This window comes from Camelus bactrianus, chromosome 33 (assembly GCF_048773025.1).
Source record: "Camelus bactrianus isolate YW-2024 breed Bactrian camel chromosome 33, ASM4877302v1, whole genome shotgun sequence".
Taxonomy (NCBI): Eukaryota; Metazoa; Chordata; class Mammalia; order Artiodactyla; family Camelidae; genus Camelus; species Camelus bactrianus.
The window spans coordinates 22338715-22589910 of NC_133571.1; the positions used below are offsets into that span (position 1 = coordinate 22338715).

The window sequence follows — 251196 nt, forward strand, 5'->3', positions numbered from 1 at the left end:
AGAAGGGAATCAGTCCCTTTCTTCTTCACTCATTCCTGTCTTCAAGCTCTTCCCCCTCAAAACACTCTGTTGTTTGTTTTACTTACTTACTCTCCTTTGCCTTGGTTTTCTCTCCTTCCTTCCCTCCCTCTACCCATTCTTCCCGTCCCCTCCTCCTGCCTCCCTTACTCCCTCCCTCTCTCTTTCTTGTCTGCTCTCTGTTCTCTTTTCTCTCCCCCCACCCTGTGTATCCCCACTTTTCACACATCCTTCCACAATCTTCCTACTGCTTTAGTGCAATGTAAACGACTTGAAAGGGAACAGAACCCAGCTGTCACAGAACATTCCTTCCCTTCCCCAGCCCTTTCCCCAGGGCTCCAGAATCTTTCCAGCCCACTCAGCTCTCTCTGTAGGCAGTCCGTCTCTGTAGACGTGCCTGGAGCATCCCTAATAGGAGCCTGGGAGCACTTTCCCCTCGGGCTGCTTGGGGAAGTGGGGTGTCACCCACCTGCCCCCCACACTGTGCTGTCAGGCACCTCCTGGCTGGGTGCATCTGAGGCCCAAAGCCACATTCTCTGCCAGGCCCAGGGCAAGTGAAGCATCACCCTCCTCTTCTGCACCCCAGCCTCAGACAGCTGCTCCCCACTGCGAGCACATGACTGATGGAGCCCATCCAGAGAAACCCGCCTCGACGTGTGTTGTAGGCAGAGTCACGAATGATCCCAGTTGAAACAGCTTTGGCAACGACCCAGCACAAAGGTCTTTGAAAGAAAGTCGCCCCTTATCTGTAAGAAGAGCAGAGCCAGTGGTTAACAACTTCATTACACTTTATCTCCAGAGGGGCGTGGAGAAGGGAGGCTTGGGAGTGATTTCCATGTAGATAGACCCCATCCTGAGGTTTGCAGAGTCTCCGTGTCACCCACAGTCAAAGTCCCTTTTTCTTTTTGCTCCAGAGAGGAAAAATAAAAACACAAATCTGCCCACTTACGGATCAGTGCATCTCATGCTGTTCAACAGCAGATGGCACTGGGATGCCTCTGAGCTGTCCTCGTTACTGGGGATCTCAGTGCAATGGGCAGGGCCCTGGCAGCCTTTCTGTCCGCGAGGCCAGACCGATGAACACTTCTTTGGGATCCTTCCCAAGTCAGTCTGGGGGCCAGAGGGTATCAGCTGGTGCTCCCAAAGCAATGCACCATGGGAAGTCTGCCGTTTTTCTTCTTGTTTGGCCCTCTTTGGAATTTTTGTCTGAGAGGAAGGTCCTAGGATGCTTGCAGATGAGGCTTGTGGATTGAGACCTTGGGGAGAGACGTTTTGAGATGCCGTGAAACACTGAGCAACTTTACTTTACAAACTACAACCACGTATTCTTAATTCGGGAAGTCCTTCCTCATACAACTTTCTGTGGAGTGAGGTGAGAAGTTTCCAAGGCCTTGCCCATCTCTGCTGCCCCTGGAGAACCATCAGCGGCACCTTCTCACCTGAGTGTTTCGTGTGGTGACTCTGGGCAAACGGGGCGCAGTGCCTCTCAACACAGGGAGGTGGCACAAGTTCTGTGACCCTGAAAAGCACGTCCGGCCTTGTCCCGGGTTATGGGTCACTTTCGGAAGGCGCCCTGAGGCCTTAATTCATTCTTACCTCCTTTTCTCAGGTTGAAGAGGTAAGAATGAAATGCCGGGGGCGAGACACGCCCCGCACCGTGCCAGGTGCCCTCTGAGGAAGGAGCATTGCCCTGAAGGGGAGCTGACACCCCACGGTAAATTTGGGTCCTTGGGAGTCTCCCAGGGGCGAGGCCGGGCAGTGGGCTGACTCGAGCCCCGACGTCCCTCCTGCTTCTCTGGAAGTCGGCTGAGCCTGTTGGTGGCCACCTGCCATGCCCGGAGGGCATGAGTGCTGTCTCTCGGGGGTTCACCGTGGCCCTCGGTCTGAACTTCAACTCTCCCGGGCGGCCTTTAATGAGTGCTTGTCCCCAGGTCTGGGCGCTGGGTAGGTTCCTACCCACAGCTGGCTGCCACCGCCTGTAAGTGTCCAGAACCGAGCAGCCCCCCAGGCTCTGGGGCCTCTCGTGCAGGGGGCAGGGATCGGGGGACGGAGGGAGCGCATCAGGGCTTGTGACTCTGGGGCCCGAGGCCGAGGCTGTTTCTTCCGGCTCTGGGTATCGGGGGGCTCATGCCAGTGCAGCTTCCGTCCTGGGATAGACCTGAACCCCCTTGGAGGTTTCACCACCAAGCCGGACGCAGGAAAGGAAGGGGCGCCCTTCCTGTCACCTTGACTTATCAGGCCCCGCCTTCTCGTGCACACTATGCCCATGACGCTAAAATCACCGCATGTTCCCCAAGCATCATTGGTGGAGACCTGAGGTGCTGTTCCCAGCTGCTCCTCTGAGCCCCTGTAATTGCCCCATGCCCTGGTATCCCCGTGATGTGCTGCCCCCATGGGGAAGGAGGGACACTGGCCCTTTGGAAAGACTCTCAGTGATGCCGGAGCAGAAGTGAACTGGAAGGCGGACGGAACCTCTGCCTGACCCCGTGGCCAAGCGCAGCTGTGTTTCAGTGGTCCCCCAGGGAGGAGAGCTGGCTTCTGGTGCGGCATCCTCCGTGGGCCTCCTACACCCCACCAGTGGGCGGATTGCTCCAGGAGGATCCTGGGCCTCGTGGGCCCTCATTGTTTGTCTCCACCACCCATCAGGCTCCTTCCAGCCCTGCCTGGCTCACCTTGACTGCAGCCTTCACGCCCAAGCCCTTGATCGGATCTTCTCTTTGACTTGTGCTGACAGCACACCTTCATAGCCCTGGGGTCCCGGCTGCACTGGGCTCTGGACCAAACACCAGGCACCATCCCCCAACCCCGCAGGCGAGTGTAGACAGGAAGTCTCTACAACGCCAAGCGGCCTCTGTGTGAGCGCACGGCCGAGGGTGACCCTGCTGGTGGAGATGGGCCTGGCGGGCCCAGGGCGGTGCAGCGTGTCCCGCTGCTCTGCTGTTTGACCCGGTTCACATTTGGCTGAGGCTGGAGCCCAGGCGGCAGGCCCGACTCAGCTGTGTCCTCTGGCCTCACGCAACATCTCTGTCATGAAACTTGGCAAGGGACTGCTCAACTCCTTCTGTTCCTTCAGAACAGGGGTCAGGGACGGAGGCGCTCTGGGCAGTCTGTCCGGAAGAATAAGGTTGAGGCTGGGAAGGTGGGATTTCAGTAGCTCCGGGGGTTTGATGTGCAGGGAAAGGAGAGGGGGCTCCTGGCGGTCCCACTCTAGCGCTGAAGTGCAGACACCCTGGGGTTGAGCGCTCTGACGCGGGCGGCGGATCTGTCAAGCCAGTCTGGGGAGGCTGCTTAAGTCTTGGCGACGGCCAGCTCCCCGAGGGCAGTGACCACATCGTGTATTTATTTGAATTCCCTCATGTAACTCAGCACAGCACTTTGCCTGTAGCTGACAGACCGGCTTGATGGTCCAGAGGGCGCAGCCTGGAGCCAGGCTGTCTGGGTTCACACATGCATGTAGCCTGGTGACCTGGGCAGGCCAACCACCATCTCTTTGCCTCAGTGTGCTCATCTGCTAAATGGAGACAGTGAGAGGCCCCGCCTGCCTCATCAGGTGGTTGTGGTTGTTCAGAACTGTGCTTGGCACTCCTGCTGCTCCTGTGAGGGCGGGGCAGGAGCTGGCAGAGCGGAGAGCGGGAATTCAGGGGGCATTATGCCGCGGGGTGCCCGAGGGCTTGGCCTTGGGCCCTTGTCTCCAGGGTGTAGTATTTAACCTGGTATTTGCCAATTATTTTACACGTTGGGGAGTTTTGAAATGACTTACATCACGTGACCAGGACAGCTCAGAAGCAGCTAGCCTGAGCACTGAAGCTCTCCACCGCGAGGAGTTGGCAAGGACCAGCCTCGTCCTTCCTGGGTCCGCGCCCGGGCGGGAATGTGTGGCGCTGTGCGCCGAGGGGCTGCAAGCGCCCGGGCGGCTCTGGGTTACACCGCTCGGCTCCGCGTGGGACCCGCGGCCAGCATCCGTCAGGTGGTTTGTCAGGGCTGGAGGAGCCCTGGGGCCACAGCCCAGAATGCAGCTCAGACCAGTCCCCAGGCGTTGCTGGCCCAAGGTTCCAGCCACCTGGGAAAGCTGGCTGGAGGACAGAAAATCACAGCCCCAGTCACAGGCCAGGAGTGCGGGGACGGGCCCGCAAGCAACCATCCTGGGTGTCCTGCGGAGAGGAGGGGGCCCTCGCTCCTCGAAGCCCTGCCCACAGAGAGCATCACCAGGCGTGGGCGGCGGGCCTCCGTCGCGTCCTCCCCTGCGCCGGGCTCCCGTGGTGCAGCCGCCGCCCCCGCCAAGCCCTGCGCTGCCCGAGGAGCGCTGGCAGGACGATCACCAGCTCGGCCGTTAGGAATCATTTTGAGACTGAAGGCAGTTAAGCTGGGCAAGACGCCCGCCCCCAAACTCCGCCCCATCCTTCACCCCCCCAGCCCCTGTTCTCTCCTTCTTGTCACCTTTTCCATCCATCCATGGGCGGCTGAGAACATCGGCCAGCCAAGCCCTAGATCCAAAGGCACCCACTCAGTCCTGTGATCTGGAGACTCCGGGCGCTGCGGAAGGGGAACTGGATTCCGGAAGCCTCTCTGCCCTGGGAGGCGGGGCCGGACACAGCTGAGGCCCCGCCATCTGTGCGAGGAGTGCCGCTGGCCAGCAGCATCCTCCCTGGCGCGGCCCCGCTCTGGGCAGCAGGCTCCTGCACTGCGGGAGCAGGTGTGGAAACTGAGGCACAGCTCAGGGAGGCTGTGGGCAGCCTCGCATCCGCCCCGCAGGCTCTGAGGTCCAGCGAGCTCAGCATTGCATCTGGAGAAACTCCACAGACAGCTCGGGCTCACCCTGCAAAGGCAGGACCGGCTGGAGGAGGGTCTGGAGCCTCAGGGACCCTGGGGGAGCCAGGAAGGGATGCCGGGATGATTCCGGTCCCTCTGGTTCCTGGGCTCCACATCGCCCTCCATCCCTCAGAGCAGCGTCCGTCTCCCCGCAGCCCGTTTTCCCACTGCTGTGCCCCCAGGACTAGGGCTGTGCCTGGCACATGGCGGCCTCTCAGCACACATGCCTTGACCGGGGACTGACAGTGTCCGTCTCTATGGCGTTGTGGGGAGGAGCGGCAGGGGTTCTCAGGGGTCCACAGCCCTGTCTGTTTCAGTTCTAGAACGACCTGGGGGTGGGGGTGGGGGGCCTGGGAAGCGAGTGCTCTGTACCTGTGAGGTTCCCAGCCTCCATCTGCCGTGCCCGCCTGCCTTTACCCTACAGTGCCACCCCCACCCTGCCACCCGGTTACCACGGCTTCCCCCCTCCCTAGCCTTTGATGTTAAGGTGTCCATATTCAATCCCACCTTGCTTATTTGCCTTAAGTATCAAAACCTTAAGCTAAAGAAATTAATCTCTAAGATGACTGTTTCCAGTCATCAACAGCAGAGAGGAAGGCATGTCCTGGGGACGGGGTGGTGATGGAGACTTCCAGGGGCAGAGCAAATGCCCCTGAGACCCAGCTCCCCAGGCCCCTGCCCGCCCCACCCAGAGCTTCCTGTGTTATCTCGACGGGGGTAGGGGGGAGGAAGTGACTCAGAGCCAACGCGGTTTCCCGCGCAGCCCAAGCTGGCGGCAGCCGGGGTGCCCGGCGCTGAGCAGAAGCAGCCCAGGCGTGCCTTTCTTCTCAGAGCAGCCCCCACGCTGCGGCCAGTCCCCCCTGGGCAGCGCTCGGTGAGGGCGGCCGCCCTGCCCACCTTCCCAGCTGCCCGGGTGTGGCCTGGGGAGGGGAGGCTGGGCTGCAAGGACAGAGGATTTCCATTTCAGGCAGCATTTGGGGAGAATACTGTTCCACTTGCTCATTTTTCTTAGTCCTCCCCCTAAAACTTGATTCAATCTGCCGTGGATGGGAAAGGCTGGTTTCCATAGCAACGCCACTGTGAGAGAGAGAAAAATCAGCAACACAGAGCAGGCTGGGTTCTCATCTGGAAGAGCGCGCTGGGGAGGGAAAAGCAGCAGCAGACACGGAGCAAGTGCCGGGCGGCTCTGAGCGCCCCCGCTCCCTGGTGGTGGACCCTTCGCGCTACGTGGGGCCCCAGAAGAGGCACGAGCACGGGGAGCCCCAAAGAGGAGTCTGCCCAGGGACACACACCTGCTCGTTGCCTGCTTCCCATTAACGCAGCCTGATCTCTCTCGGCCCGTGTTTATTTTCATGGCTGATGTAACCCAACCAGACTGATGAGTCTGGATTTTTTTCCCTCGTGTTGTTTCCTGTTTAGCTGAACGTGTTCAATACTTCTGTGCACATTCATTTCTCATCTGACGCTGCCAAGGAGAACCATGGTCCTGTTTCATCTTCCAAGGCCACGGCCTGGACGTGGTTCAGAGTCAGAGGTTTCAGTCCAAAGGGAGAGAATCTTTTGGAAAGACGAAGGGTTTCAGTCCAGCCTCTACACCCTTTTGGACTTGCACAAGTTGAGTTTCTAAAGAGAAATTGTTGGCTGGACTCAGTGTCCCAGCCCTGGGCCAGAATGAGATGTTCAGGAAAGGTGTTTCTAGGAGGCAAGCTGCTTTGAAAAGGTCCAAGTCCGGGCTTGAGGACTGGAGATAAAGTGACCCTCCTGCCCTTCTGAGGTTCCTGCTCTGCCGGTTTCCTTGGAGAGCCGTATACCAGCCTAGCCCTGGGCCTGGCCAGAACTAACGGCCCCGGGTCTGGAAATATCCCCAAACATAATCTCCTCCAAGGGTTCTACCCTCCTCTTGGAACTCCACTGGGCCTTTTAAAGTAGATTGAATCCATATGTTTCTGATTCATTTACACTTAACTCATCAGAATGTTCCCTTTTTTATGAGTGATTTGTTGTCTGAAGATGCCTTTGCAGTCTTGTTTATAAGCATTTCTTTTCCCCTTAGAAACAAGATACCAAGTCTTGCTAAGCATGGGGGTAGAGGCAGTGATGGTAAGAATGCAGCCTCAGGTCTGAGTTTTGTTTTGGTTTGCAAGAGGAAATGCAGTGTTTTAGCAGAGCTGTTTGGTTTATGTGTCAACAGACTTCTCTTTTTGCTCAGAGCGTGGGCTCGGGAGTGGACGTGAATGCTCTCCCTCTGGGTTGGAGAGGCACTGAGTGCCTCTCTGCGCGGCGACGTAACCTTGGGCAAATTACTGAATCTTCTTTCTCCTCAAATCCTTCATCTGTCAAATGGAGATGATAACAGCCCTTGCCTCGCAGGACACTTGTCGTGATAATGTTTGGAAGCTGTTACAAAAACATGTTCCACACAGAGTTAGCTAGAATTCCTTGAAGCGGTGCCAAACGCATGCATTGCTCTATTTTTAACTTCATATGCCACCCCTCTGGTCCCCTTAACTCCAGTTAACCCTCCAGGACTCGGTTCAAACATCACCTGCCCTAAGACCTTCCCTGCCCACCAGCCTTGACCATCCATTTCTCCTCTGTATCCTTGCAACATCTTACACATCTCTGCTGTCAGACCCCTTGGATGTTAGCTTTTAGTTTATATAATGTGATGTCCCCGCTAAGAAACGGACATCTCCTTAAGGGCAGTAAAGTGATGCTCATCTTGGTTTTCCAAAGCCCAAGACAGAGTCTGATCTATAGGAGGTGCTCAACAATAGTTTGCAATTAAGGAGATAAAAGCAGAAAAAGGGACACAATGCTGCCCCTTCTTTTTATATTCAGGATGAATCCCATTAACTCTACCTGGCTTTGTAAGAAAGGAGACAGATGACAGAGATGTGGTGGAGACACTGTCTCCAGCGTGATGTAGGACGGTGGGTGGCGAGGGGGAGAATGGAACCAGAGATGACTTGGGATCTGGACTATGGAGGCAAAGCAAATTTCATGGAGAAGATGGGGAGCTCATTTTTGGATGTGTGGAACATAGCACTTGTGTGAAGATACCTTGCGAAATGTGGAAGTGTGGGCTGGAGAAAGTTTGTAGCTACTAATGTTGAAATACGGAGAAAATGGTTAAAGTCAGGATGGGTCACACCATCCATGGAAGCGTCGTCTCTTTGAGGCCTTGGAACGTAAACTGTCAGCCACTGTCATTTCTCTTTAGCTACCCGGGGGATAAAGTTAGGCTGTTCCCTAGAGATCTCTCTATGGCATTTACAGCTATAAATTTCCCTCTTAGCACTGCTTTCACCGCATCCCGTAGGTTCTGGTATGTTGTGTTTTCATTTTCATTTGTCTCAAGGTACTTTCCAGCTTCCCTTGTGATTTTTTTCTTTGACTCATTGGGTTTTGAAGAGTGTGTTGTTTAATTTCTACATATTTGTGGATTTTCCAGTTTTCCTTCTGCAGTTGAGTTCCAGTTTCATTCCATTGTGGTTGGAAAAGATACTTTGTATGATTTCAATCTTCTAAAATCTCTTAAGACTTGTTTTGTGGCCTAACATATGGTCTATGCTGGACAATGTTCTGTGTGCAGTTGAGAGAAAAGTGCATTGTGCTGTTGCTGGGTGGAGTGTTCTGTGTATGTCTGTTAGGTCCAACTGGTTTCTAGGTTTGTCCAAGTCTTCCATTTCCTTATTGATCTTCCATCTGGTTGTTTTATCAATGACTGGAAGTAGGGTAATGCCGTCTCCTACGGTTATTATAGAGCTGTTCTTTCTCCCTTCAGTTCTATCAGTGTTTGCTTCATATATTTGGAACTCTGATGCCTGGTGCCTCTATGTTTATTCTTATACCTTCTTGGTGAATTGATCCTTTTATCAATATATAATGTCCTTCTTCATCCCTTGTAATAGTTTTTAACTTAAAGTTTATTTTGTCTGGTGTGTGTATAGCCACCTCAGCTCTCTTTTTGTTACTATTTACAGAGAATATCTTTTTCCATCCTTTCATTATCAACCTCTGTGTGTCCTTAGATCTAAAGTAAGTTTCCTGTAGGCAGTATAAAGGCAGATCATGCTTTTTTTATCCATTCTGCCAATTTATGTCTTTTGATTGGTATTTAAGCTATTTACATTCAAAGTAATTATTAACAGAGAAAGACTTATGCCATTTTGTTATTTGTTTTCTGTATGTCTTAGAGCCTTTTTGACCCTCATATCCTCTATTACTGGCTTCCTTTGTGTTCAGTTGATTTTTTCTTTGTAGTAACACATTTTGATTTTCTTCCCATTTTCTTTCGTGTATATTCTATACGTGTTTTCTCTGTGGTTATCATGGGGATTCTATTTAACCATCCTAAAGTTATAACAGTCTGTTTTGAATCAATACCAACTTCAAAATCTATTCCTTTACAACTCCATTCCTCCCAACTTTGTGTTATTCATGCCACAAATTACATCTTTATCTATTGCATACCAATCGACATAGGTTTATAATTGTTTTTAAGCATTTGTCTTTTAAATCCTGTTGAAAATAAAAAAGCAAAATTATAAAACAAAATTAGAATAGTGCTTGCTTTTGTATTTGTCCATGTATTTATCTTTAGCAGAGATCTGTGTCTTCACAGGGTTATGAGTTGCTTTATAGCATCCTTGCATTTCAACCTGAAGGACTCTCTTTAGCACTTCTTGCAGGGCACAACCAGTGGTAATGAATTCCCTGAGTTTTTGCTTAACTGGGAATGTCTTAAGTTCTCCCTCATTTTTGAAGTACAGTGTTGCTGAGTATAGAATTCTCATTTGACAATTTTTTTTCCTTTTAGCACTTTAAATATATCATCCCATTGCCTTCTGGCCTCCAAGATATCTGACAAGAGATTGACCGATAATCTTACTGAGTATCCTTTGTACACGATGAGTAACTGTTCTCTTGATGCTTTCAAGCTTTTCTTTTTGTCTTTGTCTTTTAGCGGGTTAATTATAATGTGTCTCAGCGTGGATCTTTCTGGTTTTATCCTACTTGAAAGTCATTGAGTTTTTTTAACTTGTAGATTCGTGTCTTTGCTTAAATTTGAGACATTTTCAGCCATTATTTCTTCAAATAAGCTCTCTGCCCTTTTCCTCTTCTACTTCTGGGACTTCCCTGGTACATATACTGGTCTGTGATGGTGTTCCACACCTCCCTTAGGCTCTGTTCACTTTTCTTTATTCTTTTTTCTTTCTGCTCCTCAGACTCAATAATCACAAATGTCTTGTCGTTGGGTTCATTGCTTCTTTTTTTCCCTGTTCAAGTCTGTTGTTGAAGCCCTCTTGTTAATTTTCCAGTTTAGTTACAGGTACCCCATGCTTTCCAAAGTTTACTTTATGCCATTTCACTTTTATAAAAGACCTATATTAGTAATTGTTCTTACTAAAGAAATCAGAAGAGGATTTTTGCTTTTACAAAAACAAACAAACAAACAAACAAACAAAAAAACAATGACAAGTGAAAATAACATTCGGCGTTTGTTTCCCGGTGAGCCGTTACAGAGACCGTGCACACTCCCAGCAGCAGGAGCGGCGCCACGAAGCTCCGGCCCCACGACCCTCGCTGAGCATCTCACCATCGAGCCCCCACAGTTTTGAACTATGTCTGTGGAATCTGTGCTTTGTCCTGATTTAGTTTGTGCATCCACTAGCAAGATGCGTCCTAAGGTTATTGTTTCTTTACTTTACGCTGTTTTGGCTCATGAAAAGTTTCACAGAAATGCTCTACTCTCAGGCAGAGGGGGACCTGCATTGTATCTTTCAGGTTCAGAATTTCTGTTTGCTTCCTTTACATAATTTCTCTCTCTATGTTGCTATTCTCATTTTGCTCATACATTGTTTTTCTGATTCCTCTTAGCTCTTTGCCCATGTTTTCCTTTAGCTCTTTGAGAATAAGACAACTGTTTTCTCATAGATGCGAATAACAGATTGATGATTGCTGGGGCAATGGATGGAGGGTGTGAAGTGGATGAAGGTGGTCAAACATGCAAACTTCCCGTTACAAAATAAACGAGGATGTAATGTATAGCATGGCGACTCTAGTTGGTAATACTGTACTGTATATTTGAAAGTTTATATTTAAAAGAGTAGATCTTAAAAGTTTTCATCACAAGAAAAAAATATAACTGTAGTGATGATAGATATTAATTGGAGTTATTGTGGTGATGATTTAGCAATATATGCATATATCAAATCATTATGCTGTACACCTGAAACTAATATACTGTTATATGTCAGCAGTATCTCAATATCAAACCGAATCAAATCAGATCTTTGGTATACACTTTGGATTTCCTTGCTACAATTTGAGAAATTCTGAATTCCAAAACACGACTGGTTCCAAGAATGAGATAAAGGATATGGACCTGTATTGAAAGCCGTTGTCTCTGAGTACTGGGATCCTGTCCTTTGTTCCTTTATTTTTTATTTATTTTTGTATTTTCAGTACTTTCCGTACAGTACATATATTATTTTTTAAATTATAAAAATACCTTAACAGAACACACATTCATTGCAGTTGTCACATCTGCTACCCATATTCTTTTAACAATTAATCTAGTTTCTTTAATCTTGAAAGAAATAAAATACAATTTTCCAAAAGTTACAGTATAGTCAGGTTTTTCACCAACAGAAACTTCCTTCCCCTCTAATTATTCCAAGTAAGGATGGAGTACTGCCCCTGAATTTTTCTCTCCCAGCCGTTTATTTTCTTTAAGGAAAACCTGGAAGCCAGCCAGCTTGGTTTAGAAGGAATTCACCTGTCAGGTGACAGTGCTTCTCAAACTTGTCTGCCAAGGCAGACTAGAAGGGACAGGAGTCCCCAGGGGCCCAAGAACACAAGCCCTGTCTGCTCAGTTCTCCACTGTAACCTCGCTGCCCAACTCAACCAGGAATGAGTAAATGAGTGAAAAAATGAATAAGCGAATAGCTAATTTTCTCCATGGAGCACCGTCCAAAAATAATTCTGCCTGCCATCCTTCAAGGATCAAAGAGATTCCTCGTAGAAACACACACCTTGTTTATATGTCTCTGTAAGAGTTAATCAGCAACTCCTAGAACCAGTCATTTCCTCGGCGGTCAACCTACTTTTTAGAAAAAGGCAGTTGTTTAAAGTCTTTGTCTTGGAGCCAATGCTTGTATTTCTTCAGGGATGGTTTCTGCCATTTTATTTTATTTTTTTCTTTGAATGGGCCATTCGTTACTGTTTCTTTGTGATCTTCTTTTGCTGAAAACCAGGCATTTGAAAAAACAAGCACGTGCCCCAGCCTTTGCAGACCGGCTCTGTGCTGGGGACGTCCTTAAGTAATCAGCCAGGCATGCTCTGAGCCGTTGGATCAGCCTGGGGAGAAAGCTTCGGGTCTTCCCGGGCCTTTTCTGAGCATGTGTCTTGCCTGGGCCTGTGTGTGGCTTTTCACTTACCCCATACACACCGTTGCTTATGAATGTCTTAACTGCGCAGTCTCACCTCGGTTTCTCCTTGGGGCCTTCGGTGGTTTATTGTGTGTCTCCACCTGTAACCCCTCGTCCCAGACACCTGCAGGTCTCTGGTTTCCCTGCCTCTTCCCTGAGCAGTGCCAGCTGCTCCTCTGCCTCAGATCTGAATTAGGCAAATCAGAGACCAGCCCTTCAAGCACGGAGGTTAGAATGCTCAGACAAATCTGCTCTGCTCCCTCCAGTTGAAGGGAGGGGCCTGGGAACGGCTGTGTCCTCCAGACCAGGACCGTGCCACCCCAGGGAGAGGGTGGGGAGAGGGCAGGCAGAAACACCGCCAAATTTCCTGCTGGTTTGAATGTGGCATTTTCTTCATTGGGTGTTTGCTTGGTTGCTGTAGACCTTTGATGGTTTTTCCATAACTCATACAAGGTTTCCTTAATCCAATTTTTGGTTGGTTTTGGGTTTTTCTTTTTTGTTTTCTTTTTTTTTTTTTTTTTGCTGTTCTCCATGAGGAAGCAAGGGGGCGTGGCGCGTCCTGGTCTGCCATTTATTTCGTTGCCGTTTCTCTCCATTACCATTTTTATGACTTCTTTTCAACTCCTGGCTGATGGATATCCTTGATGGACCAAAAGGAAGAGGGTCATCGTACGTGTGATAATGGATGAGTCTCTCCCACGGGCAGCCTCTCTGCTGCTCGGGAGCAACGAGCAGTGGGAATGAGGGTGTGGAAACAGGGGCCGCAGGAAGGCCAGCTCCTCCCTCCCACACACTGCTCCCAAACACCAGCTCGTAACTGGGCCTGGCGGTGGTATTTCCACGGCTGGTCCGATGCCTGTCTCATTTTGGGCAGGCAGCTCTGCAAAGTCTGATTCCTTGAAAGCAAAGCCTGACACAGGGGCCTTTACGTAGGTAGTTTGTTTGGGAGGTGATTCCAAGCTGCAGAAATGACAGTGGGAGAGAGTGATGATTAACAGAAGAAGGAAAGGCAACAGGAGGAAGCTGCATCCGTGCTGCTGCTGCGGCCGTGCGGGCTCCGTTCTGCTGGACGTCCCGAGACGCAGGCAGAATCGCCCACCCCCAGGAATCGCCCACAGGGAGGCTGGGGGCCAGAGCACTTACTCATGGTAAAGAGCTGTCCTGGGGGCATAAATGTTTCCTCCACTCCTCCTTTGAGCTGCGTAGCCTGAATTTCCTGGGCTCCTGTCTATCTCTGAGGCTTACCAGCAGGTAAGATAGCAGGTGGACCCTGCCAGTGGCCAAGGGGGTGTGTGAGCGGGCGAAAGCGGTGCCCTACGCCGACCGGGGATGCTGACGGGGGCAGGCAGGGTCAGGGGTGTTTACAGCGTGTAACTCAGGCTGCAGCCTCCTACGTGTGGATGTGTTGTTCCACCAAACAGAGCTCACAGCAGTGTGAGTGCAGAATCTCACTTCTCCTCTTCTTCTCTCCCTGATCTTTGTCAAATTTCAGCTATTAAAAAAAAACAGTGTCAGCACCATAGTAACAGGGAAGTGAAGCTCACGTTTTTCCAAGCCACTGCTCATCGGCGAGCGGTCCCCTTGCTCCACTAGTTTCCTCGTGGCTGCTCACCAGAGATACGCATCTCAGCCCCAGAGGGAAGCCCTTAGCGTGCGCCTGGGTGTATTCTCAGGGGGGCTTTCTGTGTGTTGAGGGAGCAGGGGGTCAGGAGTTCCCCAACAGCCATGGGTCTGACAGGTGACTGCACTGGTGTGCGCTGGCTTCCACACAGGAACCGCAGCACAGAGGACTTGCCCGCGACCCTGCGTGCCATCTGCAGCGACTCATCCCCTTTCCCTTAGGATTTCTTTTGGCTGAACAGCAAGCTCTCTGGCCTCTGCAACCGGAGAACATCACTAACGTAACATAAACGCCGGGCAGCTGCTGGGAGCTGGAGATGGCTCACGATGAACAGCTGTGTGAGGTTTGACCTTTGGGGAGAAGCAACACCAAGTCCCACCACCACAGGCTGGTTTCCAGTTGGATTTAGTGCAAATGAGGCATAATAACAAGGAGACAGATGTATTTGGAGTGGAAGGAAACTCAAAAGGCATTTCATTTGGAGTGAGGAGAGGGTAGAGAGAGGAGAGGTTTTTGTGGATGAAGCAGAGGGCAGCTTTCCTAGAACCGCGGGAAGTCTAAACAGCCATGAGTCACCTGGCTTTAGGAGACTCTCACTTTTACTTAAGTGACTCTGCACTGCCTAAGGGACCCGCTGCTAGAACACAAACCCCCTGTGGCTGTGTTCTGGAGACAACTGGGGACACTGGGTCAGAGAGTGTGGGATGCTTGCTGGGGCTGGATACTTCGTGGTCAACGTCGAGGCTAAGATGTTCTGGGAAAGGCTGTCAAGACTTGGGGCTTTAAATCTTGGGAGAAGCTTTTTTTTTGGTAAGATCACTTGAAATTCCCTGGACACTGCTTATATCACTATAACGAAAGGAACAAAAATAATCCATGTGAAAACATTAATCATAGGAGGTTGGAAAGGTAAACACATTGTGGCTGTAGACAACTGAAAATAAATTTTGGTTGCCTTCCTTAAGCAATGCCAGCTGTGGGTCTGCTTTCTCAAACCAAGGCGACGGACTGTAACGGAAGAGAGGGAGGAAGGGGCCCCCACCAAAGACTCCACGTGTGTCTGGGGCAAGACAATTACATTCTATTATTTTCCTCCTCAAATCACTATTGTAACTTGAGGCTTACAGTAGTGGCATAATAACTGTTCAACTAAATATCTCAATAGCCCAAAGTCTACTTGGACTAAGCAAATTACAATTCTGTCCAATCTTCCTACTGAAGTTCAATTCTGTGACTTTACTAAGCTTTGCCACCCACTGTGTTCAGAAATCGTTTTTAAGAGAAGTTGACTGAAGAGCTTCAAACGGTGAATGTGTGTGCTTCATGGCACAGCTCAGTGATAGGAAACATGAGCTTTGGTGTCAGATCTGAGTTTCTGGTTCCACCATTTATTAATTGTTTGGGGAAAAACTGGTTAGCCTCTTTAAAGCTTAGTTTCTTCAATTATAAAATGGATACAATAACTGTATGTGCCCCATGGAATTACGGAGATTAAATGAGACAATGCTTGTAGAATACTGAGCACAGTATTTTGCACAGAGAAAGCAATGTTGGTTGTAATCGATCATCAATCTCCTCCTCTTCCTTCTTTCCCTCCCTGTCTAGAACAGGGGTGGGTAAAGTATGGCCCACTGCTAGTCTTTGTCAATAAAGTTTTATTGGAACAGAGCCATGTCCATTTGTCTACGTTTTTCCTGTGACAGCTTTCACCCTACAGGGCAGAGCAGAGTCATTGTGACGGAGACTGCCTGGCCAGCAAAGTCTAAAATACTCACTATGTGGCCCATGGCATAAAAAGGTTGCTGATCCCTGGTTCGGAAGCAAGAAAATCCAAGGAAATGTCCATGCTTCTCTTGATCCTGAATGACCAAGATAGCTCTGATTGGAAGACACTAGATGAATGTGCCCGTAAATCAACAGAATAGTACGTTTTCCTAATGGATTTCCAAAATACCTTAAGGAGCAGAGATGAACAAATGCTAAGAGAGAAAAGTGTAACCTTTTTCCTTGGACGCTTTACCCAAAGCAGGAAAGCAGAGGTAGAGTCTCTCGACTGAAAAGAAAAACCACAGAAGCAAACAAAGAAATCCTACTGAGTTAAAGGATAACCGTTTCCATGGGCACTGAGCAGGGCTGAAGTCATTTTATGAAGCTAGAAATTCCTGTTTCTGAGCCCACAGATGTGAGAGAGAGAAGGTCACAGAGCACGGATAGCGTGGAAGGGTTTGCACATAGTAACAGATATGGCCTTTCTTCCCACTAATCTTATTTTTTCTCTTTAAACCTGAGAGTCAAATGCAGAGCACCGTGGAACTCCTGGTCTTCTAAATTTTTCTTTTTAGACGTGTAGCTGAGAAAATAATCTTAAAACTTGCTTGGAGGAAAGGAGTGACGAAAGTTGGAAACTTAGCAACAGATTGGAAAGAGAATTAAAAAGGACCGAAAACAGTACCTGAACGATTAGATAAAAACTGCTCTAGGAAGACCGGCCGAACGAGGGGGAGACACAGAAGGGACCACCCCAGGGAGAGGGGTCTCTCAAGAGGAGAGAGCAGGCCACGAGGGCCACGAGGCCAGGGCTAGCGGCTAACGTCAAGCGCCTGCCAGCCCCAGCCTGCCCACACCTCCCTCGCTGGCCCCGCGGCCACGCAGGAGTGGAGCCAGGATCCCTCCTGATGGGAGTGCCTGTGTTCTGGCCTGGACACTGTTTGAAATGACCTTGTTTCCCCTTGATCATCCAGTGGGAATGACGGATGACCGCTCGTGCCCTGAAACTCTGCTCTTTTCTCTTCTTAATCCTCACTGTTAAGGGCTAAGGATGTGCACGAGCAGAGTGGGGGCCTGGGCCCCTGCAGGACTGGAAGTGGCGTAGAAGGAGCCGTGCCCAGTGTCTGCGGGGTAGATGCCAGCTCCAGCTCCCCCCAAAACTAAGGCGGCGGTAGGGCACACCCTGTGGCGCGGGGCAGTCGTCGGGCAGTCATTAAGGAACAGGAATCCAGAAGCTCCCTCGTGTCTCTCTCCGTCCCTTCGACGGCTCTCCAGCGTGTCACCGTGAGCGCGTGTGTGCTGACGGCGGTGTCTGCGGGCAGGTGCTTCTCACACGGTGGTTATGGTCACCCTCACTGTCGAAACCCAACTAGAAACTTCGGTTTTTGCTGTTTAACAAAGAAATTCTGTTTGTTTCTTGATGACAAACGAGCAAAAAGCACTTTGTATGAAAAGTCAGTGTGGGTTTCTGATTCTCACCCCCGGGAAGTCCTCATCCTCACCGCCCCCCCATTCCCTCATTCTATGCTCAACTCCTCAGGGGCCAGTTTGCAGAAGGGGCCCTGCCCAGACCATACCTGAGCTGCAGGTATATGACCCCAGTCTGCTCTTCACTCAACTCTCGAGGGAAGGTCCCCAAATCCCCCACAGGATAAATCCTCCACCAGCTCTGTCTTTCCCGGAGACACGACGATGGCTCTTTTGTACATTTGCAGGAGAAAAGAAATTTGAACATTTAAATAATAATGTAATTTTACAGGCATAATGGGGTTAGTTTAGGGCAAACAACCCACCTCACATCATCTGCAGAAGAAATCTAATCTGTTTTGGAGTTCATTGGGGAACCAGAGAATATTTGATTTTATGAGGGTATTAAGTTTTTATTGAATTGCGTCTTTATTCAAAGCAATTCGGTCCATCTACTGAACGGGAAGTTTAACTCAGTGATCTCTGGGCTAGCAAAAATCAAACCATGACGAGACTCTTGATGAATCACTTCTTTTAACAAAGACTCTGTGGGGCCGGATTTTGGACGTTCCCCGGGGCTGAGTTGCTGGTGGCTATTGGTTTCTTCTCCAAGTAGCCAAAGCCAGCGTGCCCAGCGCCCTCGAGCGGCCCACGCACATGGGGGTGACGTGTGGAAGGGGACTCAGGAACACCAGGTTCCACTTACCGTCTTGCCCCTGAGAGTTGAAGCTCCCCAGCTTCTCGGTTTTGCCATCTGCTAAAATAAGGCTATAAAGTTATTGGTGATTCCAAAATGCTGATCTGATGTCAAGCTAGTTACTTCAAACCCTCTGGGGGAGACTGTCAAACATAGACGCTTCTTAGCATAAGTCTGGCAACAACTCCGCTGTGCGCCCGTAGGGGCTGGGTGATGAGCTCTGGTCCATCCGACAGAGGTGCCTGCTTAAGAGCACGAAGTGCGTCTGCACGTCCACGCAGGGGGAGACCCCAAAGTGACGCTACTGAGTGAAGGCCACCAGGCGCAGGGCGGCGTGTGTGGCAGAGCTGCGCTGGCGCGAGGAGGACTGGGCAGCCGGGGTGGGGACCTGCTGTCTGTGTGGGTCTCCCGACGGGCGCGCGAGGAGCCGTGAGCAGCGGCGGCCTGCGGACGCGAACGGCGCGGCGCGCTCCAGGTGTTCTCGCTGATGACGTCAGCGGTCCTGTTACCAGTTAAGGGTCTGTCCTGAGGTCTCATCTCCTTGTGTCCTTCGACACGTGTCCGTTCATGTGCGATCACAGGCAGCGCACCTGGTGCCCTGGGAAGAACCCGTGTGAGCCGTGAGTGCACCTGCGTCTCATCGTCCCCTGGTGAGCGGTCTGTGCGTCCCTGGAGCTCAGGGCTCGTGGCCTGTAAGTGGGGCGGGGGGCCGAGAATAAAATACGGTTCCATCTTAACTCGCACTGAGTGCTTGCTGTCATCTAGGGAGGGAGGCAGACCCCCAGAAACACACTCGCACCGGAAGACGAGTCAAGGCCACGAGGGAACTCCCCGCAGACACCTGAGCACACTGTCCTCGCTGGCACTCTGTCCTGCGGGGACTGGAGACGAGAAACGCCCTGCGGACGTTCTGAGACCTCGTGTGAGAGAGAAAACACACTTGCACGAAACAGCTGGAGAGGGACATGGGCCACGAGTGAGATCTGTTTCTTTCATCGTGTGGAGCTCACTTAAAAATACTACTCACCTGAAACCCAAGAAAACCAGACTCGGCAAAGAAAGTCAGACCCAAGTCCCCGGCCACACCTGCCCTGAGCTGTGACGTAAAAGGTGACACGGTGCCCCCAGTTCCTTGTCAGCGATGGCATCTATAACTCCGTGGCCCCTGAGTCCAAACAAGAATTTTTTTTCCCCCAACACCCGACTCCTGCCTGTTCAGTGGAGTCTCCATTCCAAGTCAGGACTCTGACAATTGCGGGTGACTCCCGTGCACAGAATTCCCCAACGGTAAAGCCAGGGAGGAGGCCTGCCCTGAGTCAGCGCTATTTTTTCCCCTGGGTCCGCCCTGTCTGGGCAGCGCCCCGGAGGGGACTCAGCCGGGGCACCCAGGTGGCTGTCTGGCTGGCCCGTCACAAAAGCCCCAGTGAGTGTGGGGACCGGCACGGGACAGGGGCTTCAGGCAGGTCAGACTTGACGCTCATCTTGACCCCTTGGCAGCCTGAGTCTGATAAAGGCGTGATTGAGCCCAGATTTCTTCCTGACAGCTTAACTGATGGCTCTAATTAGTGGGCTGCGCTGGGGGTGTGGAGATACATAGACGCCATTGTAGGGAGGCTAAACGCCAGAAAGGTCAAGGCCAAAACACGGTATGAAGGGAGCTCAAAGTTTTCCAATACGTAGGAGCAGCGAGTCTGGAGGGAGGCGAATTTACTGAGCGTGACCGAGTCCGCCCGACCCTCTACAAGGACCGTCCTCGGGCGGGTCTTTGCGGCCTAAAGTCCATCTTCACGTTGTGGCTTCAGCACCGTCAAGGTGGAGTCTGAGAGGTCGTCTGTGGAAGATCGCAGAAGCCAATGGACTTTCTTCTCTTCTCCAGGAACCATTTTCCCCCCACAAATAATGGTGATGATGGTGACAATAATCCAAACACAAACATAGATTTTTCATATAAAATTGAGTCAATATTTGTCAGGTCTGCTTATACTTTATTGTCAAAATGATGATTAATGAGAGTGGCTTGAAGCCCAAGACACTTTGTGAGACTTCTTAGGCCTTTTTCTTAGAAGCTGGAAGTCCCAGTGTGCCAGCCAGAATAAGATCCAGCTTATGATGATCAAAAATACTGTGAGTAATGGCAATAATGTTCTCAGAAAGGGAAACAACAGCTCATGGTTTGGACGGAAACCCAAGGAGCTGGTTAGTGAGACTCCCAGCCATGTAGGGGTGATCGGCCGGACTCGGAAGCATTCTTACCTGGTCTCCGCACTGACGAGTTCATTTCCTGGTGAGCTTGGTAAAGCAGACATCTCGAAGGAGATTCGCTAATCAGAGCGTTAGACAGCCCCGGGGTTGGAGGGGATTCAGGGGCCACAGTGTCCAAAGGTTTCGTTGTATGTCTGATATCCCCGCCAAGCCGCTGACCCTCCTCTGCTGGGAGGAGCCTGCTGATCGGAAGTTCTGCCTGTGCACACGGCCTACGCCAGTGTGGACAGCCACGAGATTTAAAACCTTTTCCTAATAATGGAGCTAAAAGCTGTTTCTTACTACCTCCCACTGACTGGCCCTGCCGTACCCCTTGGCATTACACAGAACATGGCTAAGCCCCTGCTCTGTGTGTGTGTGTGTGTGTGTGTGTGTGTGTGTGTGTGTGTGTGTGTGTAACCAAGACTGTCCGCATGAGTTGCAGGGCCCAGTGGAAGATGAAAACTTACTGAAAGTTATTAAGAATTTCGAGGTGATGACAGCAGGGCATCGAGCCACACGTGGGCCTGCATAGCTGTCCAGGTGAGCACACCTGTATGTAACTGTCCTGTTTCGTTTCTGAATGACTTTACGAGGTGGACTGCAGACAGAACGGGACGTGTCTCCTCCACTTTGTGTTAAATTCTTTCTCTGTCTTCCTCCCTGCAGATCCCATAGAATGTTCAGGTCATTTTCAGATATTCAGAAGTTCAGTGCTGTCTTCGGTCAAAGTCCAAGCTCGCATCTGCTCACTGCCAGGCCTGGCGGGGCCGGGAACCCTGCAGAGACCTGCGTCTCTCCTGCGTCTCCCTGGTGGCCTCCGTGTCTTCCTCACTCTACAGGTCGTGTCGGCCCCTTCGGGGAGCGAGGCGGTGGAGGAGAAGGTCTCCCTGCTTGCCGGTACAGATGCGACTGGGCGCAAGCGCCCTCTGTGCTGAGACCCCAGGGCTGCCTCTTCCTCCCAAGGGGCTTCCCTGGGTTCCTTGGAGCCCCTCCCACTGGGGACAGCCACCTGCGGTTTTCTGGTGTGGGTGTCGCCGTCCTCCCAGCACACGGCTGGCGTTCACCTCGGTCCTCTTCAGCTGACGTCGCCCACCATGCACCGCCCCCACTTCAGGGGCCCCCTCAGATAGAGGGGCTTCCAAGCCATGGAAATGAGGCATCAAGCCGGGGATCTCCCTTGGGGTCTGTGTTTGGACCTGGGGAACCCTGTCTTTTTGTCCCACCTTTGGTACGATTCACCCCAACTCAGTTTTCTCTTCCATCTGCCAACACAGCCCTCCCCCACCCCAAGCCAGGACGGCTCCCTTCCTTCAGACTTTCTTCCAGATGTGAGTCAGAAGCCAGTTCCACACTCTTCCCCAACCCGAGGGACATGTGTCCAAGCCGCTGGGAGCGTCTCTCAAGCTCATCTGGGCTGGCCTGAGCAGCGGAGAGCTCGGAGAGCACTCCACCCAGGGCTGTTCCAGAGAAGCCTCCCCTGTGTGGCTCCTTCCTAGGGGAGCCTTCGCCTTCCCTGCCATCTGGAAGGCGGCGAGAGGCCAACGCCGCACAGGGAATTCCCTGAGCCTCTGTCTAGGTCTGGGGTGCTGACGCCTGCTGCACAGGGTGAGGCGCTGGCAGGAGCCGAGGCGGTAAGGGCGTCCCACCTAGAGCCCTGCGGCACACGCGCTGCCCTGTGCAGCCTGGGGCCCCGTGGACTGAGGGCCCCCAGTTCGCATGTTGAAGCCCTGAGCACCCCCCATGTGACTGTATTTGGGGGTGGGCTTATCACAGAAGCAATCAGGGTCAAACGAGGTCATAAGGGTGGGGACATGATCCAGTAGGATTAGTGTCCTTGTAAGAAGAGGCGACAGGGCTCTCTCTGTCTCTGCCGTGGGAGGACACGTTAGAAGGTGGCTGTCTGCAAGCCCAGAAGGGCGCCCTCGCCAGGAGCCAGACCTGGCAGCACCTGGTCCTGGACGTCCAGCCCCTGGGAGTGTGAGGAGTGACTGACACTGCCGAGGTCACCCAGTCTGCGAGGGCTGTCCCCAGCTGACAGGGGCAAGGACTCCGCTCGTTCCCCAGTGCTGCCCTCTTGGATGTGGGCATCTTCCGTCTTTTCACCCTCCCCCAGGAGACCCGAATGTGTTCGCTCGCCTCTCGGAATGGAATCTAGTTTGTTCACAGAGTGGAGTTGCACCTGCCACAGGGACCGAGCTGCAGCACGAGGTGGAAACTGGATGCACCTGTCAGTCTTGGAACGCACTGTGATCTCTCGTGAAGTGGAAGGATGGGGCGCGAGGTAAGGGCGGGTGACAGGCGTGGCTGGGCACACGGACGGGCGGCAGGGCTGCTCTCTTCTCAGCCTCTTTCGGGGGGGGCTTTTCACTTGTTCAGTTACCGTCTGACTTTCCCTGTTTCAGCCTCCACACTGCGTGCCTGGACGGCGGGTGCGGAATTCACACTGACAACTCTTTTCATCGCCTTTTCTTCCGATTCAGCCCTTTGTTCCCACATCCATTGATGTATTCAGAACTACTTACTGATCTTAAAGCCTCTCCTCACACGATCTTGACTAATTAAAAGGGGGAAACAGTACCTGCGTGGTGGAGAAACCTGCAGACACCTCCCCGTCCAGCGACCGCAGGTGGCATCTCAGCGACAAGTCAGTGAGCACCATGCCCCGCCCCGGAGGACGCACTGAGGACACGGCGAGACTGTCGCATTCTCGCTCAAAATGCACAACCTCCATCTGACCTTGAGAAAACACCGGGCAGACCCAGCTGAGGAACAGTCTATAAATACTAACCAGAACTCTTCAAAAGCACCTACGTGGTGAAGGACAAAGACTGAGGAGTTATCTCACAGCTGGGTGGGGACTAACGAGACGTTTCGGCTGAATGCGACGTGGGGTCTTGGATGGGATTCTGGGTCTGATCCTGAGCCAACTCTGCTGTGTGTATGTGTTTCTCGCACCACCCAGTGATTACTTCCATTCTGACACTGCCTGCTTGGGGACAGCGCCAGATCCCACAGTTAAGCCCTACAGGACTGCCCCCCACCCCCTTCAGATGCCACTTGCAAATCCGGGTTGTCCCCTGTGCCTCAGCCCTACAGGCTCTAGACTGAAGGCTGCCAGGACCCCCTCCTCAGGTCCCATTAATTTGCTAGAGCGGCTCTCAGAACTCAGAGAAGCACTGACTTGTGTTTGCTGAGTTAGCATAGAAGGTTGTCACGTAACTCGGGAACAGTCAGGTGGGAGAGACGCATCAGGTAAGATACGGGGAAAGGGCAAGCATCTCTGGTGCGCCCTGAGCCCCCGCCGCCCCTAGGTCTCCACGTGGTCACCAACACAGAGGCCCTCCTAGCCCCGGCCTTCTGGGTTTCTGTGAAGGCTTCGTTACCTGGGCATGGCTGATTAAACCCCTGGCCCAACCCCTCCCCGTCCCGGGAGTTACGGGTGGGGGTGGAATGAAAGTGACCACCCTCGAATCGGATCACAAGTCGGTCCCCTGGCCACCAGTCCCCTTTCTTAGGTGACCTAGGGGCTTTTGAAAAGTCACCTCATTAACCTAACGAAAGATACTTTCTATTGTCGTCATAACAGAAAATCCCAAGGCTTTAGGAGCGCTGAGCTGGGAATGGGGACCAAGACTGAGTATATATTTAGTATCACAAATCACACTCGCACAGTGGGAAGCTGGTGACGTTCAAATAAGGCCTGTAGGTTAGTTAAGAGCCCTGGGTCGATGATCACAGCCTCCTTTCAATAATTTCACTCCGATTTTATAATATTTCAACCCAAGGTGATCTCCGGGCTGGGGGTACAGCGGTGGCCCGGACCTGCGCTCCCTCGGGGGCTCAGCGCTGGGTCTGCAGGAGGGGAGACGCAGGTCTTGCAGACGTACAATCGTGCGTTCCTTGGGGACCAAGCCACTTAAGAAGGTAGGAAGCGGGTGTGGATGCGGTACCAGGTGGGCATACAGGGGGCAGGCAGACCCGGGAGCGACATCTGAGGTGAGCCCAAAGGCGGGCAGGGGCTCTCCTAGCAGAAGGCGGGCGCTGGGGGTGCAGGCCTGGGGGCCGTCTTGGCGGAGGGGACGATCTGTGCTGAGGCATTTGCTTTGGGGGTGGGTCCGCCCTGCGTGTGCTGGGGGCCGGCGGGGTGGCTGCGCGCGGCCCCAGGGGCTGACAGCGGCGTGTTTCCGGAGGAGAACACAGGAGGGGAGCAGGACCAGTTCACGGGAGGCCCTGTAAGGCCCTGCTGAGGATTTGGGTGTGGGGAGGGGTCCCACTGGGGCTCTGAGGTGAGCGCTGAGCCCTCGTGCAAGCGCTCTGGCTGCGAGGGGCGGACGGATGGGGGGCAAGGCCAGGGTCGGAGGGACCGGAGAGGCTGAGAGGTCACGCAGGCGGGAGGGCCGTGGCCTGAGTGGGCCCAGAGGTCAGCGGGTGGTCAGTGCCTCCGTGAGTCCCTCCCGTCCTCAGAGGAGGAAGGGGATGGGCCTGGTGCCCCCTGTGGGTGTGCTCCGTGCTGGACACCTGACCCGCGCCATTGCCCTGTGCCTGTAGGCTGCGTCTGTGAGCTGCAAAGTCACCTCGTTCCACTCGTAGGCTCCGTGGTTGACCCCAGGCCCAGGGGGCTCAACGCCCAAGGTCTGTGTGACCCCAGAGCTCGTCCTGTCTTCACAGTAAAACATCACAGGGAACCCGACACACCACCAGGTCCACCAGGAGGAAACCCGTCTGCCTGGCGCCATCGGGGGCAGCCACTCGCCGCGCGGGTCGGGGGTCCTCCTCACCTGGCTCAGCGCGGGGCGCATGGGCACGAGGTGTGTCCCGCCTTCTCTCACGCGCGCTCCTGCTAAGGGTTTACTGGGTGGTCTCTGTTCCTCACTCCGACTGTGCACAGGTGTCCTTTTCCACACTCAGCTGTGTTTCGTGTTCACCTGAAGTCGAGGTTCAGGGTTTTTCATAAGATGTTCTTGGATGATCAACTGAAGAGACCCCAAAGGCAGAACATTCAAAACAAACTGGGCCTCTGATGATGCAACTTCATGTCAGAGTTAAGTCTGTAAGTACTTCCTGGGGTCGCTCCTCCCGTCTGCACAGGGTCGTCCTAACGTCTTGGTTTTTTAAGTGAGGGTCTCACTGTTTACTCTCTGGACTCTCTGAGCTCTGACCCTTCAGCTCCGTGTAGCCACCAACAAAGCCCTTGTTCCCTCTGGTCTGTGAACCTCCCTCCTGGGCGACATGACGTCATTTCCCAGACGTTTCCATCACTCAGCCTTCTGGAGGCCCTGAGCAGTCTCTCTCTGTGGAGCCCCCACCCCCGCCTTCTGAGTCTCAGAAAGGACCACCTTCACCCAAGCTTAGGGGGTCCCCACATCTCCCCATGACGGACACAGATGCAGGCCACTGGCCTTTGCCCGCCTTGGTAACAGCACTTACTGACTTAGTCTTCATGAGACGATGGGACCCTGGCCTCCCCCAACCCCGGATGCAGACGTACAATCGTGCGTTCCTTGGGGACCAAGCCACTTAAGAAGAGAAGGGCTCAGAGAACATTTTACTCCTTCTAACTGCGATATGTATCACCGGGAAGCACGGCCCTGGCTGTGTCGCCAGGCTTTCTGGGTTGTTTCAGCCAGACCTTAGGGCTGGGATGATCGCTCTGAGTTCTTCAGCCAGTCACGGGGACACATGACAAAACAGGACATCCCACCATGATCTGGGCAGGTCCCAGGAAGGAGGAGAAACCCATATGAACCCAAAGGAATAGTTTTCTTTTTAACTGAATACCATTGATGAATAATATTGTGTTAGTTTCTGGTGTACAGCACAGTGATTCAAGTGTACACATATTTATATTCTTTTTCACATTCTTTTCCATTATAGGTTATTACAAGGTATTGAATATACTTCCCTGTGCTACACAGTAGGACCTTGTTAATCTATTTTGTATATAGTAGTTTGTATCTGCTATTTCCAAACTCCCAAATGATCCCTTCCCTCCTTCTCCTTTGGTAACCGTACATTTGTTTTCTATTGTCTGTGAGTCAGTTTCTGTTTTGTAAATAAGTTCATTTGTATCTTTTTTTTTAGATTCCACATATCAGTGGTATCACGTGATACTTGTCTTTCTCTGTCTGACTTACTTCATTTAATATGATAACCTCTAGGTCCATCTGTGATGCTGCAAATGGCATTATTTCATTCTTTTTATAGCTGAGTAGTAGTCCATGATATAAATATACCACATCTTCATTATCCAGTCATCTGTTACTGGACATTTTGGTTGCTTGCATTCCATTTTGGTTGCTATTGGAAATAATGCTGCTGTGAACACCGGGGTGCGTGCATCTTTTCAAATTAGAGTTTTCTCTGGATATATGCCCAGGAGTAGGATTGCTGGGTCATATGGTAAGTCTGTTTTTAGGTTTCTAAGGAATCTCATTAAAAATCTCATACTGTTCTCCGTAATGGCTGCACCAAACTCCACTCCCACCAGCAGTGTAGGAGGGTCCCCTTTCTCCTCACCCTCTCCCACATCTGTCATTTGTGGGCTTTTTATTGATGGCCATTCTGACCAGTGTGAGGTGACGCTTCGCTGGAGTTTTGATTTGCATCTCTGATAATCAGCGACACTGAGCATCCTTTCCTGTGCCCCGTGGCCGCCCGGCTGTCTTCCAGACTTTTGATGGTGGGAACCATCGGCGCCATGTTTTTAGGGGGTGAAAAGCTGTGCACACGAGGCTCCTGTTCTGTCCTTTTGTGCTGCAGACCCTTCAGAATTTTCTGTCGCCTCCGTGTAGTTTGGTCCAGGTGGGGCTATTTCGAGGAAATTTGCTGTTTAGTGGTGAATAAAATACGGCTTTCTCAAGGCAAACATTCGCTTTCTTGGATACCAGGTGCTCAAACGTGAGTAAAAGGCCTGCCTCGGAGCAGTTTGGACTCTAGCAGAGAGAGACACGGTTTACGGTAAACAGATGATCCCCCTGAAGCTCATTCCTCGAGCGGCTGTGTCGCGGGAAAGCGCTTTGACGACGCAGGGGAACGAGCACCTGCGTTCCAGGCTCAGGGGCCACGTCCTGCAGGCTTGTTAAAAGCAGCCTGACTCCTCTGCCAAAGGTAAGGTGGGCGGTGCAGCGTGGAGGGAGGGCAGGGCTGGTGGGCAACTGTCCCCCCGTGCAGGACCCTCACCGCCGCGGCCGGGACGGCCCAGGCAGGCCCAGCGTCGTCCCTGGGGAGGGGAACAGAGAAGCCAGGTTGGGGATGCCTCGGGCCCTCCCATTTTTATAATAAGCATCTGTTCTAAGCAGTCGGGGTTCTTCGTTTAAAGGCCCCCTTTCTTTTCCTGGGCTACAAGAAGTGTGCTTACTTTAGGCTATTTATAGTGAGAGCTTCGAGGTCTGCTTCAGTAACACATTACACCTCATTTGCTCTTCCAAACAAACGCAACGCTTCAGCGAAGGCCTCGAGCAGAAGAGGGACTTGAAACGCTGTTGCCGCCTGTTCCCTCTCTCCGCTCGCTCTCCTCCTCCTGTGCCAGTACCGTCCCTGCAATGCTTCTGGAGATGCCGCAAGGAGCCCTTCTGATCCGGAGGACTCTGTTCCCGGGTCCAAGCAGCAGCCCCAAGGGCCCCGAGCAAGCCCACTCAGACCCCCCAAGGGGGTCCTCCAACGTGACGACAATAATAGTACAATAATGATGGTGACAACACTTTGCTTCGTTCAGAAGCGTTTCAAGTGCTTCACCCGTATTAGCTAACGTCGTGTGCTGAGAAGGCAGCTACACCCAGCCTGGAGTTGATTTCCAAAAGCCATCAGGCCGCAGGAATTCTGTGTGTCACAGGATTTGTAAAAATGTGTCTCCCTTTCGGGGTCTGTTTCCCCGCTCCTTCCTCTGGTTGAACCTCAGTGTCGGCAGAAACGCATTTATGATCTCTCTCTTTACGGACTGAACAGAAGAGTTGAAACAGAGGCTCTCTTTAGTCCCAATGCACAATGTCACATTTACAGAAACCCATCTCCCTGTTGTACTTTCAGATGCTTTCCCCTTCTCTGCACCAGTCAAACCACAAGAACAAGCAAAGCTTCGGGCAGATGAGGGACCACACGGAAGTTTCAAAAGTTGTGCCAAAGCGTCCGTGGCGGAGCTGAGATGTGACCTTCGAGAACACGCAGAGCAGACAGCTGGCCGATTCTCCTCTGCAGCGGCGACCGCTTCCTTGTGAAGAACAGGAGTGGGATCAGCTGGACAGCCTGTCGGTCCCTGAAAGCAGAGGCCGGAGTGCTGGCCGCTCGGGTGCCTTCAGCACGGAGCCTGGTGGGACCTCGCCGCACATCTGTTCACCTGCGCGTTGACGAGTCTGCAAGGGAAAGAATCAAAGTAAAGACCACGGGTTCTGACCGTCCCACACGCGGAAACATAGCGGGGAGGACGTTGCCAGTAGAGGGTCCCCTTTCTATTGCTGGGACCCTGGGGTCCCAGTGCCCTCCCGACTCCCCAGGGCCAAGGTGCCCTTACAGAGCGTCTGTTTCCCAGGAAGCAGCTGGTACTCCCACCTTCCTATTCCTTATGTATTTTATAGAGGCTTGGAAGGGAGTCGAAGCAGGTGGAAGCTGTGTGTTCCAGCGTCAGACACACCTGAGCCCCGTTCTCGGCTCTCTCACCTGCTGTGTGATCCTGGGCAGCTTGCTCAGTAGCTCGGAGCCTGTTCTGTATCTGCAGCCTCCTCAGAAGAGTCCTGGGCAGAGATGGGGGACACGGGGTCTCTGCTCATCACAGCCACGCAGGACTCAGGCTGAGCCCGAAGGAAATGCGAGCTCCCGAGGGTCTCTCGTTGGCAGTTCAAATGGACAACAGGCTCACTCACATCTGATGGGCTGGGACCAGTCACACGGTGCCTCCCACCCACCGCAAAGCGTCCGGGAGTGCAGTCCCCACAGGCGCCAGGAAGAAGGAGAGCATGGCATGCTTGGCGGTGAGCGCCATGCGGAGACCGGCCGGCGCTCTGGTGGGCGAGCACCCAGGACCGCCTCCGCGCTGCCCGTGTCTTAGTTTGGGTCTGTTGTGTGTGAAATATTGTATATGTATTATTTTAGTATTTTCAGGAGTGTTTGTGGCTGGTAAGTCACTGACATACTACGTTCTCCTTTTCAGAAGTGCCCATAGTTTAAGAAGAGATCCCTGGAGATGAGGTATTAAACCCGGAGGCGCGAATCTCGCCGGTGACGCGGGCGGCGGGGAGGTTCAGGGGGTCCCCAGCGAGGCAGCGTCTGGCTGGTTTGATGTCTGGGGGGCATCTCGGTGGCAGGCAGCCTAGCGCGCCCTCAGCACGTGGCACGGGGCTCCCGACCTCTCCGCTTCGGGCCTGGGGACGTAGCCCCCCTTGCTCAGCTGTTTATTCATCCAGTGTCTGCTGCGCCTCACGGGAGCCGGGCCGGGGCCGTGGCGCTGCTGGCAGGAGACGCGGCCTTTGTGTCTCAGAGAAGACGCAGACGTGGCGGGTAGGTGGCGGCAACCTGTCTGTGAGCGAATCTGCGCAAGGGGCGCTGGACGGGCCGGGGCTGCGCCGGGCGGCAGGCCGGTTGATCTGGGGCGGTCCGAGGAGGCACCGACGGCGCCGGCCCCGGAGGAGCGGGAGCGGCCTCCCCCCCCCGCCCCCGCCCCCGGCAGCGGGCCCGCGGGGCCGGGAGAGCGCGGCGGTGCGCAGAACAGCGGGGCGGGGCGCGGGCCCTGGCTCTGCTGGCTCTGCTGCTGACGCGCGCTGGCTCTCGGACCTGGCGACAAAGCCAGTGACAGTGACGGCCTGGGTTGGAATGCCAGCTCTGCCCCTCACCGCTGGGCGAGCCGGCGGGTTCCTCAGCCCCTCCAGGCCGCGGTTTCACAGGCAGCAGCATCCCCACGCGAGGGGGAACCTGGCCCTCGCGCCCTCTGTGGGAGGATTAAACGAGTCGGTTCACCTGGAGCCGAGACCGGGGCGGACGTTCCGGAGCCCAAGCTGTTGGCTGTTTCTTTTTTAAAAAGCATTTTTATTTATTTATTTTTTGGGGTTGGAGAGATGATTAGGTTTATTTACTTATTATTTTTTTACTGGAGGTACTGGGGACTGAACCCAGGGCCTTGTGCACGCTCAGCGTCCGCTGTACCGCTGAGCTGTACCCTCCCCCCGACGTTAGTTGTTCCTATGAGAGCAAGTCGCTTCCCCTCTCCGGGGTTCCGGACCATCACCCGCAGCGTGCGAGCTTCGCAGAGACGGTCTCTCTAGGTGCTCCACTCAGAGGTCCTTAGAAATCTGGTGCTAATTTCCATGCTGTTTTATGGACTGCTTGCATGTCATTTGCTAACTAGTATTTTTTTAAGGCCTAGCCCCATCACAGTCCTCTTGCTGGGTTTAGCTTACTTCCAGTGATGCTAGGAATTGGGGGGGGGGGGGTCCTTCACTTGTTTTTGCTGGAATTCCATTTCTCTCTGCCTCCCACGTGGGCTTTATTCCTTCTGGGATGTTCACACAGTAGTTCAGTAACTTAACTGATTAAAAAATTCTCCCATAGATTTCAATACACTGGCAAGGGATCTCTGTAGCAGAAACTTAAAAAAATGGAATTGCAGGTTTTCTGTTTGGAGACCAAGTACCTGGGAAAGATACCGTTTAACTAAGGGTCCGCCAATCACAGACACTCACGGGTGGCCCTCCCCGCCTATGGTCCCAGACGCCCACAAGGCTCAGGACGCCCACCTGACTTCTGCCCTGGCCCCGGGGCCCCACACGGCAGTGCGCTCCAGCATCCCTCCGGTCTCCAGAACGCACGGTGCACGGCGACCGTCAGTGCTGGGGGCCAGCTGGTGCTCGTACTGGACAGACAGGGGTTTCAGAATGAAAACTGAAGCCAGGGATCCGGGGTCTCTGGGCACCCAGACTTCGCTTCCCCAGCTGGGTGGTCAGCTCCACTAGGACCCTGGTGAGGAGGGAGCTCAGGAAGCTGGACGGGAGTGCACGTGCCACTGTTCACAGGCCCTGCGACCAGAGCCTCAGGTTTCTTACCTACAAAATGTGGGCTGGTACCTTTGTTTTGATGAATAGATGGCAATATGTGGCTTTACAAATTCTTTACTTATTATCCTGCCAAGTAACGTGCATGCGTATTTATCTGGCTAAATAAATATGGGCCGTTCAGTCTCAGGTCCTGGCAGGTCCAGTCCCAGCGCGTCCACTGCGCTGCTTGGTTAGGGAGGAAGCACCGGGGGGGGGGGGGGTTGTAAGGGTGTTGCATTTGGAATAGAGGAAACCCAAGCAAGCTGTGGGTGTTGTAAGGGTGTCTCCCCACTTCTCCCTCTCCCCGGGGGATCGCTTACTTATCTCCTAATGAGTGCAGCTTTGTGTGCCTGTGAGTGAATCCTGTCTTAGCGAGTCTCCCTTCCCTGTGATCTGTGGACCACGAAGCCTGGGGAAGGACATCGAGACCGGCCGGAGCCCCTGCCTGGTCCCCTTTCTTGCCACCTGACATTCAGCGGAGCCCTCCAGGCTGGTCTTGGCCGCCTCTGCTCCGGCTGCGCCCTGCCTGCATCCCCCCTTCCCTGCAGCCGAGGGTGGCCAGGCTGGCAGGGTCCCCTGTGTCCGCGCGGACGTTGTCCAGCGCGGGCTTGTCCTTTTCACCCCGAATCCTACCCCGCCTGGTCCTCCTGAGCACAGTCTTAATGTCCGTCGCATGGAAGGTCGAGGAAGCTGCGGGGCAGAAAGAACGGACTTCTTTCAAGGCCTCTCGGCAAAGCAGCTGTGCAGCCAGAGCCAGAACCCGAGAACTCCGGTTCCTCGTCCGCAGCGTCCCGTCGAGTCAGGTCAGCTGGGCTTTCTTCGCTCCGGGGGGCGGGGGTGCAGGGAGGCCGTGCCTGGCTTGGCCGGGGCAGCATCTTCTTAGGGACCGCCTTCCGCGCTGCTCCCGGGCGAGGATGCTCACCGCGCGCCCAGCTCATGGTTGAGGCAACAGCGCCGCCTCCTGGCCTCGATGCTCCGGCCCTGGCCCGACTTGGGAGGTCTCGGGCGCCCTCTTGTGGGCATTCGGAAGATGCAGCGAAAAGCGACTTGGTTACCTGCAGGTGGCCGAGAAGCATGCAGTCCTTGGGGACTTTCCACCTTTGAGTCCCTGTGTGCGCCTGCACTGGAACCAGGCCGAGAAAGCAAAGCTTTGTAGTAGCTTTGTAGTAGCTTAGGATGCAGACCATCAGAAGCAAATGATGTAACAAGTTGCCAGCCACAGGGGACATGGCATGATCCCCGGTGACAAAATGTCCTCCAAGTGGCACATACGGCAGTGACAGAGGCGATGGTGGTGAGGAAGGAACTTCGCAGAATGATGGAGAGGCGTTGGGAAGCAAAAAGAGGTGGAGGGAAAGAAGGGGCTGCTGTTCCTGCCTGCACAGCCCTCTTCCAGCACCGACATCACTGGCGGAGCCATTGAAGACCAGCCGGCCGCTGTGTAAACAGCCTCTCCCCAGAGCAGAGCACACCTCCCGTGACCCTCTCGTCTGAGCCGCAGGCACGTGCTCGGCCCCGAGTCTCCCCCCGCCGTGGTCGTGTCGTGTCATTGACAGTCACCAATGTCTCCATCTGGAGCTCAGCCTCCTCCCGTATCGGCCACATGAGAGCCTCGGGTTCTTGGGAATTCGAGTCCAGCTTGAAATACACGTCCCTGAACAGCTTACTTTGTTTGGGGACAAGTCGCATGCCGATTGGTCCTGCCAAGAGCTATCGCTGTTGAACCACTGGTTTTCACTGCTGTCAAACACGATCTTGCACAGAGAGCCGGGGGCAGTCACCCTTGAGGGCCAGCCTGGGGAGAAGGCTTTTGACTGGCTGGGACTTTCTTAGAACCGTCTGGGAAGTGTTTTTAAAAGACACATCCAGAATGGCCGATGGGGTTCATGGTGCAGCTGAACGCCTTGCCTGTCGCCCCGGATGGGCCCTGTCCACCCAGTGGCCTCAGCCAGCCCTGCCGGTGTCCAGGAGAAGGCGGCCAAGGCCCGGAGGCCCAGGCACAGCTTGCTTGGGTTTCCTCTATTCCAAATGCAGGCGGCCTGGCAGGTCCTGCCTCACACGCCAAGGTCGGGAGAATGCAGCTACTCGTGGAGGTCAGGGCTGCTGAAGGGGCTGTGGACAAAGTCAGGACAGAGGATTGCTTTCCAGTCACGCCTCTCAAAACACCTGGATGCATGAAGAGTTGAAATTTAAGCTGCTGGCCTTGTTCTCTTGTTGTTTTGGTTTTTTTAATTCTACTAAAAATTAGTTGAATGCAAAACTGGTAGAAAACTGACAGCTTAGACTCTGTTCAGATGAACTGTCACACCAGACCTGGCTCTCGGAAGAGCTGTCAGAAGGCAAGGATGTTAACTCTGCAAGTGTTTGCTGCAGTCACCCTCCCTCCCTGGGACTCAGTTTCCCATTCTGCACAGGTAGGGGCTGACCACCTCTCAAGCACCTGTATCGTTCTGGGCTCCTTGGTTCTTTAAAAGGAAGTCTTACGTCACGCCGTGGGCGACTGCCTGTCAGCTCACCACCCACAATGGTCCTTACTTTATGGAGAAACGTTCATACATTCCCTGCGGGCACCCAGGGCAAGCGGGGAATACAGCAAGGCCCCCCGCCCCTGGTGTGCTTCTTAGGGTCAGTCACACACAATGAGAACTAAAACTGCGTGGGGAGCTGTGACACACCGCGGTGTGATGCGACGTGGGCAGTCGGCTGGTAGGAAGTGCTGGGAAGAAGAACAAAGCAGGACAGGGATTATGAGATGAGGGAGGCTATTTTTAGACAGGATGGCCAGGAAAGTCCTCTCTGACAAGAGAAGCTGGCATTTGGTGAGACGTCGGATGAGAGAGTGAGCCCGGACCCCCAGGGCAGACCCCCCGGCAGAGGAGCCGCTGTGCACAGGCCGGATGTGCAGGTGACTGCCAGACGGAGGGCGTGGAGGCTGCAGGCAGGAATGAGTCTGTGTCACTGGATTCCAGCTCAGGTGTCCCTGCCCAGGGTGACCTTCTATACGAGTCAACGTCATGAGCCGTGGGCACCAGGGAGGTAGGACACTGTCTCTGTGGGGCAGCACCCTCGAAGGTCACATGGCTAGCAGGAAGGGACGGTGGCAGGAGCTGTGCTGGGACCGGGCGGTGGTGCAGACACAGCTCTGGAGGGGCCCCAGGGCCCAAGGCTGGGTGCGCCCACCCTTGCCCAGCAGGAGGCATGGAGTCTGGACCGGGAAGAAAGGCGGGGGCGACAAAAGATGGCCCTTTGTTCACGGAGGGAGTCAGCACGGGAGAGCAGGGGCAGCGGGACCCGCTGCGAAAGGGCTCGTCTCGCCGCGGAGCCGCGGGAGGTGAGCCGGCCCACAGGCTGGCCGAGGGGAAGGCCCGGCCCCGCCCGGGCTGCGAGAGAAGGCCCTTCAGCTAGAAGACCGGTGCGGCCCGGTGGCCAGCCCCCACCGCCCCGTCAGCAGAGCCATCGCCCCGGGGCCCAGCTAAGGAAGGCGGCAGCTCAGCCCTCCTGGAGCCCGGGCCCTCCGTCACGGGGGACGCCTGCCCTCTGCGTGCTGACCGGGCCCACCAGGCCCCTGGGGCCTCCCCACCAGCCATCGCCTCTCTGCAGACCCACCAGACTGCCCACGAGCGAGCCTGGGCCCACGTCAGCCCGTGTCTTCCCGGGTCTGCCCCCGGGGGGATGGTTTGCGGGACCGATTTACCCGCACAGATGGGAGCCTGGGGCCTCAGGCTGCGTGTCTGCTGACAGCGGGCCGTGGAACACGCCCAGGACCGCCCGCTGCCACCGTCCATGAGATAATGTCTCTCCATTTTGGGACGGTGACATGGTTACATGAGACCTCAATGGCCAGTGTGCACATTCCAGGCCTGAGACCCGGTTGGCGGCAGAGAAACCCGAGCTGTGGGGAGACATTCTCAGGCTCAAAAATCACAAACCCGGGAGGGAAAGGCATTTGATCAGAAAGTGACACCATTCGGGTTATTTTAATGCTGCGGATTTGCGCTGCCCTTTAAGTGGAGCCCCTTTTGTTGCAGGACTTTGGTGCCAAGTGACCTTGGGGCAGATGACTTTCACTTGTTTTTAACCGAAGAACAAGGTCATGTCTGGTTTGGGCACGCTCCCCGAGCCGTGGTTTGCTGTGTCCTCCGTGCACACAATGAGCAGTCAGACCAGCTCTGAGATGACGGCCTGGTGCATGCTCAGGGGGCACGCTGTCCCCTCCCGGCCCCAACCGCTCCCGTGACAGCTCCTGAGCTTCTCCCCTGTTCAGGCACCGTGGTGCTGACCACCACCTGGGCAAGTTCTTCTACCCCACCCTGAACCTGCAACTAAGAGTGGGGAGACTTGTCAACTCTTCGTAGAGTCAGTCCATCATCCATCCATTCTTCCATCCATCATCCATCCATCCATCCATCATCCATCCATCCTTCCATCCATCATCCATCCATCCATCATCCATCCATCTTTCCATCCATCATCCATCCATCCATCATCCATCCATCCTTCCATCCATCATCCATCCATCCTTCCATCCATCATCCAGCCATCCATCATCCATCCATCATCCATCCATCCTTCCATCCATCATCCATCCATCCATCATCCATCCATCCTTCCATCCATCATCCATCCATCTTTCCATCCATCATCCATCCATCCTTCTATCCATCATCCATCCATCCATCATCCATCCATCCTTCCATCCATCATCCATCCATCCTTCCATCCATCATCCAGCCATCCATCATCCATCCATCCTTCCATCCATCACCCATCCATCCATCATCTATCCATCCTTCCATCCATCATCCATCCATTTTTCCATCCATCATCCATCCATCCTTCTATCCATCATCCATCCATCCATCATCCATCCATCATCCATCCATCATCCATCCTTCCATCCATCCTTCCATCCATCATCCATCCATCCATCATCCATCCATCCATCATCCATCCATCCTTCTATCCATCATCCATCCATCCATCATCCATCCATCATCCATCCATCCTTCCATCCATCATCCATCCATCCTTCCATCCATCATCCAGCCATCCATCATCCATCCATCCTTCCATCCATCATCCATCCATCCATCATCCATCCATCCTTCCATCCATCCACGAAGTAAGCACTGTTTATGCACCTGCTGAGTCCGCAGCATTTTGCTACGTGCAGTGGGGAGCACAGACCCACACACGGCAGAGTCTGCACTGGCAAGAAGCATGTAACGAGAGTACAAGGGACAGGACTTGTACCCAGAAAGCCAGAAGCAAGTGGCCCAGTAGCGACCAGTCTGGTACCGATGACAGTGGTAGTAGGAAGGACAGGAGAGAGCCTGTTCCAGTGGACAGCCAGCCTGCGCCAAGGCCTGGGGGCAACAACGGGCGTCACCAGAGGGAAGCAACCAGCCACCCTAAGCCTTCTCATCTCTTAAGGCAGAAGGTAGAAGGCCTTTTCCCAGAAGAGTGGGAGAGTCTGCCTTCAGCTGTCGGAAATACTGAATGGGAGTGCTTGGTTTATAATTTTTTTTTAAGCTTTAGAGGGTTGACATCCTGCCCAGAACAAGGGGTAGCAGCTTGGCTTAATGGTGAAAGGACTCAGTGGAGTTCTGGGAGATGTTAGTTCTGGACCCAATGAGCAGAGACACTGAGACCCAGTGAGAGATGAGCTTTTCACTTGAATGTGGATGGCCTTAGGTTCTGGTCTGCACGTCAAGGCTGAGACTGGTGGAAGGCAGCAGAAACGCCACTGAGCTAGAGGCTGGAAGACCCAGGTTTGGTCTTGGCTTCGCCAGTGACGATGCCAAACATCTGTTACACGTCGTGTGCTGGAGGCTGTTCTAAGGATCCTAAATACATTAACTCGTGTAGCCCTTTCCTCGCCCATTCTCTGTGAGGAGAGGAGCATTACGATTCCCATTTAATGAATGAAAAAATAAGGCACAGAGATTTTAAACCACTTGCCCGAGGACGCAGAGCTGATTGGCGGTGGAGCTGGGACTCACATCGGGGCGCCTCTCGGCCAAACTCTTTCTTGATCCCTGTGCAGCTGCCTCTTGGAAAACGGGGTAAATGGTCTCGGCCAAGAGACACATTCTCTGCATCTCTGCACTTCTTTTTCAGTAAAAGAGGACACTTACAGCTTCCCAGATTACTTTAAAAGTGATGGTCAGGATCTAAGTAAAATGTTGGACATGAAACACTCTGTAACTTAGAAAATCCTCTATCTGTGTGAAGTATTACACTCCTTGGAGGGGTGGTGAAAAGGGTAGGATGGGGCCGCTGATGGAAGACCCTACAGAGTGAAGAACGACGGTGCGGGTTTTGGTTATCAGCCCGAGAGAGGCTGACTGGGGATGAGTAGGTCCGTGGACTCCATGGAAATTTGGGGGTGTGGTTTATTCCCCAAATCCGGGGGGCATCCTTAATCGGTGGGGTTTCGATGGGCTCAAAGAGGGGAAACGGAGGGTGGGAACTTTTTATTCCAGGAGCCAGAGCAAGTCAAGACGTCGCCCTCAGAGAGGGTGTCCCAAAGCTGCTTCCTTTCCTCCCTCACTTTCCTTATGCTTTGTTCCTTCCCCAAATCGAGGCTCAAATGAGGTGGAAGAAAATCTTGGCTGAGATAAAAGTCAAGATGAAATATAGTCATTCATTCGTTTTGATGACAGACATTCAGGGAGCGTCACCACCGTTCCAGGAACTGCCAGGAACTGCCAGGAACTGGGAGACAGTCTTTGCTGATGTGGCAGAGCTGGACAGGGGCTCGCCAGGCACCCAGCCTGTCCTGGGCGGAAAGAAGGAGATCCAAGTCCAGGGACGTGCAGAGGGCGATCCGTCCGAGACGGCTGTGCCCACGGCTGGAAGTCAGCAGGAGAAGGTGTGTTCCTCCCCTTTTCATGACTCCCCTTCTGGGTGGATCTGGGGTGAGTGGGAGTTTGTTCAAGATGCAGTGCCCCTGAGACAGTGATTCCAAAGGATGTCGGGTGGGTTTGTAAGCTCATCTTTGAAATGGTTCTTCCTCTGCCTACATGCACCTGAAGACTTAAACAACCACAATCTACACGGGTCTCGGAAACTGTTTATCACCTACTTCCCTGCAGGACTGAAACCAGCAGCCATTTATGGAGTTGTGTGTCCCTGTGAGTTGCAACAGTCAGTTATAGCCGCTAAAGGCACATGGGTCCCGGCCCCACGGAGCTGACTCTCTGCCCCACTCCCGTCCTGACTGCCTTTCCACGTGCTGGGGGCTGACAGCAGGCAAGATGACTCAAACCGCTCCCACTTAGCTCAGCACCATAAATGACACAAAATGTAATAAGAAGATTAAAAAAAAAAACCCAAAACTAACTTAAAAAAAACCTTTCATGAGGGGCTGGGCTGGGGATTCTGTCTGTTGAGGAAAAAAAAACCCCTTTTTAGCCTTGATTCCTCCCATGGGGTGAAGAGCCCCCGTGGCCCCAGCAACCAGGAGGCGCTCCTGCTGCTTCAGACGTGGGTCCCAGTGAAGCGCAGCTGGTCTGGGCTCTGCCCCGGGGCACCTGCCTCTCAGGTGAGAGAGTCAGCCTCGAGAGGCCGGAGCCAGCGCCGGACAGTCACCATGGCAACAGGCGCCGCACAGCCCCGTGTGCTCCAAGGGAGCCGAAAGCTCAGACACCTGCCGCCCGCGCCAGACTGAGCAGCCGGGATGTTGTTACAGCAGGGGGCTGACCTGGGCTCCACCTGTGCTTAGGGGAACCTGAGGCTCTTGCTGTCAAGTTGTTGCTGGGAAAAGGGAAATAAGAATTACCTCGGTTCTCGGTCACGTGAAAAAGAAAAGAATTTTTGACGAGACAGAAAGCGTGGTATAAGCAAGATTTTTATTAGTGAAGTAAAAGAAGTAGTGAAAGACAGTGCACTCCTGAGAACTGGGGGCGGGCCAGCCCGAGAGAGGAAAAACGGCGCCGTTCCCTCGTTTTTCCTGTTTTCATATCCTTGTTTTGTGACTGATTGATTACTTGATTGACTGATTGACAGAGCAGGTTCCCTGCGCTCTGGCTGATTGACAGCGCAGATTCCTTCTGTTCTGGGTGGTTCCTTCCCCCTCCCCTCCCCTCCCCCTGCCCACTGCTCACTTCTATCTGAACTACCCGACATCCCCCCTCTAGTCACAGGGTCCCAAATCTTTGGGGCGTAGAGGGCGACGACTGCTCTAGCTACTTCCTGCTGACCTGGGGCCACGGTGGAGCTCCCTGGGGCCCCAGACTAGCTGGCTGTCACTGGGCAGGTGGTGAGCGGAGGGTCGGTGTCCCGCGAGGGGCTTGTGTAGAAGCTGTCTTGGCTGAGTGGGGATCACCTTGTTGTAAAGCCATTTGAAGTCTGACTCTAGACAAGAAGACACACATTTTGTAAGAAGGTTGAAAAGACAGAGGTCAAATATGTGGAGCTAATCCAGCCGAGGGATGAAGGGGGCAAACAAGGGTCTTAGAATAACCGACAACCTTCCGTCGGGCTGCCCGGAGTCCTGCCTTAACACAGGTTAAAAATGATCTCTTTCCCACTTTGGGTTAAGGTCATCAGAGTGCCATCCGGGGTCCACTGGGGGAACAGCTGTTCCCCTATGGGGTACTTGTCGCTACACAGATGTAGAGTGTCTGCATATCTTCTGGCTTCTCTGAGAACCTTTCCTTTTCTGTGCCAGCGTTTGGCCAAGGAAAATATTAACATCTTTCCAGGTGAGATCGTTAGCTTACCAAATTAGTCTTAACTTGCCTCAGCTCTAGCAGAGAAAATGGCTTATATATGAGCTGTGGACCAGCTCTTCCACGTGCTTCTACCAGGGGGCAGGTCTTAGCTGTCGGAGGTAATGGAGGAGCTGAAGGCAGAGTCTTTCCTGGGCATTAGGGAAACGAGGGGCATGTGGAAGGGAGAGCAGGGGAGGACGTACGTCTAAGGGACTCCCCCTCTCAAGGAGGTGCTGGGGACAGAAGGTTGCGATAGTACCAGGCCAAGGTGGTTATTTTGCATTTCTTTAGAACACTGCTGTCCCTCAGCTAATAAAACACCTGGATGTACGGTACTTCAGACCACTTGCCTTGTGTGCTGAAGAAGAGGTCACGCTGAGCGAGGCGGCTGAATTATGCTTCTACTTACAGGCCATGCTTTTGGCCAAGATGTTGTCCGGGGGGATCCCAGCAGGGGTCAGCTGGTGGTTTTCCATCTGAAGGGCAGGATACTGGGGGGAGGGGGGTCTTCTGGGCTCAGCGTCCCCAGGTGAAGCCCACAGGCTATGGTCTGACGTCTCAGTCTTCTGCCTGCAGCCAAGAGTACCCTGAAGGCATGGACTGAAGACAGCCTGGCGTCCCAGGGTCATTGGTACGCAGAAGGAGGACCCGGCGTCCCGGCCTCCTCTCTGGATGGGGAAGGCGGCCACAGTCTCACCATGAGCTGGGAGTCCCCGCAGCCCAAGGAAACAGTGAGTTTTAACCCCGCGGGTGGTCGGTGATCCGGTCGGTGATCGGGGGTGGGGGGGGGGGCAAAAACAGAGCGGTTAGGCTCAGAGGGTCCCCAGGGGCACTCCTGACTTGGGGGGGGGGCCGGAGGGAACCTGAGCTAGCACTCCGGCGGCTCCGTTTTCTAAGGCAGAGCGGTTTTCTTGCCTGAGCAAGTGTCCCTGGAGGGACGTGAAGCCAGAAAGGAGACAAGAGACGTCGCAGCCCATGGCTGCTGTCCACGGCGGTGTTTTCTAGAAAAGGCCACCGGGGACAATGTTCCTCAGGCCAAACACTTGCTGGCCAGTGAGTAAGCAGGCAGCGCATGGCTGTGAGTGCTGAGGGCACCACGGGCTGGAACGGCGGCAGCAGGGGCGAGGCCCCGGCCGCACCAGGAGGCTGGGAGGTTCCCTTAGGGCGGAGAGTCAGTCAGTCGGAGCCCAGAGTGGGCGGCCTTGTCGGAGCCACGGGACCCTGCGGTGATCTGTGGGAAAGAGAGACTGAAGGAGGGTGTTTTGTTTTTTAAAGAACTTGACAGCAGAGGTCAGAAAGCAGAAGCGAGGATCCCCAGAAAGGGCACAGGCCAGTATATAAAGGTGTGGGTGGCGAAGTCACTGGGACACAGGCCTTGTTCGGCGTCTTGGCTCAGCGTCTATCTCAAGTGTCATCTTCTCCTCTCCCTGGTTTGGGAGCTTCTCCCGCGTCGGAGCACTGTTTTCAGTGGTCAGTAGTCTTCTCTATGGGCCAGTCCAGTGGAAGGGCCCGAAGTGGTCTGTTACTGTGGCTCTGGGGTAAGCCTGGTTGTCCCCACTTGGAGTTCCCTGGTGGGCAGGGCTGGCAGGGGCCGAGCGCGCCGGGCCGGGCGTGTGTGTGGCCGGGCAGGGGGAGGCGGCCCATGGCCTCGGTGCCCTTGCGCAGCGGCTGGCCGGGTGCGGGGGCCCTGATGGGCCACTCGCTGTCCGACCTGCCCAGCCCCGCTTGGAGCCCCACGCCCTGCACCCTGGCCGCAGCCTCCACAGCCGGCCCCGGAGCCTGTGCCCCTCTGGCCTCGGGCAGGGAGGGGGAGATGAGGGAGGAACGATTAGGCTTCAGCGTGCAATCCGAGTCACGGCAGCAAAATTCATGTCACCAGGGAAAGGGAAATAAGAATTACCTTGGTTCTTAGTCACATGAAAAAGATAGAATTTTTGATGAGAGACAAAAAGCGTGGTATAAGCAAGATTTCTATTAGTGAGGTAAAAAAAGTTGTGAAAGACAGAGCACTCCTGAGAACCGGGGGCGGGCCAGCCCAGGAGGGGAAGAACGGCGCCGTTCCCTCGTTTCTCCCGTTTTTCCATCCTGGTTTTGTGACTGATTGATTAACTGATTGGCTGACTGGCAGCTCAGGTTCCCTGCGCTCTGGCTGATTGACAGCGCAGGTTCCTTGGGCTCTGGATGGTTCCCTTCCCCCTCCTCTCCCCCTGCCCAGTGCTCACTTCTGTCTAAACTACCTAACAAAGTGGCTTAGTAAAGGGGGCTTTGAGGGCTGTGGGCTGTGCCGTGTGTAGGGAGATGGGGAGAGAGCTGCCAGATGGCGGTGAGGAGCCCCAGCCTTCCAGAAAGAAAGACTCACAGACACAAGGCTGCCAACTCTATTTAGGGATCAAGCAACTGTGTGCAGGCAGAGTCTGTCTGGAGCCGATGTGGGGAGGTCGGGGGAACCAGCCTGGGCTCCCGAGAATTTGTGAGACAACAGGGTATTTAGGGGAAGATGGTGAGCTGCTGCAGCGCAGTACTTAATGCCGGGGAACCTTGGCGCACAGGACGGTCTGCGCCCAAGGGCTGCAGCGCGGGTGGCGGGGACAGGCGGGCAGGTCCTCAGGGCGGGCCAGGACAGACGCTTCTCTCCCCGCAGCTCAGTGGGCACAGCTGGCAGGGTTCAAGCCAGTGTGCTAAGTCCGGCCAATCCAAGGCCAACTTCTGCTTTGTTACGTTTTATTTTGGAAAAAGGAACGCCTTCACTGCACACCACTGTCGGGGCAGCAGGTAAAAGGCCTACAGAGCTAGGAACACGTGCAAGCAGCAGCGTCTCCTGCTGTCACACAGCACCCTTCCCGGCTGGGTGTTACTTAGCATTTTTTCACCGCTTTTCAGGAAGTTTCTCTAGGAGGTTGAACTTGGAGAGGTGATTTGAGGAAAGCTTTGGCAGTCTCTCTAGAGGCTGTTTTGCATTTTTAAAAGCCTGAACTGTTTTTACAACAGGTTTTCCAGGGAAAGCTCAACAAGCCCTAAACTCTGAGTCTCAGAACCTGGACCTGAAGTCAGGGGAAGAGATGCATGTGGCTAACCTTTCTAGTCCCGTGTCCTAGTCAGCTTGGGCCGCTGGGGCGAAACCCCACAGACCGGGGGCCACGCCAGAAACTCACTTCTCACCGTCCTGGAGGCTGAGGATTCCAGGACTGAGAGGCCGGCAAGGGCGGTCTCGCTCTGAGGCCCCCTCTCTCGGCTTGTAGGTGGACACTCCTCACCACGCGCCCGTGCGCCCTCTGCGTGTGCGTGAGGAGAGGGAGCGCTGGTGTCTCTGCTTCTTCCCGTAAGGGCACTAATGTCATCATGGGGCTCCACCCTCACGACTTCATGTAAACCTAATCACCTCTCACAGGCTCATCTCCTAATACCACATCGGGGGGCCAGAGCTGCAACATACACATTTCGGGGGGGGGGACACAAAAATTCAGTCCATGACATTGTATGAGCAGTTTGGAACATGTAGAGAATTTATCAAAATATTTAACCTTAGGGTTGGTGGTTATTCTGACCTCATAGATGGGACTGCTAGGGCAGTCTTCCTCATAGAATATCAAATGTGGAGTCAAGTATAAGAAATACGTATTTAAGGTTTACGTGCAACTTTCAGTTGGTGTCCATGTTAATTTATCACAAAGAGAATTAGACTGGGGGGTAGCCACGTCACCCCACGAAGACTGGCAAGCTGAAATGGGAGGAAAAATGAGTGGTGAAGAGAAAGCAGTTTTTGAGTTGCATAAGAAATGAAAAATGACAAGAGATAGGAAGCCTTTTTTTAAGGTTTTTTTTTTTTCTTTTTTGGTTATTTAGTTTGTCTTAAGGAAAGGATTTCAGAAATAAGCAGAGAAAGAAGTGGGTGAGGAAAACCCTTGGTCCCAGGCTGCTGACTAGATGAGCAAACATCCCTGGAAACCCTCATCTTACCAAGAGCTCAGGCCGCTCCCCAAACCTGGGCCTGCGGAGCCTGCTGGAGCACGTGCTTTTGTCACCGTCCTCTCTGGACCGCTGGGAGCGCACGGCCCTGCTCTCCGAGCACGGAGGCCACAGATATCACTGCAATCCCCACCCCTCCATCGCCCCTTTCAGCGGTCCAGACAAACTCTTGCCTGCTAAATAAACACCACCTGCCACTCGCAAGCCCACATCTGTGCAGGGCACACCCCTGTCCACGCGGACAACTTGTTTCAAACACCAGAGTAACAGCTTCGATCTCACCCAAACAGACAGCTGTGAAGGCGGCTTTCCGAGTCCTCGCCCACAGGCAGGACACACAAAGCTGTCTGGAACAGATCTGGTACTAATTACCTGGTGCTCTGCGCTGGAACAAGTGGTTAATCCCCAGGAGGTTTACACTGGCAACTCACCAGCCTGCCCCAGGGTGGATACGGAACCGATCTTGGCTCCAGGGACTGTCCCACATCGTGTGTTGTGCACATGTGCCCAGCCCAGGGACGGACTCCGCCACCCAGCAGATGGGACCCTTCTGACGGGTCCCACCACGAGAACGTGTAACCTGAGCACATCGTCTAGTTCCCGCCTTCTCATGAAGCCCATCGCTGTTCTCATCCTCAGACCGAACTCCTTCCGCCTTTGCTCCTTCACCTGCTCTTGCCCTCTTGCAAGTCACGGTCTGGAGGCCCCTTCTGGGGCCCAGAGCCAGCAGGTGCCTGTATCCCCACAGGCCGCCGTGGGGACCCACAGCGAACCCTGATGTCTGAGAGCCCTCAGTTCACCCTGACGGCAGCTGTCAGGTGCTGGCCTGCTGTGTTTGGGCAAATAGTTGCAGCAGCAAACGTGGTGGGGAAGACAGCACACACCTGGAAGAGCAAGGAGACGCCTGTGCCAGCCTTTTCTTCCAGGTTAGGGCTGCGTCTTTGAAGAGTTCTCCGGGTAGTGTCTTGGAAATGGCTTAAGCTACTAGAGAGAAGGTGTGAAATAAAGACTTTTAAATCTGTGACCAGAGGATTTTCAGAAAGCAAATGGACAAGAATGTTGTCTTTTTCCCATGGTAATTGTATTCCTTACAAATTTGCGTCTGGGGCAGGAAGCAGCTGAGAGTCTTTCCTGCAGGCAGACTTTTTTTTTTCTCTCCCCGATCCCAGTGACAGAACGAGTAGGTGAAGGTGGAGGGCTTCAAGAGCAGACAGGGTGTACTGGGTGCTTTTGTGACTGGATGATTTTAAAAACCACTTTCAAATCAGGGCCAATTTTCTTTATAAAACTTAGCTCTATAGCCTTATGGTCTACATACTTAAGCCTGCAAAGGGTACTATTACAAAACTCTGTGGGTTTCGGCAGAGCAAATATAAAAACAAGTTTCTTTCATTTGATATTTGCTGTAAAATAAAGATAAAAGGTCCTAAAAATGAAAGTCTGCCTCCCCTCTTTCCATCTTTTGTCCCCAGCAAATTCTTCTTCCGTTCAGCTTATTCACATATTTTACCTCATAAAACCAGTAAGCATAGGCTTCTTTAATTAGGTGAGCATCAGCATTTATTCCACACTCTTTGCACCAGGTACACAGGAGGGTTGAGGCAAAGGGGTATAATGAGAGAAGAGCAGACAGAACTCTCCCTGCCCTTCAACAGTTCCCTCTTGCTGAAGGCCCCACGCGGAAGCCCACTGATCTGAGAGGCAGGCAGTAACTCGCAGGAAGGGGAGTCCGGGCTGCACAGACAGACAAAGCTTTGAGGAGAAGGTGGAAATGGAACTGGCTCTGAGAGCAGGTGCCTGCCTGTGTCCAGCTGGAGGGAGGGAGGTGGCCTACCTCCAGGGAAGAGCATGTGCCAAAGGACAGAGGCCGGAAGCAGCAGAACACAAACCCCCGGATTTCTGTAAAAACAGTCTCCTCAATACATTCTGCCGCCAAATGGAAGTCCTACTGCAACCAAGCCCATGTCTCCTGCAGATGCATGAAGCCTCAACGAAAGGTGCCCTCACTATTCTTGAAAGAAGCTGGCTTGCCGTCACTTTGTTGAATTTGGACTCCTTGTATTTGTAAAGGTTATAAACTCTAGGAAAAAAGTCTTTAATAAGGTCTCTCCTCCCTAATGGCGCACTACGAGATGCAGACATGTTGCTAAGTCCTGGCTAACCTTCAGACAGCCACGGGGCAGAGCGGTCCTTCAGCGGAGCCCCGGGCCGAGCCCCGGGCCGCCCAGCAGCGCGGGGAGGGTGCGGCTCCTGTGGCCACGCTGGTGCCTTCACCCCTGCAGCCTCCGACCTCTGCGTTCACCTGTGTCTTCACCCTGGCTGATTAATAATCCAAGTGGCCACCCCTCCACCGCTCATACGAATCGGGTGCAGCGGTCACAGGGAACACGTGGGGAGGGGAAAGAAGTCAAAGTACGGATTATTGACGTTGAAGCCACAGACTTACCTTCCTAACCTTTACGGCACTTAAACGCTAAAATGAGCTTGTGTTTCCTAAGCAAACGCTGACGTGACAAAGAGGTCTGTTTGGGGTTAAAATGAGTAAATAATGTCACTTAAGAAATGCCTTCTAAGTTTGGGTCTTGATTCTATCACTTTTCTGTTTTGACTTTTTTCCTCCCAGCTCTCTACGTCCTGGAAGCAGCGTGCGAGGGACTCACAGACGTGCCCGCGGGTAAGGTCTCAACAGCTGAGGTGTGTGTCCCATCGGTGACATCAAAGCCAGCAGTTCTCACTATTGAGTTACATGCTTGTTTTCGCTTCCGAAAAAGCCAAGTGCAAACGCGTTTCAGACCAGAGACAGGTGAGAAGTGAGAGGAAGGTTCGGCAGGCCCGCGAGCCGCACAGCGCGCCTGCCGGGGGCCGTGGTGCCAGGTCCCCGCCGCGGGCCGCCTCGGCCCCACCGCCACGCTGCCGGCTCGCAGCAAGGGAAGGGCCTGCCCTGGCTTCTTGCCTCACACTCTCTTCTGGGTTCGTTCTTGTGAGTGTGTGTTTAACCAAACACTGCGTCTCTGTCCTCAGAAACATCACACAGGCCTCAGGGTGGGAGTAGCATTCGGGTGGCTCCCCCCCACCCCCAGCTCTCTCCTAAAAGGCATCCTCAGCCTTTATACCACAGAGCAGTGACAGAGGGATGCTGGCCGAGATCCACCCTCCAGTGGTTTTGTTCTCTGGTCCACATGGCAGTGTGAGAAGCACTGCCCTGTGTGTTCTGGCACTCCCAGTGGAAAGGAAACAGAGGTGCCAAGTTAGGGCAGAGTGTGCCCAGCTGGGCTCCAAAGACAACAGCATCACGGTTTCCCTTCCTCCCCAGCTGCTGCCGCCCCCGCCCTGGTTCCCATTCCCACCTGTGTCCCGCAGCCTTGGCTAACCTTCCTCTCCTCATCCTAAGAAAACACGTCTTTGCTCCAGTGCAATAGAGACGAGAAACAGCAGGTTCTGAGGGACCAGACACTGCTGTTGGGTGCCATGAGCACAGCAGGGTGGTGGCTGCAAATGAGTGGGCTGGAGAGGGGGGCAGAAGACTGACGAGTGTTCTGGGTCAGTGCAGGTCCAATCCTTCATTCATCACTCCCTCTCTCAGCTGCGATACCGATGGCTCTCTCCCCAATACTGGCCTCCCTTGTGGTCTGGGTCTGCTACCTCAACCTGGCAGGTCGTTCCAAAGCCAGATGGGTTTTGGTTACTTCCTTGACGATATCCACTATTTCCCTTCTGGGTAGAAGGGGGTCCTGAGGACAGCTTATCTTTCAGGGACAGAGAGCGTAGAGGTGGGGTCTCTCACAACATGAGATACAAGGAAGCTTTCTTTGGGCTGGAAGTGCCAGTATTCTCCTTAGAATTTACAGTCACAGGAGATTTATAGTGTATCAGCTCGTGTACTGGTTTTGTGCCGCATCTGGGTCAGAACAGTCGCAGAGCCGCAGAGCGATACAGGTGGCAAGTGCACAGGACAGCAAAGTTTGGGGAGTCCCGAGGAGCTCAGTGGCCCTGACGGGAGGGGGGAGCGGCTGCAGCGGCGGCTGGACCCCTGCCCCCTGCGGACACTTACCGACCAAAGGCAGAGACGCTAAGCTGCTTCTCCCGGGAGTGTCAGGATGGGAGATGCAGTGAGAACTTCGGAGCCATCAAGTCATTGCAACAACAGTCAGCGTTTAAGGCTAGAAGGGCACGACCTCATTCACCCCCTTGCCTTAGGCAACAGCAGTACCCCGAAGCCTCCCATTTACATCAGAACACACAGGATGCGGGAAAAAAGTAAAGATTTCACACCTTTCTCCCATGAACCGCTTGAACTGTGTGTGTCACCTACTTCGGAGTCTAGGAGAACCCTGACGCTTGCTCCAGGCCCGCCCTGTTCTCACCAGTCTAACCCCAAGACCCTGCTCAGGTCGAGAGGATGCACAGTTCGGGGGAGGCAGGCGGTGCCCGGCAGGTGCGTGCTAACAGAATGGGGTGAGCAGGTCCTCAGGGGTACCACAGACCTCGTCAGCGCACACGTGCGCTTCTCGGGCAGCGCCAGCCTGCCTCCTGGCTCGACGACCCTCCTTTCTCACTGATTTCTCCAAGTGGCCCATCTTTCTAGTGGACGCTGCAACTTTGCTGTCACCACTGGCGTTCTTAAAGACTAATCAGATCCCGAAGGAACAGGAAGTTAAAAGCTTTTTGTGGGTAATCAATTCCCTGCAAGTTTGCTAATATTATCTGTTCAAATGGAAAGGTCCCTGCCAGGCACTTGTGAAGAGAGAACCCCCACTGCTCTGGCCATTCTCAGCCACGGAGCGAGTGCTCCCCATCCCATCGGGGAGCACTGCGCTGGATACGCAACTCGCCATGTTATTTTGCTCAAGAAAGACAAAGGAGTCCACAGAGGCCAAAACTCAACCGCTCTTGGGAAAGGAGTTAGAAAGAAAGCTAATAAAATCTGTGGTGCAGTCTTTCAGGAAGGGGTGTGGAGGGTGGGGTGGGTCTACTGGAGCTTTGACGTCTCTAGACAGGAAAAGGGCAGCCACCCAGGGAAGCAGCCTTCAGTGACATCCTCAACAGAGCTGATGTGCTGGACAACAGCCAGTGAGCAGTAGGAAGCGCCCCCTCCCTGCTGTGGGACTGCTGGGAAACTGCGAGAGTCCAGGCTCTGGCTTTCTAGAGCAGCCCTGCACGACTTTTCAGTTTCCTGGAGGGAACAGAGAACTCAGAAGACTGTCTTCTCCTCCAAGGAAAGCTGGCTGTTGGTTTTCCCCTGGTCTGTCTGGGGCCTGCGCCGATGGATCAGGCACACACGTGCACAGGGCCAGGCTACCGGCAAGCAGTCTTAGAGAGGAGGGCGAAAAGGGCTTGCCCCTCGACTCACGGCTTCCTTTTCCAAAGGGAGCAGGACCGACACCAGCAACTACTCAAACACCATCAAACAGGCATGGGAAAGGATACGTGTGCAGCTGGTACCTATCCCCCCATCGCCTGCTACAAGGAGGGGAGGTGGGGGGAGAACTGTGCCGCTGAGACCCAGGCCCCCTGACTCACAGCCCTGTTCCGGAGGGCACAGGCCCCCTGACCAGTCCCTGGGTAGCAGGCAGCTCTCCTCCCTAACCTTCGAAGAGACGGGTGAATCATCTCTGGCTAAGAGGAGACACCCGTCTTCTTGGGTTTGCCGGGTGGATCTGAGGCAGAGGCGGCTGTGGGAGACCCCTCAGCACAGGCGCTGAGATCCAAGAATTCCAGGATGACGTCCCAAAGGCAGTAAACCAAGTGCCTGAAACAGACGGACAGAACAACTTAGAGGAGGCTCTGGCTCAGTCCAGAGACGCCAGATCCTGTTTACGACATTTATCTCCCCTCCCCTCCCCTTCACTGATGTCCTTGGTGGACTGCAAACGTCAACAGCCTGACGAGGCCTTTGTGTGAAATGAAAGCTTGTTGAACTAATAACACAGGCTCTGACCTCAGCAGAGGTGGGGACAGTACTTGGGACGGGGTTTGGGAAATTCCACGTTTGCTCATCTAGCTACAGCAGCACGTAGGCGCTGCTCCGAATGCAGAACTCTGAGGGAAGGGAGATCCCCGACAACAGCTTACTAGGAATCTGCCAGTCACCTGTGATGAGGCAGAAGCCAGGGCCCGTGGGAGTGGAGGTGACAGACCCAGCGTGCGGTGGGGCAGGGCGTGGGAGGGGGCAAGGGCACTTGACACGCTCAGCTTTCCACCCCACGGGACCGGCCAGGGAGACACCTACCCCGCCGCCCCCCCAGGGGTGCTCAGCACGCCCCGTCCCTTCACTGGAGTCCAGCCCATCCTCCTGTCCTCCTCACACTAAGCAAAGACAACGCTGACCCTAACGCCAGCCACAGCTCTGCGGCGAGGCCAGGAACCCGGGCCGCACGTGCCGCACAGGCCGGGTGCTCCCGCCGGGCTCCCAGGGGCGGGCAGGCGTTAGGCAGAACGAGCCGGGGGCCTGCACTGGGTTCTCTCAAGTGAGCAGTGGCTGCTCCCACACCAGGCTCCCACCCCGGACAACCTGCTCAGAAGCCAGCAGAACGGGCTGTTGGCGGCGCCTATGGACCAGGCGGTCACGCTCTGCTGCCAGGGCCCAGGACGAGGAGGCACGCAGCCCCGCCTCCCCAGCGCGGGCTGTCCACCCGGACACCGGGCGGCCCCGGGCCAGAGACAGTGCAGCCCGGCCCACCTGTCAATGAGCGGCTGCTGCAGCGACTCCAGAACCAGGCTCCAGCCCAGGCGGCACCTGTTCACCCCGAGGATCTCCACTACGACGTCTGGAGAGGAAAACACAGACACGGTTTTGGCGTCACCACCGAGGCCTCAGCGTCTAAGGGGAAGGTCTGCTCAGGGAAGCTGCTGTCTTTAGTCCAACCGGGTCCTTCTGGCACACCTGTACACCACGGAGCCAAACTAAAATCCTCAGACAACAGGGGAAAACTAAGGAAAATGTTTAAGTTAAGTAATAGATAAGAACAGGCCTCAAGAAATCATTGTGTAACCAGTCACTGAAGGGCAGGTGCTTCTGACGGAACAGTTCAGGCTGGAGAGCAGAGGTTCCTAAGAGCAGACACGACTGTCTGGAGCCGCAAGCTCACGACTGCTCCCTGGGCCCCCAGGGCGGCTGCAGCCGACAACTGCCTTCCTCTGCCCTCTGAGAAAACTGTGCAAAGCGAAGGGGAAAACCCTCTTCAGAGTGGGTTTGCTTTTTCTCCTGCTAAAGACCATACAGCCCAATGGCCCCCAGTTACCACACGTAGCTTCTGCAGGACGTACCATTCTCTTCCCTGGTCCAAAATGCCATAAGCTGGCAGAGGCCTGGAAGTCTCCATCCGGTGGGAATGGGCCTGAGACCTGCCCCTGGGACCTTGTCCACCCTCAGCACCACCTGCAGGCCTGGTCCTCCTTCTCAGACTCAGAAATGCTGTGTCCACAAGGTTTTGAGTCTAGCCACATTCAGGGCCCACTTACACATGGGGAAGGGTGTGGGGTAACAACAGCCAAGCAGGATAAGGGAGGAACGCTTATCAGCATGACCAGTCTCGCTGTCCAGTTACCTGGCAGGACTCCCATCAGGCTCTGAAAAGCCTGCTTCTCAGCAGCCACCTTCTGCTCCTGGGTCCTCACAGGCCGAGGACACTTAGGCAAAACCCCACCAGGCCAGACGGACTCCTGAAGAAGCCGGAGGTACTGCACCCAGCGCCGCGGACTCGTCAGGTTAGCGACCTGCACCTCCAGCCACCTGTGGTGGGAGAGAGAGAAGGGGCAGATGGCCCTGAAGGGAAGGGCACAGCAAGGCGTGAGTCGGGCACAAATGGAACAGGGCAACCGGCTCTCGCAGGTGACACCAAGCCAGTTCAACCACCTGGGGGCACAGAATCTGAAGGTGAGGAGTAACAGTAATATTTTTATTCACTGCATGTCTGCTACGAGCTACAGATTGTACCAGGAGTTTTAGAACAGAACACCCCAGGGCCTCAGGCTCTGGGGGAGGCCGCTCCTTTCCAGCTGCCCTCCGGGGCGGAGCACTGTCCCTTCTCAGGAACGCGCACACATGGCCTGCAGAGTGACGAGCCCCTCCGCCGGCCACCCCGTCCACATCAAGTCCCGTGACCCGTCCTTGGGACTCCCTACCCCTGCCCTTGACCCCCAACAGGCCAGGCGGTCTCTGTTCCAGTAGCAGAAGCCTGCTCTTCCGGCAAAACCTGTTTAACCCCACGTCCCCCACGCAGTCCTTCCTGGCCGTTCCAGCCAGAAGGGCGCTCTCTCCTTACCCCGCCTTCGGCACTCAGCTCTACAGCACAGGTGCGGGGTTAGGATCTCTCTTTGGAATAGAAATTATTTTCTCACGTATTCATAGCTTGACTTTCCAACTAACTGTAAGGAAACGAGAGCCCCCACGACCAAAGCTCCCCGGGGGAGGTCTGCGGACCGCCTGGCAGCTGTTCTCACTACAACGAACGTTTCCCTCTTTGTCTTTCTTTCAAAAATGAGCCAATGACCGAGGGGGCAGGTAACGCCAAGCCTGCAGTTCCTGCAGGGCGTATCGACCTTATTCCTTATTTGTCTCTGCATCTTCCAGAGCAGTATGGTCACCACCTGAGGTTCAGGACGGCAGAGGCCTCCTTGGCACGGCCGCGACTGCAACGAGTGGACCATCCACCACTCCACTCAGGCATGGAGGGCTCTGGTCCCCACCGCACGGCAGCTCGTGCCATCGCTTCTACACCCGAGTTACTTGTCACCCATCCAGGAGCAGAGGGGGCTGCCAAGGCAAACTTTATTTAACCTCCACTCTGCCAGACAGTCTGCATTCCACTCAAGCTAGGCATTCCAGCGTTGGGGGCTGCAATCCCCCAAGCCCAGGGCTCACAGATGATTCTAAGAATAGGAAGTCCGAAAGGTAACGGCAGGGCAAGAATGGCAGACATCGATGGAGATCAAGAGCGGCACAAAGCTGCTCCGGCCCCAAATAGCCGCCACGATAGTATTGTTATTATTAGGGCCGCATCTCCTTTTCACAGGGCTTTTCATTCAGCAGGCCTAAGACGCTGACAAAAGGGATCCAGGAGCAAGAATGCCTGCTCCTGTTTATAGAAGGGGGTCACGGAGCGGGTGCACTGACCCGAGCAGGCTCTCGGCAGGGGATCAGGTGGTCCAGCTCCTCTTCCCCTCGAGCCGCACACAGTGTGACTTTGCTAAGGTGAATGACGAAGTGACCTGAGGGGGAGGAGGAAGGACTTGAGAGCCAAAAAACCTAAGTCCTCCAAGGAGCCAGGAGGATCCTCAGCAAGAGGCTTCAGCCAGCATTAGTTTCTTGTGCACAGACGCGTCCAATAAGCCACCTGCCCTTACGTCTGTCCCGAGTCAGTAGCGCCTGCGCCTCCACTCTGCGGAGCGAGCTCAGCCCCCACTCGGGCCTTCCCAACTGAGCACAACGCACAGCAGCGCGTCCGGGCACCTGGTCACCCTGGGCGCGTGCTACACCGTGCGGGCCCCATGGCACTGAAGCAGCGGCCATTCGCGGATGGAGACAGGCCCTCGGGCTGCACTGGGCAAGGATGTCCTCTTTGTTCCCTCCCACGGTGACTGAGCTCCTCATGCACACGTGCTGGATGCCAGACAAATATGAGCCCCTGGCAAAATACACATTTATGCACATCTACATGACTGTAACTTATCAAGCTCTAAACGGGAACGTTGGGAAGAGGAACCCAAGTACGAAAACGTAAGAATAAGTGCCCGAAGAGGACAAGCCGGCAAGTCAAAGCAGGCTACGGGGGCTGAGCAGAGCTGCTGACAAAGAGCCCCGAGATCTCCAGGCACAGCACCAGCTGCGGTGGAACGGGCACCGCTCCGCACCGTAAGCCCTGCAGCGCAGAGCTCGCCGACAGGAGGCCCTGGAAGAGCCAGTCCAGGAATGTAACCACAGGACCTGTGCAAACCGGAGGAATGAACCAAACTTCACATGTGAAAGGGGAGTCTGGCCCCGAGAGCGGGCGCCGCAGTCCCCGCGCCCCTGCTCTGCCTCACAGCCCGCGCGGCCCAGGTCGGTGCACCAGACTCTGACCGTCACTCTCCCGGCTTCTCCCCGCCCCGCCTCCCCTCAGAGCGCACAGGCTTCCTCCCGCCTCCTGGGCACCGGGCTGGGCCCGCTTTCACATCCGAGCCCCAGGCAGCTCGCGGAGGAGACGAGGGGCCGCACTTTTCTGTTCACAGGATTCTGAGGTGTGGGCTTGCCCCACGGACGACGAGCGTCCCAAGCTGGGAGGGGACAGTGGTGAGGCCCACCCCAAGGGACCCACCGCACTGCCGCCACTGCCGCCACTGCCCTGCCCCTCACAGGACACAGCGCAGCCTGTGAGCCACAGGCGGCCCCAACGGTGCCGTCCTGAGCCGCAAACGGCCGGGTCCAGGGGTCTGGACCGTCTGCCTCGCCCCGCGCCTCCCACTTAAACCACTGGTAACAACGTGGAGGGCAGGGGTTGCTTCATTCATGACCTTTCTCTCCTTCACCCCCATTTCCCTTCCTTTTATTCCACAGTGAACCTCCAGACACACCACCACGCTGTACCTAACTGTGTGAACCCCTCAGTCCCGAACCCGGGCTGGAGCAGAGGAAGCAAGGAGCCTGGGCCCTGGGGTGTTAAAGAGAGACTGGCCCCTCCTTGGCTCCCTTTTCTCTCTGCTCCACATGGTGTCTTCCTGCTCTTAACCCAGGAGTGAGAAGGTTAAAAAGAAATCTGTGTCTTGAAGCAAAAAGAATGGGCTTTATGTGTCTGCAGTGCAGTGTCTCACAGCAGCCTGTCCAGCATCAGCTTCTGGAGTCTGTTGCTCCCACGATGACGCTGGCAGAGAGCTGAAGTTTCAAGGTGGACACACACGCATCCCTTGGACTATTTACTATTTACAATTTATTTATAAGAAATCATTTACTAAATACAAATGTTATTGTTTATGCAATACAAGATGCATGAGGTAAATATGCTGAAATAAATACGGCAGAGAATAGCCCCAAATAGCACTGGTTTTATTTTCACTACTGTTCCGGCTCTGCTACCTGACTTAGATCTGTCTTCTTCTGCATTCCTATCTTTTTCCCAAAGAAAAGAAGAAAGCAAGCCAGACCAGGCCTGTTCTGTCAGGCCACCTCGGATGATTCTGAGCATCTAGAAGCCCCAAGTACGGGGGGCCCAGAAGAGGCAATAAAGCGAGAAAAAACCAACAACAGACCAACACTGAGACATGCAAGAGCCTCTCTGATGCCAGACGGGGAGGGGGGAGCATGCAGAGACCAGGGCACCTGCTGCACTGGGGGTGCACGTCCAGTCCACGTCCACAGGGGCTGGTCTGAAACAGCTACAGATCAGGGAATGAAGCAGTGGCTAAAAAGGAGACAGTTTAATACTAGGGCTTAAGATGGCACTTCAAGGTCAGCAGAAGGTCGCTTCCCATCAAAACAGCAGAAGCACATCTCCAGAGTAAGGAGAGAAAGCGTTAGGGACCACGTCTAATCTGACCGGCCAAACTCCCTTCACTTCTTTTCCCAGGTTGCCGCTATGGCTGAGCCAAGGAGGGCCCTGAGCGATTACGGCTTAATGGGGAGGGGAGGGGAGAAGAACTGTGAAACAGCACAGAAGACGTCCATGAGAGTGATGGCAGTATTCTAACAAAAGCACCCGCGCAGCCCAAGTGAGAGACCAGGACACTCGTCCCTGCCCCCCTGCATTCAACACCGAGGCGACTGCCCCACGCACACGGCCGGCCAGATGGGTCAGACATGGCTCAAAGGGAAAGGGAGAGAAAGGGGAGATGTGGTTAAAGCTTCTCTCACCGTCAACACATCTACAGATCAGAAGTGTAGATACATTCTGTCACCCTCAGCGCAGGGTTCACCGTCATTTAAGCCACCGGATCATGGCATAGAGTACTTCTCAAACTGTGGGCTGAACAGCAAGAGGGAACAGGTCATCTGCTCTGTGGTCTGTGACAACATTCAGAAACACGTAAATGGAAGTAGGTAAGAAGAGAAATCACACAAGTGCAGCCTTCTGTTCCACGTCTGCGTGACCATGTGGATACAGAAGCTGGGTCTTTGTGTGTGTGTCCACGGGAGGTCATGATGAAAAAGGTGTTTCTTACTGTGAGCTGAAGTAGGAGTTTGGAAAACACTGACATAGTATAAGGAATTAAGAGTTCCAAGAGAAGGAGGAAAAACTCGAGCCACATTTTTAGCCTCTTGGAAACAGGCCCCCCTCCACCCACCCCCAAGCACCCTGTAAAATGAAGTCTGCCAGTGGCTCACACCCAGGTACGTGTTCCATACCCACAGCCGCAGCGCACTCCTTCCAGCAGCTGCTCGGTAAACCAGCAGCCCCCACCTCCAGGGTGGGGAGAAGGGGAGCTTGCGGGCGATGGTGTGGATCCAGAGCGCTTCCCACTCATCGACAAGTTGTTCTCGCCAACTTCACACCTGACGGAAGCCACAGCTCGCTTCCCTGCGATTCCTTTCCCAGGCCTCTGCTTTCCCACTGCGGCCCCTTCTCATGTTTATACATGGTTCCCCGTCAGCTCTCGGCTCTAGGCTTCCCGGTCCTACAACCAGCCAGACGCAGGCTGCTCGGCCGTGTCTCAGCATCGCTGCCCTCTGCCTGTGTATCTCGGTTCCCATCCTCTCCTGCCCTGCGCCGGGAGGAGAATGAGGAGGGGATGAACTGCAAGGGCGAGAAGCTCCTGTTTCTGTCTCCCACTGACTGCTGTGAAATCTAAAGCGGTTCACAGGGTCGCACACAACTTCTCTGAGTTTTGCTTTCATGTTTTAAATCCTGGATCCACATCTTTAAACCATGTGCTTCAAGGGAAGATGAAATACTGCCCAAACACCACGATTTAAGAATCTGAGCGCCACAGTTTTATATCTAGCCACGAAAAATTTTTATTGCAGATATAAAATTAATATGTTTTAAGAATTGAAGTATTTTTTATCAAGGAAGTTAAAGAAATCCTCTGTTGAGCCTTAGTGGTTATCCATTCCTATCTCACCAACTCTCACCAACTCATGAATGAAAACACTGAGAAAAAAGGGATTATTTGTAGCAAAGGCTTACAGACACATACAGCTTTAGAGCTGGAAGGGAGAGTTCACCCCTGTCCAGCCTCCTCTCCAGGCAGAACTCCCCTGTGTAATATCGTGGCAGAGCCAGGGGCTCTGGCCTGGGAATCCAGAGTTGGGCTTTTATCCTAACTCTGCCACCAACTAGGAATGCGCCTTTGGGGAAGTTACTTGATTCCTGAAAAGGATAATTTCAGTGCGTTAGGGATGCTTCTCAAAGATGGGCCACCAAAGCCTGCCTCTTCGTAACTCCTGGTCATTGCTCCTACTTCTGCCCTCAGAAGTTTAACAGGAGATATTAAAGCTACTAGGTCAAAGTTCTTTCAAAAGACAACACTTTGCACTTTTAAATTCAGCTCTTATTTCTCTGCTAAGTCCCCTCCACAAGCTATACACCCTTGATTCTACCGACCTCAGAGCTGAGTACGCAGAAGACTCTCAATATCAGACGAGTGAAGGAGAGAAAGGAACCATTCCCCACCCTGGTTCCATCCTCGGGCTGTGTGCTGCTTTGTCAGAGTCTCTTAAAATGGAGGACCCAGAACCCAAACGCAACCTCCAGATGTGCCCTGAGCAGCAAAGAATGCAGAGGACCAGTGCCTTCCTTGATCCAGACACCATACTTCTATTAATACAGTCAGAAGGCGGAGTTGGCTTTTTGGGCACACACATCAAAGCACGGACTCACACTGAGTCTGCAGCCAGCTGGAGCCTTAGGCCCACGTATGCACCTTAACAGAAAACCACGTGCCCCTCTGCTAGGCCTCAGCTTGCCCTTTTGTGCTTGTGTAATTTTAAAAATCTGAATTCTGAGTTACAGTATTTACTTCTATTTAATTCCATCTTGTTTGTTTTAGATTATCATTCTAAACTTTCTAAATCTTTCTGAATCTTGACTTGTGTCATCTGAAGTATTAATTATACCGCTAAGATTAGAGTTACTTGCAAATTTACTGATGGTCAGGATAAGTACAATGCAGCGCTCTGTCACTGGAAACCACTCTTCGGGCTCTCAACCTGTTAGACACTTGGACTGAAGACACCCAACTAACAATGGGACATTTAGAAGTGCCACAGTCCAGGCCACGTACCTCCATGTGGACATTATAAAAACGTGGCACAAGCCTGAAGAAATTCACAGACAGCAGACACACCAGCGCACCCCTCTCACTGAATGGCCCGAGCGTCCCGCTGAGGGAAAGAAGCCACGCTCACCAGGCAGGCGGGTGCCCGCGGAACGTTCTCTGGCTTCTAGGGCTCGCTGTTTCCCTTCCCGAGTGTTCACAAAACATATCTGATCACTGGCTTCAGAAATTTCAAAAGATAAATGTCAGGGTCAGGGACCTGTATCCTTTGTTTAAAGGCCAGACATCCGTCCATCTCCACCCCAGCCCGTCTCCAGATGAAAACTTTCTTAATGATCTGGGTCTTCAAAGATGAATACAAATGCTTTCAACTCACCCACGTCAGGAACACGAGTTTTAAAGCAGACTGAATGCTCTCTTATTACTTTCATTCCTATTTCAGTCTTAAATTTTCGTTTACTCATGTTTGCTCAATTCTTCTTGTTAGACCATTTTCCTTTATGGAAAAACCAGAAATTAAATAGCCTAGCAAACAGTAGACCAAGTCATTGTTGAATAAATCAATGAGTTCTCAATATAACTAGTTAACACTACGGCGTCTGTACCAAACAGCTGACCTATATTTTCCTTTGTTCTTGCTTTTAATATGTGTTTTTTTTAAAAAAAAGTCTTTCCGCGAACAACTGTCCACAACATCAGCTCCTTCTGAGCTCAGGCTCACCAGACACCATTCTCGCCCGCCATGAGGCCTGCTCTGTGCACTGCTCACGCGTGCCCCCCTGCTTCTCACGGACGTCCACCTGTAGTCTGATCGCAGGCAAACCACCCTCGTGTCGCTGGATGCTGGTTCTCTTCCTTCCTCACTGGAATCTTGTTTTAACTGGTTTGTTCCACTTACTCCACACATACTGGCTGAGCTCCTTGTAACGGCCAAATGACTAGGAGTGTAAGGGTTTGGGGGCGGGGGTCTCGCTTCGTTTTGACATCTTCCTGGGCGCTTACTGTAACAGTGCCGTTCAGGTAATAAGCTGTCAAATATTTACTGAATGAATTCAACCTTATTTCAGAACTCTCAGGGATAACTTCCAGCGTTAGAACTCTTAGTAAGAAAATGTAAAAACCTTTCCTCTGAACCAGCTTCACAGTTAACTATTCATCCCACGTTTTCCTTTTTCTTCCAGAGACAGAGCTTGCGGACAGAAGAAAAGATGCAAGTACAATCTGCCCCTTCCCCATCAGGTTTTCTTTCAAAAATCTCAAAATTATTAGAAGTACAGTCCACGCTCCCTCCCGTCATCATTTATTTTTGCACAGAAGTAGGCCCTAACCTACCAATTTAATAAGTAACCAGACTCACCACCACAACTCAGATACCCTGCTCAGAAAGACAGCAGCCCTTCTGCCGGCCCACAAGGCAGACAGCCAGTCCCTGGGGTCTCCTTTTCCCTGCCCCAGTCCACCAGCCCCCGCAACCACATCGGTATTCAACACTTACGACTCTGGGTGACCGTGCCCCGACACCCCCTCTGGTAGCACATTGGCCCTTTCTGTCTGCGGCGGTGATCCTGGCTGAGGTCCCCATCATTTCACTGTCAGTATAACCCTTTCCTAACTTGTTTCCTGGCTCTAACGCTGCCTCAGTCAGTCCTCCACGGCACTACTGAAGCGATTTTTCTGAGTTACAAAGCTGATCGTGTCATCGCCCATTTAAATTTTCTAAATGGCTTCCCATTTGAACGTGCTTGTGTGTTTGTGTGTGTCAGAGAAAGACTCCTTTGGGTCCTCTTAAAAAATCCCCCAGACGGGGGCGGAACCCTCTGTTCCCTGAAGGGTGCAAGGGCTCTGTGTGAGTCGCGCCCACCGCGCCTTCGGCGCGCTCTCGGCCGCTCTGGCCACACGGCGCGCTCCCATCACACCGCAAGGTCCCCCCGCTGCCTTCAGTGCTCCGTTCTCCAGTCAGCGCGCGGTGTGCCTTCACCCTTCCCCCCCCCCCCCCCCAGACTCACCTCCTCTATAAACCTTCCCCGGGTCTCTTACAGCTGATTACTCAGTCCCTTCTCCGAATCGTACACAGGTCTTTCTAAAGAACTTCACACGGTAACTCCCTATCTGTGAGGCTGCATCTCCAACTGAGCGGGGAACTTAGGGAAGGAACGTGGGGTCTTTTTTGTATTTTAATCACTTAACATGAGTGCCTGGCACACAGCAGGTGATCAGCGTGTATTAGTCACTAAGTGAGTCAGCGCTGTAAAGAGACGACCCTGCTCGCACGGTGTGGCCCACAGCGCAGACACAGCTGTGCGGAAGGCAAACGTCCCGACCCACGAAGCAGCACGAGGACAGTGAGCTGACTGTGGGCTTTCGGAGGAGGACGGTAACAGGTTAAAACAAAGCAGACGATCTAGAAACCCTTTGTATCTGGCATTTTATACGTATTTATGGAAACGTTTGGCAGATTAATTTTCCTAACAATCTTCTGTTTAGGCTCATATTAAAATTAAACTGTGGCCCAACACACCAGCCGTAGGGTGATGTTACAAGTACACTGGGTAAGGAGTCAGCTGAGCTGGAATTAAGAATTCCTTGTGAATAATCCACGCACTCACACCTGGTCATGCCCTCCCCTGGCAGGGGAGACAGGCGGGAGGCAGGGAGGGCCAGCTGTGCTCTGGACCCTGCACACCCCGCGGGCCCTGGAGAGGGGACCACTGCCACACTGTGTTTTTGTCAGTTTTCCTGGGAGATAGGCCCAGAGGATACAAGAGACTGAAGTCAGACAGAAGCAAAAGGGCTGTGAGGACCGTGAGGCACACTTGTATTCTGGGGGTGCCCCAGTGGACGGAGCAGCAGCGAACTGACTCCAGCCCCTTACTTGAAACTAGTGAGAAGAAAAGAAGGGAGCAGAATGTTCACGCAAGAAGTGGCCCAAAGCAGCGGTCAGACTACCTTTTCAACAAATGCAGAAGAAGAGGGAGACACCTGGCGGTTCTGTGTTCACTGAAAAATGAGACTGACTGCGAGGACCTTTAGAAACCTGTTCTAGATCTGAGCGCTGTGACACTCAGGATTCCAGTTTCAAAGATTATCACACAAATCTAGCACCCACCACGGCCTTCAGAGCAGCCTTTCTCAGCCCCACACCGCGCTGCTACCCGCGCACCACGGTCCAGCTCCGAGAAAGCAGAGCTGCCGGAGCGCAAAGCCGGGCAAAGTCAGGCGCACATTCTGCCTGTCATCTGTTCGGTCCAAGTACAAGCAGCAGCAGGAAGTCTTCTCACAACCTGTGGCTCCCTGTGTCTCTGCAACCGTCGTGTCTCTGCTCCAAGCCTGAGACAGTCCTGTCAGGAAGAGGCCACCACAGCTGCACATCAGAGGGGCCGGCCCCCTTCTGGAGAAGAGAAACTCGGCAGCCAGCGGAGCCACAAGGGTCACAGCGCGTGCTGTGACAGGGAAGCAGCCCCGCAGCCTGGCTGCTCGGAAGTCGAATGGACTCTCTGCAACTGGCCTCCTTCTTAACAAACGGACGACTTCTTGCCTTGACTGCTTCCCAAAGTCACTGAGGTCAAATGAGAGAAAGAGAACATTTTGAATGTGCTTGTGTGTTTGTGTGTGTCAGAGAAAGACTCCTTTGGGCCTCTTAAAAAACCCCACCAGGTCCAGGAACTAAACGATGACAGGTCCCGGAGTGAACCGCGCACTTGGTGCCTCAGTTTCCCCTCAGGCTCAGGGAGGGAGACGTCAGAACAATGAACCATTCTGTGCTGAGCATTTACAGAGACGGGGGAGGGGACCGTGGGGGGAGGGGTAACTGGAAGACAGTATCTCAGAACTCCTCCTAAAGCTAGACCTACCTATTGTAAACGATGATGCCATCCCTGCAGGGGCTCAGGGTTCACGCCGCCACCGTTCTCTTCTTTCCTTGGCTCCCATGGCCAGAACAGCAAGCCTGGCTTGTTCTCAGGCACCAGGTAGCTACCCTGACCCTTTCCTGTCTCAGCACCCAGGGTAGGGAGGCGGTGGGAAAGGGGAGGCTGAGTAAAATGCCCACCCGTCCCGATGAATACTGTGTCTGGTGGCAGGTGAAGGTCAGGGAAGGGGAGGAGAACCCTTAAGGCTGGAGCCCTCGGCAGGGGGGCAGGACCCGACGCAGGGCAGCAGCAGGAGCTGAGCCGCGACTTTACAGCCAGACCCTGCTGTTCCGGTGACTCACCTCACAGGGAGCTGTCCAGGCTCCCTCTGCTCGGGGCAAAAACCATCACTACAGGGGCGGGGGGCAGAGGGGAGCGGAGGAGGGGGAGGTGACACGGGGTATGTGCTCCACTTGACAGGCAGGGCCCCAGCGTCCGCAAATCCTAGCGATCACAGGTTCAGAGGGCGCTCAGCCACGTGAGGAAGAGAGGCTCAGGGATGTATTTAAGTAAGCAGACATGGCAGAGGAAGCCTCGAAGAGAACGAAGCACAGGCCTCAGACAGAGACGTCGAAGCTAAGACAGCAGGACAGACACTGGGAGGAGCAGGGGAAGGAAAGCGAGCATCATGAAGAGAACCACCTCCGGGAGAAGGACCACCCCAGGGCGCGAACTGTCCACAGGCTGGATTTTAAAACCTTTCCTAACAGAAGGCACGGAGCGTGCAGGACGCAGCTGTGACGGCGCCAGAGTCTCCGCAGAGGAGAGGTTTTGGAGGTGCCCCTGTGGCTGGAAATGAGGAGGGCGAGGCAGAGGGACCACCCTGAAGCCGCAGGTACACAGCACACCCACCGCATCTGCACAGCTTCCACGCTTGCTGGGGGTGGCTGAACTGCCCCCGGGAAAGCCTTCTGTGCCATAACCGTGTCAGTGCTGGGTTACAGTGTGCTTCCCCCAGTCCTGCTCCCTCCCTGCCCCAGTACCCGGACACTCGACGAAGTCTCTGTCTCAAGACAGAGGCAAAGAGGCACTGACGTGTGGCTGTGTCTCCAAACCCAAGTTGACAGGAAAAAGCCAAGTGACCCCACCCCTGGCTGAAAGCAGGCTGACAAGACCCCCAGTACCAGCGAAATCCAGCGCTGACAACCTGCCTCGGGGAGGTGTGTGCCTAGGCCTCTGGCCTCCAAAAAGGCCTTGAGTTCAGGGCAGCGAGCTTACAGAGGGTGCTGCCGACAGTTTTCAATTTCAGATGCCCGGCTGATTTTATCAGCCACAGACTCTGTTCACTCTGTGTTCCTGAGTCAAAACTGCTCTCAACAAATCAGCTCCAGCACTGAACCCTCAAGAGGTGGGATGCGCTCCAACGGGCGTCTTCTGGGGACACGCTGCTCAGAGAAGCAAGTGCTCGCTGAAGACTAGTCAGAGCAGAGGGGGAAGGGTGAAGGGGCAGACGCTGGGCTGGTCTCAAAGTCAGTGGCCTGAAGCAGAGGTCAGGTAAGTAGCCCTGAGCCATGGAGCAGGATGGCGAATGGTTTCCATGACTGTCACCACCAGGGCAAGGGCCTATAGCCGCAAAATAAACACGGCTGCCGCAAAAGAGGAGGTGAATGGGTACTGCTTACCCTGCAGCGCCACCTGGTGCCCAGAGGGAGAATCCCTGCCCTGACGCTCCCCCAAGTGGCCGCAGCTGGTGGGCTTTCCACGATGCAGTGAACAAAACAAAAAGACCCCCGCCCCGCCGCCCCACTGTGTGCCTGCGCGCACACACTCAGAAGGGGGCCCCCTGAGAGTATTCAAAACATGCTTAAAGGGCACTTTTATTTACAAGTAGAAGTAATGTCCTTCCCCCTGTTTAAAAACGTTTCAGCGCCTGGAATGCTCTTTGCTCTAAACCAGTCTAAGTGATTCCTATCTCGCAAGGGTCGGCTTTAAACACCGACTTTCCTCTATAAATCCCACCTCACATTTACCCCCAAGAATCCGCATGAGCTCTTCCTGTGTTTGCCGTCTATCCTGCGTCACCTGGCCTCGCGCTGTTCAGCATTTCTAACTGATCCTTAGGGGTTCTCGCTTCCCTCGGGCTGAGAGGACCTGAGAGGAGAAACGGGGCTCACCAGGTCTGAAGGGCTAGCTCCCCACAAGTCCTTAAGTGCACACTGGCATCAAAGCTCACACAGGCTTTACAAAAATTATTTGTAAAGAGGTCACCAAGCAAACTAAATAAAGTTAGCTTCCTAGAAAGAAAGGAAGAAGGTCGGGAGTACCTGGGCGAAGGGGCAGCTCCCTGGTTCTGAAGAAACTGCATTTCTGCTCTCGATGTGACTCGGGAGATTGAAGTGGGTACGTAAGGAAGACAGGATGGCGCGTGGAGGGCTAACGTGAAGGCAGGGACCCTGCCTTGAAGGATGCAGAAAAGACCATCGGTCGGTCCCACAGGGTCTGTGCTGTTACAGATCACAGCGCAAGCTCACTAGAAAGCCCTCTCAAAAACCCACTGAAATGCCCTGTATTATCTACCCTGCATCAGCTGTGTCACTGCCCAGCGAGTAAGTCCTCAAGGGGATGGCCCACGGAACCTGCTGAAGGCCGAGCGCTCACGCTACCGAGCGCTAGCAGGTGGCAGGGACGCATCGAGGGCTCCACCCGCCTTCATGCGCCAGTCCCACCTGGAGACTCACTCAGGTAAAGGGAGGTTAAGTGGCTTGTTCTAAGTCACACAGGAAGCCTCCAAACAGGACTGGGACTTAGACCCGCCTGGCCCAAAGCCCGTATCTTACTCCCCACGTGGCAGGAAAGAGGCTGAGATGCCTGCAGAGGGCGAGCTCAGGTGGGCCTCACAGCGGGAGGCCCCTGGTGGCAGAGGGCACGGTGTTGTCCTGGAAAGGAGAAAGCCCCCGGGGTGGGAGATGGCCCACGGCCTGGGAACAGGAGCTGCCCACGCAGGGCTGGCTGAGGGGTGTGTAAGGGAGATGCTGTGACATTTGGGTTTCCTGCCCCTGGCAGCGCTGAGGAGCCCCTGAGAGTCTCACTAGTGCTGAGGAGAGGGGCTGATTCAGCTGGAAGGGTGTGTGATGCCCATTAATTTGATGAAAATTTGTGAAGTGCCTTTCATGTACACAGGCAAGTGCCTACAACAGGACGGAGTCACAGTCCCTGCCCTCAAGACGCTCACAGTCCGGAACTGTCCTCCGAAACTGGCTTAGGCTCCTGTTTGCAGTCACAGATGGGTAAGAGGTACCAATAACCTGACTCGGAAAAAAAAGATTTTTAAACGTAAATATTCCACGACATTCTGTTTTTTTCTTAACTGCTACCAATTCTGTATCTTTGTTTGAGTGTATGAGAATCCCCCCCCTCCCAGAGCCAGTGAGCTACCACCGACCTGCTACAACCTTGAAGTTGTGTTCAAGTAGAAACTGTCAGTACACGACACGACAGGAGAGGCACGATGTCTTTATCCTAAGATGGGTGCAGAGTGAGAGACACCCGAGAAATACAAGAGGGAGGCCACTCATACAAATGGAGGCTGCTGGGGCCCATCCTGGCCCAGTCCATTAGCCCCCTTTGTCAGGGTCTAATGCAGGAGGCACAGGACACGTAACGTTCCTCTTCCCCAAGGAAGCACAGCGCAGCCTGAGCAAAGCCACTGCTACAAACCACAGATTTCAGCCCCTCTGAAACCAGCCTGGGTCTAGACTTTGAAGACCAGGAGATAATCCATCAGGACAATTTGAAAACTTAGTCTGAGATAACTTTGTATCTTGGGGCTTTTGCAAAAGTATGTATTTTTCTACAGAAGCTACGCATAGGAAGAGATCAGGTATAAGACACCACAAGGCCCTAGAGCTGAACTCAAAGAAAGAGACATTATGGAGCAAAGGAAAAAGCCATAACCTGTGTTTCCTGAGAATCTCTGAATCTTAACCCTGATCATCTTTTCTTGTTTGAGAACAGGATGCAGAACAGACACACCAAAGGCGCACATACCACTTCTGGCCCGAGCATCCCTTAGGAATGAAAGACAGATGAAGATGAATTTATATGCTACCATCACACCCATGTGTCCCTGAGGCCAGTCAGATGGAAAGTAAGAGACACTAGACGGACACAAGGCACAGGGACTCCCAGGGAGGCCGAGTCCAGGGGCGCTGCTCTGCGAGGACGCCTGCACGCTGGGGAGGCAGTCGGGGGACGGACGGTGCACGGCTGAGGCCAGGACCACTTCGGTGGAACCCTGGGTGTGGCGCTTACTAGTGCTAGGATTCTGGGAAGGTTATTTAATCGGTACCTCTTTCCTCACTTACAAAACGTACGTCTCTCTCACAGAACTGCGCTGCACGTTAGCACACAAAGCCCACAGCTGCCCCGGTACAGCTAGTACTTAGTAAGCATCAGTTCCTTTTCTGTTGCAACTGCCTGTGCCCTGTCGGTGGCGGGCCTGGAGCTCCCCACAGCACAGAGCCAGTGTCACAGCGACCCTTTATCCATCTGCTACGTGGACTGTCCACCAAGCAAGAGGCCCCTGGCTGGGCTCCACGCAGGACCCGGGAGCGACCTAAGCGGGTAGGAGACACAGAAGAGCTCAGGCCCGTCCGCCCGTCTCCGCCCCTGAGGGCGAGGAGCGCCTCCCCGGGCAGCGCAGCACCATCCACGGCCCTCCCCTGACCGCTCCTGGGCGATGGTCTGCAGAGCCCCCTGTTCTGAGAAACCGATTCCACGGCCCGGCACCAGGCCCAGAGCTCGGCATTTCATCTCCTCCTGGATGCTCTGCTTGCTGACTTCCCTAACCTGGCACGTTCTTTTCTCCTTCTTCCTCTCTGTCTACTTCCTGACTTCACATACTTTTCCACTTTCTTTTGCCTACAGATCATAGAATTTTCTTTTTTCCCAACTCTCCTGCCTCTCTATTCCATTTCCATGTGCCCTCAACACACACACACACCCCTCCACTCACTCTTTAAGAAACCCTGACGCAGATGCCAGGAATGTGTCTGCTGCCCTTTTGACACAGAGTCTGCTGCCATCTCTGGGGCCACGGCGGGGGCAGAGCCACGGGCCGTGGCATTCGTGTACTCCACTGCTAGCCTGGCTCGTATTTTTGTCATGGCTTTGCTCTGGGCATCCAGGCAAGGAGCTGGGCCAGCTTCTCCTCATTCCTTCACTCTGCATCAGGACCCCATAATAGTCTCAGCCCTCACCTTGGCCGGATCTTCCTGCCCCACACCTCCCGCTACCAGTGGCGCACGGTACATCTGCGCTCCTGCCCTCCAGCCCCGCCTGCGTCTGAGTCCTCGTCCAGCTTCCTAAACCTGCCTCTGATGCATGCGGGCACACGGGCGGTGTCTCCTGTTTTCAGACACGAGCGGTCTGCGTAACTGATCCACTCCTTGGCTTAGACTGCCACCCCCACCCTTCTCCCCTCCCTTTGACTCTAATTCCAATGAGGAATGCTCCTGCTTACATAATCGGACGTTCCCAGCACGGAAGCTGACATACGAGGTCAGGCGCGCATGCGTGCAGGACTTCCCTTTGACTTAACAATGCCTTTTTTGGGCATCTGGCTCCTCTTCAGCGCCCTTCCCCGACTCTCTCCACACTATCAACAGTCAAGGGAGATTTACGTAGCCTGGCTCGGATCAGAGCTCTTCCAACCTTGGCTTAGAAGGAGGGCCATTAGGTTGAATTTACTCTTTTTTTCCCCTTGCAGGCCAGGGACTGGGGGTGGGCTGGGGGGCAGGGAGATCAAGCACAGGCGAGAGAGGGCCGAAGTAAGAGCATCTGCTCCGGGCTGGGGAGTCCCAGGCAGCCCCGGCAGTTGTATACAGGTCTTTTAAGGGCGCAAGGAGAATGCACAAAGCTGAAAGCAGAAGTGATTAACTTATCTCCTTGCAGATGATAATGCTGGAGCTTGGAAAATGATGACATTTTAAAAAGGAGATGCATCTACATCCAGATGGCTGTACCATCCCTGACGGCCAAACTGCAGTGTGGTCAAGATGACCAGCGAGGAGCAGGGACTGCCCGGGGCCCGGTATCCTCTTCTTTGAAGTGCAGATCTTAAAGAGAGCCCAAGTATGCTGCAAAAGGACACAGTTCAGACACTTGTGGTTTCAGAGAGAGAACAAACATGCTGCCTCCTGGGCCGCAGTCACGGGGGACAGCCTCAGGGAGGTCAGCCCTGGGCAGGGCTGGGGCCACACCGGGCCTCCCTGGGGGCAGTGATGAGCGGTGGACGGGGGAGGTGCTGCAGTTTGGCGAGATATCACATTCCAGCTTCTTTGCTTAGCAAAGCACATAAAGCCAAAGAATGTAACACTGCATGAACCTCTTTTTAAAAATAAAAAACGCACGCTGTTTGTTCAGGGAACAAGTAACACGGGCTGACTTCAGGGTGCTGCAGGGTGCTGTGTGACGTGCGGGTGTGCGTGTGTGGAAGTGCAGTTCCCGTCTCACAAACTGACAGACAGTCCCCACCTGGGGAACGTATACGGCTGAGTCAATGATTTCTGGGCTGGCTCTTACGCCTTCAAATTACACGGCAAGAGTCTGATCCTGAGAGACAGTCACTACAGCTGAGCAGCAGACAAATGGGTTCAAGCTGTGCCTGTGGTATACTTACCAAACAGCCACAATCTATGGAGGTCTCAGTTTCCGCATCTTTGAAATGGGGATCATAATACCTCTCACAGGGCTCCGGAGGGGATGAAATGACCCGCTTACAACGTTCAGCACAGTGTATGCACCAGGTAAACTCCCAGCCAGAGCTTGCTGGGTGGTAAATCCTGAAGCTGACAAGACCAGTGTCTACACTCTGGACCCTGAAGTAAGCCCTGTCTGCTCCACGTGTCCCACGCGCGGGCGCTTGCTGCTGCGAGCCCGTGGGCCGCCGGCGCCAGGCCCTCTGAGCCTCTGGGGGGCGCTGGGGTCCTCTCCCAGGACACCCATGGCTTCTTGACCGTTCCCTCACGGAAGCTTCAAAACCAGTGTGAACCCAGCGTAAGACATTTGAGAGGAGGCCCATGAAAACCATTAGAAGGATGGGAACGATGCTTTATAGAGAGAGAGACTGACAGAAAGGCCGTGACAGGGAGGGACAGGACTCCTCACTTAATTCTCGTTTGTCTGCAGCAGCTTGGGGTGAGAAACACAAGCGCTGTGTTTCTATTTCTGTTGCAGCTCATGCAAAACCAAAAGGACTTCATGAAGAAAGTCTGATTAGACATCAGAACTTTCTGACAGGAAGGGGTATGAGACAACTCAGTGAACACCAAGTCTTCACCTGGAAATGTCCATGATGAACACAGGTCACAGACCACAGATGCAAGGAGTTTTCTAAAAGTAACTAGCCACAAAGTTCTGTTCGTGCACAATACTCATACTGGCTTCCCTCAAACTTACTAAAAACAGTAAGAATTTTCCCCCTTTAACAAAAAGATGCCACCCAATTTTTTAAAAAAGTGGAAAGAGAAGAAAGTCGAGGGAAGCTCGGCTGCAAGCCCTCCCCCGGGCTATGTCTGTGACTCAATCTGCACGTGGGTTTTGCGCCTTTCCGCTCCCCAGACAGCCGTCCGCCCGGCTGGCCCAAGGTGTGGCTCCAGCGGCCCTCCCGGGCATGGGGATGGACAGGCGAGGAACGCGGCCCAACCCGAGTCCTCCTCCTCCGAGGGCACCGCAGGGTCCCAGCAGCTCCCTCTGCCCACGGAGCCAGGAGCACAGTGGACCTGGAAAACACTGCTGAACCGTGCACGGGACCTGTGCTTGCTGCGCTGCAGAGACCAGGAGGCCTGCTTCCTGCCGTCGGACACGGGGATGCTCTCTGCCTGTCACGTTAACACGTGAGTCCACTGGCACAAAGTCACCGCGAAAGACCTCACAACGCCATGTGGTTTAGAAGCCCTGCCCTGTGTGACTCGGAGAGATACGCAAAACAGGGGCAGTGGAAGCTCCAGGAGGACACATGGGTGGGGCACCCTGAAGACATGAACAGAGCAGTGAATCGGGGCCACTAACTGGAGAAAGTGGAAACAGAATATACTTTTTATCCTTCCTTCCTTTTCTGAAGCACAAATATGAAGACCTCACGTTGACTGGACGTGCTCTATGCAGATACCTGGGGATAGACATCACTGTTACTCCTACTTTGCAGACGAGGAAACCAAAGCTCAGGGAGCTTGAACACAGCAGAGCAGCAGTCCACTGCAGTGAATAGAAACCTGGGCTTTGGAGCACCTGGGTGTGACATCTGGCTCCATCCACCAGCACTTGCTCTGTGATCACGGACAAGGCCCTCCGCTCTCACCACCACAAAGCCGTAACACACGTGAAAGGAGGGACATCTGTCTGTTTTGTTCACTACTGACCAGCCCTTAGTGTTTTTTCAACGAATAAAGGAATAAGACCAGAACAATCCCCCAACTGGAGAGGAGTATTTTAAGGTACAGGGGGATCAACGCCATGGCCCAGCCTCGCCAGTTCCTACCAGTCAGGCCAGGAAATAGCTTACTCTCCAGAGCATCACCTACTTCCTTCTTCACATCCCAACCCCTGCACTTCCCTGCCTTCTCCCTGTCGCGAGAGAACTTATCATCACTGCTCTGAGGCGACGCAACCTGGCTTGGAATTCTTGCAGCCTACAATCCCCTTGGGTTTAAGCTTCCTGTTTTAAAGCTCCAAGAACCCTAGCTATGGAAAATACCACTTCTTCAGTGATTTTCCATAATTCCCAAAATATACTTCTCTCTCCTTTCTCGCCCAAGTTCTTTAATATTCTGAGTTATTCAAACTTCAGGTAACCTTCCTACCTATTTAATATATGAATTTCAATCTTTTTTTGAATTTCTCCAGACTCATCTATACTTTCGTTACTACTGAGCAACATCTTGTATTCTGAAACCAATCTATGATGTAAATAACTCCGGTGGGGTTGGGGGGGTGTGATGAACTATGATACGTGAGCTCGTTTAGGACTGTCCCATTTTCGGAAAGCACTTGGAAGATTAGCAAAGGGAAGCCCGCTGGAGGGAGCAGCGAAATGAAGGCTCAGTCAGCAACGTTCACAAGGGACTGAGCAAAACATGAAGATTCGACTTGTGAGTGCAGAGGTGCTGAGAAGGGAAATGGTCATTCTTTTATTCAATACTAAATGAGTGTCTTCTTTGTCTCAGGCCGTGTGTACGTTATGGGGACAAAGGCTGGTTCTGGCCCTTAAAGAACCGCTGGTCCAGGCAAGGTTTCTCAACCTTTATGCTGCTGATACTGGGGTAGGGCGGCGGAGGGGGGCGGTGCCGTCCTGTGTCCTGCAGGACTCTCAGTGGCGCCCCTGGCCTCCAACCACCAGATTAAGTAACTCCCTGCCTCCCTTCCCAGACGCAACAACCAAAAATATCTCCAGATAGTGCCAGACACCCTGGGGGAAAACTGCCCCCCAGCTGAGGAGAACTAGGTTTGGGGAAAGTGGGCCATTTCTCTAATACACGGTGATCAGTACTGTTATCAAAATGGGGAGTAGAGAAGAGGGCCTCTTAGTTCTGGGGGAAAATGGGAGGGGATGCCTTAGGAAATTTCACAGAATGGCACTGATTATTCATTTTTTGAAAAATATTTAGCAGTAGGCTAAGTAGACAAAAAGAGGGAAAGTTTGGGGCAGAGGGAGCGAAGAGAAGGATGAGTGGAGAAGACACGGAGGCACAGGCAACAGCATGAACAAGACCTGAAGGAAGAGTCATCAGAGCTCAGGCCCCGGGGGACGGCTTGCATGAGGGAGAACCAGAAATGAGGTTGGGACCAGATCACTCCACGTAAGAAAGGAGCCGGGATTGTAATATAATAAATAAGTATATATTTAAAACACAGTGGAGCCCTTTTCAAACAAAACCTTACCCAGATCCCCAGTCTACTCAGCTGATGAAAATGGAATTGCTTTATGCATCACGGTCCACTCAGGACCCCTGGCCTCCAAGCTGGCTTCTGAAGCCCTCTGTGGAACCTTGAACTCTGGGAAGCATGCTGGAAAAATCTCTTTTGCAGGCAGAAGGCACCCCTGAAGGGTATTAAGTGAAGGATATACGTTCACATTTGCTTTTCAGAAAAAGCGGTCTTGAGACAGGGCTGAGTATGGAGAATGGACGGGGGAACCTAAAGGCAGAGACCAGTCAGCATCTGATATGTGGCATCCGCGGAGACCAGCCTTCAGACTGTGATTACACAGGACGCGCTGGCTTCAGAGTTGTGCACACCCGGCTTCAAACTCCAGCTCTGTCATTAACTATGACCTCGGGCAAGTCAGCTGACCTTGCCAAGCTCTATTTTCTTATTCTGCGCGATGGGGCCACCTACCTCACTTGGTTGCTCTAAAAAAGTATGTCCACGGAGGTCAGCTGCCGGCACAGGATAAGCACTCAGCAAGTGCAAACATGCACCCTCTTCTTCCACTTGGTCCTTAAAGACAACGCCTTAAGTCTCCCTGATCCTGGGTAGCTTCAGGTGTGGGAGGGGAGATTTAATTGCTTGTTAATGGATTTCCTACTCGCTGCAGGATACGCAACTTTTTTTAAAATTAACTTTTATTTTTGGAGTGACCTATTAGCATGAGCCACATGCTAGGAGAAGGGTTCAGGACTTGGCCTCTTCTCAGTGTGAGATCTGCCAGGATGTCTCCTGCGAGGGAGGTCAGAGCAAGAGTGGCCAAAGCTCAAGCACCGTGTGTGTCCGCCTGGTCCGGAGACAGCGCCTCTGGCCCTCTCCAGTCTAGCAAAGCTGCATCAGTTTCAGGGTGAGGAAGTCAGCAGCTAAAAACTCTGTGCGGCTCCTTCAGGAGATTCAAGTGATGCTGGGATTGCAAGGCCTGAATTGTGAGGTCCAAGTTTTAAACCCAGGTACCTTCTACTCCTTGCCATCCGTGCCAGCAGCACCTCCTCCGCTGTGAATACGTACCCCCTTCCTGAGAAAATCATCTTAGTTTTGAGAGTACTCACGCGCCCTGTCCTGGTCTTTCTCACTGTTCACTGTCACAGGGGCTGTGTCCTGTCAGCTAAGAGACACGCCCACTGGAACAGTGTGAACAGTTTAGGGCTTGGGGTAGAGCTGGGTGGAGAACTGAGCCCAGTGTAGGGAGAGTTCAGATGAAGTAGTCTGAGATCACAGGCAGTGCCTGTGACTTAGGGCTTATGCCAGAAGGCCTGCGGAAGCAGGCCCATTCAAACCTTAGACAAGCTGACGGATGAGAGCCTTGTGACACTCTGTGGGCAGCCTTCATGCTCGTGCCCCTGGAACAGAGCCCTGCTCTTCTCTCACGGCCACAGGCTTCCTGCACGCCACACTGTCCCCTTCTAGTGGAGACAAGCACACATCCAACCCTGTCCAAGCTGAGACTCTGATGTGAAGGGGAACTCAGTGGTCTTACCTCTGAATTAGCGTCCCAAAGATGAGATGAAGAACTTTCCGCATGTTTTCCGTACACAGCCATCTCCACTGCTCCATCAGCAGCAAAAGCAGCAGATCCAGGGCTGTGTCAGCCAACTCCGTCTCTGCTCCTGGGGATGAAAAGGCACCAAGAGTAAGTCAGAGACCTGTGATCGAGGAGCGCATTTCGGCGCACTGGGTTGTCGCCGTCTTCACATCGTTCTCACGTGTCTGTAATCCACCTGGAGTCAAGTCAGAGATGTCTGCCTCATTTCTACGAAGTTTAGTGAGAGGCTCCATACTCCTTTACAATTCTTTCATGTTCCACAATCACTTAGCAAAAATTTTTAATCTCTTAAAAAAATTTTGCATCTAATTACTTTGCCTACTTAGCTTCTGTTTCTTTTGTATTTCCCCCAGGAAGCTGAATACATTTTGTTCCAAGTAAGTGCTCACAACTGGTGACTAACTGGAACTGGCAGGGCCTAGTCTCCTCTATCCTTCTGTTCCACTCGCCTCCACAAAGCACCATGGAAATGTTGTGGGCAGCAGACATGGGATTCATTCTGTAAAAAAGTTGCTTTGAAAGCATCTCCATTACATGGAGCTGATGGGGTAAGATCCAGGAGACTTCCGTTTGATTTTGAGATCAGGCGTGGTTCTAGGAAGAACACTGCACCTTTGGTAAGATGCCACAATGATTCCTTTCTTTCCTGTCCCCAGGGCTGGAAGGGCCCCTGATGAGCTCGCAGCCAGGCCAGGCTGACTCCTGGAGCAGGTGGACTTCACGGACGGAAGCACCCCTCCTTCACCCTGTGCCCGGGCCCCACAATGGGGTCCCCTCTGATTTGCTTCCCAGGAGACTGCCCCAGAAATACATAATGTTCCTGAGCGAATTTCCAGTATCTGGTGCTACAGCTGTGACTAATATTATAATTAATCATCGATAGTTCTGTTAGTCTGGGAACAATGGCATTCTCCGGGCCACTTAAGGGTTTGTTAGAAGATGCACGATTTCAAATGTGGGCAAATCAGGTAGAATCGAATCCTACTTTCTTCTTAACCCCATCCAACATAGCTTTCTGCTTTCTGCACTGTGTATCGAGGGTGCTGGCGCCAGTGCTTTCTAGTCATCTGCTCAGAACGGGGGCTCCAGTTCCTCAGGAACAGCACCATCCCGAGCCCGACGCACCCTCCTCAACTCTGTTATCTTCTCAGGTCTGAATTTACCTACAGCTGCCACCATGTGGTGACAACGAGTCACAGCAGGAAAAAATAAGCAAAAGCAAACAAGGCACCAAGTCCTCCTGAAGACAGTGGAAAGTCACTTGTTACGTGAGCATTCTGAGTCTCAGGGCGGGAAGAAGGGCTCGGGCATGAATTACCCCTGTAGAGATACGATGTTCAAAATGTAAAGGCTTGATTTTGGCTAGAAGTACATCGTTTCACCATCTCATTCAGAGTCTCTACAGTCCTCCGGCGCTCCTGCCGTCCTAACACTTCGTTTACTCAACCAGCGAGCTGTGTGTGAAGGGCTGGGGTGGCACACCCCGTTCTCACAGTTAAGCTGAGGTCCACACAGCAGAGGCCAGGTGACTGATGTGGGCACCTGAGGCACAACGGTGAAACCGGCCTTCTTTCGCCTGAACCCAAGATTTTGTGATCCTTTATTTTCGGTGGGAGCCTTTGTCTTGGAGGTTTTAAAAAGCTTTCTTTTTATGAGTTCTAGCCCCGCAAACGTACTAATATCCAGGGCTCCCAGCTTTGCTCTGTAGAAAGCACCTGCACCTCTGGGAAGTGAACGTGCCCTGTGTCACACGCTTATGACTCTTCCCCCTCCCTGCTCTGCCCTGGGTAACTGGTGGTGTCACCCGCCACAGCAGTAATGAAACCGGAGGAACAGGGAAAAAGAAAAATTCCATTTTGTACATGCTGTACTTCAGCTGCCCCGCAGTGTATCTAAGCGGAGATGTCCAGTGGGCAACTGGAAACACACGGCCAACATTCAGGCATCACCCGCACACGTGTAGAGCTGAAGCCAACGGCACAGATGAGGTCGCCCTGGAGGAGTGTGCAGAGTAGGAACAGAGAGCCAAAAATAAAGCTCTAGAAGGAGCAGGAGCCAACAAAGGGGACTGAGGAAGGATCACAAGAGAGGCGAAAAGAAAACCAGGAAAGTGGTACCACAGACACCAAGGGAAGGCAGTTTCTAAGGATAGGGAGTAGACCAAGAAATGCCAGAGCACGAAAGAGGGACGGTACTGTAAGCCCGGATCTTACCTTGCTGGACTGGGACGCCCTGTTCTGGGGCCATGTCCCTCTGCTCGACTCAGCTCTGGGGCTGAGCCTGAGTCCTCTCTGACCCGAGCACTTGGCATAGGACATCACACGTCAGAGTTTAACGCGTGGCCTGCTCAGAAGAGAGGCTGAAGCGACGGCTCCCAGGGACCACAAGTCCCAGGTGGACTGCGTCCCGGCCTCCTGCTGCCTCTTACCTGGGTCACTGCTGCCGAGGTCTTGGGCTGGCAGGGCTGCGTCCGACACGTGACCAGCCACGCACCCTTCGGAGATTTGCTCGGAATCTTTCCCTGGGGCGTCCGCTGGCTGCATCTCGAGTAACTTCGTCTGTTTTTCAATAAAGGATTCCATCCCAGATGTGGAGAGGATCTCTGACTCCTGAAGAAAGAGCCAGGGGCAGGTCACCGAGGATGTGGAGAGCAGGAGGGCGACTGCAGCACTTGGGGTCCCTCTGTTCCCTCCCCGCAGTGTCACGAGTAGGGGACCCAACTGACTCTGACCAGCTAAGGAGAGCTTTTACGTTTTACCTAAATTGCAAGGAAAACAACACCTTTGTAGTCTCACTTGCCACAGAAACTTTGGGTTTTCTTCCAGGAACTCGCTTTCTCATTGTGTCATCCATTATCCCAAGCCCACCACCCTTGGGAAGCCAACCTGCTAGCCTGGAACTTCAGGAATTCCAAACTGCTTGGAGGAAGTACACCTAGAACACAAGTCAGAGACCCAGACATTGGCTAAGTCTTCATACGGCACCTGCGTCCTTTCTGACTCTGGGAACGTCTCAAGCCCCTGAACCGCAGGGTCAGCATCAGAGCCGTGAACTCCGCAGGTAGTTCTCTAGGGACCTCTTACCACACCGCCTTCCCGGAAACAATAGAGAATCTTCTCGTGTGTCTCACTTATACTCAGTGCTGGAGAAATTTTACTGGATGAGAACCTCAGTCTGGACCTGGTACAGAAATAAAGAGCAGAAACAGTATGTAATTCACGGTCTTGAGCCCCATACAAAGGGCTGAAAATATTAATACCTCAAAACAAGAACACATACTTAATCTTGGGCGTCTACTGTGGTCAGAGTCGCCAGGAGAGACCTGGCCCTGAAACCCCCCAAACAATACATATTCTGGCAATTCTTAATATACGTGCAACTCTTACACACAGCTGTGCCCACAATGCACTTGTGAAAGGGCTTCCGTTAATGTAATATAAGGACCAGCCTGTCAGGGCCATATTTCCACAGGCCAGAAGAGCAGCTGGCACACACTACGCACTCGTGACAAATCTGCTGAAGGTTAAACAGACAAGTGGCACGGACCAAGGCTGTCGTTGTCCGCGCCTGTCTGCACATCCACTTGTCCCCCTTGTGCTCCAGACAATAGGAAAGTTTTGAGGAATAGGGTTCTTATAAGCACAAGCATCATGGTCACCCTTCAAAATATGGGCCCAATAAAAAGAAGAGGCTAAGAACTGCAAGTGTTCTTGCCGGCCTGTGAAACGTGAACAGAGACAAAGACAGACAGACAGATGTACACACACACATTCTCTTATCCTCCATAGTGGCCCAGACATAGATAGGATGTGTCCAGGAAACTCAGGGCGGGGTCCTTCCTTTCCACGTGCTCTCCCAGAGCACCTGGGAGCCTCGAGCAGGGGAGAGCAGAGGGCCGTAACAGTTACCCAATCCGGCCTCGCTGGGTCCACTCTAGCCCTTTCCTGTTCACTGCTCTGGTATTCAACTTCTGAGCCAAGATTTCCAGAAATGATGGCAATCAGAGATCAGTCATAAACCTCAATTCTTAAAAGGAAAGAAACATCTCAATTTTCCAGGACAACAGAAAAGGAGAATATCCATGTGCTAGAGTTTCCTTCTGGACAGGAACCCCCGGGCAGCTGGGCCCTGGGCTCCCATGGCAGGACAAACGCCCAGTGAGGCTTCCTGCGCAGGGCCTCAGGCTCTTCTGGGTGGAGCGCTGAGGAGGCTGGGGCCTGGCTCTGCATGAAACTGGTACACGTGACGCATCCCCTCTCCTCTAGGGCTTAAGAGTGGGGGTGGGCTTTGGCTGAAAATTGGGGACAAAGGTGCGAAGTGGAGAGGGTTTCTTACTTGCTGGCCTTCTTGCCTTCTGTCTGGAGTCTGTTTTCTGTCTCTGCCTCACTCAGCTCCTCGGTGGGGCTCTGGGGCTCGGAGCGAGGAAATGCTGTCTTCAAGGTGTCCACGATCGTGCTCACCACGGTCTGCAGGGGTCAGAGACGCAGGGTCAGATGGCACCCCAGGGAGCACTCTCTCCAGGGGCTGTGTGCCCCGGGCCGGGCAGGCAGCTGCTCATCCAGCAGAGCCGCATCTGCCGGCAGTCAGGCACAGCTCACGACCCAGTGCCCATGCTCTCCCCTCCTCTCTGTGGTCATAAAAATCCTCTCCCTGAGAGTTAAGACAAACAATGCCATGGGAAAAGAAGCCAAAACAATGGGAAAAATAAAAATCTGGGAGTTCTGCAGGCTTGTGAAATACTTTCCTTGTTCAATTTCTTTCTTTTCATCCAAAAGAATGATTTTTAGTTTCCAAATTGGTAATCCTTTCACCAAGAGGTGATTGAGTGGAAGTAACATAGAGAGGAACATATGAAGAAAAGGAAAAGTGAGGAAGATTATCAAAATAAGAACTAAGGTCTGGAAGCAATATAATACAAAAATGCTCATAGCAATTCACAGAGGAAAAAAACTGGTTTTCCTGCTAATTCAAACAATTTCTCTTCCTTAACTACAGAAAGAATAACAAAAATCACTCAGGTTAAAATTCAGGAATGGAGCTGCTATAAACTTCTTTACTTAAAAAGATAAAACAGTCCTCACTGAAGAGTAAGAATTATCTCTATTTCTCAGAATGGGAATATGACATGTAGACATTTGCTAAAAAGAAAAATAAAGAAATAAATGAAACCCTAAAATATCAAAGTAATGGAAGGAAACACCTCCTTTCCCTCGGGTGCCTAATTAACACTGCTGGCTCAGTGGCACCAGGCCCACTGTACCCGGGGAGGCCCCCACGAGGACCCCAGCCAGCACAGCCACGACGAGGCAGAAACGGCTGAGCAGGACCACAGTAAAGGCCAGGGGACAGAAACCAGGGAAGGGACCCAGAAAAGTATGAATGTGGATTAAGTAGCTTACAAAACACGACTCCCTCTCCAGGCTCACAGAACCGCAGTCTGCAGGGAGGGTCCGAACCTGTCTTGTCCACGCCTGTATCACGAGCAACTAGTACAGTGCAGGGCTTTAAACAGGTGTGCAGGAGGCAGACGTTGAAAACAATCAATGAAGGAACACGTGTGTGTGGACAAACACATCCGCATGGAACTCTGAGGATCTCATCTCGTCTATCCCTTTCCAGTTTGCAGTTCTTCCTCAGAGCAGTGAACGTCTCCTAACTCCTACCACATGACATTCCAATTTATCACTTTATCCCCTGAAGTCTAGATGAGAAGAGGGAGAGCCCTCTTCTGCCAGAGTCAGTGTTCTCTAACCTGTTAAAACATACGCCAGTTTTGATAAGCATAAACCTCAGACTTCTGACCTGGAGCCTCTAAAACCAGTTGGTAGTCACTGCACACGGTTACACAAATGTCCTTCTCCGACCATCTCCAAAGGTTCCGAGACACCCTCCTAAAGAAGGGGCAATTCTCTCACACTGCTCACCAGCAGAGAACCACTACACCGATCTAAATCCAGCTTAGTGTCCTGTCTTAGGGCTCTCTTCCCCGAGTGACCAACACTGGAATGACCTTCTGCTCCAGAAGAGCCCTTCCTGTCCCCACTGTCTGTGGAGGCCCAGATCTACCCTTACCTCCCTCCACTGGAGTAATAATGTCATGATGCCCCCAGGAAACATGTGCACTGACTGTGTAAGGGGTACTGTGTCCTCATAGTTGCTCCCTGTCATTCAGGAAGCTGATGATCTAACCAATATTTGGCAACAGGTCTTGAAAATCTAGCCCATGTTCTATGCACTCCTCTGTGCTGCCCCTCCCACGCCCCTCCCGTGCTTTTCAGACCCAGCCTGTACACCGCTAGGAGCTAAGGCCGACCCCGGTGGCCCGCCTCGCACCTTGTCTATCCGGGAGCCCACGAACGGTTTCTTGACGAAGGCGATGCGCGCGTCTGTGTTCAGGGCAAGGAACTCCTGCACCTCCTCGCTGTTAGCGAGCTCAGGAATGGCGCAGAGTTGCTGCAAAAGACACAAGGACTTCAAAGAGAAATTCTGGTCCCCACATCTCTTCACCATGGCTTGGGCGTCTGGGAGAGAGACTGGGAGCAGAGCTGGAACAGAAGCTGCTGACCTTTAGGAATGATTCCAAGAGGCTCTTGCGGGCTTCCACTCGGTCACTATCCATGTTTCCAAATGGAAGGTCTGGAAAGAGCTTTTTAGGACCCTTCACATCTTAAAAAAGAAAAAAAAGACTTAATTCACGTAACACTCACTAAGAGCTACTCCATATAGAACATAACACATATCTAAAGAAAACAGGACTGCTGAATATATTTCCTGGGATTTTCTTTCTCCCCTTACCCACGGCTGGAGCTGAGAGGCAGCCCGAGGCTGGCGAGGGGGCCAGGTTCCAAGGCCTGGGGCGCCTGCTCATCCCTCGAGTCCCTCCCTGGGGTCTCCCCTTCCTGGGATTTTCTTGTTTCAGGAGTTCCAAATATGACCCCTGGGATACAGTACATACAGCCTACTTCCACTATTAATGATAATATTAAGGTATAAGAGGCAATACACTACACTGGTTATGAATAAGGGCCCTGAAGTCCAAACGCCCCAGTTTAAATATTGGCTCCAATCCCTACTACAATAAAGACCTTAGGCAAGTTGCTTAATCTTTCTTTGATTCTTTTCTGTAAAATGGGGATAATGACAGTACCTATCTCACACACTGCTATGAGAGTTAAATGAGCTAATACGCGTAAAGTGCTTAGACCAGAACTGAGCATGTATTTTTAAGCTTGGCTCAGTCACTGTGGGCTACTGCTATTAAGAAAGTGTATAGCTGAAATCCACAATTTATGCCTAAAAACTTATTAAAATATTTATTTGGGTGACCACTGGTGTTTTTTTTAAAAACAAAGCAGCTACTTACTAGCTTATTTTTAAATTTTCTATTTCCTTACTGTCCCCGTGCCTTACAAGTGTCAAACAGCACACAAAAAAGCCTGCTGTTAAAGGAACAGCGGTAAAGATTTCTAGATAATATTTTATTATTTGCGAGAAATCAATCTAGGGAAACCGGAAAAGTTAATTTAACACTTCCTGCTACCTCATAGGCACAGGTAGAAATATGAAAGTTTCTTCCTTAAGCTTAAACTAGATGGGGCCCCAGGACAAAGGATTCAGCGGCAAAGAAGTACCTTGGAAAGACTGTCATCAACACTGTCCAGCACTAAACCCAAAACACCTGTAAGCAAACTGGGGCGCACAGGACCCTTGAGGCCACATTCTCCCCTGACCCTCCCCGCAAACCAGCAGGCCTCCAGCCTCTCAGATTAGGGTGCCAGGTGTGAGAGCAAGCGGGCATTCTGGGGCTGGGGAAATGCCTGACTTTTGATGAACTTCCGTAGATCTGACTTCTCCTCCAGGCGGGTCTGCAGGTTCAGGAACTCGCGGTAGCGGCGGTTGACGGTGTGGTAGGCCAGCTGCTGCAGGCCGCCGCTGCTCTCGCCGTCCAGGGCCGTCTCGTACTGTGAGTGAACACACTTGTTTACGGCGTCGGCTCACAGGCCACGTTACAAGTACAGGAGGCGTGAGGGGAGCAAGACCTTCTATTCTGTCCCTGAACCTGTCAGATCTGACAGCTGCTTTAGGTCATAACAAGAAACCCAAACTCCAAGGGGGCTGAATTAAAGAAGGAGCTACACTTTGCAGTGGACGTGGCCCACGAAGTGAGAAACAAGCTTTACTGATCTCTTCTCCCCTGCAAACACTCTGTAAACTATTTTTCAGACCCCAAAGACAAGGGATACAACGGAAGGTACAACGCTGATAAAAATGGTACCGCCTCTTTCACCCCTAATTACGGGGCTGGATGTTACAAGGCGGTAACCATTTTGTCATGGTACTCAACCAGTCATTATCTATATTAGTTGGGGGAAGAAAAAATCCGAAACAGCTGATAAAAAAATCATTTGTTTGTCTGAAAAGCCTTAAAGAATGTGTTTTTGTTTTGCTTTGGGCAGATTAATTATTCTTGGAGCTACACTACATTCTTCTTCCGAAGCACAGATCATTTGCATGATGTGATGTCATGGACTCATCTGGCTGGAGATGTTTTATGGGGTGAAAGTTTCTGTCTTCCTATGCTTGCAGGGCCAGTATGTGGGAAGTGGGGCTCTATGTTCCCCCAGAGCAAACACCCTGAATGGCACGAAAAGCTGCAATTTCATACCTACAGGGGAAGGCCTTCTGACAAGAGTAGTTAAGATATAATAAATGCTGTGGAAGAACAATGTATGTGCTTGTTCTCATTAGGAGCAGGTCACGGTCATTGTTTGGTTGAGGTATTATACTGTGGGTAAGTGATGGAAGAGACAAACTCCTTGTTGGTGGGATCTGAGGCAGAGAAATGTTTTAGAGGCAGAGAGAGAGGTATTCATTATGAGCTGAAATGAGCAAAGTCGTCCCTCCGACCAGTACTGAGAAGGAAAGGCCGACATAAGAGATGCCAGTGGAATTCAGGTTGGGGCTCTCAAACCTGGAGCACCTGGGAGTTATGACAATTTCTGTGGAACGTTCTGCTCCTTGGGGGCCACTATTCAATACTGTACATTCCCAAACTTGGCTGCATCTCAAAATCACTTGGGCTGCAGAATCTGCTATCAGAATACAAATTCTGATAGGCTCGGATGGATTCTGAATGAGAATTTCCCAGAATGGGTCCCAGGATTTTATTTTTTAAAAAAAATGCAACTCTCCAGGTGACTTGGAGGCAGCCTATCTTAAAACCAGTTTTAGGGAGCTGCTGCTCTATTGAACCAGCCATCTGAACCTCCTTCGTATCATCTCTGCCAAGCAGTTCCTACTACTGTGCTAAAACATCTCTAGGAACGAGGAACTTGCTACCTTGTGAGGTATAGATAGGTAAATAACCTTCCTTCCTAAACAAACTATGAAAGATGCTAGTATTTTTAAAAAGAAAGAAATTAGCAGGGAAAAAGTTTGGAAAGAATTTCTGGACAAGACTGTATCCGCTGGGAACCAATGAAATATATGATTCTCAGTCTCCTGATAGCCCTGAGATTGTAGGATTGTTTGTCAGGGTATCAGACAGAAGCCTACTCGGCTTCACAAATGAGCTTCAGACCACTCACATATAGCTACTTCCTGAATTAACCACAGCAAATGAGATACCCTGATCAGGCCTGACGGAGAGTACCTCCAAATAAGAGTACCCCACTCCCTTGAAACACGAGCTTCACTGACTCTGCCTTCCAAACCCATCCCCAGACCAGAGCGGGCGCCCACAGCTCCACTCCAGTTACCTTCACCGTGTAGAGCGTGTACGGGTGGAACCCGGTGCCACTGTGCTCGCGAGCAGTGATGGTGCCGGTGATACGAAGGTTCTGGATGACAACGGGGCCGTCTGGACTGCTGAGGGGCTCAAAGCTGAAGGTGGCTGAGCTGAGGGGACCAGGTGGGGAGGAGGAAAGCAGAACCTGTGGCAGACTAGGATCTAGGGAGCTCACACCATCGGTGAGATCTTTCTCTAAGCACGAGGGTCGCGAGGGGCACGTCCTTTCCGGACTGGCCAGCAAAGTTGTATGAGAGGTGACATCTCCTTGCTCTGCCTCCTTGTCTGCTGCGTCAATCTGGATCTCTGGGCAGGAGTTCAGCATGGAGACAAGCAGGCCTGTCTCCGCTTCTGTTCCTGGACCCTCCTCAGCTTCTGCCCCTTCAATTCCTCTGGCTCTCTCACCGTCCTTAGACTCCAGGGACTGGGAACCTCCTAGGGCACACAGGGCGTCCTGGATCCTGTCACAGAGGAAGCTGCCTGGGGTCATAAGCATGATGGTTTCTTTGCCCAGTTCAGACAATGGGGACTCCAGCTCTGTGTCGTCACACAAGAACAGGGGGCCTCGAATATCTGGCTGCAGGAAATGAGAAGAGTTGTTTCCAACTTTTCTTTCTTCCAGTACTTCCCCCAAGTCTCCCTCGAGTGCTTCACAGCCTTCTTCAACTTCTGGGGAGGGGTGTGGGGGCCCCTCTGGCTCACTACAGTTGAGGAGCAGGGGGGCTGCTGCTGGGGACGGAGCTCTCACCTCTGGTGGGCTCTGTTCCTCAACAGTCAGAGGCAGAGATGTGGGCACCGAGGGCTGTTCCAGGGCACTGGCCGGGCAAAGTGGTTTCACCACTTCTTCTGGATTATTTCTGGCCTTGGAAAAGAAGCCCACTAGTACAAGGTGGATCCAGTCAGGATCTGAGAGCTTGCTGGTCAGTGGTAAGATTACATTGCAAGTAATGAGTTCCACCACTACATGGCGACCGGTCCGGGTCTCCAAGTGGGGCTTTGGCACCAGTCCTTGAAGCACCGCGTTCACGATGCCACGTGTATAGGTGACCTCAGCGCTGGGACTCTGTACAGCAGGATGTGGGGCGGTGACCCGGCAGTAAGCCTCCCAGAGCTGGGAGGGCTCCACTGTGCCACTCTGCTGCCCTGCCGTGGCCTCCTTTGCCTGAATATAGCTCTGCAGGTGACAACCGCAGAGAGTCAGAACCCTCTGGGCCAGAGCATGCCTGTCCACCATGGCCATTCTCCTCCGGAGCTCCTGGACCAACCCTCTCATGGCCGCCTCCATTTCCTCCTCGAAGGCTGGCTCCTGGCTCACCGTGCGGTACCACGACGACACGAAGTCCCGCATGATCATCCGGATAGTGCGGTCGATCTCCTGCTCCAGCTGCCGCTCTGCCTCCGGGCTTGGGGGGGACGTGGCCATCGGGATGAAGCGTTCCAGGTGCAGCCGACCTGAAGCCCCCACGATGGCGTCGGAGCCCAGCCATCCTCCGAGGACCACCAGCAAGGCAGACAGAAGGCACAGAAGCCACACGTTGACCAGGAGGTGGATGACCAGAAGCCAGCCGAGCACGGCCCCCACGGCCACCAGCTTCCGGCTACTCAGCAGGTTACTGACGCCACCGTCGGGCCCGGTCGGGGGCTCCTGCGACGAGGCGGCCGCCTCCGCCTTCATGGCGGACGGGAGCAGGGGGCTCCCCGGACCACCGCCTCCTACTCCACTTCAGAGCCGGCGGGAGGGGCGCTGACGGGGGCGCGGCCGTGCTGCGGGCCCCGACGCCCTACGGGCAGGGCCGGGCGGCAGGGGCGGCTCGGCGGCTCGGCCCCGCGGCAGCCCCTTCCGGCAGGGGCGCTGCCCGCGGACACAGCCCTGCGGCCTGCATGGTGCCCGGGCGGCGGCCCCGGGCCTCGGAGCCAAACACTTACTGACGCTGTAAACCGGGGCGCCCGGGACCGGCTCACGCCGAGCTCCGACTGCAGCGGACGCAACGGCGCCTCCTCCGCGGCCTCCTCAGAGGGGCCCTCGCCGGGCTGGGGCGGCCGATCACCCGCGCTCCGCAGCCCGGCTTCCCTCAGGGCTGCCGGCTTGCCGGGCGCGGCGACAACTTCCGGGTCGACGTCGGCGGGAGCGAGGCATGCCGGGAGAGCGCCGCGCACCCGTCGCCCGCCGGCGCGGCGCTGCGCGGCGCCCCCTGGTGCCGAGGAGCCGCCATGCCTGCACCGTGCAGCGGGGTTCCTGCTGCAGAGCGCGCGCAGCGCGAGCCCGCCAGGCGGGCGCCCCGATTCCCGAAGCCGAGCGGACCAGAGCGCAGGCTTGCAGGTAATGATTCTCCGAGACTCAAGACTTCCAGCTCCAGTCGTTAAATGAAGTGTGCAAACCGTTTAGGCAAAAGTTCCTTCACTATCAGTGATCCGGTTTCTTTCAACCTTATGTGCGCAATTTTTCACTGGCCTGGTGCATTTTAACATTCACCCCGCACCCCCTGCGCCCCTCTCCCATCTCCAGTACTCAGCTCCCCGGTCTTGTTCTCAGGAATTGCAGAATACAAGGCATAAAACATCAATACAGAGATAGATTTATTTCTACAATTTCATAATACTGTGTAACAAAATCATATTTGCGATTTGGGGTTATTTGCTGCTGGCATAACCCAAGCAGTCAAATCTTTGGAGCATCTGCTGTATTCAGTCACTGTGATTGGTGGTGTGGAGGAATAGAAGCCGCTCTTGTCCCCGAGGACCTTGCGGATAACTGGGGAGTTGAGTTCTTGGATCCTGGTGAATATTTAGTAATGCAACTCAGTATGGGATATGGCAAAATGCAGATTATTCAGTGTATGAGGGGAAGGAAAGGTCATCGTGGGTTGCAGAGGTTAAGGGGGACCTCGTAGAGAAGGAAGCCTCAAGGGTGAGACTTTTTATTCCTTCCATCTCTTCTTCCCTTCTCCTCCCCAGATACATAGGAACAGAAGGCAGAGGTGGACACATACATTTAGACAATCTTCTAATAGATTTGCTTGTGAATGTGCCCTATGGTTGATTGTTTTTGCTTTCCGTAATTTGCCTTCAGTTGTCTACACAGGCAGAATTACTTGTAAGAAGATTAAATACCTGACAGTAGCAGTGACCATGTGGCAGAGAGTGCCAGTTTCACAGGAAGCCCGCTTCCTTGCCCCTCATGGTCCCCGGGAGCTCTGTCTGCAGTGTGGCTGTGCTTTTTATCTTCCCACGGGACATCTATCATTTGTATAGAGCTGCTTGTGGTTGCCTGTCTTCAGCATCCTCTATGCTGTCAGCAGCCTTTTGTCATTATAACATTAGTCCCCAGATATTTAGAGGAATCCTCAAGCAAACTGCAACCAAAAACTGTGCCAACAGGAAGCATGTTGTGACTTCTTCTCTCACCTCCTTTTCTACTGTTGGGGTCAAGGTTTCTTTTGAATGCAAAAGGGACCGTCATTTAGATGTGGGGCATCATTTGTGACGGCGCTTCTAAAGCCGAAGTCTGACTTAGGATCCAGTGTCCACAAAGTGAATGGGGCACATCCCTGAGAGCCCAGAAATCTGGCCACTTCGCTGCTGCTCTACATCCCACAGAAAAGGAAAGTGGGTGCGGCTGTCTTGGTCCTCCCAGACCATTCCATTGTCCTTGGGGCCGGTAGAGGATCCCAGGAGGCTCTGGAGAAGTATGCCTGCCACCTAGCCGAGAACTAAAGTGAGAAGTGCGTGGCAGAGGGGCTGATGATGATTCTGAAGACTTCCCTGTGCTGGTCCAGAGAGAAAGTTTACTCTGCAGCATAAACTGGAATGTTTAGGGCAGTAAGACACTGACCTTGTAAGTGGGCACTGTGCCACCTGGCCAGATGGTCTGGGGCACTGAGGGAGCCAAGAGTGCCTTCCTGATGCTGGGGTGGATTGGATGAAGCAGGACTCTCAGGTGAACGCGCCACGCGCTTGTCATCTTGACTGGTGTGAGCTTGTGCTCCGAGCCCCAGTCTCCACCAGGTGAGCCACTGGGAGGAGGTGAGGGGCAGGACGGGTGTCGGGCGCTGGTGCTGGGTGTGTATGCGGTGGGGGGGCTGGCTGTTTGGCCACCTCACTCACCAGCTCTGAGTCCCTTCTTTCCTTCTTATCATTTCTCACAACACTGTAGGCATTGTGCCAGAGGCTGGGGATACAGGGCAAGAAAGACACTGTAATTCACCTTTGGGGACTCAGTCTAGTTACAGGAGAGAGACACTGTTGGGTGTTGGTTTGATATGATTTCAGACCCTCTTGTTTATGACTTAAGTGAAGTTGATTGAATCCACTTCTTTATGACAAAGTTGTTGTTTTTAGAAGCAAAGAGGTTTTGATAAAAGAATGAAATGCATTGTGTCAGGACACCATTGTCTCATCTGTTGTCCCCATAAAGACTTAGTGGCTCGGCTGCAGAGGGGCCCTGCTGGGGGTTTATTGCTAAGACAGGTGGAGAAGCAGCCTTGGCGAGGACACATTTAGACTCCAAATACTGAGAGTTTGTGAGGATATCTGAGAGTTCCTGTCTGGGCAATAACTACCCTTTGCTGACCTAGCTCTCTGAAGGTCTTGAAGATCTGGAGACCCTTGCTCCTGCTGTGGCCAGGCTACTCTTGGTGGCAGGTGGTGTTGAGTCTCGCAGCATCTCAGGAAGAGAAGGGACATCTGTTCCTGCTCCAGAGAGATGCTCCTCTGGGCAGTGGTGCCAGCCCTGCAAAGGCCCCTGGAGCGATGACCCTCGAAGGAGCCTTGCCTGTCCCCTAGCACCACACCTTCGTTTGTTCTCCAGCAATGTGCTCCAGCACAAGGGGCTTTGGTTTTGAGCTGGCAGCGGTAGTCAGCTCTCAGTGGCTCCCGTGGGTACCAGCTTGTACAAAGGCACAGCTTGAAGTACCTTTGGACTTTCTTTCTTTCATCTCCCCTTGCCTGGAACAACAGTGTAATTAATCTGTTACTTGTTTGGTGTATGTTATTTCTTTATTGGCGATTTGCGAGAAGAGGGTTAGGTGTCCTGGGAGAGAGTCTGCCCGAGAACTGGACTTTTGTGCTTCTGGACTTTTCTCCCGGACCCTGGGTCTGTGTCCTGTGGCCGCTTGACCAGTGGCTACAAACGCTGGCTTAGAGCGGCATAGCTTTCCTCTCTCACGGGGCTGGACGTCGGCGGTCTCACGGGGGCGGGCAGGGCCGGGCTGGTCCGGAGGCCCTAAGGCGGAGTCTGCTGTCTGGCCCTTTGCAGCGGCCTGCGTGCCCTTGCTCGCGGCCCCCATCACAGCGGCCTCTGCGTCTGCTTTCCTGTCTCCTACTCTCACTCTGACCCCCCTGGCTTCCTCTTAGAGGGACCCTTGTGATCATTACATGGAGCCCTCCCAGGTAATCCAGGGGCGTCTCCCCGTTTCAAGACTCTTCATCACATCTGCAAAGTCCCTTCTGTTGTGTAAGGTGACGTAGTCCCAGGTGGTGGGGACGAAGGTGTCAATATCTCTGGGGTCCGTTCTTTGGCTTTTACAGAGCCTAAGTGCCTGGAGAGGAGAACGTCTGTGATGATGAAGTCTGGTGTGGCACAGGGATGGTTTTCCTGCGGCGGGTGTGGACGACATGTGAGGGTGGAGGAGGAAATTCCGAGTCTGTTTTGGAGAGGATGATCTAGCCAGGGTTGGAAGCCACTGAGGTTAAGGTCGAGAGAAGCATGGTGGTCATGGTACACACGTTCTCAGGAAGTGGGAGGGATGACCCGAAGGTTGATGGATGAAGTGATGAGAAGTGGAGGACAGTAATACCAAAAATAGGAGAGGAAGTTTTGCATAAACTGGGAAACGAGTGGCCTGGAAGAAGCCGTGCGGGGCTAGGACGTCACGCTGACCTCTCCACGCTCTGCCGCGGACGCGGTGCTGAAAATAAACAGCCATCCGCAGGCGGCAGGGCGGACGGCATCTTAAGGGGAAGCTGCATCTTATTTATTCATTCATTGTCCATTCATGTATTCACCCATCCATTCACCCCACTGGCATTAAACCAGACATTGCAAATTCAAAGATGGATTTTATATGGTTCCTTTTCTTAAAGGATTCACAGCCGAGTGACAGGCACTGACACCGCGTGAAAAGTTCTAGAAGAGAAATGTGTCAAAAGATGGGAATGCGGAGAATTAGGGAGAGTTTCACAGAAGGGGTGATGTTTGAGCTGGCCTTGAAGGGCGGAGAAATTTCCCACGAAGACAAGAGGAACAGGTCATTTCAGGACTAAGGGGAACGTGAGGAATACTGCGTGAGCTCCTGTGCTCGTTTGCTGGGACTGTTACACCACAGCGTCACAGACTGGGTGGCTTCAACAACAGGAATTTATTTTCTTGCCGTTCTGGGGGAAGGAGGTCCAGGGCGAAGGTGCCGGCAGCCTTGGTTTCTCCTGACGCCTCTGCCTGTGGCCGGCAGCGGGCGATCTCGCGGTGTGCTCGCGTGGCCTTCCCTTTGTGTGTGTGCCTCCTTGGCGTCTCTCCCTCTTCTATTAAGGACACAATCGCATAGGGTTAGGGTCCACCCTGTAACCTCGTTTAACCTTAGCCACCCTTTTAAGGGCCCGTATTAGTCAGGCCTCTGCGGGGAAGCAGAGCACATGCATGTATACACACCTGCAGACGTGGATGCACATTTATCGTGAGCAATTGCCGGAGGGGTGAGAAGTCCTGGGATCTGCCGTCGGCCAGCTGGGCGCCAGCAAAGCGGGGAGTGTAATTCCGTCTGCGTCTGAGGCCTGAGAACCAGGGGAGCCCATGGTACAAATCCCAGTCCTGGAAGCCGGAGAGGATGAGCTGGGATGCCCCAGCCTCACCAGTGGGGCAGGAAGTAAGGGGTAACTTCCCCCGCCTTCCTCTGCCTCTCGTCTGTTCAGACCCTCAGTGGATTGGCTGAGACCTCCTCCCCTGGATGTGGGAGGGCAGCTGGCTTCACGGAGCCCACTGCCTCAGACGTGACTCTCCTCCAGTGACAGCTTCACAGACATGCGCAGAAGTCACGTTCCATCAGGGCGCCCTGTGGCCATCACGTTGACACGTAAAATTAACCATCACAACGTCCCTATTTCTGAGTACAGTCACACTCTGAAGGGTGCTGGGGGTTAGGACTTCAGCACGTGAATTTGGGGTGACACAGTTCGGTCCATAACAGGTCCTTTCTGTCTGTGGGTACTCTGAATGGTCGCATTTTGATGGTCAAGGTACTGAAAAAGGTGGTGCTAATTTTAATTTGTTTATTTTTACTTATTATGATTATGATTATGATTATTTGACGGAGGTACTGGGGATTGAACCCAGGACCTCATGCATGCTAAGCATGTGCTCTACCACTTGAGCTATGCCCCCCGCTATTATATTTAAATATTTTTAACAGCACTCTTGAGGTATAATTGACATAACATGAACTGCACATACTGAAAGCTCCCAAGTTTTTAAGTTTTGACCAATGTGTACAAGACCACCGCCACAATGAAAACTCACGCGTTCATCATCTGCGGAAGTTTCTCCTGCCCGCCCCAGCATTGCCCCACCCCCCAGGCAACCACTGATCTGCTTTCTTTCCCTTTAGGTTAGCTTGCGTTTTCCAGGACTTTACATAAATGAAACCATACACAGCGGATTATTTGGGTGTCTGCCTTCTCTTACTTAGCATCGTTATTTTGCCGTTCGTCCATATTGTTCTGTGGATCAATTATTTATTCCTTTTGATAGCTGAGCAGTGCATTCCATTGTGTGGATAGGTGACAGTGTGTTTATTCATTCACCTAATGATGAGCATTGGATTGTTGGCGGTATATGACAATGACAAATAAGCCTGATGTGAACTTGTGTCTTTGTATGGAGATATCCTGTCATGTCTCTTGGAAAAATGCCTTTCAGGGCTGCCAAAGGCTCCAGTCAGCATCCCTGTCGGGCGCTGACATGCACGCGCCTGCAGGGTCCTGTGGCCCGGGTAGGAGAGCAGCCTCGAGTCCTCCTGGACCTGTGGCGGAGCCTTCCCTTGTCCTGGGCCTCACTCAGAGCTAGCAGCTTTTCATGGCACTTCGAATGGGTCAGAGTAACCACCCAAATGAGGAACACATTGCCTCTGAAATCCAAAGCGGGATCCTGGGTGTCGAGTCTAGGAGATGCAGGGATATCTGGACATGCACCACAACACTGGACTTCTAGAAACTTCATGGAGGTGGACAGCATCTGAATTTTGTTGTATTTATTCCCCACCCTCTGACGTGCAAGTGTCTTACCAAAAAGTCTAGAATAGTTGCTGTTTCTGGCCCACTTGCTCATGAGTGTCAACGTGATAGAACAGTGTGCTCTGTGGAAGGGAGAGGCAGTCAAGTCTCCGCGGATGAACTTAGGACATAAGGCTGGAGGGTGGACGTACTCCTAAATTAGAGCAGTGACGGTGTGTTGCCAGCTGGAAGTAGACCACTTAACGGCTTCTGGTGGGCTTATTAATAAGTATCAAGGAAAAGCATTTGCCAGATGAGCAGCTGCATAGCCAGTATGAGGGATGTGTTATTATGTCCAAGCAAGGTGGTCACATCTGGAACAGCAGATGTACGTGGAGTCCCCACCTGATTAAGTTTACGATAACCCACTCCTGGTCTCCAAGATCCATCTGCTTTCTGCACAGGCCACACAGGGCAGTGAGTGGGGGCGTGCTGGGACTCACCACCCCGCCTCCTTCAAGTCCCCGATGGTGGTGCCAAGCTCTAATCTGTCCAGGAACGTGGCAGTTGCTTTTGGTTTACCGTTTCCTAGGAAGAGGTAGTTTTAGGGGCTTCCACTTGATAAATGATAAATGCCCTCACTCTGCAGGCTGGGGAAGCAGTGTGGGGAATCTGCCGGTTGCTCAGTGCCTCAGTTCCAGTGATGCATTCTGCAGCTGTGGAAATAACCACGTGATGGGCTCAGTGACCCCTTGAGCCCCCTGTGAGAGGGACTTGGACTAAAACCATTGCTCATCTGACCTCCACATGCCTCAACTCTGACCGGTGGGCCACAGTAACACTGCGGGTCTCCTGGAGTGAATGACAGCTCAGAACCCGTGTTCGGTAATCCCCGAGGTCCAATGACTTTCCTTTTCCCTGGTGTACAGCCGCCATGGTGACACTTGTTCACGTCTGAGACTTGATTGAAGGGGCATGCCTTTCTGTTCTGTTGACTCAAGGGAGACTTCTGTACACTTGACCTAGAAGCTCTTCCACCTCATTTAGCAGATTGCCCGTCTATTTCTTCTCTAGGGACAGTGATCAGCTAGCCAATGCCACAGGTCTCCGTGGGGCAGATTATTCTTATTACTGCTTGGAGCCTGCTGTCCCGTGGTAACCACCCTGCCTTGTCTTTGATGACTGAGTGCCCCCACCTGACCCCCTGCAACAGTGGGGTCCAGTTATGTCCACTGCATTTAAGTGTCCTCATTCAGAGGCAGCAGATCCCACCGTCATTTCAGGGCTACAGAGAAGAATGGTCACAGTCAAGGATACTAGGGGTCCCCTCACAATTTATTTCCCCTAGTTAGTGGCAGAAGGTGTCCCTGGGACCCTCCCACGTGGGTTGAGCAGGTCTTGTGTGACACATTCCCTGTGACATTCCAGTCTCCCTAAGCCTTTGGATTCTCCCCTCTCCAGTGCACTGAGGGAGTTTTGGCCTTTCATTTTCACGTACTGTTGGCCAATGTTTTGTCCGTGTTGCAACCAAACAGCCGAACGGTTAGCGCCCTTTCTAACCCCTGAAGCTGTAACATTGAATCCACAGTCTCTGCTTAGTGGGCTCATTCAGTAATTTGACCTGATCCAATCTGACGTTCCTGCCACCGTTTCCCCCACCCCCTTGATGTCTGTTCCCACACGTGTTCCCCACGTTGCTGTCTGTATAAACTGGAAAAATGATGCAGTTCTCTGAGAGTGTGGTGCGCCTCCCAGCAGGTCACACTTTGTGTCTCACCACCGAGGGCGGCTGGGGTGTGAGCCCTGCTGTAGGTCTGGGAGCAAAGACGGGTCATCCTGGGGGCAGGCCCTGGGGAGAACCCACAGTGTCTTATAGGGCAGCTTCCTCGGGGAGGACCGTTACGTTTACCCAAGCAGAGCTGGGTTCACCTCTTCCGACGGTGGAGAAGGGCTGCCTTTACTGGCGAAGAGACTCAGCAGAATCTGAGGGCTCAGAATCCCCAGCGCCATCAAGACCTGCCCATCTGTCCCCCCATTCCAGTTTTTAGGGTCCCGTTCCTTCCCAGGCAGTGCCCTCTGCTTGAGAGAATATGCCCTGTGAGGCTGAGAAGTGCGTTTGCTTTGGGATTCAGCTGCTGGTAGGATGAGCCTCTGAGTTTGGTTTTCAGAAATCTCAGCTCTGCAGCGACAGGAGATATAGTTTTCTCTCAGGAATGGCACAGACACTTTCAGTTAATTTCTGCTGAGTCTGAGCTGGGAACTAGAGGCCCTGAACCGGTCCTTTTCTTTCCCTACTTTCTCCAGTGGACTTAGGAGCAGCTGTCCAATCTCTTTACCCTTGTTGTTGTAACTAAGCTAGGTGTCAAGGCGTGGTCACCCAGAACCTTGCCGTTTATAAGTATTTGATTAGAAGGATCCAGTGATAAGATTTTTGTGTATCTTCTTTGCTACGTCACACCACAGACCATCAGTGCTTCTTTACCACTGGAAATAGTCATTGATGCCTTGAAATATGGTCCATGTAGATGACCAATTCTAGAGATCCCAAACCAGTTCAAACTTATTCTTAAGATTCTGTTTCTCTCTCTCTCCCTCCCTCTCTCATTCTCTCTCTCTCTCTCTATATATGTAATCTTACATATACAGAGAATCTAAATAACAAATATATTTATTATATTATTATAAATAATACATATTTATAAATGTATTAACTAACTAATAAATGTATATTTATATGTATAGCTTATCTGTTTATCTATTATCTACCTTTCTAGAGATTTATTTCAAGGAGTTGTCTTATGCAGTTGTAGAGGCTGGAATGTCTGAAATCTGTAGGGCACATCTCAGGCAGAAATTGATGCTGCAGACTTGAGGCAGAATTTCTCATCTGGAAAATCTCAGTTTTTCATCTGAAGCCCTTTCAACTGTTTGCATGAGGCCCACCTATGTTATCAAGGACAGTCTCCTTAAAGTCAATTTGATTATAGGTGTTAATAATACCTACAAAATACTTTTACAGTGACACCTCAATTAGCATTTGGTTAAATAACTGAGTGGTGTGCCTAACCAAGTTGATGCATTAAAGCTAACATTCACATCATCAAATAATTTTTCTGTGTCTATTGAGGTAATCACGTGGTCTGTTAATATGGTAAGTTTCATTGACAAATGTTCTAATGCTAACCCAAACTTGGGTTCTTGGGATAAGCCCCTTTTGGTCATAATATGTTATTCTTTTTAAAAAATATAATTAGATGATTGGCTAAAATTTGTTAAGAATTTTTGCATCTATATTTATGAAGGAGATATATATGTGTGTATATACATATATCTATATCTATATCTATATCTATCTATCTATATCTATATCTATAGATATAGATATATATATATGTATATACACACACACACACATATATATCTTTTCTTGTAATGTCTTAGGTTTGGGTATCCGAGGAATGGTCGCCTTAAAGACTTTCTCAAGAACCTCCCATTGGAAGATGTGCCCTTTTGGAACTGGACAATTGTCACAGCCCAGCTCCTGCCAGGACAGTTTTGGGGCCCAAGTGTGGCTTTGAGGATTGAACAGTCTTACACGTGAAGGCAGCCATTTTGGGTTTTGCATTAACAAAATGCCTCACAGACTAAATAGCTTCCAGTCTAATCAGTTCCATGCAGAAGTAAGCACATCCCATGGTCACTTCAGCTTGCCCTGTTACATCTGCCCAGTCCCCTTGAGTTACTAGCCTTTGTGCTCAGCTTGCACCTCTGCCATTTGGTCTCACGGCAGTGGTATTGGGGCCATTTGCGGAGTGTTGTGCGGGAAGCCATTGTCCTTCCTCTGATTTTTGCCAGTAGGTTATCTCCCTTTCTCTAGCCGGTGAGGAGAGTTAACGGGAGTTTCTTGAGAAAGGCTCTGAGTACCAGCCTGGTGTTTGGGGACACAGAAGCAGCTGACTTTTCTAACACCACCAAACCCCAAATCCTTGTCTCAGCCCGTCAGATGGCACCCAGTCTTTCAGGTGATGATGTGGAGGTTTCACGTATTATTTCTGCCCACCGCCTGTTGCCCTGAACTCGGTCATTTGGTCACACTTAGCTGCAAGGTAGCAATGACCCCGATAGAATTCATAGTGTTCTATTTCTAAAAAGAGAGTATACATACATACATACACATATAGTGCAGTTCGTCCCTGCCACACATGGAGATTGGAAATAAGAAGCCAAACTTACCTCTTCAGATGCAGTGACTTGTCTGTATAGAAACCTCGAATAATTTATTGACAGATCATTAGAAATAGTGAGAGGGTTTATCTAAAGAACAGTATCTAGAAATTGTTTACATTTCTACATACTGTCAATAAAACATTAGCAATCAATATTAAAAAATAAAATTTACAATAACAAAAATGTTTTTAAAAGATTCTCAGGTAGAAATCTAACCAAACATGTGTAAGAACCTTGGGGAGACCATTATGAAACTTGATTGAAAGACATTAATGTTCAGTGTCCATGGAAAAGTATTCTCAATACCGTAAAGTATCAATTCTCCCCACATTGACTTATAACGCGATCTCAATAAAAATCCCAACATTTTGAGTGAAACGTGACAGATTGACTTTATAACTTACATGGAAATTAAAAGGTCGAGTGTAGCCAGAATACTGAAGGGGAGTGAGAACAAAGTAGAAGGACTTGCCCTACCACGAATCAAATTTGTTATAAAATTGTGGTGATTAAGACACCGTGGTACTGGTCTGAGGATAGACACGTTGTCCAGTGGAACCAGACAGAGAGTCCTGAAACAGACTGATGAATATATGTGACTCAGGAAACTTTTAGCTCCACCAGAGGAAGGAAGGGACTATTCAATAATGGTTCTGGGACAATTGATTTTTCCACACCAAAAAAAAAAATGGCATAAGATCTTGACTACAAAAAGAGCACAGAAAATCAATTCTAGATGGATTAAGAACTTAATATGAAAGCAAAACTTTAAAACTGTTAGAAGATGTGGGGAAACATATTTCAGACCTCAGGGTAGAGAAATAGCTCATAAAAAGACAAAAATCACTAACCAAGGTAGAAGGATTCATGAACTTTATTACAGTGGAGCTGAGAATTTCTCTGTTCATCAAAGTCTTGATGAAGAAAGTGGAAAGAGAAGTCATACTAGTGGGAGTTATTTGCAACACATGTAATTGAAAATGCACTTATATTTATAAACATAAAAAAACTACAAACCACCAAGAAAAAACCCAAATAGCACAATAATCAAATTGGCAAATAGGCATTCCACAGAAGAGAAAATGTAAGCTGTTTAAAATTATTTAAAAACTCATTAATAAATCAGAGAAATATAATCAGTACTACAAGTACATCCGTTAGATAGGCAAAAATCAAGAAATCTGACAATACTCAGTGATAGAGAAGATGTGAATTAATTGAAGCTCTTACACGCCCTGCTGGGTATGTGCACCTTAAAGAATTTTGGAAAACAATTTGGCCCAGTGAAATGGAACATTTATGCAGTTTATTTCCCATAAGTTCCCCTCCTCTGTGTATATCCTATAAAAACTCTTTGCATAGACACTAGGAGACATGTAAGATTGTTCACTGCAGTGTTTTTCATAATAAAAAAACCCTGGAAACATCGTAAGTACTCATTCCTGGAACTAAACCTCATGTAACAGCTTGGATTAATCCCGGTGACAAAAACATCTTTAGAACAGCACTTCTCAAACTCTGTTATGCAGGCATCTTGTTAAAATGAAGCTTCTCATTTAGTGGCTCTGGGCTAGTGCCCCAGATTCTGCGTTTTTAACAAGCTTTTGGGTGGTGCCATTGCTGCTGGTCCACCGGTCACATTTTGATTAACAAGCTTCTAAGACTACATGTGGTAAATACCTTCATTATGGAGCACACATCTGAGCTACACCAAGCAGTGTGTTCTTTAGGTAAATACTGCCTGCGTATGAGATAAACTAACAGAAAAGGCAATCATGAAATTCAGCATAGGGTTACTGTAGGGGGACCAGGACCAGGAGGAGTGACTCAGATAGATGCAAGGCATCAGTCATGTTATAGTTAGTTCTTCAGCTGTGTGGTGGCTTGGCTAGCTCTGTAATCTTGCCTCCACCTTTGCACGTGGGTTCGTCATCAGAAGAAAGGCAGAATTAGGTTAGTGGGCATTTTCAGTCCTCACTACGCACCAGAATCACTTAGGGAGATTTTAAAAACACCAGCCCCTACTTCTAGCCGCCAGATGTTCTGATTTAATTGGTCTGGGTTGAGACTTGGGTGTGGTGTTTACTCAGAGGTTGCCATGCAGTGCTCACGTGTGACCAGGTCTGAGAACCACCCCGTAACAGAACAGACCACCTCCAGCGTCCCTCTTCATGCAGATCACCTGTGTTTGAACACGTGCATTTTTTTTGTATTAACGGGACTTCTTGGAAAGGCTTTCTGGTTCAGCTTAAAAATCGTATTTTTCAGTAATTAAAATGGGGGCTTTTCACCTGTCATCAGACCCAGTGCTGTTCCCCTGTTGTCCTGCACGATGCCCAGCACAGCTGTTGCTAAATGCACCCACGATGGCACCAGTGAATGATGGTTTGCTGAGCTCTAGTTCACTGAGTATTACCCAGAAGTTTCCTCCGGACCAATTTTCCCCTCTCCTCTGGGCTCCCACAGCAGTTTAAATTTACTGCATTCGGACCCTGCTACTTCTCAGTACAACTGTCTGTTGGCAGGTCTGTGTCTCCCACTATCCTGTGAACTCCCTAAGGCCAGACTCGGGGTTGTGTTATTTTTAGACCCTCAGAGCTCAGTCAGGTGCCTCAATAACTGTTTGGTGGTGGAGCAGGGAAATGACTTTTGAAAAATCTTTTACAATGTGTTGTGACCTTTGCTGCTTCAGCCGGTCATAATTTAATTAGCCAGGAGTCAGACTTCAGAAGCATCAGTCTGGAGAGAGGGTCTGGCTGTTCACACTGCAGAAAACAGACCTAATATTTTAGAGCAGTTTGAGGCTCACAGAAAAGTTGAGCAGAAGGCGCAGCGTTCCCATATGTTCTCTGCCCCGACACTTGCACTGCCCTCCCCACTGCCGACATCCCGACATCTCGCGCCTCAGTGGTACCTTTGTTATAGTCGATGGACCTACACTGACATGTTATTATCACCCAGAAGCCCATGGTTTACATTCGGGTTCACTCTTGGTGGTGTTCTTTCTATGAGTTTTGACAAATGTATGACAAGTATCCACACCTATAGTATCCCATAGAATAGTTTCACTGCCCTGAACATCCTCTGTGCTGCAGCCATTCAGCCCCGCTGGCCACCGCTGATCTTTTTATTGTCTTCATACTTTTGCCTTTTCCAGAATGTCACATAGTTGGAAACATACAATATATAGACTTTCCAGATTAGCTCCTTTCACTTGGCAATATACAGTTAAGTTTCCTCTGTGTCTTTTCATGACTCGACAGCTTCTTTCTTTGTAATGCTGAGTAATGTTCTGCTGTCTGGATGTACCGAGTTTATTCCTCCATCACCTGTTGAAGGACATCTTGGTTGCTTCCAAGTTTTGCCAATTAGGAGTAAAGCTGCAATAAACATCCGTGTGCAGATTTGTGTGTGAACAGAAGTTTTCAGCTCCTTTGGGTAAATACCAGGGAGTGTGATTGCAGGATGGTATGGTAAGAGTATGTTTATTTTTGTAGAAAGTGCCAAACTGTCTTTCAGAGTGTCTGTACCATTTTGCATTCCCAGAAGGCGTGAATGAGAGTTCCTGTTGCTCCACATCCTTGCCAGCATTTGGTGTTGTCAGTGTTCTGGAGTTTGGCTGCTCTACCAGGCGTGTAATGGTGTATCTTTGTTGTAATTTGCAGTTCCCTAATGACAGAGGATGGGAAGCATCTTTTCATATCCTTGCTTTCCTTTTGTGTATCTTCTTTGCTGAGGTGTCTGTTCAGGTCGTTTGCTCATTTTTTAGTTGGGTTGTCCATTTCCTTATTGTTGAATCCTAGGAGTTCTTTGTATGTTTTGAAGTCCTTTGTCAGATGTACCTTTTGAAATAGTTTCTCCTAGTCTGTGGCTTATCTTCTCAAGCTCTAGATGTAGATTATTTTTGTATCTTTGATATCAACCTGAAATCTGATTATTTTCCTTTTTATGCTCAAAGTGGAGAAAAGAAAAAATGTCTAGTTAATTAAGGGTTTAAGTTAACATCCTGGTTGATTGAGGCTTTGTTATCTTTGGCTTTGGCAGGCAGGGGCAAAGCCATTACTTCCCGTCCCTTTAGTGGGGGTGAGACAGAAAGACTGTCACGGCCTTGCACTCCCCATCTTTGTGCCTGACCTCACTCTGTCTCCTGTTGCCTGGCTCCTGTCAATGGCCAGAAACCGGGGTGAGTAAGAGTGACAGTAAGGCCCCTTTCTTCTCTCTCCCACATGCTCTAGACTTTCACGGCAGCTAATAACAACTGGAAAGGGATTAACTGCACAGAAGTAGGAGGTGGGCTCGACGCAGCAAATAGACAAATAGCACGCTAATCACTCGGTGGAAAAAAAGACTTCTTTGGAGCCTAAAGTTAGAGAGAGAGAGACTCGTGGTTGTGCGCAGTAGTTACACCTGGAGCTCCCTGGGAGGTGAGAGTGGACGCGCAGAGGTCACCCCGGTGAAGGGCCGGCGTCTCTGCGGGCAGACGGGCGAGCGGCTGTGGCCTGCGGCTGTGCGCCGGGCCTGCTCGCCGGCGCTGGCTGAGCCCGGGCAGAGGGCTCCGGGGAGCTTCCTTAACGCGCAGCCCGGGCTTGCGGCGGAGGCCTGGAGACCCGGCGCGCGTCTTCCCGGCTTCTCTGGGAAGCAGAGGAGACGACGGGGTCTCTGAGAGCAAAGTGGGAGGGCCTGGGGAGGACAGGTCCAGGGTGTCGGGAGGAGGATGGGCTTGGCTCCGGTGCGGTTCCCGGCCATTCCTCCTGCCTGCCCCGCCGGCCCCGCGGACAGACCTGGCCTAAGTCTTTTCTCTTATGTTCGAAGCCCTGCGTACCTTGTTCCTGTTCAGCTTTCCAACTAAATGCTTCCGCACGTGAACTCCGTCCTGCAGAGACTCCTTCCTCACCAGCTTCCTCACGTGCAGGTGCCTCCCTTTCTGGTCCCTTTCTTCTGCGTTGGCCTTTAACTCTCCCCTGGTCTCTCCCATTCCTCCCCTGATGGTACCCAAGGGGAATGAAAGAACACAAGCGTACTAGAAAAAGAACTGGTCTTCTGTTCATCGGTAGTGCAGCTCACCCCTGAACAATGTGGGTTTGAATTTCGTGGGTCCATTTATACATAGATTTTTTTCCAACAGTAAATACTACACTATTACAGTAAATATTCCTATATATAATACTATATATATATAAATATATGTGTGTGTGTGTGTATATATATATATATATATATATATATATATATATATATATAACTATCTCTAGTGTTTACCATATAGTAAATACTACACCGTCTGGTAGAGTACCCCGATGATTGGTTGGATCCACGGATGCAGAGGAACCCTGGGCATGGACGGGTGTATATGGAAGGGTGACGGCACTATACGCAGACTTTCCACTGTGCGCAGGGCTGGTGCCCCTCACTCCCACATCGTTCAAGGGTTAACTGTATTTGGAAAACAGCTTTCAATGTGTACAGGTGTAGTGAAGCTGGAAGAGTAATTGGGAGTTTATTGTCTTCTACCTTTAGGCAGAGCCTCACTGAAACCATTGCCAGTAACCCCCAGTTCTCAGAAAATGGCCTCGGGAAATTTCAGCAATGTGCAGCCTTAAGAGCGGACACTTGGCGCGCTGGTCAGGAGCGCAGGCTTGGGGGGAGGTGCCTGAGCTCCGGCGCCACTGCCATGACCTGAGAACTGCGGGCCTTAGGCCAGGTCACCAAACCTCAGTTTTCTCAGATGGGAGTAGTGATAGCATTTACCTCCCAGGACTGTAGAGGGGCTGAGCGAGTTTATCTATGTAAAATGCTTTACAGGCTGATATAAAGTATGTGCTGTGGAATATACAAATATTTGCTGTGATTTTTAAGGAGCCAAAACTTTGGTTTTTCAGTAGACAACATTTTTCAGGCTCTTGGCAGTCTTTACATTTTAAACTCTCACTGTTAGGGTGGTGGGTGGGAGGGGAGGACAGGAGGGAGGCCTTCATGAAGCAAGAATCCTTCCAAATCTCGAAAACAGGTGCTCAGGACAGATGCCTCGTACTTTCTATCAGCAGGTTGCCCGGGAGCCCCCCCGGCCCCGCCGGCCACACCAGCCACTTCCCTGCTGCCGCTCAGGTTTGTCCTCCGTAGCTGTCGGCAGCAGGGACTTGTCAGGGGTGAAATGAAACATTTTATCATTATTTCTGATTTTTCTCGATGTCTCAGTCATCGAAGGTTTCACATTCAGGGCCGTCTGGGTGTCGTCAACGCATCAGGTTTAAAGAGGAAAGATGATGAATCGTGAATGTTTATGAGGAAATGGCAGCCATCACCATGATGGTGATGATGAGGGAAGTGATGGGAGAGGCCCAGTGGGGTGCTTCCCCCAAGCCTGGGACGGCAGGTGGAAGTGCTCCAGGGGTCTTGGCCGTTACCACTGCACCAAGACGGATGGAGCGTGCTACCCAGCAGCCCTTCCAGATTCATTATTTTTTTAGAAATATGCCTTGTGGAGCCAGGTTTGCAAATTTTACATTGAGTGAACAGCTATTTCTTATGTTAAGTTATTTCAGCTGTAGAGTAGAGAATTGTTGAAATAAATGGCTGGAGAATTTGAATTGCATTCATTCTTGACATTGGAACTGACAAATAGCTTCATTCCCCCACTGAAATGGAAAGTTTATTACTCTGGGACGCAGGCGGGTTCTGGGGAGAGGGGGCGTGTGTGTTCTATTTTAGTGTAACTCTTCTAAGATGCGGTGATAGAGTAAAATAAAATGCTTTTCTGAAATCCTGTTGGGATCCATCCCTTGCCCCATTCTCCACATTTGACTGGAAATAAAACCAATTAAAAGAGATTAATTTATAGCCAGTAGAAAACCCAATCTGACAGCTGGTTATTGCTGCCTGAATGTGGAGTTCTCAGGCGGAATAGAACTCGTGGGTGGCGGAGGCAGCGTGAGAACTCGGCATCCTGATGGGTTGAGCTGGAGGACCTGCCCGTCTGAACCTGCCTGCCAGGGGCCGGGCATCTCCAAAGAGAAATGATCAGTGCCCGAGACAGACGCGTGGGATCTGGAGGGCAGTTTTGCCAGAGTCCTGGAAACTGTTCGTATGAAAATGATAGATTTCTCCTTGACGTTTCCTCCGCGTTGGACGCTTCCCACCTCGCTGCCAGCAGGAACCACTGCAGGCGGAGAGGCCGTGAGTGAGTGCTCAGTGGAGCCGTGGACGGGGGAAGCACCCGGCCCCGCAGGCTTCCCGGGGGTGCTAGGAGGGGCTCTCCCGGGCACTCCTGCTGCAGCTCAGCCTCGCCCCCCGGTGGTGTCATCAGAGCAGGTGGGGCACAGCTGCTCACCCTCTCCACACCGTCCCTTCCCGTCGTAAAGTCCTTGACCATGGCACCTCCCCAGCTGTTGCTCTCAAACTTGCTGGAGGCCTGCGCGTCTCACAGACCTCGTGGGTTATAACTTACCCGGTTCCACGCTAGAGGACAGCCACCCAGCTCACTCTGTTGACTGAATGCTGATCATTAATTTATAAGAGCCCTGACCGCACGGAAAGCACAGATTTCTCTTCCATGTCGCCTCGGCAGCAGGGGCCCTTCTTCCTCCCGCTCCCTGGCAGGAGGCCCCAGTGCAGAGTGTGGCCATCAGAGCAGCCTACGTGTGACCCTCGCAGGTGTTTCTGGCCACTTTCCGGTTTGAGATGTGGGAAGAGGACCAGACACTGGGAGCCAGAATCTGAATTTGGCTCTGACTATTCAGGCACGACATAGCCCAGGACTTCTGGGCCCCCCTCTTCCGCAGGGCTTGAGTCTTAGGGATCCAAAGGCACCTTGTCAGAGGAGCGTGGGTGTGCCCGGCTCCCTGCAGGAAAGCTCTTTCTTAGACGAGCTCGCCTCAGTTTCTCAGTAGAACCAGTGCTCGTTTCTTACAGGAGCTCCAGCATCTTAGTGGTACGTGTAATCTCTGGTAACACGGCAGATGGAACTAAAGCAGCACCGTGCCTGGGCCCGGGCTGCATCCTCTCCTGCCCTGCCCGTCCCGATGCTCCTCAGTGTGACTCTCATCTTCGTCCCCCTGACGTGAAAGCTTGTGCTTTCCCCAAACCACCTCTTATTACAAGAGAATCAGGAACTGAACCCTGGAGTTAAAGAAAGGACTCTTTAAGCTGGCGACCAAATAAGATATTTTGCAACCATTCATCTGTGCTGGGTAGTCCTGAGGTGGGAGCCAGAGCACCACGGCATAACTGTAGGGGCCGGAGAACCTGCCATCCTGGGTACCATCCTAGGCACGTGCGTCAGAAAGGATCTCAAAGGACATGAATTGAGTGTCCCAGGTAGAAGCAGTTACGCCTTCTCCCAAGAGTGGTCTGAATGTTATTTTTCTAAAAGAACTTCAGTGTTCTGTGGGCTAGAGAATATAGTTGATAGTTGATAGTATGGTGATGATTTCATGAGTGGAATTTCCCAAGTTATCCAGCTGCTGTTGCTAATGGTGTCATTTTTGAGCCCTTACTACGGACCAGTCATTATACCGAGCACTTTAATATTTCATTTTATTAGAGCTTCATCTGGCTGAAGTTCCCTATACCCTCGTATCCAGATCAACCCCACTCTCTTACATGTTCATTATATTTGCTCTGGGCTCAGTGATGACGTGACAGCTGGGGCTGTTGGCTATCATTTCCAGGCTGAAAGTCTATAAAGATCTAGGCCCCAGGACTCTCAGAAGAGAGAAAAGAGATTTAAGCTCTGTCAGTTTGCCAATAATATGGGAGACATAGTCCAGCTTTCCTGCTAAAGTGGAAGGAAAAAGTGGTGAGTTTGCATCCATTCTCTGTTGGACTCTGCTGGCCTTGACGTCCACGGCAGTCTTTATGGGTAATTTGCATTCCTTTGATTCCCAGTGAACTGTGAGCACGGTTGAGCAGCTTCCATGAGAAATTGGGTGTGTACGTTTCCGGGCACAGTGGAGGGACTAGAGAGGACCAGATGAGATGAAGCATGCAGGCTTCAGCCTGAACCACAAGGTCAATTTGTCCTGAGTGAGTGTGTCACTCATTTGGTGTTCCTGGGGACATGTCTTGTCTATTCTTGCCTCTGTGTCTTTGTGCATTGCTCCTCTATCCCTGGATGGTCCTGGTCCCCCCATCTCAGTTCTGCTTTCTACTCCTTGCCTTATAGATTCTAATCCATGAAGATTTTCAACCCCAACTCAGACTTCTTTCCTCCCTCTCTCCTTTCTCTCCTTCTTTCCTTCCTTTTCTCTTTTTGATTCTTGTCTGTACTATGAACAATTTGGTCATCACATTGTTCAGTATAGAGGTTAAATGCAAAAGCATGTTGGCTTTGTAGCAAGATTGTTTGGGTTTCAATCCAAGCTTTTCAATTTCCTATCTATATGACCATGGGGAAGCTCCTTAACTTCTCTGTGTATCAATTTCCTCTTCTGTGAATGGGACTGCCATTTTTTTGATGGTTTCCTTTGCTGAGCGAAAGCTTTTAAGTTTAATTAGGCCTCATTTATTTATTTTTGCTTTTGTTTCCTTTTCCTTAGGAGAGAGATCCAAAAAAAAATACTGCTATAATTTATGTTAGAGTCTTCCTACTATGTTTTCTTCTATTAGTTTTATGGTTTCTGGTCTGTAGGTCTTAACCCATTTTGAGTTAATTTTTGAGTATATGGTGTGAGAAAATGTTCTAGTTTCATTCTTTTACATGCAGCTGTTCAGTTTCCCCAGCACCACTTATTGAAGAGATTGTCTTTTCTCCATTGTATGTTTTTGCCTCCTTTGCAATAGATTAGTTGACCATAAGGGCGTGGGTTTATTTCTGGGCTTCCTATCCTGCTCCACTGATCTGTGTGTCTGTTTTTATGTAAATACCACACTGTTTTGATTACAGTAGCTCTGTAGTATAGTCTGAGGCCAGGGAGCATGATTCCTCCAGCTCCGTTTCTCTTCCTCAAGATTGTTTTGGCTATTCGGGGTCTTTTGTATTTCCATACAAATTTTAAAATGATTTGTTTTATTTCCATTAAAAATGCCATTGGTATTTTGATAGGGATTGCACTGAATCTGTAGAGTGCCTTGAATAGGATGGCCGTTTTAACAATATTAGTCCTTCTGATCTATGAACACATATATCTTTCCATCTGTTTGTGTCATCTTCAGTTTCTTTTGTCAGTGTCTTAAAGTTCTCTGAGTACAGTTCTTTTACCTCCTTAATTAGATTTATTCCTAAGTATTTTATTATTTTTGGTATGATTTTAAATGGGATTGTTTCTTTAATTTCTCTTTCTGATAGTTCATTGCTGGTGTATAGAAAAGCAACAGTTTCTAACAGGAAAATTCTATTAGCTTTTCAGTATTCATATTGTCAAGGAATTTTCTTGAATGTCAAGATTCTAAGGCCAAAATCTTGGGACCAGAGTCCTTATGGTACTAGGAAAGGCTGAGTGCTTAGTCCACAGTGCAGGACACCCAGACACGGTCAGCTGGCAGTGTCACGTCCTGCTTCACCATCAGGCTGATTTGGAGGTTTCATGTATGAAGGTTCTGAGGTTCCCTCACTTCCTGAGGTTTGTGTTTCTTTCAAAATGTGTTCATGTTCATCTTAACTCTGTTTTAAAATTCATACAAGCTTGAATCAGAACAGGGATATAACTTTTCAAAAGAAGCTGAACCAGAAACACTGTCAGGGAGATGCACTTCTATTGCTTAAAAGGTAAACTTAAGCAATATATAGAAATACCCCATGTCTAATAGAAATTGCAGGGGCTGGGGGCTGGATTGTTGGTCAGAACAAGAAGCTGGCTTTCCCTCTGTCCAAAGAAACGTGCATGAGAAGGAATTGTCGTGGTATCATATTATGGTTTGTTTATCTTTTATCCTTTTGAAGTTTCAGTTGTGATGGTGAACTGAGTTGATTCAGTTCGGTTCAGGTGGATTGGTCTAGCTGCTGGCAGTGCTATTAGGGCAAAGTGGAGAAGAAAGGAGGAGTTAGGAGAGGTTTGTGAGACCGTGTTTGCTCAGGGAAGATGGAAACACCCAAGGGAAGCAGGGAAGTCAGATTCCTGGGGTTGATAGGATTAACAGAGGAAGTATTTTATACATGTCAGATAGTTACATAAGTTTATATTAGAGATTAAAGCCCAAAAGATCTGTGGGTGAAAAAATTATGAAAAAGTATGAAAGGTTAAGACAGATTGGAACAGAATTTTTTGGTGGACCCAAGATGTCTTCTGTAATGAGTAGCACATTGAACTGTAGATGAGGGTAAAGTGATTTGTTGGTATGTGATTGATACTATTGATATCTGAATGCAATCAGAATTTTGTAATAAATAGACTCATGGCAGACCTTAGATTATAAGAAAGAATTATAGCCCATGGTTAAAAGTTTATGTTCTTTTCCCTGCTTAGTTGGAAATGGAAACTTAGCAAGTGGCTAATTAGAGTAGTGGATCCCTGCTGTCTACTTGGTATGGATATCTTAGAATTCTTGAGGCAAGATGAGATTTCCCATGGGAGTGGGTAGATCTTTATTCATTTTATCGGGATGCTGGGAGATGAGAGAAGTATTTGAAGGCAATACTCACTGACGGCCTGTCCTGCCCTCTCCCTTCACACGCGACTGGCCATCCTCACCGTCTATCAGAATTCCATCCCAGCCTTCCATCACCTGGGTCTCAGCGTGCTTAGGAAAGGTTCAAGAATTAAAGGCTCCAGAGAAGAAAGACTGCAGAGAGAAAACTGATGAAAATGCTGAAAATTCAGAATTGTGCATCTATCCACAGAGGGGCTTTTCACTGAGGTATACAGATTTAGCTCAACTGAAGAAATTATTCAACTCAAGCCTGCAGGGAAAACCAGGAGTAGATTAAGCAATGATTGATAAATTAAGTGGATAATTATTTCTATTTTTTAAAAAGTTTTGCTTTAATTGCATTTCCCTTGAAATAGGTAAGGAGTCTTCTGCAGAGTTCAGAAACGTCATTCAATGTTTGGCAATATAGTAAAGAATCTACAAGATGTAGTGGGGAGGGTGTAGCTCAATGATAGAGCATGGACAAGGTCGTGGGTTCAGTCCCTAGTACTGCCACTTCTAAAGAAAAATAAATAAATCCTAATTTAAAAAAAATCTACAAGATGTAGCTTGTACTGTGAAAGGATGGAGAGTCCCAAGAGGAAGGGAGCCTGGCCTGCAAGCCTGACCTGCTCTCAAAAGAGAGCCTCGAGGTCTGAAAGGAGAGTGACTCTGAGTTCAATGCAATGCCCGCCCCATGGATTTGTAGGCGCACAGAGCACGCCTCTGCACCCTGGGTTCCTGCTCAGGTCCTTAGAAGGGAAGTGAATGTGCAGAAGTAAGACACAGAAAGGGCTGTCCCGCTCCCAGGTCCTTGTGGCTCTGAAGCACTGGGCGTGGCATTGCTGTCACGCTGGCCAAGTCCACTCCAGGCTAGCAGTAGCGGCTCTTACCTCATAGCCTCAGACCATGTTGCAGCATTGACTTTTTAACAACGTCATTGAGATATGATGGACAAAATAAGGTGTACATTTCACTTTGAGAACATTTTACATGTCTTAGATGTAATGCACATACGTGTGTCTATAAAGGTGAAATCATCACCTCGGTAAAGATGAGGAACAGATCCATCACCCCAAAACTTTCCTTATGCCCCCTTGTAATCCCATTCTCAAAAACCTCCCAGACCTCCTTATCCTCAGGCAACCACTAATCTGCTTCCTGTAAACGCAGATGAGTTTGCATATCCTAGAAATTTCTAGAAATAGAATAATGCAATTTCTTCTGGACTTTTACAAACTTAGCACAACTATTCTGAGATTCATTCATGCTGTTGCATGTATCATGTATCAGAAATGCTTTCCTTTTCATTCAGTTGCATGGATACACTTCAGTTGGCTGACCCACTTACCTGTTTCCGGCCATGTGGGTTGTTTGTTGATTTTGGCTGTTACAAACAAAGCTAGTGTAAACATTCACATGCAAATCTTTGTATGAGCATGTGCTTTCATATCTTTCAGATATGTAACTAGGAGTTAATGTTTATTTATTCCTTAAATGTTTGATAGAGTTCTTCAGCAAAGTCATCTGGGTCTCTGGGAGGAAGGTTTTTAGAAAGATTTATAACTATACATTCAATCCCTTAATAGATATAAGGCCACTCTGGCTCTCAATTTTTTTCTTCAGTGAGCTTTGATAGTTTTTGTCTTTGAAGGAATTTTTCCAGTTCATCTAGGTTGTTGAATATATTTACATAAAGTTATTTGTAATATTGCCTTATAATCACGTTGATATGCATGGAATCTGACTGGTCTTTTCAATGAATAAGCTTTTGATTTCATTGTTTTTCTCTATTGCTTTTCTGTTTTCTATTTCACTGATTTTCATTCTGATCTTTATCATTGTCTTTCTTCTGTTTCCTTGAGGATTATTTGTTCTCCTTTTTCTTAAGGTAGAAGCTGAAGTCACTGATTTGAGACTTTTTCTTTTTTGAGATGGATATTTAGTGCTGTAGATTGCCCTCTTACTAATGTGTGTGTTGCAATATACTTATATATATATATATATACACACTACATATGATTTTCAGTTCAAAATACTTTCTGATTTTGCTGTTGATTCCTTCCTCGATCAATGTGCTACTTGGCACTGTGTTACTAGGTTCCAAATATTTGGGGATTTTTCCATATATTCTTCTGTAGTTTGTTTCTAACTTAATTTCATTGTGGTCAGAGAACATGTTTTGTGTGATATGAAGACTTTTAAATCTATTGTATTATGGCCCAGAATACAGTCTGCCTTGGTACGAGCTCTGCATGCACTTGGAAAGAATGTGTATTCGGCTGTTGCTGGGTGAGGTGTTCTGTAAAGGTCGATTAGATCAGATTGGTTGGCAAAGCTGTTCATGTCTTCTCCATCTGCACTTGGTTTTGGTCTAGTTGTTCTATCACTTATTGAGAGAGCAACACTGGTTCCTCCGAGTATAAGTGTGGATTTATCGATTCATCTTTCTGTTCTCTATGCTTTTTTCATTATATGTTTTGAAAAAATTTTAGGTGCATAAACTCTTAGGATTTTTATATCCTCTTGATAAATGCACCCATGTATCATTATGCAATGAGCTCTCTATTTTTGGTAATATTGTTTCCTCTGAAATTAACTTTGTCTTGGGTTACTGTTGACACTCCAGCTTTCATTTGATTAATGTTATATCTTTTCCTATCCTTTTAGTTTTCATCTTTTTTTTTTTCTTTTTAAAAGAGGTTTTTTTTGTAGACAGTATAATAGTCTGTTTCTTGTCTTTATTTTTATTCAATCTGAGGAACCTTACCTTTTAATTTAGGTGTTTAGACAACTTACATTTAATGTAATTGTTGATGTGGCTAGATTTAAATCTGCTGTCTTACTATTTGATTTCTGTTTGTCCTATCTATTCTTTGTTCCCTTTTTTTCTGCCTTTGGATTGACTATTTATTATAATTCCATTTTACATTCTTTGGTACTTATTAGCCATATATCTTTGTTGTGTTATTTTAGTTGCATAATATTATGAATCTCTCACTTGTCGTGGTCTACTTTCTAACAATAACGTATCATATGTATAGTTTAAGAATCTTACAACAGTATCTTTCCGTTTCTCTCCTTTCAGCCTTTGTGCTAATTTTGACATACTTTGTACTTCTATATTTGTTATAAAACCCATAATCCATTGCTATTATTTTTGCTTTAAACAGTATATTATCTTTCAAAGGCATTTAAATAGTAGGAAAATTATCTTAACATCTACCTATATAGTTTCCATTTTTGGTGCTCTTTGTGTGCCTTGGGACTATCATTTGGATTTTTTTTTAACTTTTTTGATTGAAACAATTTCTTTAATTTTTCTTATAGAGCGGATCTTCTGGTAATTAATTCTTTCAGAATTTTTATGCCTAAAATAGTTCTTATTTCACATCCATTGTGAAAGATGTTGTCACCGGGTAAAGAAATGTAGGCTCACAGCTTTTTTTTCCTTTCAGTACTTTCAAGTGCTTCTGACTTGTGTTGTTTCTGATGAATAATCTGCTGTCGTCCTTATGACATGTGTTCTTTTGTATGTAACGGCTCGATTTTCCATTTATCCTCGGTTTTGAGAAATTTGTCATGGTGTAGTTTTATTCACATTTCTTGTGCTGGAGATTTGTTGAGATTCCTGGAGGAGTGGGGTTATAGTTTTCATAAAATTTGGGTAATGTATAATCCTTATTTCTTTAAATATTTTTCCTGTGCCTCCCATCTCTTACCTAACTCTGTCTCCTTAGTTCAAGGAGGGTGCCCGTCTCTGCTGGGGTTCCTTCTCCTGAGAGTCTCTCCAGGCAGTAGATTGGGGTAATAATAAGACTGTTTGTTTATTTCTCATCAATCAGCAATCACTGTCCCTTAATGCCTGATATCTAGTGTCTTCAGGATCGTTATTTCATATATCTGCCTTGAGTTTTAGTTGTTTTAGGTGGGAGGTTATATCCGGTTCCTGTTACTTCTTTTTGGCTCAGTGTCCACATTTTGAGTGTTCTGGGACGTAAGTAAAAGTCCAGGGCAAAAGGCTCCTCTGCTGGGATGTGTCATGTCTCAGAATCACAGAGTATGCTGCTCCCTCTGCAGAGAACATTCTTCCACATACTGATCACCTAGTTGACGCCTGTTGATCCTCTAAGTCTGATCTGCACGTGACTTTGTTCAGAAGCCTGTTCTAGGAGCGTCTGTCCTTTTTTAACTGCCCCTTTTAGATGATTCTATGATATTCTGTACTTGAAGCCACACTCGTTCACAGTTATAATTTTTCTCCTTGTCTATCTTCACTATACACTTTATGAGGACAGAGACATAGCTGTCTTATATCCTGGATTGAAGTAGGTGTTTAATAAATGTTTATTTGACCAAAATAAGAGCAGATGAAAGCAGTTGTGTATGGCAGTGTCAGTGGTACCTGGTGGGTGACAGGTACTCAGAATAAACTTCCATTGTGGCTGGTGTGAACCACATGGCAGCTGACTAATGTATTAGCTTATCTGAGATATGCACTAAAAATTCCAGAAACACTTCATGGCTGGGGACAAGGGAAATTCTATAGCGTAATAAGGTCTTTCATGGATAGATTGGTGGGGCAGGGGAAGTCAGTAAAATCTACGTTCTCACCGTGGTGATTTTATCTGTATAGGCTGGTGTGAATGGGGATATACTGTGTATATTGTATCATTTTATCGTAATATATCACTATATACTATGCTATCAGGTATCACAACATATAATGTTATACAGGAGAAATGCGTACGTTTGTTTGTTGCTTGTTTTACCCTCCCTGACATGAGCTGCATGAAGTCAGGGGCTCGGTTTACTAGTTCTCTGCCCTATCCCTGATTCTAGAGCAATATTTTTCGTATTGTAGCTCAATGAATATTGATTAAACACATGAATGAGATATTTTTATATGACTCTATTTTAATTCTGGTTGAGTCGTGTGCTAAACTCCTATTTTTTCTTTTTTGTTTACTTTCTTAAGCACAATTAAGTGGAAATCAAACTACGTTCTCTCTTCATTTTATTATGCCTACAGGGAGTCTGGCAACTGAGGTGAAAATGGCTTAACCAAGGCTCCAGTGTCCACCTGGTGGCAGCTTCATTTAATCACAGTCAAATTACCTCGGAGGAAATGAGCAGCCTTCCAAGAGCCGAGCCTGGCAGCACAAGCGTGCGGACGCCCCAGGGCGCCCACGTGTCCGCGCCGCGCCTGGCTCTTGCAGCACCACGTTGATCAGTGGGGGCCATCGTTAAGGCTGTGCTTGAACTGCCCTGCAAGGCAGAGAAGTATCCTGCTGAGAGAAGGCCAGAGTCCTGCCAAAAGCATCGCGGCTTTGTCATTCATTACAAATCTCTGATGATTTCCCTTCCCAAGTCAAAACCATTCATAGCGCGTGTTGCTGCCCCAACACGCAGGCTGGCAGGATGGAGACCAGGACGCCCAGGGTTGGGCGTGACAGCAGTCTGTGGACAGGCTTTGTGTGTGCCCAAGAGGGAGAGTTCTAGGAGCCAGCCACGGTCAAGTCCAGGGTAGGGTGCTCAGAAGGGAGAGTTGGGAGATGACTCTGGGAGCATCAGAGATGTGGCCAAAAAGGTGTTGTTGCCCTGAAGCAGGTAGACCCCCAGGTATTTCTTCAGTGAAGATGGGTTTCTTCAAGCTCAGTACAGAATTGCAGTTGGGGGTCTGCAGCCATGGCGGGCCATGTGCACATCCCCACATGGGGAGGGAAGGAGAGCCCTTTTATGGAGAGGAAGGGAAGTGGGCGGGGCTGGAGTCGGCAAGGGGCCCGTGGCTTTTCATTGGCTGAGCCTTTGCCGAGAAGAAGGGGTCTGTCTTCCTGTTGGGCTCTGCTGTAGTCACAGGGCAAGAGAGCTCCCCCTGCTGGTCTCCCGACTCTATTTAATTGAGGTTTCTGCTTATTCATTTTTTATCAAGGAAATCTGAAGATGACTAATTTGGGAACAGTACCTGTGGCACAGGTGATGAGGGCAGAGCAAATAGTTTTCTGGGTGATTGGACTTGGATTAGTAGGACGGCATCTTTCCTCAGAGCCGCTTTTAATGAGAAGCTAAGCCGGTGCACCACCTGCCCTCTCCCTCCACCACCTGCCCTCTCCCTCCACCACTTGCCCTCTCCCTCCACGGCTATTTTGGTAACAGAGTGAGTTCCAGATGCGAAAGGCTTGGCTCTGTCTAAATATCGGATTTGATGGGTCTAATAGGGCAAAGCCGAAAAAAAAAATCAAACAGCAGTGTTGTTCTTTATCCACTGTTGCTGTCCGGGTTCAGAGCATGAAACAGAAACCACTCTGGGTATCTTAAGTAGAAAGGGACTTAATGTGGGAAATCAGGTGCTTCCCAATAATTGGAATGGCTGCAGGATGGAGTCAAGGGTTGAAGTCACTGAGCTTGAGGGCACAACATCAGAGCTGCAATCTGGGATCAGAAAGCCACTGTCTTTGCCACAAGCACCTCCTGACAGCCACGAGGCTGGGGCTTGGGCACTGGAATGCCAAGTCGGGCTGCCACCCTTGGGTCCTCATTCTCAGATGTTCAGGACTTTACATCTGCCGGCACAAACAGCAAAGGAAAGACGGCCTCTGCTCACTTCCATACTCTAAGTGGAACCTCAATTGGATGCAGAGTCCGAGAGATTAGGGAATGTGGGATTTCGTTTTTATTTTTAGTATTCATTTCTTTCTAGCAAGGCCAGGACCAGGGTGAAGCAGGGAGGCACCCCCAGAGCTTGAAATTTACAGAGGTGCTCACTCTCCGGGTCAGGCCGGTGCAGGTGTTAACCTCGTAGTAATATCGTGATAATTAAATACGGTAAATCTTTCCCAGAACGTAGTGTCGTTTTAATACGTAGTGACTGCTCACTAATTGCTAGATCAGTAGTTTTTAGCTGTAGGGAGAAAGGGAAAATGGCATCACTTTCTCTACTCCCATGCATTTTCTCCAAAGAATCCTTTCCTCTGATGAATGTCTAGCCTTCTGTTACATAGGCTTTCAAGGGTGATGGTCGTAGGGTCAGTCTGGCCACGTCTTGGTAAGTCGTGCCGTTTGTGGATAGCACCTGCCCGGAATGTGTGGAATGTATGGGCCTCTACTGCCTTTATCCTAAGCTTTGAGCCTTTAGCAACAAGGAAAGACTTTTTTTTTTTTTTTAACATCTTGTCACACCTGTCTAATTCTTCCATACATAATGGCGGACTTTTAAAACTCTACCCTAGAATGTCCTCATTTTTTCCTTAATGATTGCTTGAAATATAGAAACCCATGGGAATGATACCACTAAGCTATGATCATTGCTATCTTATGTAAATACAGAAAATATTTTAAAATGGAGAGGCAGTAGGAAGAGCGTTAGGCTCTTAAGGAAGACAGAAAAGAAGAGGGAAAAGAGATTTAAAATTAGAAGCTGAGTTAATGGCTACCTGGGTCTAGTCACAGGTATGTGACCTTAGGAAACTTACCTCATCTTTTGGGATTTCATTTCACTTTGGGGTTCCATGAAGTGATGGTGTAGACTAGCCACGTGATGCCAAACTGTTGTAAGAGTGTAAACATCTTTGTCTTCTCTTACCCCCCAAAACATAGCTAAAGAGAAAGTCTACCTCACACCACACACACAAATTGATTCAAGGTAAATTTCAGCTCTGAATTCAAAAGGTAAAATAATAGACTTTGAGAGGTTACCATAGGAAAATGTTTTATCCTTGGACTAGACAAAAACATTTTTAAAAGAGCACAAAAATAATTTACTTTAGAGGAAACAGCTGGTAAGTTGGACTGCAGTGAAATTAGGAACTTCTGGTCATCAAAAGAGACCATCAAGGGAGTCGAAGATACATGAAATTTACAGTCCCCACCAAGGAGCTTGTATCTGGAATCTATCACTCCGTCTATATGAAGCTCCCACAAATCAACAACAACAAAAGCCAGATGTCCAGTGGAAAAAGGAGCCACATTCCTGACCAGGTCCACAACAAGTGGCCATAAAATGTACGAAAAGAAGCTTCAACCTCAGTAATCATCATGAAATGCAAATTAAAATCATAATGAGATACCAGGATACAACTGCCAGAGTTGCAAAAAATTAAAAAGACAGAAACACTGAGGGTTAGATGTAGAGCAGTGGACATTTTCATACACTGTTGGACCCTGCAAATTTATAAACCACCTTTCTCCCCCAGAAATCATCTATTTTACTTTAAAATTTTATTTCATTTCATTTATTTAATTCATTTTCCAGCTTTATTGAGATACAGTTGACATATAGCATTGTGTAAGTTTAAGTGTACAACGTGATGGTGGATATGTTTATATTGTGAAATGATTACCACAGTAAAGTTAGTTAACACCTTCATCACCTCACATGATTACCGTGTGTGTGTGTGTGTGTGTGTGTGTGTGTGTGTATGTATGTGGTGAGATCACTTAAGATTTCCTCTCTTAGCAACTTTCAAGTATATAAAACAGTATTGTTAACTGTAGTCACTGTGCTGTGCATTAACCCCAAAACTGACTGACTTTATAACTCAAAGTTAGTACACTTTGACAAACATACCCCATTTCCCCACCCCCCAGCTCCTGGCAAATGCCATTCTATTCTGTTTTTACTAGTTCAGCTTTTTTAGATTTCACATATAAGTGAGATCATACAATATTTGTCTTTTTTTGTATCTGACTTATTTCACTTAGCATAATGCCCTCAAGGTCCATCCATGTTGTTGCAAAAGGCAGACTTTCTTTTTTAATGGCTGAATACCATTCCACTGGGTATGTGTGAATGTTTTCTTTATCAAGCCATCTGTTGATGGACACTTGGGTTGTGTCCATGTCTTGGCTATTGTGAACAGTGCTGTGATAACAACATGGAGGTGCAGAAATTGCTTCAAGATCATGATTTCATTTCTTTCAGATGTACACCTAGAAGTGGAATTGTTGGATTAATTGGTAAAAATTGTTACATTTTTTATGTTTTTTGAGGAACCTCCATACTGTTTTCCATAGTGGCTGCACCAATTTACATTCTCACCAACAGTGCACAAGGGTTCTCTTTTCGGTACATCCTTGCCAAGATGTGTTATCTCTACTTTTTTTTGATAATAGGGGTTCTGACAGGTGTGTGGTGATATCTCATTGTGGTTTTGATTGACTGGCATTTTCCTGGTGGTTAGTGATGTTGAGTTTGTTGGCCATCTGTATATCTTCTTTGGGAAAATAGCTACTCAGGTTTTCTGCCCATTTTTGCATCAGACTTTTTCAAACTTTTTTTTTTTTTTTTTTTGCTATTGATTTATATGAGTTCTCTATATATTTTTGATACTAACCCTTTGTCAGAAGTATGATTTGCAGATTTTCTCCCATCCTGTGAGTTGCTTTTTAATTTTATCGATTGTTTCCTTTGCCGTGTGGAAGCTTTTTAGCTTCATGTAGTCCCGCTTGTTAACTTTTGCTTTTGCTGTTTGTGCTTTTGATGCTATAGCCAGAAAATTGCTGTGAAGACTCATGGCAAGGAGCTTTCTCCCTGTGTTTTCTTCTAAGAGTTTTTATGGTTTCAGGTCTTACATTTAAGTCTTTAATCCACTCTGGGTTAACTTTTGTGAGTGGTGTAAAACAGAAGTTCATTTTCATTCTTTTGCATAAGAATATCCAGGTTTCCCAGCATCGTTTATTGAAGAGACTATGCTTTCCCCATTGGGTGTTCTTGGCTCCCTTGTTAAGTATTAGTTGACCATATATGTGTGGATTTATTTCTCGGCTTTGACTCAGTTCCATTGGCTTATGCGTCTGTTTTTATGCCAGTACCATGCTGTTTTTATTATTATAGCTGTGTAATAAAGTTTGAAATAAGGAAGTGTAGTGCCTCCAGCTTTGTTCTTTTTCTCAAGATTACTTTGGCTATTCAGGGTCTTTTGTGGTTCTATATGAATTTTAGGATTGTTTCTTCTATTTCTGTGCAAGATGCCATTGGAATTTTGATAGGGACTGCATCGAATCTGTAGATGGCTTTGAATAGTCATACAACCACTTTGAAAAATTATTTGTCATTATCCACAGATGTCAAATACATACATCCCATAACCACCAAATTCTTGCATAATAAAATATGTGTAGAGAATAGTCTTAATTGCCCTTGTAACAGTTAAAAGAACAGACAAAACCAAAGTATCCACTGAAAATAAAATAAATACATATGGTATGTTCATATAATACGATTTTACTGTCTATGAAAATGAAAAATGAATTACGATTGCACATAATAAAATATATAAATCTTACAGTTTTATCAAGAGAATCCAGTCCTGAAAGGATCCTTTCTGTATTATTTCATTTATGTAAAGTTAAAAAAATAGGCGGTGTGAATTCCTGGTATCAGAACAGCCCTCACCTTTGGGGAGGAGGACAGGATAGCGATTAGGAGTGGGCACGAGGGGGCTTCTGGGTGCTTGGGCTTGGGACGCTCACATGAATGTGTTCTCTTTATAACACTTCCTCAAGGCTTTTCTGTATGTTTGTTATATTTCAGCAAAAATGTCAAAAAAAAAAAAAACAAAAACCCGAAGAAAAACATTTAAATAGAAAAGAAAAAACCAAAAATGTATTTTTGTTATTAAGAAGAATTTTCTTGGTTAAAATTTAACAATACTTAACAAAGTGCAGTGAGAATAATGAGGCTGTTTTAATGACTAGAAATCAGCATTTATGCATGGCATTTGCATTTTTGCCCCGATGACCTAATTTCTCCTCTATCAACAAATCTCTGAAACACAAAGATGAGTAGTTCAAATGGTCTGTATATTTTTAAACAAGTCACCTTGCAATTTCAAGGTGGTGGGGATGCTTTGGGTGGAGGTCTGTACAGACTCTAGCTAGTCATTCTGCAGATTAATGCATTTGTTTATCTTCTCTGCATTAAAAGCTGACATGAAATATTTTTGCAGGTATGTGCTATTTTATTAAATACAAGCAGCTCTCTGTCTGCCTGCCTGTCTGTCTGACTGTCTGTCTATCTGTCTTCCAATCTATCACTGGGGTCACATATGTAGAGTACCCCTCAAACCTGGCAGGACACAGTCTGGAGACCCTTGGATGGTTTGTTCCGTTGTTCTCACACTCTGCCCAACTGACTGTAAGACGGTGGCTGGGACCCTAACCCGTCTCCTGGAGTAGATCGTCTTTCTCCTTCTGAGCGTTAGAGCCTGTAAAGAAGGCAGCCAAACCTTGCCCCTCTTCTGGGCAAAAGTTGCTGTTTCCTTTTGTGTGTTGAAGGACGTCACAGATGCATGCTTCTTTCCTGAGCTGCCTGGCGGTCCCTCCTGAGGGCGGGTGGTGGGTGAGGTGGCTGCGGGGTGTGGATTTGCTCTGCGGTGCAGAGATGGAGAGCATAGCCCTTTGCTGTTTCAAGTCCATCTTTGTGCCTGCGATACAGACAAATGCTGAAGAGAATGTCTCTGTGTCCTTCACGAAATCCAAAGTGTTGAGCGAAATGGTTGCTTTTTGTTTGCAAAGTCAGGCTTTTCCCTTCTCACCTCACTTAAAACAGATTTGACAAGAATTTGACACACATGTCCCCGCCCTCCTCACTGAAACAGCCTTGGCTTTGGCAACACCACAGCCTCCTGGGGTTCCTTTTACCCCTCTGGCTCTCAGCATTGTTTGCTGATTCCTCTGCAGTTTTCCCCTGACCTTTAAATATTAGAATTCCTTTAAGCTCCATCATCATCCTCTTCTTGTCTCACTCTGCAGACTTTCTCCCTAGGTGATTTCATTCATTTCCATGGTTTTGAATATATATGTCTATGTCAGCATTGCCAGATTGTATATCCAAGCCCACTATCTTGTTTGAGCATCCAAGGAAACTGACGCTGTCAAAGCACTGTGAGCTCACAAAATCAACAGTCATTTGAGTTACATGAGAACTGGAAACAAAGATGCACAATACGACACTTATTCTAGAGAAATAATGAAGTGGAACAATTTAAAGTAAGTATCAGAAGTATTTTCAAAGAAATAAAGATACTGGAAATATGAAGCAGAAGGAGGCAAAGCTGCGGGAGAGGCTGAAGAATCTTTTTTAAGATGGAAACGGCTTAGGTGAGCCCCCAAGGAAACAGCGCAGCCTCATGCAATTAGACCACCTTGACCACGGAGACCACAGGCAGCAGGGGAAGCAGCCCACGGCTGGAGAAGCCCCTGCCCACGTGGCGTCAGCATCTCCCCCCAAACCCAGCTGCTGCCTCCTCTCCTGAGCAGCACAGGTGAGAGCAGGGCTTCCTGAGGCTTGCACCTGATGGGAAGGGGAGGGCAGGAGAACCAGCACTGAGGAGGGGGAAAGGGAAAGACAGACAGAGAGAGAGGGCAAGAGTGCGTGTCCCGCCTGGACACTGACGAGAAGATACGCGTGTGACTGTACAGGTAACATCTGAATTTGACAGAGTATTTTCCTGAATGAGGCTGAGATTTTAGTAAGTGGATGAGGGCAAGATAACAGAAAATATGCGTATTGGTCTCTGCCCTTGGTTCCTGGCGTAGAGCTCCTGAGATCCTTGTAACTTCTTAAGTTTATTACTTAGTATTAAGTATTGGAAGCATGTTTTGTTCTAATGAGGTGACTCCAGGTGGGCTTCTGGATGGGGCTGGTCAGCAGAAGGACCAAACCATGATTAGAAGCTTGGAATTTTCGGCACAACCCTTCATCCTCCAGAGAGGGGAGATGGGTGGGAAATGGAGTGATGAAGCCTCCAAAATCCCCAACGTGCAGGGTTGAGGGGCTTCCAGGTGGGTGTGATGCCCCTCAGCTCCACAGAGACAGACCTCCTGCGTCAGGACCCTCCGAGACCGCACCCTGTGTATCTCCTCACCTGGCTCTTCGCCTGTATCCTTTATCATGGCCTTTAACAACCTGTAAACGTGTTTCCCTGAGTTCTGCGAGCCTCTCTAGCAAACTTACCAAACCCAAGGAGGGGGTCGTTGGAACCTCTGATCTATAGCATGCTGGTCAGAGGCACAGGTGACAACTTGGGCTTGTGACTGGCATCTGAAGTGTGTGTGTGTAGAGGGGGTGGCATTCTTATGGGGCTGAGCCCTTAACCTGTGGGACCTAATGCTAGCTCCAGGTGGATAGTACCAGAATTGAGTTAAAGTGTAGGACACCCAGCTGTCCCAGAGAATTGCTTGTGGTGGGGAAAACTACCCATTTGGTGACCAACGGTGTCAGGAGTGAAGAATTTTGTGTGAATAGCAAAGGAGACACACAGGAGAGAAACGCAGCAGAGAAGAACTGGGGTTTTCTTTACAACAGATGGGAAAGACTGAGTTTTCCCATTTTAACGAGACTATGGAAATAATTAGACTGGACTAAAATTTAAATAGAAATAGAATGGAAAGAAAATGAGATGAGTGCCGTAGGCAGATTGGCTGTTCGAGGCCATGAAAAGTGCAAGCAATTTTGAGAATAAAACATACTTCATGCTCTTCCTAACTGGACTGAGAACTCTGGATTGACTAGCCAATCGTTTATTGACACCAGGTGTGTACAAATGACTGTCGAGGCATTACGGACAGATGGGTGCACAGTCCTGATAAAGGTCCCTTCCTTCAGGGAGCTTACTGTCTGCGGAAATCAAACCAGTAGACATGTGACCTGCTGCAGCATGTCTAGCCGCACAGCCGGACCTCAGCCTCCAGGGCAGCCCTGCTCAATGGAGCGCTCTGCAGCGACGGGACAGTTCTGTATCTGAGCTGTCCAGTAGCCACATGGGGCTAGTAAGCCCGGGGAGCGCAAATGAAAGTCTTACTTAGTTTGAACTCATTTAAATTTAAATAGCTGCCTGTGTCTAAGCGGCTACCTCAGGGACAGAGCAACTCTGGAGTTTTAGTGAACCTGGGCAATCAGCTTCCCCGCAAAGCCCTCTTCCTACCTGGGACTCAGAACCCAGCCCCTATGACTGTTCCATGCACACCTGAAAAGTAAGTCGTGTCCTCTCAGAATAAAGAGTTCAAAATGTCAGTAACACCCTATTATTTGTGTCGCTTAGGACATCGATACCATTACTGAGTGTACTCAGTCACTGGGTCTGTCGGCGCGGGGAGGGGTGAGCTAAAACTTCCTTCACTTACTGCCCTGTCAGTGTCTCCACTTCCCAGAGTTCAGTACCCTGTTTTTAGTTGGACTTTGCCTTTCCTATAATTGCTTTTTATTTGGAAATGAAGTTTCAGGAAAATGTCTCAGTTGCCATTCTGCACTTAATCTGAGACATTATGAGGAAAGAGATACCCTCCTTTGCCTCACCACAACCCGCCGTGTGGTTTTGGAACTTCAGGGGCTTTCTGGCTTTGCAGGAACTTGAGGTCATGTCCACAGCAGTTCCTTGAAGACAAAAGCGCAGCGGCTGTTTCGACTTGATGAACGTGTTTGATTCTCTCATGAACACGTCGGGGAGGGCCACGTAGCACTGGAAATAAGTGTCTGATAGAGTTGTTCAGGAGTTTGGTGGCATCAGGGCAGCGTCTCTGTGACTCTCTCGACCTTCGCTTCATGTTTGTCTGATGGCTGCTGGAGGCCCAGACATCACGTCCACATTCCAGGGAGGAAGGTGCGGGAGAAGGGGAAGGACTCTGTCAGGGACATCGTTCCTGTTCCCAAGAAAGCACAGTCTGTCCCAGGAACATCCTGTGTATGTGTCATTAGCTGCACAAACACTGAGCTTTCAGGGAGGATGAAGAAGCAAGCATTTGTCCTGACACAGTGACCGCCCCCCCCCCCCAGTGAAATCAAAGTTCGATCAGCAAAGAAGGGGGAAGTGGACACTGAACAAGCGACTAACAGTATCTAACACAGTAGTGAGTCCACTTATTTTTCTTTACACTGTGAACCAGTTTCCCAGAAGAGAAAGAGCCATTACTGATTTTACAGAACAATCTTTACATCACAGGTCCCCCAGTCCGTGGGACTGGGATGAAACAAAGACTAGCCATAGGCCCATGCCAGCCTCAGCATCCCTTTTTCATTTCAGTGAATAGTGCTGATGCGTTGAGCTCATCTCAGCAGCTGGACGCTTCCTACCCTAATAGGAGCATTGTCGCAGGAGCCACCTCTGCTGTGTTTGCAAATACGTCTCTGTCCGATCCTAACGTCACTTTGACATACACGCTTCAGCATGGCTGATCCCCTGCGGAAATTATTCAGATGGAGAATAGGGCAGAGGGAATGGCACCGCATGAGTATGGGAAAGCACTGAAATGGTAAAGCAATAAAAAATCATTGTAAGTATAAGTCGTGGGGAGATTGGCTGGAGATGTAGGAAGGGGCCATGCCATGCATAGGCTTGGAGGTCAACGGTAGACGCTGACATGGAAGATTTTATTCTAAATGCCGTAAGTAGCTGTTGAGGGGCTTAGTTCAAACAGAGAGCGTGCTTGCTTGAGGAATTTAGGTACTGCAGTCATCCATGGGAAAGACAATTTAAATGTGTTCGAATACCCTTTGTAAAGCTGAAGAAGCGATTTGTCAGTTTCAATGTGTTCAGTGCGTTGCTTTGGTGGCACCCCTGTACCTCACACACCCAAGGAGGACGTGCACCTGTGTGCACCTGAGGGGCTTCCCGTGGACTCCTCTCTCCCAGCTGCGCCAAGCTGCAGAGTCCTCCGGCACGGGCTCTAGTTTCTCTTCCTGTACTCTGACGCCCCTGCCCGAGTGACTGGACCTGTATGTCTGTTAAAGAAACTACTGGACATTCTGACTCCTGGCATTGATTGCTTTGGATTAAGAAAATGTTCGGCCCCTGTGTGGGAAACAGGGGCAATGAAGGATGGGAGGGAGGGTCAGGAGTCACTTCAGTCCAGCTGAGAGATCATGGATGCCTGTGTTAGATTGGTGCTAAGGGGCACAAAGAGCTGTGGGTGACCTGAGGTATATTTCGGAGGTAAAAGAGAGTTAAGGATGGATTCCGTCCTGGAAGGCATTCAGAGGGAATGGTCAAGGGTAAGACAGTGCTGGCAGGATGCCGGTTGCATGTTAGTGATGCTTACTGCCTGAATGAGAAGGACGGGGTGTGACAGTCACGGCGCGTACAGTGCTTTAAGGTTTAAAAACACTTAGCCTGCATTTTAGGACGTGGCGGGACAGGGTTTATTATTTGACCTTTCTCAGTTGTGGAAACTGAGGCTCACCCTCTCCTAGTTCTGCTTTTGTCAGTTTGGAGACTGGCCAGAGACAAAAGGCGTGATGTGGAAAACAGAGGACAGAGACAAAGAGGTCCGATGACTCCCAGGGAGGAGGAAGTGCGAAGGAGGCCGGGAGGTCCTGTGGGGGCGGGGAAGGGAGCGCGCGCCTGGGGCCCGCGGGAGCGCGCAGGGGCCGCGGTGGGCTTGCGGCAGGCGGTTCTGCGCGAGGGTTGCAGCTCCTCTGGAGGTGCGTTAAGAAGTGCGAGGAAAAGATTGGTTTTTTGGGAGGGTGTGTAGTAGTGACCGTTATTGACTGTGGGGGGAGTCAGGCTTCTGTGTGATTCCAGGTAGAGACTGAGTTCATGACGATCCTGCCTTTAAGCGGGGAGGCTCAGCGGTAGAGCGCGTGCTTGGCACGCGTGAGGTCCTGGGTTCAATCCTCAGTACCTCCTCTAAAAAGTAAAAAAATAAACAAATAAACCTCATTACCTCCCCCATTATAAAAACACACACACAAATTTTTTTTAAAGCTTAAAAAAAAAGATTCCGACTTTAATGTTGTTCGGCTGATTGTGTTACCTGGAGCTCAGGTGGGCAGTGGAACTTGAACCAAGACTGATTTGGAAATCAGAGCATGATTTGGGGGCAGTGAGGAAAGCAGTTATATGTTAAACTTTGTGAACGACAAGGTTGGACGGGTCCTGTGGATACAGGTTATAGACGACCTGGGAAAAAAAGTGAATTGAAATCCTTACTCGCCAGATTTGCTGTGAACACTTTCACTGAAGAAAAAATTTTAGAAAATAAGAAAAATTATTAAGGTGATAAAAAATATTCATAGGACCTTCATGTGGAAAAAAACTTTTAATGTTTTAGGCTATTTCTTCTAGCCTTGTGTATGTGTGCATGTATATATGTCTGTAAAATCTTCATAATATTGAAATTATAATATACGTAACATTTTGCAACCTATTTTAAAGTGTTCTGTGAACACTTTCAGATTAAATAATCTTCACAGAATAATTTTTGATGGTGTCAAAGTTGTTCATCATATGGGTGTACCTTGAGTTACTTAACATTCTCCCATTTCACTAATGAATCTTTTCATCTGCTATTTTTTTTTTTTTTTGACTTTGTAAATGGCACTAAATTGGTACCTGATACATTTTCCGGCATTAGAATCTTCCCAGACTCACTGGTTGGAGGCGATGTATGCTGGTGCCTGCTTTGGTAGCATGTGCACTGAAGTGGTAACAGTACAGAGGTCAGCACGGCCCCCCGTGCAAGGACGACATGTAGGCTTGTGAAATGCTCTGTAGTTTTGGATGCTAACTAGGCAGCGATCATTTTGCAATTTATGCAAACATCGAATCATCACGTTGTATACCTGAGACTAATGTGATGTTGCATGTCAGTTATGCCGCAATTAAAAACAGAAAGTGACCGATGCTTTTACAGCTCTTGGTAGGTGTTGCCTTATGGCCTTCCAGGTCTGAACCCTTTAGACACCTTTTAGCAAATGATTGGGTTTCCTGTTTCACTGCCTCCTCCCCAGCACTGGGATTAACTTAAAACAGGAAAAATAATATTTCCTGGTTTTAATTTGCATATTTTTGGCTACCAGAGAGTTTATAGCCTATTTTTCTTTTAAACATTGAATTCACATGTTCAGTTTATCTTTCTGTTTTGTCTCCATCGCTTAAGACAGCTTGGACCCAACACAAAGAGATAACTAAATATGTATTTTTACAGTTGACTGAGAATCCATATGGGTTTCCACCCAGGAGCCAATAATGTATAGTTTTTGTGGCTCCTCTTCTACCAGACTTCCCAAATTTGATGATCTCTCCTGTCAATGTAGTGTTCAGAGAAAATGTGATTTTTTTTCCTACCCCTTGTAGTCCTAACAGACATTGTCTCAGTTGCAACTTTTCATTTTCACTGTTCTCCGTGCATCATTAGTAGGAACTCTCAGGTTATGGGAGGGCAATGTTGGGATGCAAATTTATTGAACTCTAATTGTCTGCTTAAATGAAAATACCAGCCAGGCAACTACGGATGTAAGTCTTAAAAATAATAATTTGCATAATTAGGTGACAGGAAGGCTTGAGCTGTTATTTAAGTTCGTCATAACATTACATCGTCAAGCGTGAATTTATGGTCTGTTCTTCCCAGAATGATTGAGCTGTTTGGTAGCTTTATTTATGACTCGTGCTTAGATCCATTTTCCAGTGCTGATAATGTTGAGATAATGGGAATTTATCATTAGCTCTGACAGGGGGCCATAAAACAAACCACTGGATGTTTTCCCTATTGCTACAGGCTCAATTTGTATCATAAAGTACTTAATAATTGTTATTAATGAACCCGCTGTGGTTGGTGTACAGACACAGCTGGAAATCACATCTGTTATCAGACAGCCTGGGTTGACTTAGAGCAGAGACACTGCGGGGAACTGACAGCTACAGAAGGAAATGACATCACGGAGCCAGGAAGTGCCCGTGGATGCTCGCTGCACGGAGACTCGAGAGATTTACCCTGGATTCTAGGAGGAATGACAGAGGGTAGCTCTTTTTAAGAACTGTCTTTTATGTGGATCCCAAATGTCTCCAGTTGTGAGCCTGAATTCCAGGGTCAGTCCATATATTGCATATAAGTAAACATGTATCTTATTTTTTAGATCAAAACAAATAAAAATGGACCGAGTTCAGCCTACCAGCTTACCTTCCCAGGCTTGTCTTCTGCTGTTCCTCTTGAAACACCCTGGTGTTCTGTCCAAATCGGGCTGTTTGCCTTTCTTTTACAGATTGACGCCTTTCTGCCTGTGTGGTCTTCCTTATGTTGTTTCCTCTGTTCGAGCCCATTTCCCTCAAACTATTTCAAAAGAGAAAGAACATTTTTTCATTTGACTTTTCTCCCTCCCTCCCTCTCTTTTCCTTCCTTCCTTCTTTTCTTTTTCCTTTCCTTCTTCCTTCCTTCCTTTCTTTTCTTTCTCCCCTCCCTTCCTTCTTTCCTTCCTTCCTTCCTTTCTCTCTTTCTTTCTTTTTTCCTTTTGGTCCCACTGTCAACATTCAGTTTCTTTCATTCACCGCTGGCAAACACTTGAATATATTTCGTATGTATCACTTGACTATATGTAGTCTTACCAAAGAGGCTTTGGTTTGTGCGCCTGGTTTTTTTTTTTTTTTTAATTTATGGAAATCGTGGTAAATTATAGATCTTATTCTACTTCTTTTACTGAGCACTGAAGTGCCAGCCACAGTGCCCTGCGAACATCTAATCTGTTCTTTCTAAAGTTTCTTTAAACTCCATGTGTATCCACCGGAACTGACCTGTCCACTCTGCCAGTCAGTGATGGACGCTCAGAAGACTCTGAATCCCCGTCCCAGTGAGCACCGTGACGATGGCATTTTGCGTCTGTCACTTCTGGGCCTGTGGGAGGATGCCTCTGGGCTGCGTACCTGGGAGTGTAACTGCTCGTCATAAAGTGTGTGTAAACTCGGTTTGACTAACGCCCACAGACAGCTCCGGGCAGTGTTTCTCACCACTCTTCTCCCCTCGGGCGCTCACGTGGGCTCTGCGTCCCTGAGTCCTACCGATAGCTGAGATGGCCTGGTTTTACATTTTAACCACGTTAGCAGAGGGACGGTGATCCCTTGTGACTGTTCTCCCATGTGTCTGTGATTACCGTGGAGTGTGAATGTCTCTTGATCAGCTTATCAGCTCCTGTGGTTTGTTCTAGTTTAATCGCTTGTTCATATTTTTGTCCACTTTTTTCTCTTGGGTTCTCTGTCTCTTGTGGACTTCAAGGAATCTCTTACATATTTGTATGTTGCCTTTTTTAGACCCTACAAATATTCCTTACAGCCTGTCATTCCTCTGTTAGCTCCGTCCATACTCTTCTCCATTCAACAAAAATACTTAATTTTGATATAATTACATTTAACACATTTTTGCCTGAGGGTTTCTGCTTCTCCAGTATTTTGAAAAGAATTTTTCCCACCTCCAAATCACAAGCATGTATTCTGACATTTCCTTCTATTGACTTTCTACTTTACCTTCATTCATCTACCTGGACTTGACTTCTATATATGACATTATTTAGAATGCAGTTATATTTTCTCCCTAACACATACACGCAACCACCTATCTTTTCACCTTTGAATTGTGGATTTCCCTATTTATTCTATATTAAATCCTCACCTATACGTGGTCTCTCTCTGAGTTCGCTGTCTTGTTCCATTGACCTTTCTTACATCAGCACCTACTTACTTTGTTACTGTGTGTGGGGACAGGCAGTCTACCATGGGCGCCAAGCATCCCTGAACGTCATGCTGAGGGTACCAAGCTACGAGGCCTGTGTGTCCCCAGACTGAGCTGTTTCTGTAGCTTGTCACGTGGGCAACCAAGTAGGTGCCCGGCCGTAGCGTGGCTACCTCTCCTCTGGCGGGGGTGGGGGAAGGGAGAGGGAGGGACGGTTCTGTTTGCCTCTTACTGCAGGAGGTGCCGCAGCCACCCGGGTGGGGCCGCTGGGACCGCTGTTGTGCACCGCGTGTATGGCCCGGATCACTGAATGTGTAGTTTCACGTGCTTGTGCTGTGACCCTCATAAAATTCAAGGGGCATTGTCCCAACAGGAAAGAGTCGCTCTTAGAGAAGTGATAGTTGATACAGTAGATGACCAGCAAGGCTTCCCCTTCCCCCCGTGCTGTACAACAGAAACAGAACAGAGTTCCCGGGAGTGAAAAGGAAATCCCAGCCTTTGGGTCTGTAAACCCCACGGGCTCTTTTGAACTGCAAATACTGCTGCTGGTGGTTGTGCTGCGTGGAACTAATACTGTGTGTGTCCTGCCGGCACTTGAGTGTGTGTTCTGTTCTGCTGTCCTGGGATGGAATGCTCATCAACATCAGTTAATCAGCTTTCCTGATAGTGCTGTTCGAGTCTTCTTTATGCTTCCTGAGAGTCCGCCTGCCTTGTCCATCAGGGACTGCCTGAGGGATGTTGAATTCTCTTATCATAATCATGGACTCATCTATTTCTCATTTCAGTTCTATTTTTGCTTCATATATTTGGAATCTGTTATTAGATGCAAACATACTTAAAATTGTTATTTTTTATGAATTAATCACGTTATCCTTCCTTTTTATCTCTGGCGATAATGCTTGTTATGAAGCCTCCTCATCTGACACTGTCTTAGCCACTCCAGCTTGTTTACAGTTCCTATTTTCATGCCGTAGCCATTTCTGTCTTCCACCTTCATGTCTGTGGATTTAAGGTGGGTGTCTTGGACACCACATTGAGCTGTTTTCCTGAACTCCAATTTGAGAACCTCTGACTTTGAATTGGAGCGTAGACCAAGAGTCAACAAATCATTTCTGTCAAGGGCCAGGGGGTAAATATTTTAGGCTTTTGGATCATATAGTCTCTGTTGGAACTGCTCAACTCTGTTGTTATTAACATGAAATTGGAGTATTTTTAAGATGCCATTTTATCTCCTTTTTTTTTTTTTTTTACTAATCAGGTTAAAACCTTTTCTGTGCCTTTGCTACTGACTGCCGTATGGTTTATAATGTATGTCTTTACCTTTTCATGATCTACGTTAAAATAATACTGTAACACTTTATAGATTAAGATTCCTAAATACTTTCACTTTTCACCCAGTCATTTGTGCTATTTTTTGTCACACATTGGCCTCTATTTCTAAGACCTGTAATGCGTCATCATTACTTCTCCCCCCAGCTTCATTGTGATGTAATGACAAAAAATTGTACTGTATTTAAAGTGTACAATGTGATTACTTGTATAGAAATACAGTGTGAAAGGATTCATGTTAATTAATACCTCATATTTACCTTTTTTTAGGGGGGGGGTGAGAAGGATGTCCATTTTCACCACTTTTATTCGCCGTAACAGTAGAAACCCTAGCCAGACCAATTAGGCAAGAAAAAGAAATAAAAGTCATCCAAAGAAAGAAGTCAAATTGCTTCTGTTTGCAGATGACATGGTACTGCATATAGAAAATCCGAAAGACTCCACCAAAAGCAAACAAAAAAAACTGTTAGAACTAATAAACCAATTCAGTGAATCTGCAGGTTACAAAATCAATGCACAAAAATCAGTTGCCTTTCTATACACTAAGAACTGTCAGAAAGAGAAACTAAGAAAACATCAAAAACAATAAAATACTTAGGAATAAATTTAACCAAGAATGTGAAAGATCTGTACACTGAAAACTATAAGACACTGATGAAAGAAATTAAAGCAGACACACATAAATAGAAAGCCATTTTGTGCTCATGGATTGGGAGAATTAATATTTTTAAAATGTCATCCTACCCAGATGTACATTTCCTACATTTTCATATGCTACGTAACTGACTTATGTGTGTGGCTTGTTTTCTGTCTTCCTTCACTGGGGTAGTAATCTTAAAGGATTAAGAAATATTTGCCTGTTTTGTTTGCTGCTGAATGGCCAGTGCCTAGAAAAGTAGGACTCAATAAATATTTTTTGAGTGATTGACTGGAATCACATAGAATAATTTCCTCTTCTTGATGATTAATATAGAAAAAATCGTGAGCTGCACCTTGCAAGTGTGAGTGGGTATGTTTAAACTTCGTCTGTCGTCTGCTTCAGCAGTAAGGTGACTAAGTCCTTTTAAACCCACACTGAGTTGACTTTTAAACCTACACTATGACACTGATCAAAATCCTCAACTGTATATGATCTCTACTCTGGATTTCTTTGTGTTGTACATGTGAATTCTGGACCAGAGTGTCTGTGTGTGCTGCTTAATAATGAACCGATGATGAAAAACACTGTGCAGGGTCATCATTGGGGTGGGTGGAAGTGCCAGCCTCTGACTTAAGCTTTTTTAAAACATGTAAAAAATTTTTAAAAAATTCCCATTATATTCATAATGCATGATCATTATAATAAATTCCATTAATTCATAAAATATTAAGAAGAAAGTAAAGGTCACACTGAAATATCTGGGTGACTATCCTCATGTGCATTTCTGTTTTCAATTTAATGCTGCACATTAAATAAATGGGGTTATATTAGTGCATTTATTGTGGATACATTTTTAAATGCCCTTTCCTCCTCTACCTTCTGTCTTCCCCCGTCCTGCCCACACTCCCTGAGAATAACAACCCGGGATATACTTTGCATACATAGCCTCCTCCATATTTATAGTCACTTACAAATATAATAATGTGCCCAGTTTTGGTTTCCTTTGTATTTATCCTTCATGGACTTCTTTGGTCATCTTCAATTTGTCAGTTAATATTAAAAAAAAAAAATATATATATATATATAGGGTATTTTGACCACTATTTCTTCAAATATGTTTTTATTGCTTTGTTGACTCTTCTTTTGGTCCATCTCCAATTATACACATGTTAAACCACTAAATGTTTTCCCACAAGTATCTGATGCATTTCATTTTTAAATATTTTTATCTCCTGTTCTTCACTTCCAAAGATTTTTGTATATTTCTGTCCTCAAATTCCTTGATGCTTTCTTCTGATGTTTTTACTCTAGTGTTAAGACAGTCTAGTCTTTTGCTGTTGCTTTTTCCAGGTACTGTACTTTTCAGTTCTGGAGTTTCCATTTGGTTCTTTTTTGTGGTTTTCTCTGACATTTTCCCCCATCTGTTCTTTCATTATATTCATCTTTTTCTTCGAATTCTTGAACAATAGCAGCATTAAAGTTCTTGTTACCCATTTTCAACATCTGGGTCATCTTGGGATCTCTTTCTATTCACTACTTTTTCTCATAACATTGGGTCATATTTCTTACTTTCCCCCATATCTAGTAAATTTTTCATTATATTTTGGATGTTGTAAGTCTTAGCTTGTAGAGACTGTGAATGCTTTAATGTTCCTCTGAAGAGTGATTATTTTTGATCTAGTAGGCAGTTAAATAACTGGCTAATGACCTTGAAATTTTGGAGTCTTGGTTTTACACTTTGTTAGGGCAGTTCTGTTTTGCATTTGCACCCAGTCCTACGGTGACACTCTTAGTTTCGAGAGGTAGCCTTTATTTCTAAATATGATACTTCTGGGACGTCAGTGGAAGCTCAGGGTATTTCTAAGTACTTCTAATTTAGTGTGATTCAGACTCCAAATTCTGCTTTCACTGTAGGGGTAGCAGGTGAATTGTCGTCTCAGTTTTGTCTTCATCTGTTGCTTTCTGCTGGATCACTGAAGCTTCTTCATGCATGTGCTGTTCATGGGTCAGCCAAGGGTTGAGAGGAGTTTATACACAGATTTGGGAGCCTGTTCCTCTTCAGTTCTCTCCATTCCTGGACTTTCCTTTTTTAATTTTCAGTTTCTCTGGAATACTTGAAATTTGTCCCCTGATTTTTCAAGTTAAAAAAACTATGGTTTTTCTGCTTGAGTTCTAGATGCCACTTGTCATGTGGCCTCAGGGCCTTAGATAAGGAGTCATATGTCATGGTTAGCTTTGAATGTCAGTTTGACTAGGTTATCATATTCACTCAAACACTAAGTGTTGCTACATAGGTATTTTGTAGATGTGGTTAAGATCTATAATCAGTTGATTTTAAGTAAAGCAGGTTATCCTCTATAATCTGCGTGGGACTCATTCAGTCAGTCTTAAGTGTTATTTTTAAATTTATTTTTCATTATAATCTCCTCTGACCATTTGATTATTTACAAATGCCTTATTTTGTCATTTCAAAAATTACTCTTAAAAATTGTTTTCTTATGGTTATTGATTTCTAAGTGACTTTTTAGTCAAAGAAAAATGTATTTTGCATATTACCCATTCTTGAAATTTTTTGAGACTTGCTTTAGTGCCCATATTTTGCAAATTTTCCTAAGTGCCCCATGTGAATTTGAGTAAAATGTGCCTTTTCAAGTTATTGTTGGATTTTAGAGGGCAGCCAACAACACACACCCACCTTCTCCATGAGAGTTCTGGTAACAAGCACAAAGCAGAACAAAACATTGACAGACGGTGTCCAGACTATCCCTTTTATGACTGACCAAGCTGATGTTAGAGAGTATGGCTTACGTCCAGACAAAGTAAGTGCTTTAATGCTAAAGCTCTGATTTAGGGAGAATTTCCCGTCTGGTCACAGAGGGTGCTGGGCTCTGGCGGCCCTCTGTGATAATTGGGGGTGACTGGGATGGTCAGACGATGGTGTGGAGTAGCAAATCACCCGTGTGGTCCCTGCTGCAAGCTTGGGCCCAAGAGGAAGCCTTGCATCTGTGTGTCATGCTCTTCCTTCTACACTGAGGAGTCAGATTAACCCCCTAGAGGAGAGTGTGCTGGGACAAGAGAGGTCAAGTGTCCCTCCAGTGGAAACTCCCTGCGGGAAAGGACATAGCAGAAGCATTCCCCTCCACTAACATTGTTCTCTGTATGTTCAGCATATCAGGTTTGTTCATTGCACTGTTCAAATCTTTCAAATCTTTATTTTATGACAGCTTAGCCAAATGTAAAATATTTATATGTATCAGCTAGCATTTTCAAGTTTTTGTACGTGTTGTACATGATATTGCTAAAATAAATGTTGACTTTATATTTGATAGATTTCTGCCTTTCTCTTTATGAAATCTCTGCCTTCTCTTCTGAAATAGTTTCTGTTGTATTTCCCTGCTTTAAAAGGACTGCTAAGTGGCTTTAATTTTTTTTTTTAAATAATAAAAGCATTGAATGTTGCACATTGTCTTCTGAGTATGTGTTTTATGTTGCCTCATGTGTTGGTATGTTTTGTTCTTCTTTTCTTTGGTCTTAAGGATTTTCTTGAAAGGAGAGATAAGGTTAAAATGAACACCGAGGGTGGTCTCTATGAAAAACACAAGTGCTGAGTGACAATAGGAGGTTGGGGAGGTGTCTGTGAAGAGAAACCTCATGCTGTTAACTGAGGTGACAGTAGGGGGTCATTTGGTGGCAGGCAGGCTGGTTGTGCCTGCATGAAGGAGTCACTGGCTTTTGCTTTGCTTTATTTTTTTTCCCAGTTGACTTGACTGCCGTCTTCTGCATTCCTTCTCATGTCAGTTTCTAGATTCCTATTTCCTGCATAAGAACACAACCCTGTCTGCCCCTCTCAGCCCTCCCCTACCTCCTGCCTCATTCTCTAAGCACAGTGCCTCCAAAGAAGACAGTGTTCGCGTGGTGAGGAAGGTTGGTACCTAGGAATGTGACTTTGGTGGAAGTAACTCTCTGTTCCTACATTATTCTGTCACTGTAAATGGTTTGCCCATTCAGCAGGCAATGAGGTTGCTCTCTCTTTGGCCCTAGGGAGGAAGAAATGCTGACTGGAGGAGGATGCAGGGCTGCAGGGACTTCTGTAAGAGGTGTTGGTATCAAGTGAATTGTCCACTCTTGGTCACCTCTCGTGAGTTATAGCAGTGTGTGACCCCCGAGTAAGGGTAACTGTACTGTAACTAACTCCAGAAAACAACAAAGGGAAATAATAAGTGTTAGTGAAGATGTGGAGAAATTGGAACCCTTGTACATTGCTGGTGGGGGTGTAAAACGGTGAAGCCACCGTGGGAAACAGTATGGCAGCTCTTTAAAACCTTAAACGCAGAATTACCATCTGTGTATACCCCAAAGCGTTGAAAGCAAGTAGTCAAACAGATATCCGTTTGTAGCGTTGTTCACAACAGTCAAAAGATAGAAACAATTCAAATGCTCACTAATATGTGACTGGATACACAAAATGTGATCTATTCATACAATGAACATATAATTATCTAGTGGAATATTACTCCACTGTAAAAGGAGATGCAGTTCTGAGAGATGCTACAACATTGGAAAAACCTTGGAAACATTATGCTATGTGAAATAAACCAGACGTGGAAGGACAAATACTGTATGATTCCACTTTTATGAGGTATCAAGAATGGTAAAATTCGGAGATAGAAGTTAAATAGAACAGTGGTTACCAGACGCTGAGGGAGGAGATGAATGGAAGTTATTTTTTAATAGATATGGAGTTTCTGTTTGGGAAGATGAAAAAAGTCCTGGAAATAGATGGTGGTGATGGTTTTACAGCATTGTGAAGGTACTCAGTACTGCTGAATTGCAAACTTAAAAATCATTAAAATGGTACACTTTATGTATGTTTTTCCCCAGTAAAAAAAAGCAAAAAATAGCTCGTATAGTTTTTGCACCCGTTTTCTTTGATTCTCTGGGTTACCCGCCCTTGCCGTGCTCTTCCAGGTAATCCTGTGCTTATCCTTTCAGACCGTAAAGCCCAGGGAGCTTGTTACATTGTGTCAAGTGTCTGTTACACGGTTGCCTCACCGGACTGCAGGTTTTGAGACGGCGGGTTGCCTTTGTCTTGTTCACTGCTGTGTCCCAGGACCTATTACAGTGTCTGGCAAAGAGTAGGGGTTCACACATGTCTTGAATGCAGTAGCAAGTCGTGTAGATATATAAGATGGTAGCTAGAAACCTCAAGTCTTCTGACTCTCAATCTAGTCCTCTTCTGTTGGGACAACCCAGTACATTCTAATGATGTCTTTACTTCTAGCGTTTAAGCCGTAACTGCCTCTAGGTGTGGGCGGTAGTTTTGTCTTTCCCTAAAATAGCGTTTGCAATGTGCACGCTGCTTTATGTTTTAATCGTGAATTCCGCTACCACCAAGAAGGCTTCTTTCCTTGCATACCTGACATCACCTTTCCCTCGTCACCGCTAAGATAACATCTAGAAATATTAAGGCAGAATTTCCCAGGCAAGAAGGGAACTGACAGATCCACAGCAACACTTCTGATTAGCCAGAGATTTAATCGCCCGTTATCATATTTTAGGGGACGGTTTCCTCTTACTCTTCGCACCTTCCATCAGCCCAAAGAATTTCCAAGCACATTGTTTTCAAAACCAAGGTCGGCTCAATACCAGAAGTATATGGGTTTCCAAATAACATCTTCCAAATGCATTATTTGTAAACATTTGGCTATTTTGGAATTCGGTGGGAGCTATTAAAGAAAAATAGCTGAAAAGCACAAGAAGTCCGGCTGGGTCCCAGGAAGGGAGAGGAAGAAGGCTTGAGAGGTGAAGGGATTAGTTATGTGAACACAGAAGGCGGTGGGCAAGCACTTTGGAATTGCTGCAAACCCTCCGGCGCTATGGCAGGACTGTCCCCAGCAGAGGGCGATGTTGGTCTGTGCGAAGCCTCCTGGGTACCCACCCCAGCATCCTTTGATCATTGCAGTTTTGTCTTCTTGCCATTACGTTTTTTTAGCTTTGGTGACCATAACCTTAGGAAAGCCTTGAGATCTGAGGTTTGGGCAACGGTTCAAGGTTTATTGGGAACTACCGTATGCACTTTCTCAGGATGGAAAGAGCTCTCTCTCATTGGCACCAAAGGCCTGGGGACAGAGGCTGAGACTAAACTTAACAAGAAAGCTTTCAAGGCAAACAGCTCCATCTACTCTCCCAGACCCGGCTTCCTCTTCTCTCTGAACCCTCGGCTTTGAAATCAGATTCTCTTTTCTGCAGGTTGCAAAGAGATGTCGGAGCACGCAAGCCCGGCTTCAGTACGGCTTGTCTCGGAGAAGACTGAATTAGCGGAGCATGGGCGCCGAGGACAGCCGAGAGAGGCGGGGGAGTAATACCCTTTTCACTCGACAGCGAGCTAAGGGACGTCTTTGTAGCTCACACAGGAAGCCTGGGAAAGGCCGGGCGGTCGTGAATGCCGAAGCCTTTGGGATTCCTGCCAAGGGGACTCGACTTGCACGCTCCAGGCCGTGACAACGTCATAGGCAGCGCGGAGACTGGCGGGTTGGCCCACGCGGGAGGCTTTGCGCCTGGTGTGCTTGCAGCCCTGCTGGGCCACCGCTGCCCGCTTTGGGCAGCCGTCTCCACCCCCGGAGAGATTAGGAGACGCCGTTTACACTTCCCGCGATCATATTCAGTTATCCGTGTGAGTGCAGAAGCGGGGGCTGTGGGGAGGGGTCTGTGGTCTCCTATCACAGACAGCTGCTGGGCGTATTAAATCATGGGCTTTTGCTTTAAAAGGTCAAGTCTCTTATTCATGGTGGGGGAACAGGAGTCAGGCCTGATGGCTCAGAGCTGGAGGTAGGAGGAGAAAGTGGACGTCTCCCGGCCACCGTGCTGTGCCCAGGGCTCCTCCTTCACTAGCAACCTTACAGCCTCATTGCGTCAGAGCTCCTCTTTGACCATGAAGTGAACTTAAGAGAGTTTAAGGAATCCATCTGAGCTTCCAGGGTTAGAGCCAGATTTGGACCCAGGTGTCTGCCTCCAAATTCCTGGTTCTTTCTGCCCAGCAACTCTGGACTCCTCTGGGCTCAAGGAGGTCAAATCTTACCACGTGTGTAGCTCAGTTGCCTTCTCGGGGTTGGTACAAATGGTCTGTGGGAAGCTGAAGGGAAGTCGTTGTAGGGAAAAGTGGCCCGTGGAGAATGTGTGCATCTGCATCCCAGCCTCCTTGCAGGGACCTGGGCTGCAGGCTGGACCAGCCCCCGCACTGCTTCCCTCCTGGGAAGGCACAGCCCAGGCCTGTGTGGTCTGAGAATTGAATTGACCAGAGCCCATGCTGCTGGGCTTCCGGATCTAATCTGTAAAGCATCCCATGCAGAGCCTCTGAGGCTTCTGGGAAGGAAATATTCCCTTGAAGAGAAGTTTGTGGCTTTGTTAAAACCTGTCGGAAGGTCCAGAGGGGAAGGAGGTGGGAAGTGATAACTGGGCGTTCGAGATTTGCAGACACTGACTGCAATATATAGAATAGATAAATGACAGGCTTCTCCTGTGCAGCACAGGGAGCTATATTCAATATCTTGTACTAACCTATAATGAAAAAGAATATGAAAAGGAATGTATGTGTGTACATGTGTGACTGGAACATGACACTGTGCTCCAGAAACTGATACAACATTGTAAACCGACTATGCTTCAATTAAAAAACAAAACAAAACAAAAACCTCCAGAAAGGAGTTTCACTCTATCTCAGGAAAAAATCACTGGGTCTAGGAGCTAAATGTGTGGTGCTCGGGTGTGTTCTGCCAACCAGCTTTGCCAGCGTGGGTTCTGCAGATGTGATGATGACCGTAGTGATGACCGCGAGGACAGGGTGGCTGGCTAGAGGGGTGCCCGCGCAGTAGATGTGGATGTGGTCCCAGTGAGGTCGGCGTGACCTGGACGGAGTGACAGGGGAAGTGGAGAGAGAGCCCGGCGGCAGCGAGGCGGAGGCGGAGCCCGGGAGGTAGGAGGACCACAGCCGGGAGTGGAGCCGTTTGCTCCTGGGTGGCGGGAGTTGCTCACTAAGTCTAAATGTGACATGAAACCCCTGCAGGCCATGGGGATGCGGGGAGCTCACCAAGAAGCTGTCCTGTCAGGCGGGAGGTTCCAGTCTTCCGCCAGGCAGTGAGGTTTAAGCCCCGGCGTGACCTGGGCCCGCACCGCCGGGAGCATCCCTGTCTGTGCCCAGCTGTTCACCCCTCTCGAAATGCCCTTCTCTGTCTTCTGCAGCTGACTGAGTCCCGGTCACTTTTCAAGACCTGTGTGTCACCTCTCTTTTCATTCTTCCTCCTCACTGTCAAACCCGGCACCCAGTAACCCATCCGAGCTGAGCCTGGCGCTTACAGTGCTGAGAAAGGACACTGTGTTGACAGAGTTCTCTTAGGGTCTAGGGGGCGTGGGGGTAGGGCAAAGCCAGGACACTCATGAGGCTCTGAAGTCCCCTTTAAGGTGGGCCTTTAAATGCAGAAGCTTGTCTAGGACTGGATAAAGGCCTACGAATGGCGGACACGGGGAGGGGAGGGTTTGGAGGACTGGATCAGAGGAGGCTTGGATCCATTTGATGTTACCTGTTGAAAAACTGATCAGTTTGAAATGGATTTTCAGGATGTTCAGTTATTTGCAAAACTTACCTCCCTGGGCATGGCTTTTCTGGACTAACAAGGGCACGTCAGTGAAGATGGCAAGATAATTACTTCATACGAGCGGGAGGCCATGTGGGTGTGGATAGGCTTGGATCTCACCATCCGTAGAAGGTGACTTGTCTCTCTCTCACCATGGCAGACACGGCCATCTGTCCCAATTCCCTCACAGCCATCATCACAGGAGATGCCAGCTCTGGGTCTCTGCCTGTCCCCTCCTGTGAGCCCTTTGAGGCCAGGGCCTGAGTTTACAAACAATCAGACATACAAACATCAAAAGGGTTTGTGGAATTAATGAAGGAAAATTTCCAAATGTGGTCCCTACCCCAGGAACGGGCTGTGTTACAGTTTAGAGCAATTCTTCAGTCCCACTCCCCCGTCTTCCCTCCTCCGGCCTCTTGCGCTCAAAGAACATGGGAGGGAAATGTGATCAATTTGGAGAGAGGAAGAAACATGACACTGAAACTCCTGCATCTAGTCTCTAATCAGAAGCACGGACACGTATTTCTGAGGGAGGGAAAATGATCAGAACAGGCATGAGAAAGCGTAATGTTCCTGAGATAAGCCCGGCGTGACTTGCTGGCAGCCTGCCCTTTGCTTCTGAATCAGCGCGTGGATTCAAACCGGGTTATGTTTCTGGCTCCGGTATTATTGTGCCTTCGTTTTGTTGCTTAATCTTCCAGAATCAGTCAGAATTCAGTGTCTGAGCTCTCTACAGTAATTGCCTGGGAGGGAGCTCAGCCAAACTAAGGGTCACTTCATGAGTTTTCTGCTGGGCCCACAGCCATCACTAGGAAGGAACCCCGGCTGGCACCCAGAGCCCCCGCTTCATTTGCCATTTCTGTGCTCAGACAGCATGCAGCAGGCACCTTCCAGCGGCCTCTCACCTGCCCGTGACTCCAGGTAGTACTGGAGTCTGCGGATTTTCTTCTGGAGCCACCAGGGAAAGGATGAGACAGGGTTGGGGGGTGGAAGGAGCTGAACCAGGGCAGGATTACGGTCCTGCCAGATAATAAGGCTGCCGATAGTGCAGGGGATGGATTCACATTTGCATAACAGCCTTGTCAATAACAGCCCTTCCCAGTCTAACTGGGGAAATTAAAAGGCAGCGATCGATGTGCTGTTCCTGCCAGTTGCTTGTCTGGGCCTCTTCCCTCCCTGGGTGATCCAGCCCCCCAAATGGTAGAAGTATCATTTAGGGAGGCAGAGTCCTGAGAGCAGGAGGGAGAAGACCGGTGGGCCCGTCCACACTGGCCCACTGCTGGTCAGAAGAACAGCTCTAGACCGAAGGTGATGTCCACTGAATAAAAGGGTGAAATTAGGAGTTCGCAGAGGATGGCCACTATCTTGCTAAAGAACAAGGAGAAATGACTAGTGCTGAGTTACGGCTGGAAATCGTGGCTTACGTTCATCGGGCCCCTGAGTAGTTTGCCTCACGGCAGCGCACTAGACAGAAGTGAAAGTGAAGCGGAGACGTCCACGCGGCCACGTGAACAGATCTACCGAGCGTCCCTTTATGGGGCAAAAAGCAAGTCCCATGCGTGTCCTGTGACACCCTTTATACAAGGTTTAAGAGCTGAAAATACACTGTTAGGCATGTATGTTTTTACAAAAATGAAACAAAAAAACTGTGAAGTGCTCCACCCGTCACGTGGGGTGTCGTCGTCTCTGGGAGAGAGGAGGAAGTGGGCTGGGAGCAGCTGAGAGGCTGATGGGTTATGGATGCTCAGTGTGTCGTGAATGAGCGCAGAGAATGAGGGAGGGTGCTGTGGAGCCCGGGGCTGGATGTGTCACGGACCAAGGATTATCCCTCATTCCAGCTCTGTGTACCTGAGGGGAACATGGACACCTACCCGCAGGCAGATATGACACAAACAGCTAAGCCCAGCACATTAGACACTGAGCACCTGGCCGTGGGCAGATGCTGGGCTCAGCGTCCTGAATGCATCATCTCTTTGGCTCCGTAGGCCCACGTTGTGAAGTAGGTCATGTTTTAAACCCCATATTATGTACAAGGATATGAGGCTCAGAGAGGTTAAGTCGCTTGCCCAAGGTCACATGAAGATCTGATGGTAGGTCCAGCAACTAATCTCTTGGTTCAAAATTCCTAGCTCGGTTCCTTCTTGCACCTTGACAGTCCCTGGAGCTCCTCACTTTGGCTGCTTGGCACCTGCTGCCTTAGAACCTAGCGGGTCACACGGCACTGGTCACTAGGTGTGTGAAACACTCAGTGTCTCCTTTAGGCCGACACTGCCAGCCCACGGTCCCTTCCTGAGGCCGTTGTGGTGGGTCGTCTGGGCACAGACGTGACCACTGACTCGATGTGAGCTCCTTAACCCACTGGGGGTCTCACCCTAGTCCCTCGCCTCGTGGTGATGGTTCTAGGACATGGTCTGAGCTAGAGAACTTGGCGTGGGACCTGGAGATGCCGAGCTCATCAGACCTGCCCTCCCAGTATTTGGATTGTGGGGTGTGGAGAGCGTGGGCTGGCTGACGGAGAGCGGAGAAAGCATGCAGCAAAGGAGACGGAGGGCCTGGGAAACACGCAGGGCCCGAGACAGACCAAGGAAGGGGAAGTCACTTGCGCAGGGACCCAGAACTTAGTGACAACCTGGGGCTCTCTGGATCCGTGTATATGTGACGCTCGTCCACAACGTCACGCATCCTCGTGAACGCGGTAGAAAGCCAAAGCAGGAGTGGTGACGGGTACGAGACGGCAGAATCCTTTTTCTTTATAACGTGGGCAAACGACGGTAGCGAATGCGCTCGCTTTTCTCAAACGGGAGATTTCCTTGTAGCAACCCTTTCTGGGGACTGACTTGGAGGCCACAGACCAGCAGGGCCTCTGGCGAGCTCAAGGAAGAAACTAGCCTGAGGAATAAAATTAAGTTGAAAACTGCCTTTGACATTTAGGAAAAGTCAACAACCATCTAAGTGATGAGAGAGACCAGAAATATAACTGGCTGAATGTCAATTTTAAAACTAGAAAGATAGCTGCTACTTTATCTCGCTGAGCAGGTGTTTCTGAGCAGTAAATAACTCACGGATGGTCTATTAAACTTTAATGCTTGTGATAACGGCAAAAGAGCATGTTGCCGCCCTCCTAAAAATACATACATATATATATAAAAACAAACAGCAATTTTCAGCGTTTGTGCTTCGCACCATTTTCTTTTCACAGTTGTTTTACTGCATTATCTTTGCTATTATCTTGACCACAGGGCCCTGCTGCACAAAGCCGATTTGCAGTCGTGGGCAGAACAACCTAATGTAATTAACTGTCTGGCAAGTGTACAACGATCATTTCCACATAAAAATGATTCTCTCCTTGAATGAACACCCTCCAAGTAAGGCACTGATTTCCCTGCTTGTAAGACAGGGGATGAGATTTTAAATTTTTTTTTTTTCTTTTTTGGAGCGGGGAGGCATGTTTCCCCTTGCTTTCTTCATTTAGTTTGAACGCATCATCTCGGTGAGGTTTTTATTGAAATAGTAATTATGGCACATCAAAATGACTTTAGAAAAATATACAGAAGGGAAAAAAAATGGAGCAACATAATTGGAAAAAGGTTAGCTGGGAAGAGATGTGCAATTTGAATCAGCCAGATGAGCGTTATTAGCCAATAATGAGGCTTTGCACGTCTATTACACCGGCTTTCGTAGCTGAGCCTTGAAAAACCATGAGCTAATGGCGCTGCCCGCCCTCCCCCGGGCTGGGGTCGCTATTGCCAGCGTCTGATGAATGGGGAAAACAAGCCACCAAGACCAGGTGAGCCTGGCTTTTCTTCAGTTCAAACTGCTTATTAACGCCGTGGTTCGGAATAAAGCTTAGAAACGCCAGCTCTCAGGTTCTCTTGCTGGTTTGCTTCTGAAGGGGAGAAAAACGGGCCACTCCGAACTATGCCGTTTTGGCACATTGATTAGATGGAATTAAAGTTACTTAAGAAACAGCCAGTGCCAAAGGACACTCTGATCCTCCTTCGTCCCCCAGAGGGCAAAATAAATCTCCCCCATGGCCTGTCCCTTCCCAGCACGGGGACGAGGAGGAGAAATGGCCTTATCACCCGAGACAGGGAGTTTAAGGCCGAGATGGCTGTACAAACAAGCCTTGTGACTATTTCACTAATTTACTACTCCAGGCCCAAACCCCTTTGTCTTGTCAGTTCCTCACAAATTTATTGTTTCTTTGTCCAAAACGTATAACCGCTGCCTGCTGGGGTCACTTCTTTGAGTCTCATATTTTTCTGGATTCCTGTACGTGCAGAATTAAATTTGTGTTTCTCCTGTTAATCTGTCTTATGTCAAGTTAATTACTAGGCCGTCCAAGGAACCCAGGAGGGAGGGAGGGAGGGAAAGGTTTTCCTCCCTCCCTCTCCTTTTCCTGGTGACCAGTTTCTCTTTCCCTGCCCTGAACACCCAGGGCTCAGGGTGCCAAGACAGTGAGGCACCGCAGGGGTGGGGTTGGGAGATGGGTGTAAGAACTCACACCCAGTGGGGCTTACGTCTGGTAGAGCAGCAGTGGCCAGGCGTGAGCAGAGAAAGGGGGGCACGGGCCAAATGGCAGGAAATCACACATCTTGTGAACAACGGGGGTCCTTTGGACAGACCAAGAGAAACAGGAACCTCTGGACTGATAAGAAACCAGGCATTCTGGGCTGACGAGTGTCCTGGAGGCAAGGAAAGGTGGGACAGGACGGGAATCTCCACCATCCGAATGTGACCTTTGTTCATTATGACCTCGTCTGACTTCCGACTGGGGCTGAGTAAGGACAAAAACCCCTCCTCCCCACTTGGGAAGGTGGGGCTGGGATGAAGATCAGGAAAGACGCCCCCACGCCCCTCCCCACCAGTGACTCTTCTGCCCCCTCGCTTTCACCCCCACGACAGCCAGCCTGCCAGGGGAACTCGGGCAGCTCCCACCTGGGTCTGCCCGCTCTTCCCTTGAGAGCAAACTGTCTGCCCGCCCCTTAATAATCCTCGCTTTGCTTTCCTGACCTCCGCATCTCTCCGTGTTTCTGAATTCCTTCTGGGATGAGACAGGAACCTTCTCACTGACGACAACCCTCTCGTGGAAATGAGAAGGTGATACTGAAATGCAGCGAGGAAGAAATTCCCCGGGAGTTTAGTAAACTTAGGTTTATGCTGTAACTGCCCGTTAAATCTGAGGTTCGGGCCGTCAGCTAGGCGATGGTGGGAAAAATCTGTCTCTGAAACCATGAAGGGGGTCTTTACCTCCCCTGGGAGTTTTGCCTTATTTTGGGGTACTCTCTCGTCTCCATTCAGACCCATCTTTAATTCATGCAGCGGGTTAGTGTTACTCCCTCCCTGAAGGAGCATTTGCGTTCTAAGTCGAAAGGCAGGAGGACGAGGCCCAAACAGTAAGCTAATGCTTGATGTAGCATTTTGTGTGGATACTTTCCTACGCACGTCACAATCATTTACTGATTTAATCATCAGATAGATACCCAGTTAGGTGAATACTGTTATGAATCCCTATTTTACAGACAAGGAAACAGGTGTGGAGGGTTTAATGTAACGCACCTGCGCTCTGGCAGCCCTGACTTAGACAGCGACCTTTACGGAGACGTCAGGGCGCTAACGGGGGCTATTCTGGGGTCCCTTTGCGGATTCTGTAGAGGAAAGAACACTGAATTCCAAGTCTGAAAACCCTCAATCTAGAATTCTTCCCTGCTACTTATATTATCTCCTGGAGACTCTGTTTTCTCATGCAAATGCGGGAAATATCTCCTTTGTTTTCTTTGTTTGTTTGGGTGAGCACTGAGGAGACTGGGGGAGCTTCCTGGTTAACGGTGGCTTGATCTGCACTTGTCAAACCAGTAAGGCTTTCTTCTTCCTTGAGCCCTGTCTGCTTCCCTTCCTCTCCTGCCGTCAACTTTCCCCACGGTCTCCATCAATCTAAGAGATTAATTTCTACTCCAAAGAAGGTGATCTTTTAAGTTATTTCCTTAAAACTTGCTAAGATCCTTGAACTGACAAGCAGTATTTTATAAAAGTGCTGAGTGCTCACACCGATGTCCAGATTTATGCCTAATTCGGGTCTCCGGGCCTCAGAGCAGGCATGGACCCCACTCCCCTTGCACCTCTCCGGGCCCACACGCACCTGGGTATGCAGCACAGTCATTGAAGCTGCTGGGGACACTCAGAGATGGACAGGACGGGCCATATGGCGAGTGACTCCTGCGGCACCAGTCGCAAAACTGCAAGTCACCACGTCCTCGGCTGCTCTGAGCTGGCTGCAGGGAGCAAGGTCACGGCGGCATGTCCCCATCCGCCGTTGCCCTTGTCTCTCTAACTTCCCTTCTGCTGCATCCAAACCCCCATGTCTCTCACCCTGGTGTCTCTCTCTCAGAGCCTCATGGACCCTGGGCCTCACCTCCCAGATCAGCCTCCAAGCCTATCCCTCCGCTCATCCCAGGAGGAGAGCCAGCTTCCATCCCCGGTGTGCTCATGCAGCCCCCCGGGCCTTACCCGCGCCCTGTGGAGGAAATGTGCCCCTCCCCGCCCGTGCCCTGGGCAGGATGCTTCAGCAGGGAAGGGCCAGCTGAAGTGGCGTGGCAGAAGCAGGTCCCGCGAGCACAACGGACTGACGCTGGTGATAGCTTAAACTCTGCCCTGGGTTTAGCAGTGGCTCTGCCTCTGATTTCCCAAGTGACATTGGTTTGAACAGCCTAGGACTGGCCTGTCCTCTTTCAAGTCTGCTGCAGGGAGGAGCATGTTTCTGAGATTAACATGTACTGAGCACTCATCACGTGCCAGGCACGCTCCTAAATGAGTTACGGGCATTACCACTCCTCCTCTTCCCAGCAGCCCGTAAGGTCACTGCTATGACAATTCCCGTTTCATGAGAGAAGAATTCAGCACATGGAAGGCAAAGAAGCTTGCCCAACGTCCCACCCTTGTGAGACGGAGAGCGAGGAGCCAGGATCTGCACTCTAGGTACCTCGCTCCAGGGTCTGCGTTCTGAAACGCCGCTCCGCGCCATCTCTTTCACAAGTGATTTTATGTATAACTTTCCTTCCACGCAGTAACAAGAGGCTGGGCTGGTTAAGCAGAGTTTTAAGAGGGCCGCATGCTGTCCACCCGGTGTTGCCCCCTGTATAGTCTCACCCCGAAGCGTGGGTGGGACCTGTGACTTTGTTACGGTCTGTGAGACTCGCCCTAGCAAGTGGGGTGACAGGACAGATGTCCGTGCGCCGCCGTGGGGAGGGCTGCGTGCAGGGAGCTGCTGGTGGACGCTGGGGCCAGGAGGTGGTCTCCAGCCAACAGCTGGTGAGAGGTGGGGATCCTCGGTCTGCAAGGAGGCGAACTCTGCCAGCAGTCTGAATGAGCCTGGGCCAAGAGCTTCCCCAGTCGAGCTTCTGGTTGAGACCTTGGCCGCAGCCTCACGAGATTCTGCGCAGAGGGCCCAGTTAAGCCGTGCCGGCATCCCTCACGTGGAGACTGGAAGACGATAAAAGGATGTTGTTTAAGCTGCGTGGTTTGTGCTAGTCTGTTTGGCTGCAGTGGAAAGCTGGTCCAGGCTGCGGAGTTTGCCCAAGGTCGCACCCCTGGTGACATTACAGAGCTGGGGTCTGAGCCTAGTTCCGGTTCGAGCCCAGCTTCTGAGACAGGAGCCACGTTCTTGGCTACTTGTCTATTCTAGCTCTTCCCAAAGTGTATTCACAAGTGATTTTCTGTTCAATAATGTAACTATTTCTTCAACTTCCTACTGCTTTAGCAACACAGAGCCTGCCCTGTTCCTGACAGGAGGGACCTTAGAGGGGCCTCCGACACTCCTTCCAAAGAGCTCAGCCCCTTGACTTTCTTTTTTGTTGACAACACTGCCACTGGCACATGTCTCAGTCCCTGGCCATTTTTTAGACCCATTGGTGCCCTCATGAGAGTTTCACATCTGGGGGGTTTGTACAGTGTCCCCTGAGTTACATAGTAGTGTATGGTGGGCAGGAAGATTAGATCTCTAAGAGGAAGGCCGTGAAGATTTTAGATGAGAGGAAGCGTGGGAGGTAAGAAGGACGTTCACAGCGTGTAGCTGCACAAGCGAAGAGACTGGACAGGAAAGGAGGCTGACCAGGGTGAAAGGCTGTTTGGGCCTTGGCCTAGCATGTCAGACCCCTGGTTAAAGAAGATTTTATAATTCGTGCCCTTGAGTCCAGCAGAATCGGTGACATCATTTGCAGGACCTGATGTCAAAGGAAATGCAGGGCCTCTTGTTCAAAAGTGAAGGATTTCAGGACAGGGACAGCAGAGCATTAACCCAAGTGCGGGGCCCGTCTGAGCGCGGGGCCGTGTAGGCCTGACCGCACGGCTCGTCCCGTGAGGCCAGCCCTGCGCGCGGGCCCCGCGCATTCTGAGGTGGTTATTATTAGATGCCTGTTATTATTGTGATAATTCTTGTCCTCTCTGTGCTTCTAACCTGCCCACTTATTCAAAAGAGCCTTCAAGCTGATACAGCCTTCAAGCTGGAATTTATAGTCCATCTCCCTGCTTCCACCCCCTCTGCCCTGAGCCGCCCGGGGACGTTCCACATGGGAGTAGGGAGGGCTCTTGTCTTTACAGATCAGAGAAGTTGGTTCGCAAAACTGTCAGAAATTTGCTCAAAGTCACGTGGGAAATGTGCTTCCCTTTGATCTGCAGCTTCTCCTAGTAGGGTCATAGGGCCAAGTGAGGGCCGGTTTCTCCTTCATGTCCTCGCTTTGGGCCTCCGCCCACCCCCCACCCCCAGCCCAGCCCGATGTCCTAGTAAGAGTTGCACTCAGGGCGGCGGCTCAGGGTATCCTGATCATTGAAAAGATTGTTGGAAATTCATTGGTAAGATGCAGGGAAGAGGCCTTTTGAGGGGATGGATAAAACGGAGGCTCTGGGAGGCGACTGGGCTTTCCAGTCCCACCCCACCCCAGATCCTGGTCTCCTTCACCCTGTCCCTTCCTTCTTTCTTCTCTCTCAAGGTCTCTGGGGGATGACTGGGCATCTCTCCCCTAAGGAGCTGTGTCCTTCTGCCCTGTGACAGCTCCTTTTGTGAAGATTGTGACTGCTGCGAGAGGAGCTCGGAGAGTAGGGCTGTGAGGTTGAGGGATCGGGGTCCTTCTGGCACCGTCAGAGTACCTGCGGCCCAGGTGTGCTTACTCAGCCAGCTGCCAGGGCAAGTGGTGACTCAGCCTTGGGAGAACCGAGAAGTCCTCCTTGAGTCAGGGCCGCCGTCACCCGCTCCGGTCCTCCTGACTCCTCGCTCAGCAGGATCTGCGGTCTGGGGCCCTCCCGTCTTCAGCACCACTTGGGCGCCTATTTGATTTCTGCTCGCTTTGCATGATTACAGTTGTGTGTGGCCAAGTCACACAGCTGTGAACTTTTAGAGCTGCAGGGGACATTAAAACAACCTTACCCAACCTTTTTCCTTTTCTCAAGAGGAAATCAAGGCATCTCAGTGTTCAGGGTAACATGACAGTCACCAGGAAGCCCACAGCCAGGACCCCTGGCCTCTAGTTGTACGTCTACTGCCCTTTCCTGCGTGCTAAGCAACTCCTTTCTCTGCTGAGTTATTTATTATCTTACTGGCTGTGACCTCAGCATGTTTTTTCTTCCACAATCGCCCTTGGTCCTAAGACATATTAAATGTCATTCTTCTCCAGCTGTGCTAATGGACTCCACACGCCAGGACTGTGCCCGAATCTTCCGTCTTGGACTCATCTTCTCTTTATCTTTTTGCAGGTGGGGGTGGGCGGTAGTGACGTATGCTAACTGGTTCCAATTCCTTTATCCCTTCTCGATATTTCATCAATACACAGCCATTAACATCACACCAATTCATACTTGAACACTTTCTAGATATTTAAGACCAAGCATGTTTGAAAGAACATAAAAGGCCTTTCTCTCTTCCCATTCCCTCCAGCATCCTCAGGCCACGGCTCTTTGGCGAACGTCTGTCCCTGCTTGCTGAGCACCAGCGATGATTTCTGTAGCAGAGTCTGTCTTCTTGTCCCTACGGTTTACCTTCAAGACATCCTCTTTCATGGTGGGATTTCAAAATGCTGAGGCTCCAATTTGCCATGTGTTTACAACTATTTATAAAGATTAAAATTAGGTCTACAGGTGTCCAGTCAATACGTTTCTCCATTTTGTTCTCCCCACTTCCTTCAAGTAGGAAATAGGTCTTTGCATGAGAAGAAAGGTGGAAGAAATATGAGATCAACCCATGACACTTGATTTATTGGCTGACATTTGGTGCACAGATCAGCACAACCTATACATGGAAGGAATGCCGTCTTTGGAAGGGAGCACGTCTCTGTCCCTACTCCCTCCTTCCCAGCTGGCCTTAGGGGGCTCCTCTGGGGGTTTAGCCGTGCAGTTTACCGTTTCATAAGGTCTGATAATATCCCAAGATAGATTCCCTAGGTCAGATGAGTGGCTGCCCCAGTCATGGCTGGTGATGTTTGTCTGTGAAAAGGCTCCATACACTGCGAGGGAAGAGCAGAAATATTCAGAGCTGCTGCCCAGCTAATTCCTAAAAGGGAAGGTTGAAACCAAGGGTCGATGGCCGTCGAAACACCTTAGTACCTGCCGGAGATTTGAGCTAGCAAGTGTGTCAGTGACGGGTGAGACCGGCAGGAGTGGACCATGGGCCGGATGGTGTGCCCGGAGCCCGTTCAGAGGCCGTTCAGTGGAGCCCAATGGCCGGGATGCACACCTCAGTCGGTGGCGCCTCCAAACTGTGTTGTTTTCGGTTCCCTATCATTTTGCATAGTCCAAGTCCCACCTCGCTCATCTCTGTATTTATTTTCCGCCCTCCTTCCTGTATTCCTCCTGGCTGACCTCTGCCCAGTGAACTGGGGGAGCGCAGCCGGTCACATCCGTGCTGGCACCGACTGGACAGGATGCTGATGTGACCACGGCTGTGCTGGCTGGACAGAATGGGCTGGAGCTCAGCTCTGCATGTTGTGGGGTGAGTGTGAGTGTGTGTGCGCGTGTGTGCTGCAGGATCGGCTGCATGCCTTTGATAACAGACAGAATAACACTGTTTATATTCACACGGGGAAAGGCTTGACCACTGCGCTGAGCTCGTCACGGCGCCATTGCAACGTGCTGAGCTCTTGGCTCTGGTGAACAATGAAGGTATAATCAGCATGCCTATTTGTCCCGCTGGATTCCAGCTGCTCGAGCAATTTCTCCTTCACAGAACTGACAATTTTGCGGCTCTTGTGAAAATCCACCGTTCGCCCCCTTCCCCAAAATCCTGTGACGTGGAGCCCGCCGGAGGAAACACTGAGAAAGCAGCCCGGCCCCTGCGGCATCTCCGTGAAATTAGGCGGCTCACACCTCCAGCACCGCTACCCTGATTGCGTGTTTGTTCAGAATGGCAGCTGACGTTGTGCGTCTCCTTCATTAGGGAGGCTCAGCGATCTTGACATCATTAACTAACGGCAGCACGTCCTGCACACAAACACGAGTCCACAGGGACGTCTCAGACGGCGCTTGAAGGGAGAGGAGGCTCCTCGAGCGTGGGGAGCCAGCAGAGGGGCCCCGGCCGTGTTTGCGAGTTGGCAGGTGTATTAGTAGCCAGCCATTCACGAGTGAGCCATTTTCCACGAGGCCTAAACACTGAGATTCAGAGGGCAAACATGGACAGCTGGGTTCAAGTGCTTAAAGTGGCCAAATCAAGTGGAGGGGAGCCTGGGCACTTGGAGGGGGAAGGGAGGCAGCAGAGGGCTGACTGACTTCCTTTTCGCTCCTTCTTTGAGCTCTGGCTGCATGAAGCACCTAATGCTGGATAGTGAATCCCATACAGACAGGAGTGGCCGCTTTGTTTCCTGAATATTTTGAATTGGATGGGCACACCGAAGCCTCGATTTTAAATGATCAGAGTCTGGTGGGCTGGGAGACCTGGATATGATTTTGGCGCTTTCTCATCAAGTGTTTTTAGGGTCTGTGTAGTCTATTGCCTGTTGGGAACACTGTCGCTTTAGTACATAGGGTCCCCTCCTTCAGAGGCCTTTGTGATGGTGGAAACTGGGGACACTCACCCCTCTTCCGCAGACTCACTGTGGCTGCTCCCTCCTGGCCTGAGTGCTTGCCTCTCAGGCACTGACCCTCTGAAGACCTGCTTAGCTTCCTGAGAGAATATTCCATCAAGGCCTCTGCTCCTGCTCAGTTCCTTCCCACCCCACCCTATCCGGCTCCTGGCCTTGGGCCGGGTACAGGTCTAGACCCCACCCCCTGCAGTGGTTCCGGCCACCTGCCCCCTTGGATGCCTTCCCTGAGAAGCTCACCAGCATGCTGTATCCTTAAAGAGCTAATCCAGAATCAACCCCTTGTGACCTCACGTGGCCCACCGTGGTTCCGTGCAGGTCTCAGACCTCCAGCCCCCAACCCCACTGCTTATGCTGGGAGTGGAACCAACAGCAGAACAAGGAGGACCGTTGAGAGAAGAAAGGGAGGGGTAAGCAGTGCAGTTGTGTTTAGGTCCATCAAAACGCGGGTGATCTCGGGACCTCAGGGTCGTTGCTCTCACCTCCCTCTCCCCGCTCCCTCTCCCTCACAGAGGTCATTCTTTCACCTTGTGGACCCTTTTCGAGGATGGGGAGCAGGGGGCTGGGGGGAGCAGAGGGGAGGTGTTCCTGCACAGACACATGTGCTTGAGACCGCTGCACACCACATGAGGGCAGTAGAGAGTTTATGCAGCTGACTGGCCTCCAGCTGGGGCAGATGGAGCTGTAATTACATTGCCCACCACCCATGGCTCGAATACCCACTTTACGAAACGGCCCAAAATGCTGGTCCACAGTGAGCATGAGACCAAGGGAGCTCATTTTCAGGGGACTTGCATTATGTTATCAGTGCAGCCTGGAGATGGTAGCATCCACGTGCACATACGAGGGTTTGTTCCTGGTTTGCCCGAGACAGCCCCAGTTTACATCCAAGGTCCTGAGTTGATTATTAGGAGCACCTCCTTTCACTCTGAAACGTGTTCCAGTTCGGACGGCAGGTTATATGCCCGGCCCACCCGCGGAGTCCTCGGTTGTCTTTCATCGTCCTCAGCCCCAGGCGAGCGTGGCCGTGCGAGTGGCGGGGCTGAGCAACCAGCAGTTAAGAGAAATAACCTTTATGTCCCAGTGAAGAAGGGCCGAAAAAGTGAGTTTGGAAAGAGAACAGGCAAACAGCAAGATTATATGATCAAGCCAAATACCAGAGCCAGAGAAGAAATGATAAAAACTAGGAGGCTCCAGGGAAATAAGACTTGGAAAGACTCCCAGAGGTGACAGTAAGTAGGAAAGAGCCTTTCATGGCTGCTGCCCTTGGGAGGAAAGAGAGTAAGTCTCGGCCCCAGGGATTTGGACGTTGAGCTGTTTATGAATCTGGGACCTTTGATCTTTCTTCCCAGACTCCTGTCCCTTTGGTCCTCTTGAGGGTCTATTTGGGTGAAGGATCAACCAAGCCCCTTGTCAGAGGGAGCGATGACATCTTCTTGTTTTCCAAAGGGCTCTTGTGGGAATCATCAATTTATTGAACAAGAGAGCTGAGCTGGTGTTTGACCAGACAGGGGAAACTACCATCTGCAACAGGCCCTTTGTCCTTCTGGAAAATTACTGAACCGCAGTATATCAAAACTATACACAAATAAAAATCAATCGCTCGGGATCCCAGCTCTGACCACAAAGTCAATAAGAATGGCAAGAATAAATTTGTTCTTCCCTTAAATGCTATTTAGAACATAAATAGAATGGACCTCAAATATGGAGAGATGTGTAGAGGGGCCTTTGAAAATTGAGGCTAAAAAATCCAAAAGAAGAAGAGATGATGGAGGAAAGGAAGGAAGTAATAAGGATGGGGATTACCAGAAAACCATGGTGAATTCTTCCGTCTGAGACATTGTATACGCTGCTTTTCTACAACTTTTTTCATGTACCTCAAAGGTAGGGAAAGAAATAGGTAACAGCTAATAGCTCTGTTATACTTGCCAGAAGGTGGGGATTGGGGAGACGATAGCCCTGTAGAGAGAAGGTGCAGAATCGTCACTCTTAGGGAGAGTAGCAGTGGTGACGATGATGATGGTAAAAGTAGTAATAATAGCGAATTCTTGTTGAGCTCCAAAGTTGTGTCAATCATTTTTCTGAAGTGCATTATTTTTATTCATTCATTTAATTTTTTACAACTATTTTATGAATTAGATCCTATTGAAACCGAGGCACAGAGTGGCTAAGTTAATTATGCAGTCATCAGTAAGTGTCAGATTTGAGATCTGGGACAATTGATTGGAAATAGAAAGAAATGAAAGTTCTTGGTTACATCCAGGATTCAGTGCACGGAGTGAGAAACATCGTGGAGATTTTCCGGAGCCTAAATAGAGATACACAGACGCCTCAATCTCACATGTCTACTCAGGAAGGAAGACCAAAAGCCCGAGATTATGAGTGAGGTGAATGGCTTTCCAGTTATGTTTCCAAGATATGTTTGTGATTAGTTCAGTCTGCCCCGTTAACGTTCATTATGTATGTGTTTCATAACTGAACTTGTTATGTTATTACTGTAGTGTTTTTATAGGCCTGCTTGCCCGTTACGTTCGCATGGGGGTGGAGATGTGGAGGATAGGGCAGACCAACATTTTATGAAACTAATTTCTGGAGAAGATCTGTGAAAGGCAACATAGATGAGAAGGACTCACAGGAGAAGAATACGTGTTGTACAGAACGGAGGGAGTGCTTCCAGGCTCTGGCAGCAAGACCGCAGAGTGAAACCAGCGCACGGAATTACAGGGAAGTGCTTTGAAGTTCAGCCAATCACGCTTGTCTCGGTTGCCCACTGCCTTTGTTTATCACTAGTAAAGCAGTCCTAAAGTATCTTCTCCCTCAACGAGCTCATAACTTAGCTGGGAAGATGACGTACATAAAAGTGTACATGTTAATATTCAAGCCAGGTAGACTGCAGACTCAAGGACGATATTACCTCAAACAAAGGAAATCCCACCAAAAGTGACTTGACCAAGAAGACATCTGTTACCTCACAGAGTAAAGAGTCCAGAGACAGGGCATGGCCTTGTTCATTCACTTGCTGCCTCAGAGTTACCCAGTGCTCCAGGGTCTACTTCTCTGATTTTCTCGACTTTTCCCTCTTGGTTGCAAGATGGCTGCTGCAGTTCCGGGAATCACAGATGATGTCAGTGTCCGGAATCAGAAAAGGAATATCTGTATCTTCGTTTCCCTTTTAAGAATAAGTGAGAACTTCCAAGAAGTCTTTCTGCATACTTACCTTCCTCAATCGTAGGACAAAGTTGCCTCATATGCCCAGGACTAAAGGCAAAGAAGGCAGAAGGATGTCACCATGATTGCTGGCTTAGACCAACAGGTCTCAAACTGTGGACCCTGGACACGTGGGGCTCTGCATGATCCTTTCAGGGGGTCAGAAGAGTCAAACAATTTAGGAATAAGAGTAAGACATCATTGGTCTTTTGACTGTGTAGATATTTGCACTGATGGTGTAAAAGCAATGGTGGGTCAGACTGGTGGCACCTGATCACAAATCAAGGTGAAGGCATCACACTGCATAAGTAGCCACTGTGTTCTCCACAGCCACACGCTCACTGTAAAGAAAAATGTCATGTGAAATAGGTAAACAACAAGTTTCTTCTATATGGCACAGGGGCCTATATTCAATATCTTGTACTAATCTGTAATGAAAAAGAATATGAAAACGAATATATGTGTGGTACATGTGTGACTGAAACGGGCTGTGCACCAGAAATTGACACAACACTGTAAACTGACTATACTTCAATTAAAAAAAAAAAGAAGAGAAAAATGCCAGTTTCACTTAAAAATATCCTGAAAGAAGCAGTAAAGATGACTAATTTTGTTAAATCTTGGCCCTTACATACTTAAAATTTTTTTTAATTAATTTTAACTATTAATTAAAACATTGATTTATAACATTATATGAGTTTTGTGGGTGCAGCATTATGTTTCTACTTCTCTGTGTACCCTGCAAACACGCTCACCACCAACAATTTCTTTTCCAACTGTCATCAAGCAGTTCACCCCCTTTCCCCACTTTTCCCTCCTCCCTACCCCTTCCCCTCCGGTAACCACTACTCTGTTCTCTGTATCTATGTGTTTACTTCGGTTTAATTTGGTTTATTCATTTATTTTGTTTTTGTTTATTAGTTTTTTAGATTCCACATATGAGTGAAATCATACAGTATTTGTCTTTCTCCAGCTGACTTATTATAATATCTTAGCATAATACCCTCAAGGTCCATACATGTTGTAGCAAATGGCAAGATTTCACCTTTTTTATGGCTGAGTAATAATCCATTATATGTATGTTTGTGTGTGTGTATATATACTTATACATACATATATATATATTTGTGTGTATATATGTATATATCACATTTTCTTTTATCCATTCATCTGTTGACAGGCTCTTACGTTGTTTCCATTCCTTGGCAATTGTAAATAATGCCGCTGTGACCATGTGGTGCAGATATCTTTCTAGATTAGTGTTTTTGTATTCTTTGGATAAATACCCAGGAGTGTAATTACTGGACCATATGGTAGTGTATTTTTAATTTTTTGAGAAATCTCTATACTGCCTTCCATAGTGGCTGCACCCATTTACATTCCACCAACAGTGTCTGAGGGTCATCCCTTGTCAACACTTATTATTTCTTGCCTTTTTGATAACAGCCATTCTGATAAGTGTGAGGTGATATCTCATTGTGACTTTGACTTGAACTTCCCTATTTATCACTGATGAATCACTGATGAATCGGTGATGTCGTGTCACGTGCCTGTTGGTCTTCTCTATGTCTTCTTTGGAAGACACAGAGACATTTTTTAATTGTGTTGTTTGTTTTTTTGTTGTTGAATTATATGAGTTTTTTTAAAATACATTATGGATATTAATCCGTTTTTGGATATATCATTTGCAAATATCTTCTTCCATTCAGTAGGTTGTCTTTTCATTTTATTGATGATTTCCTTTCTTGGGTAGAAGCTTTTTGGTTTGATGTAATCCTGTCTGTTTATTTTTGCTTTTGTTTTCCTTGCCTGGAGAGACAATATCTAGAAAGATATTGCTAGACGGATGTCAAAGAATATACTGCCTGATTTTTCTTCTAGGATTTTTATGGTTTCAGGTCTTATATTCAAGTCTTTAATGCAATTTGAGTTAATTTTTGTGTATGGTGTGAGATAGTGGTCTAATTTTTTTGCATGTATTTGTCCAATTTTTCCAACACCTTTATTGAAGAAACTGTTCTTTCTTCGTTGTATGTTCTTTGCTCCTTTGTCAGAAATTGTCCATATGTGTGGATTTACTTTGGATAGCTCAATTCTGTTCCATTGTTCTATGTATCTGTTTTTGTTTGTTTGTTTGTTTTTCACCAGTGCGATGCTGGGTTTCGATGACTATGGCTCCATAGCATAGTTTGAAATTAGGGAATTTGATACCTCCAGCTTTGTTCTTTTTTCTCACGATTGTTTTGGCTATGCAGAGTCCTTTGTGGTTCCATATGAATTTTATATTTTTTTGTTCATTTCTGTAAAAAATGTCCTTGCAATTTTGTTAGGAATTGAATTGAATCTGTAGATTGCTTTAGGTAATAAGGCCATTTTGACAATATTAATTCCTCTAATCCATGAGCACAGAATATCTTTCCATTTATTTCTGTCATCTTCATTTCTTCTATCAGTGTCTTACAGTTTTCAGTGTACAGATCTTTTACCTCCTTGGTTACATTTATTCCAAGGTACTTTATTTTTTTGGAATTTTAAATGGGATTATTTTCTTAATTTCTCTTTCTGGTGGCTCATTGTTAGCATATAGAAATGCAATAGAGTTTTGTATATTACTTTTTATTCTGCAGCTTTATTGTATTTGTTTATTATTTCCAATAGTTTTTTTGGGAGAGTCTTTAGGATTTTCTATGTATAAATTCATGCCATCTGCAAATAGTGACAGTTTTACTTCTTCCTTTCCAATTTGGATGCCTTTTATTTTTCTTGCCTCATTGCTCTGGCCAGGACTTCCAAACTATGTTGAACAGGAGTGGCGGAGTGGACATCCTTGTCTTGTTCCTGATCTTAGAGGTATAGTTTCAGTTTCTCACCACTGAGTGTGATGTTAGCTGTGGGTTTGTTATACATGGCTTTTATTATGTTGAGGTGTGTCCCTGCTATACCACTTTATTAATAATTTTCATCATAAATGTGTGTTAAATCTTGTCAAGTGGCTTTTCTGCATCTATTGAGATGATCATACAATTTTTAGCCTTCCTTTGGTGGGTGTGGCGCATCACACTGATGGACTTGTGGATGTTGAAGCATCCTGTGTCTCCAGAATAAATCCCACTTGATCATGGTATGTGATCTTTTTTTTTTTTTTTGATGTGTTATTGAATTCGATTTGCAGATACTTTGTTGAGGTTTTTGCCTCTGTGTTCATCAGAGGTATTAGCCTGTAATTTACTTTTGTATGTGTGTTGTCTTTGTCTGGTTTTGGTATCAGGGTGATGTTGGCTTTGTAAAATGAGTTAGAAAGTATTACCTTCTCTTTAATTTTTTTGGACAATAGTGAGAAGAATTGGTATTCAATCCTCTTAGAATATTCGGTAGAACTCACCTGTGAGGGCGTCTCGTCCTGGACTTCCGTTTTTTGGAGAGCTCTTTGATTACAGTTTCAATCTCTGTCCTAGTGATCAATCTGTTCAGATTTCCTGTTTCTTCCTGATTCAAGTCTCAGAAGGTTGTATGATTCTAAGAATTTGTCCATTTCTTCTAGGCTGTCCAATTTGTGGGTGCGTGAATATTCGCGATTTAAGAAAATAATCCTTTGTATTTCTATGGTGTCTGTTTCTCTTCTTCCGTTTCTGATTTCGTTAAATATTTATTTTTTAATATTCTGTGTGAGAAAGCGGGAGGTAAACATAAAGCTCTTCTCTTGCTTTCTGAAGTAGGAAGGGCGTCCTGAGGCAGGAGCACTTGTGTGATCGAGTGTGAAGCCGAAGTACCCACTGTTTTCACAAAACACCACTTTCAGTTGAAAGAGTTACAGACAAGCTTCGTTACGCAGACTTCGAAGTCTGGCCGGAATTACCCCCCCAAATGAATGAAGTGAGGCGCTTCAAGGAAAACAGCTGACAGCATAGCCCTCCGTGTCCGTGGTGGACTGGTTCCAGGGCCCCAGAGGGTACCAAATCCACGACGCTCAAGTCCCATATGTAAAATGGCCTAGTACTCGCATGTAACCCACACACATCTCCCGCATACTTTTAAATCATCTCTAGATTCCTTATAATACCGAGCACAATGTAAATTCTGTGTAGATAGTTGTAAAAGCAGTGTGAATGCTATGTAAATGGTTGCTGGAGCGTGGCAAAGTCAAGTTTTGCTTTCTGGAACTTTTTTTCTGAATATTTTCAATCTGTTATGGGTTGAACTCACAGATGTGGAACCCGCAGATCGAGGAAGCCAGCTGTATCTGTTGCCAGTGATAAAATTTGAGCTTCCAAATGAAAATGAGAGTTTTGGAAAAACCTGTATCTGTCACTGGCAGCTTGACATCTTTCCAGTGCTTAAAGACTTTCCTGATGAAGTTCGTGGCGATGTTAACACATGCGTTCTTTTTAAATACTGTATAGTGAAATAAGCCAACATTTGGAAGATCTGCATATTTTAGTGAGCCAATATTTTCCAAATGACCAAGGCATGCTGTGATAAAATCACATGTGGGTAAATGGTCCACTCAAAGAGCAAGATAAATCAGTGGATTTTGGTGCAAGAGAATATGAAAAAGTCATTCACTTGGTTTAAGACTCCATGTTGCAACTAAGCTTTAAGAAACCACGGATTAACAGATATACATTACTATGTATAAAATAGATAAACAACAAGGACCTCCTGTATAGCCCAGGGAACTATATTCAGTATCTTGTAATGAGCCGTAACTGAAAAGAAATTGAAAAAATATATATGTATTATGTATATGTATAACTGAATTGCTTAGCTGTATACCTGCAACTAACATTGTGAATCAGATACACTTCAATAAAAATAAGAATAAAAAAAGAAAAAGAAAAAAGAAACCACCACTTGCAAGTTTTGGAATATCTAAGAATATCTACCATTACCTGAAAAGCAAATATTCGTCTCTTTGTAAAAAATTACATACCTGTGTAATTAAAGGCTAAGTTTTCTTCAAATACTTGAACCAAAACAAACATGACAACAGATCGAATGTAGAAGCAGAGATGGAGATTCAGCTGTCTTCTATTAAGCTGTACAGAGTGTAAACCAATGCCACTTGTCTCCGCAAAGTGTTTTGGAACATGCTGTTATTTTTCATTAAAAATATGTTAATTATGTTAGTGTGTTCTAGGTTTGTTATTGTCCTTTTAGAAAAATGTGCATACAAATATTTTAAAAATTTCTCAATTTAAAATTCTAATCCGGTAAATATCAACAGATACAATCCACGTTAACAAAACTCCTTGAGGGCCTCAGTTACTCTGAAGATGTAAAGGGGTCCTGAGACCAAAAAGTTTGGGAAATGCTGGTTTAAAGAAACAGGATTTATCTCTGGGCTTGGGAGGGGCCCAGGCTGCCTGGACACGTGTGGCCACCTGAGACCTGAGCCAGGGAGGAATCTTGTTAGACGGACACAGGCGGAGGCGGGGTGGCCGCCCCATGTTTATCACAGGCTCAGCGTGAGGAGAGGAAAGAGGAGGCTTCAACAGCGCCTTCAGGGAGAGGAGACCACAGCTCCGGGGAGGAGACGAGGCCCTCAGATGATGACAACTCCTCCGCCTCCTCCTTCCTCTTTTATTTTGGAAAAGAAAGACTCAAATAACGTGTTAGACATGGGGGAGAAGCATCAGTGGGGGAGACGGGATACAAAGTATAGGAAAACGGAGCTGGAAAGACTATCAAAGTCATTTCTTCTCTACCTTATTCCTTCTAACATGGAATCGTTTCCCATTTTTTTCCTGGGATTCATAGGTACATGCAATATACATGATATTTTGAAATGTGTACATACGTTTTTCTAAAAGCTACTTTCTGGTGGGGCTGAAAGATGTGTTTCAGCCAAAACACACCAATCACGATCTACACAACTGTATGTGGAAAGCCTTTGAGGAAAGTGTTGTCTTTTGTTGTAGTATTTTGTTTATGTTTTTTCTTTTGGGGAATGCTGAATAGAGGAAGAGGGAAAAGTAAGATTAAATTGTGTTCTATATTACTAAGCCAGATAAAGACAAGGGTACAATTATTAGAATTTTTTTTTTGAAGAAGACAAGAATCTTCTGAGTTGGACCCCACAACCTTACCACATTGCTGAAGGGATAGGATGAAGCCTAACATATGAGCCTCTACGTTAACCAAATGATGATTCAACCTGCAATGAATCCAGCCCCAGAGTCTCGAAGCTCCTTCCTGAAAAGGCACCTCTGGGTCTTTGTCGCTTGTTTCAGCCCCGACAGCCCGCGCGCTCCTGTCCCCTGGCTGGGCCGTAGCTAGCCGCAGTCCTTGTCACGCTGTGTCTTCTCTGACCGTGCGTTTCTCGGCCTGACACGTGTGAGGTGCATCCTGGGGACTCAGTGATACTCCTCAGGACAGCCGTGTGACCTGAGGCTGTTTTACCCTCCCAAAGGCGTGCGGGTCTGAGGGCGCCCCCGAGGGCGCACGGATCGCAGCCTGGCAGTCAGCTCTGGAGGAGACGGAAGCCTGGTTTGGAGACATCTGACTGAGCTGTCACTCTGGGGCCACCTGGAACCGCCTTAACCCTGCCCCTTTTCTCCCTGGCTCCTTGAGAGTCTGGTCCTCTCCCGCTCCCCCCGGCTCATCCTGGAGCGGAACTAAGCGTTTCCCCCGCTTTGCGGGCCCGGCCGCGCGGGTCTGGGCTCCCGCCCTGCGCCTGGTCGCGTCGTTTTCTTTCACGGTTGCACAAGCCGGTCCCTTGACCTGCAGCAGTCTCCCCTGGTTTCCCCTCTGGCAAACACCTGCTCGTCCCTGGAGACCCAGGGTTTGATGTCTGTGACATGTCCCCGGGTTCCCCCAGGAAAAATGAATGGTCTCCCTTCCCATGTAGCTTTGTATTTGCGTGTGTGTCACAGCCCTTCTCACCGCAGATCAGGCTTTGCTGTTTCCGCGTCCCCCACACATGGTGAATGCCTTGCACAATTCCTCAGCGGGTGTGCAGCACGTCCCAAAGGGGCGGCTCGGGGTACGTGTCCCATAGATGCTCGGGGCTCGGTGGTAACGGGGACAGCATCTCAGGTGGGAGTCTCTGGGCCATCTGTCTAACCACGTCTACACAGCTCACCCCTGCTCATTCTCCTTTCTTTTTTCCACTCTCCTTTGCCTTCAGCTGGAAGCTGAAGGTGTTCTGGGAGCCCGTCTCCCCCAGGGCCCGTCTGCTGAATAATCATCGCCAATTAAGACAGACAGGTATCGCCATTTAGCGTTAGTTTTCACCAGGCTGTTCCGTCCATGCTAAGCAGTGAGCTATGCACGTGGGGACTCTAGATGAAGAAGGTTTTTCCAAACGATTAATCAGTTAACCTAGTAACTAGTGCGTACTGAGCTCCTGTGTCGTGCCTGGCCCTGGTGATGTGGTGGGGGGAGTTGGGGGAAGGGGATGAAATCAATTAGCTTTACTTATATGGAATTGCCAATATTTGACCCGACAAATGGAGTTTCTTTAATGGAGCTGGGGTTGCTCAGAGAACGTGTATTGAACAAGCAGAGACCAGAGAAGGGTAAACACGAGGCCAGGACGCAGGGCTCGGCCCGGGTCCTGAAGGCGGGAAAGAGTCATGTTCTGGGGGGTTTCATGCCCGAAGACTGGAGGACCGAGCTCTGTGCGGGCTGGTCTGGCGGGGGCTCACTCTGAGACGGCGGGGGAGCCCGGCTGCTTGGAGAGGCAGGGCCGCCCACTCGGGGCAGGTGAGAGCCAGCCCGGGAAAGCCATCTCGTCGCGGCGAGCGGGGGCTTTCGGGCAGCCCGGCAACCTCTCACGGCTGTGTGTTGTGGGGATTAGACCAGCGTGTCCTAGGGCCATTAAGTTCTCGTTCTAAGTCTTTTTTTTTTTTTTTTGATCCAGGGATACTAATTATCCATGAAGATGTGTTAGATTCAATAATTTCCTCTAAAGGGTATTTCCTCTAAAGATTGGCCTCTTAATAGAGAGGGACTGAGTGTGAGCTCCTGGCTCTGCATAATATGTGGAGCGTGCTCGGGGGGAGGGTACAGCTCAGTGGTAGACTGCGTGCTTAGTGTGCACGGGGCCCTGGGTTCAGCCCCCAGTGCCTCCATTATATATATACATATGTATGTATGATGTTTGAGGGTATCTTCCGAGGCGTGTTCCAGTGCCATGCGGGCCCCTCACCTTGGCCTTCTCCTCTTGGGTGAGCGGTCTCAGTGCTTGGCTTCCCAACTCAAAAGGCATCTATCGAAAGCTGTCTCCTGACTGGAACTCTGACCCCGAGGCTTCCAGCAGCTCAGAACGGCATCTCTGAAGTTCACTGTACCCAGTGTCCTCTGAAATACAGGAAAGCCTTTTGCTTAAGTTTTTTGTTTTTGTTTTTGTTTTTTTTTTTGGCCAGAGATTTTATGTTCAACTCATTGACTGAAGGGTCCATGGCTCTCTCAGTGTGTGTGGTCAGCAGTGGGTTACCTGAGATTGTTGGGACAAACGTGGACATGAAAACACACAGCGAAACTGTGGGTTCACAGCAGAGGGCGACATCACGTTGAAAATCCCACTTACCTGGATCATGTTCTGAGGGGAACCAGTGATCTCCTGGCTCATCCTGGGCAGCTCCATCCAGCCGCCACGTGCGCCGTTATTTTTATGTGAAGGCCCGTTTTGAATTTCATGTCAAGGCCGCAGGCACCCGTTTTTTACCCCTAGTGCAGCTTTGGGAAAGGAGAGAGCCTTCGCCTTTTCTCCTGCCTGAGACTCAGCGCTGGGAGTGGGGCTGTGAAGACAAGCCAGCAGGGACGGTTCTGATTCAGGCCTCTCGTCCCTGTGCGCCCATGACCAGGGCCTGGGTTCACCGTCGGTGTTCCTAGTTTGGACAATACAGTGAGATCCGTGAGGGGTGGGATCACCCAGTGGCCACACTGCGGCTCTAAGCATGATAGCAGGGGAGGGAGATGGGGCGGGGGGGCCGGGGGGTCCAGGAGTGTCTGTGCGGGGGCCCTGTGGACCTCCTGTGACCACGCCAGCCAGAGACGATTCTAACGAGGGCTCTGAGGCGAGGAGTCCCACGAGGGCTGCTTTCTGCTTTAGGAACAGTGTCTGCTTCCAAAGAGGAAAAGGAAGCCAACAAAATGGGAGAAAGCGGAGAAGCTCAGCTGAAATTGGGCTCAATGAGCCCGTGCCTCTGGGGAGAGGCCGGCAGCCAGTCTCATTCACTGGAAGTCCTGGTGGCTGCGGGAAGGACTGACACGCAGCCAGACGCCCAGAGCGCCTGCTTGGCCGGCAGCTGCGTCCGCTTCCTGGGCTGATGCTGCCTCCTGCTAAACCAAAAAATGGCCGCGAACTGCCAGTTTGGGAGGGCGCCCCCAGGCCTCCGCCTGTAACCCCTCCTCCGGGGGGCTTAGCGCAGTGCGGTCACTCTGCCAGTGATGCCCACTGCTGTCAAGAGGGGTTATCGTATCGATGAACCCACGAATAATTGCCTTCACCAATGACTCCATTTCCCAGAGAAGCTAATCCCGGACCGGGGAAGAGAGGAGCTAATGAACCACATCAGAAGGCGAAGCAGAAAGGAGATCTCGCCCGGGAAGGTCAGGGCAGCGTGAGCCTCTGCGTGATGAGAGGGCAGCAGGCTGTGGGGCTTGCAGAGAGTCTTCAGCTGCAGACCAGACCGAGCGGTAGGGGAGAGCCAAGGGAAGAGCGGGATCGGCTTTCTACCCCGTGCGCCCCATAAAATGAATGATCAGAAGTAAATTACAGACTTGCAAATGGGTGGTTAACGACTGAGACAATATGAGTGCAGAGAGAAGCTCATCAAAACACACTGGGCAAGAGCCGGGGAGGGAAGCACGGAATACAAATGATGCTCGGGAAAGCCAGGCCATCAAAGCCCAGGGCCCCCACGGAGGGCCGGGGTCATCCCCCACACCTGTCGGGGCAAGGGCAGAGCTTGCCGAGGCTGCTTGCAGGGGAGGAGATGAAGGGGCTGTGCGCGTGGAGGAAGATAATTAGGGGAAGCCCGGTGCGGGGGAAGGGGCACAGGGCACAGAGCCCAGCCCCCGGCCCCTTCCCTTCACAGTGGGTGGGACGTTGGCGGACCACGGGGCTGCGGGGGCCCGAGAGGCGGAGGGAGAGCGGTAACTCCTGTCACCAGCTCACAGCCCCCCCTGCATCCCCTAACACCACCAGCGCCCAGAACTGTGGAAGTCACAGAGGGGGCTGAGGCTGGGGTCAGGGAGCCCCCCAAGTGACCTAGCTCATCAGCTGCTGCTCACTCCAAGAGGACTCCAGAAGAAGGTGGGGAAGCCAGATTCTGGGGGTGCTTTAGTGGGAAGAAAGGAGCGAGGCAGAGCTGCGGCAGGGGACCAGCAATTCCAGGAGGAGTGTGGGACGGTGACATCTCCACCAGTCTGGTGCAGGGTGGGGACTTGAGCCAGCTGCTCTGAGGAGGGCGGATGCCTCTGCATCCGTCGAAGCCACGCACACTCACTGGACCGTGGTTAACCGCGAAGCGAGTGATTTGGACCCCCTGATGTGCCAGTCACTATACAAGATGCCGAGGGGACACACATGGTTCTAACTGTCCCTGTATTTAAGAAGCTTACAGTATTAAGAGGGAAATTGATACACAAACACATGCTTGCAAGAATAATTGCCAAAAAATAAAAAATTTAAAAAAGCTGACTCTGAGCACGGTGGGAGGCTTCATAGAGGAGGTGACGTAAAATCGGGGTCTTAAAGTACCAGATGAGGAGAGTGGGGTGAGGGCGGCCAGGAAGAGGATACAGAGGCAAGAAAAGAGCATGATGTGTTTAGAACATGGCAAGTGGCCGACGTGGCTGGAAAGCAGGAGGCGAGTGTGGGAGGTTGAACCTGGAAAATTGGGCCGAGGGTCTTTAAGTCATGCCAGAGAGGTTGGACTTTATCTTATGCGGAAGCAACTGCTGGTTCCTGGGTTGCTGGCTCTGTGTTTGGAAAGCCCTCCCTGGCAGCTGGGTTGAGTATGCACACGCATAGGGATGCCTGGGGACACCTGTGCTGTGGTCACTGGGTACATCTGCAGTGCCAGGTGCCTGCCTGCTGACACACAGGGACAGGACCTGGCAGGTCGGAGCACGGGAGGGGCAGAATTGGCAGGGGCCAGCAAAGGGTACCAGATTTCTCCAGTCCCACACTGGGGAGGAGCCACCTGTTCCATGTGGGTCTGAGCCAAGCCCCACAGTAGGCTGCTCTCCCACCTGCCCTTCAGGCTTGGGAGGTAGCTATCTGGCTCCAAGGACACAATGTGCAGAGCAGAAGAGAGCTAAAGCAGCCCAAAGCCCTGACCCTGGCCCTGGCACCTGCCCAGAAACCGCCTCAAGAAGCCAAGAAACCAAGAAGCTTTCCAGTAGTTTGAATTTCTGATAAATGAGCAGATACCTAAGATGGTCTCTGTGCTCTCCTTGTCACTTATCACACTTGCCCTGATTTAATTTTCATTTGTTGACATTTGCAAAGCATGTTGGACTGGAATCCCTGTCAATTAAAGCAGGCTTCATTGAGTCCCACCCATCCTGCAGATCACAGCTGAAGCGTCCCTTTCTCGGAGGAACCTTTCTCAGCTCCGTAGACTGGCTTCGGTTCTCCCATTCCTCTCCAAGACCCATCTCTTCAGCAATGGCCCTGTTTTGGATCTTTTAATGTTTTCCTCCTTCCTACTTCAAATCTATCTGTTCCCTGATACATTCTCCCAAGCCTTAGAGATTTGTTAAATGACTGCTTAAAGCCACAAATCAACAAATTCAGAATATAATGCTAGGGCTGAACGGAGGCAAGTGTGTTAATTTCTTGTTTCAGCTAAAGGGGATGGCTGATGCTTTGCGTTTCAGGCATTCGTTACGGTTTACGAGAGGCCTTCGTCCTCCAGTAGAAAGGGCCACTTGCTGTGAGGGGAAAGAACAGAGGTACTTTCGCTTGATGATCTTGCCCGTAGCCTTTCAATTCCCATATCCATTATGTAAATCCACTAAGTTCCCAGAGACCCCCTTGACGCTGATAGTGCCCTCCCTTCCAAGGCATTGGCTGGAGCAGGTATCCCCGTCCCCAGTGACCAGAGACCACCAGTTGCTGGACATTCTCCCCTCTTCCTTACAGACGTGACTGTGTTGGGGGCAGCTATCTATCCAACTACAAAGAACACATTTTCTAGCTTCCTTTGTACCTGGAGGTAGACACATGACACAGTTATGGCCAAAAAGAAATCAATCAGTGGATCTCACTGGGTGGAGCTTCCAGGAAAATTCTATAAGGGGACTGGATGCAGTTGGCACATCCACTTTTTGTACTTCCCTCATTTCTGGAACTAGGTTGTGATGACTGGGGCTGGAGCAGCAATCTTGCAACCATGAGGCAAAGACCAAGCAAATCTCAGAGACCTCAGCTTTAACATCCTTGAGCCATTAAACCAATGTCAGCAACTGCCCACATCTGGATTTCTCGTTAAGAGAGAAAAATAAAACCTGAGCTTGTTTAAGCTACCGTATTTTTTTTTTCTGTTACATACAGTAAAACTCAGTCCTGAGCTGCACAGCCATCATGCTTTGCAGATACCCTAGTGAGTGAGTGAGTCAGCGTTTCTTGAATCCCTGCTCTGTGTGGCACCTTTTCAGGCACTAGCAGACCTCTGTCCTCAAGGGATCTAACCACTGATAAGTAAGTGCACTTGCCTTGCTGGGTCTACAGGGCTCTGCCAGGCCAAGCTCCTGCCCCCGTCTCTAACCCCATTTCACACAGTCTTTTCCTCTTCCCCTGCCACGATCCCGCGTCCCACTGGTCAGCTCTGTGGGACCTGCCTTTCCCAGGGACGGGGTCTCTGTGCCCATTGTTCTCCTGCCTGATGCTCAGCCTCCCCTTCTCTCCCCCAGCCCTGCAGGGCTTCCCAGCTTTTACCACAAGTGCTACCTGCTGTCTGAAACAAGCCCTTTCCTAGTCCCCTCATTTTTATTTTTATTAATTGAAGTATAGTCAGTTTACAATATTGTGTCAATTTCTGGTCCACAACATAATGTTTCAGTCACACATATACATTCATATATTCCTTTTCATATTCTTTCATTATAGGTCACTACAAGATATTGAATATAGTTCCCTGTGTGGTATAGTAGAAACTTGTTGTTTATCTATTTTATATACAGTAATGTGTATCTGCTAATCCTGAACTCCTAAGTTACCCCTCCCCACCCCCTTCCCCCCAGTGACAAAAGTTTGTTTTCTTATGTCTGTGAGTCTGTTTCTGTTTTGTAAATAAATTCATTCATGTCATTTTTTTTTAGATTCCACATACAAGTGATAGTATATGGTATCTTTTTTCTCTGTCTGGCTTACTTCACTTAGTATTACGATCTCCAGGTCCATCCATGTTGCTGCAAATGGCATTGTTTCATTCTTTTTTATGGCCGAGTAGTATTCCATTGTATAAATATACCATATCTTCTTTATCCAGTCATCTGTTGATGGACATTTAGGTTGTTTCCGTGTCTTGGCTATTGTAAATAGTGCTGCTCTGAACAGTGGGGTGCACATATCTTTTCAAATGAGGGTTTCCTCCTGATTATAATCTCAGTGCTTTTTTCGTTTGTTTTATTCATAGCACCATCATGATTTGAAACCGTTTTATTATTATATTTTGATTATGCTTTTGGGTAAGTTTCTCTCTGTGTGTCCTGCTCTCCCCCCACCCCTGGCCCCACGGCCCACCTGAAGACCACGCTGGACCGCCTGTCTGTCCCTCACAGTTTAGTCTCAGTCCCTGCAGAGCATCTTATGCAGGTGACACAACAGAGATGCTTGCTGAGCACACCCCATCCCCGTTATGTGCAGATCCCATGTTTGCAAATTGACCTGCTCGCTACCGTTATCTGTAACCCGTAAATTGATGCCTGCGGTCCTTTTGCGGTTATTTGCAGACGTGCGCAAAACCGTGAACTGTTTGAGGCACCCACCTGCATATTTCCAGCTGAGGTCGAACAAGGAGACACTCTGCCTTCTGGCTTCGGCTCTCACACTCAAACAAGAGTCCTCCTCACAATTCTCTAGTGCTTTTCTGCATTTCTCTTGGTGATTTTGTTTTCTGTTGACGGTCTTGCTGTTTAAAGTGGCCCTGAGCGTCATGCTGAAGTGGGGTTTAGTGTACTAGGGGCAAGAAGGCCTTAGGGAGACACCTGTGTGTGTTAAGTGAGCTTTGTTCAGGGGTGAGTCAGTGTTACTGGCCAGGAATTTGATGTTAATGAATCGACCGTATATATTAAATAAAGTGTCTATAAACACAAAACAAGGTTTTGTATTGCTGGGTTGACAAGAATCAGTGACCAAAGGCTTACAGGAGCCCCACCCCGCGCCGTGTACTTCCCCTAGGAGCGCCGGTCCGGTGACCTCTAATTCGGCGTTTGTGTTGACTTTACAGAGCATCACTACCAAAAATTACAAGCATGGACTGCGTTTGTTGGGGAATGTTCCAGTGTGTCCGGGGTGCAGCCGTGGGGAGGCTCAGCGGCACACCCAGTGCACCGCCAGGCCAGGTGAATTCAGCTGTCAAGCCGGCAGAACCTGAGGTGGTTCACTGGGGGTGGAGGGAAGTCTCTAATTCTCATGGTCCCATCCTGCAGAAGGACTGCAAGGAGATGCCCCAGAATCCACAAGGTGCCCTCCGGTGGGGATGCTTTTGGAACGGGAATTCAGAGCCAGCACATCTCTGTGCCCGCCTGTGTCAGACGATTATGGGAAAGAAGAATGAAAAGCGAAACCGGCAAGGAAATGGACAGACAGCCTGCAGAGCAGTATTTCAGCTCCAACACAAAACATCCAGTAGTAACTATAGAATAACCTTCATTTAAATGCAAATAAGCCTGTAATTAAGATAAGGGACCTGCCATTTGCCAGCGTTTTCGTTGTTTCTTTTTATTTTAAAAATTTTTTTGAGGGCGGGGTAGTGACAATTACGGTTTCTCAGACATCCCTCTGCTTTATTGGTGAGCAGTCATTATGTGTATGGATTGTGTTGTGAGCTCAATATTTGGGTGACTGCAGAATAGAAATTAGTGTCACTTACTGCCAGCTGCCCCCAGCAAAAGAAAAAAAAATGTGTTCAGTGCATACTGTTGACATAAGCAAAACTTCCTAAGTGGCATGGCCCTGGACGGCATCACATAACGTGCTGTCCCAGATCACCAGGAGCCCGAGACAAATGCGATGAGTCCAGAATTACAGGAGGGAACAGATGGCTCTCTCGATGACTCCCAGCTGAGAGCCTGGGCCTTGCAAAGCATCCACCCCTGCACCAGGCGCCTTCCCCTGGTGGACAATCGGCAGAACCTAGGTTGCAGTTTTTAGACATTTTCTCAACAGGCTTTTCAAAGAGGAAAGATGTTGACCTCGGCCAGGGTCTGCACATCAATTTGTGACACAGAACAAAGCTCCTGACCTCTTTTGCCAAGTTAACATCATCACGTTACTTATCACCTGCTGCTGACTGGTTGATTCACACACTCTGGTTTAGGAAACGTCAGACCCCCGAGGTAGATTGAAAACAAAAGGACTGTTGGCAGGTGAGCAGTCATTCTGTCATTATTCATTACACACACACACACACACACACACACACACACTTCTTTTCTGTGGGGTTGTTTGTTTTTAGCATCTCCCAGGATCAGAACTATTCCAGATGCTTGGGGATATAGCCGTGACCCAGGCATCGACCCGAGATAAACCCCCCACAGCGTGCTCTGGACCACTTCTCCGGGCACATCTGGTTACTATTTCAGGAGGCTTTGCCCAGCCACCTCTGTCAGTCCTTGGCGCCACTTTTCTGTAACTCATCGACCCCTCTTGGGATGGAAACTTACTTTTCAGCCAGAAAGCAGCAGAAGCAGAGGGTTACTGAGCAGCTGAAAGGTCCAGCAAGTTCAATTTATTCCTTTAATTAGCAAGAAGGTTGCTTTAATAGTTCATTAGCCATCACTTAATTAAAGAAAACTTTTTTTTCTCTCCTAAAATATACAGAACTCAGACCCTCCCCAACATTGTTCTTCTCCAGTGTTTTGTCAGGCAGTCCGAATGCTGTGCTGTAGGGCGAGCCACTGAGCTGCCGCCTTATTTTTTTTTAAGTTGTGCTTTGAAAGGATACAGTGTCTATTTGCAGGCTCCTCTGCTAGAGTGTAGACGTCTGGGACAGTAAGCTGGACGCCCTGAGCAAAGGCAAAATCAGATGCGAACCTGAGAGCACTGCCTGTTTTCACGCAGGCTTCTCCCCGCCCCGACCCCCTCGCTCTAGCTTGTCCTCTGACACTGCTCTTCTCAACACCAAGAGTAGTTTACGAAAATTTATGTGCTTTAAATGAACACACCTTGGCTGAGAGGTGATTCCAGAACTTTCCTCAGACTCTCTTTATCTCTACTGAGCGTTACCTGTTTGTCTGGCTGCCTTGTTTCCTAGGAAACCTAGGATGCCCTTGAGCGAGTTTATACACGGCCACCAAAGACAGAGAGACATGTCGTTGGATTAACTGGGGAACTTACAAAACTTTAATGCCTTTTAAGTGTCTAACGTTGTGTCCTCTGGGATGATTGTTAACTTCAAAAGCCATTTCAAGGATCAGTAAAAGGTGAGAGGAGCCTCTCAGAGGACCGCGGGGTTCCGGTTCATCACCATTCTTCATCACGCACGCAGTGAGCTGGCCGGCTGGCTCGCGGCACCCACAGCTTTGTACACTTATCCTTCATCGTAGCTCAAGTGACACCTCCGGCACCGAGCCTCCTCTTGCTCCCCTAGGAACACGAGGACCAAAGAGGTATTCCGTCTTCTCTGTTCTGTGAGATGCTTTCTTCCCTCTGCCCCAAATGCTGTGTGAATGCTGCCGGTGGTTGCTCCGTAGGGAATGGACCTTCTGGTTGTTGGCACTTACCATTTAGGGAACCACAGGCAGCTCCTGCAGTCTGGGGGGAAGCTCGGGTGTGTGCTGCCAGGCCTCCCAGGGACTGGAAGAGGTCCCCTTTTCAAGCATTGCGTTCACACGGCTTCGGGGCAGGTGTCGCCTGTAGTTCTTAGGGAGCCTTGAACTGAGGGAGGTGGTTTCAGTTTCCACACTTCAGACTTAGATCTTCTGTGTAATGATTGAATAAGGGTGTCTTCATAGGTGTGTCTGCAGAGAATATCATGAAACTCGAGGGTTTTGATTCCTCTAGTTGGAGCCAGAGAGTTGGGAAGGGCAACCTGACCTTGAAGGAAGGTGGATGAACTGCAGGGACTCCCGACCTGGTGGTCAGTGGGCTCCTGTCACATGGCACAGAGGTTGGGACAAAAGGTGACCATTCATGACCCCCGTGGAGAGACTTGTCAGTGGGCTCGGGAGAGCCATACATCATCATTTAATTTTAATTTTCCTTTTTAATCCTTGTAGTTCCTTTTCCCCCCTAAACTTCAGTCACATTTTTAAACTATGACAGTTCTGGGTGAGCTGTGCTGAGAGCCGTAATGGAGGTATTTAGGTCTACATCTGGAGGAGTGGAGGTGGAGGAGGCTTGGGGCTGTGTTGGGAAGCAGCCGTGAGAAATCTGAGCTCATGGGCAGAAAAACCGGAAGCAGTGACTTGGAGAGAAAACTGACGAATAGCTGGAGACAGATTGGTGCAAGGTTTAGGTACTTCCCACTTGGGGAAGGAACTGGATTCCTTGCAGTTATTCAGATGGGGGTTCAGCACAGCAATTTGGTTCTATAATTTGGTATCCAAATGAATGACCAGCCCCACCTGCCCTGGGAGGTTTTTTGACAAGAGAAATTACTCATTCCTCCTGGTCTCTGGCTTCTAACCAGTTAAAGGTGGATCCAAGGATCTACGTGGAACTCAGAATACAGCATTTGCTTTTTAATTGGTACATCTAGATGGGAGAAAATAGGAAAACTCAGTTACCTTAAATTTGGGGATCTGCAGAATCTTGACATGGGTGTGGACCACCAAGTTGCCACAGGATGAAGTAGAGATGAAACTAAAAGACATTTTCAGATATCTGCAACAGATACTGCCAGTAGTTCTGAGGAGCACTGCCTACATTTAGATTGCTGGGAAATGTTCAGTTCAGCTCAAGAGTGGTGAAAAATACATGGTTTTTTTTTGCCGTCCAAGTTCATGGACCCCCTGAATTCTATCCCTGGGCTCTTGAGGGGTCTGTGGGCCAGACTAAGCAATCCTTCCTTAGGGAGAAACTTAATGAGCAAGAAAAACATCAACCAGCACTTTTTAAGAGTTTGAAGACACTACAAGGCCCTGATATCTCAACTGCGCCTCCAGATACATCTCCACAGGGGATTAAAGTCAGTGAAGGTCGGTGAGGGTCAGTGAAGGCCGAGGAGTGTGTTTTTCTGGCTCCAGTGCCTGGCCCCACCCCGTGCGCTACTCCAGAGCTGCCCTGACTTGAGTTTTTTTCTCTCTCCACCAGCTCCCCGGCCTGCCTCAGCCTTTGACAGCCTACCCCATTCTGAATTTCACATATTCCTAAGTGAGAAAAATCTCATTTAGTTTCCCCTCACTCTCTCTTGGAGGAAAAGCAAAACAAACACACAAACATGACAGAGAGCTTTCCCGAGGCAGACAGATTCATCTCCAGGACGTTTTCTGTTCGCTTTTGACCGCAGTGATGGACTTGGTCAGCAAGCCCCAAAGGTGGTTCATTAGGGATGGGGGAAGGGGCACCTGTGACGCTCACGGTCCTCACCTGTCACCTGCTGCCGTGACGACCACAGGGAGAGGGGTACAATCAGAAGAGCACGTGGTTGTTGGGGTGGACTTTTTGTTGACCTTGCTGACAAACATTGGAGTGACTGTGACTTCGATGTTGTCTCTGTCACATTAGCTGTATTTGGACGTCAGGGACCATGAATGTCATCACAGACCATTTAGCTTAGTGCCTACTATGTGCCTGACAGCGTACAGGCTGCCGTGTTGGCTGCAAGGAAGAATTCAATGGTGAACGTCTGTGGCATTTAGCAACTTTCAAAGATCTCGCTTTTGCTTATCCCTCCCCACCATCAACAAACCCCTCATACTCTGGCCTTTAGCTTCCGATGTAGCAGCTTGCAAAGCTGTTTTCCATTGCTCGCTGTTCCCTCTGCTTGAGAATTTTGCCTGTATACTTCTGTCTTGCCTTTTATGACTCCCTACTGCCAAAGGCCTCCTGGGACATCTTTTCCCCCAACTCCAGGTCTTCCTCTGTGCTTTTCCAGGACCCACGTGATCTCTATCATGCTCCTTGAAGTCCTATTATAATCACTAGTTTATGGATCTCCTACATTCTACTGTGATGTTCCTGAGCTCAGAGACGGTGGATTTTTTTATTTTTTTATTACCCGCTTTATTCCCCAGTGTCACTCAGAATGCTGGAACACAATAGGAGTTTTAATAATTGTGTGATGAATGAGTGAATAAATGAATGCACAGTTTGCTGCCGAATATGAATTTTAGGGAGGAAGGAATACAAGCCTTTCTGTCAAAGTTTATTACAGCTCATAATTTTGTGGATGCCAAATATGGGAGGCTCCTCTTGGCAATTCTTCTGCTCCATGTGGCACCGAGTGAAGTCACTCGGTGGTATACGGCCTGCATATAAGCTTGTCTGGAAAGGTAAGGACGGCTTTGCTCCAGTGACTGGTGCCTCGTTAGCCGTGACTGAAAGGGACCAGGCTCAGCTGGGAGTACCGAGGTGTGGCTGCAGCAGAACACCAGCGGGGGGTGGTCAGCCTTCTTGTATGGCAGCCAGGGCTCTCAGAGAGTGTTCCAGAAGAGCAAGCCAGAAGCTTCAGGGCTTCTCCTGCCCTGCCTTGGGAGCACTGCTGACCTGCGTGTAGTGGCCGAGCACGCGCAGGGGCAGCCGCGTCCGGGAAGAGGACACTAGCCGGTCACGCACACCCGGTGGCAGGCTCGCCGAGGAGCTGGCTTTGGAGATTAGCTCCTACAGCTGTGACCGACCGCCTATTGTCACGTCCCACCTCGGCTGAGTCTCTCTGCTCTTCTTCTGGAAGTGTAATTTTCACGCGTTTTCATCCTGTCTTCATTAATAAGAAGGAGAATTGAGGGCAACTCTCGTACATTTAGGTGGATGTGTGGCTGGATGAAAATCACATGCATGGGACATTCACCATGAAATACAGGTCAACCTTGAGGGACATCTCTACTGGCTGGACAAAGGGCTCTATTCTTCATGCTGAAGCGTTTTGATGGATACTTTGATGAATGTTGTCAGCTGCAATGGGATCTCTTTCCTGAGGGAGTTTTGGAGGTGGATAGGGCTATTTTTGATGATCACAATGACAATCAGATGTTTGTCACTAGAACTGCATAGCATGCTGCAGTATATGGGACAAACCATACAGCAAAGAATCATCCTGGCCAAAATTCCGTTCACACTCCTGTTGAGAAACACTGAATACAGAGCGATAAGCCTCCTATATTTGCTAACGTCACAACCTCGCGTGGTCACGATGAGAGGGACTGGCTCAGTAGCAGACTTCGTGGGGGAAAACCAGATTTTAGTTGGATCCAAGCTTAATAAGAGCCAACACCATGATACATCTGCCCCAAATGACTGTTGTCCTAGGCTCTGTGACTAGACGTTTTGGTCCACTGCAGAGTGGTCCGAGGGCCCCTGGAGTTTTGCAGTCACATCTGGGCACCTGGTTTTAAGGGTGTCACAGGTGAGTCAAAGAAGGGCCACCAGGAGGACAGAGAGTCTGGAAACCATGCCTTTCGAGTGGAAAACACGATCGCTGTCTTCGAATGTGTGAAGTATTGTGCCCAAGAAGGATTAGGCATATTCTTTGAGATTCTAGAAAGCAGAATTCGTAAAAAGGAAGGAAGGCTTTTCTAACAATTAAAACGGTTTGTCAAAAAATAGTGCGTTCTGCCTTGTGGGATAATTAACCCTGCTCAGGAGCGTGCCGTAGAGCAGAGCAGATGGCCAGCGACCAAGGCGCGATTTGAAATGAACCGAATCACGAAGGGGACCCCTGTAGAGGTGGGACCTCTGAGTTACCCTCCATCATTATTATTGTTGTTTTAGGACCCGTGGACGCATATTCATGAAATACTTCTGGACACCATCGCTCTGCACTTTTATAGCGTCTCAGCTCTTAACTCCTTCCTCTGGCTTTGTAACCTCAGCCATCGAACCTTTCGTTTCTTCAACTGTGACGTAGGAAATCATAGTGCCTGACATGCTTTCCTCACCGGACAGCGATGGCAACCGAGCGCCGTGATAGTATTAAACGGCAAATGTGAGCACACATGAGATGATTTACTTTGTCTTCCACCAAAGCTGCGCACATCATTGTGCATCCCTGTAGCTGCCTTACGTCTGAGAGAAGTGTTTTAGCATTCCTTTTAAAGGCCATTTGAGTGACTTGTAATTGTTTTCCTTTCCCTGATAAGGTGTGAAGGTCTCTAATAGCTGTCAGCCAAGTGGCGTGGTGTGATTGCCGCAGCACTCACTCTTCTCTTACTGGTTGGCCTTTATTTGATCCAGTACAGAGAACAACTTTTGAAACGAGGGAGGAGGCAAGAAGGGGTGAAGGGGAAAGATGTTAGATAAGCTTTTACTTAAGGGATGTTTATTTTGGGGAAAAAATGCCATCGTCATCACCTTCAAAACCCAAATGTGTGTTGGCATCTACGCTCTCACTTCGAGATGGCTCCGGACTTCGCGCCGTAGTCCGGGTTCCTCTGCTTGCTGCGGGAGATCATCGAAAGGAAAAAGAACACATTGACTCAAGGCAACTTTTGTTGTTGTTTTTAAGAGATTCGCGTTGGCCAAATCAGCCCTTCTAAGAAGGAAAATCAAATTATTGTTCATTTAATGTTTAATTGCATTTATTATAGCAGTACGCTGGCTTCAGGTTGAATTTATGGTACGCTAATGTTAGAGTTTTATGTGTTCTATGTCTGCTTTATAGCACTTTGGGGTCTCCTGCATAATCGACATGTACAATACACTTACGCCCGTTTTATGTGAGTTGGAGCACAATTTTACAATTTTAAATGGTCATTGAAGTTTATCGTTATAGTTCCTCCCTTGTATTGTATTGTTAGCAATGTCTATGATTTATTTGATGCCAAATTCTTGATATGAAACACAATTCCCAATTATAGCAGTCTTCCTACAGGGAAAATGGTGTTTGGTTCCTAACAATCCACTTTAGTGTGAGAGTTCTAGGAACGCAGTTACAAGATGAGGCAACAGGGTGCGTTTTCAGTAGGGGCAAGTGGCTGGTTTTGCTTGTGTGTTTGTTTTCTGAGGCTAAAGATGATAGTTCTTCCCAGTGGAACTACAAATAAGCCCCAAGGGAGTAAAAGTCATGTCTGATCTCTCAGTAGACACCCCCAGTGTTTGCCTTCAGTGGCACTGAGTTTTGAGCCATTCCTCCCTCTACTTTTCTGCAAGGGTTCCCACGTCAAGGGAAGCAATTTTCAAGAGCATCTCATGAAGTCCGTCTCTACACAAACAGAAAGAAGGCTGAGGTCCAGGGATCACCAGAGGGCCTTGCCCTGGGCCATAGAGCTGGAAAAGGCCACACCACACTGAGTTAAGATCTGAATTCAAGCCCAGGGTGGTTTGTGGCATTCGCACATCTCCTTACTATTGTGCTGCAGCGAGCAGGAGGCACCATCCCGCATCTGGCCCTAAGTCCCTGCTGTGGAAACACACCCCGTCCCCCAGCCCCGCCATTCCTCCGTGCCCCTCTGCAGGTGCTCTGATTGTAATCAATACTCTTCCGGTGCATCAGGTAAAGTCTGGGAAATTCTAAAACCTCTGCAAAGAGAGGGAAAGTGCCTTTCAGGGTGCTCGAGGAGAATCAATGTGACTGCCCCTTGTGATGACTGCCCCCCATTCGCCCACCCCTCTGGGCCCAAGGCCCGCCACGCCCAGATCAGCCAGTTCCCATATGATTATTTATGTGCTGTCAGCCAGTATCCTTCAGCAAGAAGAGCAGCAACCTTGATTTGTTTTCCCTCTTACAGCTCTGTTGCTGGAAGAGGTGGATGGAACATTTAATTTGGCATTAAATTCTATTCTGGGGCATCGTCCCCTGTGGCAAAGGTGATGCGGATGGTTTGCATTTATGATTCTGCTCAGTTCAACTCATTTTTATGCCCAGGGAAGAGTCTCTGCTCAGGCTGTTCTTGCTTCTCTTGCAGTTTTATTTCTGATTTCATAGAGACAGTTCCATGGAGTGAAAGAACCTGCTTTCTCTTTGCATGCAGACTACCATTTTCCCATTAGAAGTGTTGGCAACAACCTTGTTTCTGCACATACATGCAGAATAGACAGCGCCTTTGAATTCTGAGTGCAGTTCTGTTCTGGAGGGAGGCGGTCTGTGTCGGCGGCAGGCACGGCGGGGAGGTGGGGGGCTCGTCTCAGCTCTCCCTTCCTTTCTGCGTGCTCACCTCTGATTGCACAGCGGATGGTACCTCCAGCGGAGGGCTCACGCCTTTCTCCTTGAATCACCTTCAGCTGGGTTGACAGACAACTTGCTCTGTGTACTCGTGTGTTAGATCCAGGATACACTGGAAATCGTAATCACCTCTCCTGAGGTGCGATCTCTTAAAGCCTCAGCTTTGCGGAGCTGCTGCTGCCCCAGGCCTGCGGCAACCCCCCGGCGTTTCCTGACCGCTGGTTCCCTGCTCAGAATGGCCCTCTGCTACCGTCTGCGTTTTTTTTTTTTTTTTTTCATGTGGCCCCCATCTCCTCAGCACTCAATCCCAAATTCCTTTCTCCACAAACAATAAAAAGGTTTGCCCCTGGTGAAAAAGAGATAGCAGGCCCCAGATGGAGTCACCTGTGCTAAGGCACCACACCACGACTTTACGCTTCGCCTAACTGCAGTTTCAGCCTCTCCTGGGAGTGGGGTCTTAAACCAGCCACGCTGGAATGACCTGGCCGGCACTGGTCGGGGGCTCTGTCTGAGAGCCCCCTGCTGTCCCCCAAAGGAAGGTGACCTTGCCTGAAACAGTCCACTCTTTGCTGGAACTGCCTTGTCCCGCCCCCTTCTGCCTAGGGAAATCTTCCATTTTGTACAGCCATGCAGAGCTCCTTTCTGTCTGCTCGGTGGGATGCTGCCTCATTCACGATCGTTGAAGAAAGACAACAAGACCTTTAAAATATACTCCGTGGAGTTCTGGTTCTCAGCAGCGCCGCTTTCCTCCTCCCACCGCAGCGCTGACCATACGAGTCCCCCCGTCGTCTCCCAGGCTTCGGTCTAGTCTCCTACTTCAGCGTGTCCTTGGCCAGGGGCAGCCTGTGTGTGGACTCTTGTGGGGAGACAGCCGAGGCGAAGGGAGGAACTGAGTCGGGGTCTGGCGGAGAGCTGGGCCTCCTCCCCGTCCCTCCCCCTTGCCCCTTGCCCCTTGCCCCTTCAAGGGTTTTTTTTTTTTAACTGAAGTGTAGTTGACTTACAATGTTAGTTTCAGGTGTACAGCAAAGTGATTCAGTTATACAAACACATATATACACATCCTTTTTTGTATTCTTTTCCATTATAGGTTATTATGAGACATTGAATGTAGTTCCCTGTGCTGTACAGGAGGACCTTGTTGTTTATCTATTTTACATATAGTAACGTGTGTCTGTTAATCCCCAACCCCCTTCCAGGGTTTATTGATCACTGATTTTTTCAGGTGGATACTTGCCCTGGCACCAGCCTGTTGGAATCCAAACCCCTTTGTTTCTGTTTCTGAGGAAGACTTTCTTCCTCCTATTTGTGAAGAAAATAATTTTTTTTAAAAAGGAGAGAAAACCATAATTAAACCTTAGGATGTGCATAGAACCTGAGGCTGTCGAAGACAAAAAGCCTTGTGCAAATAAATTGCGAGAGAGAAATGGGGAAACGCGTGGCATAATTTTCCCTGCGCTTGGCCTGTTTCTGCAGTTCCACTGTTGATGAACATGGGGTCTGTTTCTAGCAGTAGCTTAGGACACAGTTAACCAGGAATCGGTCCCCTGACCCCATGCACACCCCACCAGCCCAGGACCCTAGGGTGTGGACCACCTGGACTGGCCCCTCTGGGTCCGCGGGGGCAGGGGACACACGAGTGATCCCAGCGCCCACCGCTAGATGGAGCCCTTGCTATGCACAAGCCCAGCCCCCAGCGCCCCGGGGTGCGGGCGAAGCCTTTAGCTGGAGGGCAGTATTTTTCCAGTGGTACTTGGTTTAGGGAATCCATCTCTCCTCAGTTCGGCTGGAAGCCCAGCTGCTGTCGCAGGTGCTCAACAATTCTCAGTGTGGACCCGTTCATGGTACCCTTACGTGTGCACCATCATGCACGCCAGCCGCACTCTCACACACACACACACGCGCACGGCACCCGCAGCCTCTACCAACTGTTCCCTGGAGCTCTGGGCGAGTCCCGCTGGCAGCCTCAGTCCCTCCAGGCAGCTCTTCTGTAGCCAGAAGCTCCCTGTTTCGGGGTGAGACTCTCTGGCTTCGTGAACACACAGCTTCACTGCAATTAGCTGTCTAATTGCTCACCCACACTGAGCCCATGTATGTGTTACTAATTATGATTTATTTAAAAACCCTCTGCCATTCTTTGTTCTCTGTTTCCTCTCCACTGAAGGGCCAAGGGATGGATTTGATTTGCAAACTGTTGCGAATGGTAAGTTTTCCTTTCCTCTGCGCTGTCTGGGCTGCTCCTTCCAGGTTCAAAACCAGACCTCATGCCCGGTGTGCCCACCTGCCGCCTGCTACCTGTCCCTCCTTCAAGAAAAGGTGCAAGCCTGGAAGGCAGTAACTGCCACATCAGATGTCACATTAACGCAACGCTGACCCCCAGAGCTGTTCGTCTAACACAGACCAGATCCTACACCCACATTTCACACCCATGTATACATCCCCATCTAACTGCACATAGGCTTTCCAGCTCAGTGTGTGCAAAACTGGGTCCCAAACTTTAGCCCCAAACCCACTCTGCCCCCATCCCTCCATCCCTCATCTTGTCCAGGCCAGAAACCCAGAAATCCTTGAGTCCTCACTTGCCGTCACTCCCAATGTCTGTCTTCAGGTTTGATGAGTTTACTTCCTCCTGTCTCTCTACCTGTCCGGCACTCTCTCTTCTCCCTGCTGCCCTTTGAACCCAACCCTCCCATTCTGGCCTAGAGCACGGTCCTGGTCTCCCCTGGTCTCCCAGCGTCCGATCTCGAGTCCCATCACCCCCAACCCCCGCCCCGTCCACACCACGGCCAGACTGATCTGCCTGACACACCTCGTGCCCTCGCCTGGTTAAAAGCCCCCGGGGCCCCCAGCTCATCTCATCAGACCTCTCCTGAGGGGCACTCTGTCCCCCTCTCCTCTCCCGGGGCTCCTCCCTCAGTGAAGGAGCCTCGCTCCATCTGCAGCTCCCTCCTGCCTTATCCTCACGCCCTGCAGAGACGCCCTCTCCATCCTGGCCTGGAGAGACCCAGTCTCGTCCCTCAGCTGAGCTTCCCCTGGTCCCCACAGGTGCAGGCATTTTACACTGTAAGTGTAAGTGTAAGTGTAAGGCAAATTACACTTCTGTCGGAGCCCGCGTCGCACACAGTGCTGTCGCCTCCCTGTTTGTCTTCCCTCCCAGACGACAAGCTCTGGGAGGTGGGGACATCCTCCCACCCCGGCTGTCTCCCCAGCGCCCGACTGGGTCACCCTGCAAATGCTTAGAGCAGGAACAGAAGCCAAGACAACACCGGCATTGCCGTGGGGTGGTGCCCAGCAAATGCCAGCGGGAGGGGCTGGTGTCTGTGTGTGCGTGTGTGTGTGTGTGTGTGTGTGTGTGTGTGTGTGTGTGTGTGAGAGAGAGAGAGAGATTGAGAGAGAACAGGAGGGGTTCTGGGCTCACAGCAGGCCCTCAATCTCTCCCTTTTAGTTAATTATTATCTAAACGCAGACCCGCAGGGCACATGGCATTTTGCTTGCAGCCTGGGGGAAGCTACCTCCAAAGTGAAATATGCATAGAGTTAGACAGATGTCTGCACCGCCAAGCCCTGCGTGAGGGTGAGAAGAACGTTTCATAAGAGACACCTGAGCAAGCAAAGGACCGCCCTCAGGGACCAGTGCCCAAGGGCCCTGCCTCTGGACAGACCCTAACTGGCCACCCTCATGGGAGTTCTCCCCCGTGACCAGGAATCACGGAGAGGGACAGAGGAAAGACCGAGGTGCTACTGCATGCATGTTTTAGCTTCGAAATGGTCAAAGTGAGGCCTGGAGTGTAGACACGGCACTTCCTGAGAGTGGGAGACAGAAGCAGTGAGGCACTGCCCGGAGCCCTGGGACTTGCTGCCCAGCCCGGGGGCACGCCCTCAGCAGCCAGCCTCCAACCCCGCCCTGGGTCTCCTCGCTGCCTCACGGCGGGGTTCCCAGAGCAGCCCCCGTCCGGCGACCATGCCAGGAGCAGAACAGAGGTAAAGAAGTATTATTCATTTCTGAAATGAAACGCTCTGAGCACCCTCTGTTTACCGAGGATCTGAAATTCTGAAAATAAATCTGTTCATAGATTTATTTGTTTAATCTTGTAGTTTGACCGTCGGTTGTCAGCTCTGTCTGTTGCTGGGCGCTCTCAGGAGAGCAGAGCCGCCCTGTGTTCTCCTGTGTGCAGCACCACCGACCAGGTGCCAGTCAGCGCTGCTGTCCCGTGATGCTCTAACTCAGAGCAACAGAAAGAGGCTTCTAGTGGGCTGTGCGGCCTCGAGTGAAGTCTTGGGGGAAAGGTGAACCCAGGGCCTGCCAGAAATGCAGGCTTCTTACCACGTGTGTCTGAACCCTCACGCCCTGTTCCCGCAGGGGGCTGTGGACACACTTGAAGTTCACGAATAGCCTGAAATGATGAAAATTTATGAGGTCAGTGTCTGCGTTTTTTTTCTTGGGAAGGAATAAGGGGAGGACATACACTTGACATCAGGCTCTCAGAGCTGCTGCAATTATTAAAAAGCAAAACCAAACCAACCCCCTGAATGTGCGGCCTGGTGTTGCTTCCTTCTGTGCAGCCTCGTGTGAAGCGTCTCGCAGCTGGGGTCTCGGTTTCTCACGTGGACACGGAGCCTCCTGCCTCCTGATGCCCACCCTTGCCGTGGTGATCGCAGGAGATGAGCAGTGAACGCCCTCTCCACGGCGCCTGTTCACCGTGGGGTTGGGGGGAGGCATCCTCCTGGGAAGCTGAGTCACAGGGTGTGGAAGGGGCGAGTACACGTGTCTTCGGCCTGGCTCATCCAGACGTCGACCTTCGGAAAGGATCTGCGTGCGAGGCGATGCCAGGAGACAGGAGGGGGAGTGTTTGAGTGAACAGGGAGGGGCCGGAAGCCTGCCTGGCGAGGGCTTGTTTCTGGGAGCAGCTGGGACTCAGCCCCAAAGTGCAGAGCATGCCCCTGAGATGTCCTCCCCGGGAGCCCAGCCTGCACGGCCAGGGGGAGAGTCGGGCCGAGTCACAGGTGCTGCGGGAGGAGGCCGCCTGCGCGCACTGGAGTGTGAGAGCCACGTGGTGGGGCAGCGGCAGGGCGGCCACGGCAAACTCCCAGCTGGAGACGGTCTCTTGCATTGCCCGTACCGTATCCCCAGTCAGTGGTTCCCAAACGTAGCTTCCTGCTAGGATCACCTGGAAGACTAGAAAAGAAAATCCGTTTACAGGACCTGAAGTTGGGACATTTTAATTCATTATGTCTAGGGCAAGTTCTGATAACTGACAATTTTCAAAGGCTCCCTGGGTAATTCTAATGGTCAGTTTGGGAAACATGGCACTTAGAAAACCCATTTGATGTAGATGTAATTTGCTCCATTTTGAGGGTGAGGAAGCTGTCTTGATGTGTTGAGTGTTTTTTGCAGTATTTCTCCTGGATTGTGGTGGAAGTAGCATTCCAACCAACGCCCACCCCTTCACGCCGGTGTCCCGCGGCCTCTTTCAGACCCTCTTTCTCTTTAGAGGCCACATCTCTTGAACTTCAGGGGAGAGGGTGGGACACTCGCACCTGCTGAAGTGCAGAATCCTAGCCTTGCCCCTCTGAAGGCGTCTGTGTTACTGACCAACAGTGAAGCTGCTCCTCCTTTCTTATCATGTCCTCTGCCCCGGCCGGGTTCCTAGCACCCCATGCCTGCATTATTGAAGTGTCCCCCTACCTCCTGCCTTCAGTCGCTCCTTCCCCTAGTCCTGTGACATCCTGCCAACACAGCCTTCATCACGCCTTCTCTTCCCTGGAAGCCTGCGGGGGCCCCTCATTCCTCCTCCATAAAACCGGGTCAGACCCTCCTGATGGGATACAGAGCCACTCACGACCCACCTCCCATCCCGCGTCTCCAGCCTTCATCGTCTGTCTCACGGAGGATGACCTACCAGTCAGCATGCAGGTAGGAAGCCAGAAACCTCTCCAGGTATCTGAATAAAAACAATTTTAAAAAGGGAGTTGATTAGCTAGGCATTGGAGGACTGAGAAAACCAAAAGGGGACTTGAGGCCTCACAGAGGTTATGACTACGGGAAGGGCTGGAAGGCAGAGGGAAGACACTGATGAGGCCCGAGGAGCTCAGAGGAGCTCAGTGGAGCTGAGGCGCAGCTCTCTGAGGAGGGGAGCCTCCCTAGAGCTGCTGGTACCTCAGGAGCTCGGGGGGGGGGTCCTTCAAAGAGGCGCCCACACCTCAGGGGGCAGGGCTCGCCCAGCTTCCACTGTAGCTCAGGAGTTTGGAGTAAGGCCCCTGATGGGGGGGCTTGTACCTCTGACGGCGCAGGAAGGCCGGGAGACAAAGGGTCCTGAGGCTGGAGCTGGTAGCTGCCTCAGGGCGGCACCCTGTTAACGGGGCAAGCCTGGCAGGAGGAGCAGGCTCACGGGAAGGGCCGAGTCCCGGACGTGCCCCGGCCTTCCCGCCTCACCCCAGGGTCCCCTGTTTGTGGGGCCTCACGGGGGGCCAGCTAGCCTGCGGCTGGAGTGGTGGCCGCCAGGTGGGCTCGGACGCTGTGCATCTCAGGCTCATGCTACCCTGTCTGCTGGGATCCCCCCACCACCAGGCTGCTCTGCATCAGCTCTCACGCGTCTTCCCTCTGAGCAGACCGCCAGGCCTTCCCCCAGCTGGAAGTTATGCTTTCCTTTTCAGCTCCCCTCTGCCGTTCCTGCTTCTGTGGGGCGGTGTTCACGTTGTGTTACAGTGGCTTCCAGTCTGTTCCTCTGCTTGAGGGCAAACCCTCCAAGAGGAGGATGTTCGTTATTACTGGCTGTGCCTCCGAGAGTTCGGTGAGTGTGGACAGACCTGTGGGGCTGGTGGGCCTTGCCCTGTGTCTCTGTCAACAATCTTAGCTGTTGCCAAACATGGAAACAGGAAAATAAAACAGACGTGGCTTCTAGGATCGTTAGAGAATTTAGAAATCCTGTTGGATTTCCAGTTCCCGGGTCCCTTTGGTCTGAAGGGCACAAACCTTGGCAGGTGTTTGGTCGTGCCTTGCGTAGCCCATGTCTCTGTCCCTCTCTCGTTTACCTCTTTTCTCTTATTTCCACAGGACCTTGATTGTCTCTCCAGCAGTTAATTCCTGCTGAGGTATTAATAATCGCCTAGAGGTTCTGGGGTGTTTTTATTTTAACGTGAATTCTCAGAGACTGCTAGTTCTTCTAGAATCTGAGGTCTGTGTTCCTAATGGTGGAATTGCAGGTCTTTACAACAGGCTGTGAGCGCAGGTATTTTTGGAAGCGTTCATATTCATACTTGTGTTCCTAAAAACTCATTCAAATTCAGATCCAGTGAGTGCTCATCTGGCATTAGGGTATTCCGAGCATCCTGTTAAGCGTGTTTGCATTCATTCTATCACCCAATTGAATCTTCGCAGCAACTCTGAGGTAGGAATTATTACCCCATATTTATACCTAAGGAAACTGGGGATCAGAGAGATCAAATGAATTCCTGTGATCACGCAGCAGGTGAGTGATGGGGCTGGAATGTAAACGCAGGTCCGTTTGACTCTGTGCTCACGGCTCCTTCCCATTAATTCTGCTATGTGTGGGCTCAGCTCCAAAGTGGACCCGGATGCGGAAGGGAAGACCACGGCCCCTGTCGGGAAGGACCGTCCTTCTGCAGAGGGCAAGGTCCCTTGTTCTCCAGAATGATGCAAGGGTCCTGCGCCCGGGGAGAAACCGACGGGCGGGCTGTGGTCCGGTAACAGCGCCCCTGTCTGGGGAACTGAGGCTTTGCTGCGGGGTCATTTGACTTCCCTGAAGCTGTGGGTTTTCTGGGTTGTGGGGATAGGATGAATACCCCCCGTTTTGGAACGTGGGGCTCTTTTATCTGCAAGGTCGAGACGTCTGTTGAGTCTTTGAGGACTCTCAGACGACCTTGAAGAGTCAGAAGTGTGGGAACCTTGAATCTCTGGTTTAAAAATCAGCTTTTTGAGGGCGGGCGCTTCAGTCACCAGTTCATGACCTGTGCGGGAGGTGTATTAGCAGGTCTGAGGCCCCAGTGTGAACGCATCCCCAGCATGACCTTTAGGGGTCCAGCCGCCCACTCATGACGAATCCACGCCGATCAGCCCTGCCGTTGCTTGCTGGGTATTGGAGCCGGCCTTCAGCTGCCCTGGTGAATAATTCACAGCGCTCCTTCCCTGCTGCTGCCGCCTCCTCCGAGGGCTCTGGGCTCTGCGCTGTGCTGCGGCTCCCCTGCGCTCCCGGGAGCTCTGGCTGGGGGAGGGAGACGCGTGAGGGTGTGGTCCCCCGGGACGAGGCCAGCGCAGTCCCGGTTTCTGTGGCGCCCTCGAGACCCCAGACTGCTGCGTCTCCCACGTCTCTCATCGCAACGTTTAGCGCTGCCTTGTAGTTCACCCGAGGACATGTTCTGGGGAAATCATAGAATATTTATTAGCGTTATTACATTTTCTCCTGCACCTTTTATCCCGGAGGATCCCCAAATGCTTTGCTAACAAAATATCCAGGGAGATTTTACCCATGTCTAAAACCGAGCTGCGTTTCTTCTTTCTTCGCTCACCGCACTCCTCTCTGCTTTCCCGCCGTCCGCGTTCTCCTGAATTGTTAATGACCCTCGGTTGCTTAGCGCGTAACCCCGACATGTCTTAAGCTGCTGGTGGTGATGTCCTCTGGTGGCCGTGACAAACAGCCGCAAACCTGGGGGCTTGGAACAACGCACGTCTGCTCCCTCCAGGTCCTGGAGTCGGAAATGCAAAGTGGGCTTAAGTGGGGGGGGGGGGGGGGGGGGCGGGGGCCGCGGAGAGCTGGCGGCCTGGCTCCCGCCGGGGCTCCGGGGCGACCGCTCCCTGCGGCCCCCCCCCCCCCCCCCCCCCACCACGCGCAGGCCCGTGCCGCCCGCTCGCCTCGCCTCGTGGCCTCTTCCGCCGTCCCCGAGGCCGGCGGCGTAGCACCTTCAGTTCTCGCTCCGCCCCGTCTTCACGTTGCTTTCTGTTGTGCACCGAAGCCTCCCCCGGCCTTCCTCTCACAAGGACACGTGTGGAGACATTGGGGGTCTCCTGGCGCCATCCAAGGTAATCTCGTCACGTCTGCAGTCACATCTACCAGCAGAGCAACAGTCGGGTTCCGGGGATTAGAGTTTTGGTGTCTCTGGGGCCGTCATGCAGCCTACCCCCCGGGCAACGGAGGCTCTTGTCACCTGAGCAAAGTCAACTCTGGTTCCCCGCCGCTCCCGCCGCACACCACACACCTTGGCCAGCCGGACCGCTCAGCCCGGTTCAGAACGTTTTGCACGTTGCTGCGCTGGCATCTTTATTCGTGACGTTCTTTGTTTGGACCAGAAATGCTCCCTTTCCCCGCGGTTCCCTGCCCTCCCCGTGCCCCGAACCCCTCTGAAGGGCCTCCTGCTGCTCCTCGGCTCGTGCACGTGAGCTTGGACAGGTGCTGCCTGCTCAGCGGCGCGCTCCCTCCCGCGACACTCGCCGTCCCTCGCGGGACCGGCCGCCTGCCTTTCACGGGGGCGCCTCTGGTAAATGCCGCGTGAATTACTGCCACAGGCGTGACAGGACAGGGGTCGTTCGCAGGCTGATTCTACAAGCTGTGGTTTTTGTCATGCAACAAACATTCGTTGTTCATTTAAAGATATTTACTAAGTTTTCCTCTGACTCCAGCCCAGTTCACAGTGATGAGCAGGGATGCCTTAGCCATTAAGGAGCTTAAGACTTTGAGGAGGCTCTGGGCACCGAGTAAGGAAGTAGGATTCCTGCAAAGCAAAAGAGGAGCTCTGGGTGCTGTGAGAGCCCCCAGCAGGGGCCTGCCTGGCCTCCCCGGAAGAGTCGATGGAAATTAATTCTGCAATTAAAGTGTCCACTCAAAGGACAATCATAGCGTTATTATTCACAACAAAGATCCACTTTCCGTCCGCATGGTGCTTTTTATGAGGTGTGACCATAATGTAATAGAGTGATTTTTTTTTTTAAACAAACACAACAAATTATATTACAGGGAATCTCAGTGGTGGAGGGGAACTTCAAGGCCATATTGTTCAACTGTCTTTCTCAGGCAGCTGTTCCTGCTGCATCCTGCCCGATACGTGTTTGCCTGGATTCTGTTCGAACCATCTGCAGGGAGTGTCGTTTTTCAAAAAAGTCACCTTGGATACGGCGTGTACATCAGACAATGCAGAGGAAAGCAGGTGCCGTGTACGTCTGGTACATGCATGTAGATTGTATATAGAGATACCTGTGTGTATATGTGTGTATGTGTGAACACGTGCACACACATGCATATATGTAGATACACAGTAGATGCACTTTTTAAACTGTGAACAAAACTCTTGTTATTTGAAGATTTGCTGTGGAAACAGTGCCCTGTGTTTGTTTCCTGGCTCCGTGTGGGTAAAAGGCGCTATGAAGGCAGTTTCTGGTGAGGGGTTGAGTCCAGGCGGGGGAACGAGAGGGAATTTTCACCAGTTCTGAGGGCTGCAGGTTCATGTCACCTCCGTGCTGACGAAAACACTCAGTTAACAGATTAACCCAATAGCAAAATATTAATGCATTAGGGGTGCAAATCATTAATAAGTTCAGAAGAAATTAGTCTGTGCTACATCTGTGTGTGTGTGCGCGCGTGTGTGTGTGTGTGTGACTGTGTGTGTACGGCAGCTGTGCTGTGATTCTGCAGTCCTGAGAGAGGAGCTCCAGCAGTATCTGGGAAAATAGCGTTATTGTTGGAGCCCACTGGGATGTATCTAGTCTCTCTCAAAGTCTCTGGTTTGACCAGGAACACATTCAGGCGTCTACAAGCCTGTAGCTATTTCAAAACAATTTTGCAAGGACAACATCTACATAGTGTCTCTTCTCCTTTCTAAAAGGGAGGGCCAGGCTCAAAAGCAGGCGGCTTAGTGGAAGGACCATGAGACTCGGAGCCACCAGACAGACGTGAGGTCAGATCGTGGCTCTGCCACTTAGATGCTGTGTGGCCTTAATGAAGTTACTTACCGTCTCTGAGTCAGTTTCATCTGTTGAATGAGGCCAATCACGCTTTCTTCACAGGCCGGCTGCGGAGAGTAAGTATGTTCAGCACATAGAACTCAAGTCACAGTCTGCCCTTTCCTAAAGCTGGGACTCACCTTCTATCTCATTTCGTGGTAAATAAAATAAGAAATAAGAATGTAAGATGAGTTTTCTAAGATTCCATGATTTTCTGAATACAAAGTCCAGGCTAATTGATTCTTACATACTATTCTTTTTTTTCTGTCCAAAAAGAAGTGTGCGTTATTTTTCATTTTTTTTTTTAAAGAAATAAATACAAACAGACGCTTCTGTGTGCACTTGCCTGTATCCTCTCCGGACACTTGACTTTTCAGCTGTGTACGGCCCCCTCGTGGACCTGAGACAGGGTGCACTGGCACCTTATTGTTGTTTTTAAATTGAAGTACAGTCAATTGCAATGTGTCAATCTCTGCTGCACAGCACAATGTCCTGGTCATGCATATACATACATATATTTATTTTCATATTTTTTCCATTAAAGGCTATTACAAGATATTGAACATAGTTCCCTGTGCTATACAAAAGAAATCTTTTTAAAAAAAATCTATTTTTATATATAGTGGCTAACACTGGTAAATCTCAAACTCCCAAGTTTATCCCCTCCCATCCCCTTTCCCCGGTACCCATAAGATTGTTTACTAAGTCTGCGAGTCGGGACGTTGTTTTTTGACGTCAGAATCTGCATCAGATGCCCCCATGAGGAAGCATCTTTTACTACAAGGGTGCACCTGATAATTTTAGGATGCTCTGATGACACCTGAAAGCTCACCTGAGGTTTAGTGTCCTGTTTGACGCCGACCCCTGCAGGAGCTGGTTTTCTTGCAGGGCTGTGCCCTGCCGCCCCCCCCCTCCCCCCGCATGTAGTGTGCTGAGCCCTCATCCCCCTTTGCTCTCCTGAAGTGAATCTGCTCTGACCACGGGGATGAAAGGGATGGTTAATCGTAGTCAGGGAGCCGGGGTCACTCTGAGTGCCGGGACAAGGGGTTTATTTTGGCAGTTAGATCTTGCATAGTTGGGAAGGAACTGGAAAAGCAAAGGTCAGAAAGGGAGTTGGGGGGACAGAAAGGGAGCGAGCCACCAACCAGACGATCTGAGACTATGTCCAGCCCCGGCAGTGGCAGTGTGAACGGAACCCCGCGGGGAGGGCGCTGGGAGATGTTGCTCTAAGCAGCTGTCACCACCGTGGGTCCTGGACAGGTGTGTGTGTGCTGAGCCCCGTCGGCGGTGGCGCCGCAGGTCAGTAGAGAGGAGGAGCGCTGGATGAGGAGGGGTTTTGAAATCAGGATTTTGCTGGCTTCATAAACCAAATGTGGCACGGTCCTTTTTTAATTTCCGAGGGAGTTTGTGAATGACTTCATTTTTTTCTTAAGTATGTCGTATAATTGCTGGTAAACCATCTGGACTGTAAATTTTCCTTTTGGTTAGGAATTTCATCCTAAAAAAACTAGATATGGGCTATTTTTATTTTCTATATTTTTTGTGTCAGTTTTACAAAGTTGTGTTTTCAAAGAATGTGTTCGGTTCATTGAAGTTGTGAAATTTATTGGCATAAAGTTCTTATAATGTTCCTTATCATGCTGTTTGTAGGTCTGTAGGAGAGACGCCCCCTTTCTATTTCTGATAATGATAATGAAACTATTCTTTCTTTCTTTTTCTTGCTTAGATTTTCAGAATTTTATCAGCTTTTCAAAGATTATTTTTTGTTCTATGTTTCTTCTACTTATTTTGGGCTTAACATTCTCTTTTTCCCTAACTTCTTAATAATGGAAACTGAGATCACTTATTTTAAGTATTTACTTTTACTTCTAATATAAGCATTTAAAGTAATCAGTTTCCTTCCTAGACCCATTTTAGAGGCATCACACAGATTTTGACATGCTGTATTTTTATTACCGTTCAGGTTAAAGTATTTTCTAATTTCCCTTATGAGTTACACTTTTATGCGTGGATTATTCAGAAGTACACTGCTTAATTTCCAAGTATTTGAGGATTTCTACATATTATATTTTTATTATTTTCCTATTTAATCCTTTGTGGTCAGAGAACATATGTGCAAGATTTAAACCTTCTGGAATGGATTGAAACTTGTTTTATAGTCCAATCTATAGTTTATACATTGACTATAGGTGTTCCTATGTTATATCATGTGCACCTAAAATATGTGTATTCTGTAATTTTAGGGTTGCATTGTTCTAAAAAATTTAATTAAATCGAGGCCGTTTATAGTGTTGAACAAATCTTTGTATTTCCTTATTGATTTTTTTCTCTAGTTATTCTAACAATTTTTGATTGAGGGAGTTTTAAATCTCTAACTATCCTGTGTATTTTTCTATTTCTCTCTTTATTTCTGTCATTTCCTGCTTCATGTATTTTGATGCTCTGTTGTTACAAGCGCTGACAGGGTTGTTATATCTTTCATAAGAATTGATCTGTTTTTATCAATGTGATTTTTCTCTCTTTGTCTTTGGTAATATTCCTTGTCAAGATACCTGTTTTGTCTGCTATCAGTATAGCCATTCAAGGCTTCTGTTTATAGGGTTTATCTTGTCCTACTCTTTTTCTTTCAACCTATCAGGGTCTTTATATTTACAGTGCATCTCTTGAGGACAACATAGAGTTCAGCTTTTTTCCCCCTAGTCTGAAAATCTCTTCCCTTAATTGGAGTGTGTCGTCTACTTGCTTTTCATGTAACTATTGATGTTTTGGGATTTAATCTACCATCTTGCTGTTTGTTTTTCACTTGTTACATCTTTTTTTTCTCAGTTTCTCTTCTTTAGAATTCATCAACTATTTTAGAATTTAATTTTATTGATTCTATCGGCTTTTCAGCCATGCCTCTTTGTATCTTTTCAGAGTTGTTCTAGGAATTATTGTATGATCGTTAACGTCTCACAACCTCCTTAACGTTGATGTTGCATCTCATTACACACAATGTGAATATTCTCTGAGTTTAATTTCATTCTCTCTCACCCTCTGTGCTGTTGTTTTCATGTACCTTACTTTTAAATGTGTTAATACCAGGAAATAATTGTTTGGTTTTTGCTTTAAAAAGTCAGCTGTTTTTAAAGGGATGAAGAGAAGAATAAATAATATTATTTATATGTATCTATGTATCTGTCTATTCCTGGGCTTTCCATTCGTCTTGCAGATCAGACGTTCCATTCTGCACGATGAAGAGCTGCTTTCAGGGCACCTTGTCATGACGGTCTGCTGAACATGAATTCTCTCAGTTTCCACGTATCTACAAATATGTTCATTTCACTTCCACTTTTAATTTGAAAATTATTTTTGCTAAATGTAAAACTTCATTTAATTTTGGGGTTTGATTTTTTTTCTTTTTCTTTTTATTATATGTGTTGCTTTTTATTTTATTTTATTTATCTATTTTTTAACATTTTTTATTGATTTATAATCATTTTACAATGTTGTGTCAAATTCCAGTGTAGAGCACAATTTTTCAGTTATACATGAACATGCATATATTCATTGTCACATTTTTTTCTCTGTGAGCTACCACAAGATCTTGTATATGTTTTCTTTTTTCATTAAGCACTTTTACAGAATTTGCTCTTTTGTTTTCTGGCTTTCAGTGTTTCTGACGAGAAGTCAGTCATCCTTTGTATCCTTGTTCTACTGTCTGTGACATATTTTTTCACTGTTTTTTTTTTCTTAAAAATTTTCTATTCATATTTGGACTTCAGCAATTTAAATATGATATACCTATGTTTTTGTTTTTGTTTTTAATTCTATATATGTTTACTGGCCTTGGATTTGAAGGTTAGAATTCTTGGTTTATTTGGGAAATTTTTGGTTACTATTACTTTAATATTTCTGTTTCCCATATTTTCTTCTTCTGGAAATGAATTGTATGTGTGTAATAACACTTGTGACTGTTTCACAGAACAAGGACTCCGTGTTATTTTATTTTAAGAAAGTCTTTTTCTCTCTCTTCTTCATTCTGAATAATAAAATGGCTCTGTCTAAGCTCACTGACCTTTTCTTCTGAAATCTGTGATCTGCTCTTAAGCTCATTCAGTACATTTCATTTCAGATCTTGTAATTTAAGTGTTAGAATTTCCATTTAGTCCTTTTTACCTCTTCTTAAACTTTCATCTATTTGCTTGGCTATATTTATATTATCTTTGAACATTTTTTTTTTATTTTGAAAGGGTTTTTTTTTACATTTTTTATTGAGTTATAGTCATTTTACAATGTGGTGTCAAATCCCAGTGTAGAGCACAATTTTTCAGTTATACATGAACATACATGTATTCATTGTCACATTTCTTTTTCGCTGTGAGCTACCACAAGATCTTATGTATATTTCCCTGTGCTATACAGTATAATCTTGTTTATCTATTCTGCATATGCCTGTCAGTATCTACGAATTTTGAAATCCCAGTCTGTCCCTTCCCACCCCCGCCCCCTTGGCAAGCACAAGTTTGTATTCTGTGTCTGAGTCTGTTTCTGTTTTGTATTTATGTTCATTTTTTTTTTTAAGATTCCACATATGAGTGATCTCATATAGTATTTTTCTTTCTCTTTCTGGCTTACTTCACTTAGAATGACATTCTCCAGGAACATCCATGTTGCTGCAAATGGCATTATGTTGTTGTTTTTTATGGCTGAATACTATTCCATTGTATAAATATACCACATCTTCTTTATCCATTCATCTGTTGATGGCCATTAAGGCTGTCTCCATGTCTTGGCTATTGTAAATAGTGCTTCTATGAACATTGGGGTGCAGGTGTCTTTTTGAAGTAGGGTTCCTTTTGGATATAAACCCAGAAGCGGGATTCCTGGGTCATATGGTAAGTCTATTCATAATCTTTTGAGGAATCTCCATACTGTTTTCCACAGTGGCTGCACCAAACTGCATTCCCACCAGCAGTGCAGGAGGGTTCCCCTTTCTCCACAGCCTCTCCAGCATTTGTCATTTGTAGACTTTTGAATGATGGCCATTCTGACTGGTGTGAGGTGACACCTCGTTGTAGTTTTGATTTGCATTTCTCTGATAATTAGTGATATTGAGCATTTTTTCATGTGCCTATTGATCATCTGTATTTTTTCTTTGGAGAATTGCTTGTTTACGCCTTCTGCCCATTTTTGGATTGGGTTTTTTTTTCCTTATTGTGTACTTTGAGCTGCTTGTATATTCTGGAGATCAAGCCTTTGTCAGTTTCATCGTTTGCAAACATTTTCCCCCATTCCGTAGGCTGTTGTTTTGTTTTACTTCTGGTTTCCTTTGCTGTGCAGAAGCTTGTAAGTTGCATTAGGTCCCATTTGTTTATTCTTGCTTTTATTTCTATTGCTTGGATAGACTGCCCTAGGAGAACATTTTTGAGATGTATGTCAGACAATGTTTTGCCTATATTTTCTTCTAGGAGGTTTATTGTATCTTGTCTTATGTTAAAGTCTTTGATCCATTTTGAGTTTATTTCCGTGTATGGTGTAAGGGAGTGTTCTAGCTTCATTGCTTTACATGCTGCTGTCCAGTTTTCCCAATGAACATATTTATTAATAGCTATGTTAAAGTCCTTGTGTGCTAATTCCAACATCTGGGTCATCTTAGGATCTGTTTCTATTGACCATTTTTTCCATTGATTATAGATCACATTTTTCTGCTTCTTTGCATATCTAATAATTTCTTATTGTATGCTGGACCCTGTGGGTGATATATCATAAGAGGCCTTGATTTAAAAAAAAAAACTATATTCAATATCTTGAAGTAACCTATGATGAAAAAGAATATAAAAGGATTATATGTATGTATTTGTGTGACTGAAACCTTATACTGTACATCAGAAACTGACACAACATTGTAAACTGACTATACTTCAATTAAAAAGAAAACGAGCCTGGATTATGTTGTACTTTTTAAAAGAAAGTTGAATTTTATTCTGTTAAGCCTTTAAACGATTGGTGGGCCTTTCTCACCCTGTTAGGATTGTTTTTCTTCTTTATTTGGGTGGATCTAGTTCAGCTCTGTCTTTAGTCCTAGGACGTGGCTCTTGCTTTAGAGCATGATCTTTACTCCTCAAGGATGGCCTTTCTGAAGCCTCAGCTGAATGCCTAAGGTCCTCAATGAGATATCTTTACTCTGTCTCCTAGATTTTGTGACTTCTGGTTTCTCCATTCACCTCTGAGTCCCAGAGCATCCATTCCCTGCTATGCCTTGGGGACTCTCAACACTTTTGAGGTCACCCTTCTGTGTAGCTCCCTTCTCTCCTCTATCCTGCCCTGCAGATTCAGGGAGCTTCACTTGTCCTGAACACTGATCGCGGTTTCACAAAGCTCTGCTTGAGCTCCACTTCCCTGTGCCATTGTGTGCAGAGTGCTCCTGGTCAGAAAGCACATGCAGACGTAAAACTCATCTTGTATGCTTCTGTCTCTCCAGGGTTGCTGCTCTGTGCTTCCTGCTAGCCCCCGCCTAGCGAGAGTTTCCTTGTGCATTTTGCCCAGTTTTGTGGTTGTGTGCAGTGGGAGGCTAGGACTGAGTTCCCACAGTTGCTTCCTAAACTGTAGGTTCTTTGGGATACTTACATAGTTTTTCTTTTTCTCCTCTTTGTTTCCCCCTCCCCGTCTCTTTCTTTCTCCAGTCTTCCTTCTTCCCTCCCTCCCTCTCTTTCTTCCTTCTTTTCTCCCTTCCATTCTTCCTTCCTTCTTCTGCAATCAAGACTTTAACATCAGCCAGTTTCAGAATTTACCTGCTTTCCCACTTCTTGAAATACATTCAGCATAATACCTCCTCTACATGTTGGTAGCATGATCTCCCTGGATTCCTCTGCAAGTGAGGGGTGGTGACTGTTTTGAACAGCAGCTTCTAGGTCAGCAGTGAGTATGCAATGGGGCTGTGTTAATACATTTCTTTGAGGTCATATGTTTGAGGAGCTGAAGTCTCTTGTGTTGCCCAACTGACTGCAACACAAGGGACAGACAATGTGGACTAATGACATAATGAATGTTGGGAGAGAGAGCACCACCTAGTGTGTATCTGAATATTTTAATATTTAAATAAAATTTAAAATCTCACTTACTTTTAAAGACAAAGAAGCTAAGGTTGTTACTTTGATTTTCAGCAACTACAAGGGAATCCAATTAAATAATTAGGGTGGAAAATTCCATTCTCTTTTGGGTGCCATCCATCAGGCGTCCAGTGGACTGCAGTAGTTCCCTCAGATCCTCTATGTTTGTTTACCCGTTCTCTGCTAGAATTGGACAGTGTGTATCACAACTGCCTCCAGGTCCTTCTGAAGGTTTCGGTCACTAGCTTATTCCAGGTGCTGAGTCTCTTGCTCCACGTAGGTCACTAATGGGCAAATGCAACGACTGCAATAATATTTGTTTATTAGAGAAGAAAATTTTACACCCTCGGTCTGGGGAGTTACAAATCTAGTTCCGAAATTAGATCATCCTTTTGATTCAGCTACATAAATCTCATCTGAAAAAATTTGTTTATTATTTTTATTTTTGATCATATTTCATCTTTATTATGTTTTAATGCAATAGATCTTACTTGTTTTCCTGTTTGTTTGTTTATTGTCTGTTTCCCACACTGTGACCGTAAGGTCCATTAGAACAGGATCCTCGTGGGTTTTACCCATCGCTCTCTCTTCAGAGTCTAGAATAGCTAATAGCATGTTCTCAGCAAACTTTTATTTTTGCGAGTATAGCTCACCTCTTCTTTCTAGATGACAAATCCTTGAGGACGTGTGGGGTCTCACCCGTCCCTAACATTTGTTTGCCTGTGGAACAATTCATAATGATTGAATGATTTGATAAATGAATGAAACCTCTGAAGAGTTCAGTTAGTGCCACTAAATATTATAGTTGGAAGAGGGCGTGAATACTCAGCAGTGAGGAAGAAGCAAAACCAGAACTTGGAAGGGAAGGAGGTGAGCTTGCTTCTGTGAAGATTCTTCCCGGCAGTGGCCAGCAGCTACAAAACCGCTTTTGGTCCTTTCTATAGAGACTCTGACTCCAGACAGGGTACTGCTGAATTAGGGAGGGCAGGCACTGGGAGTTCGAATTCTGCAGTCTTTTCTCTGTCTGTGCACAGAATGACCTTGGAAAATCAGAGCCTCTTTGTGCTGCTCTGTCCCTATGGAGATGAGAGAGCAGAAGGGAAGAGCTGTCTCCCCCCTTCCCACATAAGTGTTTGCTTTTAGCCTCATGAATTTGCCAGAGTGCTTAGGTACCAAGGTGACAGACGTCAGAGAAAAGGACAGCAAAATAACCTGCTAGGAAGACAGATGAATGGAGTGTGTTCCTAGGGGGTGAGGGGGCATGGGGTCTGGAATAATTCAGACAAAAGTTTGGAGATCCTTTTATGAATTTGGGAGATGGGCAGTTCAGTCTTGATTGCAACAGGATCTTGGCTGGAGTTAAGTGAGTGAGGTGGTTCTGGTGAGCGGTGATCTGCGTCACCCCGCGGGGGTCTTAGGCGGGACACGCGGGGCAGGAGCTGAAGCCAGAAAGAAATAGAACTGAGAGTGCCACCTGTCCTCCCCTAGACACACCTGGCCTGCTGTGGGGATTGCGATTCCAAAACTGAGACGCTGCCTCAGAAGGTACACACCCCCCCCCAGGTCCCACAGATCACGACTTGCTCAAGCCTTCCACGGTCCCCTGTTTGTTCCGGGAGGAAGTAACACTGTGGACAGCCAGAGAGGCGTAGCCTTTTGTTCACTTGTTTTTTGGCTTCTCTGTTACCTGTGTGTGGTGGGGACCATCAGGAAGAGATGATAATGAGGGCGGGGAAGGCTTGGGGAAGAGACGGGGAGTAACACCGGTCTTCATGGTGCTGCCATCTTCACTTGTGGCCACAGCGCAAGCGGGAGGCACTGAGAGCAATCTGGAGTTGCCATAACAACTAATGAACTGTCATTAGTCAAAGAAGGGGGGCTGGAGTCAAGAGTACCAACAAACAAAAACAAGAAGGAAAGAGGCATCCAAGAAAGGGAAGGAAGTTTCCAGCGCACGCTGATAGGGACATGAAAGTGTGTTTTAGAACGTGCTGGTGAAGGATGTAGCGTGAGGAATTAAACTGTGGAGGGAGACCTGAAGAAAAGGACAACATCTGTGTAAGGGCAATTTAAAATTGAAAAAAATTTTTTTGGTGGGTAATTAGGTTTATTTATTTATTTATTAATGGAGGTGCCGGGGGTTGAACCCGGGACCTCATGCCTGCTGGGCATGCGCTCCACCACTGAGCTACACCCTCCCCTTGGACATACTTTTTTTAAATTGAAGTTCTAAAAGAGAGTTGGTTTGAGATAGCAAACCAGAAGGATCTCTCTCTCTCACACACACACACACGCAAACACACACACACATACAAACACACGCAAACACACACACACACAAACACACACGCAAACACACACACACACGCAAACACACACACACACATACAAACACACGCAAACACACACACACACACGCACAGGCAAACACATGCAAACACACACATCCTCCACCAGAGAGGCAGTTTGGGACCGTCACTCAAGACCAAATGGACTTAGATGATTTTTTTTGTATCACAGTTTCTAAGGGCGCTTTTCCATGACTGAATTGATGCGTCGCAGGTGGGGTTGCACCGTGTCCCTGTGGGTCAGTGGCTTTTCACGGCTTCTGCACCTCACAGACCACCATCTGTGCCACATCCACTGTCCTTCCAGCTTCCTGGAGAACTGGGCCAGCAGGAAGTGACAGAGGAGTGGTACCTGGGGGACAGCCCGGGAGGGAACAGACGAGCTCGATAGCTTCCTTCAAAGCCTGGGCTGCTGGGTCTCAGGGACAAGTGGATTTACTCATTCAATATACTTTCTGAGTCCCAAATCCCAGCTCCTAAGTTGGGTGTGAGGCGCTGGAGAGGGGGACAGATGTGGTTAGTGACCACAGTGGAGTTGAGGCTGTGTCTGAGAGTGACATTTAGGGAGCTGGGCAGGGAAGGGGCGTCACTGTCTCTAAAGGCCATCCCCAAGCTCTGCTGGGAACCAGAGGGAGCAGCGGCAGGGCGGCTGCCCCGCCGCAGGCGGGTGGGAGGGGAAGAGAAAGATTCGTGTCTGGCATTCAGACCACGAACATTCCCAGGGATCAAAGACCTCTGCTTTTTCACCTTTGCCGAGCAACCCGTGGATCCTGATTTGAGCCCACCTTATCCCTTGTGAGTGGGGAGGACCGTGGTTCCCCCAGTGGGCGCGACAACCATTCCGAAGAGAAGAATGAGACTGATGGAGTGTGGCCATGTCTGTTTTCAGCTGGAAGCATTTGCAAGCTCAACTACAAAAGGCTACCTCGTGGAATAAAAACTTGCCATGTGCAAAGTACAATAGAAATCTCCCGGCTGCAAACAGAACTGTCTCCGGCTGCCAAGACCAAGGGACCTTGCAGAAGACAGAGCATGAAAGAGATTCTGCACAAAACAAAAGTCAGAGCACAATGGTATATATTTCAGGCACATGAAAGGATCTGTGGCAGCGACACTAAAGAGACATGATTCTCCTGCAGAACGAGGGCAGAGGGAGAGCAGCAACCCAATCAGCCGGTGTGGTTGTGGCAGAGAAGCAACCGGTCCTGTGAAGGGAGAGGGGAGACGGCTTATTTTTTTATGAATTAATCTGTAGTTGGTTTTCATAAGTTGTTCAGAAACAAGAGAGCACATGAATAATACATACTGTGCACGGGCCCAAAAAACTCAGAGTTGAGATTGTGAAAATGAAGGCATTTGGAGAAACATAATTGAGTAAAGGGACCGGAGAGAAGGCATCCGAGGGTGGGGGTGTGAGCGGCAGCAGGGATCAGATGCCCCCGGAGGGGAGACTGTCTATTTCTTCCTTCCCCCGTGAGGTTGCAGATTCTTGGAGAGCTGGAATAACCCCTTCATCTTTTACAAATCTGTATTTTCCCGGGTGGCGTGAAACAATACTTTGCACATAGCAGATGCGCAAAAATGTGAATAGATAAATGTATTCGAAGTTGGTGTGGTGATGCATTTGGCTGATTACTAGGCTGGCAATCACTGCATCACTGGTATGCAAGCAAAAGAAGAGAGCTATATTCTTGGGACCGACGTGAATACAGGTGAGGCACCCTTTCCTTGCCTCAGCGGGTAAGTAAATCGGGGATGGTGTGTCCCCAGGGATGCTTCACATGCTGGTGCAGCTCGCTGATCAGCCAGTCCCCCCCGAGGGCACACTGACTTTAACGCCTGCAATACTGAGCTGAAGTTAGGGGTCTTGATCAGCGCTTCTGAGAGCAGTAGCCCCACAGGAAGCTCTGTGGAGATGCAACCCCGTGGTCAGCTGGGCTCAGGAAATGCTGCTTTCCGTGGTCCTTCATTACCGCGTGAGAGGCTCAGAGAAATCCTGCAGTAAAATGCCCTGTTGAACCTCGTTTAATCCAATGCTTTCCAAACCAAGTTGACCATGGAAGATTTTCTTTTCCTTTATTTCCTTCTCTTTTAAAAAAATACCCATTAGCATCTTTCAGAACTAGTTTTCCATGAAATGAATGTTGAGGAGTTCTGGTTTGGGTGAGCGTTAAGGAGCCGGGCACTTACCAAGTGCCTTTCACATTCCATGAATGGGGGTGAGGCTGGAGGGGGTAACTAACACTGGGATCCTTCTCCTGGGGGCTTTTGGGTGTCACTGGGGAGACAGACCACCAACCGAACACACCACGCCCACGTAGTTCTTTGCCCCAAACCGTAGGCTGCACTCCTTGTAAAGCACTCGGTGTCTGTGATCTTATCATCCCCACGCCCCAACACTCCATCCACTGCGCCTCCTTTGCTGGGTTGGAGGCCCCCAGCCCCAGCCCAGGCAGCTTGGGCCCCCGACCGCAGGCATCGTGGGTGTGGCTGCAGCCACCTGCCCCCACCAGCTCCTGCCACCCAGCAGCCTCAGAGCAGCGGCTGTGGTTACTCGTGCACTTTCCAGACCGGCCCACACTGCAGCTGCTCGGAAGAGTGGTGCCAGGCACCCCGGACTCCTGAGAGGATGCGAGGGGCTGCTCCGGGTGGCTCTGGCTGCTGAAGCTCTGTGTAAACCAGTTATATTGACCCTGGCATGTGGCTGTTTTCATAGCAACGCTGCACGCGGTGTGAGAGCCACGCCCTGGAGCCTCCGTCAGCAGCCTGGGCTCCGTTAGACGGACCTGCTGACAGACGTCCTCTCCAGCCTCAGTGACAGAGGGCTGAGCCCCTGGCGTACCTGGGGGACTGCTGCGATGACGGCTTTTCAGCCCGTGATGTTATCTGAGGCCCGTCTTGAGCTTCCCCCTGGTCTTCTGCCACGTGGTCCTCCCGCGTGAAACAGGACTGACGTGTCCATGGAGATGCCAGCGCCTGCTTCTCCCCTGGGAGGTGCACGGTGGGGAGACGGGGTCTGCTTCTCCTATGACAGTGAATTTCTTTGCATTTCTGGACAGTTCACTGTCTCCCGTCTCTGCACCCATCCACATCTGCTGTATCACTTTGGCCCCATCGTTCAGAGTGTGAACAATTTCAAGCTTGGATTGTCCTAGATGCACCAGCTCTGCCCTGGACTGTGGGACTCGGGGTTGTAGGTGAGCCTTCTTCAGTCTCCAGCTCTTCACCTGGAAAGGGAGGGTGACGTTGTTTACTGCAGATTACCCGAAAACTCAGCGAGCCCCCGCTGCACAGAGAGGCTGGCATATGCAGGCACTTAGCAATGGCTAGGTTCCTCACTTCCCATTTCCTCCAGGTCAGTGCTGTGCAGGAGGGTTTTCTGTGATGCTGGGACTGGCTTCTGCGTGTGCTGTCTGCGTGGAAGCTGCTGGCTGGCCCATGGCTGAGTAGCGCTTGAAGTGTAGCCGGTGCGGCTGAGGAGCTGAAATTGTAATTTTATTCAGTTTCATTAATTTAAGTAGCCACATGGGCTAATGGCCACCGCACCGAAGCACACAGCTCTGCATAAGTTAGCCAGCAGCTTCTAATACTCAGGGTGTCCAGAAGATGAACTAGAGCTCAGTCTGGGGGGCCAGTGCCCACAGCTTCGGGCTACACGCCCTCACTAGCTTTCCCTGTGGGATTCAATGCTGTCATGAACCACAGAGAGCTTCCAGAAACAGGGCCAAGACGGGAGCAGCTGCCTCTGAGGCCTGGGGGGAAGTCACACACCCGTTTTCCTGGACGTGCTCCTCAGGGGGAGGAGGCTGGGTCTTGGGTGGGGATATGCTTGAGCCTGAATGCGATGTTACGCGTAATTAGAGAGGTTTCGCAAGTCTTGTCACAGGCATGTAGGAGGACCGGCAGGCTTCATTCTACTCAATTCCGTACAGTTACATCCCTTACTGGTCCAGAGCTGAAATAATGAAATTTGCCAAAGAGATTTTAGAACCTCGCCAGTTAACAGACGGCACCACCTCACCTCACATGAAGTTCTCAAACCTGAGCTAAATGTATAAATGTTGAGGTCTTGGAACTGTTAACACCATTGGAGAGAGAAGGCTGGAGAATCTGGTGGGGGGAATTTAAATTTGGTGAAAAATTAGAATCACATGCAATATTTATTTTTGTAATACAATTTACATATCTAAAATCATTTTGCTGAGAAGAAACATAAAATGTATTATGTATAACTTGATTTGCTCATAAAATTATCATTTAGGTAAAATTAGAGATGTGAAGAACTGGAAAAACAAAATGGAAAAAATAGGAGAGAACAGATTTTTTTACTGATTCATTTTCTTTATGTATTTATTTAACAAAAAGCATCCGGGGTTTGGGGGGTGAGCATTCGTTCTGATATTTTTCTGTCTTTCTCCCTCCCTTCCTTCCTTCCTTTTTCCCCTCTTGGGTCTTCAAATCTTCACGTAAAACATCAATTTAAGCCCATCTTCTTGTTACAGGCGCAGCCGCGGAGCAGAGTTAACCATCCTCTCCCTGGAACCCTCCTCCCAAGTCACAGCCATTCGGAGACGACTCGGGCGTCTCCCTGTTACAGTTGGCGTCCCAGTTTCTTCCCGTCCTCCCTCCTTTCGCTGCACCCCCATCAGTACCTGCGCCTCCTTTCCCTGCTCTCACACCCAGGGCCCAGGGGGGCTGGTGTTGCCCGTCGGGCTCCTGTGCAGATCCTCGGACCCGTGCGCGGGCCAGGCTGTTGCTGGCGGAGCAGGAGGGAGACTACGGCCTCTAAGCACAGCGATTCCTGGCCCTCCACCGCTCGTCACGTGCCAGGTGTTCTCCGAAGCATGTGGTGTTCATTTTCCCACGTAATCCTCCCCCCAACTCTCCGTGTACAAGGCTATAATTATTCCATTTCTTAGCTGGAGAAAGCATAGCTTAAGGAAGGTGAAGTAGCTTGCTTGATGTCGTGCAGCTGGTAAGCTCTTGGGTCAGCCTCAGAGCCTGGATTCAAACCCAGTTTGTGTGACTCCAATCTGTGGCCTATGACCCACTACCCAGCGGTGCCTTAAGGCAATGAGAATCCTAGATACATAGGGCTTCATGGTTTAAAACATTTCCACACCCACTGGCTTATGTGATTTTCACCGCTGCAGCTGTCCTGGGGGAGATGCGGGGGAAGCTAGAATCCCCACTTTAGAGATGTGCAAACTGGCTCAGAGAGGTTAGGGGCTCTGCCCCAGGTCACACAGTAAATGGAGCAGGCATTCAGACAGCATGCTGCCCACTGAAGTCCACTCCCCTCTGCCCAGCAGTTGGCCTGAACAGAGGGAAGTGTCTCTGGAACTGGTGTGCGCACACGCAAACTTTTCAGACCTGACGCCAGTGAATCCGAGTTGGGTGGAGGGGAGCCCAGGGGATTTCTACCCCTGTCCTGACCCCGAGTTTACAAGGACTGAGAGGCATCGGAGAGAAAGCTTCTGGTCTTTCTTGCTGTTTTTGTTGATTTGTTTCTTCTTTCAAAAATCTTTTTTTATGAGGCTGCCATAAAAACACTCATTAGACGGTGTTGATTTTCATTAATGTTGATTCTCCGAGAGCGCCATCCGTCTCCCGTGACCGGCGACCTCCTTCCCGTGGGAGAAGAAAGCTGCCTGACAAATGAGCTCTGCAGACTGTAGGTGAGGCGTCCAGATGTGAGGTAGCCTGTTGTTGCCAAAACAAGACGTGCGCTAGTGGTTTAATTTGCACAAAACCAACAGCATTCAGGTGTGTCCTTGCTGTTACCGAAATGCATTGCTGGAAAGCAGCCGTCTGTCCCGCTTCCCCCACCCCTCATCCCTCCTTGCTCTCCGTCCTCCAGCTCACTCGTGCCTTTTGTGAAATCTGTGCTTTGAACATACCTGGAGGCAACAGCACATCTGTGGTCAGTGGGAAGGAATCACAAACCACAGACGCAAAGAGGAGACAGGGAGGGGGGTCGCGTGGTTGCCGGGGTCGACTTGGAGCCTGGCAGCTTCACTAGGAGCCATGATGGGTCGTGGTTGGCAGGAAGAACCTTTCCTCCCCCAGAGGATCCCCATCTGGGGAGTCCCTCAGCTGAACTTCCGCTGGTCCAGGGCCTCCGTGCTGCGGGTTGACTAAGTGTTGTGCCCTCTCCAGGCGGCCTTTCCAAAGGCAGGTGTCTCCTGGAGAGGTGGCCCCATTGGTCACCAGACTAGCCCTGGAAGCCTGGATGGAGGGGTCATGGGCCTTGGGACAAAGGTGCGGCAAAGGCATCCTTTCCCACATCCCAGCTTTGCTCGTTCTGGGTCTGGGGACGCCAACCTCCGCCGAGACCTCGAGCTTCTGCCATCAGTGTTGGTCCGTCTGATGCATGGCTGCACCGGAGCGGGGTCTCCTCTGCAGACCCCAGGGGAGCTGGAGTCGGGGCAGCACAGACACCAGCTGTGCCTGTGTTTCCGGGGCCTCTACAGCTGCCCCTCATCCTGTCTTCCTAAGGTTCCTTTGCTCCTGGGTTGGAGAAGCAGGGGCCCAGAGACTGGGCTCCACCCTGGGAGACCAAGGTCTCCCGAGACCATCTCTCCTGGGGGAGAAGGGACGGAGAGGAGCGCTTCCTCTCAGGAGACTGGCTGGTGGGTGGGTGCGAGGCCTCGCTGTTTCCACTGGCAGGTGTCCCTTCCCACCTCCTGGTGCCCGTCCGCCCTGTCAGGCTCAGGTGCTTCTGGCTCAGTCAAGTGAGACGTCTCTGCTTCACTCACAGAGTCTCAGAATGGGACCTGGTTGTCGCCTGAGGCAAGTCTTTGATGTGCCCGCGGCCTCCGGGTGCCGTGTCCCCCGGTGGCCTGGCTCGTGCAGCAGGGAGCCTCCCCCCTCACACCGCCTGCCTCCTGCCCCCGCAGCCTGCGGTGCAGACGTGTGTCCGCGGTCAGGCCACTGCCGCCCGCTCCGCCGCGCTCGGAGCCCTGCGGGGCTGGGTCCCGGGGAGCTCACTCCGGTTTCGCAGGGAGAAGCTGGTGAGGCTGCAGACGCTCTTTCTGCCTGCGTTCCCTCCCGCTCTTCTCCAAATGGCTCATCGGTGTGTTGAGTACCTTCTGCCCGCACAGCCCTGTAAAGGGCCTGGAGGAGGGCCAGGCAGAGATGACTAAGACTGAACCCCCTGACTTGAGCGACCTGGTGGTTACATGAGAAAAGTCAAACAGAGGAGACGAATTCTCAGCCCGAGTGCCTGTTGGGATGGTGACACCTCGCATTTCAGGTCACTTCCGAGGAAGGGCTGTGCCTCCTGGGCGGGGCTGGGCTCCTGTAATCCTCAGTGGCCCTGGGTAGCCCTTCGCCAAGGCCTCACATCCCATTCTTGGGGGCCTCAGGTGCACGAGAGTGTAGAACCAGGCTTGCAAGCTCTCGCCTTGACACTAGGCACAGCCTTCCCTTGAAACTCAGATTCAGACATTTCCTGATGATCTTGGAACTGCCCCCCAGGAGCGATGGCTCTCAGCTGCAGCCGTCCCCGGGGCGGGAAGCGAGGCGGTGACCTCAAGGAGAAAGGCTCCATATCCCATTACCAATCCAATTACCTGGCACTTGCAGGTTAGATGGGAACTGTCGGACCGGAACCCAGCAGCGGACCATTTGCCTCTGTGTCTTGTCCCTGACAGTCCTCGGGCCCGGGAGTCCCACTCGGACGCCTCTGATTGTCAGTCCGCAGACGCGCCAGCTCGCCCACCTCTAAGGGAAGGAGTGGAGCTGCTCGTGGGGGTGGTGGGGGCACAGAAGCCCACTGCGTGCCTGGAGCGCCCACCCCGGCCCAGCCCCCGCACCCATATCCGTTAAGTCCTTGAACCAGTGTTTACTGAGCAGCTACTGTATGTGAGGCGATGCTGGACACCGGACACCCCGTGATGGGCAGTCCCTGCTCTCATGGCTTTCACTGGGATGGGCGGATACAGGCAGTAACAGTTCAGCAGGCAGACATGTATTAAGACAATTATTATAAGTGTCGTGGAGAAAAACAACGTGATAAAGAGGATGCACGGGGTGGGGAGTTGGTCCTCTGGCTCTTGGTGGCTCGGGAAGTTCTCTTGGACAAGGTGACATTTCAGCAGAGGCTTGAAGAAGCCTGTCTGAAGGCAGGTGTGTGGCGGAGAGCGGTCCTCGCCCTCTATACTGGGGGCTGGGAGAGGTCTTGGTGCAAGAAGCAAAAAATAAATAAATAAATAAATAAATAAGCAAGTGCAAAATAGAAATACACTCGGTGCTTGAGAAATAGGGAACAGCAGGTGGCCGACGTGGCCGGAAGGAGGGAGTGAAGGGCGTGAGACATTCAGGGAGGATGCACAGCCCCGACCACCGAGGCTTCCTGGACCATCGCGTGGACTTTGGCTTTTGTTCTGTGTGACGCAGGAAGGCATTGGCAGGGTTTGAGGAGTAAAGACCACATCGTACCCGAGCATCCATTAAACATGTCTACAGGTAAATATTTGTTGAATGAATACATGAAATACTTGCTGGGTAATTGAAAGAACAAATATCACTGAATCACACAAGTAACTACGCAGAGACAAAGAGTTCCTAGAGTAACATCCTGTGTCCATATTTGCTCAGAAGAGAGGGATGTCTTCCCACTGAGAGAGCAATTAGCTGTCTGCTACTTTGCCTTTTGTCGTCCAGGTGGAGGGTGGGTCTTGGCGCAAGGGGCAGAAGCGTGGAAGTGCCCGGGGCAGGGGCAGGAAGCGTGCAGCCCTGTGTGCTCTGGACAGAGAAGCAGGACAGGTGCTGCTTGGTTTGGTGTGAGGTGCTCGCTACGTGCCCCTGCCCAGCTGTCTAGGTGCCTTCTGCCCCGGGGCCTGGAATTCCACATCTCAGGTCCGTCCTTTTCTTGAGCCTTGAAAACAACTTCATTCCTTAAGAGTGTCCCCTCACACGGGATGGGGGTAGATCCCTTACCCTGTACCCCTGTTTGTACCAAGTCTCCGTCAAATGTCACCCTTAAGATGCCTTCTGTCACTCTTCTTCCGACCTCCCTCCTTGCAGGACCCACAGCTTCCCTCTGCCCTCACTGCCCCCTGGACCACGGTCTGCACCTCCCTCCCTCCCTTTCTGACCCCGGACTCCTTGATGCGGGGAAAATTGCTGTCCGTCTTCGTCCTCCTCACCCAGCGGGGTGTCTGCGCTCATAGCAGTTTTCTTTCTTTCCCTTCTTTCCTTTGCATCTTTTCTGCCGTCTTTCCCCTCGTTTTCTTGCTTTTGTCTTTAATTTAGCGGGGTGACTGTCGTCAAGAGAGCACGCGTGCAGTTCGGCAAGTCCTTGGGCACATCACGTGCGTGCGAGGTTTCTGCTGAGCCCTGCGCCGCCCGGCTGATTGGATTTTTTAAAGCTTTTGTTTTTATGTATTATCGAGGTAGCACGTGATCACGATAAAAAGTTAGAAAATAAGTTATGGTGTGTGTATACAGTGGAATACTACTGGCCATAAAAAAAGAATGAAATAATGCCATTTGCAGCAACATGGATGGACCTGGAGACTGTCATTCTAAGTGGAGTAAGCCAGACAGAGAAAGACGAACACCGTATGACATCACTTATACGTGCAATCTAAGAGCTGACACAAGTGAACTTACTTACAAAACAGAGACAGACTCACAGACATAGAAAACTTACGGTTACCAGGGTGGGAAAAGGAGTTGGGAGGGATAAATTGGGGGTTCGGGACTTGCAGGTACACACTACTATATATAAAATAGATAAACAACAAGGTCCTACTGTACAGCACTGGGAACTACATTCATATCTTGTAATAACCTATCATGAAAAGGAATATATATATGTAACTAATCACTATGCTGTACACCAGAAATTACCACAACATTGTAAATCAACTCTACCTCAATAAAAAAAAAAGTTAGAGAATGTAAGTAAACCTTCTGAATATAAAACTCAGCTCTAGTTTAACACCCCAAGAAAACACCTGTTATTATTTGAATGGTTTTCCTTCTGAGCTCTTTTTCTAAAATGCAGGCCTTTCAGAGGCCCGACCTGCTGGGTTACGTGCAAAAACCAGGGGAGGGGGTGGGGTGGGGGCCCCGCAGGGTGCGGTCAGAGGCGCTGGGGTGGTATTGACGGGGCCGCCCACTGCCCGGCTCTGATCCCAGCCCTGGGTGTTTCTTTTCCCTTGTCAGACCGAAGGGCCCAGCTGACCATCGATCTTGTGGGCTCGAGCTGTCAGAGCCACCGACAGCGTGGCATTCTGATGTCAAACAGCCCAGTGCTTCTGAACAACCCCACTCCCCGCATGTCTCCTCCTTCCCCAGACTCCCCGGTGCCTGCTTTCCTGCCTGATTAGGTCCCAGGCATCTCGCTGCGTACCTGACAGCCCTCAGTCACGGAATCCACAAGTATCTGCCTTCACCGGGGGCTTCACAGCCTTGACTCAATTACCCACCTGAATGTCACCACTTAATTGACTGAACTGACGAAAAACAAACCCGTGCTGATCGATAGAGAAATAATTTTGCAAATTGTGGGCATAAATCTTCAGAGATCTGTGTGCACTGCCATTTGTTAAAATGCTGAAAAGGTAAATCAATTTTCTTTATTAAAACACAATTGCTTCATCTATTGCTAGTTTACGTGGAGGCCGGGAGGCAGGGTGTGGGGAGAGGACGGGAGAGTGGGGGAGAAGGATTTGAACTGCTTTTTGCCCTTCATTCAGGGGTCATTTGTTAGTCTAAAAGGGTCAAGTGTAGGGGAGGAGAGGTGAGCCTTCAGGCTGGCAGATGTTTTTAAGTTGAAAGAACAAGCAGTCCCAGGCTAGTGTGATGTGTAGGGAAGATCAGCCTGAGACTGTGAAAGGTGCTAAGGATAAAACAAACAACAAACAAGAAATCTCTTCTCTCCATCATGCCAGAGTGTATCAGGCAGGATAAGTTAGATTAAAGCTGTGGTAACAAACTCAAAACCGCCACAACGCTTGAAATAACAAAGTTTTATTTTTCGTGTACGGTGTAGAGGCGTTGTTTGCCAGCAGGGACCCCGGCTGATGGAAAAGCCACCGACTCAGATTCAATTCGCCCAAAATGAGGAGAGGAATGGTGGATGGCACATCGGTGACGTTGGTCCTTCTGCTCCTCGTTTCGTTGGCCGGGAAGTGGGGACAGGGGTGCACCCTCCCATCAGAGGCGAGGGTCGGAGCACCTGGGAGCAGCTCTGCGGACCCCACACCACAGCCTGGAACCTCTGTTTTAGGGCATCTTTAATTGGTGAGTAACAAAGAAAGGAAGCTACAGCACATAGGAGAGCAGAACAGAGAGGTGACTGTGTGATCACATCGCAGAAGCGTCTTTTCTTGGGTCTGACACAGGCGACGTTGTTTTCCCTGCATTTTAATGTGTCCAGCACTGGGCTCAGGCGTCAGAATGCACGGTCTCATTTAATCCTTGCAGCAGCTCGCTCTCTGGTGTCCTCATTTTGCAGATTTGGGAGCTCTTTTCCTGCCACAGTGAAGATCATCACGATTCTGGTCCATTGTGGACCCTTAGGTCCCTCCCATCACCTGTCACGTCAGGGAAAGGTTAAAGGACCAGACGCTGCTGGTGGCCTCTGGAGAGTCACTTGCCTTTTCTGGGCCTTGGTTTCCTCACTAGCTAAAAAATGACAAAGAGTGGACCAAACTGGTCTCTGAGATCCTTTCCCCTTCTCTTGCTCTGTTAAATTTGAATGACTTGCACCATTTTAATGGTTTTGCCCCTGGGTTAACTGGATGGCTGAGGACTGTGCCTTTCTGGGGTCCGTGTGCACAGAAAGTGCCCTTTGAGTCACACTTGAGGAAGACTAAAACCAGAGGAAGCCACGCTGTAAATCCACAATGTCGTTATATATCATATTGTTCAGCTGAAGGCTTTCCAGTGTCAAACAAACTACTGTTAACGTGGAATTTCAAGAGGCGTTTGGTGGCTCCCACGTAACAGAGCCTGTGGTCAGGAAGGAATTATCTGAGGAGGGAGGTTCTGGAAGCAGGGTGTCAAGGAGCATTTTGTTGAGCCTCACGGCCATAGAACGTATTTGGGGTTTGTATGCCCCGTCCCCCCATAATGGATCTCAAAACAACCAGAAAGCGGGGCCCTGCAGACGACCCCCCTGCTTCTAACTGCTTTGCTCCAAACAGACATGGACACAAATAATGCAAGTCCCCTTGGCCAGACCTGGGAGGCCAGGGTCATGGGCAGTGTCCTCTGCGGATTAGGCACGATGGAGGGAGAGAACCCGGGACCTGGTGGACTAAGGGGCACCCAGCCGTCACTGCCTGTGGCGGGACGGTGGCGGGGAGCGCATGCCGGTTCCCCTCGGGGTGCCCGAGACGCTAGGGCCCCGGCTCTCCTCTCCAGGTACTCACTCTGGCCGGAAGCTGTTCTCAGCCCTTTGCGAGCTGATTGAATTTAATCCTCTTACCATCAACACTTTGCAGAGAAAGCCGAGGAACAGAGTTTATGGAACTTGTCAAACACACGCAGGCAGCGGGTGATGGAGCCAGAACTCAAAGTAAGGCTGTGACTTTACACCCTCAGTCTTGCTCTGCAGCCTCCGTGGGGCCGGGCCATTAAAAGTCACCGCATCTAGACACCATGCAGAGACTGCCAGGAGGTGACTGTCCAAGCCCCAGGCCCTGGGGGGCCGGGGGGACCTGCTGCAGCTGTTTCTCCAGCTGGTCTGACTGCAGGGCTCAGTTCCCTGGGGTCCTAGCCGGCGGGAACGGTGTGGCCATCATTTCTGTTTCCTAGCAACACAGCGTCTGGTACACAGTAGGTGCTCATTAACAGCTTCCTAAGAGGATAAGTGTGGTTAGACTGGGCTCCGTATTTTAGAGAAGATTTGAGAAATCTAGGGATGGGTCATTGGGTAATTTAAAGATGGTTAAACGGAAATTCAAACACTTGAAGGGTTGAGAAGAAAACGTAGTCTGGCTTTTTGTTTTGGGGGAGATAGGGGAACGGTTTGGCCTTTCAGAGGCTCCTACACAGCGTTTTGCACCCACTTAAAGTTTCTTGAGCCTGCACCAAGAGTCAGATGCTGTTCTTTGCCCTGGGGTGGCGGGGCCCCCACATAAGTCCCGCCTTTCCTGGGATCCAGTCCCTGGCACCCTTGCCCTGTGCCAGATTCAGGGGTGCCTGAAGGCTGCTCGCATCCAGGATGTTCCTGCCCTGGTCCTGGCAGCTCACGGACAGTGGGAGGCTCAGCAGTTCCTCCACATCTTTCAGCAGAGAATTGTTGCTGCAGGAGCTTGGCCCAGAGAGAAGAGAAATCTTGTGTCTGTATCGGGGGAACTAGCTCAGGGAATCCAGTTAATTATTTTTCAATTCCATACCAATTTTTCAGCAGTTTTCATGGAATCCCAGGCTTCTGTGGGGCTGCAGGAGCCTGGAGAAGGGGAAGACGGGGGAGGCGGAGCAAGGGGCCAGGGTTTCCTGCTGCGCTGTGATTGTAACAGCTCCGTGTGGGTCTGTATATGCTGGGGTCTGCTGCTCATTGCCTGTGTGTCCTTGGACAAATTCCTTAAACTCTCCATTCCTCCGCTCTCTTGTAAAAAAATAAAAGGACTTATGGTGGCAGGGGAGGGCACAGTGCAGTGGTAGAGTGCGTGCCTAGCATGCATGAGGTCCTGGGATCAATCCCCAGTCCCTCCATCAAGAAAAATAAATCAATAAACCTAATTACCTCCCCCTCCAAAAAAAAGTAAAAAAAAAAAAAAAAAAAAAAAAAAGAATCTACTCCTTCAAAAAAACACACACAAATGGCTTTAAAGTCCAAAAAAAGTGAAATAAAAATAAAAGGATCTGCTCCTTCAAAAACACACACACACATGGCTTTAAAGTCCCTGTTTAGGATTTTGCCAGGGTAGGAATGAGAAATCGGCTGCTGCATTGATTTCTGAAAACAAAATGTTCCCTGGTGCAGAGGTGCAGAGAGCAGCCTGGGCTCCCCGGACAAAGACCTGGAAGCACCAGAGGCCCAGGGCAGGAGCCGTCTGGGTTTCCTTGCAGCGGAGGAGAGAGTAAAAGGGAGCGGGGGGCATGAGCTGCGCCTGAGGGCACCTCCTGGGGGACGGGGAGGCTCACGGGCCTGGGCCCACCGCCTCCTCAGCCTCCATGCTCCTGGCTGATGAACAGTCAGAGAAAGGAGATGGGAAACTGTGGGCTCCGAGGCCGAGAAGCTGGGTTCAAATCCCATGACAGCACAACATACCCAGCAGAATGGGGGCATTTTAAACCCTCCCTGTTTGTGAGCCCCATAGGTATTAACTGATGGGTGTGTGAGCAACGCATCTATCTTGGGGTCAGCACATTTTAGCTGAAACCATTTTGACCAACCAAGTAACCTATTGAGAAGAAAGTCACTGGGGGTGGGGGGCGCCCCCCCCCCCGCCGCCTTCTGGAGTGCCCTCTGGCGGGAACGCTGTCAGACGGAACGTGTAAAGCAGACACATGGAGCGAGTCAGCTCGGCGTGTGGAGGAGGCAGGCGGGCGACATCCCAGGAAAGCTGGCGCGGGTGGAGGGACTTGCTCGGGCTCCCGGAGGCGAGTGTGTGGATTATCGTGTGGAGGGAGAGAGGAGGGGGCCGACTGGCCTGGTGTCCAGGGCCTGGTGCCCGGCATCAGGGGGCCCCGCCTGCCCGCCCATCAGCCGCAGCGGGAGGACAGGCTGGACCTGAGAGGAACAGGCCGAGGTTCCGCGGGGACTTTCTGGTGACGGAGGAGAGAAGTGATGGAGGGTCCTGGGGAGCTGCTGGTCTGGCTAACAAGGTACTGGAGTAGTGACCAAAAGAGGTGAGGAAGACAGAAACACAGGAGAAACCCGCCTTCCTCAGGCTGGGGAGACCGGTGGTCTCTTTTTTGATGTCAGAGAGGTCTTCCCTCCCCTTCACTTTTTCAGGGTCACTGGAGAGGACACCGGGTTGGCACTTCTCTTCGTGGCTTGGCCCCCTTTGACCCTGGACTCGCTGGCCTCCCGTCAGGAAGGTGGGACTTCCTCCGGCTCGTCTTTGTGTCCTCGCTCGGGGTGCAAGGAGCTACCCTGAGGGACAGCTCCTTCTGGCTGGAGTCTGAAGGTGCCAGAGTTGGGGCGGGTGGGGGTCTCTCCAAGGCCCAGCTCAGCCCTTGTCCCAGTGCGCTCGTCCCCGCACGCCAGCCCGGCGTCTGCACAGACCCCTGGCCTGTGTGTCTTACTCCTTCCCTTGCACTTTTCCTTCCTTTCGTTTCCTCTGTCGGTACCGGCGACCCAGCTTCTCCTGAAGCAACGAGTGCAGGTTTTGATATTTCCTTTGTGTGTAACGTAGACATGAACTATCCGCATCGTAGTCGTGACAGGCCGAGGATTCAGAGCATTTAGTGAGGATTAGAGTCAGGCTGCAAGTAACACAAAACCCCCAATAACAGCTATTGTACAGAAAAACAGAAAATCACGTTTGGAAGTAGGCCGTCCCGGCGCAGTGTGACAGCGCCCAGAAGCGTGGGGTGTCCAGGCTCCACCGTTCCTGGGTGTGGCCCTCATCCAGATGGCTCCATGGCGGCAGTGGGAAACGGCTCCAGCCGGCGCGTGTGTGTCCCAGGCGGCAGAAAGGAGAAGTCGGCAAGAGAGGACCAGCTCTCACGCACCCGCCCCTTTCGTCTCATTAGCTAGAGTTTGGCCTCGTGGCCTCACCTAGCTTCAGGGAGGGCAGGAAAATGCTGCCTTTGATCCAAGTGGCCACGTATAAACTAAAAACAGGAGTTTTATGATTACGGATGAGGTGGGTAACAGATATCGGGGCGGGCAGCTAACAATGTCATCATACACGTGTGTCTTGCCTGGAGCCCCAGACCAGCAAGGGAAAGAACTTAAACCAGGTCTTTGATTTAAGGTCCGACTCTCTTTCCAGTAGCCGGGGGAGCCCCAGGGAAAATGGCAGGCAGGTACATGGTAGGCAGGTGCGGCGGAACCCTGGCCCAGGAATGAGCTGCGTTCTGCTCTGAAGGACTGCCCCGTCTTTGAGTCTTTGAGAAGCTAACCTATGAAACGCATCATAGTACTAAAAGTGTATGCGCATCGAGAGAAGGTGCATTTACATGCAGTAACTGCGTCAGGAGATGAAAAGACAGGGGCGCGTCTGCGTGGGCGGGAGCTGCCAGGGATGGTTCCAGGACTGAGGGTTTGAGGCCGACTTTGAGGGCTGGCGCGCTTCATGTGGGGAGAGAACACGGGCTCTTTGATGGGGAGCTCGTCCGAGAGGTGGGTTCCATATCTTTCGAGGACAGCGTGACCCTAACAGAGGAATTATGCTCAACTGATGTCCGAGCTAAAATAATAGAAGAAAATAAAATGCAAAGCCTTTCCTCTGCGCACATACACCCCGGAGCTCCTTGCTGCAGCCACAGCACCAGCCCACAGCCCCTCCTGCAGGAACAGTGGCGGCTAACACCTAACGAGTGCTTCTGTGGCCTGTGCCTGCGTGGGTGACTCACGTGTCCCTCTCAGTCTTCAGGAGGAGGAATCACGTGGCTTTTGTTTCACGGTCCAGCACCCGAAGCACGCCGAGCGAGCGCCGGCGTTCAGACTTCTGCGCTCTGACTCCGAATCCTCGTTCTTCACATGCGCTGGGACAGCCTTTCCTGCAGGAGCTCTTGTCTTTGCGAGCAGAAACCTTTACAGCTGTGGACTGAGAGGTGTTCCTGCTGTAAGAGAAGCAGTGCCAGGGATCATGGCGTCGTATTTGTGGGGCCGAGGCCCTGCGAGCCCTCGGGTCAGGAGAGCCTGACCGTGGGAGCTGATTTGCTGTTGGATGTCTGATCCTGGGTAAGATGTTCACATCCAGGCCTTTTGGACACAGCAGCTCTTCTGGTTCTAAAAACAAGCATGAACAGAGTGAGGCCCAGAGACGTGGGTCAGTCTCAGGGCTTCCGTGGTCCTGGTCTCTGCGCTTGGGTGTGCTCCGGGGTTGCCAGTCTGGTTCCACAAAGCTCTGCCGCACTGGGCCAGGACTCACACCCTTCTCATCCCCTGTCGTCCCAGTTAGGAGAGTAACAGGTGGACCCAGGACCTGCTCAGGATGGCAGCAACAGCTCTGCCCTGCGGGTTCCAGGTGCCGCTCCTGGCTCTTACAGCAGCAGTGCTGGAGGCCCGCAGCTCCCAGTGAAACCCGCGTCCACGACCATGTGTAGGCAGTCTGCACCTGTTCCCCAGGCACTTGCTAAGCTCCTACTGCGTGCCACCCGTCGTATGGTGCCCAGAGACACAGGGGTGACTAGGATACTGGCCTCCGCTCCGTCAGGGTAGAGAGTCTTAACCTGAGCTGCATGAACAGTTTCCGGTGGGTCTGTAAACATGCTGAAACTGGGTGCTACATTTTGTATTGTCTGCTAAGGTGCTCGCATTTTCTTTCCCTAGGGAGAAATTTCATCATCGTCATCAAATTCTGTAAGAAGTTCATAATCCAGGAAAGGTTATGAATCACTGACCATGTGGTCAAGACAGACATCGAAACAAATGTTGAGAATGTGGCATCATAGTTCTACGTGGAGACGTGAATGAACTGTCATAGAACACGGGGACGGAGCAACTGACACTGCCACCTGGGGATGGAGGTGGGTCCCGGGTCCCTCCGCAGATGACGTCATCCAGGGCGAAGGGAGTAGGTGGGAACTGGGTAGGCGGGACGGTACTACCAGGTGTGAACTCAGGGGCCCAGGGGATTTGAACCATCCCATATGCGGATAACTCACATCTGGATTTCAGTGGTGGGCGTACAGGCTGGGAGGGCTTGTGAGGCGGGAGTGGAGGAGGAGTGCTGATTCTTGAAAGTCGATGCCTTGGATTTCCCCTCTGGGGAGGAAGGGTGGCTGTCAGGGAGGTGGTGGTTGGGAGCAGGTGGTGCAGACAGTCCCGGATGTGTCCCTGGTTCTGAGCAGCAGGACTCTGACCTCTGCAGACGGGTGGCCTGAGTCTCGGAGAAGGTCAGCTTCCCATCTCAGCCTCCTGTTCCTGAAAACCGGGCCAGCCATTTGATAAATAAGTCATGTCACCCCCCTTCACACCTTGCCCCAAATAAAAACATTCACGTTACCACCACTTCACAACCGGCCACCGCGGGCCCCTGACAATCAATTACCCACCGGAGATGAAATTATTGTTTAATGGCTCCTGGAATGGGCTCCCAGTCTGACATTCATCACAATCAATAATGCATCAGCAGGGACAAAAGAAATTACCTGCCTCCTGCTAAGTGAAGTGTCCATTCGTTTGCTGCACAGCCGCCTCCCGTGGCCCCGGGGGGTGGGGGAGGGGGGTTCCACGTTAGAGAGCTGCTTGCTGGGGAGGTGGGTGAGTGGGCTCTTGGGTGAGAGTCTGCACACCGCTGCCCGCTCAGGCCGGGCGGGTCTTGCTGGAGGGTCGAAGGTGGGATGTGGGATGTGAGGGAGCAGTAATGGTGCATCCAGTTGACGGTCAGCCAGAGCCACGCTCCTTCCCGTAGCTTTTCTGTACACATTGACTCTCCATGGTTTTCTGTAGAGATGGGCAGGACATGCTTTCCTCATGGACATTTTGTCAGACCCTGGCTTCGGCACCTGGTGAATCTGCCACTTCCTGCAGGATGACCGTAGATGAATTTTTCACCTCTTCCACCTGGGTTTTCTTACCCATAAAATGTGCTTGATAGCACTGACCAGCTGAAGACAGAAATCATGGTTCAATTTCAAGTCCCCACACCTTAGAGGATTTCCCTTTCATTTCAGACTTCATGCATCAGCAAGTAGGCTGGAGACACCAGCCCTGCCAGGAGATCAGCTCAGAGGCACTTAACCTGACCCGAGCCTGGGGCACGAAGTGCTCCCTCTTGCTTTCCCTCCCTCGTTTATCCACTCGTTTACGTGTTCATCTGTTTTTATGGGCTGCTGACCGTGGACCAGGTGCTGTATTAGGCCCTGAGGATACATAGATAAAAATTCGCTGTTTCTTCCCTCTCCACCCTCTCTCAAAGAACTTCCAGTACAGCGGAGAAAGAGTTGAGTCGATGACCCTGGAGTTGTGCAGTGAGTATGAAGTGTGCTTGGCTAGGCATGCAAGGCTTCCTTGTGGAGGCGGTGCCTGGGCCGCTCCCGGCGGAGGGCGGGCGTTTGCTGTTGCACAAGGAAGGGCGGCCCCGAGGCCGTGGGCACATGTTCCACTGCTGCTTGACTATGATTTTCCCCCAGCAGCTCCTCACTGTGTCCCCTCGTCTCACTATTCTGTGCTGTGCTCACTTTACAGGTGGGTCGACGAACCCAGTGGAAGCCCATGTGATGGGTCCGAATCACAGAGAGGCTGAGAGTATAGCCGGAAGTGGGGTTCACTTGTCCCGACTCCCAGCCCAGGCTTTTTAACCTTCGCTGTGCCCGAGGAGAGCCTGACACAGAAGGAGAAGTTTCGTCCAACACCCATCAGCCTTTGTCCAGACTCTCCCCTGCTCAGCCACGGTGAGGGAGGGCGGCTGACACCCAGACGGAGACGCTCTCACAGTGAGACTTCCCGTAATGAATGGCAGTGCCGTGCAGTCGCTGCAGAGAAGAGGTGAAGCCAAGAACCAGGGATGCGCAGAGAGCGAGCAACCCGCCTTCCAGGTGGGGGCAGGGAGAAGGCTTCCCCGACGAGTTGGCAACGAGGAGGTAAGAACAGCCCTTTGCTGGAACATCCTTGCTCAGCTCGCTGTTGCCTTGAAGTAACAAGGACACCTAAGATTCTACAATTCAGCGTTGCTCCTGCTTGTTACCCAGCTGCCCCTCTTCTCGACATGTGGGCTTCCTGACTGATGAAAACTGACACTGGCTCCCTCAACTACACGCTGAACCCTCCTCTGCCTGTGTTTCCTCCTGAGCCTGAGTCTGGATGCTTGGCAGTAGCGCAGCCACCAGGCGTGTGTGACAGCAGCGCTCTCTGCCCGTGGAGGAGTGTTTTATTATGATTACAAAACACTCTTCCTTAAAAACGGCAGTCTGCGTGGGTGATTCTGTACCGGGGGCCATCAGCTCTGTGCTCTGAAGGGTGCAACGCCGTTGTCGAGAATATTTGATCGCTTGCCTCTGGTTTTACAATCTTGGCTTGCACTTCAGGCTCCATCCTAAACATTAGTGGAGAAGCCAGGAATGAGACAGTGGTAAATCCGAAAGGCATGGGTGCGCTTCGCCCCCGGACCCCCGCCGCTGCCCTGCCGCGGCGGCAGGGGGGACGCGCCTGCGCGGCTGCAGACCCCTCGCGTAAGCGTGTGGCCTCAGGGAGACGGCGGGGCTGGGGAGGCAGCCGCCCGCCTGGGCGGACTTGCGCTGCTTGTCACATTTGCTGTTTCCCCGGCGGCGTCTTGAATTCAGTCTCCCAGGGGCTGAGCCTCCCGAGAGTCCGCCGCTGGGCGCCCGCTGCTCTGTGTGACCCAGGTCTCACTCTTACTCATTTGCTCTCTTCTCTCCTCTCCGTCTCCCGCCTCCGTTCCTGCCTCCCTCCCTTGCTCTTTCGCAGCACGCATGTAGGGGATTAGTTTAGATACAGTCCTACAGAACCGAAATCAAGTAAGTACATTTCTCTGTAACTGGTTTTCCTCTTAATGATCTACTGTAGGAATCCCTCTGGGTCAATAGGTACAGATCGAACAAGACCACATTCTTTTCATTAGTTGAAGAACATTCTATGATGTGTGTTCTCCGGGGTGTTTAACCATCTCCCCTGTTGAGTTTGCTCCCCCGTGTAGTCATTGCAGACTCTGCCACGGTGACCACCCAGTGCACACGCTCTGACGCGGGGAGGTGCTCAGAGTGCGATCTCAGGGGCCAAATGGGTCTGCAATTTGAATCTTAATAGATTTTGTCATCGTCACCCTTCACTTTCCTGCCAGCAGTGCTGGAGAGAGTCTTACCTCCAGGGTTCTCACCAGGTTAAAACCGCTTTTAAAATGCAAATACTTTTTGGAAAGATGTTTAACTAACAGCCGAAAATAACAATGCCTAAAATGTGTATAATTCTTTTTGCAGTTTACAAAGTATAGAACAGCATGAGGGGCTGAGTTAGATGCCCTCCAGCACCCCTCCCAGCTCAGGGGAGGACGACGGAAACCACCAGGGCGGCAGAGGCCGAAAGAAAAGGCAATTCTAATGGTGGAAGGGGGCACAGTGGGAGGAGGAGGAAGGGATTCTTTAAGATCATAGAACTCTGTACAAACCACAAGATTTACATATTGAGAATTAAAGCAATGCAATTTGAATACGTCCAGCATAGCGCCTGGCCCGCAGCCCAGCCATTTCTTGTTCAGCCCGGGGCTGGCTCGTGTCTAGCGTCTGCAGTGGACCAAGGAGGTAAGGGCAGGCAGGACGGGAGACAGCTGGCCCTCCTGTCTGCACCTTGAGGCAAATACCCAAATGATCTTATGAGCTTGTGGTACATGTTCATGAATTACTTCTAAATTCTGGCGTTTGAAGACTTGCCCTGTGGCAGGCAGTGTTAGCAGCTTAATGCACCTTGAGCTGTCTTCCCTGGAGGGCGGGCATAACGTGGACGGAGGTTTTTCTGGCAGATTCTTCAGGTCAGATAGCCTTCGACTGGCTCAGCTCACCACTCAGGTGACTTTAGAAGCCTCCTGTTGAGGTGGGTCTGCTACACCCTTGGGTCTTTGACAATAAACCTCTCCTATTGATTAATTTTTTCTGATTATACAGATAACACATAATCATCCTTGTAGTAAGCATCCACATGAGTGTAAACAGCCCTCAAGTCCTTGAAAAGGTTTTAAAACCACACAGTTGAGGTCCCGATGTGTGTGCGTGATGCCAGAACGTTGGTGTTTTCTCTCCTCCTCCTCGCCTGGAGGAGATGTGCAGTCTAGCCTCGTCCAGCAGGGGCAGGTGGAGAACTGCGCAGAGGACGTGGCTTCACAGAGGCACATTACTTTTCAAAGCAGTGGCTTCACCCGCTTTTGAAATGAGGTCCCTTGGATCTTAGTCTCTTACTGATCAAGTGAGCGGTTGGTCCTCCCCGCAGGGAAAGCTGGGAAGGCTGCCGAGAGAAGGTGGTGGAGAGGGTGTTTCCTCCTCCTGGGCTGGGGCTGCAGCCTGGGGAGGAGGCCTCAAGGGCCCCCGCCCTCCGACACGGCTTCCCTTACTGTCTTCAGAAGACCGTACGTTGGAATAGATGGAATAGACTGTTGGTTAGAGATGCCTTGATTTGGTTTATTTCCCCATGAAGATTTCAAGATCAGAGATGACTGGGTTGAAGATATGCATTTGAACATTTCTGCGTATTTGTTCAATTTAAGTTAAAAACTAAAATGTAGGTGAAAATACTTAGAAACTGAAGAGTGACATCCAAGTAACACTCGGCTCATTATTGCTGTTAACTTTAATTTAGTTGTTTGGGGACCTTGCTTTCGGTCTGTATTTAAACATCAGGCATTTGTGAGTGTAGATTAGGTTAATTCGTTTCTTCATCTCCAAAGTGAGCACAATAACAGTGCCCACAGTAATAATCTTGGGGATCAAATGAAATGATGCAGACAAAGGTGTTTTGCAGACTGTACTACCCAGATGTTAATAACAATAGTAGTTACTATTAAATTAGCCATCCTCCCTGCCTTTCCAGTCTCTGAAGCATTTTAAGCAAGCCTTCGGAGCCTTCAATCCATTTCTACGGGGGAGTGCTGGACGTGTCCCAGGGAGAGGACGGTCACGTGGTCCACAGGGGCTCCTTGTACTGGTGCTCGATGGGCAGAGTGGTTGGAGGTACTGGTTCCCCAGCCGGACACTTCATGACTTCGTGGCCATGACACACAGCGTAAGTGGCTACAGCTTCCTGAGCCGGATACCTCGCATAACCCCTGTTCCACACGGCACGTGTGTGTGTGCAGACGGACCGGATGACAGTGCCTGACGTCCACCATGGCTTGTTAATAGTCACCGTTAGTGGAAGGTTACCCTTAGCCCCCCGATAAAAGGCCAGTTATCACATGTTTTGGCTGAGCAAGGAGGGCAGGTTCAGACTGGCCGGTCGAGTTGAGAATTTTCTCTAAAAAACAAACAAACAAAAATCCCTGTGGCTTCCTTTTTTTAAACGCTAATGGTTGCTATTACCTTTATTCATAATAAAGCAACTGAGCAAATGCTGATTCTGGGAATTCTATTATGAGAATCTGAATTTTTTAAATTCAAAATAGTAGGCAAAGCATCGGAAACCAAGTAGTTTGGGGGAGCACTCGGGCCAGGAGCAGGTGCTTGGCTCTGGTTTTGTCTTGGCCTCGTGTGGGGAGGAGTGGAGTCTCGCCTCTTGACTTGCAGGAAGCTGGCTCCGCGCTTGGGATTCACCGCACAGCGCCCTCCTGATTTGTTATCCTGCTGGGTCCGCCTCAGAGTCCGGGGCTGCCCTGCTCCGGGGGGTGGGGGGGGGTGGTCACTGTTAAGTTCGGGGGAGGGAAGTTCCATCACAGGTCAGGGTCCTCACGGGTGGGCTGCGGAGCTCTGGGAATTGAAGCGTTTTTGAGCAACGCGGGTTGATGAAGCCAGGGATGGAGGGGTGGTGCAAGCACCGAGGTCAAACCTGCAAACGGAGGAGAGAGAAAGGGAGGCAGATAGAAGTCACCCCGCGCCTGTGCTTAGCTGTAATCTAACATGACCCCCCCCCGTTGGCAAAGGGGGCATACGATGTTAACATTCATTACCATGTCATATGCGATTGACTGCCAGAATTTATTATGCTTTCTGCTGCTACACCTGGAATACTGACAAAACCCATTCCCTTGCCCAAGAACGGTCTCTGCTTTCTAATCTTCGCAGAATAACAGGGGGGTGAAGGCCGTCAATACCAGAGTAATGAGTGTCAGAGTGAGTCCGGCCGGCCGCACCTGCACTCCCGGAGCAGCGGGGAGGAGGGAAGAGGCCCTGGGGGAGGGCCGTGAGCCTGCCTCCGGATAACCAAGCCGGGCGCCGGGCTGCATGGCTAACTGGGTGCAGGGCCCGGCGAGGGATGGCTCCCGGGGGCGCGTCGGGCACAGCCAGCGTGGCTTCCTGCAGGCTTCCAGGAGGAACTGCAGCCCGCGGTGCAGGGAGCAGAAGCCGTTCCCACCCTTTCAACAATGCAGCATTTGCCTAAGTGAATGAATTGCCTCCAGAACTGTTTTTAGAGCAGCCCCTATGCACCAGGCGCTGTGCTGAGCTGCTGGGGATCCAGGAACGGATGGACACAAGTCCTAGTGGGGGGCCGGGGACAGACGGCCTAACAGCCATTGGACACCGTGCTACACTCGGTAATGGAGTTTCACTGGGTCATTCGAATATTTATTAAAGCTGTTTGTTTAAGACAGTGAGCTAGATGCTGGACATCTGAGTAAAACAGGGTCAGTGTCCCCCGGGACTTCACAGAGAGTGCTGGGGTTGCCCAGGGCGCAGATCCCACCTGAGCCGGGCGAGGAGGCGCGCGGTGCCGGAGCGAGGGTAGCTGGCAGCTGGGGGCCGGGCAGACGTGGGGCCGCGAAGGGCCTGTGTGAACAGAGGTTCAGAGCAAGGAAGGGAGCTGGTTGAGGAACTTGAGCAAATACTGGGTGTGCTGGAGCACAGCACCTGTGAGGGGGAAGTGGCTGGGGAAGCCAGTGACCCCAGCCCGCAAAGTGCCATCAGAGCAGGCTCGTGTCCTTGGGGAGGTCACTGCTCCAGGCTGCGTCTGCCTCTTAGCCCACCCACTGTCCTGTTTAGGGTTCCTTTTCCCGTTTCTACCCGACTCCGTCTAACACCTTACCTTCACCTCACCTGTCCACCTCACCTCCACCTCGCCCACCCGGCTCCCCTCCGCCTCACTCTGACCCACGTCTCCAGCAGCATTTTCATCTGAGTCAAGTGTTAGGTGACAGTGGCGGATGAGCCCCAGGGGACCCACATCTCCGTGGAGGTTCCTAAGCTTTGGAGGACTTCAGCCCCCAGACGCCAGAGGCCTGGGCGGGGCGGAGGGCAGGCAGTCAGTTTTCCCAGCACCTCTCAGGTCACACCGCCTGCTCAGGAAACGCCTCTGCCTAGGGGAGGCGAGAGCGGAGAGAGTGAGCGCTGGGTGCTCTGAGCTCAGGTAGGTGTGTGATTTCTTTCACCCGACTGGCAGAGGCCGCAGCTGGGTCAGGCCTGAGTCCGGATGGATGGGACTCTGCCGTAGGCTCTGTTTTTCTTACTTGGAGAGAGAAAATTCCAGGGAGGTTTTTGTTTTTTTCACATTTATCTCATCCCCGAAGAACACCATGAGGGGTCTGAAATACCCCTGGTGGGGGGCCAGAGGCTCCGTGTTTTAAGCTCTGAAGAAACAGCTCTCAGGTGAGTGCTGGGGCTCTACTTACGTTAGAACGACTCTGGTTTGCTGGAGCCCCGAGCGTGGGTCAGCTGAGGTAACGCTATTTTCCCAGCTTTCTGTAAACCTGAGGATACATTTGCATCTTTGTTTGTACAAATTAAAATAATCATTTACATACACATTTGCATACCGTAAGAACTCTGTGTACATAAGATTAAATTAATTAGTAGCTCTGATGTGTAAGTTGTATCTAAAAGCACCAACCATGTGGTCTTAGGGAAAGAGCCCAGGCTCTGAAGACTTGGAGGCGGAGGCGGGTCCAGACCCTGCCCCCGCCACCTGTTAGCAGCAGGGCTTCTCTCTGGGTCCTGGTTTCGTCGTGTATGAGCCTCACCTGTGGTTTAAGAGCCAGAGAGGTGAACAGTGGGTGCAGCGTCCCAGGTACAAGGAGGGTATGTCATGTGAGCACCTGGGGGTTGTGACCCAGGCTCCAGGTGCCCCCCTCTCTGCTCCCCAGGGGTGGTCTCTAAAGAAAGAGAGGGTGACCCACTGGAGGGCTGTGAGAGAGAAGCAGGGACAAGCTGGCCCCCGCACGAGGCCCGACTCTCCCAGCGCGCAGGGGCCGGGACGATTCTCAGGTCTCACTGCTCTTAACCCGTGCGGTTCCGAGTTCGGAGATGGATCTGCGAGTGTCGGGGCCGCCGTCCCCTTGCCCCACCGTCCGCCTTCATGCTCACTGGAGGAGCCAGGCCTCTGCTGCTTCGTGTGTGGACCACGACGGGCGGCACAGAGCTGGCTGGAGAAGCAGACCCCGGCCAGGTGGTGCTAGCGGGAGTCGTCCAGAGCAGATGCCACCATGGAGCTTGAGGTGGGTGGGTGGGGGACGCTCTGAAGGATGCTGTGGCGGAGGGGGCTGGGGGAGGCGGGGGGAGCTTTCAGGATGGGAGGCAAGTCGGATCCCTGGGAGACAGTCAGGAGGGCCTGAGGCTCTGCTGAGGCCCTGAGGTCTTGGCCGACCCAGGGAGGGGCCCTGGTGCAACGACAGCCCTCGGGGCGGCTGCAGGAGGGCTCCCGCCTCGATCGGCCGCGGGCTGGGTGCTGCGGGGAGCAGCATGGCTCTGGCCTGGATGCGCCATCAGATCCCGAAAGCTCTGCACCAGCGAGCCGGTCGGAGGCTGCCCTCCCCCAGCCGACGGCAAGCTCTCTCCTGAGGGGGAGCCTCAGTAACACTCCTCCCCGCCTCCTGCACAGGCGGCCCCGAGTTCCCTTTAAATAGAGGCCAAAAATATCCAAGGGGTCTTGAGCGCAGCTGGCCAGCGCTGCCCTCTGCGTTAGTCCAGCCCCTCTCCGCCACCCACCTAACCGTCTCAGCTTCACTTCTCACCTCAAGGTTCTGAGACTCTCCTGCTCTCAGACAATCCCTGAACTTCGCCACGTAGAGACAACAGGCACCGTCAGAAACACCCCAGCACCTGACCCCATCGCGATGCCCGCATCTGCACCACGTGCCCTGCCTCCTCGCCTGCTCCCTCTGCAGCCGCCCTGCCAGTGTGGGCTGCTTGCCCTCCTGCCGGGGTGCTCGGGAGCCTGGCTCCTCAGCGCCTCGGGCTTCTGACCTCTGCGTCACGCTCCTGGCCCTGGCCTTCCAGCCTCTGCTTTTCCATGTTTTCGTCTCCACATTTTTCCTGATCTCAAACCAGTGAACACTGCTCCCTCCACCACACTAGCGGGCTTGTTCTGCCGAGGCGTCTCCCGTTCCCTCCGACCTGACTTCTCAGCCGCATCGCCCAGTTTGCTTGCTCTCTCCTCCTGGAGAGCTTTCTTCACTTGGTTTCAGAGACACTGAAAATCTCTGTCCCACCGTCCACTCCTCAGGGTCCACCCCTAGTTTCTCCTGACCTCTCTGGGACGGGGAGGCGCAGGGCTCAGTTTTGACACCTCTGTCCTGTCTAAACGTGCCCTGAGCCATCTCATCAGCCCCCTGCCTTTGAACACCAGTGATTCACTGACGCTTTCTGTCTCCAGCCCCATCCTCTTTGTTTCCCTCCAGACGGGCGTGTCCAGCCATCTCCGCTTGGATGTTGGATAGATCATTTGAGAACCAACAAATTCAAAACCGAATTTTTGATTCCTGCCCCTCCTCTAAACCTGCTTCTCTCCTGTTTATCCAGCAATTCAGACCAAAACGCTTGCTGTCCTCCTTGACTTTTTCATACTCCACACCCCAGCTATCAGCAGACTATCCAGGCTCGACCTTTGAACTGCATCCTGGACGTGGTTACTTCTCACTCCCTTTCCCGGACGCTACCAGGCTTGTTCACGCTCTTGTGCTGTCTGGGGGTCCCCGGCTACACGTGTCATCAGCAGCCCCCTTCCTGCCAGTGCCCTCACAGGTGGTATGAGGCCTGTTTGAAGACAACCTAACAATCTCCTAAGACACTGGAGAAGCAGGAGAGAAGAGTGAGCACCATGGCTAACGTCAGCTTTAGATGAAAATCATCACTCACTCTCCCATCACACACACACACACACACACAAGAATTGAAAAAGAAAAGTGCATATCCAGTCAGGATTATTTATGTAAATGCTCTAAAGAATGGGCCTAAAGATATTTTTCTTCTGAGCAGCCTTTTGAGCAGTTTCTATCTTTTTCATCTGTTTTCATCTAAGCTGTACTTTAATGTCTTTTAACTGTATAGTTTTATGTGTCACCACTGATGCTAGTCGCCAGATAAACACAGCAGATCGCTGGCATAGATCTTCTTTATGGGGTATATATATACAAAGTTGCTTCCACATTTGTACACGTGCTCCATATTTTTGGAACCTGGAGCTGACAGGAGAAATAATAAACCAACTTTGTAAAGTAACAGATTCCCAATAATTTAAGGCACTGAAGAAATCTTGACAACCCTCTTTATTATGATGTATTGACAGCATTCGTTCAGCAGCAAACATTTATTTGGTTGCTACCTCGTTCTAGGCACTCTGCTAGGCATCGGAGATGCCACCAAGACTGAAATATGGGCCGTGCTTGGGACTTTTAAAGGCTGGAAAGGCAGGCCTGGGTATCAATGAACCGAAACAAAACAATGCAGTCATTTAAACAGAGTATCTCAGAAGCACAGAGGGGAGAGCCAGCGGCAGTTTCCAGGAGCCTGGTCAGCAGAAGCTTCCGAGCACAACCAAATTCAGGGGCTTCCTGGCACCGAAGAGTTAACGAAGGTAGATTCAGGGCTGAAAATAGCATTTATTCTACCTGAAAAAATAGGAGAGTAAGTGGCTGACAAGTTGCTCCATGTTTATTTCTTCCTTAAGAAATGGAAATATGACAAGCCACTGAGAACCATTTTTCCTCCTTGCCAAGGTCTGCCTCCGGTGCACGCGGGCGACGGAAATAGCAAGACGTAGTGATGGCGCCTGCCTCCAGGTACCTGAGGGGCTGCCGTGTGGAGGAGCAGCAACGCTTGCTTGGAGCCACTCCAGAGGGTCATGGCAGGGCCCCAAAGGCAAGTTAGAAGGAGGGAGATTTTAGCTTCGGTGAAAAAGGGAGCTGCCTCATGGGACTGGCTGCCTTGTGAGGCAGTGAGATCCCCGTCACCAGCAGGATTCAAGCAGAGGTAGGTGGCCTTGTCTGGAGGAGTAAGGAAGCTCCGCTTTCTTCTACCCCAGCGGTTTCTTTGCCGGGTGTAGACATTTGTGCTGCGTTAGGGAGCAGAGGGAGGTTTGGGGGCACAGTGGTGGCGTTTAGGACAAAGGATCCTCCCTTCTCCCTCGAGACCTGCAAGGGGACTGACTCTACCTATTACCCACGCAGATTTCTCCGCGTCTCTGGAGGGAAAGAGGCGTGAATGTTATCGTCCCAATCCTGCAGGGGAGGAAGCTTCCAAAACCCAGCAGGGAAAACGTCTACCTTCCGCTGGGGGGGGGGGGGCGCAGGAGGCTCACTGCATGATGAGATGGCGGGGCTCACGGATTCTCCGAAGAAAGGAAACAGAAGGACAACGTGGTGTTTATTTATAAAGCCAGTTTTACATACAGTGCCTGCCAAGGATTTAGTGCCGTGCTTCGAGTGAATAAATCCCTCCAGTGTCAGAGTCGTAAGACGCTGTCAAGCTGCCTGGGAGACAATGTGATCATAAAGTCTTAGAACCGAAATACCTCCAGTCACCTTGGTAAGAAAATAATCCTCTCTCAAGTGATGCTTTGAAGTTTAATGGAGTTGCTTCCCATCCAGTAAATGAAACGCGGAGCAGAGCTGCGGGGGGCAGGGCTGCCAAGCCGAGGAAGGATGCTTTTTGCCCTCTCTTCCCCGGACTGACCCCAGTCTGCTTTTATAGCCCCGTTTCCCATGACTGTCCTACAGGAAACTCACGCCGCATCCAAACTGTCTGCTCCACCTGCCTGGGAAGACCGTGGCGAAGAGGTCAAGCTGGTGGACCTGCCAGGGCTGGGCAGGGGGTGCCCCAGCTCTTAAACGTGGGTTTGGCTGTACAGGCAGCATAAAGTTAACGTGAAGACTAGGCTGGATTTGTTCCAGTAGCCAGAGTTGGAGCCAATGACCATAAATGCATCATCATGTGACCAGGGAGCCTGGTGTGTCTACCCATCCTAACAGTGAAATCCTGTCCGTGTCACCGTCGAGTCCACGCAGGGGCAGAGAGGGACAGGGGAGCACGGTGCAGTCTGAGGTCAGGGAAGGAGTCTTGGAGGCAAGAGATGGGGTCTCCCTGAAACAGCCTTGCAACCAAATGACACTTCAACGTGGGATCCGCCTGGAGAGAACCGAGTCTCGCTAAGACGACATCCTGCGCGGAAGAGAAGGGCACGTGTGCTCCTGCCGTCACTGGGGCCAGCATCTCCACTCCGGCCATCGGGAGGGATCTGACCTCAGGGGCCTGGCAGTGCTATGTAACAAAGGCCGGAGAGATTCCGGCCGTGGAGCTTTGTGAAGGTGACAAAAGGACGTCAGTGTGACAGAGCTCACCACGTGTAGTGAGAACTATCTTTTCATTGCAGTAGAGAGCGAGGGAAAGAGCAGGCTTGCGGCTTCTTGTCACTAAGGAACGGAAGCTAATCCTTGCCGGGTTCAACCCCCTTGGTTTGATATAATCTGGATTCCAGTTGAGTGTCTCCCGTATTGACCTCGGCTAGCAACATCTCTGCTAGTATAAATACTCCTCTCTAAAGGAGTTTGTTGGCCAATGCACTTGTTCCAAAGGACAGTTTTTGAGGTCTGAGTCATTGTTAGCTGAGTTCTCGGGGAAGCTGAATTTCCCTCCATTTATTCCTCAGATAGCTGGTTGTGCTGACCTGTCAGTGAGGTACGCAGGCCTGAGCATCCTTTGACCCCTACCTGAGATGGATGGCGGGGGGGGGTGGTGTTGATAGATGGGAAATCAGACCAGAAATGGCCTGTCAGACCCTGTGGGAGACCTAGCCTTGAGCTTCATACTGTGGGCAGTGGGAGTCACTGAAGGCTATTAAGCAGAACAGTTGGTGAGTCTGGGAGCAGAACACTGAGGGTGGATGCTGAGAAGTGAAATCCTGGTCACCTGTGGGCTTGCCATCTGATTGAGTCTGGACCCATCTCGTACATCCTCCCAAGCTGAGCAGGATGCTGGTAGTGAAACACTGGTTGCTCTCACAGCACGTAGACTCAAGGAGATTTTCAAATACTCAAGTTTGGAGGTTCAGAGTAGAAATTAATGAAAAAGATAGATGTTGAGGGTATAGGGGTACCTGGTGATGGGAATGGAGTTAACTTTATCTTTGGAAGGTCTGATTAGAAGGAACCATCACACAGAGAATCAAATTCGTTCTTTGTCTGCCTTGGAGCTGATGGTTTTGGCTTCGGCGCAACCTTTCGGCTTCTGAAGCTCGTGAGACTTCACGCTTCTAGGGAGAGTCTGTCAGTGGCTGGCCCAGCCATGGAGACATGGAGGGAGCGACTTAAATGCAAACCTTAGTTCTCCGCAGTGTGAAGGCCCAGGTGATGGCCAGGTTTTGGTTTGGATGGTGGGTCCATCAGAGTGGATGGTGGGACAGTCGATGATGGCAAGAAGGTTAGGCACAGGAGCAGGCTTCAGGGAGAGAGGACCACCTGTTTCTAGCTACGCTGAGTAGGGGGTGTCATGAGACAAGGTAGGAAAAATGTCCATCTGAAGGTCTGGTAAGAAGCCCAGGCTGGAAACTTGGGTTCAGGAGACAGTAACTCGCGGGTGGCAGCTAAGATGGTAACAGAAAGCCCTCAGCATCTGTGAGACAGACACACTGGGCCTATGGCAACTGGGCGTTCTGGGCCTTGGAAACTCATCCCCTCTCCGTTTTGACAGCTCCGCCAGATGCCAGCTGGGCAGGCCTGAGTCAGCTCAATGGACAGGCTGATACCCGAGGCTGATACCTGTCCTCTTTCTAGTAATTCCACGTCTTTGAAAAGGAAGTTTCCACTGTTAAACTATTGACGAGACGTTCTCTGCCCCCTCTCAACCCTCCCACGAGTGTGTAGTTTAGTAGAAATATGTGCAAAGCGGTGGGGCCTCTCTTGGGCCACAGTGCGCCTGAGACGGGGGGAAAGGGGCAGGACACAGCCATTGAAGAATGACGCAGAAATTAACACCGAGATGGCAGAAAAGTCAAAATAAATCTACTTAAATCCAGCACTTGAATTCTTTCCTGGCGAAGCTGAGGAGCCTAACTTGGCAGGGCACACCCCAGGGACTCAACCCAAACAGGGACACGGCCATCCTCTCAAAACATCGCTCCCTTTTATTCCCTGTATCACACTCAGCCACATCTAGCCTGGACAGAGCTCTTTGTGGGTGAGGACCGAGGCTGCGTGTGCTCTGTCACTGCTTTCTCATGAGTTTTTCCTGAATAACTCTTTTTCACATTTTCAATTCGTGTCACTGGTGGTGGTGGTGGTGGTGGCGGTGTATGTCTGTCTGTCTGTCTGTGCCCCCTTTGCATGGCATTTGCCCTTACCTGACCTGGGGGAAGTGAACTTGGGACAATGAAATGACCTCAAAACCAAGCTTCTGGCTGATATATCCAGGACTCACTGGGAATTAGCTGCAGAGATTAGGAGCATGTAATTTATTCCAATCAGAAGTCAGTACAGGATTTTATGCAAGAGAATGACATGGTTTTCAATTTTCTTTTGGAGCATTGGCATGAAATTCCATAATAAAAATAAAACCCAGACCCTTTAAGACTACCTTTGAAAGGAGAATTTCATGGTGGGAGAGGTTCCCGGAACTCAGGACCTTGATTCCTCTTCCATGAATTCCTCCTGCACGTTTCTCTGTGACGCCCACCGTCTTGGCCGGTTCAGCCCGACAGACGTGTCACTCCTGTACCCTGCCCTTCGCTCCCCTCCACACAACCCTGCAGCGAGGCCCAGCGCTCTCATTCATTGTTTCAAAAATTGATAAACAATAACTCAAATGAGACTTTATTAAAATTAAGATTTTTTAAAAAAATGACAGACATCTTACAGCAAATCGTTACCGAGCGTTTTGCTCCATGCAGGGGGTTATCTGCAGTGCGTGGGGTGCAGGACCTTCTTTGATCTTCAGCCCCGTGAGGGAAGTCCTGTGATTATTCCCATTTTAAAGACAATGACGGGGGGGGGGGGTGGAGGGCAAGTAAATAACATCTCCAAGATGGCTCAGCCGATCAGTGGTGGAGTCAGGATATGAATGAAAGCATTTGCCTCCAGGGCTCTTGTTCTAAACTGCTCTGATATGCCGTCTCCTGTAAGTAAGCAGAAGGTAACGCACATCTAAGGAGTCTTGCCATCGATGGCTTGTCCTGGATTTTGGGTTCATGGTCCTCTCCATCAATAGTCAAGAGCAAGTAGGAAGAAATGCCTCCCTTTTTGCCCCCAGACTCATCCGTTGGTCTAGACACGCGTTGCCCAGGGTCACCTACCGCTTGAAGCCCAGGGCCTAGAGACTGAAGACCAGAGAGTGACGTAAAAGGAGTCCTCCGCCCCCATGCCTGCCTTCTGGAGTCTGGAGTTCAGCCTGCGGGATCGGCTCTGTCTGCGAGCTTGTCAGCAGCAGTCAGGTCCCTTTTCTGGGTCGGCCCTCCCTCCGCGGGGGAGCGGGTCTCAGCTCTGCATTTCCGTTCACAGAGCAAACCCAGGTCACACACGGGAGTCGCCACCTTGTTGCACTGTCGCAGGCTGCTACGTGGGGTGGCTGGGAATTTCCTCATTCTTCCAGGTAGAACCCGCCTCTGCCTCTCCCCCTCTTCGGCCCCACCCGTGACCTGCTCCTGGCTCCGTCCTGGTGCTGGCTGTGGTCTCCCGCTCTGAGTCCGTGTCACCTCGAGGACGGGGATCCGCCTTGTTTCTGTGGCATCTCTTGCTTTCTCACACAAACTACGTGTTCAGTGGATGAGCGGGTCAAGGAGTAAACTCAGTGTAGCGCAAGCCGATTTCTTAACATCCAGTCTCCTGCCCTCAGACCCGTCTCTCAAAAGGCCTCCTGCATTCTTTAATCTGTTGAGTATTTTAGGAAACATCACACAACTCAGTGGTAACTTAATATATTCCTGTAGACTCTCCCATTAATTACCTTGGTGATTGAACAACACTGGACGTATTGCCGTTTCATCGTGCTTGCCAGCATGTCATTTTTATTCTCATCCTGTTTCCCCACCCCCTCATCTGAAGTAATTTTTACTCTCTTCCATGTGGCACATTTTACCCCTCGTAATCAATATTAATTTCATTCTAAGATCCTATTTTGAGATATAGCTGTTTGCTTGGCTCACGTTTGGAGATGAAGAGGTCGTTGGTGGAATCTGTGCTTTCAAAGGAAACTTCTTACTGAGACACTCACCTGCCAGGCTGGCAGAGACACTCCCGTCTCCTTGCTGTACGGCTCGCATCCTGGCGTGTTTCTGCTTCAAGGTGACCGGGTCACTCTTGGAGGGAGGGTGCCAGAGCTTGGGTGCAGCGAGCGTGGAGGGTGAGAGGGAACGGAATCCAGCAAGCAGGTGGTGTTGGCCCCGTCGCCCTGGATTTCTGTACAGTTGGCACGGTGGGGCTTGGCGGTGGGAGACGGAAGCACGTCTCCAAACTCTCAGAAGCATTTGACACTCTGTGTGGAGTGGAGGTTCTAGGAAGAAAGCCATCTGGGAGGGGCCGATGGGAAAAAGGGGTGGGGGAGCTGGGGAACCAAGATCAAAAGGTACCGTTCGGGAGAACGGACATTGGTGGGAAACTTCTGCCCCACGTTCCACGTACTCAGTCAGTTCAAGACACTCCATTCGTCATGACATTTGAAAGGGTTTGGAGAACTTATTTTTCATAGGATGAATAATGGGTAATAATGGTAAGTTACCTACTTACCATTCACAAAGCCGGGGTGTTGCTGTACAACTGCAGAACAGCAGCGAAATAAGAAATCATTTCTGTTCCTTCTGGACTCAGCGTTCTGAAAATTCAGAATGAGCCTTTCTTTTCTCGGCTTTTTTTTTTTTTTTTTTCCGGTCAGGAGAATGTTATCAATTGAGTAATTATGCAAAGGTTCCCATGGGGTAAACGCAGAGAGTGGAGATAGCTCTTTAAAATGAGAGCATAAATAGCAGTGTGGCTTATTCAGAAAGGGGTCCCTCTGACTCATAAATAGACCCAGGAGATGATGGAGCAGAGAAAGGCTGACGTCCGGAGGATGGGGACGTCCCTCCATCTGTGTGCTCCATATTCACACACCAGTCTTTTTCTTTGTCCTCTTCTCTGTCTAAACAGCTAAATGAGAACTGCTGTAGCTTCCTGTCTCTCTCCCCCTTCCTGGTCCCATTTTCTCTTCCTCCCCCCTCTCCCCCATCTTCTTCTCTGTTTCTCTCCCTTTCTCTCTCTCTCTTCTCTCTCCTGTTCAACATTCTCTCCAAATTTTTGTCTCAGATTCCTCCCAGAATACAGGCTAATTAAAAAAAATACATAATTTTCTTTAGGCTTGATTTGTTTTGGATGGACTCACACATTTGAATGCTCATACTTAGAGCAGAAGTACTGACACAGGAAGAGACGATGCAGGAAAAAGTAGTGGGGGGGGGGCACGAGAGGATGGCCGTGTCCCAGGTCTCTGTTGAGTCCCCAGGATGTGCTCTGCCAAGTGTGAGTCCTTGGCTTCTCACAGGAAAGAATTCAACTGTGAGCCATAGCTGAGTAAAAGCAGATTTATTTAGAGAGATGTGCACGGCGGGGCGGGTGGGGGACGGTTAAAGTAAAGGCAGACACACACTTCAGGGACAGAGTGCTGACTGGCTCGGAAGGCGAGAGGGAGAGAGCGACCTCGAGGCGCGGAGCCTCCAGTGTCCCTGCGCTGGCAAGCGGGGGGGTTATTCCAGCGACTTCGGGGGAGGGCTGGGGTCCCAGGGCTCGGCCCCGCCCCCTCTTTGAGCACCCACTCGCAGCTTCAGGCCGTCCTGGTGCCCGTGGGCGTGTCAGGCGCCATGCCAGCACCTTACATTGTGTGTAAAGTAGCTGCAGTTCCCCAGGAGGTCGAACCTCCTGCCACGTGGGCCTCCAGGTCTACCGGGAGCTGACTTTCCCGCCGTCTTGGTGCCGATTGCTGTGTTGTTGAGTGTGCTTTGGTTCCCTCTCGCATGCCAACACCTGCCTCACTAAGGGTTGGTGAGGAGCTGCTCACACGACTCGCTGTTCTTGTTGTTCTCGCCCCAGACTCAGCTCACCTCTTCCACAGGACACGTGTGTGCAGAGGGGAAGGGGGTGGTCGCCCGCCACGCGCACCTGGTTCTAATGTTGTCTCTTGTTAGGTGTGTGGCCTTCCACAGCTTGCCCGGGCTTCACATGTCCACCTTGGAGTAAAGAGAGTAATGTCCTCTTCTCAAGGTTGTCCCACGGCTGGTGAGATGGGGGCAGTTTTCACCAGCACACGAGTGTCCCCTGCCCACCAGCCCGGCCACCAGTGAGCGTGTTGCTACACCCCGTCCACAGCCCGCGCAGCTCTCTTTCCTCCCAAGGCGAGGTCAGTCTCTGACAGCTGGCTCTGCAGTTGTTGCGATGTAGAATCAAGGGAAAGAGGAAAAGGAGATGTAACCACGAGGTGGGAGGCCACAAGAAAGGAGCAGGAGACCAGGGCCTGCGGCGAGAGCTCGGCGTCTGGGGAGAACGTGGGGTGTTCGGAGAGGGCTGTGGGGCTGCTGGAGCGGAGAGCAGGTGTTCAGTTTGTTTTTAGGAAATATCGCTGTCTCTTCACGTAGTTTAGGGGAGTTGAAATCACAATCTCTTTAAAGACTCATTTATAAATTTCGGACTGTGATCCTTTGAACGAATCACCCCGGGGAGACTGGCCCCATGGAGACCCAGGCCTCAGTGCACGCGCCTTGGCGCAGGTGATGGGTGGATGCCGGGCCCCTCACGCACAGCCTGGAACACAGGCACCTGGTACGTTCCGCCCACTCCTCCCACCCCTGCGGCCTTGCCGTCGCCGTCCCGGGCCAGGCAGGCAAAGCTCCGGGGCAGACGACGAAGGCAGTCGTGGATGCAGGTCACCCCAAAGCCCCCTTTGCTCCAATTATTTGAGCGTTTCCAGGGGAAATGTGTCTGGGGTTTGAATTATTTAGATAATTGATCTGAGTCTCCACTACACTTGCCCTCCAGTCAGAAGGCACCGCGGAGCTCGTTGCAAAGTTGGCTTCTGGAGTTTACTGCTCTTTCCTAGGTCGTTTATTGAAAATGACACATGAAATCTGATGTCCTCGAGCCGGTGGCCGATCATGAGAGTGGTCCTGGGTCCGGCTGGCTGGGCGTGACGTCCAGGTCGGCCTCTGGGCCGCAGCTCTGCGGGGATGGTCTGAGCCGCGGGCGCCCGGCCGGCCTTTCCCACTGACGCCAGCGGGGTCAGGGCTCTGTGGAGAGGATGGAGTTAAGGGGGAAAACAAGGAGGAAGAAGAAATAAAAAAATAAATAAATCACACAAAACACCCGTCGAGAAAGGAGACTTCGCCATCAAAGGAAACAAATGCAATGAAAGAAGGAGAGAAGTGTCTGACGGTTCAGACCTCACCGGGGGCCCGCCGTCTCCCCTCGTCTGTGTCTGGGGAAAACAGGGGGGGAGGGGGGAGCGTTCTCCCTGAGTTTTGTCAAATGAAAGATGCATAATGTGGGAATCAGCCCCTTCTGAGGAGGAGGTCTGCGGACGCGCTGCCCTGGCGCCCTGGCGGCTGCAACGATCATGCAGCCCTAATCGTGTCTGGTGTCGGCGCAGACCCACAGGGACGAGGAGGGAGGGGGAGCACCGAGACGGGGGACTCTAATCACGTACCAAGGGGCACCCCGGGCTCCCCACACCGCGGGGAGAGGCGCTGGCCGTGGCGACCTGGACGGACGCTAGGTTTTTACCTCGACACTCTCTGAAACTGACTTTCGATCATTACTTCTGTTTTTAATTTCCATAGCTTGATTCCCCCTGAAGGATTTGGGCGTTTGCTTGGGAACCCGTGTTGAATCCTAATCTGCCTGTCTCGTCCCAGGTGAGGCTGAGGGTGTGAGGGGCCGTCCGGGAACAGGAGCCCTGGGGCCCGAGAGCCTGGCTCCCGTCACCTGACAATGGCCTGGCCACTGCCCCATTCAGGATGGGTTTGGGGTTTTCTCCAGCCTCATACAAATAAGTCTTCACTCTCAGGGGTGTCTGGGGGTGAGTCCCTTCAAAATCAAGCCTTGCCCAGGAGCCCTCAGGTGGCCTCTCACCATCCACCATCCTCTGTCCACTCAGCTCTGGATGGGGAGGCGACACGGCATGGTGAAAGCAACTCGCGCTTCAGAGCCAACGACCGGCTCAGCTCCCTACCAGGTGGCCACCGTGGGAAGGGGAGCCAGTTACCACCTGGTCCGCCGGACGGTTAAGCGGAATGTCTCTTTCTTTTAGGGGAGGTGACAGACACTGCGGCAGGACAAGGGAGAGGGAGAGGGAGCGTGAGCCTGCCTAACGCACTGCCTGGTGCGCAGCCGGCACTCAGCGCCAGGTAGGAGCACTCAGCCGTCCTGCGGACACTGAGAGCCGGCTGCTTGCCGGACACTCGGCTGGACACTGGGGTCACAGGAGGAAAAGTGTGCATGCCACAAGGAACGGCTTGGGGATCTCAGGTAATTTTTCATCTCTTGCGCATAGAAACTGCAGGCAGCACTAATTTTGAGGAAGGCGGCAGCTATGCCTGGAGATTGTCGTGCAGAACATTTTTGACATGTTAATGACATTCTCCCACCACGGAGCTGCCTCGGCGGGCCTCTGGGCTGGTTCACATCACTGCTGATTAAGGAAACAAACACAGGGGCTTGTAACAGGCATTGTTTGTGAGGGCTGCTGCTGCGGAGTCTCCGAGAAGCCCTGCGGGTGAGACACAGACGGTCTAAGAGAAGGCCTAACGTCGTTGTTCACTGAAGGGCTGCGCAGGTGGGGCCCTGCTGTAATCACGACTGCATCGCAACCGCTTTCAAAAGACGTTTCCGGTCTTAACTGGGAAGTGATTAATGTATAAATCGCGAGCATCTCTAGCAGAAGTGAATGGAAGGAGGTATTTGGGGATGGGAAAGGAGTAAGGTCTTTATCTGTGCCCCATAAATCAGCGCTTCTGAAACCGCGTTGTACAGGGATCGCCTGGGACTTGGGTTAAAATGCGGATTCTGATGCAGCTGGTCTGGGGTAGGGCCTGCGAGTCTGCATTTCTGAAGCTCCCAGGTACCGCTGGTCCCCGGACCACACTGTGAGGAGCAAGGCACGGCACGTCAGCACTGTCTCTGCCCCCGACACTGGAGGCGCCCGATTCATTCAACTTCCTTCCTGGACTGTGTTGTACACTTCCCTGGTTCTGCTTCCGCTGGGACTCCCGTTTGATCCTCCAGGTGCGCCCTCCCCAGCGTCCTGGAGGCAGATCTCCCAGGAAGACTCACAGACGCCGACTCCCGGGGGCTTCCATCCAGAGCGCAGTGGGGGAGAGGCTGCGCGGCTCCCCGGGGTTTCATCAGCGGGAGTTCCGTCTCCTCGGGCTGCGGCCCCTCCCGTGTTTGGACAACGATGATTAAAGGCCCACATGTTTCCAGCCGAGTGCTGGAGACTGGCTGGCAGGCTTGAAAAGCCAACTTTGCCAGAGGTTGATAAGCACTGGGGAAATATTTTTCATGCTGAGCAGGACTCTGCAAATTGCCCAGCATCTGGAACAAATTGCTGTCTGGGTACCTGGGCTGCAGAGAAGCAGGTGAGAAGAGGCTGCTGTCAGACCGAGAGAGAGCCTCCTTATGCTGCAGGCGGGAGAGCGGTACCTGCAGCCCCGGGGATGCTGCGGGGTGTCCGTGCCGCTGCTGGGAGCCGCAGCTCCCACGTGGAGCCTAGAGGGGCAGCGGTGTGAGTCTGCTCGCCGGCAACCCAGGGAGTAGGGTTTTGCAGAGAGGGTGGGAAAACGTGGATTCGGGACAGGGGAGAGGGACTCACCGTGGATCGGGGTGCCTGGACCACACTGAGCTCTGAGTGCCAGACACAAGGGTGGCACAAGGGATCCTGGCTAAGCTGGCCCCTGCAAGGGCCTCTTGGTCCCAGGGCCCTGGCCTAGGCCCTGTATGCGTTACTCTGTGAATCCTCATACCGACTCTTTGAAATAGGTATGTTCTTTTTTATTCCCATTTTATTGATGAAAAAATTGAGGCCCGGAGAAGTGAAGTGAATTGCCCAAGAATATGCCCCTGGTGGGCGGAGCTAAGGAAACAAGCAGCGTCCTGTGAATACAGCAGCTGCAGGTTGTGGAGGGACAGGTGGCGTGCCACCAGCAGTCCCTTCCCCAAGCACTGTCCTCCTGCTGGCCACCACGCCCTCCCTCCCCGGGCACTCCCTGCCTCCAAGCACCCCCTCTCCACTCCCTGCCCCTGCCGTCCCACGTCCACACAGGACACATCCTGCCCCGGTTCTTTTTCCTTGTTAATGTCCACCCTCCCCTGATCGCTCCCGGAAACCGGCACAGCCTGCTTTCATCACCTCTTAGCTGTGTGCTCTGAAGTGACCAAGAGGCCAGCTGGCAAGGCTGGTGGTGCTGGTGGTGCTGGTCCGTCTGGTCCCCTGCTGGCAGTGGGCCGGCTCAGGCGACCCGGACTGTGCGTCCTCCTCCCCTGCAAGGGGGCACTCACAGAAGAGGATGCGGGCACCACTGACTAGCAAAACCCTAGTTCTGAGCTAATAACGCACAGTGACTCCCCCTCCTCCTCCCAGTCAGCAGCGGGGGAGGAGATGCATTCAACCCAGCGGCAGCGAGGATTCGTGCTCTTGGAGCCTAATGCTGCTCACCAAGCCTTTCACTCGCTTTTGGTCAGTTCCTTCTCCGGGTTCTCCCCGGCTCTTAGAATCTTTCGCCAATATTTTATCCCTTCCTGTTTCTTTAACAGTTTCTTTTCTTTTCTTTTTCTTTTTCTTTTTTTTTTTGGCATTATAGGTTATTAGAAGATACTGAATATAGTTCCCTTTATTTCTTTCCTTTGTTTCCTTCTCCTCTGCCTAGAGGCATACTGCTCCCCATGTGGGGGGCCAAAAACATGGCCCCCCAAAGAGATGAGCCTCCTAACCCCTGGCACTGCGACTGTTACCTTGGACAGCAAGGAGTGAGCGTCACCTTACACGGCAAAGATGGAATTAAGTTAAATAGCGTGGAAGAAGGCGCTTACTTGGGAGGGCCAAGTGAGGCCCTGAATGCAACCCTAAGCGACCTGATGAGAGTGACGGGGGTGTTCGGGGACAGACACCCCAAGGAAAAGGCAAACATAGACGTTTGCAGTTGTCAGGATTCTCCAGGGCAGGAGACGTGAGAGGAAACAGACAGAAAGGGAGAGGGGCTTGCTGTGCGTTGCCACAGGCCTATGGGGGCCCGGAACCTCGCAGGGTCTGACCTGCGCCTCCGCGGGCCGGGGCCGGGGGGCTGGCGGAGCAAGTCCCCGCCTCGGGGCAGGGGAGGGCCGGCGTCCCGCCCAGGGGGTCGGGCAGAGAGGGCCGGCGCTCCTGCCTCTGCCTGTGTGACCTGCGTCCGCCCCTGGTTTGTTCCCAGGAAAAGGAAAATAGGAAATACCTCGGTTCTTAGTCACCCGATAAAAGGGTTTTTGACGAGAGACAAAAGGCGTGATATAAGCAGGACTTTCATTAGTGAATCGAACCGAGTAGTGAGAGATCGTACACGCCCGAGGACCTGGGGCGGGCCACCCGAGGGGGAACACGGTGCTGCTCCCTCGCTTTCTCCTGCTTTTATATCCTGGTTCTGTGATTGATTTACTGATTGATTGATGACTGGCAACTCAAGTTCCCTGTGCTCTGGTTGACTGACAGCTCAGGTTCCTTGTGTTCTGGATGGTTCCTCTCCCCTTGCCCAACGCTCGTTGCTATCTAAACTACCTAACAAGGGGCTAGGTGGTGCCCTCCCACACTGGGGCGGGTCCCCACGGACACACCTGGGAGTCAGGTTTAGGCAGGTGTCTGGGCACGCAGCGACCCAGCCAGGGGGCGCACACAACGAGCCACCACAGTACAGGAGAGGTTCAGCCGCCAGACAAGGATGCCAGTGGTCCCTGGTGGGGGCTGGGGGAAGGGGCAAGGATCAGACTTTCCCTTAGCGCCTTCGGAGGGAGTGTAGCCCCGTGGACACCTTGATTTTCGCCTCCCGGCCTCCAGAGTCATGAGAGGATACATTTGGATTGTTTTAAGCTGCCCCGTTTGGGGGAGTTGGTGGCAGTGGCTCTGGGGGATGGAGGCATCCTTGCTGTATACAATCATCTTTCCCAAGTACTGTCTCCCCCAGGAGCTGCTGACTGTCTCTCCCGCTGTTGCCACGCAGGTTAACCCTCTGAGTCCCCCCACCCCCATGCTTCCCCTCCCAGCCCTGCCTGGGGCTTCCCTGCCCTGAGACGAGGGCACCAGCATCCTCTCGACCATCCAGCTCATGGCCAGCTGCATCCCTGCTTCCTTCCTCAGTGACATCACGTCTGCTTCTGTCCATCCTTTATTTTGGGCTTCCCTTCTTCTGCCAACTTTTGAAACACGGGTTCCCATCTGGCTTCCCACCTTGACACCCCTTTCTCCTCTCAGTCCACATGCCCCCTATCCAGGTTTTGGTAACAAAGGCCCGTGGTCATGTGGGCGGGCTGTGCTCGCATCCTGTTCCAGACCTCAGTCCCCTCTCCCCTTCTGCTCCCAGCTCCCACAGACCAAGTGGACATTACCCTTTCTGGGTGTGGCAAAATCAAAAGCAGCCATCACACGATGCCACCAAACCAAAGTGCACTGAGTTTATCAGAAGACTCTGCAAGATTCAGACACACGAGCCTTAATCAGAGCCCTGCCTGTCAGCTGTCCTTGTTCTCCAGACACCCTTCGTCCTGCGCTGCGATGGCCCAGCCGGGGGAGGGGGGGGCACCAGAAGGAACTTCCCTGCAGTGGAGGTTGTGCAGACTCAACCCTTTCACCAGGTAATTCCGTCAGCGTTTCTTTTTTTTTTTAGTTGAACATCGTTTACAACGTTGTGTCAATTTCTGGTGTACAGCACAATGTTTCAGTCATACATGAACATATGTATATTCATTTTTATATTCTTTTTCACCATAAGCTACTATAAGATATCAAATATAGTTCCCTGTGCTATACAGCATAAACTTGTTTATCTGTTTTATATATACCAGTCAGTATCAGCAGATCTTGAACTCCCAATTTATCCCTTCCCACCCCTTTCCCCTGGTAACCATAGTTTTGTTTTCTATGTCTGTGAGTCTGTTTCTGTTTTATATATAACTTCAGTTGTCTTTTTTTTAGATTCCACATATGAGTGATATCATATGGTATTTTTCTTTATCTTTCTGGCTCTCTTCACTTAGAATAACATTCTCCAGGGCCATCCATGTTGCTGCAAATGGCATTGTTTTATTGTTTTTATGGCTGAGTAATATTCCATTGTATAAATATACCACAGCTTCTTTATCCAGTCCTCTGTTGATGGACATTTAGGTTGTTTCCATGTCTTGGCTATTGTATATAGTGCTGCTGTGAACACTGGGGTGCAGGTGTCTTTTTGAATTAAGGATCCCTCTGGATATATGCCCAGGAGTGGGATTACTGGGCTGTATGGTAAGTCTATTTTTAGTTTTTTGAGGAATCTCCACACTGTTTTCCATAGCGGCTGCAGCAAACTGCATTCCCACCAGCAGTGCAGGAGGGTCCCCTTTTCCCCACAGCCTCCACAGCATTTGTCATTTACAGAGTTCTGAGTGTCCAATCAGTGTTTCAAGCCCATTCAGTAGTTCCTGAAAAAATGTGAGACTGTCGTCGAGCCTGGACCTCAAGTGACCAGGTGACACATTCACTCCCCCAGCTGCTGTCGAAGAGAAGGGATCAGCAAGAGGACCTTGAGAGGAACGAGTGAGGCTCAGCTGCTGTCCAGCTCAGCTGCAGACGTGGCCCAAGGCCCTGGACAGCACAGGGCTTTGTGACAGGCTGGGAACAAGCGCCCAGTAACTGCTAGCTGCTCGAGTCTTGCCTCAGGTCTTCATCATCTTCACTATACAAAACCGCTTTCTCCTGTTTTTTCGTCTTGCTCAAAACTGTTCTCTCCAGAGCTACCGGAGTGACTGGTGATTTAACACACAGATCTACACATATTGCTCCTCTTTTGAGGTTGCCCATCACCTACAGGACAAGAGTTTCTTAAGAAAATAACTGAGCTCCTCTGTGTATGGCCAAGCTCTCCAGCCCCTGGCATTTTCTGACGCACATTTTACTTTCTGTCTGTACTAATGTGCGTGGATTCTCACTGGAGGGGGAGTGCCCCGCCCCCGCCTTAAACCCACATCTTCCGCCACACGGCTTAGCTCACGTGTGCCCCCGTATCCTTGTGGGCTCAGCTTGGTACCCCTCACTCCCAGCCTCTGCACACACCAGGACCACAGAACTCACCGAGTGCACACGCAAGCCCGCGTCTGTCTCCCTGCCGCCTTCTCCCCTGCGTGGGCCAGGCCGGCACACGGTAAACGTCCAGACGTACGTGCTGCGCCTAACTGTCTCCCTGTCGAGGTTGACGTGCTCTCCACGTGGGCCCACGGAGACCGTTGCCTTGCACTTTGGTGAACTGGGGAAGTGGGAGAAGGGCTTGCACAATCCCCTGGGTGTGTGTTCTGGTCTGACGCGGCGTGGACAGCATCTCTGGAGCTGTGCAGGAGAGGCTGCAGCAATACGAACAAATCATTAGGAAGCAACTGGTCCGACACGATTAACACATAACATTTGAGCTCAGTTAAGGTGACGGGGCCAGGTGGTTAAATGCAGAAGACTGGCACACCTGGCTGACACAGGTCTGGCAGGAGGAAATGGCCATGGGGGTGGCCACGAGGGCACAGCTGGAAGGGACAAGCACGGTTGCTGGTGGGGCCCAACTCCAGGTAGATGCTGGGGATGGAGAGGATTGCCTCTCATTCAAAGAGATCTTCTGTCCTGGGGAGGCATGTGAGACAGTCTCCCAGCCCAGGAAGGCACATGAGCTTGAGCAAAGCAGGGTAGCAATGCCTCTCAGTTGCTAGGGTGGGTGTGGAGGGCTGGACTCAAGTCCTGCAGGGAAGGAGAACCAGCCGGAACCAAGGAGCGGTGACCCAGGCAGGATCTCAGGCATCTGCGCACAGCATGGCAGGGGTTGTGGTCAGGATGGACTTGGAAGGCGGTGATGAGGGTGCCCAGGGCTGTTGTAGGCACCGTCCCCAACCAGGGAGTGGCAGCTGGCCACTGTCTGGAGCACCCGCGTCACCAGGTTGGAGAAGGCGGCTAATTCTGAACTTCTCTGGGTGTCGCTGGCCCTGCGGAGCCGCCCTGGCTTCTCATTCTCAGATGCAGTGTCATCTCAGGGACAGGAATGCAGCATCGTTTAAAAAGCAGCTTTCAGGGAAAACAAGATCTGCTTCCACGTGGAACGAGCACGTGGGTTGTGAGAGGCGACCTGGTTTCAGAAATATTCTAATGTCTTCCACCGAGAGGAGCACTGCTTTCATTTGCGCTGTGGCTGCCACCTCAGGAAGTCGGGCAAGTCCAGTCCCACTGGGCGTCCCGAGAGGCGGGCCGCCCCCGGGAGGTTCTGCCTGTGGGGGCTCATGGGGCCTGAGGTTCCAGTGGGGAGAGTGAGGAAGGCAGGGGGCCCCTCCCGCCTGGGGACCTCACCATCCTGCTTGCTCCTTTCTGAAGCATCACTTTGTCAGGCTGCCAGACCCCAGAATGGCCCCGCTCTCTCTCCTCCCTCTAAGCAGGGCTGGGCTGGCACTTTGCTATGACACTTTCTGGGATTTCCTGGGAGAGCCCATGGTCCTCAGTCACCTGCCCACAGGCTGTGCGTCCTCCGTCAGGGACATGCTTCCTCATCTCCCGTGGGCTGTGGGTGAGCTTTGTTCCCTTCCGTGGGGACTTGCAGAGCAGCCGCCTCTCCGTCTTCTGGGGGTTTGGTGCTGGTTCTTCATCTTCTCCTGGGTTGGTTGCCCCCGATGGTAGATTCTCCATCAGAGCCCTCTTCCCCTCCCGTACACTGTCAGGGAAGCAATTTATCACTGCATTTTAAAAAATCCTCATTAAGGCAAATTAAGGCAGCAACGCTGGCAACAGAGGGCTTTTGAAAAAAATAGCATTCATGAAATATTTATTAAAACAGCCATTGTAATAAATATTTGAAAACCAGTTATTAACACGCAATCACATCAGTGTCAAGCATACGTTATACGCCGTCTCTTCCACTAACTGAGTGTCAGGGTCAGACGCCCCGTCTCCCGGTGGGTCAGCTGGAGCCCAGCGTCCATGTGGCTTCCCCGAAGTCTCCGCCAAAGGAGGCTCCGGAACCCAGATCGTCCCGAAACGGAGCAGCTCCCGGGGTGCTCGGGCCTCTAGCAGCCCCTTGCCCAGCCGGGCAAAGACTCAGGAGGCTGGAGCAGCAGCGAGTTAGCAAAGTCAGCGTCGGCAGGAAGGAATTACGGGCCCCCCGCCCCCCACGACAGAGGGCCGTACCTGCCAGCATTTACGATTTCTTTGGGGATGAGACTGATAGACTCACAGAACTGTTTAATTCCGGGACACCCTAGAGACCACGTGGAACCAGCCCTGAGCCCAGCCCAGTGTGGTCTTTGCAGCCCCACACCTCTGTCTCCTTTCGGTTTGTGTTCCCTTCCCATAAGCCTCATGTGTCTATGTGTGACCCCAGCCAGTCGTAGTACCTGCAGACCCCACGTCTGCCCGTGACACACCCAGGACCCTCGTGAAGAGCACAGTGCGAGCCGGCCAGCACGACTCCCCAGCCTGCGCCTCCGAGTCTGCGCTCAGCCCCACCAGCCACTGTCCTGGCCGTGTGTTCTCCCATCTCCATCTCTACCTCCTAGTTGGCTATTTATTTGTCTTTTCTCTGATGCAAAGAAATTTTGAAGCGGAAAACACAAACAATCCATGAACCCTCCCCCGGGAACAAACCTTGCCATCGGCCCTGCTCTGAGGGCCTTACTGGTTGCTGTTGGCTTCCTCCGTTCTGCCCACCGTGCCGTGGGTTCTCCCCGCCGCAGGGGCGTGAACCTTTCTTGGGTTCTCTGTGCTTTCTCAGCTCCTTCCAGCAGTGGGGCTGTTCCCTTGCCTGGAGTGCTTTTCCCTCCATCTGAGCAATCAGCCACCTTCTCCTTTTTCAGTCCTCAAGTGCTACCTCTTAGGGTCACATCCTTGTGGTGGGCATTCATAGCTCCCCGACCTGCTGACGTAGACCCCGTCACAGCTGTCGTCTTATGTTTGTTTGTGGGATTATTCGACCAACATCTGTGTTTCCAACCAACTGTAAGATCCGCGAGCAGAAGGGTCTTGCTTTACCCCTCTTGGGACTCTAGCACCCAACACAGAACCTGGCACATAGCAGGTGCAAAACAAATATATTTGTTGAGTGAATCAATTAAGGAGGGAATGAATAAATAGGTGGATGTCCCACAACTATGTTCCCTCTGGGCATTTTGCATAAACACCTACATTTTTCAATATTTTATATATTTTTTAACTGAAGCATAGTTGATCTACAATGTCGTGTTAGTTCCCCATGCTGCACAGTAAGACCTTGTTGTCTGTCTGTTCTGTGTACAGTCATTTGTATCTGCTAACCCCAAACTCCTAATTTATCCCTCCCTGCTCTTTCCCCACAGGTAACCAAAAGTTTGTTTTTTTGTCTGTGAGTCTGTTTCTCTTTTGTAAATAAGTTCTTTTGGGTCTTTTGCTTTTAGATTCCACATGTAAGTGATGGCACATGATACTTGTTTTTCTCTGTCTGACCTACTTCCTTAGTGTCATCATCTCCAGGTCCATCCATGTCGCTGCAGATGGCATTGTTTCATTCTTCTTTATGGCTGAGTAGTATTCCATTGTGTGTGTGTGTGTGTGTGTGTGTGTGTGTGTGTGTGTGTGTGTGTGTGTGTGTGTGTGTGTATACACCACATCTTCTTTTATCCAGTCGTCTGTTGATGGACATTTAGGTTGCTTCCATGTCTTGGCTATTGTAAATAGTGCTGTGAACTTTGAGGTGCATTTATCTTTTCAAATTGGGTAAACTCCTACCTTTCAACATCAAATAAACCACTGTACATGATGTTATTTACTTAATGCACAAACCCAAACTATAGGCACGTTCCTATGTTACTGTTCCCATTAAGACAAGATTCAGAGGCTCAGAGAGGTTGGGTAATTTGTTTAGGGCCACAGAGCTGGTGAAGAGTAGGTCCTGGGCTCTTGACTTCTGATTTTATACTCTCTCTTTCACATCTTGCAGCCCCCTCTAAAGGTAAGCCCACCTATGAAATATTCCAGTGTATACACAGTGGTGCGTATGTGCATATACAGGTATCTTGGCGCTGTTTCCTCCACTCACTCCGTCACTCACTTCTCATGACCATCACCCAAGGTGCCTTGCATCTGGCCTGAGGTAGGTTCCTTGCATCAGTAAAAGCATAAGCAAAAGGCAGGGGTAGAAACTGGCTCTGGAAAGTGGAGCTTGGTGTGCTTTGTACTGTTCAAAGCAGAGTTCCAAGCAGGCTAGGAGAGGGGACCTCACTTAGATGGATTCAGGTTTCTGAGCCCCTGACAGTGCCAGAGCCTGCAGAGATGCCGCCACAATGTTCCAGCAAATGTAATAGTAATAAAGCTGTTCAAACCTGATGAGGGGCCAAGCCAATTATTACTTTTCAATACAACACAAGCTGAATGAGTTGCCACTGGGGCAAGATAATTATCCTGCAAGCTTTCCTGAAAGAACAGAATAAACTCCCATTCTATAAACTACAATCTCAGGCAAAGGAAAGGAAGAGAATAAATCTTAATGCCAGGAGAATAACAGATACAGTAAAATCAATATTGATTATTTGGAGGAAAAGGCAGTAAAAATGTTAAGTTCTAAGGCTAAAATTATACCAAAAAGCTGGAGTTTAAGCACAGACTAGGGCTCAGGAACGCATACAAAGCATCTTCCGAGCGCCAGTACAGATGTTTTATTTCTGGTGTCAAGGCACTCTGCTTTATGGGAGGACGCGGCCGTGTGTCTGGGGTCCTCAGGCGGGGGAGGCAGGTCAGCGCCCCAGTGGCTTCCCTTAATTGGGATCTCGTGGGGTCCATAAATCTCTTAACTTTGTTTTTGGCCCTGTCATATTTCTCTGGGGCTGTGGGAGGACGAGGGAGATCTATGTGTCCTTGACATCGATAAAAGTGAAAAAGAGAAACAGTGGAAACAGCCAGGGAGAAGCCAGCTCAGCGACTCCTCCTGGCCGTCTCTCTGCAGCGAGGACGAAAGCTGTGTCTCTGTGGAGGGGAGCAGGCGTTCAGAAGACTTGACCGTAAGTTGGAATCAAGGACCGTTCACCCAGCAATGAGCGAGCATCTCAGAGGGCTTTGCTAACACTGCAGGCTGGATGCGTGCTTGTTCGCCTCTGGCTCCTTCTAAGAAACCACTGAAATCTAAGCACAGAACTGTAAAAAGGAGCAAAATCGCATGTAAGAACTGTGAGAAGAGGAGGCGGACATGGCTGTGCCCCCAACAAACAGGCAGTTTAGCGCACGGCGGGTTGAGGAACTGGAGAGCCAGCAGCGGTGAAAGGCAAGGAAATTCAGTTTGCTTGGACGGAGAAAGCGGCCTGCAGCAGCTAGGCACCTCCAGCTCCACCTGAGAAAACACTTGGGTTCAGTGACGCCGCGGCGGGTTTCCCAGGATGCGAGGTCCGTGCTCTCCTTGCACAGTGGAGCTGAGCGAGCCGGGAAGAGGCGGGGGAGGAAGGGCCGGCAGAGCAGACCCGCAGCGCCAGGGTGGAAAGGGGAGAGGGAGGCGGTGTAACAGTGGGAGAGACACAGCGGATAGAGCCTGCTGGCACCGACCGGTCCGACCCCTGCTCCAGCTTGTCCCTTAACCCGAGGGACCCTGTCTCTCAGGCCCCGGAGCCCCGGTGCTTCTCTAAAGCAAGGAAGGAAGGGTGAGGGGACAGCTGAGGACAGCCTGGAGGCTGCCACCCTCTGGACCACGATCTGTCCGTCACCTGGGTTCTGTCCCTCAGAGATGTTCCCTGCCATCAAGGCCACTTAAAGTGGTAAACTCAGTTTCCATCCAGATGATATAGGCACATGGAGGTAACTCAAACGTATCGAGGGCTGATGGTGCAAATAAACTGTCCCTGCACCCCACCCAGCGCCCCCCGACATTCCCAGTCCAACTGAGGTCCTTTCAGGGCACCCACGCTCAGCCTTGACTACACACTCTGATCACCTGGGGATCGAGAAAATCTCAGCGCCCCAGCCTCACCCCGTGGGAGTGACAGCAGCGTCTCTGGGATGGGACCAGACATCAGTGCTCGCTGCAGCCCCCCCACCCCCACCTCCCGCAGTGATTGTCACGTGACACTGAGGTTGAGGCCATGTTCTACTCAGGGCCTAACAACGGCGAGGGAGCATGTCTAAAACTCGATTTCTTTTTTTTTTTTCCTTTCACTTAAAAAAATTTGAATATAACTTAATTAATTTTTTTATTGAAGTATACACAGTGTACACTGTTATGTCAATTTCTGGTGCACAGCATGTTTCAGTCACACATGTACACACATATATTCCTTTTCATACTCTTTTTCATTATAGGTTACTACAGGATATTGAATATAGTTCCCTGTGCTAGAAACTTGTTGTTTATCTACTTTATATACAGTCGTTAGTATCTGCAATTCTTGAACTCCCAGTTTATCCCTCCGCACCCCCTTCCCCCCGGTAACCATGAGTTTGTTTTCTATGTCTGTGCGTCTGTAGAATTCTATTTCTTGATTCATCAGTTTTAGTCAATATTCATTTACTTCTTATACGAATAGTGAAAATTTAGACGTTTAATACTCCCCTCTCACACACACACATCTCTCAATATTTGAAACTTTCACTGTTGTTTTAAAAAATTACCCTTGACAAGCCTGATCCATCATTTACATTCTGGTCTGCAGCCCAAACAAGGCTTCTGGGTTTCAGCCACAGGTTCTCTTTAGAAGTTGAAAACTAATAAAGTGCATTTGCATTATTGTGACCATGAAAAATATGATTCAATCTGTGGCCCAGGAGCGGGCTGGGACTGAATTTCCCTCTCTCTGGGAGCCCCCTCTAGGAGATTCGGAGTCCAGGAGACGCTCTTTCCTCAGACCCCATCATTTGCTTAAAATCATACCTCGTTTCATATTGCTGCTTCTTTGGAACGTGAATTTCTCATGCCGTGTGTCTTCATGAGGAATCGAGGACCCCGTCTTGGACCATTGCCTTTCTCATGCCCTCAGTTACTTTCCACACTCTCAGTGACCCCACCTGCCCTCCCGAGTCCCCGTTTTCCCTGCTCACCTACATCCTGAGCCTCCATCCTGGACCTCCAATCTCTATGGGTGATTTTTTGGCTTCACCCACAGCAGCTGTCATGAAATGTCCTTATTTGTTCTCTTAAATGAAACCCCTCGTTTCTTGGATTATGCATTTTCCTCTTCTGGGTGACGGAGTACATTTTAAAAGAATTTCCCCCAAAAGGTTGATTTAGAAGTAAAATTGTTTAGTGCTTACATTTAAAAAGTCATGTTATTCTACCCTTACAGTTGATTGATTGTGCAGGTGAGTGTAAAATTTTGGATTAAAATTATATTTCCTCTGAAACTGTATTTCACCTTGGTAGGCAACTCTTTTTATGACCCTCTGGAAGCTTTTAGAATCTTCTATTTGGAATCCACTTAGAGCAGGGTTTTTTTTTTTGTTTTTTGGGTTTTTTTTTTTTGGTCTTTTGTTTTTGGCTAATTTTTTTATCCCTTAGAAGCTTCTGGAATTGTCTCTTTATCAATGATAACATGTCTAGATGTAGATCTTTTTCTTTTAATCTAAAAAAACTCATGTCTTTCAGCTCTGGAAATTCTCATGTATTATTTCATTGACAATTCTTTCCTTCTACTTACTCTGTTTTTTTCTGTCTAGGGCTCACATTAGCTGGACATCAGATCTTTTGGATCATTCCTCCTCAGCTCTTGGCTTTCCCTCATAATTTCCTTTCTTTAACTTTTCCTTATATCGGGGAGGCTTTCTTAATTTTGCTTTCTAGTTATAGCACTTAAAATTTGTCACTTGTATATTTAATATTAACGAGCTCATTCTTATGCTCCAATGATTTTTTTTTTCATAATGGAGAAAGTGTCTTCTTGCATCTTTCTGAGGTGATAATGATGATGATGGTGGTGATGATGATGGTGGTGGTGATGGTGATGATGATGGTGATGATGATGGTGGTGATAATGATGATGGGATAATGATGATGGTGATGCTGAATGTGATGATGATGGTGGTGGTGGTGATGATGATGGTGATGGAGATGATGATGATGATGATGAAAGTTCTTTTCTGTTTTCACAATCATGTCTTTTTCTTCCAGGGTTCTGTTTTAGTCTTCTGTTCATCTAAGCCTTTCCTTTTCTGCTCTGGTTCACATATTCCAAGCGATCCTTGTTTACTTCTTAATACGCTGGAAAAAAATTATTGGGAATTCTGACCGTGGGCTCTGGGCACTGTGAGGCAGAACCACAGAGCACAAACCTACTTAACTAAAAGCCTTAACTCTCCACAATTTGTTCAACTTCTTGAGCAAACATTTTTTTTTCTTTGTTTTCAGTTTGACTTTTCATTCCCTCCCTCAGCTAGGCCTGCTCACTGCCAGCCCCAAACCGTGTAGGCCTCCCTGGGGCGGTGGCTGGACCCCACCTGACCTGTTGGGCCCTTGTAGGCAGCAGCCTTTTGTACCTGCTCCATTTCTCAGCAGGCCTTCCGTCTCCACGACGTGTTCGTCAGTGACTCTCCCGTCTCCGGGCTCCTCTTCCCGCAGCTCCTGCCGCTGGTTTTGCTCCTTCTCACAGTTCTGCGCTTGTGCTTCAGTTGCTTCTTAGAGGGCACTGGAGTGCTAGTCCGCCGCTTCAGTCCGAGTGGAGTTCTTTAAGGTGTTCAGTTATTGCTGGATGGAAGGTCTTCAGTGTCAACTTAGAGTTAAGTCTTCTGAATTTCTGTTCTGAATCAGACAGCTTTCTGAGAAAGAAGCAATTTCTGGACTCATCTGTCAGGGATCCAAGCACTACGACCCTGAGTCAGGTAAGACCCAGGCAAAGACTAGCAGCCCCTCTCCTTTGTAATAGCGCCCACAGGTCATAGACCCACCGTCCCAGAGAACCAGACAGCGTCAGACGGGACCACTCAGGTTATCTGGTAATAACTTCTCATTTTAGGAATCAGAGACACTAACTGCCCTGCTGAAATCACACAGCCAACGACCCCAAACCATTGAACTCTCCTTCATTGTTCCTTCTACTGCGCCACCCTTAATTTTAATTAAATTAGTGTTGATTAAAATGTAATTTGGATCCTTCAACTGGTGGAAAGGCTGTTTTTAAGCAGGCACAGCTTGAGAAGTGCAAATATCGTATCAGTGAAACACAGTTTCTAACAGCGACTTTAAAATAAAACTCAGACTTTCTAAATATGTTTTGGTGGGGACCACATGATCGACTCAAAATGTGGAGACAGCTCTTTTCCCCTGGCATTTCTGGGACCTGCCCCTGCAGAGTCAGGGCCAGCAGTGGCCTCACCAGAGCAAACCTTGTGGTCCAGAGATCCTGGCTGTGGCCCGGATCTCCTCCTGCCCAAGGAAGCGTCTCCGTGAGCTGGGGCCTCAGACCCTCAGCCAGAGTGGTGACCGTGGGCCCCAGGAGTCCCAAGAGGCTTCTCTCAAGGAAGGTGGATTCGTGTTATTTACAAAGCGAATCCTCTGCGTCTGCTGGAGACGACGCTTTTATTTTAAGTTAAAAAAATAAAAAGAGGATAGTGAAGCCCAGCCCAGGCCTGGCTCACACGTCCACACAAAAGCAGATTTGCAGCAGCACGCTGCCGGGCTTTTATGTGGGGCTGCGCCGCGGAGGGGGCGCGTCCGTCTCGGAGGAGGCTGAAGTGAGCGAGATTGAAAAGGCGCCCTTTCTTTGTTCCCTAATAGGTTGGACGCTTCAGAGTAAAAAGACTCAAAAGGTGTTAAGCACGATATTTATACCGGCGCCGCCGCGCACCTATTTTGGTAATAGGCTTTAAGTTCTTGAGACACGGACTCGTCTCCCAG

General features: G+C 50.2%; 2 protein-coding genes and 1 long non-coding RNA gene across 6 annotated transcripts; 2 read left to right on the top strand and 1 right to left on the bottom strand.

The window, feature by feature from the left end:
* Positions 1-32954: 32954 nt before the first annotated feature.
* On the top strand, positions 32955-45026 carry LOC105071248 (uncharacterized). Its single transcript, XM_074356854.1, has 5 exons — positions 32955-33060; positions 34271-34408; positions 35373-37951; positions 40371-40525; positions 43638-45026. Exons 1-3 carry the CDS (start codon positions 32955-32957, stop codon positions 36695-36697), a joined length of 1569 nt encoding a protein of 522 aa, XP_074212955.1. The 3' UTR covers positions 36698-37951; positions 40371-40525; positions 43638-45026.
* A 268-nt stretch (positions 45027-45294) lies between these two features.
* On the bottom strand, positions 45295-85221 carry SNX19 (sorting nexin 19). 3 transcript variants are annotated; one of them, XM_074356934.1, is made up of 11 exons: positions 83081-85221; positions 81145-81283; positions 79888-79988; positions 79656-79775; positions 77658-77788; positions 76406-76502; positions 75751-75931; positions 73257-73386; positions 51308-51492; positions 50440-50527; positions 45295-49509 (listed from the first exon to the last, which is right to left on the bottom strand). In XM_074356934.1, exons 1-11 carry the CDS (start codon positions 84782-84784, stop codon positions 49377-49379), a joined length of 3009 nt encoding a protein of 1002 aa, XP_074213035.1. In that variant the 5' UTR covers positions 84785-85221; the 3' UTR covers positions 45295-49376. The 3 variants fall into 3 exon arrangements, with proteins under 3 accessions (XP_074213035.1, XP_074213034.1, XP_074213036.1); XM_074356933.1 differs by lacking the exons at positions 45295-49509; positions 50440-50527; positions 51308-51492 and adding an exon at positions 60742-61503; XM_074356935.1 differs by lacking the exons at positions 45295-49509; positions 50440-50527; positions 51308-51492 and adding an exon at positions 72191-72331.
* A 97-nt stretch (positions 85222-85318) lies between these two features.
* On the top strand, positions 85319-220592 carry LOC123617652 (uncharacterized). Of its 2 annotated transcripts, XR_012503814.1 has the most exons (4): positions 206486-207793; positions 208225-208475; positions 214633-214829; positions 216493-220592. It is a non-coding gene; the product is annotated as an uncharacterized LOC123617652 (long non-coding RNA). The 2 variants fall into 2 exon arrangements; XR_012503815.1 differs by lacking the exons at positions 206486-207793; positions 208225-208475 and adding an exon at positions 85319-85429.
* Positions 220593-251196: the final 30604 nt, after the last annotated feature.

Excerpts from the sequence above, each read along its gene's own strand:
- LOC105071248 (XM_074356854.1), top strand. The coding sequence starts at position 32,955 with ATGGGGTTCATGGTGCAGCTGAACGCCTTGCCTGTCGCCCCGGATGGG. Across the intron at positions 33,061-34,270 it reads TCCAGGAGAAGGCGGCCAAG|GAGGCATGGAGTCTGGACCG; the intron begins GCCCGGAGGCCC and ends CTTGCCCAGCAG. Across the intron at positions 34,409-35,372 it reads TCGCCGCGGAGCCGCGGGAG|TTCTTCTACCCCACCCTGAA; the intron begins GTGAGCCGGCCC and ends CACCTGGGCAAG.
- SNX19 (XM_074356933.1), bottom strand. The coding sequence starts at position 84,784 with ATGAAGGCGGAGGCGGCCGCCTCGTCGCAGGAGCCCCCGACCGGGCCC. Across the intron at positions 75,932-76,405 it reads GTTTCCGGGAAGGCGGTGTG|GAGTCAGAGATCCTCTCCAC; the intron begins GTAAGAGGTCCC and ends CTCTTTCTTCAG. Across the intron at positions 61,504-73,256 it reads TTTGGGACGCTAATTCAGAG|TGACTTTGGGAAGCAGTCAA; the intron begins GTAAGACCACTG and ends ATTTGACCTCAG.